Source organism: Ranitomeya imitator, chromosome 1 (genome assembly GCF_032444005.1).
Source record: "Ranitomeya imitator isolate aRanImi1 chromosome 1, aRanImi1.pri, whole genome shotgun sequence".
NCBI lineage: Eukaryota > Metazoa > Chordata > Amphibia > Anura > Dendrobatidae > Ranitomeya > Ranitomeya imitator.
Window position 1 is genome coordinate 980899066 of NC_091282.1, and position 288358 is coordinate 981187423.

A 288358-nucleotide genomic window follows, 5' to 3' on the forward strand; every position below is an offset into this window, starting at 1 on the left:
ACAAACTGGACAACAACTTTTGGGGTCCAATTTCTCCTGTTACTCTTGTGAGAATAAAAAATTGCGGGCTAAAAAATAATTTTTGAGGAAAGAAAAATGATTTTTTATTTTCACGGCTCAGTGTTATAAACTTCTGTGAAGCACTTGGGGGTTTAAAGTGGTCACCGCACATCTAGGTTAGTTCTATGGGAGGTCTAGTTTCCAAAATGGGGTCACATGTGGGGGACCTCAAATGTTTAGGCACACAGGGGCTCTCCAAGCGTGACATGGTGTCAGCTAACGATTGGAGCTAATTTTAATTCAAAAAGTCAAATGGCGCTCCTTCCCTTCCAAGCCCGGCCGTGTGCCCAAACAGTGGTTTACCCCCACATATGAGGTATCACTGTACTCAGGAGAAATTGCCCAATAAATTTTAGGATCCATTTTATCATGTTCCCCATGTGGAAAAGAACAAATTGAGGCCAAAATAATTGATCCTTAACAATGAAAAAGTACTTTTTTTTTTCACAAAAAAATTTGTGAAGCACCTGGGGGTTCAATGTGCTCACTATGCATCTAGATAAGTTCCTTGGGGGGTCTAGTTTCCAAAATATGGTCACATGTGTGGGAGCTCCAATGTTTAGGCACACAGGGGCTCTCCAAACGCGACATGGTGACCGCTAACGATTGGAGCTAATTTTTCATTCAAAAAGTTAAATGGCGCTCCTTCCCTTCCGAGCCCTGCCGTGTGCCCAAACAGTGGTTTACCCCCACATATGAGGTATCAGTGTACTCAGGAGAAATTGCCCAATAAATGTTATGATCCATCTTATCCTGTTGCCCATGTGGAAATTAACAAATTGAGGCTAAAAGAATTTTTTTGTGAAAAAAAGTACTTTTTCATTTTTACGGATCAATTTGTGAAGAATCTGGGGGTTCAAAGTGCTCACTATGCATCTATATAAGTTCCTTGGGGGGTCTAGTTTCCAAAATGGGGTCACATGTGGGGGAGCTCCAATGTTTAGGCATACAGGGACTCTCCAAATGCAACATGGTGTCTGCTAACGATTGGAGCTAATTTTTCATTCAAAAGTCAAATGGCGCTCCATCCCTTCCGAGCCCTGTCGTGCTCCCAAACAGTAGTTCTCCCCAACATTTGGGGTATCGGCGTACTCAGGACAAAGTGTACAATAACTTTTGGGGTCCAGTTTCTCTTTTTACCCTTGGGAAAATAAAAAAATTGTTGCAAAAAGATCATTTTTGTGACTAAAAAGTTAAATGTTCATTTTTTCCTTCCATGTAGCTTCAGCACCTTGAGGGGTATAGTTTTTAGAATGGTGTCACTTTTGGGTATTTTCAGCCATATAGACCCCTCAAACTGACTTCAAATGTTAGGTGGTCCCTAAAAAAAATGGTTTTGTAAATTTCGTTGTAAAAATGAGAAATCGCTGGTCAAATTTTAACCCTTATAACTTCCTAGCAAAAAAAATATTGTTTCCAAAATTGTGCTGATGTAAAGTAGACATGTGGGAAATGTTATTTATTAACTATTTTGTGTCACATAACTCTCTGGTTTAACAGAATAAAAATTCAAAATTTGAAAATTGCGAAATTGTCAAAATTTTAGCCAAATTTCCATTTTTTTCACAAATAAACGCAAAAATTATTGACCTAAATTTACCACGAACATGAAGCCCAATATGTCACGAAAAAACAGTCTCAGAACCTTTAGGATCCGTTGAAGCGTTCCCGAGTTATTACCTCATAAAGGGACACTGGTCAGAATTGCAAAAAACGGCCAGGTCATTAAGGTCAAAATAGGCCGGGTCATGAAGGGGTTAATTCCCTGCGGCTATCACATTCTGTGGTCTAGAGCAGCCAATAATAGGGGACTATCTCAGGGTATATAAAATATGGGGTCATCAACAGCTCAATTTTATGCTTTTAGAGGATAAGTATGGAGGTCAGAATGCACAGCTCATTCCACATAGCAACAGAAAGAGACCAAAATTAAATTATGTTGTACTACTGCATTAGTGTTGAAGATTACAATGGGAGCTGTAGTCAGTCTGTGAAGAATAATCCAAAGCTTAAAGTGAGCTAGGGAAATGCTATAGCTACATAATTAGTGTGACTGTTTATTCATTCAACCCTTATTAAATCAACCCTTATTTATTATCGGGATGAATGAACAATGCATGACAAGCAATTTTACATATTATGTTCCCTTATTATCTTATAGATAGTAAGCTTGCTAGCAGGAACCTCCCTCCTCCTGTAACTGCTGACTTGTGTCTTACTCGGTAAAGTCTTTATTATTTACAAAGCCACCAATCGCACGGAATACCTTCTCAAACATGACACTGAAGGCTGGACATGACAGAACACTCATAGTAAATTGAACCAGTTCTTGCAATGGGATCGAGGCTCTGGATATCTACCTGGCTATTCAGCTGGTGCATCTGTGTTTGCTGATGTGCACCAGGTTCCCGCTGATGAAGGTTTGTTCCTAAACGTGCGTCGGGGTTGGAGCCCACCTGCAGCTGGGAACCACAACTGGTATGACTTTTCAATTCCACCTATGTGTCAGCAGTCTTAAAGGGAACCTGTAATGCTGTAGATAAGCCCCCAATGTATCCTGAAAGATGAGAAAAAGAGGTTAGATTATACTCACCCTGGGGCGGTCCCGCTGCGGTCCGGTCCGATGGGCGTCACGGTCCGGTCCGGGGCCTCCCATCTTATGATGATGTCCTCTTCTTGTCTTCACGCTGCAGCTCCGGCACAGGCGTACTTTGCCTGCCCTGTTCAGGGCAGAGCAAAGTACTGCAGTGCACAGGCACCGGGAAAGGTCAGAGAGGCCCAGCGCCTGTGCACTGCAGTACTTTGCTCTGCCCTCAACAGGACAGACAAAGTACACCTGCACCAGAGCCGCAGCATGAAGACAAGAGGACGTCATCCTATGAAGATGGGGCATTCTACAGAATGCTGTAGATAAGCCCCTGATGCTGGTGGGCTTAACTCACCTTCGATTTTGGGGGTGACAGGTTCCCTTTAACTTGTCAGTAAGTTGGATTAATTGCAGTATGCAGTCATCTTTTATATACTGTACATGCATTTATTCAGATTCTGATGTATACTCTTTACTGCAACAGGCTTAATATCTATTCATGAAATACTACATGCATAGATACAGTGGGGCAAAAAAGTATTTAGTCAGTCAACAATAGTGCAAGTTCCACCACTTAAAAAGATGAGAGGCGTCTGTAATTTACATCATAGGTAGACCTCAACTATGGGAGACAAACTGAGAAAAAAAAATCCAGAAAATCACATTGTCTGTTTTTTTAACATTTTATTTGCATATTATGGAGCAGATATTGTGCAGGCATTTGATAAACACTGTGACCCAAAGATGAATGAAACAGTGAAAAAATATTTTTTCACAAGACAGCAGATGGATGATGAAAGTGTGGAAAGATATCTGACAGAGCTAAGGAGACTTAAGGTACCGTCACATTTAGCGACGCTGCAGCGATATAGACAACGATGCCGATCACTGCAGCGTCGCTGTTTGGTCATTGGAGAGCTGTCACACAGACAGCTCTCCAGCGACCAACGATGCCGAAGTCCCCAGGTAACCAGGGTAAACATCGGGTTACTAAGCGCAGGGCCACGCTAAGTAACCCGATCTTTCCCCTGGTTACCATTGTAAAAGTAAAAAAAAAACACTACATACTTACATTCCTGTCACGTCCCCCAGCGTCAGCTTCCCTGCACTGTGTAAGCGCCGGCTGGAAAGCAGAGCAGTGACGTCACCGCTGTGCTCTGCTTTACGGCCGGCTGGCGCTGACACTGGTGGACGCAGGGAAGCTGATGCTGGGGAACGTGACAGAAATGTAAGTATGTAGTGTTTTTTTTTTTTTTACTTTTACAATGGTAACCAGGGTAAACATCGGGTTACTAAGCGCGGCCCTGCGCTTAGTAACCCGGTGTTTACCCTGGTTACCAGTGAAGATATCGCTGGATCGGCATCACACACACCGATTCAGTGATGTCAGCGGGTGATCCAGTGATGAAATAAAGTTCTGGCCTTCTAGCTCCGACCAGCGATGTCACAGCAGGATCCTGATCGCTGCTGCATGTCAAACACAACAATATCGCTATCCAGGACGCTGCAACGTCACGGATCGCTGTCGTTATCGCTCTAAAGTTGCTAAATGTGATGGTACCTTTACAGCAACATGTGGCTTTGGAGAGATCAGGGACAGTTTAATCAAAGACAGAATGGTGTGTGGCATAAAAGACGGTCATCTCAAAGAAAGATTACTGAGAGAGGGACACATGACTTTAGAGAAATGCATGCAAATCTGCAGGGCTGCTGAGCTGACAAAACACCCTGAAGATGATGGCAGGCACCAGTGAGAATGATGATGGTAAGGTACATGCAGTATCTATGAAGGGAAAGACAAGTCCAAGCTCCCCTACAAGCACTGTCCACTGCAAGTATTGTGGGAAAAGACATGAGAGAGAAAAAAACAAGTGTCCAGAACCTGCAGGTCATGTGGCAAGAAGAATCATTTCTCAGCTGTCTGCAGGCTGGGAACAGGCAAACAGTACAGACCGCTCCACACTGTGACACCAGACACTGACAGTGCAGAGGACATTACAAGGCTACAACTGCAGCCTGCAGCAGAGAAAGTCAATGTAGTCAGGCAGTCAGTAGTCAAGGATGCCAAGCAGCATTATGCAGCATTCTTGTTCGATGAGAAGCCCATTAGATTTCAGCTGGACTGTGGAGCAAGCTGCAATGTAATTCCATGTGCTCTGCTGAACAAATAGGATTCTATTGAGCCAACTGACAAGGTACTGGTGATGTACAACAAAAGTGTTCTGAAACCGATGGGGACATGTAAGCTCAAAATATGGAACCTACGTAATAGAAAGAGTTATAGAGCTGAATTTACCGTGTTGCGTGGTGGTAACCATGTACCAATATGGGGAGTAAAAGCAGTTCAGGCAATGGACTTAATAAAAGTACAGTCTCAGAACATTATGTCTGCTGAAGTTTCCAAGGATTTACCAGATACCACACTAAACGCAGAGAGCAATTTGGATATTCAGAAAACAAAAATGAAGTATGCTGATTTACTTGAAGGTAATGGATGCTTTGAAGGTAAATATAGGCTAGAAATTGCCAACATTGTGCAGCCTACCTGATTACCTACAAGAAGAGTGCCTGTAGCTTTAATGCAACCACTGAAAGTAGGTCTGCAAGATTTACAGAGAAGAGGCATGATAGCATCAGTCCATAAGACCACAGATAGGATCAGCAGCTTGGTCAGAGTGCAGAAACCATCAGGCAAGTTAAGAATATGCATTGATCCCAAGCCACTCAATAAGGCACTGAAAATACATCATTACCCAATGCCGACATTAGATGATGTTCTACTAGATCTATCAAAAGCTAAAATATTTTCTGTATGTGATGTAAAAAATGGATTCTGGCATGTGGAACTGGCTGAAGAATCAAGTTTACTGACATTTTCTTCACCATTTGGGCACGTTAAATGGCTGAGAATGCCCATGGGACAAAAACCTGCTCCAGAGGTGTTCCAGCAGAAATTGATGCAGGCTTTGGAAGGACTTCCTGCAAGATACAGCCAGACCCCTTATTGTTGGTTTTGTGAAATTGGGCGTCTGTCTTGAGGAGTGCACATATTTAGTGCTTGGCAGCCCACCTGATCTAATAGTATGGGCAACATCAATAGACACTGTGTATTAGAGGTATCTGTGTGAGTGGGGTCCTAAGCAAGCTCCATCCGTGTGCATGTTTAATAGTACACAGCCACCCATTCCATGAATTGGTAGGTTTATGACTAGCTGTTTGCATTAATATGTTTCACCCATGCTGCCCCCCTGCCTTTATAATGAGGTCTGCTGCATTTTGCTGGTGCATTGGTAATCTGACCTCATGTTGGTACTGCTGTATATTTTCCTGTGATGTTTTTATGTATGACTTTAAGCGTTAAGGCCTGGGTTGCCGCTAGGAATTTCAGGGACCCATACTGGCAAAAATTTTTGGGCCACCTTGAGAATCCACCCCTCAAACCTTCCATAATCCAACTCTTGGAAAAACTCAACTTCTGCACCACGTCTTCAATCACACATTAACAGTTTCCAACAAACACCATATTACATACACTACCGTTCAAAAGTTTAGGGTCACTTAGAAATTTCCTTTTTTTTCAAAGAAAAGCACAGTTTTTTCCAATGAAGCTAACATTAAGTAATTCAGAAATATACTCTATACATTCTTGCTCCAATTAGGCCTTAGCCTATACTCGGCTTCTCCTGCATTCCCTGGGCTCCAACACTGTCAGTTGCTGCTCAGAAGTGTCTTTGGCACAGGTACTCCCTCCTACCCAGCCCGGCTCCAGCACGCCAGCTGTTTCCGGGTAGTGTCAAGGTCACTTTGCCTCCAATACGTTGTCCTGTCGTGTTCCGGTCCGGTTAGCCGACTCTATGGTGCCTGCAGTTTAGGTGCTTCCTATGTGGGCTGCGTGAACTGGCAATCAAGGCTGGTTCCATAGTGCCAATAGGACAAGCTCCCCCTGTAGGACTGTGGGTTTTTGGTAACTACGGCGGCTCACAACCTAGCAATTTTTTTTCCTGTGGACCTTCTGCTGCCTATCTGAGTTCCAGCACCATTAGCTGGTTCTTAGGAACACAAGCTTGAATAGGTCCCCCTGATTCCAGTACCGTCAGCTGGTTCCGGGCAGAGCCTTTTGCTTAGGTGCCTCCTTCTAGGTATCCGAGTTCCACCAACGTCAGGTGGTCCTTGGCAGTGCTTTCTGGCACGGGTACCTCCTGCTTAGTAACCGGGTTCCAGTAACGTCAGCTGGTCCTCGGTAGTTCCATTGGCTCTTGTACCTTCGGCTAGCCATCCGGGTTCCAGTACCATCAGCTGGTACTCGGCAGTGTCTTTTGCTCTTGTACCTTCAGCTACATTTCCAAGTTCAAGACCCTAAAGATGACGACCCTGAAGACTGAGAAGCAGAAGAACAAGAAGGTGCAGAACAAAGAACAGATATTATCTAAATTATAAGCGGAAGAAGACTAAGCAGTGTGTGGGGGTTAGTCCATTCCTCCTCGTGGTGCCCCTGGAATAAAACTGCTGCTGCAGGCCGAACTGAACGCGGACAAATCCTGTTGTAAATCTATTGTGACAAGCAGAACAGAAAGTGTAATCTTCAAACTTTTATAGATAACAACTACAGGAAGGCCTGGCTGTCACAAATAAGAATATGATGAAGAAGAAGAATATGAAGAAGATGAAGAAGTTGATTATGAAGAAGAATAATAGTTGAATAAAAAGAATATGAAGAATGTAAAAAAAAAAAAATAATACGAAGAAGGTGAAGAAGAATATGAATAAGGTGAAGAAGAAGTTGATGGAAAAGATGATGCTGTTGAGGATGATTAAGAAGTAAGTGTGGGAGAAGTTAAAAAGAAGGTGAACAGCATGGAAGTAGTGAAACATATGAGGGGCGATCCAAAAGTAATGATAATCGGTTATTTCTATTGCACACAGAAATTAAAATAAAATGTTTTCTTCTCTCTTAGGTACCCACTAGTCCAGGAAAAAAAAATCACTTAAATAGACCACGATTCCCAGGAGCTACATACACAGCGACTTGGTGGAAACATTGAGGGACTCTTCTCCATATTCCACAGTTGCATGCTGGGCCAAGGAATTTAAGCTGGGAAGAACATCGACGGAAGATGACCATCGTCAAGGACGCCCATCCACGTCCCTCAATGAAGAAAACGTGAAAAAAGTTGAAGTTGTATTGGCAGATCGAAGAGTGACTATCAGGCATGTAGCTGAGGTCCCAGGGATCTCATATGGCAGTATTCAAAGAATCCTTGCAAAAGAATTGCATATGAGAAAGGTCTCCGCGCGTTGGGTGCCAAAAATGTTAACCGACGAGCAAAAGAAGAAACGAGTTGACATTTCAATAGCAAATCTCGAAAAGTTCCAAGCAGACAAGGAAAATTTTTTGTGACGTTTTTTGACTATGGACAAGACCTGGATCCACCACTTTGATCCCGAAACTAAACAACAATCGATGACGTGGAAACGAGCCGACGAACCAACACCGAAGAAATTCAAAGTGTCAAGCTCAGCAGGGAAGGTTATGGCGTCCGTTTTTTGGGACGATGAAGGAATTATTATGGTGGACTATTTGGAGAAGGGAGCCACTATTACGGGCTCCTACTACGCAGAACAAATAAGAAGATTGTGGGAGGCTATCAAGGAGAAAAGGCACGGCAAACTGCGGGCTGGAGTGCTGTTTAACCAAGATAACGCGCCGGCTCACAAAGCTGCAGTTGCCATGGCTACCATTCAAGAAGCGGGCTTTGAACTGGTGGAACACCCCCCCCTATTGGCCAGATCTAGCCCCCAGTGACTTCTTTCTCTTTCCTCGACTCAAGGAACACCTCCGGGGCAAGAAATTTGATGACAATAGTGACGGGATATTTATATATATATATATATATATATATATATATATATATATATATATATATATATGTATGTATGTATGTATGTATGTGTATATATATATATATATACTAGCTATTGAACCCGTTCTACGCTCGGGTGGCGAGCATTTATATTGGTATATGGTCTCCATCCTGGTATGTGCTGCTCCATCTTGTGCCCCCATCCTGTCATGTGCTGCTCCATCCTGCGCCCCCATCCTGTCATGTGCTGCTCCATCCTGTGTCCCCATCCTGTCATGTGCTGCTCCCATCCTGCATCCCCATCCTGTCATGTGCTGCACCCATCCTGCGTCCCCATCCTGTCATGTGCTGCACCCATCCTGCGTCACCATCCTGTCATGCGCTGCTCCCATCCTGTGTCCCCATCCTGTCATGCGCTGCACCCATCCTGCATCCCCATCTTGTCATGCGCTGCTCCCATCCTGCGTCCCCATCCTGTCATGCGCTGCTCCCATCCTGCGTCCCCATCCTGTCATGTGCTGCACCCATCCTGCGTCCCCATCCTGTCATGTGCTGCACCCATCCTGCGTCACCATCCTGTCATGCGCTGCTCCCATCCTGTGTCCCCATCCTGTCATGCGCTGCACCCATCCTGCGTCCCCATCTTGTCATGCGCTGCTCCCATCCTGCGTCCCCATCCTGTCATGCGCTGCTCCCATCCTGCGTCCCCATCCTGTCATGCGCTGCTCCCATCCTGCGTCCCCATGCTGTCATGCGCAGCTCCCATCCTGCGTCCCCATCCTGTCATGCGCTGCTCCCATCCTGCGTCCCCATCCTGTCATGTGCTGCTCCCATCCTGCGCCCCCATTCTGACATGGGCTGCTCCCATCCTGCCACACTCTGCTCTGCTACATCTGCCACACTCTGCTCTACTACATCTGCCACACTCTTTTCTGCTACATCGGCCACATTCTGCTCTGCTACATCTGCCACACTCTGCTCTGCTACGTTTACCACACTCTGCTCTGCTACATCTGCCACACTCTGCTCTGCTACATCTGCCACACTCTGCTCTGCTACATCTGCCACACTCTGCTCTGCTACATCTGCCACACTCTGCTCTGACCCGCTTGGTGCCGAGTGCTGGGGGACCTGAGCAGGCGGGGACACCGGCGCACTGTGGGGGTCAGGTGCCGGTATCGCCGCCAGCTCAGGCCCCCCAGCACTTACTATATTCACCTGTCCTCCGTTCCACCGCTGCGCGCCGCCATCTTCCCGGTCCTCTGGCTGTGACTGGTCAGTCAGAGGGCGGCACCGGCGCGCATTAAGCTCGTCATCGCGCCCTCTGAACTGAAGGTCACAGGCCGAGGACCGGGAAGATGGCGGCGCGCAGCGGTGGAACGGAGGACAGGTGAATATAGCCGATACTCACCCTCCTGGCGGTCCCTGCTTCTCTGTTGGAGATCGGGGTGTGCGTTCAGTGTTTACGCATACCGCGATCTCCTGGGAGCGTCACTCTGTGAGGCCCAGACTGCGCTGGCGCTTGCGCTTGCGCAGTCTATAAAGGAATCGGACAGAGTGACGCTCCCAGCGTTATTTTATATATATATATATATATATATATATATATATATATATATTAGATCGATCGATAGATTAAAAGCCAGCAAATTATCTCCTCATTCACCAGTGGTTTTCAGCAAGGACGGTCACATCTTGGCACCATCCTGGTTGAAAACTCTATGTACCCCAGATATGGATGGCGGCGTGGGACAGAACTACGGACAGGTATGGGTATATTGTTGGGTTATTATTATACATTCATTTTACAGGGGATCGAGGGTGCCACATGGATTAGGAGTAACAATAAATTGGTAAAACTGTGATGTGTTTTATTTCATTAAAAGACTTTATTGTGGCTGTGTCTTTATTTCACATGTAACAACTATAGGATTAGTAATGGATAGGTGTCTTATTGACAGATGAACACATCATCATAGATTAACATTGGTCCGAATACAATACGATTTTTTATCAGATTGAATTCATCCGATTTCATTGCAAGTGAGCATGAGCCCTCACTGTGTAACTTTGTGTGCTTGTAATCATCTTGTTACTTTTATAAAAGAAAATAATTTTTTCCACCATTACATTCTGAAACTATTCCTAACGTTGTGTAAGGCAGCGACCCCTGTTACAGCTTGGGGGTGGTGTTTGTGCTCTCCAGTATGCACATGGAGGCGTAGTGAGGCCATGAGGGTGTATTGCAGTCACAGCTGTAGCTATAATTAGAATGGTTAAGCAGTGACTTATTAAATGCCCTGTAGTATAGGGAGAGGTGTGACAGTTTTGGTCTTGGAAGCAGACAGAGCAGTTGTCTGCAGAGCACTCCCTGTGTGAGGTAACACAGGGGCAAGAGGAACCAAAGAGACTGACACCCTGCATCTTGAGATGTCTTTTGTTTACCCAGTTACGATCCGGAGGATACAGCGTGCTGTGCACTGCGTGAGTAAAGAGACTTGGTCCCTGCGTGCGGTCGCCCAGGGAATCTGGCAAAGGGAAGTCCAGCCTGTTTAGGGACTGCAAACTAAAGCCGTGTGCTATGTATTCTAATGGACTGTGTGAAGTAACACATTAAAGGAACATTTGTTCTGAACTTGCTTGGGTCACTGCCGTTTCACTGCACATGGTGCTGCCGCTACATTACATATGGTGGAAAGAATGTGGGCCTTGTGAATTAAGGCATACCCCAGAGAGTGCTTCAAATAGTTGTGCAAGTCTGCTGTAGAAATGGAGGAACTTTTGAAGCAGTAGTGCTCAATCAGCAAAGGTTTCAGCAAGAGGCGCTGCAGTTTCAGCGGTCGCAGCGGCAGCTAGAGGCACGGTAAGCTAGCAGAGCTTCAGCAGTGTAAAGAGGAGACCCCTAAGGTGAGGGACGATCAGCAGAGTCATGAAGAGACTCCAAAGGTAACGGGCGATCATTGGGAGTACCAGTGATCCCATGTAGAGTCTCGATCCGCCAGGTTTCAAGTAAATGACTCATTACAGTTGGTGGAGGAATGGCTCCAGCCTGAGTTTTTTCCCATTTAAGATGATGGAGAGAATCGTGGCTGACCGGATGGTGAGGGCTCTGCCTGCCGCCATGCAACATTGGGTCGGGCTAAGGGACCTAGGCACTCTGGAACTGCTGATAGAATTGATTGAGCGGTATAAATCCACTAAGGACGTTGCACCAGAGCACGGGTGTTATGGACCTGGTGGTTAAGAGCACCCGGAACGACCTGATGGTTAAACTCACACAGGACAAGCTCTGGGAAGTGGGAACTCTGCTGACCGCAACCCCTAATCCTGTCACACAACTAGAAATAGCCGTGGAGCGTACCTAACACGACCTAGACGCCTCTTCACAGCCTAAGAGCTAACTAGCCCTAGAGATAGAAAATAAAGTTTACCTTGCCTCAGAGAAATTCCCCAAAGGAAAAGGCAGCCCCCCACATATATTGACTGTGAGTTAAGATGAAAGTCACAAACACAGAGATGAAACAGGTTTCAGCAAAGGGAGGCCAGACTTACTAAACAGACTGAGGATAGAAAAGGTATCTTTGCGGTCAGCACAAAAAACTACAAAAAACCACGCAGCGTGTGCAAAAAGACCTCTGCACCGACTCACAGTGCGGAGGTGCCACTCTGCATCCCAGAGCTTCCAGCTAGCAAGACAAAATCATGATAGCCAACTGGACAAGGAAACAATAAACAAATAATTAGCCAGCAGGGACTTAGCTTCTGCTGGAGTAGACAGGTCACCAGAAATATCCAAGAGCGAACTGAACCAGTACAAGAACATTGACAGCTGGCATGGAGTAACGATCTGAGTGGAGTTAAATAGAACAGCCAGCCAAAGAATAACTACGTCAGCTGTGGAAGGAACCTCAGAAGCAGCAGCTCCACTCACAGCCACCAGAGAGTCCATGGACAGAACTCGCTGAAGTACCATTCATGACCACAGGAGGGAGTCCGAAAACAGAATTCACAACACACGGGCATGAGACTAGTAACTGTTCAGTGACATCTGAGCCTATGTTCTGCGGGGACACTTGCCATGAGTCTGTGTGCCCAGCCAGTTTGTGCCGTCTGTTGTGAATTCTGTTGTCAAGCTCCCTCCTGTGGTCATGAATGGTACTTCGGCTGGTTCTGTCCATGGGCTTCCTCTTGTGGTTGTGAGTGGAGCTGCGGCTTCTGAGTTTCCTTCCACAGGTGATGAGGTTAATTCGTTAGCTGGCTGCTCTATTTAACTCCACTTAGATCATTGCTCCATGCCACCTGTCAATGTTCCAGTATTGGTCTAGTTCTCTCCTGGATCGTTCTTGTGACCTGTCTTCCCAGCAGAAGCTAAGTTCCTGCTTGTTTTTCTCTGGTTTGCTATTTTTCTGTCCAGCTTGCTATTTTGATTTTTGTCTTGTTTGCTGGAAGCTCTGGGACGCAGAGGGAGCGCCTCCGCACCGTGAGTCGGTGCGGAGGGTCTTTTTGCACCCTCTGCGTGGTCTTTTTGTAGTTTTTTGTGCTGACCGCAAAGTTACCTTTCCTATCCTCTGTCTGTTCAGTAAGTCGGGCCTCACTTTGCTAAATCTATTTCATCTCTGTGTTTGTAATTTTCATCTTTACTCACAGTCATCATATGTGGGGGGCTGCCTTTTCCTTTGGTGAATTTCTTTGAGGCAAGGTAGGCTTTATTTTTCTATCTCTAGGGCTAGCTAGTTTCTTAGGCTGTGTCGAATTGCATAGGGAGCGTTAGGAGCAATCCACGGCTATTTCTAGTGTGTGTGATAGGATTAGGGATTGCGGTCAGCAGAGTTCCCACGTCTCAGAGCTCGTCCTATATTATTAGTAACTATCAGGTCATTCCGTGTGCTCCTAACCACCAGGTCCATTATTGTCCTTACCACCAGGTCATAACAGCCGTCACTACAGGCCCTGTTGGCGACAAACCATGATTGTGCCAGGTATTCGTGAACGGGTGCCAAACAGAGGCTCTCCTGGACACAGAGAGTAAACTTACTCTGGTCCATAGGTCCATTGTTGCTGGGGACGACACCAAAGGACACAAAGTGGAGGTGATGGGTATCCACGGGGAAATCCGGGAGTACCCGACTGCAGAGGTTGATTTTCTACACCATGTGGGGACATTAGATGTAGTAGGAGTGGCAAAGACCCTTCCAAATGGGACTTTGTTGGGGAGAGACTTGCCTCTGTTTTGGTCCCTGTGGGAGACCAGAGTCAACCCTCTCACGGAAAATGTTGTGCCGGGTGTAGAACCCGAAATTGGTGAGATACTTGCCATAGGGGTCGCCAACCTAGGGACAGAGTGTAATCCCAATAGGATCCCCCTAGAGGTAATGGCAGGAGAAACTGAAAATGTTATTTCGGGCATAGAACCTGAAGAAGCTAAGATTTCTGCCACAGAGGTCGCCAATTTATGGATAGAGTGTAACCCCAATAGGCTTCCCCTAGAGTTGTGGCAGTAGAAGTCATGGGAACCCCACTGAACCCCAAGCTGGAGGTGTTCCCTGGTAATTTCGGGACAGCTCAGATCCAGACGGAGGCGCAGATATAAAAAATGATGAAGAGCCAGGAGTGTATGGTCTTGGAGGTGACTGGGGACGTGCGCACATGGATCCCTCTGGCACCGGCCAAGGATGGGGCCAGAGGGATCTTATCAACTATCATGTGCCCTTAACAGATGCTGGGTGGAATCGTGATCCACCCACCGTTGTTAAAATTCTGTTAACATGCTAAATACATGCTCAATGTCTGACAGCAGCATTTACCATGAGTGCACTGTGTGTCACAAACCACACCATGCCATGCAAACCACACACCCGTGTCACATGATCGCACGGTGCCGATGGGTTGGTATGACAACCGGGGGTCTGCATGATGCTTCCCATTGCAGATATGCCTTGAGCGGCACCCCATTAGCTTAAAACAAAACAGTTTAGGCATTAGGAGACTTTTTTTTTTTACAAATTCTGGTATGTAGATGGAGGTGATGGCGGGGGGCAGCATGAGTGGTTTTTGTATTTTGCGGCCCTAACTGTTTGTGACCTTGAGAGGTGGATGAGGCTGGATTATGGACCAAGGGAGGGCCCTGTTGTGGAATATGGTACTGCCCACTTGGGTAAGGATTTCCAAACTTATGTGGATTGGTGTTGGCCATTTGTGTAAACCCCCCAGAATGTCCATGTCGAGCATACCCCTGTTGTGACCACTCTTCTACAGTGGATATGTTCAAAAGGCCATATTGGGCAGGTGCAACTGGAGTTGTAAAATGCACATGTGTAAGCGTTGTTGATATGGGAATTGAGGTGCCTGTGGTGATGGAATACATGGTGAGGTGGTTCTGTGAGTGCTATTGTATGGGCATACTGGCTTCCACGCAGGTGTAGGTGGTTGTTTGCTGGACATTTGCCATCTTCCTAGGCACAAGAACCCCCGAGTAGGATTGTTAGGTACGGTGAATGAATCAATCAAAATTTGTATGCCACCTCTGGCCCGCAGCCTCACCTCAAGGGGAATTGTGCTCAGATACCGTGCAGGACTCCGTGCATATGCCACCTCTCCATCATTGTTGACAGTGCGTGATAGATAATCCAAAGCACCAGTGTCTACTTGGCGCCTGTTATCGGCTGTTGAAAGATCCCTCCTGCATCGGCCCTGGCGTAGGATGGCGGCAGCCTGGGGTGAAGTGTCCAGAGGTAGCGCAGGATGACTACTATGTCCATGTTCATTTTCTTCTTGATTGGTCTCATGTCCAGCAGAAGGATGTGCTGGTGGTGGTGATTAGTTTGTTGATGCTGCTGCAGAAGAAGGTTCACCCACATCTTCAAATTCAACAACAGGGTCCAAGTTGACCTCGGAGTCAGATGCTGTTTCTCGTTCAGTAAAAAAAAATCTTGGGCCTTAAGCCATGCTTAAAATGTGAGCTCACGCATGCACTTCCGAACGTAGATCCATAATGGGAGCAAGGATATTCAATCTGTCATAATAAATATATTTGAGCTTTTTAGTGTCCGCTGTACCACTCCAGGTCTGCTGCTGGTGCTCACGGAGGTACTGATCACCGCAGTTGCGCCACCATCTAGTGAGATCAAACACTGCAAAGTAACACAATAAATGTTTATATTTGCATTTCAAAATACTGGTATAGGTAATAGTGTAAAGTGGCATGCTACTTGCCAAGTGTAAAGTGAGAAACAGGTAGGATATTACAAAGAACATCACGCATGATGATGTTATGTTAATTTGTTGCTGCCTTATTTCTTAATAAAAATTCTATATTTTTTATTTTAGTTACTAATTTCCTGCTGCACCTCACGTGGGCTTTCATCATAATTGGGGAAAATCTGGCTGCATATTCCTCTCCAAGCTGCATCCTTTCGATGGATGGATAATGTGGTCACGTTGGTCCCATATTTCCGGCCTCTCCTGCACCAGAACTAGCAGCATTTCCACATTAATATGTCTGGCCATGTTGCTGGTATCCGTGGTGGCGTGTTCCGTCCTTTTTTGAGAGGCTGCCAGGGAAATTTGCATGCTTAAGCTTCCTGATAATGGATGAGACAATTTCCTGTCACCAGTAAAATGGTTGCATATTTCTCGCAAGCTACACTGATGCTCCATGTGGTGTCCAATTTTGCATTGGCGAGACTAGGCCGATATATGCTTAAAATCACAACATGCTGCGATTTCACTCGCACGCTGAATACGCACGAGAAAAAAAACAGTGATGTAAGCTGCCCCAGAGATTAACACTAGTCTGAGTGCTAAGCGATGTATTATCGCATAGCACTCGTCCGTATTCTATGCTAGTGTGACCCCGGCCTTAGATTCAAAGTCAATTTGGCGCCTTGGTATAACGATTTATGTCCAGTGACCAATGATACCCTACTTACACCAGGTAAGTCTATTGTTTTACCACTTTGAATTATAACGACCATCACTCTGGTAGAAGTATCTAAATATTTTTATCTTCAATTGTTCATGTTATAAGTGGAGAAGAAGGCATACAGTGGGGCAAAAAAGTATTTAGTCAGTCAGCAATAGTGCAAGTTCTACCACTTAAAAAGATGAGAGGCGTCTGTAATTTACATCATAGGTAGACCTCAACTATGGGAGACAAACTGAGAAAAAAAAATCCAGAAAATCACATTGTCTGTTTTTTTAACATTTTATTTGCATATTATGGTGGAAAATAAGTATTTGGTCAGAAACAAACAATCAAGATTTCTGGCTCTCACAGACCTGTAACTTCTTCTTTAAGAGTCTCCTCTTTCCTCCACTCATTACCTGTAGTAATGGCACCTGTTTAAACTTGTTATCAGTATAAAAAGACACCTGTGCACACCCTCAAACAGTCTGACTCCAAACTCCACTATGGTGAAGCCCAAAGAGCTGTCAAAGGACACCAGAAACAAAATTGTAGCCCTGCACCAGGCTGGGAAGACTGAATCTGCAATAGCCAACCACCTTGGAGTGAAGAAATCAACAGTGGGAGCAATAATTAGAAAATGGAAGACATACAAGACCACTGATAATCTCCCTCAATCTGGGGCTCCACGCAAAATCCCACCCCGTGGGGTCAGAATGATCACAAGAATGGTGAGCAAAAATCCCAGAACCACGCGGGGGGACCTAGTGAATGAACTGCAGAGAGCTGGGACCAATGTAACAAGGCCTACCATAAGTAACACACTACGCCACCATGGACTCAGATCCTGCAGTGCCAGACATGTCCCACTGCTTAAGCCAGTACATGTCCGGGTCCGTCTGAAGTTTGCTAGAGAGCACTTGGATGATCCAGAGGAGTTTTGGGAGAATGTCATATGGTCTCATGAAACCAAACTGGAACTGTTTGGTAGAAACACAACTTGTCGTGTTTGGAGGAAAAAGAATACCGAGTTGCATCCATCAAACACCATACCTACTGTAAAGCATGGTGGTGGAAACATCATGCTTTGGGGCTGTTTCTCTGCAAAGGGGCCAGGACGACTGATCCGGGTACATGAAAGAATGAATGGGGCCATGTATCATGAGATTTTGAGTGCAAACCTCCTTCCATAAGCAAGGGCATTGAAGATGAAACGTGGCTGGGTCTTTCAACATGACAATGATCCAAAGCACACCGCCAGGGCAACGAAGGAGTGGCTTCGTAAGAAGCATTTCAAGGTCCTGGAGTGGCCTAGCCAGTCTCCAGATCTCAACCCTATAGAAAACCTTTGGAGGGAGTTGAAAGTCCGTGTTGCCAAGCGAAAAGCCAAAAACATCACTGCTCTAGAGGAGATCTGCATGGAGGAATGGGCCAACATACCAACAACAGTGTGTGGCAACCTTGTGAAGACTTACAGAAAACGTTTGACCTCTGTCATTGCCAACAAAGGATATATTACAAAGTATTGAGATGAAATTTTGTTTCTGACCAAATACTTATTTTCCACCATAATATGCAAATAAAATGTTAAAAAAACAGACAATGTGATTTTCTGGATTTTTTTTTCTCAGTTTGTCTCCCATAGTTGAGGTCTACCTATGATGTAAATTACAGACGCCTTTTATCTTTTTAAGTGGTGGAACTTGCACTATTGCTGACTGACTAAATACTTTTTTGCCCCACTGTATGTCTCTGATAAGATAAATTCCAAAGTTTCACATATTCATCTGTACTATTGATTTATGCAAAGTTTGTTGAGTATAGCTCCCATTTAAGTAAATGAAGAAGGTAGTATTTTATTCCAACCTATTGAATTTAACTCCTTTTTACAATAATTAACAATAAAATGATAATTAAATATTATAAATATAATTTGCAAATAGAAAATGATTATGTCACCATTTACATAATTTAAAGTATTAAAGTATTTAAATACATTTAAAGCATTGGTAAATAATAAAGTACTCAATTGTATGGCTCAAATGTTCTCAGGCTCAATGTAAACATTTTCAGGCTGTTTTATATTTTATCTACATACATTTTTTTTACAGACATATTTAAGGAACCGAATATTTGGATTCTTGTGGTCAAGAATGGGCAGGGAGTTCTGATGTGAATAAATGAAGGTGTCTTTTTGTGCTCCTTTTGGCAACAGGCTGATCAAAAAAATTAACTTCAATATTTCCGTCACTGAACGCTTCCCTCCTAGTATCTTCACTTGTGGTATTTTCTCTTACTTTTTGCTGCGTTAAGGTGATACCTGAATTTCCAGGTCTTCTTGAAGGAGAAGTTCGGTCTTTCATGAAACAAAAACAAAAACATATAGCTGACAGGAAGTTTTTCTTAAAGTTTTCATTCATAAAAGCATATACAATAGGATTGCAAATTGAATTAAAAAATCCAATTGTTTGCACAACAGCAAATATTATCTTGATTGTGACATCATGATACTCATTTTCAAAGTTGCCTGAAAAAATAAAAAGAGAAACACATAAAAGTAGAGGAAAAAATAATGTACAGTATTGTTAAACCTGTATTGTGGCAGTAAGTATTTGGACAGATTACAGTTGATCAATAATGGTTTTGTTCTGTATTGTATTTGATTTGTTGTTATCAATTATTTTGTTTTAGGAATAATGGCAAAGCTGAAAAAGATATAATTACTAGGGAGACATTTAAAAGCTAAGCATTATTGCAAACAAAATTACTCGTAGGTATAGAAAGATGAAATGAGTTATTTTGTCACATTCATAGCAGTATCTGCATTTAGTTAGATCATTCTACACGATATAATATATGATGAAATGTGTATATATTTATAATTAAAGTCTATAAAAAGAGACAAATTCAGTATATGGGCTAAAGCAGTTGTCCACTACTAGGACAACTATTTCTTAAACTAAATGTTCTGCCCCCATAAAATAATGAAGCATATACTCACCTCCTGTGCTGGTTCAGTTCCATCGGTGTCAGCACTCATGGTCTTGAGGCTGTGATGCGGTGGAGTGACACGATGTGCCAAAGCCCAATCAATGCTGGTATCACTGTCTCTGCCTTTGGACAGACTGAACACGAAGAAGTCCGGGATGAGCTGCAGCCCGGACTTCCACTTCATATTCAGTTTGTCCAAAGCTGATTGTTAGCCAGTTTCACATGTCACAACACTGCCTCAAAGCCCCTGGGAGAGCAAGCGCCAACAGTGCTGGAATAATGATGTGCAAAAGGTGGTGTCATTCAAAAGCATGACAAAAGCTCAATGGCCAAGATAAAATCAAAGAAATTTAATAGTACAGGTTTTTCAAGTCAACACGTTTCAGGCCACGTGCACACGTTGCGGATTACTCTGCCGATTTTTCCAGACTGTTTTTGGTAAATCCGCAGGTAAACCGCACTGCAGATTTCCTCCGGAATTACCGTTGATTTACCATGATTTTTTTTGCAGATTTTGTGCGGATTCCACCTGTGGTTTTACACCTGCGGATTCCTATTATGGAGCAGGTGTAAACTGCTGCGGAATCCGCACAAAGAATTGACATGCTGCGGAATAAACAACGTTACATTTCCACACGTTTTTTTCTGCAGCATGTGCACTGTGGATTTTGTTTTCCATAGGTTTACATGGTACTGTAAACTCAGGGAAAACTGCTGCGAATCCGCGACGGCCAATCCGCTGCGGATCCGCAGCAAAATCCACAATGTGTGCACAAACCCTCAAGGTTCTGCACGACCTCTTCATCAGGACAAATCAAGTTTTAGTCCTGATGAAGTGGTCGTGCAGAACATTGAAACCTGTTGACTTGTAAAACCTGTACTATTAAATTCCTTTGATTTTATTGTTTTTCCTGTGGTATTTCTGACCGGTGTCCTGCAGCAGCTGCTATATACACCTTTCTCATGTTGCTAGTATGCATCCTCATCAGGTGAGTGGTTTCACATCTTCACCTTCTCCATACCATCAAGACCCTATTGCGCTTTTTGTCTCCTAGCCTTCTCTCCTCAACACCGCTGGAGTGGAGCTGGCATGGGAAGTGAGTATAGGTTTTATTATTTTATTGGGTGCAGAACTTTTAGTTTAAGAAATGGATGTGCTAGTAGTGGACAACCTCTTTAAAGAAGCACTCCCATTAAAATTGTTATCCTATTCATATATTGCAATCATATTATATAGCACTGTGTACTTAGAGTTGCTCAATTTGCCTTTCTATTCAATTAATTCTTGTTTTTTCCTTTTTCCTTCTCTTTTCCTTTACATCACATGATAAAAAAAATTGACAAGCTGAATCTTTCTAAGCTCTATGTAGAAACAGGAGGACAACTTTTATATGACTCGTAAGTCAATGCAAAATCCCTAGTAGGCGGTGGAGAGAGGCAGCTGGGTCAGGAGTTGAAGATGGTAATGATTTATGCAGGGATAAGAGACTTCCTATTTCTACATAGAGCAGATAAAAGAGAAGAATGAATTGGGTAGAAAGTCAAAAGGAGCAAATGTAAGTGCTATATAATATGATTGCAAGTAGGGTTGAGTGAAACGGATCGGTCATTTTCAGAAGTCGCCATGTGGGGTCGGCCATGAGGTCGGCGATCTTCTTATCGGGTATCGGAATTCCGATACCGAGTTCTGATATTTTTGCGATATCAGGAATCGGTATCGGGATCCATATTTATGTGTAAAATAAAGAATAAAGATAAAAAATATTGATATACTCACCCTCGGACGCGCCCTGGTTCTAACCGGCAGTCTCCTGTTGTGAATTCTGCTTTTGGGTTCCCTCCAGTGGTTGTAGGTGGTAATGCAGTTGTCCCTGAGTTGCAGTCCTGGTCAGGTGTATCTGCTGATTGCAGTTCTGACTGGGGTATTTAGGTGTGCAGGATTCATTAGTCCTTGCCAGTTGTCCATGGTTCTGGGAGGTTTTGGATCTTTGTCTGGTTCCTCTTGCCTTGCTGCCAATTCAGCAAAGATAAGTGTCCGGTTTTTGTTTCTGTGGCACACATGCTGTGTGCTTAATAATTCTGTGCTATTCATTTGTTTTCTCTTGTCCAGCTTAGATTGTGTCAGTGTTTTCTCAGTCTTGTTGGATTCTCTGGAGTTGCAGATATACGCTACACATTTTTAGTTAGATGGTGAAATGTTTTGTATTTTCTGCTGTGGATATTTTTGGAAGGGTTTTAATACTGACCGCTTAGTATTCTGTCCTATCCTTTCCTATTTTAGCTAGAGTGGCCTCTTTTGCTAAATCCTGTTTCCTGCCTGCGTGTGTCTTTTCCTCTACTACTCACAGTCAATATTTGTGGGGGGCTGCCTATCCTTTGGGGTTCTGCTTTGAGGCAAGGTAGAATTCCTATTTCCATCTATATGTATTTAGTCCTCTGGCTGTGTCGAGGTGTCTAGGATTTGTTAGGCACACCCCACGGCTACTTCTAGTTGCGGTGTTAAGTTCAGGATTTGCAGTCAGGACAGTTTGCACCAACTCCAGAGAAAGTTCCATGCGGCTCCAAGGTCACCGGATCATAACAGTCTCCCCTCCTAAGAATGAGCGAGTGAAGGACCTGCGGTGACGTCGCGGCTTGTGATTGGTCACGTGAGCAGTCACATGAGCGGTCACACGACCAATCACAAGCCGCGACGTCATCGAAGGTCCTTCACTTGCTCATTCTTAGGAAGGAAGGCTGCCGGCTAGAACCAGGGCGCGTCCGAGGGTGAGTATATCCCTATTTTTTATTTTTATTCTTTATTTTACACATTAATATGGATCCCAGGGCCTGAAGGAGAGTTTCCTCTCCTTCAGACCCTGGGAACCATTAGTATCCCATTGCACTGCATTGGGTTTCGTGTTTCGGCCGACCCCGACCCCGACATTTCTATAGGATCGGCCGATTTCACTCGACCCGACTTTTGAGAAAGTCAGGTTTCGTGAAACCCGACTCGACCCTATAAAAATAAAAGTCGCTCAACCCTAATTGCAAGTATAAAAACTTTGATGGGAGTGCTTGTTTAAAGTAAATATCTAATCTACAGAACCATCAATTGTTTTATGGAGCAAAAAACATACAGGCAGGAACAGTAGTTGTTCTGACTAGCTATGATATCTCCGGTTTCAGGCAGTGACCCTCCTGCTTCATTTCACCTCATGTCAACACAGCAGTTTGATCTTTTCTAGTCTCCTCTGTTAACCCTCCGTCACATACAACTGATCTGACAGGCGCTTTTCTTTTACTTTCATTTCTCCTTCCTCACCAGATTGTGAGGAAACCCCCTCCCTCCAGGTAGTCTTCTGTCTCTTGAAGGTCTGTGAAACCTGATATCACAGTTGGATTTCAGAGCTTCAGGGGAGAGGATATAGCTGCACAGATCTCTCAGGCTCATTGTATGTGAATACGTCACATTCAGTAAGGTTGGTATTTTATGTTTTTATTCATCACAATAGTTTATTTAGCTTGTTTTATGAATGTATAGCACAAAATGTGAGGATATTTCATAGAAATAAGGGAGATTTTATAAAAGAAAGTGTGCTGCTCAGGCATATACAGTAGTTCCCTAACATATTCCTTCTCTTGCTTCAGATTATCTGCTGAAATGGAGAGGAAAATGTACAATTTATCCAAACAACTTGATGTTGAGGAAGTAACAAACATGCTGTTAGATGATAGAGACCTCACACTGAATGAGGATTTAGGAGAGGAAAGTGAGATTGATTCTCATGATGAGGTGGAAGAATGTGTCCTGGATTCTGAAACAGAGCAAGATGGTGACAGTGGTGAGGATGAAGAAGTTGGATCATATTATATTGGAAAAGATAAAAATACTAAATGGAACAAGAAGCCATTCCAGAAAAAACGTACTTCTTCTATCAACACTTCATGATGATGCTGCCATCGATCCTGGGACTGGGGCAGAAAAAACCCCGGAGATAATTACATTTTACAATGCCACCAAAGGGGGTGTGGATACAGCAGATCAGATGTGCTCCACTTTCAACGTCAGCAGAAACATCAAACGCTGGCCAATGGTCATATTTTTTGCTATGTTGAATTTGGGTGGTATAAATTCACAAGTAATTTATCTTGAAAACAAGCTTGAACCACTCCGTAGACGATTGTATCTGAAAAAATTGGCCCATGAACTAGTACTTGGAGAGCTACGCAGGAGAAGCGTGAAAACAATCGGTATCCCCTCTCGCCTTCAAGTTCAGCTCAAAAGGTTCCGCCCAGAAGATGATGGTGAAAAGTCACCATCTGCACCACCTCACAAAAGAAGGAGATGCACCACCTGCCAAACGGAAAGCGGAACCAGAAGGCTTTCAAATTATGAATGTCTCAAATGTCATAAAGCAATTTGCCTGACACATGCAAAAATGGTGTGTAATTCTTGCTATTTGCTCTGCAAGTGTGACTTTTCTGGGGAAACCTCAGCTTCTACTTCTGATTGAATATGTTTTTAATAGTACTTAAGGTACCTTAAAATTAAGTTTGTGTTCAAAAATTTTCTTTGTACATTTTTTTGAGAGAGTCGAACTGGGGACTATTTGGCGGGAGTTTTGAAAAGTTTGTATTTCATAGTTATTAGTTTTATGTTAAGTAAATGTTTTTTTTTTGCAACTGATTATGTGTAGTCTCTTTTATTACATCCCTATGAAGGTCACTGATCACTTTTAAAGCACTGAAATTGCAAACATTAGATATTATAGGTATTTTTCCAGCAGGCGCCTGACAGGCACATTGTATGTGAACTCGTTAGTCCGAATATTGTATGTGACGGAGGGTTAAAGGAGTGTCACTGCCGATGTCATTCTGATTGACAGCCATCTCCTTGCAGCAGGGAGCCAGCTATCTGTCAGGATAACATTGACAGTGACACTCCATCAACACAGCAGAGTAGAAGAAGCTATTTCTCTAGCATCTACTCAACATGATGTCTCAGGAAGCAGAAGAATTGCCAACAGGAATGGTCTGTGATCACTTTGAGCTGGCAGAGATCAGGCAGGTAGTTAGCAGTTACTTGCCTGTAAGTTTTTCACCCCATAGCAAAAAATAATCAAAATCTCAGATAACGCCTTGCGAGAATTCTTACACAAATATAGATGGCAGATGCAGGACACATCAGCTCAGTAGTATATCAAACAAATTTGATCAGAAAATACAGGAAATATAATTAATCCCAGACTTTAATGTGATACCACTAAGGTTTGTTTTTTACAGATGATGCTACATTATAGACAAACTGACCCCTAAACTACCAAACTTTACAAATATCACTTGATTGCATTGAGTTTAATATACATTGTAATCTCTCCAACTAAAGAAACTTTAGGAACGCAAATTATGTCATGGTTTTCATAACATCACTATGAAATACATATGAAAGCGTATTTTACCCTCTAAATGTATAACATTGACTGTTCCACAGAATGCCATGAAGGGGCTCGATCCTAACTGTACAACTGATCATCAGGAACCATATACTGACTGAACAAACTGTCTGTTGTAGATAAAAATGATTAATACCTCGTATATACCACTGGACCATTGGTGATCTAGTGTCTGGTACCATCAGGAAGAAACCTCTCATTTTGGCAACAGTTAATTGGTAAACTATGGTCACTGGTAGTCGTTGGTGAGAGTATCAGAGGTGATTAGGGCCTAAAGGCTGATTGTAACCTCACAGAGTATGATTGCTGCTTCAGGATAAAAAATTTTTCTAACAAGGAGTGCATCAGAAATATATGAGTACTAAGGTGTCACACTACTACATGTGGAATTTATTATGTAAAACTGTCAGGTTGGATTACAAAATTTGGTGACTCTCAGGTATTTTATACCAATTTAACTTCAATCCTCAACGACCTTGAGGTTTTCAGTTTTTGCGTTTATGTTTTTTGCTCCGTCTTCCCTATTTTTTGGTCAGTATTGCTGAGTCAGGGCGTGTTTTTTGCTGGACAAGTTGTACTTTTGAACTACACCATTGGTTTTACCATTTTATCGTGAACTGGAAAACGGCAACAAATTAATTGTGGGGTAAAATTCCAAAAAAAGTGCGACTCCACAATTGTTTTTTGGGTCTTTTATTACCTTGTCCACTAAATGCCAAAACTGGCCTGCCATTACGAGTTATTATGAGTTCACAGATACCAAACATGTCTAGGTTATTTTTTATTTAAGTGGTGAAAAAAAATCCAAAGTTTGCAAAAATAAAATATATGGCGCAATTTTCTGAGACCCGTAGCTTCTCCACTTTTAAGGATCTGTGACTGGGTGTGGGTTTATTTTTTGTGTGCTGAGCTTACATTTTCATTGATACCATTGTGGTGTAGATTCGATGTTTTGATCGCCTGTTATTGCATTTTATTGCAATGTTATGGCTACCAAAAAAGGTAATTCTGGCATTTTGATTTTTTTTCTTGTTACGCCATTTACAGATTGGATTGATTTTTTTAAATATTTTGATAGATAGAGCATTTCTTTACTTGATGATACCAAATATGTGTGTATTTTTACTGTTTAATACTGGATGGGGTGATTGGGAGGTGATTTAAACTTTTATATTTTTTTAATTTTTTAAATACTTTTTTAAAAACACTTTTGTTCACTTTCAATGACTTCAATAGTCCCCATGGGAGACTAGACAATAAGATGCTGCTATGAGTGCAGACCATAAAAATTAATATATATATATATATATATATATATATATATATATTTATATATATATATATATATATATATATATATATTTATATTTATATATATATATATATATATATATATATATATATATATATATACTGCTCAAAAAATAAAGGGAACGCTAAAATCCCACATCCTAGATATCACTGAATGAAATATTCCAGTTGTAAATCTTTATTCATTACATAGTGGAATGTGTTGAGAACAATAAAGCCTAAAAATGTTCAAGGTAAATCTCAACTAATATCCCACAGAAGTTTGGAGTTGGAATGATGCTTATTATCAAAGTGGAAAATGAAGTTACAGGCTAATCCAACTTCAGTGGAAATGCCTCAAAACAAGGAAATGATGCTCAGTAGTGTGTGTGGACCCCATGTGCCTGTATGATCTCCCTACACTGCCTGGGCATGCTCCTGATGAGGCGGCGGATATTCTCCTGAGGGATCTTCTCCCAGACCTGGACTAAAGCATCTGCCAACTCCTGGACAGTCTGTGGTGTGAGACATGATGTCCCAGATGTGTTCAATCGGATTCAGGTCTTGGGAACGGGCGGGCCAGTCCATAGCTTCAATGCCTTCATCTTGCAGGAACTGCTGATACACTCCGGCCACATGAGGTCTGGCATTGTCCTTCATTAAGAGGAATCCAGGGCCAACCGCACCAGCATATTGTCTCACAAGGGGTCTGAGGATCTCATCTCGGTACCTAATGGCAGTCAGGCTACCTCTTGTGAGCACATGGAAGGCTGTTCAGCCCTCCATAGAAATGCTACCCCACACCATTACTGACCCACTGCCAAACCGGTCATGCTGAAGGATGTTGCAGGTAGCAAATTGCTCTCCACAGCGTTTCCAGACTCTGTCACGTCTGTCACATGTGCTCAGTGTGAACCTGCTTTCATCTGTGAAGAGCACAGGGCGCCAGTGGTGAATTTTCCAATCCTGGTGTTTTTGTGGCAAATGCCAAGCTTCCTGCATGGTGTTGGGCTGTGAGCACAACCCTCATCTGTGGATGTTGGGCACTCAGACCATCCTCATGGAGTCAGTTTCTAACCGTTTGTGCAGACACATGCACATTTGTGGCCTGCTGGAGGTCATTTTGCAGGGCTCTGGAACTGTTCCTCCTGTTCCTCCTTGCATAAAGGCTGAGGTAGCTGTCCTGATGCTGGGTTGTTGCCCTTCTATGGCCCCCTCCACATCTCCTGGTGTACTGGCCTGTCTCTTGGTAGCGCCTCCAGCCTTTGGACACCACGCTGACAGACAATGCAAATCTTCTTGCCACGGCTCACATTGATGTGGCATTCTGGATGAGCTGCACTACCTGAGCCACTTGTGTGGGTTGTAGAGTCCATCTCAAGCTACCATAAGTGTGAAAGCACAACCAACATTCAAAAGTGACCAAAACATCAGCCAGAAAGCATTGGTACTGAGATGTGGTCTGTGGTCCTCACCTGCAGAACCACTCCATTTTTCAGTGTGTCTTGATAATTGCCAATAATTTCTATCTGTTGTCTATTCCATTTGCACAACAGCATGTGAAGTTGATTGTCAAACAGTGTTGCTTGCTAAGTGGACAGTTTGATTTCACAGAAGTTTGATTTACTTGGAGTCATATTCTCTTATTTAAGTGTTCCCTTTATTTTTTTGAGCAGTGTATATGTGTATATACTGTGTGTATATATATATATATATATATATATATATATATATGGAGAGATAATAATATATATATATCTATACATATAGATAGATATGGTCTAGCAAAGTATAAAACTAATTCACTTTATCGCTAAATGCTGTAAAGTGGAAAAACCATCGAAATGCAAGAATTGCGTTTTTTTGGTCATAGCTATAATTTAAAAAAAGCAATAAAATGGGACGAAGACATAGTATGTTCCCCAAAATTGTATAAAAACACCAGTTTGCCCCATAAAAATAGCAAGCCGCCTCACAACTTAATTCATAGTAATATAATAAATATAGGACTCAGGAAACTGACAAGAAAAATCAGGTTTTTTTTTCTACAAAATTCTGAATCTTTTAAAGCAAATGAAATACTATATATTAATATACATGTTTGATATCTTTGTAATTGTATTCACCTGTATAATTACAATGTTAGATACCGAATTGCATATTTTTCACCATCTCATCACACTTTTTTGCTACTTTTTTACTACCATATTATCAATTTTTTATCACTGTGCATAGTAAAATAAATGGTGTCAATCAAAACTACACTCAGTTCCACGAAAACAAGCCCTCATACGTTAATGTCAGTGGAATAATAAAAACGTTATGGCTATTTGAAACGGGAGAGAAAAAAATGAAAACACCATAATGAAAATCGACTGTGCCCTTTAAGAGTACTTTTCACTCAGGGGCGGATTATAAGAGGGTCAATCTGGGCGGTAGCTCAGGGCCCAGTGGTGTGGGGGGCCCTGGGCTACCGCACAGATTGCCCGCCAGACGCCGCCATCAGGGCATTACTGCACGTGCCCCTATCATTTATGTGCCCTCGAACCCGGTGGGAAGAAAGAGGGAGCCCGCATCGGGCCTCGTCTCATCTGCTCACTGGACCCCTACTGGCACTGCGGCGGTTTCCTATTGACGTGCTGGCGCGCGCACGCACGTCAATAGTTAACAACAACAGCCACCAGCCAATGGGAGGTTGGCAGCTGAAGTCGGCCGCAGGTGAAGCGCACACATCGCCGGCGTCTGACGTCATTGTCAGTCGCTGGCGAATGCGCGCTGCTGTAGGGAGCTCGCCTCCTGGAGCGCTGGTCGGGTGAGGAGAACTCGGTTTGTTTTTTTTTTTTTTTTTTTTGTTTTTTGATAACCTAACGGTGGAGACACTGGGGGCAATGCTGGAGGACACACTGGGACAGATGATTGCTGGACACACTGACTGGGGCAATGCTGGAGACACTGGGGCAATGCTGGAGACACTGGGGCAGATTGCTGGACACTTTGGGGGCAATGCTGGAGGACACACTGGGGCAGATGATTGCTGGAGACACTGGGGCAATGCTGGATACACTGGGGCAATGCTGGAGACACTGGGGCAGATTGCTGGACACACTGGGGGAAATGCTGGAGGACACACTGGGGCAAATGATTGCTGGACACCCTGGGGCAATGCTGGAGACACTGGGGCAATGCTGGAGTCACTGGGGCAATGCTGGACACACTGGGGCAGATTGCTGGACACACTGTGGGCAATGCTGGACAATTGGACATACTGGGGCATATTGCTGGATAGGACACACTGGGGGCAATGCTGGACATACTGGGGCAGATTGCTGGACACACTGGTGGCAATATGCTGGACACACTGGGGCAGATTGTTGGACACACTGTCTGGGGGCAATGCTGGAGACACTGGGGCAATGCTGGAGACACTGGGGCAATGCTGGAGACACTGGGGAAATGCTGGACACACTGGGGCAGATTGCTGGACACTCTGTGGGCAATGCTGGACAATTGGACATACTGGGGCAAATTGTTGAACACACTGTCTGGGGGCAATGCTGGACACACTGGGGCAATGCTGGAGACACTGGGGCAATGCTGGACACTGGGGCAGATTGCTGGACACACTGTGGGCAATGCTGGACAATTGGACATACTGGGGCAGATTGTTGAACACACTGTCTGAGGGCAATGCTGGAGACACTGGGGCAATGCTGGAGACACTGGGGCAATGCTGGACACTGGGGCAGATTGCTAGACACACTGTGGGCAATGCTGGACAATTGGGCATACTGGGGCAGATTGCTGAGCACACTGGGGGCAATGTTGGACACACTGGGGCAGATTGCTGGACACACTGGGGGCAATATGCTAGAGTCAGACACTGGGGCAGATTGCTGGACACACTGTCTGGGGGCAATGCTGGACACACTGGGGCAGATTGCTGGACACTGGGGCAATATGGTGGATATACTGGGGCAGATTGCTAGACACACTGGGGGTAATATGCTGGACACACTGGGGCAGATTGCTGGACACACTGGGGGCAGGACTGGAGGCATGGGCAGAATGTAGATACGGGGCATGATTGGAGACACGGGGCAGAATGAAAGACATGGGGCAGGATTGGATCATGGGGCAGGATGGATACGATGGAGACAGATGGGGCAGGATGGGGAGATCATATGGGGTAGAATGGATACTCATGAGGGCCAGATGCGAGAACATATGGCTGGAGCCAGGAATGAGATAAACGGGGCCAGGATGGGGAATATTATTACCATAGGGGCTAATTAAGGGATATTATTACTGAAGTGATGTATTTATTTTATTTTTTGAGTATACTGTTTTAAATGGGGGGGGGGCGGTCCTGTTACTGTGTAGAGTGACACTATATCGCCTTTTTTTCTTCATGTGGTGTAATGTAGAAGTTGTGAAAAATTAAGTAATGTGTTCTGCAAGCGGAGCTTGAGATAGCTGTGTTATTTCCTGCAGAAACTAGTCCTGCTGGAAGAAATGTTGGCGGTCTGTGCTGGATGAAAGATGAAGGACTTCACCTAGAGACGTCACTGGTGAGTCAGTGTTACCTATACACTGACACTATACACTGTATACTATACACAGAGGTCCTGTGTACAATGTCACCAGTGATCACTGTATTACCTATACAGTTAGGGCCAGAAATATTTGGACAGTGACACAAGTTTTGTTATTTTAGCTGTTTACAAAAACATGTTCAGAAATACAATTATATATATAATATGGGCTGAAAGTGCACACTCCCAGCTGCAATATGATAGTCTCCACATCCAAATCGGAGAAAGGGTTTAGGAATCATAGCTCTGTAATGCATAGCGTCCTCTTTTTCAAGGGACCAAAAGTAATTGGACAATGGACTCTAAGGGCTGCAATTAACTCTGAAGGCGTCTCCCTCGTTAACCTGTAATCAATGAAGTAGTTAAAAGGTCAGGGGTGGATTCCAGGTGTGTGGTTTTGCATTTGGAAGCTGTTGCTGTGAGCAGACAACATGCGGTCAAAGGAACTCTCAATTGAGGTGAAGCAGAACATCCTGAGGCTGAAAAAAAAGAAAAAATCCATCAGAGAGATAGCAGACATGCTTGGAGTAGCAAAATCAACAGTTGGGTACATTCTGAGAAAAAAGGAATTGACTGGTGAGCTTGGGAACTCAAAAAGGCCTGGGCGTCCACGGATGACAACAGTGGTGGATGATCGCTGCATACTTAATTTGGTGAAGAAGAACCCGTTCACAACATCAACTGAAGTCCAGAACACTCTCAGTGAAGTAGGTGTATCTGTCTCTAAGTCAACAGTAAAGAGAAAACTCCATGACAGTAAATACAAAGGGTTCACATCTAGATGCAAACCATTCATCAATAACAAAAATAGACAGGCCAGAGTTAAATTTGCAGAAAAACACCTCAAGAAGCCAGCTCAGTTCTGGAAAAGTATTCTATGGACAGATGAGACAAAGATTAACCTGTACCAGAATGATGGGAAGAAAAAAGTTTGGAGAAGAAAGGGAACGGCACATGATCCAAGGCACACCACTTCCTCTGTAAAACATGGTGGAGGCAACGTGATGGCATGGGCATGCATGGCTTTCAGTGTCACTAGGTCACTTGTGTTTATTGATGACATAAGAGCAGACAAGAGTAGCCGGATGAATTCTGAAGTGTACCGGGATATACTTTCAGCCCAGATTCAGCCAAATTCTGCAAAGTTGATTGGACGGCGCTTCATAGTACAGATGGACAATGACCCCAAGCATACAGCCAAAGCTACCCAGGAGTTCATGAGTGCCAAAAAGTGGAACATTCTGCAATGGCCAAGTCAATCTCTAGATCTAAACCCAATTGAGCATGCATTTCACTTGCTCAAATCCAGACTTAAGACGGAAAGACCCACAAACAAGCAAGACCTGAAGGCTGCGGCTGTAAAGGCCTGGCAAAGCATTAAGAAGGAGGAAACCCAGCGTTTGGTGATGTCCATGGGTTCCAGACTTAAAGCAGTGATTGCCTCCAAAGGATTTGCAACAAAATATTGAAAATAAAAATATTTTGTTTGGGTTATGTTTATTTGTCCAATTACTTTTGACCTCCTAAAATGTGGAGTGTTTGTAAAGAAATGTGTACAATTCCTACATTTTCTATCAAATATTTTTGTTCAACCCTTCAAATTAAACGTTACAATCTGCACTTGAATTCTGTTGTAGAGGTTTCATTTCAAATCCAATGTGGTGGCATGCAGAGCCCAACTCGCGAAAATTGTGTCACTGTCCAAATATTTCTGGCCCTAACTGTACATTATATACAGAGCTCCTGTGTATAATGTCAGCAGTGATCTCTGTATCACCTCTACACAGACACTGCATACTAAGTACAGATCTCCTGTGAATACTGGCACTTATGGTGATAGTATTGTGTTTTTTTTTATTACTGATCAGTATTGTAGTATTCAGTCACTATGTGGTAGTAATATGTGGTCTGGAAATGGTGTTGTGGTATTTGTCTCTTGTATGTGCTATTTGGTCACCAAGAGGTGGTAATATGTGGTCTTGACATGATGCGGTGGTATTTGTTCCTTGTATGTGATATTATTTGATCACTGTGGTTGTAATTTGTGGTCTGGTCATGGTTCGGTGGTATTTGTTCCTTGTATGTGATATTGGTCAAAATATACCTAAATTGTATTGCATATGTTAACAAATATTTAAAAGGTTACAGTAGAGTAGGGCCCGTCACATGAACCCCGTCACATGACCCCCGTCACATAACCGAGGGGGCCAACAGTGTCTGAACAGCCCGGGGCCCTGGCTATCCTTAATCCACCCCTGTTTTCACTAAATTATTTATGTTGACATGGACACATGTAGTAGTGGCTGCAGAGAGGAATAAAAAATTTTGTAAAAAATTTAATTTCTGTGGCTGAGATATTAGCACTCATGATATTGGGCACTTAATGAGCTAACTTATTTTATGTCCAAGTGGGTGTTATCATTCAGTTTTCACTGGGGGTGTGGACTTCTCCTTGTATGAAGCTGAGCAATCATAAGCAGGAAGCAATCCTAAAAGGAAAGAAGAAAACTCCCACACCATAATCTAAAGCTGGCTTCTCAGTGTGTGAGATGTAATGATACAGGTCTTATCTCATGATGTAACCTCCTGCATGAGTCAGTGAGGGGAGGAGGAGCAGTACAGCTGAAATTACCTGTATCATATTACAATTCTTTTTTTCCCTGATAATTGAGTGTGTCAGTAATCAATCTTATGCCTATTGTGCTGAGGAAACTCATAATCAATCTACAGTGAGATTATTATGTCTCACACAAAAGTAATCTACCTTTTCAGGACTGCTCCTGTGTGAGATGTAATGAAAGCCTGCTCTGATCTCACTGTTGAATGAGTAAAATGAGAGCATAACAAGTATTAGCATGACACTGATCTTCACTGGACAGGCAAGGGTCAGCACAGCAGAGCTTATAGTGCCAGGGCCAGCATCAGCACCCGCCGCACCCGGGCAAGTGACGGGGCCCTGGCGAGATGGACGGGCTCATTCATGGTACAGTACACTGAGGCTCTGGGGGCACCTGCAGGCAGTGCTGGCATTAGGGACAGGCAGCTGCCTAGGGCTATGGGGCCCCTGTGAGGCAGGGGGGCCCGCCTGCCGCCAGCACCGACTCCCCGCTGCTGTCACCGCATTGCCAGTACAGTACAAAGCAATGATGGAGGAGAGAACGTCAGCTGATGCTCCCTCCCCCATCATTCCCCACTCTGCCTCTGACACTGCGGGTGCGCGTTGACATAATCGCGCACTCACTGTGTGCTAGGCAGTGCAGCTGCTGAGACAGGAGCAGGGAGCAACTTGGGCACAAGGAGAGGTGGGCTGTGCTATATACCACATGGGCTGTGCTATATACCACATGGGCTGTGTTATATACTATGTGGGCTGTGTTATATACTATGTGGCTGTGCTGTATACTACGTGGCTGTGTTATATACTATGTGGGCTGTGTTATATACTATGTGGCTGTGCTATATACTACGTGGCTATGCTATATACAGTGAGGCAAAAAAGTATTTAGTCAGTCAGCAATAGTGCAAGTTCCACTACTTAAAAAGATGAGAGGCATCTGTAATTTACATCATAGGTAGACCTCAACTATGGGAGGCAAACTGAGAAAAAAAAATCCAGAAAATCACATTGTCTGTTTTTTTAACATTTTATTTGCATATTATGGTGGAAAATAAGTATTTGGTCAGAAACAAACAATCAAGATTTCTGTCTCTCACAGACCTGTAACTTCTTCTTTAAGAATCTCCTCTTTCCTCCACTCATTACCTGTAGTAATGGCACCTGTTTAAAATTGTTATCAGTATAAAAAGACACCTGTGCACACCCTCAAACAGTCTGACTCCAAACTCCACTATGGTGAAGACCAAAGAGCTGTCAAAGGACACCAGAAACAAAATTGTAGCCCTGCACCAGGCTGGGAAGACTGAATCTGCAATAGCCAACCAGCTTGGAGTGAAGAAATCAACAGTGGGAGCAATAATTAGAAAATGGAAGACATATAAGACCACTGATAATCTCCCTCGATCTGGAGCTCCACGCAAAATCCCACCCCGTGGGGTCAGAATGATCACAAGAACGGTGAGCAAAAAATCCCAGAACCACGTGGGGGGACCTAGTGAATGAACTGCAGAGAGCTGGGACCAATGTAACAAGGCCTACCATAAGTAACACACTACGCCACCATGGACTCAGATCCTGCAGTGCCAGACGTGTCCCACTGCTTAAGCCAGTACATGTCCGGGCCCGTCTGAAGTTTGCTAGAGAGCATTTGGATGATCCAGAGGAGTTTTGGGAGAATGTCCTATGGTCTGATGAAACCAAAATGGAACTGTTTGGTAGAAACACAACTTGTCGTGTTTGGAGGAAAAAGAATACTGAGTTGCATCCATCAAACACCATACCTACTGTAAAGCATGGTGGTGGAAACATCATGCTTTGGGGCTGTTTCTCTGCAAAGGGGCCAGGACGACTGATCCGGGTACATGAAAGAATGAATGGGGCCATGTATCGTGAGATTTTGAGTGCAAACCTCCTTCCATCAGCAAGGGCATTGAAGATGAAACGTGGCTGGGCCTTTCAACATGACAATGATCCAAAGCACACCGCCAGGGCAACGAAGGAGTGGCTTCGTAAGAAGCATTTCAAGGTCCTGGAGTGGCCTAGCCAGTCTGCAGATCTCAACACTATAGAAAACCTTTGGAGGGAGTTGAAAGTCCGTGTTGCCAAGCGAAAAGCCAAAAATATCACTGCTCTAGAGGAGATCTGCATGGAGGAATGGGCCAACATACCAACAACAGTGTGTGGCAACCTTGTGAAGACTTACAGAAAACGTTTGACCTCTGTCATTGCCAACAAAGGATATATTACAAAGTATTGAGATGAAATTTTGTTTCTGACCAAATACTTATTTTCCACCATAATATGCAAATAAAATGTTAAAAAAACAGACAATGTGATTTTCTGGATTTTTTTTTCTCAGTTTGTCTCCCATAGTTGAGGTCTACCTATGATGTAAATTACAGACGCCTCTCATCTTTTTAAGTGGTGGAACTTGCACTATTGCTGACTGACTAAATACTTTTTTGCCCCACTGTACTACATGGGCTGTGTTATAAGCTATGTCGGTGGTGGTATATACAGGTCCTTCTCAAAAAATTAGCATATAGTGTTAAATTTCATTATTTACCATAATGTAATGATTACAATTAAACTTTCATATATTATAGATTCATTATCCACCAACTGAAATTTGTCAGGTCTTTTATTGTTTTAATACTGATGATTTTGGCATACAACTCCTGATAACCCAAAAAACCTGTCTCAATAAATTAGCATATCAAGAAAAGGTTCTCTAAACGACCTATTACCCTAATCTTCTGAATCAACTAATTAACTCTAAACACATGCAAAAGATACCTGAGGCTTTTATAAACTCCCTGCCTGGTTCATTACTCAAAACCCCCATCATGGGTAAGACTAGCGACCTGACAGATGTCAAGAAGGCCATCATTGACACCCTCAAGCAAGAGGGTAAGACCCAGAAAGAAATTTCTCAACAAATAGGCTGTTCCCAGAGTGCTGTATCAAGGCACCTCAATTGTAAGTCTGTTGGAAGGAAACAATGTGGCAGAAAACGCTGTACAACGAGAAGAGGAGACCGGACCCTGAGGTAGATTGTGGAGAAGGACCCAAGTACTTTTTTCTGATGAAAGCAAATTTTGCATGTCATTCGGAAATCAAGGTGCCAGAGTCTGGAGGAAGACTGGGGAGAAGGAAATGCCAAAATGCCTGAAGTCCAGTGTCAAGTACCCACAGTCAGTGATGGTGTGGGGAGCCATGTCAGCTGCTGGTGTTGGTCCACTGTGTTTCATCAAGGGCAGGGTCAATGCAGCTAGCTATCAGGAGATTTTGGAGCACTTCATGCTTCCATCGGCTGAAATGCTTTATGGAGATGAAGATTTCATTTTTCAGCACGACCTGGCACCTGCTCACAGTGCCAAAACCACTGGTAAATGGTTTACTGACCATGGTATTACTGTGCTCAATTGGCCTGCCAACTCTCCTGACCTGAACCCCATAGAGAATCTGTGGGATATTGTGAAGAGAAAGTTGAGAGACGCAAGACCCAACACTCTGGATGAGCTTAAGGCCGCTATTGAAGCATCCTGGGCCTCCATAACATCTCAGCAGTGTCACAGGCTGATTGCCTCCATGCCACGCCGCATTGAAGCAGTCATTTCTGCCAAAGGATTCCCGACCAAGTATTGAGTGCATAACTGAACATTATTATTTGTTGGTTTTTTTGTTTGTTATTAAAAAACACTTTTATTTGATTGGATGGGTGAAATATGCTAATTTATTGAGACAGGTTTTTTGGGTTATCAGGAGTTGTATGCCAAAATCATCAGTATTAAAACAATAAAAGACCTGACAAATTTCAGTTGGTGGATAATGAATCTATAATATATGAAAGTTTAATTGTAATCATTACATTATGGTAAATAATGAAATTTAACACTATATGCTAATTTTTTGAGAAGGACCTGTACTACATGGGCTGTGTTCTATGCTCCATGGATGTGCTATATACTATGTGGCTGTGCTATATACTACATGGGCTGTGTTATATACGATGTGGGCTGTTATATACTATGTGGGCTGTGCTATATACTACATGGGCTGTGTTATATACTACTTGGCTGTGTTATATACTACATGGCTGTGCTATATACTACATGGCAGTGCTATATACTATGTGGGCTATGTTATATACTATGTAGGCTGTGTTATATACTACGTGGGCTGTGTTATATACTACGTGGGCTGTGCTATATACTACGTGGGCTGTATTATATACTACATGGGCTGTGTTATATACTATGTGGCTGTGTTATATACTATGTGGCTGTGCTATATACTACATGGCTGTGTTATATACTACGTAGCTGTGCTTTATACTACGTGGCTGTGCTATATACTACGTGGCTGTGCTATATACTAAGTGGCTGTGCTATATACTACCCATTTTGCTCTTTTAGAAATGTTCCACGTTAATACTTTTTAATGTTTACTTTAAAAAGTTTTCCATTAAAAAGTTATCATATTGAATGTATGCAGTTTTTTCTTTCCAGCAAGTTCAGCTAACAATAAAATGCCTACTGGTAACTGAGGAAGAGGGAGTAGGTCACAAAAATTGACACATAAGGGGTTGACTTATATAAAGCCCCTCTGCTGTATGGTATTGGAGAATTTAGAGTAGCTATCACTCATGTAAGAAGTGGAATCTGGCATTGTACTATACCTATATTTCTCTGCTGTATCTGTGCATCATGAATCGTGGTATGTGTTAAAGGAGGGGGCCCACTGAGACTCTTTTGCCCTGGGCCCTCAAAAACCTGGAGTTGGCCCTGAATAGTGCAATGAGAGGAGGAGCTGATAGAAGATTTGTGACACAACTCAGCTGCACTACCCCTCCCCCAACACTGACACATACAGGAGGTTAAATCAAGAGATCATAGCTGCCTTTCATACATGTCACACACAGAAAAATTTGTTTTAAGCTATGGTTGGGTAGACATGTTCTTACCTTTAGAGTTAAGCAAAATGATTAGCAGCGACATGGTCCAGTGGTCAATTTAGTAATCTGCGCCTGCTGGGCCAAAGTTCTGCAAACCTCCTCCTACCTGCAGCCAGGCTTCTTTTTTGATTAGTTGGTTTTGCACAATGTCATACTCTGTTGTATTGCAGCTATGATGTCATACTGTACCTACTAATCAAAAGGGAAGTAGGAATACCACTAGGTAGGAAATGGTTCGCAAGTCTCTGGTTCTGTCTCCAAGGACAACTGATATGACTGCTCCTCCGACAAAAAGCACTCCCCTCTTGGAACAACCTCTACCCCTCTCATCCCCCTTATACAACCCCATCCTGCGGTATATCATTCCTTTCAGCCAATCCATATACAGTTTCATCCTGCAGTATATTACTCCTTTAAGCCCCTCTAAGACAGTTCAGCATATCTCTCCTCTCACTCTCTATACACAACACAATCCTGCCATATATCACACTCTATATCACACTTTCAGCTCCTCCTATAAAGCCCCATCCTGCAGGGCATCACTACTGTCACCCCCCTGTATACACCCCAGTCCTACAACATATCACACTTTTCAGCCCCCTATAATCACAACTATCCTGCAGTATATCACAGCTTTAATGTAATCTCTATACACAGCCTCATCCTCCAGTACATTGCTCATTTCAGCTCCGCATCTCTTAGACTGTAAGCCCACAAGGGCAGAGGTCTCTCCTTGCTGTACCAATCTTTACCAGTCTGTTATTGTTAGTTTTGCTCACCGTATTTTATATTTAAGTGTAACCCCTTCTCATGTACAGCACCATGGTTCAGTTCCTCTATACACAGCTCTGCTAGGGGGTAATAGAGTATGATGATGAGAAAATACAGTTATACAATAGATGATTTTTTTCCCTCTAAGTAGCACTTACTTGTCCATGTGATTGCTAGATCACCTGTCACTAACTAAGAAACACACGTAACCATCTAGCAATTTTTGTTACTAAACATTAGATCATAAAGTCAATCATCTCGACAAAGATTTACAGCTCCACTATTACAGACAAAGAAACAGAACTAATAAGGAGTGTATCATGGAATTTTTTTTAATCTATAAAAAGGGAGGGAGTTCCCTCTCTGCTCCCATCAGCACAATGCAATTGCGATCGCATTATGCCAATGGTGTCCATGGTGGTTCAAGGAAAAAAGATAGCCTCCTCCCTGACTGCTATGCACAGATCTAATACCTACAATGCAAAGCATTGCAGAGTATTAGATCAGTGATTAGGAGAGAGAAAATTGATGTCCCATCCTGGGTCAATGTAAAAAAGTTTTAAAAAGTTATTAAAAATTGTAAAAATATTTTATAAAAAATAACAAAAAAAAGAGCAAAAAAGCAAAAAAAATTAATCTAATAAATATATTTAAACAAAAACATATTTAGTATTTAAACATATAAACATATTTAGTATTACCCCATCCGGAACGACCCAATCTAGAAAATTGTCCCACCAGTTAAACCGTTCAGTGAACACCATAAAAAAAGCAAGAACTAAGCTTTAGGCCAGTCTCACACGTCCAGATAATTCCGGTACTGGAGAAGTCGGTACCGGAGTTATCCTTGTCCATGTGCTCACATGGCACATCAGTGTGGTACACGTGCGGCAGCCGTGTGCTGCCCGTGTGCCGCCTGAGAACCACATGGACCGTGTAGGAGAGACAGCGCTGTACCCTGCATGTGGTGCTGAAGCCGGCATTCATCCCTTCTGTCCTGCTCGGCTGAAAGCAACGCTTGCAGGAGAGAAGGAATGCAAAATCAAGTTTTTTTTGTTAAAAATAAAGTTTGGGGTCATCTAATGCCTCGCACCCCTCCCCACCTCCCTTGCGCCCGCCCACTTGCAGAGAAATACTCACCCAGCTCCCGCGATGCCTCCTCTCAGCGCCAGCAGCTTGTCCTGTGTGAGCGGTCATGTGGTACCGCTCAATACAGTGATGAATATGCGGCTCCACCTCCCAGTGGGATCTGTTGAAGCATTCTAGAGTTATTACCTCATAAAATGACAGTGGTCAGAATTGTAAAATGCAAACTACCTTGGGGGGTAATGAGGATAAACTGTGGCCAAATTTTGTCAAATTTGAGGAAAGTTCTCGGGCATCCAAACATAAATCCGATTGTGCAAGGTTTGTACCGAATTTGTGATTGGTGAACGTTTTCTGAACAAGTTTGCTCATCTCTAGCCCTGACTCACTTCTACAAGATGTTGGTCAGATGTACAGGCCCCTGTAAATGTGTTCTCTGTCCTTTTCTCTATCCTGTAATAATGTCCCCTGTTCTGTAATAATGTCCCCTGTTCTGTAATAATGTCCCTCATCCTGAAATACTGTCCATTTTCCCATAGTAATATCCCAGATACTGACCCTTTCCTGTAATAATGTCCTTCCTCCTTTGACATATCCAATAATAATGTCTCCTATTCTGGCTCTCATTCTGTAATAATGTCAATCATCCAGTAATATTCTCGTTGTCGTGGCCCACATCTTGTAATAATGTCTCAGGCTGCCGTCACACTAACAGTATTTGGTCAGTATTTTACATCAGTATTTCTCAGCCAAAACCAGGAGTGGGTGATAAATGCAGAAGTGGTGCATATGTTTCTATTATACTTTTCCTCTATTTGTTCCACTCCTGGTTTTGGCTACAAATACTGAGGTAAAATACTGACCAAATACTGCTAGTGTGACGGCAGCTTCACATTGTATAATAATGTTCCCTATCCTGTAACATTGATCCCCATTCTGTAACATTGTCTACCATCTAGTGGTGATGTCCTGCCCCTGTCCTGAAATAATGGTCCCCATCCTGTAATAAAGTCCTTCATCTTGGCCCCCAACCTGTAATACTGTTTATATCTTCACCCCAATCTTGCAATAATCTCCCCATCCTATAATAATGTTTCCCATCCTGTAATAATGTTGTCCATCTTATATTAATGTCCCTCATCTTATAATAATGCCCCACATCATGTTGTAATGTCCCCCATCCAATAATAATTGTTCTTCACCCTGACCCCTGTAGTAATGTCTCCATCCAGTATTAATATCCTTCATTCTAGCCCCTGTACTGTAATAATGTCCTTTGTATTAGCCTCTGTCCTGTAATAATGTTGCTATACCGTAATAATATCTCCCATAGTATAATAATGTCCCTCATCCTGTAATAATGTCCTTCATCCCGACCTCCAACCTGTAATAATGTTTTCATCCAGTAATAATTTCTTTTCTCCTAGCTCCTGTCCTGTAATAATGTATTTTTCCCCAGCCCAAATGCTGTAATAATGTCCTTTGTCCTTGCCCCATGCTGTAATAATGTCTCCATCCAGTAACAATGACCTTCTTCCTAGCCCTGGTACTGTAAAAAGTCCTTTGTCTTAGCCCCTGTCCTGTAATAATGTCCTTCATCCTAGCCTTTGTCTTATAAAAGCATGCTTCTTTCCTATAATAATGTCACTATCCAGATGGGGGCTGGAACAAAGCGTAGCTGGGTGAAGGCCCCCCATGACTGCATTGAGCCGGGCGGTCTTTTTAAATAATGCTATGGATAGGGATAGGAGGATGGCAAGGGGGGGAGGAGTTAGGAAAGGGGGAGGTAGGAGGGAAAGTGCGGGAAAACCGCCATTCCCTACCTTATTTCAGGACGAAGAAGACGTGCAGGATGGCGTCGCCGGAGTCCATGATGTCCCAGCATCGAGAGATGGCCAGGTCCAGGAGAGTGGGCTGGCTCGAGGCCCAGCTGGCCTCCATCATTGGTGCCGCAGAAGGATCCGGGCAGAGCTCACGGGGCAGGAGGACCAGGCCCCCAGAGAGGCTATCTCCAGATCTCCCGGCGCGTGGCAGGCGCAGGCTCCGGAGCCCCTCCAGGGACCCTGCGGGCGGTGAGTCCAGCGGCGCTGCCTCCCCCGGACGCTCCCGCTCCGGCAGGAATCCAAGTACCCGGCCTGCACGCGCCGGGCGTCAGACCCAGGACACTGCCGCTGCTGCCGGGAGCGCCGGACCGGAAGTGCGGCCTGCGCGATCCAGACAGAGCGCAGCCGCAGCTTCCCCCGCTCCTAGCAGATCCCCGGCTCACAGTGGGCGCACGGCCGCCGCTCCACCGGCTACTTCCGGTGTACCGGTGTCCAGAGGGAGAGCGGCCGCCGCTTCCCCTGCCCCCATCAGATCCACAGCGCCCAGGGGGCGCGCGGCGGCAGGAAGAGGTAGAGCAGCGCTGCCAGGAAGAGCAGCACAGACAAGAAGAGCGGCACAGCCAGGAGGAGCAGCAAGAGGAGCAGCAAGTCCAGGAGGAGCAGCACGGCCAGGACGAGCAGCAGCAGCAGCAGCCAGGAATCCAGCCCCTTTACCTGCGGCAGGCACCCACAGCCCATCACCTCCTAGGGTGCCTGCTGGGATGACTACAAGGAGTACACAGGCGGCGGACGGTCAGCGGTCAGGAGATCTTCTACGTCCCGCTTGTACGGAACGGCGCAGCGGAGGGAGAGATGCAGGCAGCAGTGTCGAGCTGCCTGACCGGGAGCGAAGATTGTTACACGACGGGGCGGGCTCGCCCGGGTTGGTACACGGGGATCGGTCGCGGTCGCCCAGGAGGTCTCCGAAACACAGAGCAGCGTTTACCCGTTACCCATCGGACGGTGAGGTGGCGGGGGATACTGACCACGGACAGAGGAGTGGGTCGGTACAGCAGCTACAGCACGCTCGGGTCCCCCCTGGTGACGAGGAGGCCAGGGGTGCGGGCCTGGGGCAGAGAGGGCTAGCGGCGCAGCAGTTTCAACATGCTCGGGTCCCCCCTGGTGACGAGGAGGCCAGGGGCGCGGGCCTAGGGCATCGACACGGCGAGGAGGTGTCGGAGTCCAGCGGTGATCGTCAAGGGAGGTCGGAGCGACAGGGATCCGGAGGTTCGGCTGGCGGGGACACAGCACCGGCGCAGCGTTGTGAGTATGAGTCTATGTCTGGTTTGTCGCCCGCAGGGGCCGAGTTGCAGGAAGCTAGGAGGGGTCAGGTGGCGGTGTGTGAGGAACGGCAGAGGAGTGGGCCGATTGTGGCAGAGGTGGCAGGTATGCAGGATTTATTGCAGGGTATGTCGCAAATTTTGCGTAGATTGGAGGGAGGGTCGGCAACTGGGGTTGCCGCATCGCCGGTTGAGGCGTGGTTGTCTGGGCGGGGGGTGGAACCCCCGTCGGGGAGTGGGTTGGTAAGCCCTGGTCGGGTAGTGGAGGTTGCATCGTCGGGTGTATCGGTTTCGGTTCAGACAGAGAAAGAAAAAGGCGATACGGTTAAATTAGATGACAGAGCGAAAGGGGAAGTTTATGTGTGCTTTGAAGGGCCGTTGGGAGCGCATTTAAAAAAGGAGGTGAAGAAAAAGATTTGGAGGGACGAGTACGTGGAAATTTTTTCCCTGCTCCCATTGGAGAAGTTTAACTTGGATAAAGGGAAAAAAGATGATAGCAAAAAAGAGGAGGAAGAAAAGCGGAGGTGGCGGCTAATTCCGCAGACATTTGTGAATTGGTTGCAGGCATTTGCGATATTGGCGAGTGTAGTGGGGGAGAAGGCGCCCGAGAATTGCTCGGGTTTATTTTGCTATTTAGATTCGATTGGGGAGGCGCATCGTACTTATGGCGGTCAGACGTGGCTGCGGTATGATGAGCAGTTCAGGCAGCGAAAGGCGGTGAGGCCGGAAATTAGGTGGGACCAGAGGGATATAGGCCTTTGGCTGAAGGTTATGGCCCCAGCTAGACATGGGCAGTCCTTTCATGGGTCCGGGGGCGGTGGCAGCCAGCAGGCGGGACACGGAAGCAGTAGTCAGGGTGCACAGGGAGCGAAGGAGAAGTCTGGAATCTGCTGGCAGTTTAATGACGGTCAGTGTAAATACGGTAGCACCTGTAAATTTAAGCATGTGTGTTCCCACTGTAATGGAAGTTCACACGGGGCTTCAAAGTGTTTCAGGAAAGGAAAAGGAAAGCCAGCTTTGGGTGCCGGTCAAGGGGGAGAGCCCGGTGAAGCTTCACGAGATGGCCCCCTTTCTAAATAGGTATCCCGATCAGATGAAGGCAGGTATTATTTTTAATGGTTTTGCGGATGGTTTTAGGATTCCTCCCCCGAGTCACGAGGTTCCTTTTTCGGTTAAGAATTTGCGGTCGGCAATGTTGCATGCCGAGGTTGTGGATGTTAAACTCAAGAAAGAAGTGGAGTTGGGAAGGATGTCGGGGCTGTTTTTGCATCCGCCGACGGAGGGTATGGTGGTTTCCCCTTTGGGGGTGGTGCCTAAAAAAGAGCCGAATAAATTTCGGTTGATTCAACATTTGTCGTATCCAAAGGGTCGGTCGGTAAATGATGGCATCGCTCAAGAGCTGTGCTCGGTTGAGTATACATCATTCGATGCAGCGGTGCAGTGGGTGAGAAGGCATGGCCCTGGGGTGCTGTTGGCAAAAACGGATATTGAATCGGCCTTCCGTTTGCTCCCGGTGCATCCGGACAGCGTTCCGTTGTTAGGTTGTTTTTGGAATGGTGGTTACTATTTGGATAGATGTTTGCCAATGGGCTGCGCCATTTCTTGTTCATTGTTTGAGACGTTTAGTACTTTCCTGGAGTGGGTGGTTAGGGACGTTTCGGGAGTTCAGTCGGTTATCCATTATATGGATGATTTTTTGTTTATCGGGCCGCCTGATTCCGCAGTTTGCCGTAATACGTTAACGGCTATGTTTTGGGGCACAGAGCTTTTTGGAGTTCCGTTAGCGTCGGATAAGACAGAAGGTCCCAGTACGGTGTTGAGTTTTTTGGGAATTTTAATTGACTCCGAGAAAATGGAGTGTCGGTTGCCGGAGGATAAGTTGGCCATGCTGCAGCAGGAGGTTGAAAGAGCTAGAAGGAAGCGGAAGCTGACTTTGAAAGAGTTGCAGTCTCTTTTGGGTAGACTGAATTTTGCATGTCGGATCATACCCATGGGCAGGATATTTTGTCGCAGGTTGTCGGTCGCGACGGCAGGCGTGAAGGAGCCGCACCATTTTATTCGTCTGAGCAAGGAACACAAAGATGACTTGCTAGTGTGGCAACGTTTTTTGTGCAACTACAACGGGCAGTCGTTGATTCAGCAGGAGGTCTTAATAAACTTTGATTGCGAGATATATACGGATGCAGCTGGTTCGGCTGGTTACGGGGCCTATTGCGGTGGTCGTTGGTGTGCTGGACGGTGGCCGGGCCAGTGAAGGGAGTTGGGCCTTACTAAAAACCTGGTCTTGTTGGAATTGTTCCCTATCGTGGTGGCGGTTTCCATTTGGGGGGAAATGTTTGCTAACAGGAGGATTCGTTTTCATTGTGACAACATGAGCGTCGTGTCGGTGATGAACAGTTTGTCGGCCTCATCTCCCCCGGTGATTAAGTTGGTGAGGGAGTTGGTTTTTTGGTGCTTGGAGCTGAACGCTTGTATTTCGGCGGTGCATGTGCCGGGTGTGCAGAACTCAATAGCAGATGCATTGTCTCGTTTCCAGTGGGACCGTTTTCGGGAATTGGCGCCGGACGCGGAGATCTCGGGAGAGGAATGCCCTTTGCATCTTTGGAGCGTGATTATGGACTAGCGGGCCGGTTGATTCAGGAGTCTGTTACGAGCCAAACATGGGCATCATACGAAGCATCTTGGCGGGTATGGCAAAGTTGGGTGTCGGTGTGGGGCCAGTTGGTGTCTGACGAAGATAGGATGTTGGCAGTGTTATTCTTGATCGGGAAGGCGGCCGAAGACGGTTGGTCGATTTCGAAGGTAAATAAATTTGTTGCTGGATTGGCTTTTGCTTTTAAGTTGCAGGGGTTGGTGGACGTGACGAAACATTTTTTGGTCATACAGGCACTTAGGGGTTTTAGGAGAGGTAATCAGACGATTGACCGTCGCCGCCCCATTTCGTTTAGCCTTTTAGAACGGTTGGGTGGAGTCTTGGAGATTATTTGTGGTTCGAGTTTTGAGTTGGCGTTGTTTCGTCTCGCTTTTTCATTAGCATTTTTTGGGGCTATGTGCGTTGGGGAGCTGGTGTCGACGTCCAAAGTTAGAGCGGGGGGTTTGTTGGCAGAGGATGTGGAAGTTTGGACGGGGGGTATCGTTTTTTGGATTCGGCGTTCAAAGACTGACCAAATTGGGAGAGGAAAACGTGTGGTGCTGGGGAGGGTTAACGGGTCTCTGATGTGCCCTAGAGGTTGGAAGCATACTGGCAGTTATGGTCAGGCAGATCCGGCCCTTTGTTGTGTCACGCAGAGGGGTCCTTTTTGTCACGCTTTCAGTTCATTGCGGTATTAAGGAGGGGGTTGCGGGAGTTGGGCCTTTCTCCGGATTTGTTTGGGTCGCATTCATTTCGTATCGGGGCGGCATCAGAAGCTGATAGTTTGGGTTTGGGCGCGGAGGACATTTGTAGAATTGGCAGGTGGACTTCGAATCGTTACATAAGTTACGTCCGTCATTAATTTAGTAGTGTGGTTATGATGTTGTATTTGACCCCAGTGTTTTTTTTCTTCATGCATCTTGTTGCAGGTGTGTCCCCTTACTTAGCCTGGATCTTCGGACATTCGTTCGTTCACTGGGGGGCGCTGCGGGCCGAGGTCAGGCCGGACGGTAGGCAACTGGGGTTTAGTAAGCGTCAGGTTGTCATTCGGTGGTTGGGATATAGGGGGATGGTGTGGAACAGGGCCCTTCCTGCATTTTCTAAGGCGGTTCGTTTAGACAGACAACCTGACATTTTAATTGTGCATTTGGGGGGGAACGACTTGGGTGTGCGCCTGTCAGGGAGTTGATTAGGGACATACGGTTCGATTTGTTGAGGTTGCAAGTATCATTTCCTGGGGTGTTGATTGTGTGGTCAGATATTGTGCCTAGAAAACGGTGGAGGGGGCTAGATCTTTAAAAGGTATTAATAGGGCTAGGGTCAAGTTGAATAGGGCAATAGCGGGTTTTGTTTCCAGAAACGGGGGGATTAGCGTTAGACATTTTGAATTGGAGTCAGGGCTTGGTAACTACTGGATGGAGGACGGAGTTCATTTAAACACGATTGGAATTGATTTGTGGACTTTGTCATTGCAAGAAGGAGTTGAACGGGCGTTGGTGGCGTTAGGGCACTCACGAGCCTGAGGTGGTCAGGGCTGTTCGTGTGGGGTGGGGGGGTGGGGGTTCTTGGAGTTGACGCTGATTGGTTGGGGGAAGGAATTGTAGCATAATTACAGGCAATTTAAAATGTGGTGGGGTTGGATCTGGCATTTTGGTATGGGCTCTGGACGGGGTTTTTACCCTGGGAGCTGTTGGCGGTTTTTTCTCTTCCCGGAACGGGATGTACGGTGCCATCGAGCTGGTTTTCACGGCTGAGGGTAATATGGTGGTCGATCTTCTTTTGTGGGGTTTGCCAGATCTTTTTAGCTCCAAGAACCCTCCCCTCGAATTTATACTGTTGTATTTATGTTATGTTAATTTTGTTAATAAAAGTTGGCCGCTGTGGCCAAAATATCCAAAAGAATAATTAGTCATGTTTTTATTCAGGGTAAGGGTTGGGTCGGTGGTCAGGTGTTGGCGGCTAGGTTACATACGTAAGAAAAGACCGTACTCGGCATACGCGGTCAAGATGGGGGCTGGAACAAAGCGTAGCTGGGTGAAGGCCCCCCATGACTGCTTTGAGCCGGGCGGTCTTTTTAAATAATGCTATGGATAGGGATAGGAGGATGGCAAGGGGGGGAGGAGTTAGGAAAGGGGGAGGTAGGAGGGAAAGTGCGGGAAAACCGCCATTCCCTACCTTATTTCAGGACGAAGAAGACCCACCCACCCTCCCTTGTTGGCTTGTACTTAGGGGTTTTTTAATGGAGGGGGGGGAGAATTGTTGTGAAGAGTTTATACATCGATATGGCGAGGGAAGTTATATATATATATAAAAAAAAAAAAAAAGAAAAAATTTGTTTTTGGGGGGGTTTGGGATTACACTTTGTATGCGGGTGTTTGGTTCATTATTTACATGTTATTCGTTTATTGTCACAGTGGCTGTGGGGGGGTGGGGGTTCTTGGAGTTGACGCTGATTGGTTGGGGGAAGGAATTGGAGCATAATTACAGGCAATTTAAAATGTGGTGGGGTTGGATCTGGCATTTTGGTATGGGCTCTGGACGGGGTTTTTACCCTGGGAGCTGTTGGCGTTTTTTTCTCTTCCCGGAACGGGATGTACGGTGCCCTCGAGCTGGTTTTCACGGCTGAGGGTAATATGGTGGTCGATCTTCTTTTGTGGGGTTTGCCAGATCTTTTTAGCTCCAAGAACCCTCCCCTCGAATTTATACTGTTGTATTTATGTTATGTTAATTTTGTTAATAAAAGTTGGCCGCTGTGGCCAAAATATCCAAAAGAATAATTAGTCATGTTTTTATTCAGGGTAAGGGTTGGGTCGGTGGTCAGGTGTTGGCGGCTAGGTTACATACGTAAGAAAAGACCGTACTCGGCATACGCGGTCATGTAATAATGTCCCTCATCCTATAATAATGTCCTTCATCCTGACCCCCAACCTGAATGATATTCCATGTGGATTATGTTTTAATCTACATCGTCACGACCTTGAATAATCAGAAGAGTTTTGTACAGATGGATATAAATGTAGACACATTGATGAATTAATTTTATGATTGCCCATTTACTTACTGTACTCAATCATCATGTGCACAACATGAAATGGTGCCCAGCAGACTGCGAAAAGGACAACCACTGTTATCATCATTATGATTGCTCGCTTCTTCTTCCTAAAGGAATGGAATCGCAGTCAATCAAGATCATGTATCTACTATGCAGATTTCATTCTGTATGTACATATAAGCATTTGACTAATATTACAATGAGCTTTCATGTTATTCTATTCTAGTCTATATAGAGAACATTTAAATATGTTATATCTTTGAAACTGATTTGACTTTTACTCAAGGCAGAAAAAAAGTATTATTAAATAGTGTATGCCTAGTATCTGTCTTATTTGATGTGCCATTTTTTGGATGTTTTTCATCATATGCACAGTATATTTTGCATAATGCCTTTGGCGTCGCAAAGTTGGCCGAGTCTCATCTCATTGCTCTTGATCCTATCTAGTCAGTAATAGAATACAATAGAATATATCTAAACAGTAACAGAATGGCTGTTCCTACATACAGTACAGACCAAAAGTTTGGACACACCTTCTCATTTAAAGATTTTTCTGTATTTTCATGACTATGAAAATTGTACCTTCACACTGAAGGCATCAAAACTATGAACTAACACATGTGGAGTTATATACTTAACAAAAAGTGTGAAACAACTGAAAATATGTCTTATATTTTAGGTTCTTCAAAGTAGTCACCTTTTGCTTTGATGACTGCTTTGCACACTCTTGGCAATCTCTTGATGACCTTTAAGAGGTAGTCACTGGGAATGGTCTTCCAAGAATCTTGAAGGAGTTCCCAGAGATGCTCAGCACTTGTTGGCCCTTTTGCCTTAACTGTGCGGTCCAGCTCACCCCAAACCATCTTGACTGAGTTCAGGACTGGTGACTGTGGAGGCGAGGTCATCTGGCGTAGCACCCCATCACTCTCCTTCTTGGTCAAATAGCCCTTACACAGCCTGGAGGTGTGTTTGGGATCATTGTCCTGTTGAAAAATAAATAATGGTCCAACTAAACGCAAACTGGATGGAATAGCATGCCACTGCAAGATGCTGTGGTAGCCATGCTGGTTCAGTACGCCTTCAATTTTGAATAAATCCCCAACAGTGTTACCAGCAAAGCACCCCCACACCATCACACCTCCTCCTCCAAGCTTCACGGTGGGAACCAGGTATGTAGAGTCCATCCGTTCACCTTTTCTGCGTCGCATAAAGACACGGTGGTTGGAACCAAATATCTCAAATTTGGACTCATCAGACCAAAGCACAGATTTCCACTGGTCTAATGTCCATTCCTTGTGTTCTTTAGCCCAAATAAGTCTCTTCTGCTTGTTGCCTGTCCTTAGCAGTGGTTTCCTAGCAGCTATTTTACCATGAAGGACTGCTGCACAATGTCTCCTCTTAACAGTTGTTGTAGAGATGTGTCTGCTGCTAGAACTCTGTGTGGCATTGACCTGGTCTCTAATTTGAGCTGCTGTTAACCTGCGATTTCTGAGGCTGGTGACTCAGATAAACTTATCCTCAGAAGCAGAGGTGACTCTTGGTCTTCCTTTCCTGGGGCGATCCTCATGTGAGACAGTTTCTTTGTAGTGCTTAATGGTTTTTGCCACTGCACTTGGGGACACTTTCAAAGTTTTCCCAATTTTTTGGACTGACTGACCTTTATTTCTTAAAGTAATGATGGCCTCTCATTTTTCTTTACTTAGCTGCTTTTTTCTTGCCATATTACAAATTCTAACAGTCTATTCAGTAGGACTAACAGCTGTGTATCCATCAGACTTCTGCTCAACACAACTGATAGTCCCAACACCATTTATAAGGCAAGAAATCCCACTTATTAAACCTGACAGGGCACACCTGTGAAGTGAAAACCATTCCCGGTGACTACCTCATAGTTTTGATGCCTTCAGTGTGAATATACAATTTTCATAGTCATGAAAATACAGAAAAATCTTTAAATGAGAGGGTGTGTCCAAACTTTTGGTCTGTACTGTACATATTGACATTGGTAATTATGCATTAAAAGCATTTAAAGGGGCTGGTAACTAATGGACAATCTCAGCTTAATCAATTGAAGACTCAGCTGCTCTTTGAAAATTGGTGATGTGTTCAATACTCATGTCACCCGCTATAACAGTAAGTGCCATAAAATCACATCCCCAACACATCTGATAAACAAGATAATGTGGCCAACCACATTGACTCTGCAGCTAGAAGCAGGCGGTATTATACAGAGGTTATCGGAGGCAACCTGTGCAAGATTTTTAATGAAACCCCATTGCAAAAATTATTTTTAACTTCAGTTGCATGCATTTAAGAAACATATTGTCCCCAAAGGTGGACAACCCCTTTTAACTACATTATATGGTAAAATGAAAAGTGTCATTCAAATCTGCAACTCGTCCTGTATAAAACAAGTCCTCCAATGTGAAATATGAAAGTTATGGTTCTTTGAAGAGGGGAGAAACAACGAACGTGCCAACATGAAAAATGTCTAACTCAAAATTGGGTTACAATTTAGCTAAAAAGCTATATTGATTTTCTTCCATTAATATATTTTAAAAACATTTTTAAACAGGTTAGCATGTTAAATCTATTTACTCATGGTGCATTCTAGGCAACAGAAAGTATCGCTTAAACTGACCTAGATATTTTGGACATTTCATTGCCATGGATAGTTTGTAGAACTGAGGCATCTCCAACTCGTTTCTTAAGCCAGAGTTCATAGCCAATTTTACTGTAGAGCAGAAGCATCAGCGTTAGTGGAAGGAGAAACAGTATCACTAGAATAAAGGTTGTGTAGACTTTCTGATGGATGTGGCTGTTCCATTTCTCCAGGCAGCATACATACTTTTTCTCATACAAAAAGTCATATTTAATCTGAAATATAACAATATAAACCAAGTTAATTAGTTGAAAGAAAGACTTGAATTATGTGAGCTTTTTAATTTGACATTGCAAATTTCAATAATAAATACCTTCCTTCAGAGTTCCTCTAGTTTATGACCAAAAAGCAAAATCACAAACATTTTGCTGTCAATTGGCTTCAGGTTGTATTTCAATTTCACCCTTGTGTTTTTTAAATCTGTAAATCTGTAATGTAGTTAATACAGTTGTGCTCAAAAGTTTACATACTTCGGCACAGGAAAGATATATATCTTGGTACCGTGTTAGTCAGTAGATAGAAAAATACTTAGAATTGAGAGTCCTCAGTGGCTGATACCTTTTAATGGCTAACTGAAAACCAGATTACAAGAGCCACCAGAATATCAAGGAATCACCTGCTACATTACAAAGCTAAAGAAGAAAATAACCGAGTACCTCTAGTAGTTACCTACAATCCAAATCTGGAGGTGCTAAGGGGAGCTGCATGGAAATTACAACCTTTACTACAAAAAGATGCCCGCTTACAATCCATTTTTCCAGACCCCCCACTACTGTGTTTTAGGCAGCCCCCAAATCTAAGAAGCATCATTGTCAAGAGCTCCCTGTCCTCTCCAACTGCTGCAGGTACCTTTCCTTGCAATCAGAAAAAATGTAAAATCTGTCCATTTATAATGACCATGGACAAGATAAAGATCCCCAATTCACATCAGGACTACAAGATACCAGGTACTTTCAGCTGCGTCACTTCTAATGTGGTATACCTAATTATTTGTACTAAATGTCCAACTGGGGGTCTGTATGTGGGGGAGAGAGGGCAAAAGCTTAGAACAAGAATGAATTCACACCGTCACACAATAAGAGAAAAAAGAATGGATCTACCTGTGGCAATACATTTTTGTCTCCCAAATCATAACATTATGGACATGAAATTACTTGTGTTAAAAGGTAGCTTCAAATCTCAGAGAGACAGAAGAGTCTGGGAATATAAACTGATGACAACCTTTGACAGTCTTACTGCAGGAATGAATGTGTCACGAGGATTTATGTCTTTTTACATCAACTAAGGAACTTGCCCCTCTGACTATGAGGGGTTATCACAACAGAGACCCTAATCAGAGGACAATAAAACAATCCTTATCTAAGAACTGGCCCAATATTTATGGACATGACTGTTTATCACTCATGGTAATTCTGCTTCATGTCACCTGTCTTATCCATGGTTTTTCCTTTTTTTTCTGTGCTATGTTGTGCATAAATATGTGATTCTTCAGAATTTCTATTAGTCTTTGCCTGATGAAGAGACCTGTGTAGTCTCGAAAGCTTGCAATTTGTTAAAATCTTTTCAATTAGCCATTAAAAGGTATCAACCGCTGAGGACTCTCAATTCTAAATATTGTTCTACATACTTCGGCAGAATTTTTGCTTTCTTTGCCTTTTTTCAGAGAATATGAATGCTAACACCAAAACTTTTTGGAATTGTGTTTTGAATCGTTGTCATGTTGGAACGTCCAAGAATGTCCCATGCGCAGCTGCCAGGCTGATGAGTGTAAATTTGCCTCCAGTAATTTCTGATTTTCTGATAGCATGCTGCATTCATCTTTCCTTCCACTTTGACTGAGTTTCCTGTGCCTTTGTAGCTCACACATCCCAAAAACATCATTGATCTACCTCTGTGTTTTACAGTAGGAATGGTGTTCCTTTCATCATAGGCCTTGTTGACCTCTCTCCAAATGTAACATTTATGGTTGTGGCCAAAAAAATCTATTTTGGTTTCATCACTCCAAATTACCTTGTTCCAAAAGTTTTGAGGCTTGTCTCTGTGCTGTTTTGCGTATTGTAGGTGAGATACTTTGTGGCATTTGTGCAGTAATGGCTTTCTTCTGGCGACTCGACCATGCAACCAATTTTTCTTCAAGTGCCTCCTTATTGTGCATCTTGAAACAGCCACACCGCTAGTTTTCAGAAAGTCCTGTATTTCAGCTGATGTTATTGGTGGGTTTTTCTTTGCATCCTGAACAATTTTCCTGGCAGTTGTGGACAACATTTTTGTTGATCTACCTGACCGTGGTTTTGTTTTTTCAGAGCCCCTGGTTTTCCATTTGTTAATCACAGTTTGAACGCTGCTGACTGGCATTATCAATTCTTTGGATATCTTGTATCCCTTTCCTGTTTTATACAGTTGAACTACCTTTTCCCGTAGATCTGTTGACAATTCTTTTGCTTTCCCCATAACTCACAATCCAGAAATGTCAGTGGCTGGGTGAAAAATGCAAGACGCTATCTGGATTCCAGAGACTCACTCAGCTTTTATGCACACACTGATTACAAGCAAACAGGTCACAGGTGAGGATGTTACCTTGAGTAGCCATTCAAACCCATTTTTGTAAACTTCTGTGTATGTTATCAGGCCATGAGTGGAGGAAAAGTTTTTTCCGTTATCATTCAGCAAAAAAATCGGCTGGGGTATGTAAACTTTTGAGCACAACTGTATGTTTCACCTGTAAAACCAGCAAAACCAAGACCCACATTGCAAAACCGCTGCAATTTATGGTGAAATATTTACAGTTTTACTGCATAGAACATTAGCTCTGAGTACAAATTCTCAACAGAGCTTCAGTTTAAAGTAGCTACTAAAACAACATAAAGTAGTCAGATAAACCATGTACTCAACATGGTGAGAGAAAGAAGAAAATTAATTTAAGGGAGTATATTGCAAACATTTATAATGATGCAAATGTTGGTCAATGATTAAATAAAAAAATTACAAATGCTGCAGGTCTTAATATAACTTCTTAATTTGCTATGAAATAGACTTGTAAAATCTTCCTCAAAACAGCATTACTGTACAATAATGTATTGTAACTAATAGGAAAGCTCCAGCAGACGACAAAGAGCTAACCATCCATATGAATCAGGCATCAGCATAGTGTTGCTGGATATTGCTCTGTAATCAACAAGATAGCTTTCTTGCTGATATTGGACATCTAGAAAACACAATAGAGGGCTTTGATTCTATTACATTGCAAACTGAAGATCCTTGTGAGTCCAGAAGCATATGATTTCACTGTTCTGTAGACCAGAGGACTAAACTGATATGTGCCCTATAAGTAGAGTGGTAAAGCTGGAAGCCCATGGCTTGTTTGCTCTAACACAGGTTTCTATTTTGTGGACACATGATGATTGATAATGGTGCTTGCTTGTGGATTTGGTCTGCTTGGGAACAATTGTATGAGTGGGCCTGTGTCTACAGGATTTGAATTGCCCTCTTATATAAATAAATATTTAATTTAAATTCCATAAATGATTTAAAATGGGGTCCCCCACATTTTTGACAATCAGCCAAACTAAAGCAGATAGCTGAGACTGGTATTCTCTGGCTGGTAAGGGGTCATGGATATTACCCCCCCCCCCCCCCCCGCCTAAAAATAGTAGCCCGCAGCCGCTGCAGAGAAAGCGCATCAATTGAATGCGCCAATTCTGGTGTTTTTCCCGTTTCTTCCCACTTACTCTGTGGTGGTGGCAACTAGGGTTCATATGTGTGGGGTTGATGTCACCTTGTATTGTCCAGTGAAATCAAGCCCATGGGTTAGAAATGGACAGGCATCTGTAAGATGCCTCTCCAGTACTAATCCTATTGTTATGTTTTAAATAAACACACAGCCAGTATAAAGTCCTTTATTTGAAAGAAATACAAAACACACTTTTACTTTAAAAAAAACTTAACAGAGTTCTGCTCACCTAACACCCATTCAATTGAAGCTATGGTCTCCTGTAAAAAAACAAAAATAAAAAAACAACCATATCCCTCACCTGTTCAACATTCTGTCCCACATCATAATACATGTCTGGGATAAATTGTTTCTTACAGGAGAACATTCAATTGAATGGGCGTTAGTTGAGTATTTTTGTTGTTTATTATTTTGTTTTTTACAGGAGACCATGGCTTCAATGTAATGGGCATTAGGTAAGGATAACTGTGTTTGTTACTTTTAAATAGAAAAGTAAAAGCGTGTATCTTTATTTTAAATAAAGGACTTTATTCTGACAGTGTTTATTTAAAATATAACTATAGGATTAGTAATGAGAAGGCTCCATTACTAAGCCTTGGGACTGATGTCACTGGACAATACAAAGGTGATATCAATCCCAAAAAATATTACTTCACTTGCCACTGCCACAGGGAAAGTGGGAGGAGCTGGTCAAAGGGCCAGAATTGATGCATCCAATAGATGTGCCTTTTCTGATATAGCTGTGGAATGCTATTTTTAGGCTGGGGTGGCTAATATACATGGCCCCTTACCAGTGGGAAAATACCAGTCCCCAGCTATCTGATTGAGCTTGGCTGGTTGTCAAACTCCACACGATTCTTTTTTATTTTTTATTTAAATCATTTAAAAAACAAAAAGGGGACACCTCTATTCGTGATAAACAGCTTTGCTAAGGCTGACAGCTGAGGGTTTCAGCCCACAGCTGTCAGTTTTGCATCACTGGTTATCAAAAATATAGGGGAACCCAAGTATTTTTTTTTAATTACTGGTAAAGTCTGTGCAGCGCCCCAGAGACCTGATCGTTGCAGTATGGCACTCTGCCGCTAAGGAGAGTGGCGGTACGTCTGATGGCACTAAGGAGTTCTCCTGACCAGGTATCACCAGAACACATTACATTTCACACTCCAGCCACTAGGGGGAGAAAAAGGCTTTGTTTATTGGGCCACTCCTCACATTGGTAAAACTAGGGGCTGGGGAGGAAGTTAGTCAGAAGCTGACTGGGTTGGATTCAGGCAACATCCCGTGGCAGGGGGTGTTGCAGGGAGAAGGAAAAGGGGGTCCCTGTCAGGCGTGGGAACTGGCAGGTGCCTAGCGAACAGAACAGAACGTAACAGAACCGCGCCTGCACACCCTGCGGCGGTATCCAGGAGAGAGACACGAAGGGAAGGATATTGTGGAACAGTGTAAACGAGATCAAGCACAAAGGAGAGCCAGTAAGAGTCGTGCCGAGAGAGAGAGGCAACATCTTACTGAGGCACGTAGTCAGTGGCCGGAACACCGTAGGAGTAACTGACTTCAGGCCTTACTTCAAACTCCGCTGGACAGTCAATTATAGGTTGGCTGTCTACCTTACTACACCTACGAAGACATAGGGGGCAACGCGTGGAGAGGGGCGTCCCTAGGGTCCCGGAAGAGCTCCGAGCCTTCCCGTCATACGGGTGGCGTCCTAGCCATAACATACCTGGGGGACATTATAAACTAGTAACATCTGGAACCAAAGAACGAGAGAGAGCTGTAGAGAACGAACGAACGAGAACAGCAGTTGTGAGGACTATTCTGAATGCTCAGCAGGGTAGGACTACAACACACAGGTGCTAGTGGTAGGCAACGATTTCCATCTGCGAAGGAAACTCTGGATGTGCCCATCGGACCAGCCGGTCTCTGATTCCCCTGTTAAGCGTGCTCTGGATTGAAGATCCTGAAGTCTTCAGTAAAGAGGTAAAGAGACTGCAACCCTATGTCCTCGTTATTGCCTGCACCTCACACCATCACCATCCATCTGTCCTGGGAGCCCTGGGGACATACTTCACCTGTGCGAAGTTATACCATCCAGCTGCCATTCCATCACCCTAGTGGACCCCACAGCAGCGTCGGTCACCCTGACCGAACACCGCAGGTGGCGTCACGAACCCCTGACAGACCCACCACCTCCATTGGACGCCCCTTAGCAGGGTCGCGGACCGGGCTTAGCCACCGTGACAGCCTCAGAACCGAACCAGAGAGGCCCGGTACCGAGAACTCCTGGCCCTGTGTCTGGGGGCGATCCATCTGTGTGTGACTCGGTCTACTGTTTTGACGCTTCTGGAATAATTCTGTACAAGACTGGTTAATGCCATTTTTTCAACTTCACTGAGGAATTCAATTTGTATAATGTACAAGTTTTAGCTAATGTGGAAACTAATATTATTTCAAGTATGTCAATGAGTTCCAAAAATACACTATGCAGTGTCTGGCTGAAGCAGCAAGTCCCTACCAGTAACACTGATTATGGAAGACCAATATTCAAGTACATGCAAGTATTACAATACCCTTATTCACAAATTTACCAATGCTTATATGTAACAATAAACTCTCTACTTTGTTCAGACAATTAAGGGATGTTGCCTTTGCCTGTATATAGTGAATCAAATGCATTGTGCCAAACACTGCTCATGCAAGGGTGTTGGGGCCCACTAGCTGATTCACCTGTTCACCCGTGGTTCTCTCAAAGCTTAAGTAAAAATATTACATTAATGGGTTGTTTTGTGAAGGAACTCTGATATATCGCATATATAATAAGAAGATGCAATATCACATTACACTTTTTTTTTAAAAGAAATCATTATGACCAAATTTTTTTGAAAGAATTTGAATAGTAAAGGGAGACTTTTAACCCCTTAGCGACCGCCAATACGCCTTTTAACGGCGGCCGCTAAGGGTACTTAAACCACAGCGCTGTTAATTAACGGCGCTGTGGAAAAAGTGAATAGCGCCCCCCAGAGTCGGATTTTCTCCGGGGTCTCGGCTGCCGGGGGTAGCCGAGACCCCAGAGAACATGATTCGGGGGGGTTTTAACCGACCCCGCATTTGCGATCGCCGGTAATTAACCGTTTACCGGCGATCGCAAAAAAAAACAAAACGCGATCTCTTTTCAATTTCTCTGTCCTCCGATGTGACCGCACATCGGAGGACAGAGAAAAGGGGTCCCAGGTAGCCCCCCGATACTCACCTATCTCCTCCGATGCTCCTCGTGTCTCCCGGTGGGTGCCGCCATCTTCAAAATGGCGGGCGCATGCGCAGTGCGCCCGCAGGCCGGCACCGGGAGAATCTTTGGGGTCTCGGCTGCCGGGGGTAGCCGAGACCCCAAAGAACATGATCGGGGTCGGTTTTACCGACCCCTGTTTTGCGATCGCCGGTAATTAACTGTTTACCGGCGACCGCAAAAAAAAAAAAAAAAAAGTAAAGTGTAATTCTCTGTCCTCTGATGTGATCGCACATCAGAGGACAGAGAAATAGGGGGATTCGGGGACCCTAGCATACTCACCTGTGTCCCTGGGTCCTCCTGCTGCTCCTCCTGGCTGCCGGGGAAAAGAAAATGGCGGGCGCATGCGCAGTGCGCCCGCCATCTGTCTCCATCTGCTGGCCGGCAGGAGAACAGCAGTTGGGGCTAAAATTAGGGTTAGGGTTAGGGGTAGGGTTAGGGCTAGGGTTAGGGTTAGGGGTAGGGTTAGGGGTAGGGTTAGGGGTAGGGTTAGGGATAGGGGTAGGGTTAGGGTTAGGGGTAGGGTTAGGGGTAGGGTTAGGGGTAGGGTTAGGGGTAGGGCTAGGGTTAGGGGTAGGGCTAGGGTTAGGGCTAGGGTTAGGGCTAGGGTTAGGGCTAGGGTTAGGAGTAGGGTTAGGGCTAGGGGTAGGGTTAGGGCTAGGGTTAGGGCTAGGGGTAGGGGTAGGGCTAGGGGTAGGGTTAGGGGTAGGGTTAGGGCTAGGGTTAGGGGTAGGGGTAGGGTTAGGGCTAGGGGTAGGGGTAGGGTTAGGGCTAGGGTTAGGGCTAGGGTTAGAGCTAAGGTTAGGGCTAGGGCTAAATTTAGGGTTAGGGTTGGGGCTAAATTTAGGGTTAGGCTTCTTTCACACTTACGTCAGTACGGGGCCGTCGCAATGCGTCGGCCCGACATACCGACGCACGTTGTGAAAATTGTGCACAACGTGGGCAGCGGATGTAGTTTTTCAACGCAGCCGCTGCCCAATCTATGTCCTGGGGAGGAGGGGGCGGAGTTACGGCAACGCATGCGCGGTCAGAAATGGCGGATGCGACGTACAAAAAAACATTTCATTGGACTTTTTTTGTGCCGACGGTCCGCCAAAACACAACTGATCCAGTGCACGAAGGACGCGACGTGTGGCCATCCGTCACGATCCGTCGGCAATACAAATCTATGGGCAAAAAACGCATCCTGCGGGCACATTTGCAGGATCCGTTTCTTGTCCAAAACTACGGATTGCGACGGATGCCAAACAACGCAAGTGTGAAAGTAGCCTTAGGGCTAGGGTTAGGGTTGGGGCTAAAGTTAGGGCTAGGGTTGGGGCTAAAGTTAGGGTTAGAGTTGGGATTAGGGTTAGGGTTTGGATTAGGGTTGGTATTAAAGTTAGGGTTGGCATTAGGGTTACGCTTGGGATTAGGGTTAGGTGTGGGATTAGGGTTAAGGTTAGGGTTGTGATTAGGGGTGTATTGGGATTAGGGTTAGGTTTGAGGTTAGGGTTGAGATTAGGATTAGGGGTGTGTTGGATTTAGGGTTTTGATTAGGATTATGGTTAGGGTTGACATTAGGGTTGTTTTGGGGTAAGGGTTGTGATTATGGTTAGGGTTAGTGATTAGGATTATGGATCAGGTTGGGATTAGGGTTAGGGGTGTGTTGGGGTTAGAGTTGGAGCTAGAATTGGGGGGTTTCCACTGTTTAGTTACATCAGGGGGTCTCCAAACACGACAGCCAATTTTGCGCTCAAAAAGTCAAATGGTGCTCCCTCCCTTCTGAGCTCTGCCGTGCGCCCAAACAGTGGGTTACCCCCACATATGGGGCATCAGCATACTCGGGATAAATTGGACAACAACTTCTGGGGTCCAATTTCTCTTGTTACCCTTGCGAAAATAAAAACTTGGGGGCTACAAAATCTTTTTTGTGGAAAAATATATATATATTTTTTTTTATGACTCTGCATTATAAACTTCTGTGAAGCACTTGGGCATTCAAAGTCCTCACCACACATCTATATAAGTTCCTTGGGGGGTCTAATTTCCAAAACAGGGTCACTTGTGGGGGGTTACTACTGTTTAGGTACATCAGGGGCTCTGCAAACGCAACATAACGCCCACAGACCATTCTATCAAAGTCTGCATTCCAAAACGGTGCTCCTTCCCTTCCGAGCTCTGCCGTGCGCCCAAACAGTGGTTTACCCCCACATATGGCGCATCAGCGTACTCGGGATAAATTGGACAGCAACTATTGCAGTCCAATTTCTCCTGTTACCTTTGTGAAAATAAAAACTTGGGGGCTAAAATATCTTTTTTGTGAAAAAAAAATATTTTTTATTTTCACGACTCTGCATTCTAAACTTCTGTGAAGCACTTGGGCATTCAAAGTTCTCACCACACATCTAGATAAGTTCCTTGGGGGGTCTAGTTTCCAAAATGGGGTCACTTGTGGGGGGTTACTACTGTTTAGCTACATCAGGGGCTCTGCAATCGCAACATAATGCCCACAGACCATTCTATCAAAGTCTGCATTCCAAAACGGCGCTCCTTCCCTTCCGAGCTCTGCCGTGCACCTAAACAGTGGTTTACCCCCACATATGGGGTACCAGCATACTCAGGACAAATTGGACAACAACTATTGGGGTCCAATTTTTCTTGTTACCCTTGTAAAAATAAAAACTTGGGGGCTAAAAAATATTTTTTGTGGAAAAAATTTTTTTTTTATTTTCACGACTCTGCATTATAAACTTCTGTGAAGCACTTGGGCATTCAAAGTTCTCACCACACATCTAGATAAGTTCCATGGGGGGTCTAGTTTCCAAAATGGGGTCACTTGTGTGGGATTTCTACTGTTTAGGCACATCAGGGGCTCTCCAAACGCGACATGGCGTCCGATCTTAATTCCAGCCAATTCTACATTGAAAAAGTAAAACGGCATTCTTTCTCTTCCAAGCTCTGCGGTGCGCCCAAACTGTGGTTTACCCCCACATATTGGGTATCGACGTACTCAAGAGAAATTGCACAACAACTTTTGTGGTCTAATTTCTCCTGTTACCCTTGTGAAAATAAAAATTTGTGGGCAAAAAGATCATATTTGTAGAAAAAATGCGATTTTTTTTTTCAGGGCTCTACGTTATAAACTTCTGTGAAGCACATGGGGGTTCAAAGTGCTCACCACACATCTAGATAAGTTCCTTAAGGGGTCTAGTTTCCAAAATGGTGTCACTTGTGGGGGGTTTCCACTGTTTAGGCACATCAGGGGCTCTCCAAACACGACATGGTGTCCAATCTCAATTCCAGCCAATTCTACATTGAAAAAGTAAAACGGCGCTCCTTCACTTCCAAGCTCTGCGGTGCACCCAAAAAGTGGTTTATCTTCACATATGGGGTATCGACGTATTCAGGAGAAATCGCACAACAGCTTTTGAGGTCTAATTTCTCCTGTTACACTTGTGAAAATAAGAATTTGTGGGCAAAAAGATCATATTTGTAGAAAAAATGCGATTTTTTTTTTTTCACGGCTCTACGTTATAAACTTCTGTGAAGCACATGGGGGTTCAAAGTGCTCACCACACATCTAGATAAGTTCCTTAAGGGGTCTAGTTTCCAAAATGGTGTCACTTGTGGGGGGTTTCCACTGTTAAGCACATCAGGGGCTCTGCAAATGCAACATGGCGTCCGATCTTAATTCCAGCCAATTCTACATTGAAAAAGTAAAACGGCACTCCTTCTCTTCCAAACTCTACGGTGCGCCCAAACAGTGGTTTACCCCCACATATTGGGTATCGACGTACTCAGGAGAAATTGCACAACAACTTTTGTGGTATAATTTCTCCTATTACCCTTGTGAAAATTAAAATTTGCGGGCAAAAAGATCATTTTTGTAGAAAAAATGCGATTTTTTTTTTCAGGGCTCTACGTTATAAACTTCTGTGAAGCACATGGGGGTTCAAAGTGCTCACCACACATCTAGATAAGTTCCTTAAGGGGTCTAGTTTCCAAAATGGTGTCACTTGTGGGGGGTTTCCACTGTTTAGGCACATCAGGGGCTCTCCAAACACGACATGGTGTCCAATCTCAATTCCAGCCAATTCTACATTGAAAAAGTAAAACGGCGCTCCTTCACTTCCAAGCTCTGCGGTGCACCCAAAAAGTGGTTTATCCTCACATATGGGGTATCGACGTATTCAGGAGAAATCGCACAACAGCTTTTGTGGTCTAATTTCTCCTGTTACCCTTGTGAAAATAAGAATTTGTGGGCGAAAAGATCATTTTTTTGTAAACAAAAGCGATTTTTTAATTTCATGGCTCTACGTTATAAACTTCTGTGAAGCACTTGGGGGTTCAAAGTGCTCACCACACATCTAGATAAGTTCCTTAAGGGGTCTAATTTCCAAAATGGTGTCACTTGAGGGGTTTCCACTGTTTAGGCACATCAGGGGCTCTCTAAACCTGACATGGCGTCCAATCTCAATTCCAGCCAATTCTGCATTGAAAAAGTCAAACGGCGCTCCTACACTTCTAAGTTCTGCGGTGCGTCCAAAAAGTGGTTTACCCCCACATATGGGGTATTGGCGTATTCAGGAGAAATTGCATAACAAAATTTATGGTTACATTTCTGTTTTTACACATGTGAAAATAAAAAAAATGGTTCTGAATTAAGATGTTTGCAAAAAAAAGTTAAATGTTCATTTTTCCTTCCACATTGTTTCAGTTCCTGTGAAGCACGTAAAGGGTTAATAAACTTCTTGAATGTGGTTTTGAGAACCTTGAGGGGTGTAGTTTTTAGAATGGTGTCACACTTGGGTATTTTCTATCATATAGACCCCTCAAAATGACTTCAAATGTGATGTGGTCCCTTAAAAAAAATGGTGTTGTAAAAATGAGAAATTGCTGGTCAACTTTTAACCCTTATAACTCCCTAACAAAAAAAAAATTTGTTTCCAAAATTGTGCTGATGTAAAGTAGACATGTGGGAAATGTTATTTATTAACTATTTTTCGTGACATATCTCTCTGATTTAAGGGCATAAAAATACAAAGTTTGAAAATTGCAAAATTTTAAAAATTTTCGCCATATTTCTGTTTTTTTTCATAAATAATCGCAAGTAATATCGAAGAAATGTTACCACTAACATGAAGTACAATATGTCTCGAAAAAACTATCTCAGAATCAGCGGAATCCGTTGAAGCGTTCCAGAGTTATAACCTCATAAAGTGACAGCGGTCAGAATTGCAAAAATTGGCTCGGTCATTAAGTACCAAATTGGCTCTGTCACTAAGGGGTTAAGAAAAGCAATTACCTAACAAATCTATAAAAATATATTTTTGAGTAATTTTAGAAAAGGATTATTCTCAACTTCTTCAGGAGCCTCCCAGCTTACTGTGATACTCTCCTGATGTATTGACATTTTGTACCAGCTGTATCTTTGTACCGCTTGTCGAACCGTTTGCACTCCAGTGTTACAAGCAGATACAGTGGGGCAAAAAAGTATTTAGTCAGTCAGCAATAGTGCAAGTTCCACCACTTAAAAAGATGAGAGGCGTCTGTAATTTACATCATAGGTAGACCTCAACTATGGGAGACAAACTGAGAAAAAAAAATCCAGAAAATCACATTGTCTGTTTTTTAACATTTTATTTGCATATTATGGTGGAAAATAAGTATTTGGTCAGAAACAAACAATCAAGATTTCAGGCTCTCACAGACCTGTAACTTCTTCTTTAAGAGTCTCCTCTTTCCTCCACTCATTACCTGTAGTAATGGCACCTGTTTAAACTTGTTATCAGTATAAAAAGACACCTGTGCACACCCTCAAACAGTCTGACTCCAAACTCCACTATGGTGAAGACCAAAGAGCTGTCAAAGGACACCAGAAACAAAATTGTAGCCCTGCACCAGGCTGGGAAGACTGAATCTGCAATAGCCAACCAGCTTGGAGTGAAGAAATCAACAGTGGGAGCAATAATTAGAAAATGGAAGACATACAAGACCACTGATAATCTCCCTCGATCTGGGGCTCCACGCAAAATCCCACCCCGTGGGGTCAGAATGATCACAAGAACGGTGAGCAAAAATCCCAGAACCATGCGGGGGGACCTAGTGAATGAACTGCAGAGAGCTGGGACCAATGTAACAAGGCCTACCATAAGTAACACACTACGCCACCATGGACTCAGATCCTGCAGTGCCAGACGTGTCCCACTGCTTAAGCCAGTACATGTCCGGGCCCGTCTGAAGTTTGCTAGAGAGCATTTGGATGATCCAGAGGAGTTTTGGGAGAATGTCCTATGGTCTGATGAAACCAAACTGGAACTGTTTGGTAGAAACACAACTTGCCGTGTTTGGAGGAAAAAGAATACTGAGTTGCATCCATCAAACACCATACCTACTGTAAAGCATGGTGGTGGAAACATCATGCTTTGGGGCTGTTTCTCTGCAAAGGGGCCAGGACGACTGATCCGGGTACATGAAAGAATGAATGGGGCCATGTATCGTGAGATTTTGAGTGCAAACCTCCTTCCATCAGCAAGGGCATTGAAGATGAAACGTGGCTGGGTCTTTCAACATGACAATGATCCAAAGCACACCGCCAGGGCAACGAAGGAGTGGCTTCGTAAGAAGCATTTCAAGGTCCTGGAGTGGCCTAGCCAGTCTCCAGATCTCAACCCTATAGAAAACCTTTGGAGGGAGTTGAAAGTCCGTGTTGCCAAGAGAAAAGCCAAAAACATCACTGCTCTAGAGGAGATCTGCATGGAGGAATGGGCCAACATACCAACAACAGTGTGTGGCAACCTTGTGAAGACTTACAGAAAACGTTTGACCTCTGTCATTGCCAACAAAGGATATATTACAAAGTATTGAGATGAAATTTTGTTTCTGACCAAATACTTATTTTCCACCATAATATGCAAATAAAATGTTAAAAAAACAGACAATGTGATTTTCTGGTTTTTTTTTCCTCAGTTTGTCTCCCATAGTTGAGGTCTACCTATGATGTAAATTACAGACGCCTCTCTTCTTTTTAAGTGGTGGAACTTGCACTATTGCTGACTGACTAAATACTTTTTTGCCCCACTGTACATGTTTGCTTCTGCAGCATTGGAGGAACTCAGTAGCACTGAAGCTGGCTGAATGAAATGATCCAAACAGCTCCAGGGCAGAATTTGAAAGCTCTACAGTGCCTTGCGAAACTCACTTTGACTTTTTATCTATTTTGTTACATTACAACCTTTGTTTAAATATTTTTAAATATGATTTGTGTGTGATGCATCAGCACTAAATGTCAGGGCTAGCGGAACGCACCAAATACAAAGACAGATAGAGTATGGTGCGTTCGCAGCCCGGGGTCCACCGTGCAGAGATGGAACCTGCTGCGAAGTAATGACGGACTATATGGCGGTACTCATAAGTATACACACGTGGGTTAAACTTCACCCAGCGTGAAGGAAGCGATCCTGTTGCGTCACAAGATCGCAGTACCGCACATAGAGCGCGAGCAAGTAGTCAGCGAACTCAACCCCAACTAGGATTGAAGTCCGATTAGACCCTTGCTGGCACAACACCGCAACTGGGTGTGTAAGGAAGCTGAATAACAATATTAGGCACAAGAGTGCATGCGGTGCCGCACTGACGAACGCCACTAACCACCCAGGCTTGGGTAAGGAAAGCACAGAGGAAGTGCACGGCGCCGTACTGGCGGTCACAGCAACTGGACGCTGTAATGTGTGATTCGTGCTGTAGGATAAGTCGGGCGCTAGATAGCAACCATACACCTTCCGCGAACAGACATTCAATAGGGAAGGGGTATCTAAGGACTACTTGCACTCACAACAAACACACATATGCAAATGTACACTAGCGCATGGACGTGCGGTCATGCGCAGTTTATATAGTTGCAGCACAGGAAGTGGCCACAGAAACTTTGCCCTTCCAAGACCTGCCAAGAGGACCAATGGAATGTGCTGCAGGGCCTGAGCACATGACCCTCGATCTCCAACGGGAGATCTTGCCCTGGGCATGCTCAGTGTGTGCAGACAAGGACTTATTTTTCAAAAACCTGACCTGCACATCCAAACATAGACTGAGTGTGAACAGGTGCTGAACCCAGAGTCGCCAACTCGTATATAGTTAAATAAATAGGGCAGCACACTGCAGCGCCAAAACATGTAAACTTGAAAAAACGAAATTTGAACTGCATTACTGCACTAGAAATATGAAAAATGAGAGCTTTTAGCGCACAAAAATGGCCAATTTTATGTGTACCTCGTAGCCACGTTAAGGCATCTCTCTTATACGAGGTCCTAAGTTTGACCTACCTCACTGAGAATAAACGTCTCCATCTGAATGGGTACATGTAGAAACCTCTTCTTGGACTCAAATTCTCTCTCTATGTGGAGGGGTATTGGACCTACTATAATTAAAACACCTGAAGCTAGGAGGCGGGGAGTGCACGATCAGAAGGCTAGAGAATACATTTCAAAAACCTGACCTGCACATCCAAACATAGACTGAGTGTGAACAGGTGCTGAACCCAGAGTCGCCAACTCTGCAGTGTGCTGCCCTATTTATTTAACTATATACGAGTTGGCGACTCTGGGTTCAGCACCTGTTCACACTCAGTCTATGTTTGGATGTGCAGGTCAGGTTTTTGAAATGTATTCTCTAGCCTTCTGATCGTGCACTCCCCGCCTCCTAGCTTCAGGTGTTTTAATTATAGTAGGTCCAATACCCCTCCACATAGAGAGAGAATTTGAGTCCAAGAAGAGGTTTTTGCATGTACCCATTCAGATGGAGACGTTTATTCTCAGTGAGGTAGGTCAAACTTAGGACCTCGTATAAGAGAGATGCCTTAACGTGGCTACGAGGTACACATAAAATTGGCCATTTTTGTGCGCTAAAAGCTCTCATTTTTCATATTTCTAGTGCAGTAATGCAGTTCAAATTTCGTTTTTTCAAGTTTACATGTTTTGGCGCTGCAGTGTGCTGCCCTATTTATTTAACTATATACGAGTTGGCGACTCTGGGTTCAGCACCTGTTCACACTCAGTCTATGTTTGGATGTGCAGGTCAGGTTTTTGAAATGTATTCTCTAGCCTTCTGATCGTGCACTCCCCGCCTCCTAGCTTCAGGTGTTTTAATTATAGTAGGTCCAATACCCCTCCACATAGAGAGAGAATTTGAGTCCAAGAAGAGGTTTTTGCATGTACCCATTCAGATGGAGACGTTTATTCTCAGTGAGGTAGGTCAAACTTAGGACCTCGTATAAGAGAGATGCCTTAACGTGGCTACGAGGTACACATAAAATTGGCCATTTTTGTGCGCTAAAAGCTCTCATTTTTCATATTTCTAGTGCAGTAATGCAGTTCAAATTTCGTTTTTTCAAGTTTACATGTTTTGGCGCTGCAGTGTGCTGCCCTATTTATTTAACTATATACGAGTTGGCGACTCTGGGTTCAGCACCTGTTCACACTCAGTCTATGTTTGGATGTGCAGGTCAGGTTTTTGAAATGTATTCTCTAGCCTTCTGATCGTGCACTCCCCGCCTCCTAGCTTCAGGTGTTTTAATTATAGTAGGTCCAATACCCCTCCACATAGAGAGAGAATTTGAGTCCAAGAAGAGGTTTTTGCATGTACCCATTCAGATGGAGACGTTTATTCTCAGTGAGGTAGGTCAAACTTAGGACCTCGTATAAGAGAGATGCCTTAACGTGGCTACGAGGTACACATAAAATTGGCCATTTTTGTGCGCTAAAAGCTCTCATTTTTCATATTTCTAGTGCAGTAATGCAGTTCAAATTTCGTTTTTTCAAGTTTACATGTTTTGGCGCTGCAGTGTGCTGCCCTATTTATTTAACTATATACGAGTTGGCGACTCTGGGTTCAGCACCTGTTCACACTCAGTCTATGTTTGGATGTGCAGGTCAGGTTTTTGAAATGTATTCTCTAGCCTTCTGATCGTGCACTCCCCGCCTCCTAGCTTCAGGTGTTTTAATTATAGTAGGTCCAATACCCCTCCACATAGAGAGAGAATTTGAGTCCAAGAAGAGGTTTTTGCATGTACCCATTCAGATGGAGACGTTTATTCTCAGTGAGGTAGGTCAAACTTAGGACCTCGTATAAGAGAGATGCCTTAACGTGGCTACGAGGTACACATAAAATTGGCCATTTTTGTGCGCTAAAAGCTCTCATTTTTCATATTTCTAGTGCAGTAATGCAGTTCAAATTTCGTTTTTTCAAGTTTACATGTTTTGGCGCTGCAGTGTGCTGCCCTATTTATTTAACCAGACAAGGACTTAGTCCCAGAGAAGTCCGCTCGCTGCTGACCAGCACTGGCTTTAATGGCAGAAGCTGAAGAAGCAGCAGTAACTCTCTGTACAGAGTGAGACTGAGCAAGACGCTGGGACCGACGTCCCTGCTGAGCAGACTCCACTGCGGCTGGATGAGAATGGGAGACCGCAGCGGAGATGGCTCGAGATTCCCCCTGTGCAGAAGCGGGAACTCGAGACCTAACACTAAATAGTCTGAGTTGGTGAAGTGGGTAAAATATAGACAAATTTTAATTATAGGATCAAATAACTATAAATTGGTATATGCATATACAGTGGGTATGGAAAGTATTCAGACCCCATTAAATTTTTCACTCTTTGTGTCATTGCAGCCTTTTGGTAAATTCAAAAAAATTCTTATTTTCCTCATTCATGTACACAGCACCCCATCTTGAATGAAAAAAAAGAAATGTAGAAATTATTGCAAATTTATTAAAAATGAAAAACTGAAATGTCACATGGTCATAAGTATTCAGACCCTTTGCTCAGTATTGAGTAGAACCCCGCTTTAGAGCTAGTACAGCCATAAGTCTTCTTGGGAATGATGCAACAAGTTTTTTACACCTTAATTTGGGGATCCTCTGCCATTCTTCCTTGCAGATCCTCTCCAGTTCCATTAGGCTGGATGGTGAACGTTAGTGGACAGCCATTTTCAGGTCTCTCCAGAGATGCTCATTTGGGTTTAGTTCAGGGCTCTGGCTTGGCTTGGCCAGTCATGAATGGTCACAGAGTTGTTCTGAAGCAACTCCTTTGTTATTTTAGCTGTGTGCTTAGGGTCATTGTCTTGTTAGAAGGTGAACCTTTGGCCTAGTCTGAGGTCCAGAGCACTCAGGAAGAGGTTTTCATCCAGGATATCCCTGTACTTGGCCGCATTCATTTTTCCTCCAATGGCAACCAGTCATCTTGTCCCTGCAGCTGAAAAACATCCCCATAGCATGATGCTTCCACCACCATGTTTCACTGTTGGGATTGTATTGGGCAGGTGATGAGCAGTGTCTGGTTTACTCCACACATATCACTTATAATTATCATCAAAAACTTATATCTTCATCTCATCAGACCAGAGAATCTTATATCTCATAGTCTGGGAGTCCTTCATGTGTTTTTTAGCAAACTCTATGCGGGCTTTCATAGGTCTTGAACTGAGGGGCTTCCATTGGGCTACTCTGCCATAAAGGCCCAACTGGTGGTGGGCTGCAGTGATAGTTTACTTTGTGGAACTTTCTCCCATCTCCCTACTGCATATCTGGAGCTCAGCCACAGTGATCTTGGGGTTTTTCTTTACCTCTCTAACCAAGGCTTTTCTCCCACCATTGTCCAGTTTGGCTGGATGGCCAGGTCTAGGAAGACTTCTGGTGGTCCCAAACTTCTTCCATTTAAGGATTATGGAGGCCGCTGTGCTCTTAGGAACCTTGAGTACTGCAGAAATTCTTTTGTAACCTTTGCCAGTTCTGTGCCTTGCCACATTTCTGTCTCTGAGCTTCTTGGCCAGTTCCTTTGACGTTTTGATTCTCATTTGGTCTGACATGCACTGTGAGCTGTGAGGTCTTATATAGACAGATGTGTGCAGTTCCAAATCAAGTCCTATCAGTTGAATTAAACACAACTGGACTTCAATGAAGGAGTACAACCATCTCAAGGAGGATCACAAGGAAATGGACAGCATGCAGGGCCGGACTAGCCATTTGGCAATTCTGGCAAATGCCAGAAGGGCCGGTCTGGTTGTGGGCTGCCTTGTGTGCTACATTTTTAACAGAATTAATGTTCTCAAGACACCCATACTGTTAACCGTTGTGACGTAGCACAAAGCCGGTCACTCCGTCACTTACCTTAGCATGCCGTGGGTATAATTAGAAATATTGGTCTTGTAGTAAATCTTCCTTTCCTCCATCCAGGGTAATATTAGTTATATATCCCATCTGGTTATTGGGGACGGAGATACCATGGGCCTGTGTGATTTCAAGTGCCAGGGCTGAATTTCAGCCCCAGTCCGTACCTGAGAGCATGTGATATAAATATGAGTGTCTGAGCAAAGGGTCTGAATACTTATGACCATGTGATATTTCAGTTTTTCTTTTTTAATACATATGCAGAAATGTCTACATTTCTGTTTTTTTTTCAGTCAAGAATGTACATTAATGAGAAAAAAATGAACTTTTTTGAATTTACCAAATGGCTGCAATGAAACAAAGAATGAAAAATTTAAAGGAGTCTGAATACTTTCCGTACCCACCGTGTTCACCTCTTTTGCTATGAAGCCCCTAAAAATGTCTGGTGCAAGCAATTACCATCACATGCTTAACCCCTTCCCGACCTTTGACGCCACGTAGGCGTCATGAAAGTCGGTGCCAATCCGACCCATGACGCCTATGTGGCGTCATGGAAAGATCGCGTCCCTGCAGATCGGGTGAAAGGGTTAACTCCCATTTCACCCGATCTGCAGGGACAGGGGGAGTGGTAGTTTAGCCCAGGGGGGGGTGGCTTCACCCCCCCGTGGCTACGATCGCTCTGATTGGCTGTTGAAAGTGAAACTGCCAATCAGAGCGATTTGTAATATTTCACCTATTATAACTGGTGAAATATTACAATCCAGCCATGGCCGATGCTGCAATATCATCGGCCATGGCTGGAAACACTAATGTGCCCCCACCCCACCGATCGCCCCCCCAGCCCTCTGATCTGTCCGGTACACTGCTCCGGCTCCCCTCCGTCCTGTGCTCCGCTCCCCCCGTGCTCTTGTCCGCTCCCCCCGTGCTCCAATCACCCTCCCTGTGCCCCAATCACCCCCCCTGCACTCCGATCCACCCCCCTCCGTGCTCCGTTCCACCCCCCGTGCTCCGTTCCACCCCTCCCGCGCTCCGATTCACCCCCCCATGATCCGATCCCCCCCCCCGTGCTCCCCCCCACCCCATCATACTTACCGATCCTGCCGGGGTCCGTCCGTCTTCCCCCCGGGCGCCGCCATCTTCCAAAATGGCGGGCGCATGCGCAGTGCGCCCGCCGAATCTGCCGGCCGGCAGATTCGTTCCAAAGTGCATTTTGATCACTGAGATATAATCTATCTCAGTGATCAAAATAAAAAAAATAATAAATGACCCCCCCCCCCCTTTGTCACCCCCATAGGTAGGGACAATAAAAAAATAAAGAATTTTATTTTTTTCACTAATGTTAGAATAGGGTTAGGGTAAGGGTTAGGGCTAGGGTTAGGGCTAGAGTTAGGGCTAGGGTTAGGGCTAGGGGTAGGGTTAGGGGTAGGGTTAGGGGTAGGGCTAGGGCTAGGGTTAGGGCTAGGGTTAGGGTTTCGGTATGTGCACACGTATTCTGGTCCTCTGCGGATTTTTCCGCTGCGGATTTGATAAATCCGCAGTGCTAAACCGCTGCGGATTTATGGCGGATTTACCGTGTTTTTTGTGCGCATTTCACTGCGGTTTTACAACTGCGATTTTCTATTTGAGCAGTTGTAAAACCGCTGCGGAATCCGCACAAAGAAGTGACATGCTGCGGAATGTAAACCGCTGCGTTTCCGTGCAGTTTTTCCGCAGCATGTGTACAGCGATTTTTGTTTCCCATATGTTTACATTGAACTGTAAACTCATGGGAAACTGCTGCGGATCCGCAGCGTTTTCCGCAGCGTGTGCACATACCTTTAGAATTAGGCTATGTGCACACGGTGCGGATTTGGCTGCGGATCCGCAGCGGATTGGCCGCTGCGGATTGGCAGCAGTGTTCCATCAGGTTTACAGTACCATGTAAATCTATGGAAAGCCAAATCCGCTGTGCCCATGGTGCGGAAAATACCGCGCGGAAACGCTGCATTGTATTTTCCGCAGCATGTCAATTCTTTGTGCGGATTCCGCAGCGTTTTACACCTGTTCCTCAATAGGAATCCGCAGGTGAAATCCGCACAAAAAACACTGGAAATCCACGGAAAATCCGCAGGTAAAACGCAGTGCCTTTTACCCGCGGATTTTTCAAAAATGATGCTGAAAAATCTCACACGAATCCGCAACGTGGGCACATAGCCTTAGGGTTAGGGTTGGAATTAGGGTTGTGGTTAGGGTTAGGGGTGTGTTGGGGTTAGGGTTGTGATTAGGGGTGTGTTGGGGTTAGGGTTGTGGTTAGGGTTATGGCTACAGTTGGGATTATGGTTAGGGGTGTGGGGGGGTTAGTGTTGGAGGTAGAATTGAGGGGTTACCACTGTTTAGGCACATCAGGGGTCTCCAAATGCAACATGGCGCCACCATTGATTCCAGCCAATCTCGTATTCAAAAAGTCAAATGGTGCTCCCTCAATTCCGAGCCCTGACGTGTGCCCAAACAGTGGTTTACCCCCACATATGGGGTACCAGCATACTCAGGATAAACTGCGCAACAATTACTGGGGTCCAATTTCTCCTGTTACCCTTGTGAAAATAAAAAAATGCTTGCTAAAACATCATTTTTGAGGAAAGAAAAATGATTTTTTATTTTCACGGCTCTGCGTTGTAAACGTCTGTGAAGCACTTGGGGGTTCAAAGTGCTCACCACATATCTAGATAAGTTCCTTGGGGGGTCTAGTTTCTAAAATGGGGTCACTTGTGGGGGGTTTCTACTGTTTAGGCACACCAGGGGCTCTGCAAACGCAACGTGACGCCCGCAGACCATTCCATCAAAGTCTGCATTTCAAAAGTCACTACTTCCCTTCTGAGCCCCGACGTGTGCCCAAACAGTGGTTTACTTCCACACATGGGGTATCAGCGTACTCAGGAGAAACTGAACAACAACTTTTGGGGTCCAATTTCTCCTGCAACCCTTGGGAAAATAAAAAATTCTGGGCTAAATAATTATTTTTGAGGAAAGAAAACGTATTTATTATTTTCACGGCTCTGCATTATAAACTTCTATGAAGCACTTGGGGGTTCAAAGTGCTCACCACACATCTAGATAAGTTCCTTTCAGGGTCTAGTTTCCAAAATGCGGTCACTTGTGGGGGGTTTCTACTGTTTAGCCACATCAGGGGCTCTGCAAACGCAACGTGACGCCCGCAGAGCATTCCATCAAAGTCTGCATTTCAAAACGTCACTACTTCAATTCCGAGCCCCGGCATGTGCCCAAACAGTAGTTTACCCCCACATATGGGGTATCACCGTACTCAGGAGAAACTGGACAACTAATATTTGGGTCAAATTTCTCCTGTTACCCTTGGGAAAATTAAAAAATTCTGGGCTAAATAATTATTTTTGAGGAAAGAAAACGTATTTATTATTTTCACGGCTCTGCATTATAAACTTCTGTGAAGCACTTGGGGATTCAAAGTGCTCACCACACATCTAGATAAGTTCCTTTCGGGGTCTAGTTTCCAAAATGGGGTCACTTGTGGGGGGTTTCTACTGTTAAGCCACATCAGGGGATCTGCAAACGCAACGTGACGCCCACAGAGCATTCCATCAAAGTCTGCATTTCAAAACGTCACTACTTCACTTCCGAGCCCCGGCATGTGCCCAAACAGTGGTTTACCCCCACATATGGGGTATCAGCGTACTCAGGAGAAACTGGACAACAACTTTTGGGGTCATATTTCTCCTGATACCCTTGGGAAAATAAAAAATTGCAGGCTAAAAGATCATTTTTGTGAAAATAATTTTTTTATTTTATTTTCATGGCTCTGCGTTATAAACTTCTGTGAAGCACTTGGGGGTTCAAAGTCCTCACCACACATCTAGATTAGTTCCTTTGGTGGACTAGTTTCCAAAATGGGGTCATTTCTGGGGGATCTCCAATGTTTAGGCACACAGGGGCTCTCCAAACGTGACATGGTGTCCGCTAATGATTGGAGCTAATTTTCCATTTAAAAAGCCAAATGGCGTGCCTTCCCTTCCGAGCCCTGCCGTGCGCCCAAACAGTGGTTTACCCCCACATATGGGGTATCAGCGTACTCAGGACAAACTGGACAACAAAATTTGGGGTCCAATTTCTCCTATTACCCTTGGCAAAATAGGAAATTCCAGGCTAAAAAATCATTTTTGAGGAAAGAAAAATTATTTTTTATTTTCATGGCTCTGCGTTACAAACTCCTGTGAAGCACCTGGGGGTTTAAAGTGCTCAATATACATCTAGATAAGTTCCTTGGGGGGTCTAGTTTCAAAAATGGGGTCACTTGTGGGGGAGCTCCAATGTTTAGGCACACAGGGGCTCTCCAAACGCGACATGGTGTCCGCTAACAATTGGAGCTAATTTTCCATTCAAAAAGTCAAATGGCGCGCCTTCCCTTCCGAGCCCTGCCGTGTGCCCAAACAGTGGTTTACCCCCACATATGAGGTATCGGCGTACTCGGGAGAAATTGCCCAACAAATTTTATGATCCATTTTATCCTATTGCCCATATGAAAATGAAAAAATTGAGGCGAAAATAATTTTTTTTGTGAAAAAAAAGTACTTTTTCATTTTTACAGATCAATTTGTGAAGCACCTGAGGGTTTAAAGTGCTCACTAGGCATCTAGATAAGTTCCTTGGGGGGTCTAGTTTCCAAAATGGGGTCACTTGTGGAGGAGCTCCAATGTTTAGGCACACAGGAGCTTTCCAAACGCGACATGGTGTCCGCTAACGATGGAGATAATTTTTCATTCAAAAAGTCAAATGGCGCTCCTTCCCTTCCGAGCCTTACCTTGTGCCCAAACAGTGGTTTACCCCCACATGTGAGGTATCAGTGTACTCAGGAGAAATTGCCCAAAAAATTTTAGGATCCATTTTATCCTGTTGCCTACGTGAAAATGAAAAAATTGAGGCTAAAAGAATTTTTTTGTGAAAAAAAAGTACTTTTTCATTTTTATGGATCAATTTGTGAAGCACCTGGGGGTTCAAAGTTCTCACTATGCATCTAGATAAGTTCCTTGGGGCGTCTAGTTTCCAAAATGGGGTCACTTGTGGGGGAGCTCCAATGTTTAGGCACACGGGGGCTCTCCAAACGTGACATGGTGTCCGCTAAAGGGTGGAGCCAATTTTTGATTCAAAAAGTCAAATGGCGCTCCTTCCCCTCCAAGCCCTGCCGTGCGCCCAAACAGTGGTTTACCCCCACATATGAGGTATCAGCGTACTCAGGACAAATTGGACAACAACTTTCGTGGTTCAGTTTCTCATTTTACCATTGGGAAAATAAAAAAATTGTTGCTAAAAGATAATTTTTGTGACTAAAAAGTTAAATGTTCATTTTTTCCTTCCATGTTGCTTCTGCTGCTTTGAAGCACCTGAAGGGTTAATAAACTTCTTGAATGTGGTTTTGAGTACCTTGAGGGGTGCAGTTTTTAGAATGGTGTCACTTTTGGGTATTTTCAGCCATATAGACCCCTCAAACTGACTTCAAATGTGAGGTGGTCCCTAAAAAAATGGTTTTGTAAATTTTGTTGTAAAAATGAGAAATCGCTGGTCAAATTTTAACCCTTATAACTTCCTAGCAAAAAAAAATTTTGTTTCCAAAATTGTGCTGATGTAAAGTAATCATGTGGGAAATGTTATTTATTAACTATTTTGTGTCACATAACTCTCTGGCTTAACAGAATAAAAATTCAAAATGTGAAAATTGCAAAATTTTCAAAATTTTCGCCAAATTTCCATTTTTATCACAAATAAACGCATAATTTATTGACCTAAATTTACCACTATCATGAAGCCCAATATGTCACGAAAAAACAATCTCAGAACCGCTAGGATCCATTGAAGCGTTCCTGAGTTATTACCTCATAAAGGGACACTGGTCAGAATTGCAAAAAACGGCAAGGTCTTTAAGGTCAAAATAGGCTGGGTCATGAAGGGGTTCAAGGACATCCACCTGTGTGCAACCTAAGTGTCACATGGTCTGTCATTATATACACACCTTTTCTGAAAGTGCCATGATCTGCCTAGTGCTTCTGTTACGGTCCTTTTAGGGTTAATCCTATGTGGCCTCTCTTTGGTTTGGGGAGGGCTATAAGTAACCACACCTCTTCTATGCTCATTGTCAGTGATACGTCCGTTTCTTGCTGAATAGCTGACCCTTCTATACCTGTGTATATTGCCTGCTTCTGTACGATTGCTCTGTGTATGACCCAGTCTGTTTCCCCAGTCAGGTTTCCCCAGCACGTCTTTGGACATGCGTACAGTCCCTGGTTGTGAGTCTGATACGGTGTCCATCATATAAAGGCCACAGCGGCTGCAACTCCATTAGGTAAGAGGCACCGCTAACCAAACAACACAATGAAGACAAATGAGATCTCCAAACAAGTCAGGGACAAAGATGTTGTGAAGTACAAGTTGAAGTATAAAAAAATATCTAAATCACTGATGATCCCCCTGAACACCATCAAATCCATTATCATCAAATGGAAAGAACATGGTACCACAACAAAACTGTCAAGACAGGGACACCCATCAAAACTCTCAGCCCAGGCAAGGAGGGTGTTAATCAAAGAGGTAGCATAGAGACTAAAGTTAACCCTTTAGGAACTGCAGAATTTCCAAGCAGAGACTGGAGTATCGGTCTGTATGACCACAATAAGCCATACACTCCATAGATGTTGCCTTTATGGAAAAAAGCCTTTACTTACATGCAAAAATTGTAAGGCTCATTTTGAGTTTGCCAAAAGACATGTGGAAGACTTCCCAAATGTATGGAGGAAGGTGCTGTGGTCAAATGAGGCCACAATTTAAATTTTTGGCCACTAAGGTAAACCCTATGTCTGGCGCCAAGCCAACATAGCTCGTTACCCCAAGAACACCACCCCCACAATGAAACTTGGTGGTGGCAACATCATGCTGTGGAGATGTTTTTCATCAGCAGAAACAGGGAAAATGGTCCAAGTCAAGGGGAAGCTGGATGGTGGGAAATACAAGGATATTCTTGAGCAAAACCTGTTTCAGTCTGTCAGTGACTTGTGACTGGGACAGAGATTCACCTTCCAACAAAACAATGACCCAAAGCATACTGCTAAAGCAACATTCGAGTGGTTTCAGGGGAAATGTGTAAATGTTTTTGAATGGCCTAGTCAAAGCCCAGACCGTAATCTAATCAAGAATCAGTATTCAAACTTGAAGATTGCTGTTCACCAGATGAAACAATCAAACTTGAAGGAGTAGGAGCAGTTTTGCCTTGAGGAATGGGCAAAAATCCCATGTGGAAAGTTCATAGTTATCCAAAAGTGACTTGCAGCTGTAACTGCCGCAAAAGGAGGTTTTACAAAGTACTGAATTTAGGGGGGTGAATAGTTATGCACACTGAATTTTTCAGTTATTTTGTCCTATTTGTTGTTTGCTTCACAGTAAAAAGGAAAACCAAATGTTCACAGTTGTAGGCATGTTCTTTACATGAATTGATGCAAACCTTAAAAAAACAGTGAAATTCCAGATTGTGGGGTAGCAAAACAAGAAAATGTCAATAGGGTGAATACTTTTGCAAGCCACCTTACAACAAAGCAAGGCATGTAATCTCAATGCTTCTTAACTGATAAGACTTCAGGGGCCAATAACTAGGCAGTAACCAGAAAATAATAGAACTAAAAATGTCTTGAGAATGTACTTTTTTTTTGCAAATATTTTGCAAAGTTGCTTCTTTTTACAAGCGAGTTGTCAATTAAAACCATTTATCATAATGAAAATAACCTTTTAAAGGGATATATGTCACCATCTTGGAGTTATGTAATCTGAGAGCAGCACGATGTTTGGACAGAGATCCTAATTCTATTGATGTGTCACTTACTAGGCTGCTTCCTGTGATTTTAATGAAATCACTGTTTTCTCTGAAAACATCTACCCATTCTCTGAATGCTGAGCTCTGCGTAACCCTGTCCGCACTATTGAATGGCAGATTTCTGTATAAACTGTAAATTGACATAAAGCTGCTACTCAATGGAGTGGTTTCAGGGTTACACAGTGAAGGAGTACAACGTGACACATGACAACTAGTCCTATAGTGATATTTTCGTGCTGATAAAACACTACTTTTATTAAAACAATAACACACAGCACAGTAAGTGACACATCACTGGAATCAGGTTCCCAGACCCTGCTCTCAGATAAAATGGCAAAAACCTGCAGACAGATTCCTTTTACCTAAAAAATAATAAAATGTAATTCATACATCCTGTTCCCCAAGACACAAAATACACACAATTTTCCAACTGGCCATTCATTACAAATCTGTGACACTGGAGGGAATTTTCTTGTGAAAGTCTACTACTAAAATTTAGCCAAACAACTGGGGTGTATGTCAAATTTATTGTGTGGTTTAGATTATTTTTATCCTACACTAAACATTTTTTTTGAAAGTACCTAGAAAAGCGATTAAGTAGAGTTGTAGAATATTTCTTGATGTAAGTCAGCCAAAAGGTTCTGCAAAGAAGAGAAAAGAATCTAAAATATCTAGGCATAGACGCCAAATTATTGAAACAGCAAAGAGCTAGGTGATAAATTTGGCAGTTTCTGTTGTTTCTCTAGTTTTATCCGGTTTAAATTTAGGATAGTATTACTAATTCTTCAGGTTCTTGTGAATGTCAATGTGTGGGCGCAAAACAGATGGGAAGGCATAGCATGAATCTTTTGGAATTAGCGCCTTGGTTTGAATGATAGTTCATATAATGTTAACATTATTATGATTATGTGAATTAAAACATTTCTTATGTCATGTGAATTATGAAAATTAATGTTATATCACGTGTTACTTTATAGTTTATGGCACCACACTTGTCAAAATAGAGATGGGCAGAACGTACCGTATATCTGCCAAAATACTTCAGCCTGCAGTCTTGGAAGAGTTCCACAAAATTCTTACTTTTTCTTATGGGTGATGCATTCTTGCTTATTAAATTTTGTAATTGAAAGCTGAACTGAAAACATTTTCTTCCCAACTGCTTAATTTCTTTAAGTCACAATATTGAAATAAAAAGGGAATTTGTCACCTGGTTTTTGCTATGTAATCCGAGAGCAGCATAACGTCAGAGCTGAGCGCCTGCTTATAGGGATGTTTCATTTATTATGCTGTGTCTTTTAGTTTCAATTCAATCAGTGCTTCATCAGAAGTTGTTTATCGCTAGAGGTCGTATTTTCCTGTTATTATGGAGCATGAGTGTTCTCCGAATCAGACACAGAGGCTTATGATAGTTTTCGCAAGAGGTATTATGTGTACAATAATAATAATCCTTATTTAAAATACATTTGATCGTTTTTTCGTTATGTTGATGACATTTTTTCGTATGGTTTGGCTCAAAAGACGTATTTACCACATATGTGTCCTAATGAAACAAAGTCAATTACTGTATATGAACATGGTCTTTATGTCACAGTATGGAAGTTAAAGTTTAACATTTTTTGAATGTGCATGTTGAAATAAGAGAGGGCAAAATTCTCATTAAATCCTTTAGAAAGTCGACATCAACAAATTCTTTATTACATTCTAACAGTGCTCATCGCCATTATGTAAAGAGATCTCTGCCGCAGAGTCAGCTTTGGCGTCTCCACAAAATTAACAGCAATGACAAGAATTTAAATATGCAATCGGCTGAACATAACAGTAGATTTCAATAGAGAATAACCATCTCGTAAATAAAGCGTTGAAGAAGGCAGCGGATCACAGTCAAGCAGATATGCTGAAAAAAAGAAATAAAAATGAAAAAAATGATAAATCGAGCAGCAAAAAAATCATTTTTAACTTTGAGCAAGGTCCCATAAAAACCGTACACTTCAGTATATAAAGAAACTGGCATTTATTGGAGAATGACGGAGATTTAACAGAAATGGTAGCACGGGGCCCTTTAGTCAGGCCTGCAGCAAAAACTTCAAGGATAAGTTAGTTCACAATGAGTTAAAAATCAGAGATAAGAATTAGCTAGAACAATCCATTCCTTCAGGTAGAGTTAAGTGCAATCATTGTTCTTTCTGTTAATCGATATTTGACCAATACTCCTATCAGAATTGATCTCATTACACATTGGATAAAACACTTTATCACATGCAAAATTAAATCCGTAGTTTAAGCAATCTTCTGTCCTTGCCATTTTTTTACATAGGGAAAGCTATCAGAAGCCTGTGTCAGATTCAGAAAACTCACGTTCCATGTTAACAGGAAAAAGGTGTTACGGTTGGCGGAATGCACCGAGTATATATATGTAATAATGGATGCGTTCGCAACCAGGGGTTCACCGTGCAGGGGAGAAACCTGCTGCTAGCAAAAGGCGGCACTATATGGCGGTATAAGCGAAGTCTCTTACTTCACAGAATCGCAAGGTAGGAAAACGCTGTGCCCTGTTAACCTCACAGAGGATCACAGCTACCTAATAGAGCCGGAAGCAAACTGTGGTGATGCAGTCAGCATAGCACACAACATCTCCGGTGGAGCCGGAATTCTAGTAGCTATACGCCAGCCCTGAATTCACACACACAAAACTCCACACCGGAGGTACTGGTATTCTAGGGGCTTATCTCAGCCAACCCTGGCCACATACAGCCATGACCACAATGTAGCAAAGCTCATAACATAGGTTAATACTAACGCATGGCTGTGTGGCCATGCGAACGTTTTATAGTTGCAGCTCTTCAGGGCCTTCCTGGAGAACCAATGGGAGCTGCTACAGGGCCTGAGCGTGTGATCCTCGAACTCCAATGAGAGGTCCTCCCATGGGCATGCTCAGTGTGTGCAAAGCAGGTCTTAATCCCAGAAAAGCCTGCTCGCCGCTGAACAGTGCTGGCCACAAAAGCAGAGCCTGGAAAGGCAGCAGTAACCCTTTGCACAGTATCAGACTGAGCGAGACACTGGGACTGACATCTCTGCTAAGCAGGATCCTCTGCGGCTGATGTAGAATGGGAGATGGCAGCAGACATGGTTCGAGATTCCCCCTGTGCAGCGGTGGGAACTTGACACCTAACATTACCCCCCCCTCCTTGGGCCTCGCTACGATCAAAGGCAGCAATGAGCTGCGGAGCTCAAATGTGCTCAGCAGGCTCCCGGGACCTGTCCTCTGGGCCATAACCACTCCAGTCCACCAAATAAAATTTTTTGCCACTTACCACCTTGCACCCCAAAATAGCGTTCACCTCGTAATCATCCGTAGACGAACCCGATGTCCCGGCAGATGACTTGGAACACCGAGACATGTGTACGGGTTTTAAGAGGGACACATGAAAGGTGTCGGTGATACCTAGGCATGGAGGAAGGGACAGACGGTAGACCACAGGGTTATCCTGTTCGAGGACCTTGAAGGGACCCAAGTAGTGAGTTGCAAACTTATTGGACTCAACTCGCAGTGTGATATTATGGGTGGAGAGCCACACTAAGTCACCCCGAGCAAAAGTTGGAGCGGGGAGCTGATGTGCATTGGCGGAGGAACTCATTCTCTCCTTGGAGGCCCGGATGGCATCCTAAGTGTGGTCCCAAATGTCCCGTGCCTCCACAGCCCAGTCTGCCACCCTGGAGTCGGCGGAAGATATGGGCATAGGCACAGGAATCCACGGATGCTGACCGTAATTAAGGAGGAATGGAGTCTGACCAGTGGAGTCGGCTACGGCGTTGTTAAGCGCAAACTCCACCCACGGTAGCAAGGATGCCCAGTCATCCTGCCTGGCAGAAACAAAATGTCGCAGATATGTGACCAGGGTCTGGTTGGCCCTCTCTACCAACCCATTCGTCTCTGGATAGTATGCTGAAGAGAGATTCAACTCAATGCTGAGTAGACGACAAAGCTCTCTCCAGAACCGAGACGCAAACTGGGGACCCCGGTCACTGACAATTTTGTCCGGTATACCGTGTAAGCGAAAGATATGTTTAATAAACAACGCTGCCAGAGCCCGTGCAGAAGGTAGCCATGGAAGAGGTACCAAGCGCACAATTTTGGAAAAATGGTCAGTAATCATACAAATAATGGTGCAGCTATGAGACTTGGGTAAGCCCACCACAAAATCCATCCCGACCATCTCCCAGGGCCTGTCTGCCACCGGCAGGGGGTAAAGAAACCCAGCTGCCCATTGTCGAGGAGACTTGTTCTTCATGCAGGAAACACGCGCCCGAACATAGTCTCCGACGTCATGGGCCATATGCGGCGACCAGTATGTCCTCGCCAGCAGCTCAGATGTCCTTTTGGTCCCAAAATGTCCACCCACCCAGGATGAGTGAGCCCAAGAGAGAACCTCCGGATGCAAATTTGATTTGAACAAAAGTCTTGCCTGGAGCTACAGACTCTAGCGAAACTGGAGCCACAGTCCTCAGGCTCTCAGAAGGGACAATAAGCCGAGGCTCCTCTTCCTCCTCCTCAGATGATACAAGGGAGCGAGAGAGAACATCGGCACAAATGTTCTTCTCCCCTGGAAAGAAAATGGAGGGTGAAATGGAACCAGGAGAAGAGCAAGGACCATCTGGCCTGACGAGAATTTAACCGCTGGGCTGTCTGTAAATAGACCAAATTTTTGTGGTCTGTGAATACTTGGAAGGGAAAACGAGCCCCCTCCAAAAGAGGTCTCCACTCTGAGAAAGCCAACTTCATTGCCAGCAACTCCCTGTGTCCCCGTCCCCGATGGAATAATTCTACTCCGCTGGTGAGAAGGTCTTGGAAAAGGAGAAGCAAGGATGCTTCTGACCTTGAGCATCCTTTTGCAAAAGGACTGCTCCAGCACCAACGGATGAGGAATCCACCTCCATTATAAACGGCTCATCTACATCGGGGCGATGTAGGATGGGAGCGCTAGCAAAATGAGATTTAATAGAATTGAAGGCCCTGGAGACCTCCTCAGACCACAATTTGGGATTTGCTCCCTTCTTGTTGATGGCTACCAAGGGAGCGACCAATGTTGAGAAATGAGGAATGAACTGTAAATAATAGTTAATGAAGCCCATAAAGCGCTGCACTGCTTTAAGAAAATTGGGTTCTTGCCAGTCCATCACAGCCTGTAGTTTGGCAGGATCCATAGCCAATCCCTGGGCGGAGATGATATAGTCCAGGAAAGGTAAGGACTCCTGCTCAAACACACATTTCTCCAACTTGGCATAGAGGGAATTTGCCCGTAAGAGGTCGAAGACTCTGCAAACATCTCTCCGGTGGGAGTCAATATCTTGAGAGTAGATGAGAATATCATCCAGATAGACTACGACTGAGGTGGAGAGCATATCCCAGAAGATATCATCAACAAAGTCTTGGAAAAAGGCTGGGGCATTACAGAGCCCAAAGGGCATCACTAGATATCTGTAGTGCCCATCCCTGGTGTTAAAAGCCATCTTCCATTCATCCCCCTTACGGATGCGAATCAGATCTAGTTTAGTAAATACCCTTGCTCCCCGAAGCCTATCAAAGAGCTCAGGTATCAAGGGCAGGCGATACTTGTTCTGGTGATGGCGTTAAGACCCCTGTAGTCTATACATGGACGTAGTTCCCCTTTCGTCTTCTGCACGAAGAAGAACCAGCCCCTGCAGGAGACACTGACTTCCTAATGAATCATCCTGCCATATTTTCCTGGATATACTGTGACATTGCCTCCGTCTCCGGGAGAGATAATGGATAGACTCGACCCCGGGGAGGCTCAGCACCAGGCTAGAGGTCAATAGGACAGTCATAGGGGCGGTGAGGCGGAAGGGTCTTCGCAGCCTTTTTTGAGAATACATCCACATAGGGCCAATATTGCTTGGGGAGAGAGGATAGATCTGCGGGTACCTCAGTAGCAGCAACCTGAAAGCTGTCCCTCTGACATCTACCCCCACAAGATTCACCCCATCCCAAAATTTTGCCTGTGAACCACTCAATATGAGGAGAGTGGTACCGTAGTCAAGTTATCCCTAACAGGACCTCACCAATTCCCTCAGGAATGACGAGCAGAGATATAATTTCCTGATGAGATGGTGACATAGACAAAGAAAAAGGGATGATCTGATGTGCTATCTGTGAGGGCAGTGTCGACCCATTCACTACTCATACGGTTACTGGTTGAGCAAGCATCACCAGGGGTATTGCATGACATTGGGCGAAGGCAGAAGACATAGAATTGCCCTCCGCCTTAGAATCCACGGAAAGCTCAACCGAATGAGTGAATGAGCCTATTGTAATTATCCCCTTAAAGGACAATTTGGAGGCAAACGTCGCCGTGTTTAGTGTACCTCCACCAACTACCACTAGACACTTACGTTTCCCCGACCGCTGGGAACATCTGGTGGCAAGATGTCCTGACTGCTGGCAAACATGACAGATCTTGAAAGCACGAGTGGTCCGGGACTTAGATTCCGCTCGTGACACTTCCATGGCCTCATGTGACTCAGGAGCGCAGATCGGAGATTCCAAAGGTTTGGCGACGGTGGGAGCCAGATGAAACCTCTGCCTACACTAGGCTCACTCTAACCTCCGCTCGTTAAACCGAAGGTCAATACGAGTGGACACAGCTATTAGCTCCTCCAGTGTGGCGGGAATCCCCTAGTGGTCAAAGCGTCCTTGATGTGGTAAGCCAGCCCCTCCAAAATATAGGGATGAGGACTTTATCCAACCACTCCAGCTCAGATGCTAAGGTGCGGAAGTGGACGGCAAAATGGTTGACCAAGGACGAACCCTGAGTCAATGTCAGCAGTTGGGGCGCCATATCATGGGTGAATTGAGGTCCTAAAAAGAACTGTTTCAGAGTGCTCAGGAACAACGGAGCACTCTGCACCACATGATTGCTACGCTCCCACAGCGGCGTAGCCCATTCCAACGCCCTGTCTGACAGGAGAGACAAAATGAATCCAACCATTGCCCGCTCTGTAGGGAAACGTGCGTCCAGGAGCTAGAGGTGTATAGAGCGCTGGCTTATAAAACCCCTACAAGATTTGATATCACCAGAAAATTTTTCTGGCAGCAGGAGGCGAGATAGGGTCGGAACAAGGGTGGCAGTGGACAAACTGGCTACAGCTACACTAGCAGCCTGAACAGTGACTGCAGTGACATCCACGGCAAAGGTTGTGCGCTCAAGAGCAGCCAACCTACCCTCCAGCTGCTGGATGTACCACTGTAGATGCTGACGAACCGCCATTTACTAGCCATACTCTGGCGCTAGTATTATGTTATGGTTGATGGAACGCACCGAGTATATATACAGTATGTAGTAATGGATGCGTTCGCAACCCGGGGTCCACCGTGCAGGAGAGAAACCTGCTGCTAGCAAAATGCGGCACTATATGGCAGTATAAGCGAAATATCTTACTTCACAGAATCGCAAGGTAGGAAAATGCTGTGCCCTGTTAACCTCATAGAGGATCACAGCTACCTAATAGAGCAGGAAGCAAACTGTGGTCATGCAGTCAGCATAGCACACAGCAACTCCTCTCCGGTGGAGCCAGAATTCTAGTGGCTCTATGCCAGCCCTGAATTCACACACACAAAACTCCTCACCGGAGGTGCTGGTATTCTAGGGGCTTATTTCAGCCAACCCTGACCACATACAGCCATGACCACAATGTAGCAAAGCTCATAACATAGGTCAATACTAGCGCATGGCTGTGCGGCCATGGTTCGATATTCCCCCTGTGCAGCGGCGGGAACTCAACACCTAACAAAAGGTCTCCCAGATTGATAAGTCACATACAGGAGTTCCATTCAGCTAATTCAAAGGTCTTGCGGTTCATAGGACTGGAAGAAGTTTAATCACCGTATAGGTGAAGGGATCGCCACAAGTTGTTGCTCCAAAAAGAAGCCAGATGGATCATTAATACCAATGCTATGGGCCCCTTGGGGTGAAGTGATAAAAATGATCCATCTGTATTCCTGTAACCCAATGTTGTTGTAATAAATCTATTTTTATTTTTGCCTTTATTCTGCATTTCTTGGAATAATGTCCATTTTTAATTGCTAATGATTTGATGTATGTGTGAATTTAAAAGGAAGTAGGTTCACTTCCCGCAGCAGACAGACCTGAAGAAGCTTCTCCATAGGCAAAACGGCCGCCGTCTGGCCGCTCCCACCTGCTCTCCCTCGCTCCGTGACCACCTGTGTTAAAGAACTCCAATAAATATGTGATTTGTCTTTCTTTTTCTTTTGGATCTGTTGAAATCCTTGTTTTATGCTCATAGACTTTCACTTTTTTTGAAAGCCAGAGAAGAAATATAAGTGTAAATGTGACCCACTGATTTTTCTGCAAGACTTTGAGCAGGTGCACCAGTGGCAGGGTACAGCATGGATGACAATGGCTGCATGATTGTGGAATAAAATCATTTAGCAATTGGTCATTGCATTTTATGGAGTTTTATCTGCTTGTAAACCGTGTCACCATCTGGCCATCCCCTAATAGAATACATGCCTGCAGAAACAACCCTATTCACATAGCAGATTCCTGATGACTGCTATTTTTACAACAAATCTGCCACATTTGAATATATAATTGTAAAATGTTATATAAAATATTACCTCCAGTCTTTGTACATGCCAAAGGGGAAATCCCACAACTGCTGCTGTTAGCCACACAATACCTGAAAAACAGATACCGCATATAATAAAATCTTACTTTGTTTACATGTATATCCATAGTCTCCAATCTGATTGCTTTTGGCAACACCTCCCCTTTTGATTTTTTTTACTTCAAAAAAATTTTGTATTTATGGTGCTGTACCCTGGAAAGGCAGCTAATAATCTATTTGTTAGACCTCAGACAGCAAACGAAAGAAAACTAAACAATTCATTCATCTGCAACTTTATAAAAGACAAAGCTTTGGCTAATAGCTACAAAATTATTTATTAATAGATGTATGGTATATTGAATTGCTTACCTAGCATTGTAAATGCTCTTCTGTTGGTGTACTGCCATTTCATTTTTAGAGGATGAATAATTCCCTGATGTCTTTCTACGGCAATGCATGTCATTGTGAGAATCTCTGTAACGATGGCTGTAGACTGGACAAATGGAACCATTTTGCATGCAAAGGCACCTGTAAAGTATTCAAGAAAGAGCAAAATGAAGTATTCTATAAGTGCACAACATCATGACAGCATTCTGCTCCATAATTTTCAAATGAAAGATTAATAAGTGGCCTAAATTAATACATTGCTCCTTTGTTCCGCTGGATATCTTAAAGTGATCTAGTCCAAGCTACATTTTCAACTACAGGTCCTTCTCAAAAAATTAGCATATAGTGTTAAATTTCATTATTTACCATAATGTAATGATTACAATTAAACTTTCATATATTATAGATTCATTATCCACCAACTTAAATTTGTCAGGTCTTTTATTGTTTTAATACTGATGATTTTGGCATACAACTCCTGATAACCCAAAAAACCTGTCTCAATAAATTAGCATATTTCACCCATCCAATCAAATAAAAGTGTTTTTTAATAACAAACAAAAAAAACATCAAATAATAATGTTCAGTTATGCACTCAATACTTGGTCGGGAATCCTTTGGCAGAAATGACTGCTTCAATGCGGCGTGGCATGGAGGCAATCAGCCTGTGACACTGCTGAGATGTTATGGAGGCCCAGGATGCTTCAATAGCGGCCTTAAGCTCATCCAGAGTGTTGGGTCTTTTGTCTCTCAACTTTCTCTTCACAATATCCCACAGATTCTCTATGGGGTTCAGGTCAGGAGAGTTGGCAGGCCAATTGAGCACAGTAATACCATGGTCAGTAAACCATTTACCAGTGGTTTTGGCACTGTGAGCAGGTGCCAGGTCGTGCTGAAAAATGAAATCTTCATCTCCATAAAGCATTTCAGCCGATGGAAGCATGAAGTGCTCCAAAATCTCCTGATAGCTAGCTGCATTGACCCTGCCCTTGATGAAACACAGTGGACCAACACCAGCAGCTGACATGGCACCCCACACCATCACTGACTGTGGGTACGTGACACTGGACTTCAGGCATTTTGGCATTTCCTTCTCCCCAGTCTTCCTCCAGACTCTGGCACCTTGATTTCCGAATGACATGCAAAATTTGCTTTCATCTGAAAAAAGTACTTGGGACCACTTAGCAACAGTCCAGTGCTGCTTCTCTGTAGCCCATTTCGGCACCTGTAGCCCATTTCCTGCACACGCCTGTGCACGGTGGCTCTGGATGTTTCCACACCAGACTCAGTCCACTGCTTCCTCAGGTTCCCCAAGGTCTGGAATCGGATCTTCTCCACAATCTTACTCAGGGTCCGGTCTCCTCTTCTCGTTGTACAGCGTTTTCTGCCACATTGTTTCCTTCCAACAGACTTACCATTGAGGTGCCTTGATACAGCACTCTGGGAACAGCCTATTTGTTGAGAAATTTCTTTCTGGGTCTTACCCTCTTGCTTGAGGGTGTCAATGATGGCCTTCTTGACATCTGTCAGGTCGCTAGTCTTACCCATGATGGGGGTTTTGAGTAATGAACCAGGCAGGGAGTTTATAAAAGCCTCAGGTATCTTTTGCATGTGTTTAGAGTTAATTAGTTGATTCAGAAGATTAGGGTAATAGGTCGTTTAGAGAACCTTTTCTTGATATGCTAATTTATTGAGACAGGTTTTTTGGGTTATCAGGAGTTGTATGCCAAAATCATCAGTATTAAAACAATAAAAGACCTGACAAATTTCAGTTGGTGGATAATGAATCTATAATATATGAAAGTTTAATTGTAATCATTACATTATGGTAAATAATGAAATTTAACACTATATGCTAATTTTTTGAGAAGGACCTGTATTATGCTGAGGCTACATGGCGGCATGTGTTGCATGAGAGCAATTCTCAGACAAGTCAAATGACCAAAAAATGTGTGCAATATGTCTGTCACTTGCTATTTAGTTACTATATTGCAACCAGAATGTTGTATGCAAATCATAGTGCCATGCGACTTTCATTGAAGTCCATGGCAAGTGTTTAGTATGCAACCTCCCACAAGTGACAGAAAATGTGAAAATATTTGTAGCTATGTTACAGGTGCAAGTCACAATGAGAATTTTAGAGGAATATTAAATGCAATGAGGCACTGTGATCTCAGGGTACAAGCCCAAATTATGATCTCAGTCAGTCCAAGCCTCGACTAAATTTTCTTGGTGAAATAATACTTTACTAATATACAGTTGTGCTCAAAAGTTTACATATCCTGGCAGAATTTTTTGCTTCCTTTGCCTTTTTTTTAGGGAAAATGAATGAAGGATATAGCAGAAGAAATTTTTTAACCACTCTCTATAATCTGTGAAAATTCTTGGAGAACAGGAGAAGTCCCAGAAGACTGGAGAAGAGCAAATATTTCTATCTTCAAAAAGGGGAAGAAGGTGGACCCAGGGAACTATAGGCCGGTGAGTCTGACGTCTATACCAAGAAAGATCTTTGAACAAATTATTAAACAACATATATGTAAGTACCTGGATAAGAATGAAGTGATTAAACAGAGTCTGCATGGGTTTGTAACTAGTAAGTAATGTCAGACTAACTTAATTTCCTTCTATGACAGAATCACTGACTGGGTGGATCAGGGAAATGCTGTATAGTATATCTTGACTTCAGCAAAGCATTTGACAAAGTATCTCACACAATCCTTATTGAAAAAATGACTAAGTATGAAATGGACAAGGCAACTGTTAGGTGGATTCATAACTGGCTTAGTGATCGGACCCAAAGAGTGGTCGTAAATGCTGCACATCCAGTTGGAAGAATGTCTCAAGTAGGGTACCACAGGGCTCTGTCCTGGGCCCTGTATTGTTCAACATCTTTATCAATGATTTAGATGAAGGAATTGAGGGTAAACTGATTAAATTTGCTGATGACACAAAGCAAGGAGGGATAGCTAATACTAGAGAAGAGAGAAAGAGGATTCAAAAAGATATAAATAAACTGGAGCAGTGGGCAGCAACTAACATAATGATTTTTAACAGGGAAAAATGTAAAGTACTACATCTGGGCAATAAAAATGAGAAAAGCATATACAGAATGGGTAGGAATAGGGCTAAGCAACAGCACATGAGAAATAGACTTGGATATACTAATAGATCACAGACTGAACATGAGTCAACAGTGTGATGCAGCAGCAAAAAGGGCAAATACAATTCTGGGATGTATTAACAGAAGCATGCAGTCTAGATCACGTGAAGTCATTATTGCCCTTTACTCCTCTTTGGTCAGACCTCATCAGGAATACTGTGTCCAGTTTTGGGCGCCACATTTTAAAAAAGACATCAAGAAACTGGAGCAAGTTCAGAGAAGAGCGACCAGAATGGTAACTAGTCTGAAAATCATGTCCTATGAGGAACGTTTACAGGATTTAGGAATGTTTAGCTTGCAAACAAAAAGACTGTGAGGAGACTTAATAGCTGTCTATAAATATCTCAAGGGCTGTCACATTGTAGAAGGATCATCTTTATTCTCATTTGCACAAGGAAACACTAGAAGCAATGGGATGAAACTGAATGGGAGGAGACACAGATTAGATATTAGAAAAAACTTTTTGACAGTTAGGGTGATCAATGAGTGGAACAGGCTGCCACTAGAGGTGGTGACTAGAGTTGAGCGACCTTGACCTTTTTAGAGTCGAGCCGGGTTTTGCGAAACCCGACTATGTCCAAAGTCGGGTCGAGTGAAATCGGCCGATTATGACGTAAAGTCGGGATCGACCGAAACACGAAACCCAATGCAAGTCAATGGGGCAGCATAGTCGGCAGTGAGTGGGGGCCAGGAAAACACCTAGAGTACCCATTTTAATGTCAAAACCATCCATTCTTCTTAATGAAGCTTGTCAAGCGTAATTTACCTTATAATAATTGGAAGGCATTTGAAATTGGGGGTCATTTGGCTAAAGTTGTGGGGGGTAGGGCTGGTTCAAGTAATTAGTGGGCCCAGGAAATCTGGACCACGTCACGGCAGTGGAGCAGGGAGAGGTAAGTATTTCAACTTTGCAAGTGCTGTGAACCTGAGCAAGCAGGGGGGGCCCACTCGTTGGCATTGGCACTGGCACAGGGCCCCTCAAAGTACAGCGGTGTGTTTGCACGGCGGGGGCGCCTCCCACCGGCAGCAACACTTTTGCGTACTATGAGAGGCCCTGTGCCAGTGACGTCGCCAACTAGTATTCCTCCCCCCACCTGATGAAGGAACCTGCACTTTCATCTGCACCTTCCTCTTTGTCCCCGTGTAAGGTGGTATGGTATGCGGGAAGAGCAACCTGACTTTCAGCAGGGTCACAATGTTGTTGTGTAGCGTGCACGGGGAATGTTGCGTTATGGGTCAATGTACCAGCAGACTCATCTATCACTGGCTGGGCAATGGGCACGATGAAGTGGAAACACAGATATAGGCCCAAAGAAGAAAGTGGGCTAAATGCAGTTCAAAATTGGTAACACAGGAATAACCAGGGGGCATTGCAGTGGAGGACAACTGGAATGAGAGGCTGACACAGAGAGTAGGGCCAAATCAGTAAGTAGTCGAAATGCAGTTCAAAATTGGCAACCGTAGTAAACAGGCGGCACAGCTTTGTTCAGTGGAGGAGAACAGCAAGGAGTGGCAGACACCGATAGTAGGCCCCAACCCAACTAGTAGGCCAAATGCAGTCTAACATTAACAACTACTTAACGAGAGGCTGAAAATGGAATTTCAGGACAGGAAACCAGGAGAACAGCAAGGAGTGGCAGACACCGATAGTAGGCCCCAAACCAACTAGTACGCCAAATGCAGTTGTTCCATTTAACCACAATTTAATGAGAGCCTGAAGATAGAAGCTCAGGAAAGGCAACCTGGGGAACACCTTGGAGTGTAACACACCATCTCTCTCCACCCCATACCCATTTTGTAGGCCTAATGCTGTGTACTTTTCTACAACTACTAAACGAGAGTCGGAAGACCGAAGCAATGGCAAGGAAACCTGGGGAACACCTTGGAGTGTAACACACCATCTCTCTCCACCCCATACCCAATTTGTAGGCCTAATGCAGCCTACTTTCCGACACCTACTAAACGAGAGCATGAAGATCGAAGCTCAGGAAAGGCAACCTGGGGAACACCTTGGAGTGTAACACACCATCTCTCTCCACCCCATACCCATTTTTTAGGCCTAATGCAGTGTACTTTTCTACAACTACTAAACGAGAGTCGGAAGACCGAAGCAATGGCAAGGAAACCTGGGGAACACCTTGGAGTGTAACACACCATCTCTCTCCACCCCATTCCCCATTTTTTAGGCCTAATGCAGCCTACTTTCCGACACCTACTAAACGAGAGCATGAAGATCGAAGCTCAGGAAAGGCAACCTGGGGAACACCTTGGAGTGTAACACACCATCTCTCTCCACCCAATACCCATTTTGTAGGCCTAATGCTGTGTACTTTTCTACAACTACTAAACGAGAGTCGGAAGACCGAAGCAATGGCAAGGAAACCTGGGGAACACCTTGGAGTGTAACACACCATCTCTCTCCACCCCATACCCAATTTGTAGGCCTAATGCAGCCTACTTTCCGACACCTACTAAACGAGAGCATGAAGATCGAAGCTCAGGAAAGGCAACCTGGGGAACACCTTGGAGTGTAACACACCATCTCTCTCCACCCCATACCCAATTTGTAGGCCTAATGCAGCTTACTTTCCGACACCTACTAAACGAGAGCATGAAGATCGAAGCTCAGGAAAGGCAACCTGGGGAACACCTTGGAGTGTAACACACCATCTCTCTCCACCCCATACCCATTTTTTAGGCCTAATGCAGTGTACTTTTCTACAACTACTAAACGAGAGTCGGAAGACCGAAGCAATGGCAAGGAAACCTGGGGAACACCTTGGAGTGTAACACACCATCTCTCTCCACCCCATTCCCCATTTTTTAGGCCTAATGCAGCCTACTTTCCGACACCTACTAAACGAGAGCATGAAGATCGAAGCTCAGGAAAGGCAACCTGGGGAACACCTTGGAGTGTAACACACCATCTCTCTCCACCCCATACCCATTTTGTAGGCCTAATGCAGCGTACTTTTCTACAACTACTAAACGAGAGCATGAAGATCGAAGCTCAGGAAAGGCAACCTGGTGAAAACCTTGGAGTGTAACACAACCTGTCTCTACACCCCATACCAAATTTGTAGGCCTAATGCAGCGTAGTTTCCACCAACTACTAAACGAGAGCCGGAAGATCGAAGCTCATGAAAGGCAACCCGGGGAACACCTTGGAGTGTAACACAACCTCTCTCTACACCACGAAAGGGCTGATTCTTAGGAAGGAAGGCTGTTGTAAATAAGCATTGCGCGTCCGAGGGTGATTATATTCTTATTCGGTATCTACTCACCCTCGGACGCGCCATGCTTCTTGATTTGTAATTAATGTTTATTTGCAATGTGCTTTTGACTTACTCAATTATTTTTTTAATTATTGATTTTATTAAATTAATAGTTTAACATCTTATTGGAAATAATTTAAAGGAGACGCGACAGGACAACACTCGGTGGATGCCATATCTGTGTTAACAACTCCAAAAAACTTTCAGTTAACTTCTTGCAGGAGAAAGAAATTGTAGCTGTTGGACCTTTGTAGTACAGTTCCAGATATTTGTTGTGTGTTTGTTTTGATTGTTAAAATGTCTGCATTTGAGATCTCAACACGATCTTATTTTTTATAATCAAATTAATTTTTAAAATATTTTATTAGGTTGGTTCAAGGGGTACACGGGCCGCAGTAGACAGGTCAGTGGAGGCCTAGTGGAAGGAGGGACCGCAGATGCGCCACTGTTTCACCCATACACAATTAGTAGGCCTAATGCAGCGTAGTTTCCAACAGCTACTAAACGAGAGCCGGAAGATCGAAGCTCAGGAAAGGCAACCCGGGGAACACCTTGGAGTGTAACACAACCTCTCTCTACACCACGAAAGGGCTGATTCTTAGGAAGGAAGGCTGTTGTAAGTAAGCATTGCGCGTCCGAGGGTGATTATATTCTTATTCGGTATCTACTCACCCTCGGACGCGCCATGCTTCTTGATTTGTAATTAATGTTTATTTGCAATGTGCTTTTGACTTACTCAATTATTTTTTTAATTATTGATTTTATTAAATTAATAGTTTAACATCTTATTGGAAATAATTTAAAGGAGACGCGACAGGACAACACTCGGTGGATGCCATATCTGTGTTAACAACTCCAAAAAACTTTCAGTTAACTTCTTGCAGGAGAAAGAAATTGTAGCTGTTGGACCTTTGTAGTACAGTTCCAGATATTTGTTGTGTGTTTGTTTTGATTGTTAAAATGTCTGCATTTGAGATCTCAACACGATCTTATTTTTTATAATCAAATTAATTTTTTAAATATTTTATTAGGTTGGTTCAAGGGGTACACGGGCCGCAGTAGACAGGTCAGTGGAGGCCTAGTGGAAGGAGGGACCGCAGATGCGCCACTGTTTCACCCATACACAATTAGTAGGCCTAATGCAGCGTAGTTTCCAACAGCTACTAAACGAGAGCCGGAAGATCGAAGCTCAGGAAAGGCAACCCGGGGAACACCTTGGAGTGTAACACAACCTCTCTCTACACCACGAAAGGGCTGATTCTTAGGAAGGAAGGCTGTTGTAAATAAGCATTGCGCGTCCGAGGGTGATTATATTCTTATTCGGTATCTACTCACCCTCGGACGCGCCATGCTTCTTGATTTGTAATTAATGTTTATTTGCAATGTGCTTTTGACTTACTCAATTATTTTTTTAATTATTGATTTTATTAAATTAATAGTTTAACATCTTATTGGAAATAATTTAAAGGAGACGCGACAGGACAACACTCGGTGGATGCCATATCTGTGTTAACAACTCCAAAAAACTTTCAGTTAACTTCTTGCAGGAGAAAGAAATTGTAGCTGTTGGACCTTTGTAGTACAGTTCCAGATATTTGTTGTGTGTTTGTTTTGATTGTTAAAATGTCTGCATTTGAGATCTCAACACGATCTTATTTTTTATAATCAAATTAATTTTTTTTATATTTAATGATGTTGGTTCAAGGGGTACACGGAAGGAGTGACGGCAGACAGGCATCAAAGGCCTAACATTGGGCTGGCTGTAGGCAAGTTAAAATTGGTTCCAGGGGAACACGGCCATCAGTGGCCTGGTCAGTGTAGTTGTAGTTGAAAGAACGGGACGCAGACAGGCTTCGAAGGCCTAACATAATAAAATAGGGCTGGCTGTAGGCAAGTTAAAATTGGTTCCAGGGAAACACGGCCATCAGTGGCCTGGTCAGTGTAGTTGTAGTTGAAAGAACGGGACGCAGACAGGCTTCGAAGGCCTAACATAACAAACTTGGGCTGGCTGTAGGCACTTTTAAATTTGTTCCAGGGGTACATGGGCAGCAGTGTATGGTCAGTGGAAGTCTAGTGGAAGGAGTGACCGCAGACAGGCTTCCAAGGCCTAACATAACAAACTTGGGCTGGCTGTAGGCACTTTTAAATTGGTTCCAGGGGTACACGGGCAGCAGTGGTCTGGTCAGTGGAAGTCTAGTGGAAGGAGTGACCGCAGACAGGCTTCCAAGGCCTAACATAACAAACTTGGGCTGGCTGTAGGCACTTTTAAATTGGTTCCAGGGGTACACGGGCAGCAGTGGTCTGGTCTGTGGAAGTCTAGTGGAAGGAGTGACCGCAGACAGGCTTCGAAGGCCTAACATAACAAACTTGGGCTGGCTGTAGGCACTTTTAAATTGGTTCCAGGGGTACACGGGCAGCAGTGGTCTGGTCAGTGGAAGTCTAGTGGAAGGAGTGACCGCAGACAGGCTTCCAAGGCCTAACATTACAAACTTGGGCTGGCTGTAGGCACTTTTAAATTGGTTCCAGGGGTACACGGGCAGCAGTGGTCTGGTCTGTGGAAGTCTAGTGGAAGGAGTGACCGCAGACAGGCTTCGAAGGCCTAACATAACAAACTTGGGCTGGCTGTAGGCACTTTTAAATTGGTTCCAGGGGTACACGGGCAGCAGTGGTCTGGTCAGTGGAAGTCTAGTGGAAGGAGTGACCGCAGACAGGCTTCCAAGGCCTAACATAACAAACTTGGGCTGGCTGTAGGCACTTTTAAATTGGTTCCAGGGGTACACGGGCAGCAGTGGTCTGGTCAGTGGAAGTCTAGTGGAAGGAGTGACCGCAGACAGGCTTCCAAGGCCTAACATAACAAACTTGGGCTGGCTGTAGGCACTTTTAAATTGGTTCCAGGGGTACACGGGCAGCAGTGGTCTGGTCTGTGGAAGTCTAGTGGAAGGAGTGACCGCAGACAGGCTTCGAAGGCCTAACATAACAAACTTGGGCTGGCTGTAGGCACTTTTAAATTGGTTCCAGGGGTACACGGGCAGCAGTGGTCTGGTCAGTGGAAGTCTAGTGGAAGGAGTGACCGCAGACAGGCTTCGAAGGCCTAACATAACAAACTTGGGCTGGCTGTAGGCACTTTTAAATTGGTTCCAGGGGTACACGGGCAGCAGTGGTCTGGTCAGTGGAAGTCTAGTGGAAGGAGTGACCGCAGACAGGCTTCCAAGGCCTAACATTACAAACTTGGGCTGGCTGTAGGCACTTTTAAATTGGTTCCAGGGGTACACGGGCAGCAGTGGTCTGGTCTGTGGAAGTCTAGTGGAAGGAGTGACCGCAGACAGGCTTCGAAGGCCTAACATAACAAACTTGGGCTGGCTGTAGGCACTTTTAAATTGGTTCCAGGGGTACACGGGCAGCAGTGGTCTGGTCAGTGGAAGTCTAGTGGAAGGAGTGACCGCAGACAGGCTTCCAAGGCCTAACATAACAAACTTGGGCTGGCTGTAGGCACTTTTAAATTGGTTCCAGGGGTACACGGGCAGCAGTGGTCTTGTCTGTTGAAGTCTAGTGGAAGGAGTGACCGCAGACAGGCTTCGAAGGCCTAACATAATAAACTTGGGCTGGCTGTAGGCACTTTTAAATTGGTTCCAGGGGTACACGGGCAGCAGTGGTCTGGTCAGTGGAAGTCTAGTGGAAGGAGTGACCGCAGACAGGCTTCAAAGGCCTAACATAACAAACTTGGGCTGGCTGTAGGCACTTTTAAATTGGTTGCAGGGGTACACGGGCAGCAGTGGTCTGGTCAGTGGAAGTCTAGTGGAAGGAGTGACCGCAGACAGGCTTCCAAGGCCTAACATAACAAACTTGGGCTGGCTGTAGGCACTTTTAAATTGGTTCCAGGGGTACACGGGCAGCAGTGGTCTGGTCTGTGGAAGTCTAGTGGAAGGAGTGACCGCAGACAGGCTTCGAAGGCCTAACATAATAAACTTGGGCTGGCTGTAGGCACTTTTAAATTGGTTCCAGGGGTACACGGGCAGCAGTGGTCTGGTCAGTGGAAGTCTAGTGGAAGGAGTGACCGCAGACAGGCTTCAAAGGCCTAACATAACAAACTTGGGCTGGCTGTAGGCACTTTTAAATTGGTTGCAGGGGTACACGGGCAGCAGTGGTCTGGTCAGTGGAAGTCTAGTGGAAGGAGTGACCGCAGACAGGCTTCGAAGGCCTAACATAACAAAATTGGGCTGGCTGTAGGCACTTTTAAATTGGTTCCAGGGGTACATGGGCAGCAGTGTATGGTCAGTGGAAGTCTAGTGGAAGGAGTGACGGCAGACAGTCTTCGAAGGCCTAACATAACAAAATTGGGCTGACTGTAGGCACTTTTAAATTGGTTCCAGGGTAACACGGCCAGCAGTGGCCTGGTCAGTGTAGTAGTTGTAGAAAGAAGGGACCGCAGACAGGCTTCGAAGGCCTAACATAACAAAAATGTCAAAACAATGGTATTGTCAGTGCCAGGCATTGAAGGATGTCAGCGCCTAGACTACACATTGGTGAAGCTGTGAGAGATAATTTTGCTAGTGGTAGAGCACTGTTTGAGCTGGGGGGGGAACTGTCTTGTGGCCGGCGGTACAGGCACAGGGCCCCTCATATTACAACGGTGTGTCTGACGTTGGGTGCGCACCACCACCGCCAGAGACACTTTATTGTACTATGAGGGACCCAGTGGCAGTGCCGTCGACCAAAAGCGGCCACACCCACCTCTTCAGACAAACAGCACTCTCAAGGGTCCAAGCGCAAAGTGGCGATAGCACGGCCCCGTGTGGGGAGTTTGGCCATTTCGTGAGGTGGAAACATGTCGTATGCTGGACAATCAGGTGAAGAAAATTACGAGATTGGAAAAGTCATTCAGAATAGTCCACAGGCAAGACCTTTTCATAGGAAAGCTAGGTGTCAGCCGGGCAGGGTGGGGCAAAAGATTTTGAAATCCAGTTGTGGTTCATTTTAATGAAGGTTAGATCATCTACATTTTGGGTAGCCAGACGAGTCCTTTTTTCTGTTAGTATTGAACCTGCAGCACTGAATACTCTTTCTGATAGGACACTAGCTGCCGGGCAAGCAAGCTCCTGCAATGCATATTCTGCCAATTCTGGCCAGGTGTCTAATTTGGATGCCCAGTAATCAAATGGGAATGACGGTTGAGGGAGAACGTCGATAAGGGATGAAAAATAGTTTGTAACCATACTGGACAAATGTTGTCTCCTGTCACTTTGAATTGATGCTGCAGTACCTGTCCTGTCTGCGGTCATAGAAAAATCACTCCACAACCTGGTCAGAAAACCCCTCTGGCCAACGCCACTTCTGATTTCTGCCCCTCTAACACCTCTGGTCTGCTGGCCCCTGGAGCTCGTGTGAGAACGATCACGGGCGCTGTGTGCAGGGAATGCCAGAAGCAAACGGTCAACAAGAGTTGATTGTTTTGTTGCTAATATTAGTTCCAAGTTCTCATGTGGCATAATATTTTGCAATTTGCCTTTATAGCGAGGATCAAGGAGGCAGGCCAACCAGTAATCGTCATCGTTCATCATTTTTGTAATGCGTGTGTCCCTTTTGAGGATACGCAAGGCATAATCCGCCATGTGGGCCAAAGTTCCCGTTGTCAAATCTGCGGTTGTGCTTGGTTGAGGGGCAGTTGCAGGCAAATCTACGTCACTTGTGTCCCTCAAAAAACCAGAACCCGGCCTTGCCACGCCACCAATTTCCCGTGCCCCCGGGAAAGCTTCCTCATTAAAAATATACTCATCCCCATCATCCTCCTCATCCTCCACCTCCTCTTCGCCCGGTACCTCGTCATGTACACTGCCCTGACCAGACAATCGCTGACTGTCATCAAGGCTTTCCTCTTCCTCTGGTGCAGACGCCTGATCCTTTATGTGCGTCAAACTTTGCATCAGCAGACGCATTAGGGGGATGCTCATGCTTATTATGGCGTTGTCTGCACTAACCAGCCGTGTGCATTCCTCAAAACACTGAAGGACTTGACACATGTCTTGAATCTTCGACCACTGCACACCTGACAACTCCATGTCTGCCATCCTACTGCCTGCCCGTGTATGTGTATCCTCCCACAAAAACATAACAGCCCGCCTCTGTTCGCACAGTCTCTGAAGCATGTGCAGTGTTGAGTTCCACCTTGTTGCAACGTCTATGATTAGGCGATGCTGGGGAAGGTTCAAAGAACGCTGATAGGTCTGCATACGGCTGGAGTGTACAGGCGAACGGCGGATATGTGCGCAAAGTCCACGCACTTTGAGGAGCAGGTCGGATAACCCTGGATAACTTTTCAGGAAGCACTGCACCACCAGGTTTAAGGTGTGAGCCAGGCAAGGAATGTGTTTCAGTTGGGAAAGGGAGATGGCAGCCATGAAATTCCTTCCGTCATCACTCACTACCTTGCCTGCCTCAAGATCTACAGTGCCCAGCCACGACTGCGTTTCTTGCTGCAAGAACTCGGACAGAACTTCCGCGGTGTGTCTATTGTCGCCCAAACACTTCATAGCCAATACAGCCTGCTGACGTTTGCCAGTAGCTGCCCCATAATGGGAGACCTGGTGTGCAACAGTGGCAGGTGCGGATGGAGTGTTTGTGCGACTGCGGTCTGTGGACGAGCTCTTGCTTCTGCAGGAGGACGAGGACGAGGAGGAGGAGGAGGAGGAGGGGGTGCGAACGGCTACAGACAACTGTTTACTAGACCGTGGGCTAGGCAGAACTGTCCCAAACTTGCTGTCCCCTGTGGACCCTGAATCCACCACATTTACCCAGTATGCCGTGATGGACACGTAACGTCCCTGGCCATGCCTACTGGTCCATGCATCTGTTGTCAGGTGCACCTTTGTGCTCACAGATTGCCTGAGTGCATGGACGATGCGCTCTTTAACATGCTGGTGGAGGGCTGGGATGGCTTTTCTGGAAAAAAAGTGTCGACTGGGTAGCTCGTAGCGTGGTACAGCGTAGTCCATCAGGTCTTTGAAAGCTTCGCTTTCAACTAACCGGTAGGGCATCATCTCTAACGAGATTAGTCTAGCTATGTGGGCGTTCAAACCCTGTGTACGCGGATGCGAGGCTAAGTATTTCCTTTTTCTAACCATAGTCTCATGTAGGGTGAGCTGGACTGGAGAGCTGGAGATCGTGGAACTAGCGGGGGTGCCGGTGGACATGGCAGACTGAGAGACGGTGGGAGATGGTATTGTTGCCGCCGGTGCCCTAGATGCAGTGTTTCCTACTACGAAACTGGTGATTCCCTGACCCTGACTGCTTTGGCCTGGCAAAGATACCTGCACAGATACAGCAGGTGGTGCGCTAAATGGTGGTCCTACACTGCCGGAAGGGATGTTGCGTTGATGACTAGCTTCATTGGCCGAGGGTGCAACAACCTTAAGGGACGTTTGGTAGTTAGTCCAAGCTTTCAAATGCATGGTGGTTAAATGTCTATGCATGCAACTAGTATTGAGACTTTTCAGATTCTGACCTCTGCTTAAGGAAGTAGAACATTTTTGACAGATGACTTTGCGCTGATCAATTGGATGTTGTTTAAAAAAATGCCAGACTGCACTCTTTCTAGCATCGGATACCTTTTCAGGCATTGCAGACTGAGCTTTAACCGGATGGCCACGCTGTCCTCCACCAGGTTTTGGCTTTGCCACGCGTTTTGGGCAAGATACGGGCCCGGCAGATGGAACCTGTGGCGATGTTGATGCCTGCTGCGGCCCCTCCTCCTCCTCTGCTTCAGAACTGCTGCCGCCTGCACCCTGTTCCCCCAATGGCTGCCAATCGGGGTCAAGAACTGGGTCATCTAATAACTCTTCTTGTACCTCCTGCGCAACTTCGTCTGTGTCACCGTGTCGTTCGGTGGTATAGCGTTCGTGATGGGGCAACATAGTCTCATCAGGGTCTGATTCTTGATCAGCACCCTGCGAGGGCAATGTTGTGGTCTGAGTCAAAGGACCAGTATAGTAGTCTGGCTGTGGCTGTGCGTCAGTGCACTCCATGTCAGATTCAACTTGTAATGGGCATGGACTGTTAACTGCTTCACTTTCTAAGCCAGGGACGGTATGTGTAAAGAGCTCCATGGAGTAACCCGTTGTGTCGCCTGCTGCATTCTTCTCTGTTGTTGTTTTTGCTGAAGAGGACAAGGAAGTGACTTGTCCCTGACCGTGAACATCCACTAACGACGCGCTGCTTTTACTTTTACCAGTTTCACGAGAGGAGGCAAAAGAGCTAGAGGCTGAGTCAGCAAGATAAGCCAAAACTTGCTCTTGCTGCTCCGGCTTTAAAAGCGGTTTTCCTAATCACAGAAAAGGGAGCGTTCGAGGCCTTGTGTAGCCGGACGACGAACCTGGCTCCACAGCTCAAGACTTAGGTGCAATATTTTTTTCCCCACGACCACCTGATGCTCCACCACTACCACTACCCTCATTACCAGCTGACAATGAACGCCCCCGGCCACGACCTCTTCCACTAGACTTCCTCATTGTTTTAAAAACGTAACCAAACTAACGTTATTTGTTGCAGTCACACAACTTACACGGTGAGCTATAACTTCAGTATGATTTAGCTACCCCTTTACAGGTTGGTGAGACCACAGCGAAAATCAGGCCCAATGTTACACACTCTTTTTTTGGTGGCTGCAAATTAGAGAGATGCCCCACACGCAGGACTGTCACTGAAGCACAAATGTTAATATTAATGTCACACTATTATTTTTTTTTTATTTTTATTTTTTTCAGGAACACTTTAGAAACCCCCCAAAAAAAAAAAATAGATTTTTGCAGGGAGAATTTAGAAAACAAATGTAACAAACTATATGCTTTCTATGGGCCACTGAGTGAGAGATGACGCACACAGGAATCAGGAGTGGCACACAAGCCCAGAGGCCAATATTTTTCTACCAATGATTGATGGAGTTATTTTCTCTGGTAGATTTTGGAACCCAAATCAAGGAAAAAAAAATATAGGCTTTCTATGGACCACAATTGGAGAGAGAGAGAGAGAGAGAGAGAGAGAGATGGCACACCCAGGAGTCAAGACTGGCACACAAGCAGAAAGGCCAATATTAATCTCACACTGTTTTTTTTTTTTTTTTTTTTTTTCAGGGAGACTTTAGAAAAAAAAATAATAAAAAAAATATGATTTTATCAGGAAGAATTTAGAAACCAAATAAAATAAAATGATTTTTTCAGGGAGAATTTATAAAACAAATAAAACCAAAAATAGGCGTTCTATGGCCCACTGACTGAGAGATGACGCACCCAGGAGTCAAGACTGGCACACAAGCAGAAAGGCCAATATTAATCTCCCACTGTTTTTTTTTTTTTTTTTTTTCAGGGAGACTTTAGAAAAAAAAATAATAAAAAAAATATGATTTTATCAGGAAGAATTTAGAAACCAAATAAAATAAAATGATTTTTTCAGGGAGAATTTAGAAAACAAATAAAACCAAAAATAGGCGTTCTATGGCCCACTGACTGAGAGAGAGAGAGAGATGGCACGCTTAGTACTGGCACACAAGCCCAAAGGGCAATATTAATCTCCCTTTTTTTTTCAGGGAGAATTTCTAAAACCCAAAAAAAAAAAAAATAGGCTTTCTATGGCCCACTATTTGTGAGAGAGATGGGACGCTCAGGACTGGCACAGATGGCACGCTCAGGACTGGCACAGAAGCCCAGAGGCCAATATTAATCTCCCTTTTTTTCTGGGAGAATTTATAAAACCAAAAAAATATTTAAATAGGCTTTCTATGGCCCACTATTTGTGAGAGAGATGGCACGCTCAGGACTGGCACAGATGGCACGCTCACAACTGGCACACAAGCCCAGAGGCCAATATTAATCTCCCTTTTTTCAGGGAAAATTTATAAAACCAAAAAAAAAATTAAATAGGCTTTCTATGGCCCACTATTTGTGAGAGAGATGGCACGCTCAGGACTGGCACAGATGGCACGCTCACAACTGGCACACAACCCCAGAGGCCAATATTAATCTCCCTTTTTTTCAGGGAGAATTTATAAAACCAAAAAAAAAAATTAAATAGGCTTTCTATGGCCCACTATTTGTGAGAGAGATGGCACGCTCAGGGCTGGCACAGATGGCACGCTCACAACTGGCACACAAGCCCAGAGGCCAATATTAATCTCCCTTTTTTCAGGGAAAATTTATAAAACCAAAAAAAAAATTAAATAGGCTTTCTATGGCCCACTATTTGTGAGAGAGATGGCACGCTCAGGACTGGCACAGATGGCACGCTCACAACTGGCACACAAGCCCAGAGGCCAATATTAATCTCCCTTTTTTTCAGGGAGAATTTATAAAACCAAAAAAAAAATTAAATAGGCTTTCTATGGCCCACTATTTGTGAGAGAGATGGCACGCTCAGGGCTGGCACAGATGGCACGCTCAGGACTGGCACACAAGCCCAGAGGCCAATATTAATCTCCCTTTTTTTCAGGGAGATTTTATAAAACCCCAAAAAAAATAAAATAGGCTTTCTATGGCCCACTATTTGTGAGAGAGATGGCACACTCAGGACTGGCACACAAGCCCAAAGGCCAATATTAATCTCCCACTGTATTTTTATCAGGGAGAATTTATACACCCCACAAAAAAAAATACAGAAAAATGAAAAGGCTTTCTATGGCCCACTATGTGAGAGAGATGGCACACACAGAGATGGCACTCTAGCAGAAATGCCAAATTGCCAATCTTAATCTCCCATCAAAAAAAAAAACAAAAAAAAAAACAGGGAATGTCCTACAATTACTATCTCCCTGCCTGCAGTAATCTCAGCCAGGTATGGCAGGCAGCTACTATCTCCCTGCCTGCAGTAATCTCAGCCAGGTATGGCAGGCAGCAATAAGGAGTGGACTGATGCACAAATGAAATAAAAAGTGTGGACAAACAAAAAAGATAGCTGTGCAGAAAGGAAGGAACAAGAGGATTTGTGCTTTGAAAAAAGCAGTTGGTTTGCACAGCGGCGTACACACAGCAATGCAGCTATCAGGGAGCCTTCTAGGGCAGCCCAATGAGCTACAGCGCTGAGGGGAAAAAAAAAAAAAAAAACTTCCACTGTCCCTGCACACCGAGGGTGGTGTTGGACAGTGCAAATCGCTGCAGCACAAGCGGTTTTGTGGTTAATGGACCCTGCCTAACGCTATCCCTGCTTCTGACAAAGCGGCAGCAACCTCTCCCTAAGCTCAGATCAGCAGCAGTAAGATGGCGGTCGGCGGGAACGCCTCTTTATAGCCCCTGTGACGTCGCAGACAGCAAGCCAATCACTGCAATGCCCTTCTCTAAGATGGTGGGGACCAGGACCTATGTCATCACGCTGCCCACACTCTGCGTTTACCTTCATTGGCTGAGAAATGGCGCTTTTCACGTCATTGAAACGCGACTTTGGCGCGAAAGTCGCGTACCGCATGGCCGACCCCGCACAGGGGTCGGATCGGGTTTCATGAAACCCCGACTTAGCCAAAAGTCGGCGACTTTTGAAAATGTTCGACCCGTTTCGCTCAACCCTAGTGGTGACTTCTCCTTCAATGGAAGTCTTCAAACAGAGGCTGGACAGACATCTGTCTGGCATAATTTAGTGAATCCTGCTTTGAGCAGGGAGTTGGACCAGATGACCCAGGAGGTCCCTTCCAACTCTAACATTCTATGATTCTATGATAATTTCAAAAGTTTTTCTCCACTTGTGGTTAGTGGTTGGGTGGAGCAATTTATTGTCAAACTACTAAAAGAAAATAGAATTAGACCTACCGGTAATTCGGTTCCTAGGAGGCTTCCACGACAGCATAGGAGGTTGTCTCCATTCCATAATGGGGGACAGGAAGCACAAGAGGTTAAAACCCCTCCCACCTCCTATTAACCAGTGATTTACAACTAACACCATAGCACCGGTTACCTTTAGGTTCTCAGAAATTAATCCAAGAATGTCGGCAGGGAATTAGTGCTGTCGTGGAAAGCTCCTAGAAACCGAATTACCGGTAGATCTACTTCTATTTTCTGTAGTAGCCTTCCGCGACAGCATAGGAGGAATACCAACCAATTCTGTATTAGGGGGGGACCATGGCCTGGAGAACTTTCCGGCCAAAGACTAGATCCTGATTGGACCAGAAGTCCAATCTGTAATGCTTGGTAAAGGTATGTAAAGAAGACCAAGTTGCGGCCCTGCAAATCTGCTCGGTGGATGCGCCAGCCCTTTCAGCTCAGGAGACTGAGGTGGATCTGGTGGAGTGAGTTTTCAAACCTGCAGGTGCCGTCATGTTCTGGGCTAGGTATGTTTCAATTATAGCTCTTTTTATCCATTTGGCAATAGTACTTTTTGCTACTTTCTTGCCTTTATTTTGACCAAACAAATGTACAAAGTGGTTTTGGTCAGTTCTGAAGGATTTGGACTGCTCCACGTAGTGGAGGACTATGTGTCGGAAGTCCAAAGTGTGGTATTTTTCTTCCTTTAGATTCACCGGGTTTTGGCAAAATGATAGTAGGACTATGTCCTGTGAACGATGAAAGTTTGATATCACTTATGGAAGGGATGTTTAGGTAAGGCTCTCTAATCGATAGAGCCTGTAATTCCCCTACTCGCCTTGCTGTAGATATGGCAACCAAAAATGCTGTTTTATATGATAGGAGCTGAGGGGTACAAGAGGACAGGGGTACAAATGGGGGACTGTGAGGCCTCTAAGAACCAAATTTAAGTCCCAGGATGGGACAATGATCTGTCTTTTGGGATGAAGTTTAAGTGCCGAAACCATGAACCTTTTTATCCACCGATGATTTGCCAGATCTTGGTCAAAGACAGAGCTTAGAGCAGACAGTTGAACCTTTAGAGTGCTTAGCTTGAGCCCCAATTCCAACCCTTTTTGCAAAAAGTCTAATATATGAGATATATCTGGGTGGAAAGGGTCAGGTGAATTAGGATGACACCACGAAGCAAAATTTTTCCAAATTTTGCTACATATAGCATTGGTAACAGGTTTTCTGGATTTTTGCAATGTAGAGATCACTGATTCCGAGAGCCCATTGGCTCGTAATACCTGGGCTTCAGCAGCCAGGTAGCTAGTCTCAGCCTCCGGGGATTTGGGTGATGAAGGGGCCCCTGCAGAAGAAGGTCATCTGTCAGTGGTAAGAAAACTGGCCCGTCTACCTGAAGATCTATGATGAGATGGTACCAGCTCCTTTTTGACCATACTGGGGCTACCAGGATAGTTGTAACCTTGTCGTCTCGAATTTTTCAAATGGTTTTTGCTAGCAATGGTATTGGGGGAAAAGCATAAGCTAGCTAAAACTTCCATGTGTGAGCAAAAGCGTCTACTCCCCGAGCAGCATCCTTGGGGTTCAGGGAGAAGTAGGCTTTTACCTGCGCATTCTGGCTTGAAGCCAGTAGGTCGACCTCAGGTAGACCCCACTTGTCTGTCAACATGTTGAAGGAGCTCTTTTTCAGGCTCCTCTCTCCTGCTTGGATGTCCTGACAACTTACAAGACCTACCTGTGTGTTTATGGACCCCTTTAGGTGTACCGCTGTTAGAAAGAGGAGATGCTTCTTGGCCCAGCAGAAATTTCTGTTTGAGATTCCGCTCAGACTGTTGAACTTCGGGCTTTCCTGGTGCTTGAGGTGGGCTACCGTAGTCATATTGTCTGAGTAAACCCTGATATGATGACCTGAGACTAGATTGTTTGCTGCCAGAAGAGCCTTCTCCACTTCACTTCTTTTAACTCCCTGAAGTTGGAAGACTTGGTGCTCTCCTGTTGACTCCATAGTCCCTGGAACGGAACATATGTTACCACAGCCCACCAGCCTCTTCGGCTGGCATCTGTTGTTACCGTCACCAGGGGGGTTTGTGTCCAGGCTACCCCTTTGCATAGGTTTGTCTGATTTAGCCACCAATTTAGGGAGACCTTTACTCTCCCTGTAGTTTGTATTCTTCTGTTTAAAGAGTTTGGGTTCCCATTCCAGTTTTCCAGAATGTGAGCCTGCAGAATTCTGGAATGGGCTTGAGCCCAAGACACAGACTGTATACAGGCCGTCATAGACCCCAGAAGAGACATGGCCGTCCATATGGTAGGTGACCTCTGCTTCTTGAAGTCCAGGACCTTGGCTACCAGATTGTGGCGATGGTACTCTGGTAGAAAAGATTTCTGATTCACTGAGTCTAGGAGGACTCCCAAAACTCTTATAGTCCTTGACGGCTGGAGTTGGGATTTTTTTTAGATTGAGAAACAGCCCAGATTTTGTAGAATATTCAGAGTTCTGTACACCTGATGTCTGAGGATCTCGGCGGAAGGACCAATAATTAGCAGGTCATCCAGATAGGGCACAATAGCGATACCCAGCCCTCGTATGTGTGATACCGCTTCCGCCATGATTCTGGAGAAGACCCTTGGGGCCGAAGAGATCCCATAGGGGAAGTACTTTGTATTGGAAATGCAATATTCTCTGATCTATGTGAACCGCAAACCTCAGGTACTTTCTATGTTGAGGGTGTATAGCAATATGGAAGTAGGCATCTCTGAGGTCTATAGTCGCCATAAAGGAGTTTGGGACTATTAATGGAATGGCTGATTTTATGGACTTCATCTTGAATTTGCGATAAGTGATCTAGTGATTGAGGGCCTTCAGATTTATTATGATCAGGGCCTGACCTGAAGGCTTTTTTACCATAAAGATACGGGAATAATGACCTCTTCCCTGATTGCTCACTGGAATGGGGGATATTGCATTTGTGGTCACTAGCTGAAAAGATATTTCCTGACCTCAGGATTTTTATGAGGTATAGAGCTTTCCCATTCAAATGATGACTCACAGGAGCCATCTGACTCTGAGTCAGAAAGTTCCCCCTTAAACTTCCTTTTTTTAGTGGAGTGATGGGCCAGGTGAAGATGGAGGTGAGGGAGGGGTAAGTGTGGCTAGTGAAGTTTGAACCTCCTTCTTGACTAGCGCACGTATCTCCTCTATTAATGAGGGATGCTCCGCTCTGACCACTTTGCTTGTACAGGATTTGCAAAGTTTTTTCTCCCATTTTAGTGGTAACTTCAGGTTACAGATAGCGCATTTGCATCTACTGGAGGTTTTATGGGCAGACTTGTCTCCCTGAAAATAGAGGGAGAGTAGAATAAGTAGGGGAGCTAAAACCCATAACCTCAGAAAAAAAGGACCCATCCCTGCCACACTTACTGGGGGTTGGGGAGCGCTGGGCTCTGCAGACGCAGGGCAGGGTGTACTCTCCATGCTGTGGGATCAGTCTTCCCTGGGAGATGTCTTCTGGCAGTCTTATATGCGTATAAGGCTGCCCCCAGCGCTGGCAAATTGCCTCCCCCTCCGGAGTCCAAAGCAGGTGTGATCTTCAGCGTGCTTTACGTCGGCGCTCCCTGTATTCCGGGAGCTGCGTGCATTCCACTTTTGGAACGCAAGACCCGGAAGTGAAGCGCCAGGGACGACGCAACTTCTGGGTACCGAACAGCGCACAGGAGGAGAAGACACCAGAGAGCTCAGGGAGACCTCCGGGATGGGGATCATCGGCCCCCTTTACCCCCACAAGGGGACGCAGGTGGACAGGAAACGGTCCCAGAATCCGTAAGGAGACGGGAGCAGAAAGGTAGAGGAAGGCAAGGCCCCCGACCACCACTGCCCAGCAAAGCATACTCAACAGGTACCACCGTCGAAGCCGGCCATGCAGCGTACCAGGAACCTCTCCATGCCCCATGGGGGACAAGAAAGACACCGGTTAATGGGAGATGGGAGGGGTTTTTAACCTCTTGTGCTTCCTGTCCTCCATTAGGGAATGGAGACAACCTCCTATGCTGTCGTTGTAGGCTACTAGAGAAAAAATGCTGAAAGATTGCAACACAGGATAGTCCAGAAGCGGATAAACAGCCCCAATGAAGTTTCAAGTTGTCCTGCAGGTTCAGGGTGCATCAGTGTCAGTGAGAACTATACTTCAACATTTGAATGAAATGAAATTAAATGCAATGTCAGGAGACATAGGGTATAGGACCCCATTGATGGCACAGAGACATCAAAAAGCTAGACTACAATGTGCTAAAATGTATGAGAGTAAACAAAAATCCTTATGGGAAAGTGACTTGTGGACAGTTATGACCAATAACCAATATTGTGAACAAAAACTGAATTGCTGGTTTTGTTCATTCTGTGTCTGAAAAATCGAAATAAAAAGTGATCAAAAAATATTAAGCACTTCAAAATGGTACCAAACATTTTCAACTCGTCAAACAAAAAATAAGCCCTCATACAGCAATGCTTACCAAAAAATTAAAAAAGTTACAGCTCTCAGAATATGGCGACAAAAAACCCTACTTTTTATACAAAAGCATTTTTTAAGTGTGATAGCAGCAAAACCTAAAAAAAAATATAAATATGGTATCGCTGTAATCGCACCAACCCAAATAATAAATCAACCACATCATTTATACCGCATGACAAGTCGTGCAAAGATAAAAATAAGAACTATTCTTGTACTGCTGTCTATTTGTTCATTCTACCTCCTAAAAATCAGAATAAGGCTTGGTTCACATTTATCCTGCACTTTCTGCTGAGTGCTTTTGTCAGGGTTTTTGTGTCAATTCCACAAAACCATGATTCAGACAAAACCCTGGACAGAACAATTAATTTATGAGGCAGATGGAGCCACTTCGGACTGGTGTGTGTTCTGGCAGTGTTCCATCATTTTAGGCATAGTGTGGGAGACCACAGATCTGTGCACGCCTAAAAAGATGGATACCACTGGAGCTGATGCCAAATGGAATACAAAGTGAATTCCTCTGCCTCATGGCGGGTGGTTCCGTAGGGGGTTTTGTCTGAATTGTATTTTTATAGGATTTACATGGAAACAGCAACATAAGCACTCTGCATTGAACACAAGAATGTGATCCAGCTTCATACTGGAAATGATCAAAAAATGTTAAGTACTATATGTTTATGGGTACATATAGCCAGAGGCACAAGCCGGGCACAATGTCTGGGAGTGCTAGTGTAACACATGAGGTAACTGGTTGTTACAGTGATGTTGCCTTCCTTTCAGGAAGGGCGATATCATACTTGGAGGCAAGGAGGATTCCCTTTACCAGATAACGCACCTACATACAACACATTCTGAATCCAGGCCAGAAGGGGGAGGTCTGAACTTAGATTAAGGGGAGCTCCCCCAGCTTCAAGTGAGGAAGAGAGAGGAGTGTGAGCAGACAGCAGAGCCATGCAGCCAGGACTGTGCTGCAGCTCCAGGAAAAGGAAGATAACCTGAAGGGTTGATTGTCAGTGAAGAATCAGAGGAAAGAAGAAACAGGAGAAGGAAAGGGGCTCAGAGCGGAACTGTGACCGGGCACCCTCAGAGCCGAAGCGCAGGCTGTGTTGTACTCCAGGTCACATGGCAGAACTGGAGGGCATAGGACTTTATGTTATTTGACTGCACCCACACCTGAAAGTGCAGCAGTACACTAAGAGCCAGGGTCGTGATAGAGACCCTATAATAAGGCTCACACTGCCCATCATACAGGTAACTGTCACAGGACAGGAGAGAGAGGACTTTGTACGGAAGCCACAGGCAGCAATGACCTCGCATACAAGCGAGTAGGAAGGCTTACGAACTTCACCTGGGAGAGGGATCGACCTTTGACTCCAGGCCGGCCAGACCACATCACCACCTGTTCCTGGTACCCTGGACTGTGGACTGCTACCATCAGTAAACCAGGTAAAGACGATACAACTTTGTGTCCTCCATTTATTTGCCAGCATACACCATCTCTGTCCAGCACACCGGGAGCCCTGGGGACCCCGCTTCACCTGTGGGAAGCGTCACCATCTATGCTGCAGTAACATTACCCCAGAGGACCCCTTTAAGCAGCGTCGGTCCCTAGTGACCGAGAAACACAGGTGGCGTCACGAACAAAGACTTTAATGCAAGGACTGGCTTGGATAGATAGATAGATAGATAAATAGATAGATAGATAGATAGATAGGTAGATAGATAGATAGATAGATAGATAGATAGATAGATAGATAGATAGATAGATAGATACTGTAATACCAAGCCTGATGTTAAGTAATAAACATAATAAAATGGTATATAAAGAGTTAGGCTGGAATCACACATTCACACATTCGAAAAACTCGTATCTTAATATCTGGCACTACCGCCGGCACTCGAGAGCGGAGAGTGCAGCTGCATGTATTTCTATGCAACCGCACGCTCCTCTCCTGAGTGACGGCGGCAGTGCAGGGTTTAAAGATGCGAAACATGTCTGAATTTCTCGCATGTGCGATCCCGGCCTTAAATAAAGACACACACACGAAATCTGCGTTAGGCCGAGGTCACACTTGCAAGAAACTCGCACGAGTCTCGTAGCTCAATACCTGACACTGCTGCTGGCACTCAGGACCGGAGTGTGCAGCTGTATGTATTTCTATGCAGCTGAACGCACTGGTCCAATTGCCGGCCGCAGTGCCAGGTACTGAGGTACAAGACGTGTGCGAGTTTCTTGCAAGTGTGATCCTGGCCTTAAATGCAATATCTGTTTAATTTTTTTTAAAGAAATGTTGTGGGCTCCCGTGCAATTTTCTGCACCAGACAAGGAAAGCCAGTGGCTGGGGGCTGATGTTTGTAGCCTGGGAAGCGGATAATACCCATGGATCTTCCCAGGCTATGAATATCAGCCCGCAGCTGTATACTTAGCCTTTACTGGCTATTAAAATAGGGGGCCCCCCCCAAAAATGACATGAAGTCCCCCTATAATTATTTGCCAGAAAAGCTATGCAGACAGCTGCGGGCTGATATTCATAGCCTATGAAGGGGCCATAATAATAATAATCGTTATTTTTATATAGCGCTAACAAATTCCACAGCGCTTTACAGTTTTGCACGCTGTCCCCTTTGGGGCTCACAATCTAAATTCCCTTTCAGTATATCTTTGGAATGTGGGAGGAAACCGGAGTACCCAGAGGAAACCCACACAAACACAGGGAGAACATACAAACTCCTTGCAGATGTTGTCCAAGGTGGGATTTGAACCCAGGACTCCAGCGCTGCAATGCTAACCACTGAGCCACCGTGCTACCCTTGGATATTGGCCGCCCCCTGGATGCAAACACCAGCCCGCAGCTGCCCCAGAAATGACACAGCTCTAAGGTGCGCCAATCCCCGCACTTAGCCTCTCTTTTCCCACTGCCCTGTAGCTGTGGCATATGGGGTAATAAGGGGTTAATGTCTACTTTGCAAGGTGACATTAGGTTGGCTTACTGGAGAGGTGTCAATAAGACACCTATCCATTACTAATCCTTTAGTTTGTAAAGGATTAAATAAACACACACATGCAGAATAAAGTATTTTAATGAAATAATACACCACACATTTTTCCCATTTTATTATACTCCTAATCCATGCGATGCCCTCAATCTCCTGAAAAAAAAATACTCTGTGGTCCGATGCATTCCATTTAATAAAGACTTTCCCACGACGAGGCCAGCTCTGCTACACCTGGATGCATGACATCCAGACATAGCAGAGCTTGTAGATGACCACCAGAGATCTCCAGCGATCACCTACACTTTAGTTCTCACAGTCAGCTAACCGTGAGAACAAGCCTAGTGTGACCTGAGATAACCCCCGGTTCGTGCACGGCAGTTCTCGCGGTAAGCTAAATTATCGCGAGAACTGCAGTGGACGCGGACTTCTGGCAGTGTGACAGGTAAGACCTTATTTAAATTAGTAGATATGCATAGTAAGCTGCGTTATCGTAGTTATTTGGCATGTGACTAATTATTAGATGCGGTTTTACCGCATCTAATGATAGTCTATGGGAAATTTACGCTTCAAGAACAGAGCGTCTCTGCATTGTAAATAGATATGCTGTGGTCCATAAAGACGCGCCGCATGTTCGGATACGCAGGTCTGCTGCCTGCATCTCTGAACGCATAGTGGAAATGGGAAATGCTGTAATATCTGGACGCTGCGGGTTTGACGCTGCGGATGTATGCAGCATCAAACCCACAGTGTTTACTGACAGTGGAAACACAGCCTGAGAGTGTTCCCCTGCCTCTGATGCATTTAGTGTGTGTCTCCCTCATCTCTACTCCTTGGTTATCTAAGGAACCGTGATTTCTGCTGCCAGCATTGTCAGATGGGAATTTTTTAATAATTCTTCAACTAGGGCCTTCTGATACTGCAAAATTTTAATAGCCTTTCTGCCATGGGAGGGAGAGATGGAAAGTTCCTCTTGTAGCATGAGCCTATAAGGGTGACCAACCAGTAATTAATGTTGGCTAAAATGCATACAATGCAAGGGTCACAAGAAAGGCAGTGGAACAAAAACTCAGCCATGTGTGACAGACTGCCAACAGCAAAGACTTCCTTCTCCCCACCAAAACAATGACTGTCCATGTTGTTCTCCTCATCCTCCTTCTCATCCTCCTCCCTATCCTCCTCATCTTCAGACCATCCATGCTGAAAAGACGGGACGAAGGTGGTATGTGTAGCGCAGTCAACCAGATCTTGTTCCTCCTTCTCCTACCCCTCCTCATAATCACCCATTCTGTGCTGAGAAGATGAGATGATAATGGGCTGTGTATCATTACTAAGTATAGTGTCTTGCTCCATTTCAACTTGCTCTGCCTGTAAAGCCTCCTCTTTAATTGTGAGCAGCGAGCATTTCATTAGACAGAGAAGCAGAATGGTGACACTGATTTTGGTGTTTTCGCCCCTTATCATTTTGGTTTATTCTTCAAAGTTTTGGAGAACCGCACAGATGTCAGACATTCATGCCCACTCATCAGCTCTTATGTGCAGAGGCTGATCGCAATACTGATGGCATTGTGTATATGGTATTCAATTACTGCCCTCTGCTGCTCACAAAGCCTTACCAGTATATGTAACATTGAGTTCCAACTTGTGGTGATATCACACATCAGTCGGTGAGCTGGAAGTTGCAAACGCTGCTGCAGCACTGCCAGGGTGGCGGCAGCTGTAACTGACTGGCGGAAATGGGCACATACATGGCCTACTTTCACACATAGCTCAAGCAGATCTGGGTACATTTTGAGAAATAGCTGAACCACTAAGTTGAGCACATCGGCCAGTCATGGTACGTGTGCAAAGTTGCCAAGTTTCAGAGCCACCACCGGGTTATGGCCATTGCCACACACAACCATGCCTGGTTTTAAGTTCAAGGGCAAGAGCCACAGATGAGCCTTGTCTGTTAGACCTTTCAACAACTTCACAGGCGTGTGCGGTTTGTTACCTTATCATATTAGCTTCAGCAGAGTCTGTTGCCACTTGAGCGAGATAGTGCTGCAGTGCTTCCAGCTTGCGACTGATATTGAAATTTCTGAGAAGGAGGGTGAGGTGGAAGAGGAAGAGGTGCAGGAACTTCTGTGGAAATGGATGCAACCCTGAATGAACCAGAACCTACAATCCTTGCCATGCCCTGACCAGCGCTGTTACTGGGAAGGTCCACTTACCCACCATCACCAGGACAAGTGCTTGGGGGAAGGGATACTACATTTCCCTGACATCAAACTATCAAACTGGATAAATATTGTGGAAGACGGGATCCAGTCAGATTCTGGGACGTAACACGTGACAGATGTTATGGGACACGTGCTTGTGCAAGTAGAGTAGGGAAACGTGTGCACAGCTTATAAGATGTGGTGCCCAGGTAGGTTCCAACACCCAGATATTTGTATAATGAAACCTGGCACTCAACTTATGTGTGAAAGCGGTTTTTAATTTTCAGCAACAAAACGTTTCGGTCATAAGTCTGACCTTCCTCAGTTACATATAGGAGGAATTGCCTATGGTGAATGTATGCTCCTGTGAGCAATAAGGAAGGGGGGGGGGTTCCTCCCTGTTATAGTTGGAGATGTGTGCAGCAGCCGCTGCGTGTGGCATGACAAGCGGTGGACACATATATATTGGATCCACATACAAACAGATACCAGTAAAGTTTAAAGATCCCACTGAAAAGGATTGTTCCATCTGGGAGATTTATGATATTTTGATAGGATATGTTGTATACAGCCTAAAGATTTTGGTCCCACTGATGGGGCTCCGTCACATTCTGTCAAAAATGGTATCTATTTCTATGGGATCTCCAAAAATTTGGTATGCCATAAATGTTCCAATTGAACAACACCACAACACAACAACATCAACAGCTTTTTCTTACCATCAAAGATACCAGAAAGCCAGAAGGAGTTTCCCGCCAACCCAATTTATGTTAATGTAAACATAACTTAAAGTAAATGCATTGTTACTATTTTTTATTTTTACTGGGGTACTTTTGTCTCAAGTCACCTCCATTTAGTGTTGTCAGAATATATTGACTTTTCAAGTGCAGTCAAACTTAAATTGACACATTTTTTATCCCATGCTAAGAGCCTTTTATTGAACTTCATGCTACAGGAAAATATTTTATCTATCACTGCATTCATGCTACTATTATTTTCTATAAATCTCAAGTTGTTTCCTGGGAGACAAGATAAATACCGTACTTGCAAAAACTGTAAAAAATAGCTAAACTTTATCTTTGTTAAATCTCCCAGAATATATTAGGAAATTGCTCAAAAGGGGTCTCAGGTTCTTAAAGGCTATGGATAGATTTTCTCTATTTTTCACTGAACATTTGATTTTTAAATGCAAAATTAAACAAATCAATACATTCTCCTTAATAGATAAATACACTTTTATGCTGCTGCATAGTTTGTGTAACTCCTTTACATAGCTGACAGCTCTGCTGATTCTGAAAAGGATCCAAAAGCACATTATTTCTGCGTGATAAAGCACTTTATGCTCTTTTCATAATTTCTCTCAGTATTACAGGATCTAGTAGGGAAACGGATGAGGTTATACACATCTAAGCCTGTAGAGATGGGAAAGTATCCAAATTTTCAGTAAAGGTACATGCAGGGGTTGGACAAAATAATGGAAAATCTAACATTTTGGCATCATAATCTTCGAACATGTGATAAACATGCAAACCATGACATATGGTAATGTTTTGTAGTTGATTATTTGTGTTATATGATACGTGTATGTAAATTAACTGTTTGTTTTGCATAATTGTAAGATCATTGATGAGAACCTGATACCAATGGCAGACCTCTTGGATTTTCAAAGAGGCCAAATTGTTGGTGCTCGTATGGCAGGCGCTAATGTGACAGAAAGTGCCCGAATGCTTGGCGTGTCAAGAGGTACTGTCTCTAAAATAATGACTGCTTTTGAAAGAGAAGGAAAAACGTCCGCAGAAAAAGCACAGGTACGGCCGAAAGTCAAAGTTGACTGAGACAGTCGGACTCTAAAGCGAATTGTGAGAGAGGATCGCAAGACAACAGCTACAAAAATCACTGCTGAGCTCAATGAACACCTACAGAACCCAGTTTCCACAAAAACTGTTAGTTGGGAGCTGCACAAATCTGGATTCCACGGAAAAGCTGCAATTAGAAAACCGCTGCTCTCAATGACAAATGTTTCCAAGCATTTAGAGTAGTGTTGAAACCTCCAGAATTGGTCCCTTGAGCAGTGGAAACATGTGATATTCTCAGACGAATCATTGTTTACCCTATTTCCGACCTCTGGCCGAGTATACATTTGGAGGCAGCCGAAAGAATCATTCCATCCAGAATGCCTTCTCCCAACCGTAAAACATGGTGTTGGTTCTGTGATGATCTGGGGTGCTACAAGATTGCCTTGTGCAGGCATGTACTATGGAGGACAGAGACTGAACTTCAATCCAATATTGCAGCCAGCATGCAGCCAGCGGGTAAGGAAAGGGTGGATCAAACACCCGAAAACCCCGCCTCTATGGCTGAAGATTGTTCCCTCCAAATTCAGGTGACAGTGTCCCTTTAAACATGCCCAACTTTTCTAACCTCTCACCATACGAGAGGTCTTCCATCCCTTGTAATAATCTAGTTGCCTGTCTTTGAACTGATTCTAACTTCTGAATATCCTTTTTAAAATGTGGAGCCCAGATCTGGATCACATATTCTAGATGTGGCCTCAGGAATGATTTATAAAGGAATAATAATATGCTGGAATCGCGGGATTTTATCTCTCTTTTAATACATTCTGAAATCTTGATTGCTTTCGCAGCTGCTACTTGACATTGAGTACTACTGCTCAGCTTACTTGTAACCATAATACCCACATCCTTCTCCTGTTCTGTAGTCCCGAATATACCCTATTTTAATATACACTGCTAAAAAAAAAATAAAGGGAAGACTTAAACAACAGAATATAACTCCAGGTAAATCAAACTTATGTGAAATCAAACTGTCCACTTAGGAAGCAACACTGTTTGACAATTAATTTCACATGCTGTTGTGCAAATGGAATAGACAACAGATGGAAATTATTGGCAATTATCAAGACACATTCAATAAAAGAGTGGTTCTGCAGGTGTGGACCACAGACCACATCTCAGTACCAATGCTTTCTGGCTGTTTTGGTCACTTTTGAATGTTGGTTGTGCTTTCACACTTGTGGTAGCATGAGACGGACTCTATAACCCACACAAGTGGCTAAGGTAGTGAAGCTCATCCAGGATGGCACATCAATGCAAGCTGTGGCAAGGTTTGCTGTATCTGTCAGCATACTGTCCAGAGGCTGGAGGCACTACCAGGAGACAGGCCAGTACACCAGGAGAAGTGGAGGGGGCCATAGAAAGGAAACAACCCAGCAGCAGGACCGCTACCTCAGCCTTTGTGTAAGGAGGAACAGGAGGAGCTCTGCCAGAGCCCAGCAAAATGACCTCCAGCAGGCCACAAATGTGCATGTGTCTGCACAAACAGTTTGAAACCGACTCCATGAGGATAGTCTGAGTGCCCGACGTCCACAGATGGGGGTTGTGCTCACAGCCCAACACCATGCAGGATGCTTGGCATTTTCCACAGAACACCAGGATTGGCAAATTCGCCACTGGCACCCTGTGCGCTTCACAGATGAAAGCAGGTTCACACTGAGCACATGTGACAGATGTGACAGAGTTGGGAGACACCATGGAGAGCAATCTGCTGCCTGCAACATCCTTCAGCATGACCAGTTTGGCAGTGGGTCAGTAATGGTGCGGGGTCGCATTTCTTTGGAGGGCCAAACAGCCCTCCATGTGCTCGCCAGAAGAAGCCTTACTGCCATTAGGTACCGAGATGAGATCCTCAGACCCCTTGTGAGACCATTTGCTGGTGCGGTTTGTCCTGGGTTCCTCCTAATGCAGGACAATACCAGACCTAGTTACTGTGAGTACCAAACATTAAAATAATAGCATATCCCACGCCCTACACATATTACCTGATCAGTGTCTTTTCCAATGTGCTCGGCCGAGTGGCACGCTGAACCTTACAGCCCCGACGCGCGTTTCGCGTGTGCTTCTTCCTGGGGGTGTGTAGGAAGAAGCACATGCGAAACACGAATCGGGGCTGTAAGGTTCAGCGTGCCACTAGGCCGAGCACATTGGAAAAGACACTGATCAGGTAATATGTGTAGGGCATGGGATATGCTATTATTTTAATGTTTGGTACTCACAGTAACTAGTGTGAACCTTAGAGTGTATTGAGGTCTGATTGATCCATGGCTTAAGTTCCTGGCTGAGCTTTGCCTTGAACCTTAAGGAGTGCACTAAATTATGTGCATCTCTGAACAGCGTTTTCTGCCCACTTTTTTATGGTTACAGCTTTGATCAAATTATAATGTGTCCTGCTCTAGCTGACCTATCTGTATTTGTTGGTCTGTTTGAGGCACCGCATTTAATGTTTGTGTGTATATATGTATTTTAATTATATGTAATAAAGATTTTTGTTTTATATATTGGTGTTACACTTCTTTAAATACCCAGTTTATTTCACTGTGGTATTGATATGTTCTAATGTTATGTGAAGTTTTGCCCACTCCTTAAGGGAATATGGGCTTGGATATTATGCTTACATGTTGCAGATAGTGCAGCAACAGCAAGAAGGCACTCATATGTCGGGCTCTACTATGAGGTCCAAACCCATGCTGTGTTTGTGGCTGGGTAACAATGAAGCTTGTTTCCTCCATCCCCTCCCGCCAACCTGGAACAACAGAGAGGGGAGGATTATCCTCTTCATCTGACAGTTGCTCGCCCATCACCTCTTCCTCCTCCATTTGTTCCTTGGATCTTGCACCTTCGATAACAGTTTGACTGTTATCACCAACCCTCCTTGATCGCAGTAATCCACCCTACCTTGGCCCCCGCCTGTGTGACAACAGTCTGGAACTTAAAGACAAAGTTATCCCTTCTGCCTCCTCCTCTGCTTCCTCCTCTTCTTCTGGGACAACCATCTCCTCCAGCAGGCTATTCAAAGTCTGCTACAGCATATAGATAACTGGAATAGTGATGCTGATGATGGCGGTGTCAGTGATAACCATCTTTGTAGTAGTTTTGTAATTGTGCAGAAGGGTGTAGAGGTCCTTAGTCTGTGCCCACTCTGTAAATGTGATATGCGCCACATCCATACTGCGTTTGCCCAATCTATGTGACATGACATACTGTGTCAGGGCTCATTGCTGCTGCCACAGTCGCTGCAACATGTGCAGAGTGGAATTCCACCATGTTGGCACATCGCATATCAACCTGATAACTGTCATGGACAAAGACCTCTATCGATGCAAGTAGATAACTTAATGGGTGCGAATGGCAGAAATGAGCACACAGCTTACGTGCTTTCTGGAGCAACTCACCCAGGCCAGGATAATGGCAGAGAAAATGCTGTACCACTAGATTGAAGAAGTGAGCCATGCAAGGCACTTGTGTGCCTTGTTCGCACCATTATTGGACAGGGACTTCCCTGGATGCAGGTTCAGTGGAGACAGCCATTGATCAAACTCAGCTTGGAGAGCTGTCCACAACTCTTCAGCTGTATGACTGCGATCTCCAAGGCACATCAATTTTAATACTGCCTGATTGAGGTGAGCTCTGGCTGCGCAGTACGGAGGTGATAGGGATTCACTCTGCACTGTTGAAACGAGTGTCTCATTAAGGCAGAAGTTGAAGGCCCCGGAGGAGGGCCTAGAGGAGATAGAGGAGGAGGCAGAAGCAGTGGAGGGTGTTGTGAATTCTGTGGCCAAGCTCCCTCCTGTGGCCGTGAGTGGTACTTCGGCTGGTTCTGTCTATGAGCTTCCTTTGGTGGATGAGAGTGGTACTGCGGCTTCTGAGTTTCCTTCCTCAGGTGATGAGGTTAAGTCGTTAGGTGCTGCTCTATTTAACTCCACCTAGTGCTTTGATCCTGGCCTCCAGTCAATGTTCTAGTATTGGTCTTGCTTCCTCCTGGATCGTTCCTGTGGCCTTTCTATCCTGCATAAGCTAAGTTTTGCTTGTGTTATTTTTGTTTGCTATTTTTTCTGTCCAGCTTGCTATATTGGTTTTTCTTGCTTGCTGGAAGCTCTGGGACGCAGAGGGAGCACCTCCGTACCGTTAGTCGGTGCGGAGGGTCTTTTTGCCCCCTCTGCGTGGTTGTTTGTAGGGTTTTGTGTTGACCGCAAAGCAATCTTTCCTATCTTCGGTCTGTTCAGTAAGTTGGGCCTCACTTTGCTAAATCTATTTCATCTCTGCGTTTGTATTTTCATCTCTACTCACAGTCATTATATGTGGGGGGCTGCTTTTTTCTTTGGGGTATTTCTCTGAGGCAAGGTAGGCTTATTTTTTCTTTCTTAGGGCTAGCTAGTTTCTCAGGCTGTGCTCGAGGCGCATAGGTCTGGTCAGGAGCGCTCCACAGCTACCTTTAGTGTGGTTGGATAGGATTAGGGATTGCGGTCAGCAGAGTTCCCACGTCTCAGAGCTCGTCCTATGTTTTTGGTAATTGTCAGGTCACTTTGTGTGCTCTGAACTTCAAGGTCCATTGTGGTTCTGAATCACCTGTTCATGACAGGAGGGTGTGTTAAATGTAAAGGTTTGTCCTGCAAGCCTTGGGACTTCCAAGGCTTGAGGAGCAGCGCCTGCCCCCACAGCCACCAGATTCACCCAGTGCCCAGTAAGTTAGATGTAACACCCTTGATCATGCTTGCTTGTACAAGTGTCTGAAGTGACATGCTTCCTGGCAGACAGAGATTTAGTCAAGGAACGGGTGATGTTGTCTGTGACATGCTGGTGTAGAGAAGGCACAGCTTTCTTAGAAAATTAATGGCGACAGGGCAATTGGTACTGGGGGACTGCAACAGCCATTAGCTTTTGGAAACCGTCTGTATCTACCAGGCGGAAAGGCAGAATTTCCGTGGCCAACAAATTGGAGATGGTGTTCAACCTCTTAGCTTTGTCATGCATAGGAGGAATCAATCTTTTATGTGACCACTAGGGTTGAGCGAAACGGGTCGGCCAGATTCAGAAGTCGCTGACTTTTGGCAAAGTCGGGTTTCATGAAACCCGACCCGACCCCTGTGTGGGGTCGGCCATGAGGTCGGCGATCTTCTGATCTGGAATCGGAATTACGATACCGAGTTCCGATATGTTTAAGATATCGGGAATCGGTATCGGAATTCATATTTGAGTGTAAAATAAAGAATAAAAAAAAAAAAAATATTAATATACTCACCCTCAAACGCGCCCTGGTACTAACCGGCAGCATTCCTTCCTAAGAATGAGTGCCTGAAGGGCCTTCGATGACGTCGCGGCTTGTGATTGGTCGCGTGAGTGGTCACATGGGCGTCACGCGACCAATCACAAGCCGCGACGTCATCTAAGGTTCTTCAGGCACTAATTCTTAGGAAGGAAGCGTCCGAGGGCGCGTCCGAGGGTGAGTATATTCCTAATAGGTTTATACTCACCCTCGGACGTGCCCTGGTTCTAACCCGCAGCCTTCCTTCCTAAGAATCAGTGCCTGAAGGACCTTAGATGACGTCGCGGCTTGTGATTGGTCACGTGATGCCCATGTGACCGCTCACGCGACCAATCACAAGCCGCAACGTCATCGAAGGTCCTTCAGGCGCTCATTTTTAGGAAGGAAGGCTGCCGGTGAGAACCAGGGCGCATCCGAGGGTAAGTATATCAATATTTTTTATTTTGATTCTTTATTTTACACTTAAATATGGATCCCAGGGCCTGAAGGAGAGTTTCCTCTCCTTTAGACCCTGGGAACCATTAGAAACCAAATGCACTGCACTCGACCCGACTTTTGAAAAAGTCGGGTTTCGTGAAACCCGACCCGATCCTATAAAAAGAAAAGTCACTCAACCCTAGTGACCACAACTGCAGAATAGTGGGCTCGCTGCAGTGCTGAGAGAGGGCAGAGTATGGTGAACTAGACAAACTGATGGACCATGAGAGAGGTGCAGGTAGAGATGTTATGATGGATTGAGAAAGTTATGGTGTGCTCGTCCTCTGAGATCAATCCAAAACAGCAGGTATATCTGCTTCCATTACAGCTGACGTCGGGTTGTCAGTCAGCATGACTGGAGCGGGTAATGATCCCGAGGTTCTGTGGTCGAAGACCTGCATCTCAATAGTTGGCCTGGTAGCAGAGGAGGAGAAAGAAGGAGCAGATGCAATTGATGGGGTGGCTGATGGTTATTGAGGTCCGCTGGTCCACATTTTTGTGTAGTAGGATTCCAACAGTAACACATATTGATTGCGCATGTGAAGGATCATACATGTAATTATCAGGAACCCAGCTGCAGACTTACAGCAAGAGTCTGCACATGTGTTCCAAACGGACCGAGAGTGAGTGCGGAGACCTGCGGCAAGCTTAGATCCCGGCATGCAGGACCTGAAACATGTGACCCCGGGGAGTGGCCGGAGGTGGAGCCAGATGCCAAGAGGCAGCGGTGGCTGTAGATGGAGAGTAGTCAGAAAGAGCCGAAGTCAAGCCAGGAGGACAGCGTAGTATAAAAGGGTGAGATGTAAAGGGTGGTCAGGACGCAGCAAGAGGTCAGATAGCCAGAGATAGAGATGCAGTACAAATGGGGCAGGCAAACGGGAAGAGAGAGCGCACCAAGCCTAGAGTCAGAGCCAGAAATGGGTAGCAAGGACAGAGTCACTAGGCAAGTGCACAGACAAGACAACAGACCAGATCATATGCTAAAAGGCAAACGGACAAACCAGTATGCAATTATACCAGGGGTCAGACACACAGTCAAGAATGAATGTATCACTGACAAGGATCCCAGACGGAGGCGTGTAAATATAGCTCTCACCAAACCAAAAGGAGGCCATGCAAAATTAACCCTGAGTGGACAGGAAAGGGAATTCTGTCCGCAAGCATGACAGTAGTCAAATTATTACACTTTTTTACCTCAACTCAGTTTTTTGCAAAGTTGGCAGATTTTGTGAGTTGGCTCATCCTTTGCAGTGTCAAAAAAGGCCCAGGCTAGGCAACCCTTGCCATCTCTGCGAGCTGCAGATCCAAAGACGCTGCTGGTCACATCCACACTTGTGGCTGAGGATGCTTTGCTTGTCGTGGCTGCATCACTGCGAGTCTGTGACGTACGGCACAACATAACCACCTTGTCTTCCTCCTCAGATGACCTACTCAGCTGTGTGCCTCTATGTTCATGTCAACTGGAATCTAACACCTTATCATCATCTTCCTCTGTGTTATCACATTCTTCGCCCTTTGAGTCACCCTCCTCCTCTCCCTGCCTTGACAGCACAGTACAGTCCTCATGAGCCTCAGATATCTAAATCTCATCAAGATCACCACCTCCCTAGTGGTTAACATCTGATGATGAGGGTCAGGATGCTGTTCGGACCTTATTTCACCCTGCCCTAGATTCAAGCTAAAATAATTTTGGGCATCAGTGCAGATTTCCTCCTCTTGACTTTGTGAAGTTTTTGAGTGCACTTCTCATGACCATAGCATAGATAATGTGAACCGCTCTTCAGACTCACCCATCTGTGGTTCCATACAGTTATTTGTATGGTTGGAGAGTTGGAAGACAGGGGAAGCAAGGGGAATTTGGGTGCCCACTCTGTGGACTGTACTGGGTGTGATGTTGAGGTGGAGGAAGAAGATGAGAGGCCACTTGAAGCTGCATTTACCATCCACGTGAGCACATGCTATTTCTGGGCATCATCAACATGGCTGTTGTGAATTCTGTGGCAGAGCTCCCTCTTGTGGTCACAAGTGGTACTTCGGCTGATTCTCTCTGTGAGCTTCCGTTGGTGGAGGAAAGTGGTACTGCGGCTTCTGAGTTTCCTTCCTCAGGTGATATGGTGAAGTCGTTAGGTGCTGCTCTATTTAACTCCACCTAGTGCTTTGATCCTGGCCTCCAGTCAATGTTCTAGTATTGGACCTGTCTCCTCCTGGATCGTTCCTGTGGCCTGCTGCTTTGCATAGCTAAGTTATTCTTTGCTATTTGTTTGCTGTTTTTTTCTGTCCAGCTTGTCTATTTGTTTTTTCCTGCTTGCTGGAAGCTCTGGGACGCAGAGGGTGTACCTCCGTGCCGTTAGTTCGGTACGGAGGGTCTTTTTGCCCCCTTTGCGTGGTTTTTGTAGGGTTTTGTGTTGACCGCAAAGTTACCTTTCCTATCCTCGCTCTGTTCAGAAAGTTGGACCTCGCTTTGCTAAATCTATTTCATCTCTACGTTTGTCTTTTCATCTTAACTCACAGTCATTATATGTGGGGGGCTGCCTTTTCCTTTGGGGATATTTCTCTGAGGCAAGGTAGGCTTATTTTCTATCTTCAGGCTAGCTAGTTTCTCAGGCCGTGCCGAGTTGCATAGGGAGCGTTAGGCGCAATCCACGGCTGCCTTTAGTGTGGTTGGAGAGGATTAGGGATTGCGGTCAACAGAGTTCCCACGTCTCAGAGCTCGTTCTTGTTTTTTGGGTTATTGCCAGGTCACTGTATGTGCGCTGACCTCTATGTCCATTGTGGTACTGAATTACCTTTCATAACAGTACTGGAGGCCAAAAGTACTAATGATTCTCAATAGAGGGAAAAAAGAAGTTCTGAGACCATTTTTTTTACTTTGCACTGTGTTTTGCCTTTTTTTTCCCCTAGACATTTGGGTAGTTCAGGACACAGGTGTGGACATGGATATTCAGGGTCTGTGCTCTTCATTGGATAATCTCGTTATAAATGTACAAAAGATTCAAGATTTGGTGGTTCAGAAGCCTATGTTAGAACCAAGAATTCCTATACCTGATTTGTTTTATGGTGATAGAGCCAAGTTTGTGAATTTCAAAAATAATTGCAAACTGTTTCTGGCCTTGAAACCTCGCTCCTCTGGTGATCCAGTTCAACAAGTGAGAATTGTTATTTCTTTTTTGCGTGGCGATCCTCAGGACTGGGCATTTTCCCTTGCGCCAGGGGATCCTGCATTAAGTAATATTGATGTGTTTTTCCTGGCGCTCGGATTGCTGTACGATGAGCCTAATTCAGTCGATCAGGCAGAGAAGAATTTGCTGGCTCTGTGTCAGGGTCAGGATGAGATAGAGGTATATTGTCAGAAATTTAGAAAGTGGTCTGTACTCACTCAGTGGAATGAAGGTGCGCTCGCGGCTATTTTCAGAAGAGGTCTCTCTGAAGCCCTTAAGGATGTCATGGTGCGATTTCCTATGCCTGCTGGTCTGAATGAGTCTATGTCTTTGGCCATTCAGATCAGTCGACGCTTGCGCGAGCGTAAATCTGTGCACCATTTGGCGGTATTACCTGAGCTTAAACCTGAGCCTATGCAGTGCGATAGGACTTTGACCAGAGTTGAACGGCAAGAACACAGACGTCTGAATGGGCTGTGTTTCTACTGTGGTGATTCCACTCATGCTATCTCTGTTTGTCCTAAGCGCACTAAGCGGTTCGCTAGGTCTGCCACCATTGGTACGGTACAGTCAAAATTTCTTCTGTCCGTTACCTTGATCTGCTCTTTGTCATCGTATTCTGTCATGGCATTTGTGGACTCAGGCGCTGCTCTGAATTTGATGGACTTGGAGTATGCTAGGCGTTGTGGGTTTTTCTTGGAGCCCTTGCAGTGTCCTATTCCATTGAGAGGAATTGATGCTACGCCTTTGGCCAAGAATAAGCCTCAGTACTGGACCCAGCTGACCATGTGCATGGCTCCTGCACATCAGGAGGTTATTCGCTTTCTGGTGTTGCATAATCTGCATGATGTGGTCGTGTTGGGGTTGCCATGGCTACAAGTCCATAATCCAGTATTAGATTGGAAATCCATGTCTGTGTCCAGCTGGGGTTGTCAGGGGGTACATGGTGATGTCCCATTTCTGACTATTTCGTCATCCACCCCTTCTGAGGTTCCTGAGTTCTTGTCTGATTACCGGGATTTATTTGATGAGCCCAAGTCCGATACCCTACCTCCGCATAGGGATTGTGATTGTGCTATCGATTTGATTCCTGGTAGTAAATTCCCAAAAGGTCGACTGTTTAATTTATCTGTGCCTGAGCACGCCGCTACGCGGAGTTATGTGAAGGAGTCTTTGGAGAAGGGGCATATTCGCCCGTCATCGTCGCCATTAGGAGCAGGGTTCTTTTTTGTAGCCAAGAAGGATGGTTCACTGAGACCTTGTATAGATTACCGCCTTCTAAATAAGATCATGGTTAAATTTCTGTACCCTTTGCCATTATTATCTGATTTGTTTGCTCGCATTAAGGGGGCTAGTTGGTTCACCAAGATAGATCTTCGTGGTGCGTATAATCTTGTGCGTATTAAGCGAGGCGATGAGTGGAAAACTGCATTTAATACGCCCGAGGGCCATTTTGAGTATCTAGTAATGCCATTCGGACTTGCCAATGCTCCATCAGTGTTTCAGTCCTTTATGCATGACATCTTCCGAGAGTACCTGGATAAATTCCTGATTGTGTACTTAGATGACATTTTGATCTTCTCGGATGATTGGGAGTCTCATGTGAAGCAGGTCAGAACGGTGTTTCAGGTCCTGCGTGCTAAATCTTTCTTTGTGAAGGGATCAAAGTGTCTCTTTGGTGTCCAGAAGGTTTCATTTTTGGGGTTCATCTTTTCCCCTTCTACTATTGAGATGGACCCTGTTAAGGTCCAAGCCATCCATAATTGGACTCGGCCGACATCTCTGAAAAGTCTGCAAAAGTTCCTGGGCTTTGCTAATTTTTATCGTCGCTTCATCTGCAATTTTTCTAGTATTGCTAAACCATTGACCGATTTGACCAAGAAAGGTGCTGATGTGGTCAATTGGTCTTCTGCTGCTGTGGAAGCTTTTCAAGAGTTGAAGCGTCGTTTTTCTTCTGCCCCTGTGTTGTGTCAGCCAGATGTTTCGCTTCCGTTCCAGGTCGAGGTTGATGCTTCTGAGATTGGAGCAGGGGCTGATTTGTCGCAGAGAAGTTCTGATTGCTCGGTGATGAAACCATGCACCTTCTTTTCCAGGAAGATTTCGCCTGCTGAGCGAAATTATGATGTGGGCAATCGAGAGTTGCTGGCCATGAAGTGGGCATTCGGGGAGTGGCGTCATTGGCTTGAAGGAGCTAAGCATCGCGTGGTGATCTTGACTGATCATAAGAACTTGACTTATCTCGAGTCCGCCAAGCGGTTGAATCCTAGACAAGCTCGTTGGTCATTGTTTTTTGCCCGTTTTGACTTTGTGATTTCATATCTTCCGGGCTCTAAAAATGTGAAGGCGGATGCTCTGTCTAGGAGTTTTGTGCCCGACTCTCCGGGTGTATCTGAGCCGGCGGGTATCCTCAAAGAGGGAGTAATTGTGTCTGCCATCTCCCCTGATTTGCGGCGGGTGCTGCAAAAATTTCAGGCTGATAAACCTGATCGTTGCCCAGCGGAGAAACTGTTTGTCCCTGATAGGTGGACGAATAGAGTTATCTCTGAGGTTCATTGTTCGGTGTTGGCTGGTCATCCTGGAATCTTTGGTACCAGAGAGTTAGTGGCTAGATCCTTTTGGTGGCCATCTCTGTCGCGGGATGTGCGTACTTTTGTGCAGTCCTGTGGGATTTGTGCTCGGGCTAAGCCCTGCTGTTCTCGTGCCAGTGGGTTGCTTTTGCCCTTGCCGGTCCCAAAGAGACCTTGGACACATATCTCTATGGATTTTATTTCAGATCTTCCCGTCTCTCAAAAGATGTCAGTCATTTGGGTGGTCTGTGATCGCTTCTCTAAGATGGTCCATTTGGTACCCTTGTCTAAATTGCCTTCCTCCTCTGATTTGGTGTCATTGTTTTTCCAGCATGTGGTTCGTTTACATGGCATTCCAGAGAATATCGTTTCTGACAGAGGTTCCCAGTTTGTTTCGAGGTTTTGGCGAGCCTTTTGTGGTAGGATGGGCATTGATTTGTCTTTTTCCTCGGCTTTCCATCCTCAGACTAATGGCCAGACCGAACGAACCAATCAGACCTTGGAAACATATCTGAGATGCTTTGTTTCTGCTGATCAGGATGACTGGGTGTCCTTTTTGCCTTTGGCTGAGTTCGCCCTTAATAATCGGGCCAGCTCGGCTACCTTGGTTTCACCGTTTTTCTGCAACTCTGGGTTCCATCCTCGTTTCTCTTCAGGGCAGGTTGAGTCTTCGGACTGTCCTGGTGTGGATACTGTGGTGGACAGGTTGCAGCAGATTTGGACTCATGTAGTGGACAATTTGACCTTGTCCCAGGAGAAGGCTCAACGTTTCGCTAATCGCAGACGCTGTGTGGGTCCCCGACTTCGGGTTGGGGACTTGGTTTGGTTATCTTCTCGTCATATTCCTATGAAGGTTTCCTCTCCTAAGTTTAAACCTCGTTTTATTGGTCCGTGTAGGATTTCTGAGGTTCTTAATCCTGTGTCTTTTCGTCTGACCCTTCCAGATTCTTTTTCCATACATAACGTATTCCATAGGTCATTGTTGCGGAGATACGTGGCACCCGTGGTTCCATCTGTTGATCCTCCTGCCCCGGTTTTGGTGGAGGGGGAGTTGGAGTATATTGTGGAGAAGATTTTGGATTCTCGAGTTTCTAGACGGAAACTCCAGTATCTGGTTAAGTGGAAGGGTTATGCTCAGGAAGATAATTCCTGGGTCTTTGCCTCTGATGTCCATGCTCCCGATCTTGTTCGTGCCTTTCATATGGCTCATCCTGGTCGTCCTGGGAGCTCTGGTGAGGGTTCGGTGACCCCTCCTCAAGGCTGGGGTACTGTTGTGAATTCTGTGGCAGAGCTCCCTCTTGTGGTCACAAGTGGTACTTCGGCTGATTCTCTCTGTGAGCTTCCGTTGGTGGAGGAAAGTGGTACTGCGGCTTCTGAGTTTCCTTCCTCAGGTGATATGGTGAAGTCGTTAGGTGCTGCTCTATTTAACTCCACCTAGTGCTTTGATCCTGGCCTCCAGTCAATGTTCTAGTATTGGACCTGTCTCCTCCTGGATCGTTCCTGTGGCCTGCTGCTTTGCATAGCTAAGTTATTCTTTGCTATTTGTTTGCTGTTTTTTTCTGTCCAGCTTGTCTATTTGTTTTTTCCTGCTTGCTGGAAGCTCTGGGACGCAGAGGGTGTACCTCCGTGCCGTTAGTTCGGTACGCAGGGTCTTTTTGCCCCCTTTGCGTGGTTTTTGTAGGGTTTTGTGTTGACCGCAAAGTTACCTTTCCTATCCTCGCTCTGTTCAGAAAGTTGGACCTCGCTTTGCTAAATCTATTTCATCTCTACGTTTGTCTTTTCATCTTAACTCACAGTCATTATATGTGGGGGGGCTGCCTTTTCCTTTGGGGATATTTCTCTGAGGCAAGGTAGGCTTATTTTCTATCTTCAGGCTAGCTAGTTTCTCAGGCCGTGCCGAGTTGCATAGGGAGCGTTAGGCGCAATCCACGGCTGCCTTTAGTGTGGTTAGAGAGGATTAGGGATTGCGGTCAACAGAGTTCCCACGTCTCAGAGCTCGTTCTTTTTTTTTTGGGTTATTGCCAGGTCACTGTATGTGCGCTGACCTCTATGTCCATTGTGGTACTGAATTACCTTTCATAACACATGGCGTACCGCTGTGTGTCTGCCAAGGAAAGGTAGTGGAGTAGACCGTCAAGTAACATTACCACCTATCCCACGTACACCGTGAACACCAAGCCTAATTCCGCTTCCACCACAGCCTTGCTTTTTCTCAGTCATGTTGCTTATATAGTGTGGTAGGAGCACAGTATTGGCAACAAAAAATTAGATTTTAAACTCTGCACCACCTCTGCAAACAGCTGAATTTCAGCAACAGTAAATTCCAAGGTGCAATATGACGTGCTGTATCATGTTAGTCACAGAAGAAAGAATTGTTTGAGTGTGGATGAGGCCTGTATGACAAAGAAGATATGCTACAATTTGAAAGTCAGATGTCCCCTAATATATGGCGTTAGGAACACAAGAATATTTTGGTGGCCTCTGGAAAAGGCCTCTATAACACACTAGATGCTACAAACTATTTTAAAGTCAGGTTCCCTACTGTATGACACTAGGAGCAGAAGATTTTTTTGTGGCCTCTGCATCAGGCCTCTATAACACGCTAGATTAGGGTTGAGCGAAACGGATCGTTCATTTTCAAAAGTTGCCGACTTTTGGCACAGTCGGGTTTCATGAAACCCGACCCGATCCCTGTGTGGGGTCGGCCATGCGGTACGCGACTTTCGCACCAAAGTCGCGTTTCAATGACGCGAAAAGCGCCATTTCTCAGCCAATGAAGGTGGATGCAGATTGTGGGCAGCGTGATGACATAGGTCCTGGTCCCCACCATCTTACAGAAGGGCATTGCAGTGATTGGCTTGCTGTCTGCGGCGTCACAGGGGCTATAAAGGGGTGTTCCCGCCGACCGCCATGTTACTGCTGCTGATGTGAACATAGTGAGAGGTTGCTGCCGCTTCGTCAGAAGCAGGGATAGCGTTAGGCAGGGTCCATTAACCCCCAAACCGCTTGTGCTGTAGCGATTTCCACTGTCCAACACCACCTTTTGTTTGCAGGGACAGTGGAAGCTACATTTTTTTTCCTCAGCGCTGTAGCTCATTGGGCTGCCCTAGAAGGCTCCCTGATAGCTGCATTGCTGTGTGTACGCCGATGTGCAAACCAACTGCTTTTTTCAAAGCACAAATCCTGTTGTTCCTTCCTTTCTGCACAGCTTTCTTGTTTATTTGTCCACACTTTTGATTTAATTAGTGCAGCAGTCAACTCCTTGTTATTGCTGCCTGCCATACCTTGCTGAGATTACTGCAGGGAGATAGTAATTGTAGGACAGTCCCTGTTTTTGTTTTTTTTTATTCTCCCTGAAAAAAAATAAATAGTGGGAGATTAATCTTGACATTTGTGCTTGAGTGCCAGTCGTGTGTGCCATCTCTCTCCAATTGTGGGGCACAGAAAGCCTAGTGTCTATAATCCTTTTTTTTTCTTTTTTTTAATTCTCCCTAAAAAAAAAATAGTGGGAGATTAAGATTGGCATTTCTGCTAGAGAGCCAGTCCTGTGTGTGCCATCTCTCTCCAATTTTGGGGTACAGAAAGCCTAGTGTGTAATACTGGCCCTGATTTCTTGGCAATTCTCCCTAACAAAAAAAAGTAGTGGGAGATTAAGATTGGCATTTCTGCTAGAGTGCCAGTCCTGTGTGTGCCGTCTCTCTCCAATTTTGGGGCACAGAAAGCCTAGTGTGTAACACTGGACCTGATTTCTTGGCAATTCTCCCTAACAAAAAAAAGTAGTGGGAGATTAAGATTGGCATTTCTGCTAGAGTGCCAGTCCTGTGTGTGCCATCTCTCTCCAATTTTGGGGCACAGAAAGCCTAGTGTGTAATACTGGCCCTGATTTCTTGACAATTCTCCCAGAAACAAAAAAAAGTGGGAGATTAAGATTGGCATTTGTGCTTGAGTGACAGTCCTGCGTGTGTGGCATCTCTCTCAAATTGTGGGCCACAGAAAGCCTAGTGTCTGCAATACTGTTTTTTCTTGGGGGGGGGTTTAATTCTCCCTTTAAAAAAAATGGGAGATTAATATTGGCATTTGTGTTTGAGAGCCAGTCATGTGAGCCATTTCTCTCAAATTGTGGGCCACAGAAAGCCTAGTGTCTGTTTTTTTATTTTGGTTTTTAAATTCTCCCTGAAAAAAAAAAAAATAGTGGGAGATTAATCTTGGCATTTGTGCTTGAGTGCCAGTCGTGTGTGCCATCTCTCTCCAATTGTGGGGGACAGAAAGCCTAGTGTCTATAATCCTTTTTTTTCTTTTTTTTAATTCTCCCTAAAAAAAAATAGTGGGAGATTAAGATTGGCATTTCTGCTAGAGTGCCAGTCCTGTGTGTGCCATCTCTCTCCAATTTTGGGGCACAGAAAGCCTAGTGTGTAATACTGGCCCTGATTTCTTGGCAATTCTCCCTAACAAAAAAAAGTAGTGGGAGATTAAGATTGGCATTTCTGCTAGAGTGCCAGTCCTGTGTGTGCCGTCTCTCTCCAATTTTGGGGCACAGAAAGCCTAGTGTGTAATACTGGACCTGATTTCTTGGCAATTTTCTTAACAAAAAAAAGTAGTGGGAGATTAAGATTGGCATTTCTGCTAGAGTGCCAGTCCTGTGTGTGCCATCTCTCTCCAATTTTGGGGCACAGAAAGCCTAGTGTGTAATACTGGGCCTGATTTCTTGGCAATTCTCCCTAACAAAAAAAAGGAGTGGGAGATTAAGATTGGCATTTCTGCTAGAGTGCCAGTCCTGTGTGTGCCATCTCTCTCCAATTTGGGGGCACAGAAAGCCTAGTGTGTAATACTGGCCCTGATGTCTTGACAATTCTCCCAGAAACAAAAAAAAGTGGGAGATTAAGATTGGCATTTGTGCTTGAGTGACAGTCCTGCGTGTGTGGCATCTCTCTCAAATTGTGGGCCACAGAAAGCCTAGTGTCTGCAATACTGTTTTTTTTTGGGGGGGGGGGTTAATTCTCCCTTTAAAAAAAAATGGGAGATTAATATTGGCATTTGTGTTTGAGTGCCAGTCATGTGAGCCATTTCTCTCAAATTGTGGGCCACAGAAAGCCTAGTGTCTGTTTTTTTTTATTTTGGTTCTTAAATTCTCCCTGAAAAAAAATAAATAGTGGGAGATTAATATTGGCATTTGTGCTTCAGTGCAAGTCGTGTGTGCCATCTCTCTCAAATTGTGGGCCACAGAAAGCCTAGTGTCTGTTTTTTTGGGTTGGGTTCTAAATTCTCCCTGAAAAAAAATAAATAGTGGGAGATTAATATTGGCATTTGTGCTTCTGTGCCAGTCATGTGTGCCATCTCTCTCAAATTGTGGGACACAGAAAGCCTAGTGTGTTTTTTTTTTGAGGGGGGGGTTTAAATTCTCCCTGAAAAAAAAAATAGTGGGAGATTAATATTGGCATTTGTGCTTCTGTGCCAGTCGTGTGTGCCATCTCTCTCAAATTGTGGGCCACAGAAAGCCTAGTGTCTGTTTTTTTTTTTGTTTTTAAATTCTCCCTGAAAAAAAAAATAGTGGGAGATTAATATTGGCATTTGTGCTTCTGTGCCAGTCGTGTGTGCCATCTCTCTCAAATTGTGGGCCACAGAAAGCCTAGTGTCTGGTTTTTTTTTTTGGTTTTTAAATTCTCCCTGAAAAAAAAAAATAGTGGGAGATTAATATTGGCATTTGTGCTTCTGTGCCAGTCGTGTGTGCCATCTCTCTCAAATTGTGGGCCACAGAAAGCCTAGAGTCTGTTTTTTTTTTTGTAAGGAAAGTCAAAACACTGCACTCATCTACTTCAAATTTTGCTGAAGTGAAGGCATATCCACATATTCCCATTTTTAAAATTTTTAAAGATTCTCCCCTCATGAGCATGAGATGACCTCAGAATGTAAGAGACAGAGTAGTACGGGCAGATCTAGGCACATCCAGAACACCCCCACTGGGAACACTCTCGGGACAAAGGAGAACTGGTACATTCCCATGCCTTAGCTGTATGTGTTGCTCGAATGTCATAAAGGGTAACGAGGTACTCCATCCCCGCACCGTCAAGGCCTTCCCTATCAAAGAATATCACACGTGTAACTCAAACTTTGTAGTATATATCATTAAGTGCCCATGTGGTTTGTTGTATGTGGGTGAGACCACCCAGGCCATCAAGCATAGAATCTCGAGCCACAAATCTACCATCAGATGTGGTAAGACCTGGTTGCCACTACCTCTTTACTTTAAAGAAGCTCAACACACTGTAGCGCAACTGCGTTTTCAGATCATTGAAAAGGTCCATCGCCCCAGGAGAGGAGGTAACCATATTCAGTTACTTAAACAGAGGGAAACCTTCTGGATTTACACGCTTGACACACTTCATCCCAAAGGGCTCAATAGAGAATTGGATTGGCTAACTTAATCGGTTTTTCTTCCCATAGGCAAACTAACCCACTGCACATGTAATACTCGTATCGTAACCCTGGAGGATGGTAAGAGCCATACCCTTTAGGAGTCCCCCAAGTTTCATTTATCCCCTTTTTTTATAACCCACCTTTATCTATTTTTTTATCTGTATTTTTATTTATTTTATTTTTACTATATTTTGTTTGGCAAAAAAAATTTTTCCCTGGTCATTTACCTATTATTTCGTTTTCACATGTAGTATTTTTTTATTTCATTTGTATTTTTGTATTTTTTTATTTCTTATTTTTTATTTCATTTTTTTTATTTTTCATATTTTTATTTTTTATATTTTTTTTATTTATTTTTTGTTTTTTCCATTTTTTTAACCCATTCAACTCAGGTTCTTTGAATAATCATTGCTAGTTTGGACTCCTACTATATCGTTGGCATGTCGTCATATGTTTGTTGTTTATTATTTCTCTCATTGCCCCAACATTCTCTTGTGGGGGTTACTACCTCTCCATGTACTCTGACAGACTTCTGGTTTCATTCCCTCTGTCCGCCTGCTACCTTTCACACATACCTATATTACCCCTCGTGCATCTCTCGGACTCATACAATTAGATCCCACATCGTCACCTCTTGTTAATCCACGGGCACGACCCAATATTTCTGCCCATACCAGCGCCATTTGTACTGACATCGCCGCACTTCCAGCTAACCCCAGTACTCAGTCCACGCATGTGCTAACTCATCTCTAACCACGCAAGCGCCCGACATATACGCCTGCTACTAGACAATTGCGCAAGCGCGGCTCCGAACCTCTCTGCGCATGCGCCGGCCCCCCTCGGCTTCACGCTAGGCGCTTACCAAACACACAGGCGCCGGCGTCCTCTCTATGTTCCGGTCACATGACCGGCTGTAGCCATTTAAACCCGGCGCCTTGGTGACATGTTACCGCCGCTTTCTCTGCCCAGACACGGTCTATGTCGGCACCCCCACTGAATCACCTATGCGGACTCCTTGATCCGGACTGCGCTTCCATTGCGCCACCAATGCGGTCACCTTATCTCCACTGCGCCACCAATTACTGTGAGACTGGGACTATGCCTACAGATAAGTACATTTGCCCTATTTCCGGACGTAACTTAATACTAGATTGTCTATACACATCCTTCTGATAGGCACCTACGGGGTATAGGCGTCAGATACTGAGTTTCCGAGGAAGTTGAACATTTTTTCACCTCCTCCACCCTTTCCCTGCTGGGACCCCCGAAGTTGCAGGGCCACATAGGAGCCAGTTTACTACCCAGGTAGCAACTCTATTATTTTTAACCCTAGCTGTTATTCTATCCCATGCTTCCTACATTATATACATCGCTATGCTATATACGTTACAGCTGATTCTATCCTTGACGGATGCCTTAAAGTCTTAAACCATGATTGGACCATTCGTTATCCACTCCTTTGAAAATTAAGACTATTAATCCGGCATCTGGGTAATTAATTTACTTTCTCTTATACATTAATATACTTCCTCCACATTATATGTGGCCCGGTACACTTTCAGTTATTTTGCTACGGTTTTTTTATATATCCTATATAGGTTACTTCTGGACCACCTTCACCTATTTACCTATTTATACCAATATATCATTGCTTACATACGACGCACCATGAACAGATTGTAAGGGTATGTTATCCTATCTCTTACCTCCCATTGGGTCTCTTTCAATGTCTAGTTACCACTCTCTAGAACCCCTTTTCTTTTTCTTTATGTCCTATGGGGTCAAAGCTTAAACTTCAGTGATACAAGAACCTTTTTTCTTCGCTCTCTACGTTGCAGGACATGGGTCCCATTCTGTGTATTATACCTTGTAAATATTCTTGTATATATTTTTGAAACACTATGTATATAGTATGTTCATACACTGTTTTGTTTATTTCTTTGTTACAGCACCATTTGTGAACAAGGCCACTGAGTGGCCGAAACGTTAAAAAAACTGTTGCCTTATTGTTTCGTTCCTGCATCTTCAAAAAAATTTATTCACTTCAGCAAAATTTGAACTAGATGAGTGCAGTGTTTTGACTTTCCTTATGTAATTAGGGGTCTCCGGATCCCGTTCACTAGCACCATCAAATCTTCACCCGTTAGTCGAGTGCTAGCTCTTTGTTGCTCCTGGTTTTTTTTTTGGTTTTTAAATTCTCCCTGAAAAAAAAAATAGTGGGAGATTAATATTGGCATTTGTGCTTCTGTGCCAGTCGTGTGTGCCATCTCTCTCAAATTGTGGGCCACAGAAAGCCTAGTGTATGGGTTTTTTTTTTGGTTTTTAAATTCTCCCTGGAAAAAAAAATAGTGAAAGATTAATATTGGCATTTGTGCTTCTGTGCCAGTTGTGTGTGCCATCTCTCTCAAATTGTGGGCCACAGACTGCTTAATGTCTGTTTGTTGTTGTTTTTTTTGGGGGGGGGGTTTAAATTCTCCCTGAAAAAAAAAATAGTGGGAGATTGATATTGGCATTTGTGCTTCTGTGCCAGTTGTGTGTGCCATCTCTCTCAAATTGTGGGCCACAGAAAGCCTAGTGTCTGTTTTTTTTTGGGGGGGGGTTTAAATTCTCCCTGAAAAAAAAATAGTGGGAGATTAATATTGGCATTTGTGCTTCTGTGCCAGTCGTGTGTGCCATCTCTCTCAAATTGTGGGCCACAGAAAGCCTAGTGTCTGTTTTTTAGGAGGGGTTTTAAATTCTCCCTGAAAAAAAAAAACAATGGGAGATTAATATTGGCATTTGTGCTTCTGTGCCAGTCGTGTGTGCCATCTTTCTCAAATTGTGGACCACAGAAAGCCTAGTGTCTGTTTTTTTTTGGGGGGGGGGTTTAAATTCTCCCTGAAAAAAAAAATAGTGGGAGATTAATATTAGCATTTGTGCTTCAGTGCAAGTCGTGTGTGCCATCTCTCTCAAATTGTGGGCCACAGAAAGCCTAGTGTCTGTTTTTATTTTGGTTTTTAAATTCTCCCTGAAAAAAAAAATAGTGGGAGATTAATATTGGCATTTGTGCTTCTGTGCCAGTCGTGTGTGCCATCTCTCTCAAATTGTGGGCCACAGAAAGCCTAGTGTCTGTTTTTTTTTTTTTGGTTTTTAAATTCTCCCTGGAAAAAAAAAATAGTGGGAGATTAATATAGGCATTTGTGCTTCTGTGCCAGTCGTGTGTGCCAACTCCCTCAAATTGTGGGAAACAGAAAGCCTAGCGTGGTTTTTTTTTTTTGGTTTTTAAATTCTCCCTGAAAAAAAAAATAGTGGGAGATTAATATTGGCATTTGTGCTTCTGTGCCAGTCGTGTGTGCTATCTCTCTCAAATTGTGGGCCACAGAAAGCATAGAGTCTGTTTTTTTTTTGTTTTTAAATTCTCCCTGAAAAAAAAAATAATGGGAGATTAATATTGGCATTTGTGCTTCTGTGCCAGTTGTGTGTGCCATCTCTCTCAAATTGTGGGCCACAGAAAGCCAAGTGTCTGTTTTTTTTTTTTTGGTTTTTAAATTCTCCCTCAAAAAAAAATAGTGGGAGATTAATATTGGCATTTGTGCTTCTGTGCCAGTCGTGTGTGCCATCTCTCTCAAATTGTGGGCCACAGAAAGCCTAGAGTCTGTTTTTTTTTTTGGTTTTTAAATTCTCCCCGAAAAAAAAAATAGTGGGAGATTAATATTGGCATTTGTGCTTCTGTGCCAGTCGTGTGTGCCATCTCTCTCAAATTGTGGGCCACAGAAAGCCTAGTGTCTGGTTTTTTTTTTGGGTTTTTAAATTCTCCCTGGAAAAAAAATAGTGGGAGATTAATATTGGCATTTGTGCTTCTGTGCCAGTTGTGTGTGCCATCTCTCTCAAATTCAAATTATGGGCCACAGACTGCCTAGTGTCTGTTTTTTTTTTGGGGGGGGGTTTAAATTCTCCCTGAAAAAAAAAATAGTGGGAGATTAATATTGGCATTTGTGCTTCTGTGCCAGTCATGTGTGCCATCTCTCTCAAATTGTGGGCCACAGAAAGCCTAGTGTCTGTTTTTTTTTGGGGGGGTTTAAATTCTCCCTGAAAAAAAAAAATAGTGGGAGATTAATATTGGCATTTGTACTTCTGTGCCAGTCGTGTGGGCCATCTCTCTCAAATTGTGGGCCACAGAAAGCCTAGTGTCTGTTTTTTTGGAGGTGTTTTAAATTCTCCCTGAAAAAAAAAATAATGGGAGATTAATATTGGCATTTGTGCTTCTGTGCCAGTCGTGTGTGCCATCTCTCTCAAATTGTGGGCCACCGAAAGCCTAGTGTCTGTTTTTTTTTGGGGGGGGTTTTAAATTCTCCCTGAAAAAAAAATAGAAAAATAGTGGGAGATTAATATTGGCATTTGTGCTTCTGTGCCAGTCGTGTGTGCAATCTCTCTCAAATTGTGGGCCACAGAAAGCCTAGTGTCTGTTTTTTTTGGGGGGGGATTTTAAATTCTCCCTGAAAAAAAAAATAGTGGGAGATTAATATTGGCATTTGTGCTTCTGTGCCAGTCGTGTGTGCCATCTCTCTCAAATTGTGGGCCACAGAAAGCCTAGTGTCTGTTTTTTGGGGGGGGGATTTTAAATTCTCCCTGAAAAAAAGAAAAGTGGGAGATTAATATTGGCATTTGTGCTTCTGTGCCAGTCGTGTGTGCCATCTCTCTCAAATTGTGGGCCACAGAAAGCCTAGTGTCTGGGTTTTTTTTTTTGGTTTTTAAATTCTCCCTGAAAAAAAAAATAGTGGGAGATTAATATTGGCATTTGTGCTTCTGTGCCAGTCGTGTGTGCCATCTCTCTCAAATTGTGGGCCACAGAAAGCCTAGTGTCTGGGTTTTTTTTTTTGGTTTTTAAATTCTCCCTGAAAAAAAATAGAAAAATAGTGGGAGATTAATATTGGCATTTGTGCTTCTGTGCCAGTCGTGTGTGCCATCTCTCTCAAATTGTGGGCCACAGAAAGCCTAGTGTCTGTGTTTTTTTTTTTGGTTTTTAAATTCTCCCTGAAAAAAAATAGAAAAATAGTGGGAGATTAATATTGGCATTTGTGCTTCTGTGCCAGTCGTGTGTGCCATCTCTCTCAAATTGTGGGCTACAGACTGCCTAGTGTCTGGTTTTTTTTGTTTTTTTTTTGGGGGGGTGAAATTCTCCCTGAAAAAAAAATAGTGGGAGATTAATATTGGCATTTGTGCTTCTGTGCCAGTCGTGTGTGCCATCTGTTAGGAGTCGAGTTTCCTCTGCTGCAGAGGGGGAATCTCGATCCGTGTCTGCTGCGGTCTCCCATTCAGCATCGGCCGCAGTGGGGTCTGCTCAGTGGAGACGTCGCTCCCAGCGTCTCGCTGAGGCTGATTCTGTGCATAGGGTCACTACTGCCTTTCCTGGCTTTCCTATGGTACCCTGCACTGATCTGCGGCGAACAGGCCTCTCTGGGACTAAGTCCTTATTTACACACACTGAGCATGCCCAGGGCAAGGTCTCCCATTGGAGGTCGAGGGTCACATGCTCAGGTACTGCAGCGCATCCCATTGGTCCTCCAGGAAGGTCCTGAAAGGGCAAAACTTCGGTAGCAGCTTCCTGTGCTGCAACTATATAAGCTGCGCATGACCGCACGGCCATGCGCTAGTATTGTCTAAACTTATGTGCTTTGCGCCAGTGTGGTCACATGTGTGTGTGTTCAGGGACCCGGCTGAAATAAGCCCCTAGAATGCTGGCTCCTCCGGCAAGGAGATTGAGTCTGAGTGTATTCAGGGACCCGGCTGAAATAAGCCCCTAGAATGCTGGCTCCTCCGGCAAGGAGTTTTGTGTATTTGTGTGACCACTGACTGCTCTCTGTTTGGGCAGTTAACCTGTGCCTCTGTGGAGTCTAACAGGGCACAGTGCTTTCCTTTCACGGCTACTCAGTGAATTAACTGAGTTAGTCTATACCGCCATATAGCTCCGCCGTTTTCTAGCAGCAGGTACTCCTGCACAGTGGACCCCGGGCTGCAAACGCACCAATATCAATAAACATCTCTATTTACTCGGTGCGTTCCGCTAGCCTTAACAGAATACTAGCGCCAGGGTCTGGCTAGTAAATGGTGGACATTCAGCAATCTTTGCGGTATATCCAGCAGCTGGAGGGTAGGTTGGCGGCTCTCGAGAGCTCAACCTCAGCTGTGGATGTTACCGCAGTTGCTGTACAGGCTGCTAGCGTGGCTGCAGCAACCTTGTCCACTGCCACCCCTGTTCCGACATTATCTCACCTCCCGCTGCCAGAAAAATTTTCTGGAAATAGCAAAACTTGTAGGGGATTCATGAGTCAGTGCTCTATTCACCTTGAGCTCCTGGCTGCACGTTTTCCTATAAAGCGGGCTAAGGTGGGATTTATTGTGTCTCTCTTGTCGGACAGGGCGTTGGAGTGGGCTACGCCGCTGTGGGAGCGTGGTGATCATGTGGTGCAGAGTGCTCCGTTGTTCCTGAGCACTCTGAAACAGGTCTTCTTAGGACCTCAAGTCACCCATGACACAGCACTCCAACTACTGGCATTAACTCAGGGTGAGTCCTTGGTCAGCCATTTTTCCGTCCGCTTCTGTACTTTAGCTTCCGAGCTGGAGTGGTCGGATAAAGCCCTTATCCCCATATTTTGGAGGGGCCTGGCTGACCACGTTAAGGACGCTCTGGCCACTAGGGAGATTCCTGTCACACTGGAGGAGTTAATAACTGTCTCTACTCGTATTGACCTCTGTTTTAACGAGCGGAGGTTGGAGTGAGCCCAGTGTAGGCAGAGGTTTCGGCTGGCTCCCACCTTCGCCAAACCTTTGGAATCTCCAGTCCAGGCATCCGAGTCACATGAGGCCTTAGAGGTGACACGAGCGGGATCCAAGTCTCAGTCCGCCCGTGCACATAAGGTCCGTCATGTTTGCCAGCAGTCAGGACATCTTGCCTCCAAGGGTCTTCAGCGGTCGGGGAAACGTCAGCGTCTAGTGGCAGTTGGAGGAGGTACACTAGACACGGCGACGTTTGCCTCAAAGTTGTCCTTCAAGGGGACAATTACCATAGGCCCATCCACTCTTATGGTCGAGCTATGCGTGGATTCTGGGGCAGAGGGTAACTTTATGTCTTCCGCTTTTGCCCAGCGTCACGCAATACCCTTGGTGATGCTCGCCAAGCCAGTAACCGTTCGAGTGGTAAATGGGTCAACACTACCTTCACAGATTACCCACCAAACCATTCTTTTCACGCTATCTGTGTCTCCATCACATCAGGAGATAATCTCCCTATTAGTCATTCCTGAGGGAATTGATGAGGTCCTGTTGGGGATACCATGGCTTCGCTACCATTCTCCTCATATTGAGTGGTCCTCTGGGAGAATTTTGGGATGGAGTAAATCCTGCGAGGGTAGATGTCAGAGGGAGTGCGTTCAGGTTGCTACTACACAGGTACCCGCAGATCTTTCCTCTCTCCCCAAGCACTATTGGCCCTATGCAGACGTGTTCTCCAAAAGAGCTGCGGAGACCCTTCCGCCTCACCGCCCCTATGACTGTCCTATTGACCTCTTGCCTGGTGCTGAGCCTCCCCGGGGTCGAGTCTATCCGTTATCTCTCCCGGAGACGGAGGCAATGTCCCAGTACATCCAAGAGAATCTGGCAAGAGGATTCATTAGGAAGTCAGTGTCACCGGCAGGGGCTGGGTTCTTCTTCGTACAGAAGAAGACTGGAGACTTACGTCCATGCATAGACTACAGGGGTCTTAACGCCATCACCGTTAAGAACAAGTACCCATTACCCCTGATATCTGAGCTTTTTGATAGGCTACGGGGAGCAAAGGTATTTACAAAGTTAGATCTGCGGGGTGCTTACAACCTGATTCGCATCCGTGAGGGGGATGAATGGAAGACGGCTTTTAACACCAGGGATGGGCACTATGAATATCTGGTGATGCCCTTCGGGCTCTGTAATGCCCCAGCCGTTTTCCAAGACTTTGTGAATGACATCTTCCGGGATATGCTCACCACCTCGGTCGTAGTCTATCTGGATGATATTCTCATCTACTCTCCAGATATTGACTCCCATCGGAGAGATGTTCGCAAAGTCTTCGACCTCTTACGGGCAAACTCCTTCTACGCCAAGTTGGAGAAGTGTGTGTTTGAGCAGGAGTCCTTGCCTTTCCTTGGTTATATCATCTCTGCCCAGGGTTTGGCTATGGATCCTGCCAAGCTACAGGCTGTAATGGACTGGCAGGAACCCCATTCTCTTAAAGCGGTGCAGCGCTTTATGGGGTTCATTAATTACTATCGCCAGTTCATTCCACACTTCTCAACTTTGGTAGCTCCCTTGGTTGCCCTCACCAAGAAGGGAGCAAATCCCAAGTTGTGGTCAGAGGAGGTCTCCAAGGCTATTCTCTCGATTAAGTCACACTTCGCTAGCGCTCCCATCCTACATCACCCCGATGTAGATAAACCATTTATCTTGGAGGTGGATGCCTCATCCGTTGGTGCTGGAGCAGTCCTTTTCCAAAAGGATGCTCAAGGTCGGAAGCATCCTTGCTTCTTCTTCTCCAAGACCTTCACACCAGCAGAGAGGAATTATTCCATCGGGGACAGGGAGTTGCTAGCCATGAAGTTGGCTTTTTCAGAGTGGAGACACCTCTTGGAGGGAGCTCGCTTTCCCTTCCAAGTCTTCACTGACCACAAGAACTTGGTGTATATACAGACGGCCCAGCGGCTGAATTCTCGCCAGGCTAGATGGTCCCTGTTCTTCTCCCGGTTCCATTTTACTCTCCATTTTCTCTCCGGGGAGTAGAACGTTCGTGCCGACGCTCTCTCCCGCTCCGTAGTGTCATCTGAGGAGGAGGAGGAGGAGCCTCGGCTTATTGTCCCTTCAGAGAGCCTGAGAACTGTAGCTCCGGTTTCGCTAGAGTCTGTGCCCCCGGGCAAGACTTTCGTGCCAGCTAACTTGCAACCGGAGGTTCTCTCTTGGGCTCACTCCTCCAGAGTGGGTGGGCATTTTGGGACCAAGAGGACATCTGAGCTTTCGGCGAGAACATACTGGTGGCCGCATATGGCCCGAGATGTCAGGGACTATATTCAGGCATGCGTTTCTTGCACCCAGAATCGGTCTCCTCGGTAACGGCCTGCTGGGTTGCTTTACCCTCTACCGGTGGCAGACAGGCCCTGGGAGATGGTTGGGATGGACTTTGTGGTGGGCTTACCCAAGTCGCGTGGCTGCTCCGTTATTTGGGTTGTCACCGACCATTTCTCTAAGATGGTGCATTTGGTGCCGCTCCCTCGGTTACCTTCTGCACGGGCCTTGGCGGTGTTGTTCATTAAACACATTTTCCGATTACATGGTATGCCTGATAAGATTGTCAGCGATCGGGGTCCCCAGTTCGCGTCTCGGTTTTGGAGAGAGCTCTGCCGTTTACTCAGCATAGAGTTGAACCTCTCCTCTGCATATCATCCCGAGACCAATGGGTTGGTGGAGAGAACCAACCAGACTCTGGTGACATATTTGCGACATTTCGTCTCTGCTAGGCAGGATGACTGGGCATCTTTGCTACCTTGGGCGGAATTTGCCTTGAACAACGCCGTAGCCGATTCCACTGGCCAGACTCCTTTTCTCCTTAATTACGGCCAGCATCCACGTGTCCCTGTGCCCATGCCCGTGTCATCCACCGATTCTAGGGTGGCAGACTGGGCGGTGGAGGCACGTGACATCTGGGACCGCACACAGGATGCCATCCGGGCCTCCAAGGAGAGAATGAGGGTTTCGGCTGATACACATCGGCGCCCTGCTCCGGTCTTTGCTCCTGGCGACTTAGTGTGGCTCTCCGCCCGTAACATCAGGCTGCGAGTTGAGTCCACTAAGTTTGCTCCTCGCTACATTGGCCCGTTTAAGGTTCTGGAACAGGTCAACCCTGTGGTCTACCGTTTGGCTATTCCTCCACGCCTTGGTATCACCGATACTTTTCACGTTTCCCTCTTAAAGCCCGTTTGTTTGTCCCGGTTTTCTAAGTCATCTGCTGGGACATCGGGTTCATCCACGGATGAGTTTGAGGTGAATGCTATTGTGGGGTGCAAGGTGGTACGTGGCAAGAAATTTTATCTGGTGGACTGGAAGGGTCACGGCCCAGAGGATAGAACCTGGGAGCCTGTGGAGCACATTCGGGCTCCGCTGCTTATTGCAGCTTTTGAGCGTAGTGAGGCTCAAGGAGGGGGGGGCCCTAGGAGGGGGGGAAATGTTAGGAGACGAGTTTCCTCTGCTGCACAGGGGGAATCTCGATCCGTGTCTGCTGCGGTCTCCCATTCAGCATCGGCCGCAGTGGGGTCTGCTCAGCGGAGACGTCGCTCCCAGCATCTCGCTGAGGCTGATTCTGTGCATAGGGTCACTACTGCCTTTCCTATGGTACCCTGCACTGATCTGCGGCGAACAGGCCTCTCTGGGACTAAGTCCTTATTTACACACACTGAGCATGCCCAGGGCAAGGTCTCCCATTGGAGGTCGAGGGTCACATGCTCAGGTACTGCAGCGCATCCCATTGGTCCTCCAGGAAGGTCCTGAAAGGGCAAAACTTCGGTAGCAGCTTCCTGTGCTGCAACTATATAAGCTGCGCATGACCGCACGGCCATGCGCTAGTATTGTCTAAACGTATGTGCTTTGCGCCAGTGTGGTCACATGTGTGTGTGTTCAGGGACCCGGCTGAAATAAGCCCCTAGAATGCTGACTCCTCCGGCGAGGAGTTTTGTGTATTTGTGTGACCACTGACTGCTCTCTGTTTGGGCAGTTAACCTGTGCCTCAGTGGAGTCTAACAGGGCACAGTGCTTTCCTTTCACGGGTACTCAGTGAATTAACTGAGTTAGTCTATACCGCCATATAGCTCCGCCGTTTGCTAGCAGCAGGTACTCCTGCACGGTGGACCCCGAGCTGCGAACGCACCAATATCAATAAACATCTCTATTTACTCGGTGCGTTCCGCTAGCCTTAACACCATCTCTCTCAAATTGTGGGCCACAGAAAGCCTAGTGTCTGTTTTTATTGGGGGAGGTTTAAATTCTCCCTGAAAAAAAAATAGTGGGGGATTAATATTGGCATTTGTGCTTCTGTGCCAGTCGTGTGTGCCATCTCTCTCAAATTGTGGGCCACAGAAAGCCTAGTGTCTGTTTTTTTGGAGGGGTTTTAAATTCTCCCTGAAAAAAAAAATAATGGGAGATTAATATTGGCATTTGTGCTTCTGTGCCAGTCGTGTGTGCCATCTCTCTCAAATTGTGGGCCACAGAAAGCCAAGTGTCTGTTTTGTTTGGTTTTTAAATTCTCCCTGAAAAAAAAAAAAGTGGGAGATTAATATTGGCATTTGTGCTTCTGTGCCAGTCGTGTGTGCCATCTCTCTCAAATTGTGGGCCACAGAAAGCCTAGTGTTTGGGTTTTTTTTTGGTTTTTAAATTCTCCCTGAAAAAAAAAATAGTGGCAGATTAATATTGGCATTTGTGCTTCTGTGCCAGTCGTGTGTGCCATCTCTCTCAAATTGTGGGCCACAGAAAGCCTAGTGTCTGTTTTTTTTTTTTGTTTTTTTTAAATTCTCCCTGAAAAAAGAAAATTGTGGGAGATTAATATTGGCATTTGTGCTTCTGTGCCAGTCGTGTGTGCCATCTCTCTCAAATTGTGGGCCACAGAAAGCCTAGTGTCTGGTTTTTTTTTTGGTTTTTAAATTCTCCCTGAAAAAAAAAATAGTGGGAGATTAATATTGGCATTTGTGCTTCTGTGCCAGTCGTGTGTGCCATCTCTCTCAAATTGTGGGGGGCCACAGAAAGCCTAGTGTGTTTTTTTTTTTTTTTGGTTTTTAAATTCTCCCTGAAAAAAAAAATAGTGGGAGATTAATATTGGCATTTGTGCTTCTGTGCCAGTCGTGTGTGCCATCTCTCTCAAATTGTGGGCCACAGAATGCCTAGTGTCTGATTTTTTTTTGGGGGGGTTTAAATTCTCCCTGAAGAAAAATAAAAAGAGGGAGATTAATATTGGCATTTGTGATTCTGTGCCAGTCGTGTGTGCCATCTCTCTCAAATTGTGGGCCACCGAAAGCCTAGTGTCTGTTTTTTTATTTTTTTGGGGTTTTTAAATTCTCCCTGAAAAAAAAATAGAAAAATAGTAGGAGATTAATAATGGCATTTGTGCTCCTGTGCCAGTCGTGTGTGCCATCTCTCTCAAATTGTGGGCCACAGAAAGCCTAGTGTCTGTTTTTTTTGGTTTTTAAATTCTCCCTGAAAAAAATAAATAGTGGGAGATTAATATTGGCATTTGTGCTTCTGTGCCAGTCGTGTGTGCCATCTCTCTCAAATTGTGGGCCACCGAAAGCCTAGTGTCTGTTTTTTTTTTTGGTTTTTAAATTCTCCCTGAAAAAAAAATAGTGGGAGATTAATATTGGCATTTGTGCTTGAGTGCCAGTCGTGTGTGCCATCTCTCTCAAATTCTGGGCCACAGAAAGCCTAGTGTCTGTTTTTTTTTTGGTTTTTAAATTCTCCCTGAAAAAAAAAATAGTAGGAGATTAATATTGGCATTTGTGCTTCTGTGCCAGTCATGTGTGCCATCTCTCTCAAATTGTAGGCCACAGAAAGCCTAGTGTCTGTATTTTTTTTTTTGTTTTTAAATTCTCCCTGAAAAAAAAAATAGTGGGAGATTAATATTGGCCTTTGTGCTTGAGTGCCAGTCGTGTGGGCCATCTCTCTCAAATTGTGGGCCACAGAAAGCCTAGTGTCTGTGTTTTTTTTTTTTTTTCTTTTTTTAAAATTCTCCCTGAAAAAAGAAAATTGTGGGAGATTAATATTGGCATTTGTGCTTCTGTGCCAGTCGTGTGTGCCATCTCTCTCAAATTGTGGGCCACAGAAAGCCTAGTGTCTGTTTTTTTTTTTTTTTGGTTTTGTCACTGAAAAAAAAAATAGTGGGAGATTAATATTGGCATTTGTGCTTCTGTGCCAGTCGTGTGTGCCATCTCTCTCAAATTGTGGGGGGGCCACAGAAAGCCTAGTGTGTTTTTTTTTTTTTTTGGTTTTTAAATTCTCCCTGAAAAAAAACATAGTGGGAGATTAATATTGGCATTTGTGCTTCTGTGCCAGTCGTGTGTGCCATCTCTCTCAAATTGTGGGCCACAGAAGGCCTAGTGTCTGTTTTTTTTGGGGGGGTTTAAATTCTCCCTGAAGAAAAATAAATAGAGGGAGATTAATATTGGCATTTGTGATTCTGTGCCAGTCGTGTGTGCCATCTCTCTCAAATTGTGGGCCACCGAAAACCTAGTGTCTGTTTTTTTTTTTTTTTTTTGGTTTTTAAATTCTCCCTGAAAAAAAAATTTAAAAATAGTGGGAGATTAATATTGGCATTTGTGCTTCTATGCCAGTCGTGTGTGCCATCTCTCTCAAATTGTGGGCCACAGAAAGCCTAGTGTCTGTTTTTTTTGTTTTTAAATTCTCCCTGAAAAAAAAAATAGTGGGAGATTAATATTGGCATTTGTGCTTCTGTGCCAGTCGTGTGTGCCATCTCTCTAAAATTGTGGGCCACAGAAAGCCTAGTGTCTGTTTTTTTTGGTTTTTAAATTCTCCCTGAAGAAAAATAAATAGAGGGAGATTACTATTGGCATTTGTGATTCTGTGCCAGTCGTGTGTGCCATCTCTCTCAAATTGTGGGCCACCGAAAGCCTAGTGTCTGTTTTGTTTTTTTTTTGGTTTTTAAATTCTCCCTGAAAAATAAAATGGAAAAATAGTGGGAGATTAATATTGGCATTTGTGCTTCTGTGCCAGTCGTGTGTGCCATCTCTCTCAAATTGTGGGCCACAGAAAGCCTAGTGTCTGTTTTTTTTTTTTTGGTTTTTAAATTCTCCCTGAAAAAAAAAATAGTGGGAGATTAATATTGGCATTTGTGCTTCTGTGCCAGTCGTGTGTGCCATCTCTCTCAAATTGTGGGCCACAGAAAGCCTAGTGTCTGTTTTTTTTGTTTTTAAATTCTCCCTGAAAAAAAAAAATAGTGGGAGATTAATATTGGCATTTGTGCTTCTGTGCCAGTCGTGTGTGCCATCTCTCTCAAATTGTGGGCCACAGAAAGGATAGTGTCTGTTTTTTTTGGTTTTTAAATTCTCCCTGAAAAAAAAAAATAGTGGGAGATTAATATTGGCATTTGTGCTTCTGTGCCAGTCGTGTGTGCCATCTCTCTCAAATTGTGGGCCACAGAAAGCCTAGTGTCTGGTTTTTTTTTTTTGGTTTTTAAATTCTCTCTGAAAAAAAAAATAGTGGGAGAATTAATATTGGCATTTGTGCTTCTGTGCCAGTCGTGTGTGCCATCTCTATCAAATTGTGGGCCACAGAAAGCCTAGTGTCTGTATTTTTTTTTTTTTAAATTCTCCATGAAAAAAAATAGTGGGAGATTAATATTGGCATTTGTGCTTGAGTGCCAGTCGTGTGTGCCATCTCTCTCAAATTCTGGGCCACAGAAAGCCTAGTGTCTGGTTTTTTTTTTTGGTTTTTAAATTCTCCCTGAAAAAAAAAAATAGTGGGAGATTAATATTGGCATTTGTGCTTCTGTGCCAGTCATGTATGCCATCTCTCTCAAATTGTAGGCCACAAAAAGCCTAGTGTCTGTTTTTTTTTTTTTGGTTTTTAAATTGTCCCTGAAAAAAAAAATAGTGGGAGATTAATATTGGCATTTGTGCTTCTGTGCCAGTCGTGTGTGCCATCAATCTCAAATTATGGGCCACAGAAAGCCTAGTGTCTGTTTTTTTGTTTTTTTTTTGGTTTTTAAATTCTCCCTGAAAAAAAAAAATAGTGGGAAATTAATATTGGCATTTGTGCTTCTGTGCCAGTCGTGTGTGCCATCTGTTAGGACTGGCGGAACGCACCGAGAATAAGATGTAATATTAATAGATGCGTTCGCAGTCCGGGGTCCGCCGTGCAAGTGAAAACCTGCTGCTAGTAAATGGCAGCGTAATATGGCGGTGGAAGCGAACCCAGTTAAGCCACTGGTCCGCAATACCGCACCTAGGAGTGCAAGCAAGTAGTCAGCGAACTCAACCCCAAAACTCAGGATTGAAGTCCGATCAGACTACTAGCACTCAACACCGCAACTGGGTGTGTTAAATAACAGTAATAATTAGAGCACCGAAGTGCGAACTGTGCCGAGCTGGCAGACACCACTAAGAACTCAGACGTGGGTCAGGAGGCGCACTACTGGCGCGTGGCGCCGCACTGGCGGTCACAGCAATAGACGCTGATGCGTGTGTGACACATTGAGTGGTTAGTCGGGCGCTAGATAGCAGCCATATACCATACGCGAACAGTCATACAATAGGGTAGGGGTATTTAATGAACGACTTTCACTCACAACAAACACACGTATACAATTGTACACTAGCGCATGGCCGTGCGGTCATGCGAAGCTTATATAGCTGCAGAACTTTCAGGACCTGCCAGGAGGACCAATGGGAACCACTGCAGCATCTGAGCATGTGACCCTCGATCTCCAACGGGAGATCTCACCCTGGGCATGCTCAGAAGGGAAAAAGCAGGACTTAGTCTCAAAAACGTCCAGTCGCTGCTGCCCAGCACTGGCTTTAATGGCAAAAGCTGGAGAAGCAACAGCAAGCCTAAGCACAGAGTGAGACTGAGCCAGACGCAAGGACCGTCGTCTCTGCTGTCCCTGAAAAAAAAAATAGTGGGAGATTAATATTGGCATTTGTGCTTCTGTGCCAGTCGTGTGCGCCATCTCTCTCAAATTGTGGGGGGCCACAGAAAGCCTAGTGTGTGTTTTTTTGAGGGGGGGTTTTAAATTCTCCCTGAAAAAAAAAAATTGTGGGAGATTAATATTGGCATTTGTGCTTCTGTGCCAGTCGTGTGTGCCATCTCTCTCAAATTGTGGGCCACAGAAAGCCTAGTGTCTGTTTTTTTTGGGGGGGTTTAAATTCTCCCTGAAGAAAAATAAATAGAGGGAGATTAATATTGGCATTTGTGATTCTGTGCCAGTCGTGTGTGCCATCTCTCTCAAATTGTGGGCCACCGAAAGCCTAGTGTCTGTTTTTTTTTTTTTTTTTTTGGTTTTTAAATTCTCCCTGAAAAAAAAATTGAAAAATAGTGGGAGATTAATATTAGCATTTGTGCTTCTGTGCCAGTCGTGTGTGCCATCTCTCTCAAATTGTGGGCCACAGAAAGCCTAGTGTCTGTTTTTTTTGGTTTTTAAATTCTCCCTGAAGAAAAATAAATAGAGGGAGATTAATATTGGCATTTGTGATTCTGTGCCAGTCGTGTGTGCCATCTCTCTCAAATTGTGGGCCACAGAAAGCCTAGTGTCTGTTTTTTTTTTTTTTTTTTGGTTTTTAAATTCTCCCTGAAAAAAAAAATAGTGGGAGAATTAATATTGGCATTTGTGCTTCTGTGCCAGTCGTGTGTGCCATCTCTATCAAATTGTGGGCCACAGAAAGCCTAGTGTCTGTATTTTTTTTTTTTAATTCTCCACGAAAAAAAATAGTGGGAGATTAATATTGGCATTTGTGCTTGAGTGCCAGTCGTGTGTGCCATCTCTTTCAAATTCTGGGCCACAGAGAGCCTAGTGTCTGTTTTTTTTTTTTGGTTTTTAAATTCTCCCTGAAAAAAAAAATAGTGGGAGATTAATATTGGCATTTGTGCTTCTGTGCCAGTTGTGTATGCCATCTCTCTCACATTGTGGGCCACAGAAAGCCTAGTGTCTGTTTTTTTTTTTTTCTGGTTTTTAAATTCTCCCTGAAAAAAAAAAAAAAATAGTGGGAGATTAATATTGGCATTTGTGCTTCTGTGCCAGTCGTGTGTGCCATCTCTCTCAAATTGTGGGCCACAGAAAGCCTAGTGTCTGTTTTTTTTTTTTTGGTTTTTAAATTCTCCCTGAAAAAAAAATAGTGGGAGATTAATATTGGCATTTGTGCTTCTGTGCCAGTCGTGTGTGCCATCTCTATCAAATTGTGGGTTACAGAAAGCCTAGTGTCTGTATTTTTTTTTTTTTTTAATTCTCCATGAAAAAAAATAGTGGGAGATTAATATTGGCATTTGTGCTTGAGTGCCAGTCGTGTGTGCCATCTCTCTCAAATTCTGGGCCACAGAAAGCCTAGTGTCTGTTTTTTTTTTGGTTTTTAAATTCTCCCTGAAAAAAAAAATAGTGGGAGATTAATATTGGCATTTGTGCTTCTGTGCCAGTCGTGTGTGTCATCTCTCTCAAATTGTGGGCCACAGAAAGCCTAGTGTCTGTTTTTTTTTTTTTTTGCTTTTTAAATTCTCCCTGAAAAAAAAAAAATAGTGGGAGATTAATATTGGCATTTGTGCTTCTGTGCCAGTCGTGTGTGCCATCTCTCTCAAATTGTGGGCCACAGAAAGCCTAGTGTCTGTTTTTTTTTTTTTTTTGGTTTTTAAATTCTCCCTGAAAAAAAAAAAATAGTGGGAAATTAATATTGGCATTTGTGCTTCTGTGCCAGTCGTGTGTGCCATCTGTTAGGACTGGCGGAACGCACCGAGAATAAGATGTAATATTAATAGATGCGTTCGCAGTCCGGGGTCCACCGTGCAAGTGAAAACCTACTGCTAGTAAATGGCAGCGTAATATGGCGGTGGAAGCGAACCCAGTTAAGCCACTGGTCCGCAATACCGCACCTAGGAGTGCAAGCAAGTAATCAGCAAACTCAACCCCAAAACTCAGGATTGAAGTTCGATCAGACTACTAGCACTCAACACCGCAACTGGGTGTGTTAAATAACAGTAATAATTAGAGCACCGAAGTGCGAACTGTGCCGAGCTGGCAGACACCACTAAGAACTCAGACGTGGGTCAGGAGGCGCACTACTGGCGCGTGGCGCCGCACTGGTGGTCACAGCAATAGACGCTGATGCGTGTGTGACACATTGAGTGGTTAGTCGGGCGCTAGATAGCAGCCATACACCATACGCGAACAGTCATACAATAGGGTAGGGGTATTTAATGAACGACTTTCACTCACAACAAACACACGTATACAATTGTACACTAGCGCATGGCAGTGCGGTCATGCGAAGCTTATATAGCTGCAGTACTTTCAGGACCTGTCAGGAGGACCAATGGGAACCACTGCAGCATCTGAGCATGTGACCCTCGATCTCCAACGGGAGATCTCACCCTGGGCATGCTCAGAAGGGAAAAAGCAGGACTTAGTCTCAAAAGCGTCCAGTCGCTGCTGCCCAGCACTGGCTTTAATGGCAAAAGCTGGAGAAGCAACAGCAAGCCTAAGCACAGAGTGAGACTGAGCCAGACGCAAGGACCGTCGCCTCTGCTGAGCATGTTTACCTGCGGCAGGAGAGGAATGGGAGACCGCAGCAGAAGCGGGAACTCGACCCCTAACACCATCTCTCTCAAATTGTGGGCCACAGAAAGCCTAGTGTCTGTTTTTTTTTGTTGTTTTTAAATTCTCCATGAAAAAAAAAATAGTGGGAGATTAATATTGGCCTTTGTGCTTGAGTGCCAGTCGTGTGTGCCATCTCTCTCAAATTGTGGGCCACAGAAAGCCTAGTGTTTTTTTTTTGGGGGGGGGGGGTTTTAAATTCTCCCTGAAAAAAAAAAATAGTGGGAGATTAATATTGGCCTTTGTGCTTGAGTGCCAGTCGTGTGTGCCATCTCTCTCAAATTGTGGGCCACAGAAAGCCTAGTGTCTGTTTTTTTGGGGGGTTTTTAAATTCTCCCTGAAAAAAAAAAATAGTGGGAGATTAATATTGGCATTTGTGCTTCTGTGCCAGTCATGTGTGCCATCTCTCTCAAATTGTGGGCCACAGAAAGCCTAGTGTCTGTTTTTTTTTTTTTTTAAATTCTCCCTGAAAAAAAAAATAGTGGGAGATTATTATTGGCATTTGTGCTTCTGTGCCAGTCGTGTGTGCCATCTCTCTGAAATTGTGGGAGATTAATATTGGCATTTGTGCTTCTGTGCCAGTCATGTGTGCCATCTCTCTCAAATTGTGGGCCACAGAAAGCCTAGTGTCTGTTTTTTTGTTTTTTTTTGGTTTTTAAATTCTCCCTGAAAAAAAAAATAGTGGGAGATTAATATTGGCATTTGTGCTTCTGTGCCAGTCGTGTGTGCCATCTCTCTCAAATTGTGGGCCACAGAAAGCCTATAGTGTTTTTTTTTTGTTTTGGTTTTTAAATTCTCCCTGAAAAAAAAAATAGTGGGAGATTAATATTGGCATTTGTGTTTCTGTGCCAGTCGTGTGTGCCATCTCTCTCAAATTGTGGGCCACAGAAAGCCTAGTGTCTGTTTTTTTTGGTTTTTAAATTCTCCCTGAAAAAAAAAAATAGTGGGAGATTAATATTGGCATTTGTGCTTCTGTGCCAGTCGTGTGTGCCATCTCTATCAAATTGTGGGCCACAGAAAGCCTAGTGTCTGTATTTTTTTTTTTTTAAATTCTCCATGAAAAAAAATAGTGGGAGATTAATATTGGCATTTGTGCTTCTGTGCCAGTCATGTATGCCATCTCTCTCAAATTGTGGGCCACAGAAAGCCTAGTGTCTGTTTTTTTTTTTTTTGGTTTTTAAATTGTCCCTGAAAAAAAAAATAGTGGGAGATTAATATTGGCATTTGTGCTTCTGTGCCAGTCGTGTGTGCCACCTCTCTCAAATTGTGGGCCACAGAAAGCCTAGTGTCTGTTTTTTTTTTTTTTTTTGGTTTTTAAATTCTCCCTGAAAAAAAAAAAAATAGTGGGAAATTAATATTGGCATTTGTGCTTCTGTGCCAGTCGTGTGTGCCATCTGTTAGTACTGGCGGAACGCACCAAGAATAAGATGTAATATTAATAGATGCGTTCGCAGTCCGGGGTCCACCGTGCAAGTGAAAACCTGCTGCTAGTAAATGGCAGCGTAATATGGCGGTGGAAGCGAACCCAGTTAAGCCACTGGTCCGCAATACCGCACCTAGGAGTGCAAGCAAGTAGTCAGCGAACTCAACCCCAAAACTCAGGATTGAAGTCCGATCAGACAACTAATAATTAGAGCACCGAAGTGCGAACTGTGCCGAGCTGGCAGACACCACTAAGAACTCAGACGTGGGTCAGGAGGCGCACTACTGGCGCGTGGCGCCGCACTGGCGGTCACAGCAATAGACGCTGATGCGTGTGTGACACATTGAGTGGTTAGTCGGGCGCTAGATAGCAGCCATATACCATACGCGAACAGTCATACAATAGGGTAGGGGTATTTAATGAACGACTTTCACTCACAACACACGTATACAATTGTACACTAGCGCATGGCCGTGCGGTCATGCGAAGCTTATATAGCTGCAGTACTTTCAGGACCTGCCAGGAGGACCAATGGGAACCACTGCAGCATCTGAGCATGTGACCCTCGATCTCCAACGGGAGATCTCACCCTGGGCATGCTCAGAAGGGAAAAAGCAGGACTTAGTCTCAAAAACGTCCAGTCGCTGCTGCCCAGCACTGGCTTTAATGGCAAAAGCTGGAGAAGCAACAGCAAGCCTAAGCACAGAGTGAGACTGAGCCAGACGCAAGGACCGTCGTCTCTGCTGTCCCTGAAAAAAAAAATAGTGGGAGATTAATATTGGCATTTGTGCTTCTGTGCCAGTCGTGTGTGCCATCTCTCTCAAATTGTGGGGGGCCACAGAAAGCCTAGTGTGTGTTTTTTTTGGGGGGGTTTTTAAATTCTCCCTGAAAAAAAAAATAGTGGGAGATTAATATTGGCATTTGTGCTTCTGTGCCAGTCGTGTGTGCCATCTCTCTCAAATTGTGGGCCACAGAAAGCCTAGTGTCTGTTTTTTTGGGGGGGGTTTAAATTCTCCCTGAAGAAAAATAAATAGAGGGAGATTAATATTGGCATTTGTGATTCTGTGCCAGTCGTGTGTGCCATCTCTCTCAAATTGTGGGCCACCGAAAGCCTAGTGTCTGTTTTTTTTTTTTTTTTTTGGTTTTTAAATTCTCCCTGAAAAAAAAATTGAAAAATAGTGAGAGATTAATATTAGCATTTGTGCTTCTGTGCCAGTCGTGTGTGTCATCTCTCTCAAATTGTGGGCCACAGAAAGCCTAGTGTCTGTCTTTTTTGGTTTTTAAATTCTCCCTGAAGAAAAATAAATAGAGGGAGATTAATATTGGCATTTGTGATTCTGTGCCAGTCGTGTGTGCCATCTCTCTCAAATTGTGGGCCACAGAAAGCCTAGTGTCTGTATTTTTTTTTTTAAATTCTCCACGAAAAAAAATAGTGGGAGATTAATATTGGCATTTGTGCTTGAGTGCCAGTCGTGTGTGCCATCTCTCTCAAATTCTGGGCCACAGAGAGCCTAGTGTCTGTTTTTTTTTTTGGTTTTTAAATTCTCCCTGAAAAAAAAAATAGTGGGAGATTAATATTGGCATTTGTGCTTCTGTGCCAGTTGTGTGTGCCATCTCTCTCAAATTGTGGGCCACAGAAAGCCTAGTGTCTGTTTTTTGTTTTTTTTTTTTGGTTTTTAAATTCTCCCTGAAAAAAAAATTGAAAAATAGTGGGAGATTAATATTGGCATTTGTGCTTCTGTGCCAGTCGTGTGTGCCATCTCTCTCAAATTGTGGGCCACAGAAAGCCTAGTGTCTGTTTTTTTTGTTTTTAAATTCTCCCTGAAGAAAAATAAATAGAGGGAGATTAATATTGGCATTTGTGATTCTGTGCCAGTCGTGTGTGCCATCTCTGTTAGGACTGGCGGAACGCACCAAGACAGATGATAAAGGTGCGTTCGCAGTCCGGGGTCCACCGTGCAGGTGAGAACCTGCTGCTAGCAATTAGCAGACAATATGGCGGTACACTAAAGTATACACGCGTGGGTTAAACCTCACCCAGCGTGAAGAAAGCGATCCTGTTAATTCACAGGACCGCAGTACCGCACTAGTGCGCGAGCAAGTGGTCAGCGGACTTAACCCCAGAAGGGATTGGAGCCCGATTAGACCCTTGCTGGCGTAACACCGCAACTGGGTGTGTAGAGAACCTTAAGCAATCTGTGCACAAGAGTGCGAGCGATGCCGCACTAACGGACGCCACTAACCACCCAGACTCGGGTATGGAAAGCGCAAGGCAGGCGCACGGCGCCGTACTGGCAGGCACAGCTACAGGACGCTGTGATGTGTGTTAGTGCTGTAGGCTAAGTCGGGCGCTAGGTAGCAGCCATACACCTTCCGCGAACAGACATTCAATAGGGTAGGGGTTTCCAAGGACGACTTGCACTCACAACATACACACATAAGCAATTGTAAAACAATACTAGCGCATGGCCGTGCGGTCATGCGCAGTTTATATAACAGCAGCACAGGAAGTGGCCACAGCACTTTTGCCCTTCTAGGACCTGCCAAGAGGACCAATGGAATGTGCTGCAGAGCCTGAGCACATGACCCTCGATCTCCAACGGGAGACCTTACGCTGGGCATGCTCAGTACATGCAGACAAGGACTTAGTCCCAGAGAAGTCCGCTCGCTGCTGACCAGCACTGACTTTAAAGGCAGAGACTGGAGAAGCAGCACTAACTCTCAGAACAGAGTGAGAATGAGCAAGACGCTGGGACCGACGTCCTTGCTGAGCAGGCTCCACTGCGGCTGGACAAGAATGGGAGACCGCAGCGGAAGTGGCTCGAGATTCCCCCTGTGCAGAAGCGGGAACTCGACCCCTAACAATCTCTCTCAAATTGTGGGCCACCAAAAGCCTAGTGTCTGTTTTTTTTTTTTTTTTTTGGTTTTTAAATTCTCCCTGAAAAAAAAAATAGTGGGAGAATTAATATTGGCATTTGTGCTTCTGTGCCAGTCGTGTGTGCCATCTCTATCAAATTGTGGGCCACAGAAAGCCTAGTGTCTGTATTTTTTTTTTTTTAAATTCTCCATGAAAAAAAATAGTGGGAGATTAATATTGGCATTTGTGCTTGAGTGCCAGTCGTGTGTGCCATCTCTCTCAAATTCTGGGCCACAGAAAGCCTAGTGTCTGTTTTTTTTTTTTTTGGTTTTTAAATTCTCCCTGAAAAAAAAAATAGTGGGATATTAATATTGGCATTTGTGCTTCTGTGCCAGTCGTGTGTGCCATCTCTCTCAAATTGTGGGCCACAGAAAGCCTAGTGTCTGTTTTTTTTGGTTTTTAAATTTTCCCTGAAGAAAAATAAATAGAGGGAGATTAATATTGGCATTTGTGATTCTGTGCCAGTCGTGTGTGCCATCTCTCTCAAATTGTGGGCCACCGAAAGCCTAGTGTCTGTTTTTTTTTTTTTTCTGGTTTTTAAATTCTCCCTGAAAAAAAAAAAAAAAATAGTGGGAGATTAATATTGGCATTTGTGCTTCTGTGCCAGTCGTGTGTGCCATCTCTCTCAAATTGTGGGCCACAGAAAGCCTAGTGTCTGTTTTTTTTGGTTTTTAAATTCTCCCTGAAAAAAAAAATAGTGGGAGATTAATATTGGCATTTGTGCTTCTGTGCCAGTCGTGTGTGCCATCTCTCTCAAATTGTGGGCCACAGAAAGCCTAGTGTCTGTTTTTTTTGGTTTTTAAATTTTCCCTGAAGAAAAATAAATAGAGGGAGATTAATATTGGCATTTGTGATTCTGTGCCAGTCGTGTGTGCCATCTCTCTCAAATTGTGGGCCACCGAAAGCCTAGTGTCTGGTTTTTTTTTTTTTCTGGTTTTTAAATTCTCCCTGAAAAAAAAAAAAAAATAGTGGGAGATTAATATTGGCATTTGTGCTTCTGTGCCAGTCGTGTGTGCCATCTCTCTCAAATTGTGGGCCACAGAAAGCCTAGTGTCTGTTTTTTTTGGTTTTTAAATTCTCCCTGAAAAAAAAAATAGTGGGAGATTAATATTGGCATTTGTGCTTCTGTGCCAGTCGTGTGTGCCATCTCTCTCAAATTGTGGGCCACAGAAAGCCTAGTGTCTGTTTTTTTTTTTTTGGTTTTTAAATTCTCCCTGAAAAAAAAATAGTGGGAGATTAATATTGGCATTTGTGCTTCTGTGCCAGTCGTGTGTGCCATCTCTATCAAATTGTGGGCCACAGAAAGCCTAGTGTCTGTATTTTTTTTTTTTTAAATTCTCCATGAAAAAAAATAGTGGGAGATTAATATTGGCATTTGTGCTTGAGTGCCAGTCGTGTGTGCCATCTCTCTCAAATTCTGGGCCACAGAAAGCCTAGTGTCTGTTTTTTTTTTTGGTTTTTAAATTCTCCCTGAAAAAAAAAATAGTGGGAGATTAATATTGGCATTTGTGCTTCTGTGCCAGTCGTGTGTGTCATCTCTCTCAAATTGTGGGCCACAGAAAGCCTAGTGTCTGTTTTTTTTTTTTTTGCTTTTTAAATTCTCCCTGAAAAAAAAAAAATAGTGGGAGATTGATATTGGCATTTGTGCTTCTGTGCCAGTCATGTATGCCATCTCTCTCAAATTGTGGGCCACAGAAAGCCTAGTGTCTGTTTTTTTTTTTTTGGTTTTTAAATTGTCCCTGAAAAAAAAAATAGTGGGAGATTAATATTGGCATTTGTGCTTCTGTGCCAGTCGTGTGTGCCATCTCTCTCAAATTGTGGGCCACAGAAAGCCTAGTGTCTGTTTTTTTTTTTTTTTTGGTTTTTAAATTCTCCCTGAAAAAAAAAAAATAGTGGGAAATTAATATTGGCATTTGTGCTTCTGTGCCAGTCGTGTGTGCCATCTGTTAGGACTGGCGGAACGCACCGAGAATAAGATGTAATATTAATAGATGCGTTCGCAGTCCGGGGTCCACCGTGCAAGTGAAAACCTACTGCTAGTAAATGGCAGCGTAATATGGCGGTGGAAGCGAACCCAGTTAAGCCACTGGTCCGCAATACCGCACCTAGGAGTGCAAGCAAGTAGTCAGCAAACTCAACCCCAAAACTCAGGATTGAAGTTCGATCAGACTACTAGCACTCAACACCGCAACTGGGTGTGTTAAATAACAGTAATAATTAGAGCACCGAAGTGCGAACTGTGCCGAGCTGGCAGACACCACTAAGAACTCAGACGTGGGTCAGGAGGCGCACTACTGGCGCGTGGCGCCGCACTGGCGGTCACAGCAATAGACGCTGATGCGTGTGTGACACATTGAGTGGTTAGTCGGGCGCTAGATAGCAGCCATACACCATACGCGAACAGTCATACAATAGGGTAGGGGTATTTAATGAACGACTTTCACTCACAACAAACACACGTATACAATTGTACACTAGCGCATGGCAGTGCGGTCATGCGAAGCTTATATAGCTGCAGTACTTTCAGGACCTGTCAGGAGGACCAATGGGAACCACTGCAGCATCTGAGCATGTGACCCTCGATCTCCAACGGGAGATCTCACCCTGGGCATGCTCAGAAGGGAAAAAGCAGGACTTAGTCTCAAAAGCGTCCAGTCGCTGCTGCCCAGCACTGGCTTTAATGGCAAAAGCTGGAGAAGCAACAGCAAGCCTAAGCACAGAGTGAGACTGAGCCAGACGCAAGGACCGTCGTCTCTGCTGAGCATGTTTACCTGCGGCAGGAAAGGAATGGGAGACCGCAGCAGAAGCGGGAACTCGACCCCTAACACCATCTCTCTCAAATTGTGGGCCACAGAAAGCCTAGTGTCTGTTTTTTTGTTGTTGTTTTTAAATTCTCCATGAAAAAAAAAATAGTGGTAGATTAATATTGGCATTTGTGCTTCTGTGCCAGTCGTGTGTGCCATCTCTCTCAAATTGTGGGCCACAGAAAGCCTAGTGTCTGTTTTTTTTTTTTTTTTGGTTTTTAAATTCTCCCTGAAAAAAAAAAATAGTGGGAGATTAATATTGGCCTTTGTGCTTGAGTGCCAGTCGTGTGTGCCATCTCTCTCAAATTGTGGGCCACAGAAAGCCTAGTGTCTGTTTTTTTGGGGGGTTTTTAAATTCTCCCTGAAAAAAAAAAAAATAGTGGGAGATTAATATTGGCATTTGTGCTTCTGTGCCAGTCATGTGTGCCATCTCTCTCAAATTGTGGGCCACAGAAAGCCTAGTGTCTGTTTTTTTTGTTTTTTTTTGGCTTTTAAATTCTCCCTGAAAAAAAAAATAGTGGGAGATTAATATTGGCATTTGTGCTTCTGTGCCAGTCGTGTGTGCCATCTCTCTCAAATTGTGGGCCACAGAAAGCCTATAGTGTTTTTTTTTTGCTTTGGTTTTTAAATTCTCCCGGAAAAAAAAATAGTGGGAGATTAATATTGGCATTTGTGCTTCTGTGCCAGTCGTGTGTGCCATCTCTCTCAAATTGTGGGCCACAGAAAGCCTAGTGTCTGTTTTTTTTGTTTTGGTTTTTAAATTCTCCCTGAAAAAAAAAAATTAGTGGGTGGCATTTGTGCTTCAGTGCCAGTCCTGTGTGTGTGGCATTTGTCTCATTTTGTGCCACAGAAAACCGAGTGTGTAACATTGTGCCTGATTTTCCTTGCAGTCTCACCCACCTATAAAGGGATATCTAAATCCTACAGAAGTTTGAGTTCACCTTGTAAGTTGTTTTACAGTAACAAATACCGTTACTTTGGTTATGTTTTTAAAACAATGAAGAAGTCTGGTGGAAGAGGTCGTGTCCGTGGGCGTTCATTGCCAGCTGGTAATGATGTCAGTGGTGGTGGAGCATCAGGTGGTCGTGGGAAAAACAATATAGCACCTAAGTCTCGAGCTGTGGAGCCAGGTTCGTCATCTGGCTACACAAGGTCTCGAACGCTCCCTTTTCTGGGAGTAGGAAAACCGCTTTTAATGCCGGAGCAGCAAGAGCAAGTTTTGGCTTTCCTTGCTGACTCAGCCTCTAGCTCTTTTGCCTCATCTTCTGAAACTGGTAAATGTAAAAGCAGCGCGTCGTTAGTGGATATTCACGCTCAGGGACAAGTCGCTCCATTGTCCTGTTCAGCAAAAACAACAACAGATAAGGATGCGTCAGGCGACACAACGGGTTACTCCATGGAGCTCTTTACACATACCGTTCCTGGGTTAGAAAGTGAAACAATTAACAGGCCATGCCCATTACAAGTTGAATCGGACATGGAGTGCACAGATGCACAGCCACAGCCAGATTACTATGCTGTTCCTTTGACTCAGACCACCACATTGCCCTCGCAGTGTACTGATCCAGAATCAGACCCTGATGAGACAATGGTGCCCCGTCACAAACGCTATACCACCGGCTTACACAGTAACACAGAAGAAGTTGCACATGAGATAGAAGAGGAGGTCATAGATGACCCAGTTGTTGACCCCGATTGGCAGCCATTGGGGGAACAGGGTGCAGGCGGCAGTAGTTGTGAAGCGGAGGAGGAGGGGCCGCAGCAGGCATCAACATCGCAACAGGTTCCATCTGCCGGGCCCGTATCTGGCCTAAAACGCGTGGCAAAGCCAAAACCAGTTGGAGGACAGCGTGGCCATCCGGTTAAAGAAGCTCAGTCTGCAATGCCTGAAAAGGTATCCGATGCTAGAAAGAGTGCAGTCTGGCATTTTTTTAAACAACATCCAATTGATCAGCGCAAAGTCATCTGTCAAAAATGTTCAACTACCTTAAGCAGAGGTTAGAATCTGAAAAGTCTAAATACAAGTTGCATGCATAGACATTTAACCACCATGCATTTGCAAGCCTGGACTAACTATCAAATGTCCCTTAAGGTTGTAGCACCCTCGGCCAATGAAGCTAGTCAGCAACGCTACATCCCTTCCGTCACTGTAAGGCCACCATTTTCCGCACCACCTGCAGTATCTGTGAAGGTTTCGTTGCCAGGCCAAAGCAGTCAGGGTCAGGGAATCACCAGTTTCGTAGTAGGAAACACTGCATCTAGGGCACCGGCAAGAATACCGTCTCCAACCACCGTCTCTCAGTCTGCCATGTCCACCGGCACCCCCGCTAGTTCCACGATCTCCAGCTCTCTAGTCTAGCTCACCCTACATGAGACTCTCGTTAGAAAAAGGAAGTACTCATCCTCGCATCCGCGTACACAGGGTTTTAACGCCCACATAGCTAGATTAATCTCGTTAGAGATGATGCCCTACCGGTTAGTTGAAAGCGACGCTTTCAAAGCCCTGATGGACTATGCTGAACCACGCTACGAGCTACCCAGTCGACACTTCTTTTCGAGAAAAGCCATCCCAGCCCTCCACCAGCATGTTAAAGAGCGCATCATCCATGCACTCAGGCAATCTGTGAGTACAAAGGTGCACCTGACAACAGATACATGGACCAGTAGGCATGGCCAGGGACGTTACGTGTCCATCACGGCACACTGGGTGAATGTGGTGGGTGCAGGGTCCACAGGGGACAGCAATATTGGGATAGTTTTGCCTAGCCCACGGTCTAGGAAACAGTTGGCTGTAGCCGTTCGCCCCCCCTCCTCCTCCTCCTCGTCCTCCTGCAGAAGCGAGAGCTCATCCACAGATCGCAGTGGCACAACCACTCCATCCGCAGCTGCCACTGTTGCACACCAGGTGTCCCATTATGGGGCAGCTACTGGCAAGCGTCAGCAGGCTGTATTGGATATGAAGTGTTTGGGCAACAACAGGCACACTGCGGAAGTTCTGTCCGAGTTCTTGCAGAAAGAAACGCAGTCGTGGCTGGGCACTGTAGATCTTGAGGCAGGCAAGGTAGTGGGTGATAACGGAAGGAATTTCATGGCTGCCATCGCCCTTTCCCAACTGAAACACATTCCTTGCCTGGCTCACACCTTAAACCTGGTGGTGCAGTGCTTCTTGAAAAGTTATCCAGGGTTATCCGACCTGCTCCTCAAAGTGCGCGGACTTTGCTCGCATATCCGCCGTCACTGCACATGCTTCAGAGACTGTGCGAACAGAGGCGGGCTGTTATGTTTTTGTGGGAGGATACACATACACGGGCAGGCAGTAGGATGGCAGACATGGAGTTGTCAGGTGTGCAGTGGTCGAAGGTACAAGACATGTGTCAAGTCCTTCAGTGTTTTGAGGAATGCACACAGCTGGTAAGTGCAGACAATGCCATAATAAGCATGAGCATCCCCCTAATGCGTCTGCTGATGCAAAGTTTGACGCACATAAAGAAGCAGGCGTCTGCAGCAGAGGAAGAGGAAAGCCTTGATGACAGTCAGCCATTGTCTGGTCAGGGCAGTGTACAGGACGAGGTAGCGGGCGAACAGAAGGAGGAGGACGAGGAGGATGATGGGGATGAGTATTTTTTTAATGAGGAAGCTTCTCCGGGGCCACTGGAAATTGGTGGCGTGGCAAGGCCGGGTACTGGTTTTTTGAAGGACACAAGTGACGTAGATTTTCCTGAAACTGCCCCTCAACCCAGCACAACCGCAGATTTGACAACTGGAACTTTGGCCCACATGGCGGATTATGCCTTACGTATCCTCAAAAGGGACACACGCATTATTAAAATGATGACCGATGACGATTACTGGTTGGCCTGCCTCCTTGATCCTCGCTATAAAGGCAAATTGCAAAATATTATGCCACATGAGAACTTGGAACAAATATTAGCAACCAAACAATCAACTCTTGTTGACCGTTTGATTCAGGCATTCCCAGCACACAGCGCCGGTGATCGTTCTCACACGAGCTGCAGGGGGCAGCAGACCAGAGGTGTTAGAGGTGCACAAATCAGAAGTGGCGTTGGACAGAGGGGTTTTCTGACCAGGTTGTGGAGTGATTTTGCTATGGCCGCAGACAGGACAGGTACTGCAGCATCAATTCAAAGTGACAGGAGACAACATTTGTCCAGTATGGTTACTAACTATTTTTCATCCCTTATCAATGTTCTCCCTCAACCGTCATTCCCATTTGATTACTGGGTATCCATATTAGACTCCTGGCCAGAATTGGCAGAATATCCATTGCCGGAGCTTGCTTGCCCAGCAGCTAGTGTGCTATCAGAAAGAGTATTCAGTGCTGCTGGTTCAATAATAACTGAAAAAAGGACTCGTCTGGCTACCCAAAATGTTGATGATCTAACCTTCATTAAAATGAACCACTACTGGATTTCGAATTATTTTGCCCCACCTTTCCCGGCTGACACCTAGCTTTCCAATGAAAAGGTCTTGCTTGTGGACTGCTCTGACTGAGTTTTCCAATCTCGTAATTTGCAGCAGCTGTTTGTCCAGCATACGACATGTTTACACCTCCCTAAATGGCCAAACTCCCCCCACGGGGCCGTGGTCTCGCCACTTGGCGCAAGCACCCGTGATAGTGCCGTTTGTCTGAAGAGGTGGGTGTGCACGCTTTTGGTCGATGGCACTGCCTCTGGGTCCCTCATAGTACAATAAAGTGTCTCTGGCGGTGGTGGCTCGCAACCAACGTCAGACACACCGTTGTAACATGAGGGGCCCTGGGCCTGTACCGCCGGCCACAAGACAGTCTCCCCCCCTCCAGCTCAAACAGTGCTCTACGATTTGCAAAATTATCTCTCACAGCTCCAGCAATGTTTAGTCTATGCGCTGACATCCTTCAATGCCTGGCACTGACAATAACAATGTGTTGACATGTATGATGCTACTTAAAATAGTCTGGGGCAGTGTCCTATATTTACACCAGTAAATACTTTGCGCCAAATTACTTGCTCAGAAACACAGCAGAGGAGCCCACCCCTGTACTTAAGTATGCCACACTTTTGTTTTTTGGTTTTGTTGTATTGCGAGACATTAACATCTATTTATTTTTTGGGAGTACTAACTGTCAGACACTCATTACAATCGGCCTCCGCTGACAACACCAATGCTGCCTGTGTACCCCTGCAAGATAATTCCAAGTGCATAGAGCCTACTTTTGTTATGTTTGGCCTAATAAGCCTGTCTGCGGTCCCTCCTTCCAATAGTCCTCCACTGACCAGACCACTGCTGCCCGTGTACCCCTGGAACCTATTTTAAAGTGCCTACAGCTTACTTTTGTTATGTTAGGCCTACTAAGCCTGTCTGTGGTCCCTCCTTCCAATAGTCCTCCACTGACCACACCACTGCTGCCCGTGTATGTACCCCTGGAAGCTATTTTAAAGTGCCTACAGCCTACTTTTGTTATGTTAGGCCTACTAAGCCTGTCTGCGGTCCCTCCTTCCAATACTCCTCCACTGACCAGACCAATGCTGTCCGTGCACCCCTGGAACCTATTTTAAATTGCATAGAGCATCCTTTTTTTAATTGTAGGCGTACTAAGTCTGTCTGCGGTCCATAATTGAAATTGTCCTTCACTGACCAGAGCAATGCTGCCTGTGTACCCCTGTAACCTTTTTTAAACTGCATTGAGCCAAATTTTTTGTTTAAGGCCTACTACCTGTGTCTGTCTGCGCCACTCAATACAGCTGTCCTCTTCTGAAAAAAGCTGAGCGTCAATAGTCTGGTTTTCAGCCTATAGGAATTTGAAAACTGCATTGGGGCTACTACTTCGGTAGGGCCTAATAACGGTGTCTGCCGCTCCAAGGTGTTCTCCAGGTTGCCTCTCCATAGCTTCGATCTTCTAGCTCTCGTTCAGTAGTTGTTGAAACAACACTGCATTGAGCCTACAAGTTGGGTCTGGGTTGTAGAGACGGTGTCTGCCGCTCCAAGGTGTTCTCCAGGTTGCCTCTCCATAGCTTCGATCTTCTAGCTCTCGTTCAGTAGTTGTTGAAACAACACTGCATTAGGCCTACAAGTTGGGTCTGGGTTGTAGAGACGGTGTCTTCCGCTCCAAGGTGTTCTCCAGGTTGCCTCTCCATAGCTTCGATCTTCTAGCTCTCATTAAGTAGTTGTTGAAACAACACTGCATTAGGCCTACAGTTGGGTCTGGGTTGTAGAGACGGTGTCTGCCGCTCCAATGTGTTCTCCAGGTTGCCTCTCCATAGCTTCGATCTTCTAGCTCTCGTTCAGTAGTTGTTGAAACAACACTGCATTAGGCCTACAAGTTGGGTCTGGGTTGTAGAGACGGTGTCTTCCGCTCCAAGGTGTTCTCCAGGTTGCCTCTCCATAGCTTCGATCTTCTAGCTCTTGTTCAGTTGTTGTTGAAGCAACACTGCATTAGGCCTACAAGTTGGGTCTGGGTTGTAGAGACGGTGTCTTCCGCTCCAAGGTGTTCTCCAGGTTGCCTCTCCATAGCTTCGATCTTCTAGCTCTCGTTCAGTTGTTGTTGAAACAACACTGCATTAGGCCTACAAGTTGGGTCTGGGTTGTAGAGACGGTGTCTGCCGCTCCAAGGTGTTCTCCAGGTTGCCTCTCCATAGCTTTGATCTTCTAGCTCTCGTTCAGTAGTTGTTGAAACAACACTGCATTAGGCCTACAAGTTGGGTCTGGGTTGTAGAGACGGTGTCTTCCGCTCCAAGGTGTTCTCCAGGTTGCCTCTCCATAGCTTCGATCTTCTAGCTCTCGTTAAGTAGTTGTTGAAACAGCACTGCATTAGGCCTACAAGTTAGGTCTGGGTTGTAGAGACGGTGTCTTCCGCTCCAAGGTGTTCTCCAGGTTGCCTCTCCATAGCTTCGATCTTCTAGCTCTCGTTCAGTAGTTGTTGAAACAACACTGCATTAGGCCTACAAGTTGGGTCTGGGTTGTAGAGACGGTGTCTTCCGCTCCAAGGTGTTGTCCAGGTTGCCTCTCCATAGCTTCGATCTTCTAGCTCTCGTTCAGTAGTTGTTGAAACAACACTGCATTAGGCCTACAAGTTGGTTCTGGGTTGTAGAGACAGTGTCTTCCGCTCCAAGGTGTTCTACAGGTTGCCTTTCCTGAGCTTCTATCTTCAGGCTCTTGTTAAATAGTTGTTAAATGGAACAACTGCATTTAGCCTACTAGTTGGGTTGGGGCCTACTAACAGTTTCTGCCGCTCCTTGCTGTTCTCCTGGTTTCCTGTCCTGAAATTCCATTTTCAGGCTCTCGTTAAGTAGTTGTTACTGTTAGACTGCATTTGGCCTACTAGTTGGGTTGGGGCCTACTATCGGTGTCTGCCGTTCCTTGCTGTTCTCCTCCACTGAACAAAGCTGTGCCGCCTGTTTACTACTGTTGCCAATTTTGAACTGTATTTAGACTACTTACTGATTTGGGCCTACTCTCTGTGTCAGCCTCTCATTACAGTTGTCCTCAACTGCAATGCCCCCTGGTTAGTCCTGTTACCAATTTTAAACTGCATTTAGCCCACTTTATTCTTTGGGCCTATATCTGTGTTTCCTCCTCATCCTGCCCATTGCCCAGCCAGTGATAGATGAGTCTGCTGGTACATGGACCCGTGCACGCTACACAGCTAGATTGTGACCCTGCTGAAAGTCAGGTTCCTCTTCCATACCATGCCACCTTACGGGGACAAAGAGGAAGGTGCAGATGAAAGTGCAGGTTCCTTCATCAGGTGGGGGGAGGAATACTCGTTGGCGACGTCACTGGCACAGGGACCCTCATAGTACGCAAAAGTGTCGCTGCCGGTGGGAGGCGCCCCCGCCGTGCAAACACACCGCCGTACTTTGAGGGGCCCTGTGCCAGAGCCAATGCCAACGAGTGGGCCCCCCTGCTTGCTCAGGATCACAGCACTTGCAAAGTTGAAATACTTACCTCTCCCTGCTCCACTGCCGTGACGTAGTCCACATTTCCTGGGCCCACTAAATACTTGAACCAGCCCTACCCCCCACAACTTTAGCCAAATGACCCCCAATTTCCAATGCCTTACTATTATTATAAGGTAAATTAAGATTGACAAGCTTCAGTAACAAGAATGGATGTTTTTGCCATTAAAATGGGCACTGTACATGTTTTCCTGGCCTCCACTCACTGCCGACTATGCTCCCCCATTGACTTGCATTGGGTTTCGTGTTTCGGTCGATCCCCGACTTTTCGCGATAATCGGCCGATTCCACTCGACTCGACTGTTGAGATACCCTAAAAAACTTAAAGTCGCTCAACTCTACGCTAGATGCTATAAACTATTTTAAAGTCAGGTCCCCAACTGTATGACAATAGGAGCAGAAGAATATTTTTCTGTGGCCTCTGGATCAGGCTTCTATAACATACTAGGTACTACAAATTATTTTAATGTCAGGCCCCCTACTGTATGACCTTAGGAACACAGTCTGGAATTGGACGCCTCCCCTTGTTTGGTGCGGGCCCCGGCGATGAGCTTGCACCTTTTCCGGGACATGTAACCGGAACAGCCGCAGGTGAAATCGCGATTCACCCGCAGCTGTTAACATGTTAAATGTCGCTGTCAAACTCTGACAGCGGCATTTAACATGCACGCGCAGGAAGCGCGTCATTCCCTCCTCCCATCGGCGCCCGTGTCACATGGTCGGCGCTCACAACACATGAGCATTTCTGCTACATAGAGCAGGACTGCAGCCCTGCTCTATGTAGCAGAGGCAATCGGACAAGTGCAGCTTTTAGTCTCCCATGGAGACTATTGAAGCATACAAAAAGTAAAAAAAAGTTTTTAAAAATGTTACAAAAAAAAAAAAAAATAAAAGTTCAAATCACCCCCCTTTCGCACCATTCAAAATAAAACAAAAACAAAAAATCAAATATACAGTACAGACCAAAAGTTTGGACACACCTTTTCATTTAAAGATTTTTCTGTATTTTCATGACTATGAAAATTGTACATTCACACTGAAGGCATCAAAACTATGAATTAACACATGTGGAATTATGTACTTAACAAAAAAGTGTGAAACAACTGAAATTATGTCTTATATTCTAGGTTCTTCAAAGTAGCCACCTTTTGCTTTTATGACTGCTTTGCACACTCTTGGCATTCTCTTGATGAGCTTCATTTACTTTTCTTAAAGTAATGATTGACACTCATTTTTCTTTACTTAGCTGCTTTTTTCTTGCCATAATAAAAATTCTAACAGTCTATTCAGTAGGACTATCAGCTGTGTATCCACCAGACTCCAGCACAACACAACTGATGGTCCCAACCCCATTTATTAGGCTAGAAATCCCACTTATTGAACCTGATAGGGCACACCTGTGAAGTGAAAACCATTCCCGGTGACTACATCTTGAAGCTCATAAAGAGAATGCCAAGAGTGTTCTAAGCAGTCATCAAAGCAAAAGGTGGCTACTTTGAAGAACCTAGATATAATTTCAGTTGTTTCATACTTTTTTGTTAGGTATATAATTCAACATGTGTTAATTCATAGTTTTGATGCCTTCAGTGTGAATGTACAATTTTCATAGTCATGAAAATACAGAAAAATCTTTAAATGAGGTGTGTCCAAACTTTTGGTCTGTACTGTACATATATTTGGTATTGTCCTGTTCAGAATTCAGAATTGCCCAATCTATCAATCTAAAAAAAACAATTAGTCAAATTGGTAAACGATTAATTTTTTTTTTTTTTTTAAATCGAAATGCCAGAATTAGTTTTTTTGGTCCCTGCAACATTGCAATAAAATGAAATAATGGGTGCTCAAAAGAACGTATCTGCACCTGAATGGTATCAATAAAAACATCAGATCAGCACGCAAAAAATAAGCCTTCACCCAGCCCTAGATCCTGAAAAATGTAGACGCTTCTGGTCTCGGAAAAGGCAACTTTTTTTTACAAACTTTGGATATTTTTCACCAGTTAGACAAAAAAGAATCTAGACATGTTTGGTGTCTATGCACTTGGAATGAACTGGAGAATCACAATAGCAGGTCAGTTTTAGCATTTAGTGAACCTAGTAAAAAGCCAAGCAAAAACAAGTGTGGAATTGCATTTTTTTGCAATTTCCCCGCACTTGGAATTTGTTTCCTATTTTCTCTTACATTACATGGTAAAACTAATGATGCTGTTCAAAAGTACAACTCTTCCCGCAAAAAACAAGCCCTCACACAGCCATTTTGACAAAAAAATAAAAAAGTTATGTCTTTGGGAAGAAGGGGAGCAAATAATGAAAATGCAAAACCAAAAATACCCTTGGTCGTTAAGGGGTTAATGCACGTAACTAGGGTTGAGCGAAACGGGTCGAACATTTTCAAAAGTCGCCGACTTTTGGCTAAGTCGGGGTTTCATGAAACCCGATCCGACCCCTGTGCGGGGTCGGCCATGCGGTACGCGACTTTCGCGCCAAAGTCGCGTTTCAATGACGCGAAAAGCGCCATTTCTCAGCCAATGAAGGTAAACGCAGAGTGTGGGCAGCGTGATGACATAGGTCCTGGTCCCCACCATCTTTGAGAAGGGCATTGCAGTGATTGGCTTGCTGTCTGCGACGTCACAGGGGCTATAAAGAGGCGTTCCCGCCGACCGCCATCTTACTGCTGCTGATCTGAGCTTAGGGAGAGGTTGCTGCCGCTTTGTCAGAAGCAGGGATAGCGTTAGGCAGGGTCCATTAACCACAAAACCGCTTGTGCTGCAGCGATTTGCACTGTCCAACACCACCCTCGGTGTGCAGGGACAGTGGAAGTTTTTTTTTTTTTTTTCCCCCTCAGCGCTGTAGCTCATTGGGCTGCCCTAGAAGGCTCCCTGATAGCTGCATTGCTGTGTGTACGCCGCTGTGCAAACCAACTGCTTTTTTCAAAGCACAAATCCTCTTGTTCCTTCCTTTCTGCACAGCTATCTTTTTTGTTTGTCCACACTTTTTATTTGATTTGTGCATCAGTCCACTCCTTATTGCTGCCTGCCATACCTGGCTGAGATTACTGCAGGCAGGGAGATAGTAATTGTAGGACATTCCCTGTTTTTTTTTTTTTTTGGTGGGAGATTAAGATTGGCAATTTGGCATTTCTGCTAGAGTGCCATCCCTGTGTGTGCCATCTCTCTCACATAGTGGGCCATAGAAAGCCTTTTCATTTTTCTGTATTTTTTTTTGTGGGGTGTATAAATTCTCCCTGATAAAAATACAGTGGGAGATTAATATTAGCCTTTGGGCTTGTGTGCCAGTCCTGAGTGTGCCATCTCTCTCACAAATAGTGGGCCATAGAAAGCCTATTTTATTTTTTTTTGGGTTTTATAAATTCTCCCTGAAAAAAAGGGAGATTAATATTGGCCTCTGGGCTTGTGTGCCAGTCCTGAGCGTGCCATCTGTGCCAGCCCTGAGCGTGCCATCTCTCTCACAAATAGTGGGCCATAGAAAGCCTATTTAATTTTTTTTTTGGTTTTATAAATTCTCCCTGAAAAAAAGGGAGATTAATATTGGCCTCTGGGCTTGTGTGCCAGTTGTGAGCGTGCCATCTGTGCCAATCCTGAGCGTGCCATCTCTCTCACAAATAGTGGGCCATAGAAAGCCTATTTAATTTTTTTTTTGGTTTTATAAATTTTCCCTGAAAAAAGGGAGATTAATATTGGCCTCTGGGCTTGTGTGCCAGTTGTGAGCGTGCCATCTGTGCCAGCCCTGAGCGTGCCATCTCTCTCACAAATAGTGGGCCATAGAAAGCCTATTTAATTTTTTTTTTTGGTTTTATAAATTCTCCCTGAAAAAAAGGGAGATTAATATTGGCCTCTGGGGTTGTGTGCCAGTTGTGAGCGTGCCATCTGTGCCAGTCCTGAGCGTGCCATCTCTCTCACAAATAGTGGGCCATAGAAAGCCTATTTAATTTTTTTTGGGGTTTTATAAATTTTCCCTGAAAAAAGGGAGATTAATATTGGCCTCTGGGCTTGTGTGCCAGTTGTGAGCGTGCCATCTGTGCCAGTTGTGAGCGTGCCATCTCTCTCACAAATAGTGGGCCATAGAAAGCCTATTTAATTTTTTTTTTGGTTTTATAAATTTTCCCTGAAAAAAGGGAGATTAATATTGGCCTCTGGGCTTGTGTGCCAGTTGTGAGCGTGCCATCTGTGCCAGTCCTGAGCGTGCCATCTTTCTCACAAATAGTGGGCCATAGAAAGCCTATTTAATTTTTTTTTTGGTTTTATAAATTCTCCCTGAAAAAATGGGAGATTAATATTGGCCTCTGGGCTTGTGTGCCAGTTGTGAGCGTGCCATCTGTGCCAGTCCTGAGCGTGCCATCTCTCTCACAAATAGTGGGCCATAGAAAGCCTATTTAAATATTTTTTTGGTTTTATAAATTCTCCCAGAAAAAAAGGGAGATTAATATTGGCCTCTGGGCTTCTGTGCCAGTCCTGAGCGTGCCATCTGTGCCAGTCCTGAGCGTCCCATCTCTCTCACAAATAGTGGGCCATAGAAAGCCTATTTTTTTTTTTTTGGGGGTTTTAGAAATTCTCCCTGAAAAAAGGGAGATTAATATTGGCCTCTGGGCTTGTGTGCCAGTTGTGAGCGTGCCATCTGTGCCAATCCTGAGCGTGCCATCTCTCTCACAAATAGTGGGCCATAGAAAGCCTATTTAATTTTTTTTTTGGTTTTATAAATTTTCCCTGAAAAAAGGGAGATTAATATTGGCCTCTGGGCTTGTGTGCCAGTTGTGAGCGTGCCATCTGTGCCAGCCCTGAGCGTGCCATCTCTCTCACAAATAGTGGGCCATAGAAAGCCTATTTAATTTTTTTTTTTGGTTTTATAAATTCTCCCTGAAAAAAAGGGAGATTAATATTGGCCTCTGGGGTTGTGTGCCAGTTGTGAGCGTGCCATCTGTGCCAGTCCTGAGCGTGCCATCTCTCTCACAAATAGTGGGCCATAGAAAGCCTATTTAATTTTTTTTGGGGTTTTATAAATTTTCCCTGAAAAAAGGGAGATTAATATTGGCCTCTGGGCTTGTGTGCCAGTTGTGAGCGTGCCATCTGTGCCAGTTGTGAGCGTGCCATCTCTCTCACAAATAGTGGGCCATAGAAAGCCTATTTAATTTTTTTTTTGGTTTTATAAATTTTCCCTGAAAAAAGGGAGATTAATATTGGCCTCTGGGCTTGTGTGCCAGTTGTGAGCGTGCCATCTGTGCCAGTCCTGAGCGTGCCATCTTTCTCACAAATAGTGGGCCATAGAAAGCCTATTTAATTTTTTTTTTGGTTTTATAAATTCTCCCTGAAAAAATGGGAGATTAATATTGGCCTCTGGGCTTGTGTGCCAGTTGTGAGCGTGCCATCTGTGCCAGTCCTGAGCGTGCCATCTCTCTCACAAATAGTGGGCCATAGAAAGCCTATTTAAATATTTTTTTGGTTTTATAAATTCTCCCAGAAAAAAAGGGAGATTAATATTGGCCTCTGGGCTTCTGTGCCAGTCCTGAGCGTGCCATCTGTGCCAGTCCTGAGCGTCCCATCTCTCTCACAAATAGTGGGCCATAGAAAGCCTATTTTTTTTTTTTTGGGGGTTTTAGAAATTCTCCCTGAAAAAAAAAGGGAGATTAATATTGCCCTTTGGGCTTGTGTGCCAGTACTAAGCGTGCCATCTCTCTCTCTCTCTCTCTCAGTCAGTGGGCCATAGAACGCCTATTTTTGGTTTTATTTGTTTTCTAAATTCTCCCTGAAAAAATCATTTTATTTTATTTGGTTTCTAAATTCTTCCTGATAAAATCATATTTTTTTTATTATTTTTTTTTCTAAAGTCTCCCTGAAAAAAACAAAACAAAAAAAAAAACAAACAAAAAAAACAGTGGGGGATTAATATTGGCCTTTCTGCTTGTGTGCCAGTCTTGACTCCTGTGTGCGTCATCTCTCACTCAGTGGGCCATAGAACGCCTATTTTTTGTTTTATTAGTTTTATAAATTCTCCCTGAAAAAATCATTTTATTTTATTTGGTTTCTAAATTCTTCCTGATAAAATCATATTTTTTTTATTATTTTTTTTTCTAAAGTCTCCCTGAAAAAAAAAAAAAAAAAACAGTGGGAGATTAATATTGGCCTTTCTGCTTGTGTGCCAGTCTTGACTCCTGTGTGCGTCATCTCTCAGTCAGTGGGCCATAGAACGCCTATTTTTGGTTTTATTTGTTTTATAAATTCTTCCTGAAAAAATCATTTTATTTTATTTGGTTTCTAAATTCTTCCTGATAAAATCATATTTTTTTTATTATTTTTTTTTCTAAAGTCTCCCTGAAAAAAAAAAAAAAAAAACAACCAAAAAAAACAGTGGGAGATTAATATTGGCCTTTCTGCTTGTGTGCCAGTCTTGACTCCTGGGTGTGCCATCTCTCTCTCTCTCTCTCTCTCCAATTGTGGTCCATAGAAAGCCTATATTTTTTTTCCTTGATTTGGGTTCCAAAATCTACCAGAGAAAATAACTACATCAATCATTGGTAGAAAAATATTGGCCTCTGGGCTTGTGTGCCACTCCTGACTCCTGTGTGCGTCATCTCTCAGTCAGTGGGCCATAGAACGCCTATTTTTGTTTTTATTTGTTTTATAAATTCTCCCTGAAAAAATCATTTTATTTTATTTGGTTTCTAAATTCTTCCTGATAAAATCATATTTTTTTTATTATTTTTTTTTCTAAAGTCTCCCTGAAAAAAAAAAAAAAAAAAAAAACAAACCCCCCAAAAAATGGGAGATTAATATTGGCCTTTCTGCTTGTGTGCCAGTCTTGACTCCTGGGTGTGCCATCTCTCTCTCTCTCTCTCTCTCTCTCTCTCTCTCTCCAATTGTGGTCCATAGAAAGCCTATATTTTTTTTCCTTGATTTGGGTTCCAAAATCTACCAGAGAAAATAACTCCATCAATCATTGGTAGAAAAATATTGGCCTCTGGGCTTGTGTGCCACTCCTGATTCCTGTGTGCGTCATCTCTCACTCAGTGGCCCATAGAAAGCATATAGTTTGTTACATTTGTTTTCTAAATTCTCCCTGCAAAAATCTATTTTTTTTTTTTGGGGGGGGTTTCTAAAGTGTTCCTGAAAAAAATAAAAAAAAATAAAAAATAATAGTGTGACATTAATATTAACATTTGTGCTTCAGTGACAGTCCTGCGTGTGGGGCATCTCTCTAATTTGCAGCCACCAAAAACAGAGTGTGTAACATTGGGCCTGATTTTCGCTGTGGTCTCACCAACCTGTAAAGGGGTAGCTAAATCATACTGAAGTTATAGCTCACCGTGTAAGTTGTGTGACTGCAACAAATAACGTTAGTTTGGTTACGTTTTTAAAACAATGAGGAAGTCTAGTGGAAGAGGTCGTGGCCGGGGGCGTTCATTGTCAGCTGGTAATGAGGGTAGTGGTAGTGGTGGAGCATCAGGTGGTCGTGGGGAAAAAAATATTGCACCTAAGTCTGGAGCTGTGGAGCCAGGTTCGTCGTCCGGCTACACAAGGCCTCGAACGCTCCCTTTTCTGGGATTAGGAAAACCGCTTTTAAAGCCGGAGCAGCAAGAGCAAGTTTTGGCTTATCTTGCTGACTCAGCCTCTAGCTCTTTTGCCTCCTCTCGTGAAACTGGTAAAAGTAAAAGCAGCGCGTCGTTAGTGGATGTTCACGGTCAGGGACAAGTCACTTCCTTGTCCTCTTCAGCAAAAACAACAACAGAGAAGAATGCAGCAGGCGACACAACGGGTTACTCCATGGAGCTCTTTACACATACCGTCCCTGGCTTAGAAAGTGAAGCAGTTAACAGTCCATGCCCATTACAAGTTGAATCTGACATGGAGTGCACTGACGCACAGCCACAGCCAGACTACTATGCTGGTCCTTTGACTCAGACCACAACATTGCCCTCGCAGGGTGCTGATCAAGAATCAGACCCTGATGAGACTATGTTGCCCCATCACGAACGCTATACCACCAAACGACACGGTGACACAGACGAAGTTGCGCAGGAGGTACAAGAAGAGTTATTAGATGACCCAGTTCTTGACCCCGATTGGCAGCCATTGGGGGAACAGGGTGCAGGCGGCAGCAGTTCTGAAGCAGAGGAGGAGGAGGGGCCGCAGCAGGCATCAACATCGCCACAGGTTCCATCTGCCGGGCCCGTATCTTGCCCAAAACGCGTGGCAAAGCCAAAACCTGGTGGAGGACAGCGTGGCCATCCGGTTAAAGCTCAGTCTGCAATGCCTGAAAAGGTATCCGATGCTAGAAAGAGTGCAGTCTGGCATTTTTTTAAACAACATCCAATTGATCAGCGCAAAGTCATCTGTCAAAAATGTTCTACTTCCTTAAGCAGAGGTCAGAATCTGAAAAGTCTCAATACTAGTTGCATGCATAGACATTTAACCACCATGCATTTGAAAGCTTGGACTAACTACCAAACGTCCCTTAAGGTTGTTGCACCCTCGGCCAATGAAGCTAGTCATCAACGCAACATCCCTTCCGGCAGTGTAGGACCACCATTTAGCGCACCACCTGCTGTATCTGTGCAGGTATCTTTGCCAGGCCAAAGCAGTCAGGGTCAGGGAATCACCAGTTTCGTAGTAGGAAACACTGCATCTAGGGCACCGGCGGCAACAATACCATCTCCCACCGTCTCTCAGTCTGCCATGTCCACCGGCACCCCCGCTAGTTCCACGATCTCCAGCTCTCCAGTCCAGCTCACCCTACATGAGACTATGGTTAGAAAAAGGAAATACTTAGCCTCGCATCCGCGTACACAGGGTTTGAACGCCCACATAGCTAGACTAATCTCGTTAGAGATGATGCCCTACCGGTTAGTTGAAAGCGAAGCTTTCAAAGACCTGATGGACTACGCTGTACCACGCTACGAGCTACCCAGTCGACACTTTTTTTCCAGAAAAGCCATCCCAGCCCTCCACCAGCATGTTAAAGAGCGCATCGTCCATGCACTCAGGCAATCTGTGAGCACAAAGGTGCACCTGACAACAGATGCATGGACCAGTAGGCATGGCCAGGGACGTTACGTGTCCATCACGGCACACTGGGTAAATGTGGTGGATTCAGGGTCCACAGGGGACAGCAAGTTTGGGACAGTTCTGCCTAGCCCACGGTCTAGTAAACAGTTGTCTGTAGCCGTTCGCACCCCCTCCTCCTCCTCCTCCTCCTCGTCCTCCTGCAGAAGCAAGAGCTCGTCCACAGACCGCAGTCGCACAAACACTCCATCCGCACCTGCCACTGTTGCACACCAGGTCTCCCATTATGGGGCAGCTACTGGCAAACGTCAGCAGGCTGTATTGGCTATGAAGTGTTTGGGCGACAATAGACACACCGCGGAAGTTCTGTCCGAGTTCTTGCAGCAAGAAACGCAGTCGTGGCTGGGCACTGTAGATCTTGAGGCAGGCAAGGTAGTGAGTGATAACGGAAGGAATTTCATGGCTGCCATCTCCCTTTCCCAACTGAAACACATTCCTTGCCTGGCTCACACCTTAAACCTGGTGGTGCAGTGCTTCCTGAAAAGTTATCCGGGGTTATCCGACCTGCTCCTCAAAGTGCGTGGACTTTGCGCACATATCCGCCGTTCGCCTGTACACTCCAGCCGTATGCAGACCTATCAGCGTTCTTTGAACCTTCCCCAGCATCGCCTAATCATAGACGTTGCAACAAGGTGGAACTCAACACTGCACATGCTTCAGAGACTGTGCGAACAGAGGCGGGCTGTTATGTTTTTGTGGGAGGATACACATACACGGGCAGGCAGTAGGATGGCAGACATGGAGTTGTCAGGTGTGCAGTGGTCGAAGATTCAAGACATGTGTCAAGTCCTTCAGTGTTTTGAGGAATGCACACGGCTGGTTAGTGCAGACAACGCCATAATAAGCATGAGCATCCCCCTAATGCGTCTGCTGATGCAAAGTTTGACGCACATAAAGGATCAGGCGTCTGCACCAGAGGAAGAGGAAAGCCTTGATGACAGTCAGCGATTGTCTGGTCAGGGCAGTGTACATGACGAGGTACCGGGCGAAGAGGAGGTGGAGGATGAGGAGGATGATGGGGATGAGTATATTTTTAATGAGGAAGCTTTCCCGGGGGCACGGGAAATTGGTGGCGTGGCAAGGCCGGGTTCTGGTTTTTTGAGGGACACAAGTGACGTAGATTTGCCTGCAACTGCCCCTCAACCAAGCACAACCGCAGATTTGACAACGGGAACTTTGGCCCACATGGCGGATTATGCCTTGCGTATCCTCAAAAGGGACACACGCATTACAAAAATGATGAACGATGACGATTACTGGTTGGCCTGCCTCCTTGATCCTCGCTATAAAGGCAAATTGCAAAATATTATGCCACATGAGAACTTGGAACTAATATTAGCAACAAAACAATCAACTCTTGTTGACCGTTTGCTTCTGGCATTCCCTGCACACAGCGCCCGTGATCGTTCTCACACGAGCTCCAGGGGCCAGCAGACCAGAGGTGTTAGAGGGGCAGAAATCAGAAGTGGCGTTGGCCAGAGGGGTTTTCTGACCAGGTTGTGGAGTGATTTTTCTATGACCGCAGACAGGACAGGTACTGCAGCATCAATTCAAAGTGACAGGAGACAACATTTGTCCAGTATGGTTACAAACTATTTTTCATCCCTTATCGACGTTCTCCCTCAACCGTCATTCCCATTTGATTACTGGGCATCCAAATTAGACACCTGGCCAGAATTGGCAGAATATGCATTGCAGGAGCTTGCTTGCCCGGCAGCTAGTGTCCTATCAGAAAGAGTATTCAGTGCTGCAGGTTCAATACTAACAGAAAAAAGGACTCGTCTGGCTACCCAAAATGTAGATGATCTAACCTTCATTAAAATGAACCACAACTGGATTTCAAAATCTTTTGCCCCACCCTGCCCGGCTGACACCTAGCTTTCCTATGAAAAGGTCTTGCCTGTGGACTATTCTGAATGACTTTTCCAATCTCGTAATTTTCTTCACCTGATTGTCCAGCATACGACATGTTTCCACCTCACGAAATGGCCAAACTCCCCACACGGGGCCGTGCTATCGCCACTTTGCGCTTGGACCCTTGAGAGTGCTGTTTGTCTGAAGAGGTGGGTGTGGCCGCTTTTGGTCGACGGCACTGCCACTGGGTCCCTCATAGTACAATAAAGTGTCTCTGGCGGTGGTGGTGCGCACCCAACGTCAGACACACCGTTGTAATATGAGGGGCCCTGTGCCTGTACCGCCGGCCACAAGACAGTTCCCCCCCCCAGCTCAAACAGTGCTCTACCACTAGCAAAATTATCTCTCACAGCTTCACCAATGTGTAGTCTAGGCGCTGACATCCTTCAATGCCTGGCACTGACAATACCATTGTTTTGACATTTTTGTTATGTTAGGCCTTCGAAGCCTGTCTGCGGTCCCTTCTTTCTACAACTACTACACTGACCAGGCCACTGCTGGCCGTGTTACCCTGGAACCAATTTAAAAGTGCCTACAGTCAGCCCAATTTTGTTATGTTAGGCCTTCGAAGACTGTCTGCCGTCACTCCTTCCACTAGACTTCCACTGACCATACACTGCTGCCCATGTACCCCTGGAACCAATTTAAAAGTGCCTACAGCCAGCCCAATTTTGTTATGTTAGGCCTTCGAAGCCTGTCTGCGGTCACTCCTTCCACTAGACTTCCACTGACCAGACCACTGCTGCCCGTGTACCCCTGCAACCAATTTAAAAGTGCCTACAGCCAGCCCAAGTTTGTTATGTTAGGCCTTCGAAACCTGCCTGCGGTCACTCCTTCCACTAGACTTCCACTGACCAGACCACTGCTGCCCGTGTACCCCTGGAACCAATTTAAAAGTGCCTACAGCCAGCCCAAGTTTGTTATGTTAGGCCTTCGAAGCCTGTCTGCGGTCACTCCTTCCACTAGACTTCCACAGACCAGACCACTGCTGCCCGTGTACCCCTGGAACCAATTTAAAAGTGCCTACAGCCAGCCCAAGTTTGTTATGTTAGGCCTTGGAAGCCTGTCTGCAGTCACTCCTTCCACTAAACTTCCACTGACCAGACCACTGCTGCCCGTGTACCCCTGGAACCAATTTAAAAGTGCCTACAGCCAGCCCAAGTTTGTTATGTTAGGCCTTCGAAGCCTGTCTGCGGTCACTCCTTCCACTAGACTTCCACAGACCAGACCACTGCTGCCCGTGTACCCCTGGAACCAATTTAAAAGTGCCTACAGCCAGCCCAAGTTTGTTATGTTAGGCCTTGGAAGCCTGTCTGCGGTCACTCCTTCCACTAGACTTCCACTGACCAGACCACTGCTGCCCGTGTACCCCTGGAACCAATTTAAAAGTGCCTACAGCCAGCCCAAGTTTGTTATGTTAGGCCTTGGAAGCCTGTCTGCGGTCACTCCTTCCACTAGACTTCCACTGACCAGACCACTGCTGCCCGTGTACCCCTGGAACCAATTTAAAAGTGCCTACAGCCAGCCCAAGTTTGTTATGTTAGGCCTTCGAAGCCTGTCTGCGGTCACTCCTTCCACTAGACTTCCACAGACCAGACCACTGCTGCCCGTGTACCCCTGGAACCAATTTAAAAGTGCCTACAGCCAACCCAAGTTTGTTATGTTAGGCCTTGGAAGCCTGTCTGCGGTCACTCCTTCCACTAGACTTCCACTGACCAGACCACTGCTGCCCGTGTACCCCTGGAACCAATTTAAAAGTGCCTACAGCCAGCCCAAGTTTGTTATGTTAGGCCTTGGAAGCCTGTCTGCGGTCACTCCTTCCACTAGACTTCCACTGACCATACACTGCTGCCCATGTACCCCTGGAACAAATTTAAAAGTGCCTACAGCCAGCCCAAGTTTGTTATGTTAGGCCTTCGAAGCCTGTCTGCGTCCCGTTCTTTCAACTACAACTACACTGACCAGGCCACTGATGGCCGTGTTCCCCTGGAACCAATTTTAACTTGCCTACAGCCAGCCCTATGTTATTATGTTAGGCCTTCGAAGCCTGTCTGCGTCCCGTTCTTTCAACTACAACCACACTGACCAGGCCACTGATGGCCGTGTTCCCCTGGAACCAATTTTAACTTGCCTACAGCCAGCCCAATGTTAGGCCTTTGATGCCTGTCTGCCGTCACTCCTTCCACTAGGCCTCCACTGACCTGTCTATTGCTGCCCGTGTACCCCTTGAACCAACATCATTAAATATAAAAAAAATTAATTTGATTATAAAAAATAAGATCGTGTTGAGATCTCAAATGCAGACATTTTAACAATCAAAACAAACACACAACAAATATCTGGAACTGTACTACAAAGGTCCAACAGCTACAATTTCTTTCTCCTGCAAGAAGTTAACTGAAAGTTTTTTGGAGTTGTTAACACAGATATGGCATCCACCGAGTGTTGTCCTGTCGCGTCTCCTTTAAATTATTTCCAATAAGATGTTAAACTATTAATTTAATAAAATCAATAATTAAAAAAATAATTGAGTAAGTCAAAAGCACATTGCAAATAAACATTAATTACAAATCAAGAAGCATGGCGCGTCCGAGGGTGAGTAGATACCGAATAAGAATATAATCACCCTCGGACGCGCAATGCTTATTTACAACAGCCTTCCTTCCTAAGAATCAGCCCTTCCGTGGTGTAGAGAGAGGTTGTGTTACACTCCAAGGTGTTCCCCAGGTTGCCTTTCCTGAGCTTCGATCTTCCGGCTCTCGTTTAGTAGCTGTTGGAAACTACGCTGCATTAGGCCTACTAATTGTGTATGGGTGAAACAGTGGCGCATCTGCGGTCCCTCCTTCCACTAGGCCTCCACTGACCTGTCTACTGCGGCCCGTGTACCCCTTGAACCAACCTAATAAAATATTTAAAAAATTAATTTGATTATAAAAAATAAGATCGTGTTGAGATCTCAAATGCAGACATTTTAACAATCAAAACAAACACACAACAAATATCTGGAACTGTACTACAAAGGTCCAACAGCTACAATTTCTTTCTCCTGCAAGAAGTTAACTGAAAGTTTTTTGGAGTTGTTAACACAGATATGGCATCCACCGAGTGTTGTCCTGTCGCGTCTCCTTTAAATTATTTCCAATAAGATGTTAAACTATTAATTTAATAAAATCAAAAATTAAAAAAATAATTGAGTAAGTCAAAAGCACATTGCAAATAAACATTAATTACAAATCAAGAAGCATGGCGCGTCCGAGGGTGAGTAGATACCGAATAAGAATATAATCACCCTCGGACGCGCAATGCTTATTTACAACAGCCTTCCTTCCTAAGAATCAGCCCTTTCGTGGTGTAGAGAGAGGTTGTGTTACACTCCAAGGTGTTCCCCGGGTTGCCTTTCATGAGCTTCGATCTTCCGGCTCTCGTTTAGTAGTTGGTGGAAACTACGCTGCATTAGGCCTACAAATTTGGTATGGGGTGTAGAGACAGGTTGTGTTACACTCCAAGGTTTTCACCAGGTTGCCTTTCCTGAGCTTCTATCTTCAGGCTCTCATTAAATTGTGGTTAAATGGAACAACTGCATTTGGCGTACTAGTTGGTTTGGGGCCTACTATCGGTGTCTGCCGCTCCTTGCTGTTCTCCTGGTTTCCTGTCCTGAAATTCCATTTTCAGCCTCTCGTTAAGTAGTTGTTAATGTTAAACTGCATTTGGCCTACTAGTTGGGTTGGGGCCTACTATCGGTGTCTGCCACTCCTTGCTGTTCTCCTCCACTGAACAAAGCTGTTTACTACGGTTGCCAATTTTGAACTGCATTTCGACTACTTACTGATTTGGCCCTACTCTCTGTGTCAGCCTCTCATTCCAGTTGTCCTCCACTGCAATGCCCCCTGGTTATTCCTGTGTTACCAATTTTGAACTGCATTTAGCCCACTTTCTTCTTTGGGCCTATATCTGTGTTTCCACTTCATCGTGCCCATTGCCCAGCCAGTGATAGATGAGTCTGCTGGTACATTGACCCATAACGCAACATTCCCCGTGCACGCTACACAACAACATTGTGACCCTGCTGAAAGTCAGGTTGCTCTTCCCGCATACCATACCACCTTACACGGGGACAAAGAGGAAGGTGCAGATGAAAGTGCAGGTTCCTTCATCAGGTGGGGGGAGGAATACTAGTTGGCGACGTCACTGGCACAGGGCCTCTCATAGTACGCAAAAGTGTTGCTGCCGGTGGGAGGCGCCCCCGCCGTGCAAACACACCGCTGTACTTTGAGGGGCCCTGTGCCAGTGCCAATGCCAACGAGTGGGCCCCCCCTGCTTGCTCAGGTTCACAGCACTTGCAAAGTTGAAATACTTACCTCTCCCTGCTCCACTGCCGTGACGTGGTCCAGATTTCCTGGGCCCACTAATTACTTGAACCAGCCCTACCCCCCACAACTTTAGCCAAATGACCCCCAATTTCAAATGCCTTCCAATTATTATAAGGTAAATTACGCTTGACAAGCTTCATTAAGAAGAATGGATGGTTTTGACATTAAAATGGGCACTCTAGGTGTTTTCCTGGCCCCCACTCACTGCCGACTATGCTGCCCCATTGACTTGCATTGGGTTTCGTGTTTCGGTCGATCCCGACTTTACGTCATAATCGGCCGATTTCACTCGACCCGACTTTGGACATAGTCGGGTTTCGCAAAACCCGGCTCGACTCTAAAAAGGTCAAGGTCGCTCAACTCTACAGGTAACAATTGATTAGGAGCATCTAACTGGTCTGTAGAAGCCAGAACTCTTAATGGTTGGTAAGGGGATCAAATACTTATTTCTCACTGCAAACAGTAAATAAATTTTTATATTTTATACAATGTGATTTTCTGGATTTTATTCTTGATATTCTATCTCTCAATGTTAAAATTAACATACCCTTAAAATTATAGACTGTTCATATCTTTGTCAATGGGCAAACTTACAATATCAGCAAGGGATAAAATACTTATTTTGCCCATGGTACATGTATACATAATGCATGCATAAAGCCACAAATAAGGTGAAGATAAGAGAAATATACATATAAAAAAAATTATAATATTGGCCACGTGATGAGTTGCAATGCAAAGAATAAGATGGAAAGAAGAATGAAAAGAAGGGGAGATAAAAAAAGATAAAAACAAAACAAAAACATCTTATAAAAATATGAAAATTACAAAATAATAAAAACATGTATAAATAAAATGAAAAATCAATAAAAAATGAATTGAGAATGACTTCTCTCCTCTGTCCCACATCTGAGCAGTCTATTTAAGCCGGCATTTGTAGTTTACATTGCACCTTTCAGCAGCATGCATCAATCTTTTTTTTCTCCCTGTAAGCTTCTGCTTCTTTTTTATCTCATGCTCCCTCACTCCTATGGTATTTCTAGAACATTGGAGATCCTTTCTCCAGCCCTACTGAACCCTGAGTGCCTCTAGAGGCTGTATATTTAACCCCTAGACCACACCCTAGTGTAGAGATAAAGTGGACAACTTCCCGCCAGCTCTATGTTTGCCCATAAAAACCTATCACTTAAAATGGTTGCTTAACCCTTCTCAACACATAGTGTGCTAGAGGAAACTTCAGGGTTTCCAATCACTGAAGTTAAAAGCCTCAGTGAAACATATCTCATCTCCAGCACTTTGCCAGTGATTTTTGTCACAATCTATATAAATGAATTCTTTTTATGTTTATTTCAATCATAGTTCTTCTACATGTTATTTCATTTAACCATGTTTTTTTTTTTGCCATCATGAAACTATGTATTTTTTATGTGCATATTATTTTAGGCCATGAGCATTATTGTTGCATTGGTTTCTAATAAATTTCACATCAACTGAATTGAGTGCTGTGTTATTCTACTATGAAAGCTCATTTAATTCATGATGAGTAGTGATGATCGAATAGTGAAATATTCGGATTCGGGAAAATCGGCAGGAAAAATCTGTAATATTCATGTATTCGTACCGAATAACAAATCCAATGAAAGTCAATGGGAAAGCCGAATATTTTTTTCTGCTGGACCCAACAAACAAGTCTAAGGGCATGGGAAAAAAAGCTGAAATTTATGGGAAAGAGCTAAAACTAAATGGAAACAGCATGGAGAAGATGCCTGCATGCTTTTCTTACTCACATATGGTATCTGGGAATAATGTTGTCAGACTATTGCGCTGGTCTTAAAGATTTTTTAAAACACCTACCAAACCCAAAAATATTTTTTAAGGGAAAAATGCTAAGCAATATTTTTCCTCCATAATTACATGTATATAATGCTAAATAAAAATAATTAAAAAAAAATTATACCTCCCCTTTAGCATAAGTTTACATGGAGTGTCTTGGCTTTAGTTTTTCCTTTAACATTTGTGAGGGCTCTCACTCCTACATTTGGGAAGTCCCTTCCTCATGCCAAATAGCAAGATAGTGGAAAACATATTCCCCATCCCTTTACAATGCCATTTCAAACATGCCCATTTGAATTTTGGGCTTTGCCCGCCACCACCACATTCACTGCCATCTCATTATGCAGCCCTTGCTTCACATTTTCAGAGGGCCAGCATGTGCTCTGAAACCTGCGTTTTGAAAGCTCAACAGTTCATTTTTGCTACTTGATCCCAATGGAACCACTATCATAGTGGGTTAAGCTGCTGTAAGTTAAATATAATACAGGAGTTGGGTGAGGTGTATGATCAATGTCAGTAAATTGGATTCTACCAGACACCAAAAGCATTAGAATTTAATTTGGAATACAGTGTATGCAATCAAGGAGCTGTATTGTGGTCAGTCAGTCAGGCCTGAAACACATGTCAGGAACATGTACAAGCCACATTTAACTTGGAAGCAGCCTCCTGAAGGGAAAGAGACAGGATTGCCATTGACCAATCTGCACAAGCCTATGCACTTCTTCCTGAAACTACCCAACTAGGCAGAATGTATTTTTTGCATGGTTTTTAGCAACAATGGAGTAATTGCAATATATGTTCCAGAGAGTGTTGTGGTCTGTGGAGTGAATTACTCAAGTGACAGGCAGTGCTACAGAGCTGAGATAAAGGCCTTAGCATGGCACTGACCATGTTCCTATATGTGTAAGGCTGTGGCCTGAATAGGTCTCTGGAGTGTTTTAACCAAGTCTCTTAGAGGTGCTTAAAATATGCAGAAAAAGGCCAATACCCCACCATCATTTTTATGTAAGGACCCACATTTAGAAAATGTAAGGGAAGTATCAGTTTAAACAAAGAGACAGAAGGCTCACGTATGATCCTGAAGAACTCAGCAATGGTCTTTGTCCAGCACCGGACAATGTACAGTGGGTACGAAAGTATTCCTACCCCTTTAAATTTTTCACTCTTTGTTTCAGTACAGCCATTTGGTAAATTCATAAAAGTTATTTTTTTTCTCACTCTGCACCCTATCTTGACTGAAAAAAAACAAACATAGAAATTTTTGAAAAATTGATAAAAAAGAAAAACTGAAATATCACATGGTCATGAGTATTCAGACCCTTTGCTCAGACACTCATATTTAAGTCATATGTTCATTTCTTTGTGATCTTCCTTGAGACGATTCTACTCTTTCAATGGAGTCTAGCTGTGTTTAATTAAACTGATAGGACTTGATTTAGAAAGGCACACACCTGTGCATAAAAAACCTCACAGCTCACAGTGCATGTCAGACCAAATGAGAATCATGAGGTCAAAGGAACTGCCAAGGAACTCAGTGACAGAATTGAGGCAAGGCACAGATCCGGCCAAGGTTACAACAGAATTTCTGCAATACTCAAGGTTCCTAAGAGCACAGTGGCCTCCATAATCCTTAAATGGAAGACGTTTGGGACCACCAGAAGTCTTCCTAGACCTGGCCATCCAGCCAAACTGAGCATTCTTGGGAGAAGAGCCTTGGAGAGAGATAAAGAAGAACCCAGAGATCACTGTGGCTGAGCTCCAAAGATGCAGTAGGGAGATGGTAGAAAGTTCCACAAAGTCAACTATCACTGCAGCCCTCCACCAGTTGGACCTTTATAGCAGAGTGGCCCAACGGAAGCCTCTCCTGAGTGCAAGACATATGAAATCCTGCATACAGTTTGCTAAAAAACACACGAAGGACTCCCAGACTATGAGAAATAAGATTCTCTGGTCTGATGAGATGAAGATAGTCCTTTCTTGTGATAAGTCTAAGAGGTATGTGTGGAGAAAACCAGGCACTGCTCGTCACCTTCACAATGCAATCCCAACAGTAAAACATGGTGGCGGCAGCATCATGCTATGGGGGTGTTTTTCAGCTGCAGGGACAGGATGAGTAGTTGTCATTGAAGGAAACATGAATGCGGCCAAGTACAGAGATATCCTGGATGAAAACCTCTTCCAGAATGCTCTGGACCTCAGACTTGGCCGAAGATTCACCTTCCAACAAGACAATGACCCTAAGCACACAGCTAAAATAACAAAGGAGTGTCTTCAGAACAGCTCTGTGACCATTCTTGACTTGCTCTGGCTGAGCCCTGACCTAAACCCAACTGAGCATGTCTGGAGAGACCTGAAAATGTCTGGCCACTAATGTTCACCATCCAAACTGATGGAATTGGAGAGGATCTGCAAGGAGGAATGGCAGAGGATCCACAAATTCAGGTGTGAATAATTTGTTGCATCATTCCCAAGAAGACTCATGGCTCAAAAGGGTGCTTCTACTCAATACTGAGCAAAGGGTCTGAATACTTATGCATATGATATTTCAGTTTTTAATTTTTAATACATTGGCAAAAATTACTACATTTCTGTTTTTTTTTCAGTCAAGATGGTGTGAAGAGTGTACATGAATGAGAAAAAAAATGAACTTTTGAACTTTTTTTGAATTTACCAAATGACTGCAATGAAACAAAGAGTGAAAAATTTAAAGTGGTAGGAATATTTTCCATACCCACTGTATATTGGGCCAAACACTCAAGCTATAGTGATGGATTATCAATAGGTATAGTTACCCTCACATACATCGGAAGCGGAAATATTTAAAGAAAACAAATATCCAAACAATAAACCGGATAGGGGTCTCATAAAGAAATACAGTGGAGATAAAGGACACGACAGACAATTTAGTCTGAAAGGCTGCTGAAGATGTCAAAAGAAAAATATTTATATCCACATCAGATATTAAAATCATTCAAGGTAAATAACACAAAATACCAAGATGATGGAACAAGAGCTCCAGAACAATGAGAAGGTAATTCACACAAAAGGGCTTATTATTGGGCCAGCCACAAGGTAAAAGAAAACATACAAACAGGAGATCAAGAAGTCCAAACGTGTCTTGACATACCAATTTTTTTCTCCTAATGTAAATAGAATAAATCAAACAAAAACAAAGATAAAAAGAGTAGTGTCCAATAGGTCACAAACAATGAAATGATCCAAGGGAAAAATTATTTTGGTGTGCTGGCCGCCTTCTTTTTTTCTACTGGATCAAGTCAGGTTTTGGGATCATGTTATAACAAGAAATGAGCAATGGATATCCTTACATCTTGGATTGCTCATGGCCTATTTGGACTCCCTTTTCATCTTGAATCGGTGTCTTCATCTTTACCTCTTCATACTTACCCATTGATCAGCACATCAAATACTCAGCAATTGTGTATATTTCTTCATTTTATTGTTTGCATGTGGGAATTTTTTCGCGGTCAGCACACCCAAAAAAATTTCCCTTGGAAAATTCTTGGAAGTTTTGTACAGTATACATATCATTTTATGACTTTTTAATGCTTTCATGTGGGTTTTTTTTATCTTTCTATTGTACCTAATAAATTATTGTGATTATTCTAGGTGATCCCTGTTCACATGGTCTGTAGTCTTTTCTGTATCTTCACCATCTTGATCAACTTCTTCCTCCTCGTCATAGTTACACCCACAGACAGCCCTTGCTGATGGGACGGTCTCATGAAAATGGCCCAGTTGGTGGACACCCCCCCGAGTAGCACTTGGTGTTTGTTGTCCTCCCCTGTAATCTTAGTGGGAGAAAAGGGCCAGTACCGTTGGCACCAGCATTGTCTGAAGGTAATCTGTTGAGCAAGTCTTCCACTATGGACCTCTGGCATGCATGCACTAAAAACGGCATGTCTGCCTCTGGCATTAGAGAAGTAAATTTCTCCTTGAACCATGGGTCAAGAAAGGTGCCCAGCCAGTATTTCATGGTGGACAAAATGTCTTTCACGCGAGGGTCTTGGGAAAGGCATCTGGACATGAGCTCTGCCATGTGTGGTAGACTAAAAAGAGTCAGATGTTCAGGGTCCTCACCAGGAAGAACACTCTCCTCACGATGCATAGCCTCCCCTCCTCTTATGTGAGGATTTGCAAAAACTTACATAGTTCAACAATCCACACCCACTCAGCAGTTGTTATGTATGGGGAAGAGTGTTACTCTGATGGCCATTGAGAAGCTGGAATTCAGAGACTGCCCTCTGTTGCTCACTAAGCCTTGCCAACATATGGAAGGTCAAATTCCAGCATGTGGGCAGGTCACAAATCAGTTGGTAATGAGGCAAATTAAAGCGCTGCTGCAGCAAAGCTAGACCAGCGAACACGTAAGATGATTTTCAGAAATGTGCGCTGACACGGCGTACCTTGGCCAGTAGGTCCAGTAAGTCAGGGTATGTTTTTAAAAACTGCTGTATAACCAAGTTCAGCACATGGGCCATGCATGGAACGTGTACGTGCTTGCCGAGCTTTAAAGCCACCACTAAGTTACGCCCATTATCTGACATAACCAGACCTGGTTGAAGGTTCAGCGGGGAGAGCCACTGATCAGTCGGTTCTTTTATCCCTTTCAACAGCTCGACTGCATTGTGAGCTTCATCACCTAAACAGGTGAGCTTCAGAAGAGCGGGTGGTTGCTTCACCAACCCAGTGCTGCAGATTTCCTAGCTGGGAAGTGATGGGGAGGCTAGTTCCATTGAGGATGATGAGGAGGAGGAGGAGAGACAGTAACTGGAATATGAGGGGACCGAAACCCTGAAGGAAGTTGGACCAGCTATTCTTGGTGTGGGTAAGATGTGTGATGTCCCAGCCTCTGACTCTGTTCCAGACTCCACCAGGTTAACTCAGTGTGTTGTCAGGGAAATGTATCATCCCTGTCTACAAGAACTTGTCCATGTGTCTGTGGTTAGGTGGACCTTCTCTGTGACTGCATGGGACAGCTAACAGCTGATATTGTGTAGCATGTGCTTATGTAACACTAGGACGACACACCGGGAAAAATAGTATCAGCTGGGAATCGAGTAACGTGGGGCTGCCACAGCCAATAGGTCACGGAAAGACTCAGTTGCCACATGTCAAAATGGTAACATTTTCAGGGCTGCCAATCTGGCAATGTGGGCGTTTAGCGTTTGGACCTGTGGGTGGCTGGATATTTCTGCTTTCTATTAAATGTCTGAGGAAGAACAATCAAACACTGCACTGGGACAACAAAGTGGACGTGGTTGCTGACTGTTGTGTGTGTGTGCAACCGCTGGTTGTGGGCAGGAGGTAACAGTGCCTGCTTCATGGTCATCAGATTGGAAAGGCCATAACACAGGGGAAGGGGCAGTGGTTTCACCCTCAGACACAGACTTGTTACCCAGGCGTTCCGCCCACTTACTGGGGTGCTTGGCGACCATGTGCTTTTGCATGCTGGTGGTGCTCAGGTTGGCAGTTTTCTTGCCTCTTCTTAGCTTGGTTTGGCAAATTATGCAAATTACAATTGTTTTATCTGAAAGACTTTCAGGAAAAAAACTGTCATACAGGGGAACGGCGCACCCTTGGCCTGTTTTCTAATTGAGTAAGGGGCTCTGAGGAACAGTTGACCCAGTTCTACCTCTGGGCAAACCACTACCTTTTGCTGCCTGTTTTCTTGCTCTATTCCTCTCTGCACTGTTGTGCTCGCTAGGAGTGCCACAGTGCCAGGTTGAATCAGCGGCCTCATCATTGGTCATGTCGTCTTCCAATTCTTCAATCTGATCTTCCTTCTGAGCTGCAATTTGAGGCTGACTGTTACACACGGTCCGGTCCCTGTACATTTGCAGCGTTCCCGTTGGGACTCCCATTCTGTGCCGGCTCCAAGCTGTCTTGACACAGCCTCTGCTTCCCCTTCCTCCTCTGCTTCCTGGCACGCAGCCAGCAGGTTCTCGGGCTGTGTGCTTAGGTCATGCGCACGCTCACTCCCAGTTCTCTTAAAGAGACAGCGAGCATTTTCCAAAAGGTGCTTCTGAGCAATGGCGTGTTAATGATCATTATTTCTAGCCCCTCCACCATAGGGAGGGTGCAGGAGAAACAAGTATCCTCTGTTGCTAACATCTGGTTTCTGCTAGCATTTGCTTCTGTTTCTGAAGTTCTCTGCAAGAGCTCTGCTTACAGTTTGTCTCCACAGACTATCTGCTACTCGTTACCTTGCTTTCCTGGATGACCTCCGATTTGCCTACTCCAGTTCCTGCTAACCCTGCTTGTCCATCTGTACCGCTGGGTCAGCTACAACAAGTCTGGGGTGTAACTGCAAGTAGCACCCGTGTCCCCTAGGCATCCCATTCTGACCACGTTCGAGGGGTCTTACCATGGGTGTCTGAGGCTCATGTAGTCACGCCCCCTTCGGAGCCGCCCAGACCATGGTCCCGAGGTTCTACATTAAACTACAATAAAAACGAATGTGAACTTTACCATCTGTGCCTCCGGTTCCATTCGTTACAGATTGCTCTAGCCATGGAACCTGCTGGATTCCAGGCACCTCCGGCCGTGGAGCTATGTCAAGAAGTTACCGGTCTGAGAGGTCAACAGGACAAGATTACGACTTTTCTGAACAACTTGTCTACTCGTATGGATACCCTAGTCTTTTTGACTGCACCTGTCTCTACCACCGGCATCCAGGTATCTAACTGCACAGCAAGTAAAGGGCCTCGCCTAGCAGCTCCCACCCGCTTACATGGCGATCCTGTTCAGTGTCAGGGGTTCATTAACCAGTGTACTCTGCACTTTGAACTCCTGGGGCATGTGTTTGCTTTTGATCAGGCTAAGGTGGGCTTCATTATGTCTCACCTTGACGGAGAGGCCCTCACCTGGCTGAATCTGCTGTGGGAGAGAATGGATCCTCTGGATACTAATCTTCAGTCTTTTCTAGAGGCATTCCACAGGACCTTTGATGAACCTGGTCGTGCTACGACAACAGCTTCAGCTCTTCTTCGAGTTTGTCAGGAGGCTCTTACTGTGGCTCAGTATGCAGTACAGTTCCGTACCCTTTCACCTGATTTATCCTGGAACAATGAAGCCTTGGTGGCCACCTTCTGCGAGGGTCTTTCAGGAAGAATTAAGGATGAGATGGTGGGACGGGACGTGCCTACAACTCTGGGTGACTTGATTTCCATGGCAGTCCAGATAGACCTATGGTTTCAAGAACGATCCAAGGAGATTAAACATGAAAATGGGTCCTACCACTCAGTTGCTAGTAGTCCTAAACCAGCGACCTCCCTGACTTCATTCCCCTCACCTATGGCTATGGAAGTAGATTGAGTAAGCTTGGGTAACTGCCGCCAGGAGGCATGTCGCCAGGAGGGGAGCTGTTCCCACTGTGGCAGTTCTGAGCATTTTATCAGCTCCTGTCCAATGAAGTCGGGAAACTCCAGTGCCTAGGGTCTGTAGGAGAGGCAGCCCCAGGTAAGGATCATCTCTCTCCACCACTGCAAAATAACAGTCTCCGTGGTCTTTGGGAAGGTAAAATTTTCAGAACACTGTCATCTGGATTCTGGAGCCGCCAGGAATCTCATTCAGCAGGCGGTCGTGGATGGTTATCAGCTACCAGTCCAGCGCCTTCCAGAACCGTTGCAGGTGACATCCGTGGATGGAAAACCTCTGTCCGAGTCTATTGAGTTCCGGGATGTGCCTGTGAAACTCCGGGTAGGTTTAACGCATTCAGAAAGAATCCACTGATATGTGTTGCCTGGTTTGTCTCACCCCTTGCTTTTAGGTCTACCCTGGCTCCGGATGCATGAACCAGTCTTAAATTGGAAGACGCGAGATGTTCTGCTCTGGGGAGACTCCTGCTTGGATAGGTGTATCATCCCTGTTCGACCTGTTCTTCCTCCAGTCAAGCCCGCTGCCCTGCCGGGCCCACCCTCCTCTTACTGGGCCTTCGCTGATGTCTTCGGGAAAAAGGAGGCAGAGAGATTACCTTTGCACAGGTCATATGATTGCCCGATAGATCTGCTCCCCAGAACATCTCCCCCTTGGGGGCGAATCTATCCTCTTTCTCAAGCAGAGACCCAGTCCATGTCTGACTACATTCAGGAGAACCTGGCCAGAGGATTTATCCGGAAGTCATCCTCTCCAGTTGGAGCAGGATTCTTCTTTGTAAAGAAAAAAGATGAATCTCTACGACCCTGTATCGATTACAGGGGGCTGAACCAGATTACGGTAAAGAACAGGTATACGTTGCTTATCTCAGAGTTCTTTTTATTGTCTTAGGGGTTCTAAAATCTTCATCAAACTGTACCTCAGAGGGGCCTACAACCTAATACGTATTCATAAAGGAGACGAGTGGAAAATCGCTTTTAACACCTGGGACGGACACTACAAATACCTGGCTATGCCGTTCGGCCTAAGTAATGCACCTGCAGTTTTTCAGGAATTCGTAAATTATATTTTCATATTTTTAGAGATCTCCTCTCTTCGTGTGTTGGTGTTTACCTGGACGACATCCTAATCTTCTCTGCAGATTTAGCCTCCCACCGGAGACAAGTACGTCTGGTCTTACAAAGACTCAGGGAGAACAGACTTTATGCTAAATTTGAATAGTGCCTCTTTGAACAATCCTCTCTGCCTTTCCTTGGTTATATTGTCTTGTCCACAGGATTAAAGATGGATTTGGAGAAGGTATCTGCCATCCTTAAGTTGCCTCACCCATCCGGTCTGAAAGCCATACAGCAGTTCCTGGGTTTTGCCAACTATCACCGTTTATTTATTCCACACTTTTCCACCCGAGTGTCACCCATCTCGGCCTTGACCCAGAAAGGTGCAAACTCCATGGATTGGACTCCTGAGGCAGAGGAGGCTTTTGTTTCTCTAAAACAGGCCTTCTCCTCCACATCCATTCTTCATCGTCCGGATTCAGATAAACAATTCTCGCTAGAGGTAGACGCTTCTTCCATAGGTGCTGGAGCGGTTCTCACCAAGAAGTCGTCCACCTTTCGGATGGTCACCTATGGTTTCTTCTCGAAGGTCTTTTCTACCACAGAAAGGAATTATTCCATGGGAGATCGAGAATTGTTGGCAATCACGTTAGCCCTGCAAGAGTGGCGACATCTCCTCGAGGGAGCGGCCCATCAGGTTGTCATCTTCACTGATCATAAGAACCTTGCTTATCTCCAATCCGCACAAAGGCTAAATCCTCGTCAGGCCCGCTGGGCCTTGTTTTTTGCCTGATTTAATTTTGTTCTTCATTTCCATCCACCTGATAGGAACGCTAAAGCCGATGCACTCTCTAGAGTGTTACTGCCTCCCGATTTTGAGAAAGAACCGCAACACATCATTGAACCATCCAGGTTTGTGCCCCTAGCCACAGTTAATCTTGCTCGACTTCCCTGGGAAAGACTCTTGTATCAACTTTGGATCAGAGCCGTGTCCTCCGATGGGGTCATTCTTCCAAGTTGGCCGGCCATGCCGGTCAGAAAAAGACTCTGCAACTCATCTCCCGTTACTACTGTTGGCCCACCATGGGCAAAGATGTTCAGGAATATGTCACTGCCTGTTGTTCTTGTGCCCGCAGAAAGACTGCTAAGCATCTGCCCTCCAGGTAGCTATTACCGCTCTCTGTTCCTTCAGTTCCCTGGCAGCACATCACGATGGATTTCGTTGTTGATCTTCCCATCTCTTCCGGCTGTTCTGTCATCTGGGTAGTGGTGGATCGTTTCTCGAAGATGGCTCATTTCGTTCCCTTACCTGGTCATCCATCTCCTCCTGAGGTCGCTGACCATTTCATACAGCACATCTTCCGTCTTCATGGGTTTTCTCTCCACATTGTGTCCGACAGGGGTGTCCAGTTCACCTCCAAGTTCTGGAGAGCGGCTTGTAAATCTGTGCAAGTGAAACTGGACTTCTCTTCTGCATACCACCCTCAATCCAATGGGCAAGTAGAGAGGACCAATCAAATCCTAACTGTATTCCTGCGTCACTTCGTCAATGTGCATCATAATAACTGGATCAATTTGCTGCATTGGGCAGAATTCTTGTACCATAATCAAGTAAGTGAATACTCTGGAAAATCTCCTTTTCAGATAGTGTTTGGACTCCAACCCGGGATCCCTCTTCTCATCTCTGGGCCTTCAGGCATCCCTGCAGCTGACATCTTTACTGGGGAATTCTCAAACGTATGGAGCAACACCAAGGTCGCCTTGGAGAAAGCCTCACAACATATAAATAGGCATGCAGACAAAAGATGTCCGGATGCACCTATCTTTTGGCCCGGAGATAAGATGTGGCTCTCCTCCAGGCATATCCGTCTGAAGATGCCCCCATACAAACTTTGTCCCCGCTTCATCAGTCCATTTGATGTCTTGAAACAGATCAATGCAGTCTCTGACAAATTGAAATTGCCTGCTTCTTTGCATGTGCCTAACTCTTTCCATGTTTCTTTCCTCAAACCAGTAGTTTTGAGCTCCTCTTTTAAAGACCCAGGTTCCACTCCTGAGCCCGTCAATGAGGAGGATGTTTTTGAGGTAAAGAATATCTTGGCCACTAAAAGAGTAAAGGGGTAAGATTTTTCATTTGGTGGATTGGAGGGGCTTTGGTCCCGAGGAGAGGTCATGAGAGCCTAAAGAGATTATCCAGGCCCCCTCCTTCTGAAAAGATTGTATACAGGCTTGAAAAATAGGGGTCGTAAAGAGGGGGATACTGTTACACCCAGAACGGTCCCTGGACCTTCGCGGGGTCCCCGTCAGGACTCCCGCTCTGTGCCGGCTCCACGCTGTCCTGACACAGCCTCTGCTTCCCCTTTCTCCTCTGCTTCCTGGCATGCAGCCAGCAGGTTCTCGGACTGTGTGCTTAGGTCACGGGTGCGCTCACTCCCGGTCTCTTAAAGAGACAGTGCGCATTTTCCTAAAAGTGCTTCTGACCAATGGCATGTTAATGATCTAGCTCCTCCACCATAGGGAGAGTGCTGGAGCAACAAGTATCCTCTGTTGCTTGCTTCCAGTTTCTGCTAGCATGTGCTTCTGTTTCTGAAGTTCTCTGCCAGTGCTCTGCTCACAGTGTTTGTCTCCACAGACTATCAGCTACCTGTTACCTGGCTTTCCTGGATGACCTCCGATCTGCCTACTCCAGTTCTGTCTCGTACCGCTAGTTACCCGTACCTCTGGACAATGTCAGTACTGCCGCAACCAGCTTCTACCCGTTCTCCTGGTACCCACCGGTTAGATCTATGTCACCTGCTAACCCTGCTTGTCCATCTGTCCCGCTGGGTCAGCTACCATGATTCCGGGGTCTAATTGGAAGTAGCACCCTTGTCCCCAGGCATCCCATTCTGACCCTGTTCAAGGGGTCTTACCACAGGTGTCTGGGGCTCACGTAGTCATACCCCCTTCGGAGCCCCCTAGACCGTGGTCCCAAGGTTCCACGTTAAACTACAATAAAAATGAATGTGAACTTCACCATCTGTGCCACTGTTTCCATTTGTTACACTGACCTGATGGCAACTGTGCCTCATGATTATCCTCCAACTCTTCACACATCATTTGACCTTCCTCAACGTGCCTTTTTACTGGTCGTGGGTGCTCAAATGTTTGGGCATCACTGCACTCCACCTCCTCATGATCCTCTTTAATGGCGCCCGTTGAGAACCCTGACAAATAACAAGGGAACGTAAATAGTTCCTCAGAGTGGCCAGCGTTGGTGTCATATGTCACCTGAGACTCTTGATGGTGGGGGAAGAAGGACCAGGATGAGGATTTAGAGGTCCAGCCTCTTGGCTACTGAAATAGGACCATGTGTAAGACTTCGTGGTGCTGCTTGTCAACACAATGGAGCATTTGTCTGCCATCAAACCCACAACATCCTTGCACTTGTCTGGGTTCCTTAGTGGTGCAGAGTGCTGACCAAATTTTGACAGGAACCTAGAATGAGATACAGTCACCTTCGGATTTGTCACACAGCTTTGGTGGCACCACCACATCCACGTCCCTTAACGTCACTCTTTCTGATCTTGAATTCGTTATGCTTATGAAACCAAAAAATATTGGCTTTATTTTTCACAAGTACCCTTACAAAGGTGTTATTTACATATTCACTGTATCTAGCAATGTGTCGTTATTTTTTTGAGATTGCAGCTTGATTATACATTGCAACAGCAGACTGATGTAAATTACAGGTGCTGACACACTCCAAATGCAGAGTAATGAAGATTATTGCCCCTGCTAAATTGTCATGTAAATTGTCATGTACGAATATCTCTACCTGGATTGCGCCAGTTGCACAACTGCTAGACAAAATAATAGGTATTTTAAGCAATAGATGAGGAATATTATTTAGCAATTAGATTTTAAAATGGATGTTACTATATGCTGCCACTGAGGAATATTATTGTGCAGTATAACAAAAAATGTATAGGCTGTTACACAGGAATATTATGTATCTCCCCAAAAATGGTTTTGTATATGCTGGTGCTACCTATTATTATTTCGCTCTACAAATATCTCATTTTTATATTTTCATAGTGCATAAAACCCTCCCTATTTCACCCTCATCCTTCAGTCTGTTCTTAATACTAACTACTATACAACACAGTGGAAAATAGCAGAGATCTGCAGCATGTACTTGCATTGATGAGAACACCCAGGTGTCTGCCTTTCACCCTTCCTCCTATTACATCTCTCCCTACTTAAATCCCCACCTAACAAACAAGTAATCTCTCCCTATGCTGAAACTATGCTCTCACTAAGCTGTTTCTGGCTGCTGTGTACGCAAGATGGCACCGGCAGCATATAAATAGTCCCTATGATGCTGGAAGGCCCGCTAATCACAGTAATACCACATCAAAGATGGCGGCGGCATTACTGTGATTGGCAAGCCAACCCAGCATGTTCATTGCCTGCAAATAATGCACCAAACATGCTAGGCTGGTCACTCGAATATACCAAGGAATATGCCTAATTACTCGCCGAGTAACGAATATCCCGAATACCGTACTATTTGTGTGAGTAACAAATAGTGTCGAATGTATTCGCTCATCACTAATGATGAGCTGTAGCTTTGCTTGCTCAAGAAATCTAATTCCAGTCCTCAACTGGAGAAGGATTAGTGGTGAGGTGCAAAGAGGCACAAGACACTTGTCAAACACTTCTGATTCACTAAGAGGCATGCACTTCTTAACGAATCAGGAGCATCTGGCTCCAACACCATCAAGACCTGTATTGTTCATACCGATCTTGATGACTCCTGAGGGTAAACTTGGCTTTCCAATGATTGTATATTTTTAAGATTGTTGGATCCATGGATTTTCATGTTTGAAGTCAGGAAAGAACATTTCCTTCTATTATGAGACAATAGTTTTTTTTCTCTAGATCAACACTGTAGGATTAGGCTATGTTCACGTCCAGCAATGATCCATTAAAACTGATCCAGCAGCAATCCGTTGGCAAAAGAGTTGTGCATACACAGCTTTTTTTGTCCATTTTTAAAAAACTGATTTTAACTAGATCCATTTTTTTACATTGAAGTCTATGAAGAATGGATTTTTTAAGGCATTCCTTTTTTCTTCCATGTGAAAAGTATCTGTCATTTCCTTACTGATCGGCTTCAAGTGGAAGAAAACAGATGACCATTTAACAGATAAATTCTCCATGTAATTCAATGTAAAAAAAAGGATCTAGCTGAAATAAGTTTTTTTTAAAAAAAGTTGTGTCCATTTGTTGTGTAAATATATTGGTGGTGCTTTTCTGGAATTTTGCTTTAGTGGCTTGCTCTTGGTCTCATCCAATGTGTTTGAGCTGCAGCTTAATTTCTCTTCTCACTGCCTCATACACTGTAAAGGAAAGAGGAGTGAGAGGCAAGTAACAGTGCCAAAAGCCTTTTGTGATGCAACTGCAAGGCAGTTGCATGCAACCTCCCCCAATGGGCGCAGGTAAGGGGGACAAGGTAGCACTCACCGTGTAGCACCACAGTGCAAGGCACAGAGTGCCACTAGGAGGCGGCAGAGTAGTCAGACAGACCAGTCCACAACAAACAGGAGATGAGGTACCAGAAGTAACAGCAGAGCACGTAGTCAGAGACAAGCCAGAAGTCAGAGCCAAACGGGAGCACGGATTCCAAAATGTGAGACGAAAGATGAAGTCAGGGTACAAGCTAAAGAGTCAAAAGCCGGACGGTGAACGTGGTACAGAGATGGAAAACAAGAGGTGGGGTCAGAGATCAGGCCGAGTCATACACTGTAGGAAACAGGTCTAATACAAATAAGGGAAGTCAGAGGCAGAAGGAACACCAGAGTATACGGGTCAGCTGCTCTAGCCAGGAAGCATGAACTATCACCGACACCAGCCAGCAGACTACAGAGGACTTAAAAAGCCCAGCCAGTTCCAAAATGAGGACGAGCAGATTGTCTAGAGAGGGAACATCAGAAAACCAACTCTGGATAATGACAGTACCCCCCTCTCAATGGTGGGCCACTGGACCCCAGGCTTCCTGGGAAAATGAGCGTGAAAGGCCCGGACCAACAGATCCGCCTGGACCGAACACGCCAGCACCCATGACTAGTCTTCAGGACCGTAACCTTTCCAATGAACCAAGTACTGAAGTGAATAGTGTAGTATATGAGAATCCACCACCCTTTCCACCTCAAACTTGGTCTGGCCATCCACTACAACAGGCAGGTGCGAGGGAGATTTCCTTGAGGAAGGGACTGACGGCTTCAAAAGCGCCTTATGGAACACATTGGGGATCCGCAATGATGAAGTCAAGCACAGATGAAAGGCCACAGGATTAACCGCCTCTAAAATTTCAAAAGGGCCAATAAACTTGGGACCCAACTTAGCAGAGGGAATCTTCAATCTTATATTCTTGGTGGATTATCATACCTTATCCCCCACCTGGTGAGCCCCACAGAACATTGTTTATCCGCAAAAAAATTATATTTGCCCTGAGCCTCCCAATGTTTCTCTGAACCTCCCTCCAGACCTCCCCAACCATTGAAAGGCTGAATCAGCCCCTGGACACCCTGAATCCAGCAGCGAAATCTCACCATAGCTGCAGAAGAATGGGGAAGTACCAGTGGACTGATTGACACAATTTTTGAAAGCAAATTCTGCCATGGGTACCGCAGAGCAATAATCATCCTGTCTAGACTTGGCAAGACACCTTAATATCTGCTCCAAAGACTGATTGGTCTTTTCAGTCTGACCACTGGTCTCCGGATGGTAAGCCGATGAAAAGGTCAGACTGATACCCAGCCTTTTACAAAAAGCCCTCCAGAAATTTACCACAAATTTCACCCCTCTATCAGACACCACACTGACAGGCACACGATGCAATCAGACCACATGGTTAATGAATAGTTTTATAGAGTCTCAGCATTAGGAAGACCCACCAACGGTATAAAATGCGCCTGTTTACTGAGCCTATCAATAACTGCCCAGATTATGGTTTTGTCATTAGTGGGGGAAAATCGGTGATAAAATCCATGGACAGATGAGTCCACGGTCTATCTAGAATTGGCAGTGGCATCAATTCCCCAGCCGGGAGGTTATGGGGGTTTTTTGCGCAGGAACAAGTTTCACAAGAGGACACAAACCCAGTGACGTCAGAAACCGAGGGCCACCAAAACAGCCTAGTGATGGCTTCACGCATGGCTGAAATTCCAGGATGCCCACTCAGAGCCAGGTTATGGAACTCCTGAAGCACCCTTAACCGATACTGAACAGGCATAAAGAGCTTATTATCAGGTATAGACAAAGTAGCAACAGATTGGGCATCACAAATCTCTCGTTCCAATGCCGAGGACACCGCAGATACCACCGCTCCACGCCAAAGAATAGAGGAAGGAAGTGCAGGAGGTGATATTGGATCTAGGCTACGAGACAAAGCATCAGCTTTCACAGTCTTGGACCCCGGTCTGAAAGTAATAAAAAACAGAAGTCGGGAAAAAAAAGTGAGCACCTTGCCTGGCTCTGAGTTAAACATTTGGCAGACTCGGTGTAAGACAGGTTCTTGTGATCCATCATGACAGTGACACGATGGACAGCCCCATCCAAAAAATGCCTCCTTTCTTCAAAACGCCAATTTAATAGCCAATAGCTCCCGGTTACCCACATCATTCCTCTCAGCAGAGGAACATTTTTTCGAAAAGAAGGCACAGGGTCTTAAGTTAGTCGATGTGATTGGCCGCCGGGACAACACAGCCCCCACTTCCCACTCCGAGGCGTCCACCTCTACGATAAATGGTTTAGACAAATCAGGTCATGAATGGGCAGTCATGAAACAGTTCTTCAAGGAAGAAAACGCTGCCACAGTTGGAGGTGACCAGTTCTTAAGATCAGCCCCCTTATGAGTTAAATCAGTGAGGGGTTTGACCACCTGAGAAAACCCCTTAATGAATTTTCTATAATAATTAGCGAAACCCAGAAAATGCTGAAGACCCTTGAGCTCTCTGGCTTGCACCCAATCCACAATAGCCTGTACCTTCCTACGGTCCATGACAAACCCCTCAGCAGACAAAATGACCCTGTGACGCCCAGGAGACCGGGATACCCAGCACCGGACCAATGGAGTCTGTCTCTTGAGGGGGATGTCACGGGTGGCTTGACCCGGTGCTGTGGCCTCAGGCAATGCACAGTGTAAGGGGTATCATGAGGGGACAGGCACTTACTTGATCAGCAGCAGGTTCTCCCAGCGGTGACGATCCCGATCCTGGATAGATGGCTATTGTCCAAATGAAAGACTGAGGCACTGAAACGTTTAACCAGTTTACTTTGACATAAAAGGATTTACAACCAGTCCTGTCACCGGAGTCTGTATGGGAACTCTGAGTTACTTTGACCCTGCCGGGGTCTTCGCCTCTTATTGTGCGCAATTTCTGTGTGGCCCTGCTGCTGTATGTGAACTGGCTGCCGGCCCAATCTGTCCCCTCCGGGTCCTGGTTCGACGGGCAACCCGAGTCCTTTTATCGGTTTACCCCCTCTGGGAGTACCGCTGAACTCTGTGTCTGTTGCTGCGTCTGGCCCTAGTGAAGCTGATATCACCTCACGTTTTTCCGGTTGCTGTATTATATATAATGAATACAGCCACGGATCCGGTATCCGTCTTTGCGCCTGTTCTGGGTAGTGATTAATGCTACCCGGTTCTCACAATGTCCTTTTTCTCTATCCCTCTTCTCCTCAGGCCGGTGATTTAGGCCTGGTAACAGTCACAGGGCTGTTAGAGATTCAACTGTATGACCTCTCACTTTCAGCTCCTTAGCCCAACTGCCATTTCTTCTCTCAGACCAGAATGGATCAAGGGGAGTCTCTGGAGCTCCCCCTTCTGGCCGGAGGTGGTAGTGCAGTCTTGCTATTTTAGTATTTGTACTTACTGTCAGTAACTATTTTTGTGGCAAATACCCCTAGGGGTGCCACATTCCCCCTTAGTTAAGAACAGTACTCCGGGACTGTGGGACAATAACATTTTGAAATAACAATTAATATGTACAGAGTCTTAAAAATGAAAAGTTACAAAAACCACTCAAGGAAACAAAAATAGAGTTCTGTAAAAAGTCACTTCAAATAGCGTCCATTAATACAGTTCTATACTTGAAGGTATTAGGAAAGGCACTGTACTTAGTGTCCAGGAATTTAGTTCCATTTTTCCAACGGAGTTATCAATATAAAGTCTAAAGAAAGTTCAAAAAGAGCAAAAAGCAAAGTTCAAAAAGCAGTCTTTCCGGAGCTTTGATTTAGTGCCTCCGGGCTGATAAAAAGTTCAAGAATATGCAATAAGTTCATACAGACAAGTCTCTGTAGGCACTGGGCTTAAACGTTGCAGACTGATAACAATGACTATACTACATTTTCTGTTTAACTATATACGGCATAACATATATACAATTCACATTATGAGCTTTATAGTTGGTAATCTGCATACCTGGCCGGTAATTGACCCTGGGTACTACGCTGTGATCTACGTAATAGCGGTGTCTCTTCATGTGGTGTACTACTGTCTACTGCGGATGTAGTATCTGCCCGCTCTGCTAAAGATAATTCCACGACTATGGAGTTGGCAAGTCCACCGTGAATGGGATTACTCTGACCAGGAATCTGTTCTTCCTGGCCTGGAACCTCCTGTAGTACGGGGTCAGCCTCTTCCTGTCTTGGGACTTCTGGTATTGGGTTCGGTGTTGGGTAAAAGGCCACCATGGGAACCACTACTGCACCATGGTATGTTAGTAGGGTTTTGGGAAAGTCTCCTATACAGGTGTGATACACTTCCTCTTCTTTTTCCTTTACTGGTTGAACCTGAATGGGTTGAATAACTTCTGGTTCTGGCTGGACAACGTCTGGCTCTTTCAATGCTTCCGGACATAATTTAAGATTGTCTCTTGACACTAGTACAGATGTTAAGCCTCCATTTTTGCTAATGAGACACATTTTAGGATTATCCACTCTTGTTGGTAAAACTGTGTAGGGTACGGCTTCCCACTGATTGTCCAGTTTATTGGTTCGACGATTTCTCTTGAGCACTTGGTCACCCGGTCTTAATGGGGTCGCTAGAGCATTCTGGTTGAAAGTTCGCTCTTGTCTTTCTCTAGTTTGCTGAAGGCTTCTTTCCACACTCTCTTGCACTTGGCGATACTGCTTTTGCCGTATGATATCCCAATTGGAGTCTTGAACTTCTGCGTCTGGTTTCAGAATTCCCATTTCTAGATCGATTGGTAATTGGCCGGGTCTTGCACGCATAAGGTAAGCTGGGGTGCAGTTGGTGGAGCTCACCGGGACATGATTATACAGATCCACCAAGTCAGGCAATTTCTCTGGCCATTGATTCCTTTCTGTCTCAGGTAAAGTCTTTAGTAGGTCTATTACAATATGGTTCATCTTCTCGCATAAGCCGTTTGTTTGTGGATGATAGGCCGTCGTCCGGATCTTTTTGCAACCATACATATTACAGAATTCTCTGAAGATCTCTGATTCAAAGGCTGTACCTTGGTCGGTGAGAACCTGTTCCGGATATCCATGGGGTCTACAAAAGTACGTTTGGAACGCTTTGGCTGCTGTTTTTGCTGTCAGATCTTTTACGGGTACTACTACCAAGAAACGTGAATAATGGTCCACGATGGTCAAGGCATAGACATAGCCGGACCGGCTTGGTGTCAACTTCACGTGGTCCATGGCTACAAGTTCAAGTGGTTGTTTGGTGATTATGGGCTGCAGTGGTGCTCTTTGGTTCTTTTGATCGTTTCTTCTGAGGTTGCACGGGCCACAATTTCTGCACCACTGTTCGATTGATTTTCTCATCCCGACCCAATAAAATCTTTCTCTTAGAAGTACTTCTAACTTTTTCCAACCGAAGTGACCAGCACCATTATGGTAAGCTTCTAGGACCATCTTCACATCTTGTTTAGGCACAATAATCTGCCAAACCAATTCATGTGTTTTCGGATTGGTGTATCTTCTACAGAGCTTCCCTTGATACAGGAACATTTTGCCTCTCTCTTTCCAGAGTTGATGCGTCTCTTCTGGGGCATCCTCATCGGGATATGCACTTTGCTCAGTCAACAGTTCCTTCACCAACTTCACAGCCGGATTGCTGTCTTGGGTGTCAGCCCATCTATGGTGTGCTAACGGATTAAAATTCACCTCTTGTTGTTTCTGATAGGTACTTGACTGATGATGTTTTGCCTTGGGACGATGGAAGGCTGGTAGTTCAATTTCTTCAAGCTCCCCCGTTTCCTCTTCTACATCTCTCAAGTGTGGCATCCGGGATAGGGCATCGGCATTTCCATTCTTGCGACCTGCTCGATACTTGACTATGAAGTTGTAATTAGATAACCGGGCTATCCATCGCTGTTCTAACGCACCTAATTTGGCTGTGTCCAGGTGGGTCAACGGATTGTTGTCAGTATAGACAATAAATTCTGCAGCGGCCAGATAGTGTTTGAAACGCTCCGTCACAGCCCAAACTACTGCCAGTAGTTCCAATTTGAAGGAGCTGTAATTTTCTGAATTTCTTTCAGTAGGCCGGAGCTTTCTACTTGCAAAGGCGATGACTTTCTCCCGACCTTCTTGCTTTTGTGACAGCACCGCTCCTAGTCCCACATTACTGGCATCGGTGTAGAGGATGAAAGGTTGATGGTAATCTGGGTATGCCAGAACCTCTTCTCCGGTTAGTGCCTTCTTTAGTTGTTCAAAGGAGTCTTCCCTTTCGTCGTTCCACTGAAAAGGAGGGTTTCGGTTTGAAGGTTTCTTCGTCTGCCCTACCAAGGTGTCTTGTAAGGGTGCTGCCAACTTGGTAAATCCTTTTATAAATCTGCGATAGTAACCCACCAATCCCAGGAATTGTCTCACTTCTTTTGCGCTGGTAGGTCTTGGCCAATCCCTTATGGCGCTTATTTTCTCGGGATCTGGTGCTACTCCCTCCGAACTCACGATGTGTCCCAGGTACTGTACCTTTGGCTTGAGAAGGTGACATTTGGATGGCTTGACTTTCATGCCATACCTGGATAAGGCTTCGAACACTTCTGCCAGGTCTATTAAGTGTTGTTCGTAAGTCTTTGAGTAGACGATCACATCATCTAGGTACAGGAGGACGGTCTCGAAGTTCTTGTGTCCGAGGCAGCATTCCATCAGCCGCTGGAAGGTACCGGATGCGTTGCAGAGTCCGAACGGCATGCGATTAAATTCACATAGACCCATTGGTGTGGTGAATGCCGTCTTTTCCTTATCTCTCTCAGCCACAGGGACTTGCCAATACCCGCTTGTTAAGTCTAAGGTGGAAAAATAATTAGCAGATTTCAAAGCAGTTAAGGACTCTTCTATCCTAGGCAAGGGGTAGGCGTCTTTATGGGTGATGTTATTAATCTTCCGGTAGTCTACGCACATTCTCATGGTTCCGTCCTTTTTTTTGACAATCACTAGAGGGGCCGCCCAGGGGCTACAGCTGTCTCTTATTACCCCGGCCTGTTTCATTTCCCTCAGCATATCTTTTGCACATTGATAGTGAGCGGGCGGTATGGGTCTATATCTTTCTTTTATTGGGGGATGGTCACCTGTGGGGATTGTGTGTTCTACCCCTTCTATCCGTCCGAAGTCCAATGGGTGTTTACTGAAGACTTGTTCATATTCCGTCACTAGCCTATACACCCCTTGTTTTTGATGGGTAGGTGTTGAATTTATGCCCACGTGTAGCTGTTGGCACCAATCCTCCATTTCTCCATCTGAGCCATTGCCTTCCACCTGACAGGTTGGTTCTAAGGGCTCAATGGTTGTGATGGCATTGTTGTCAACAGTATATAGCTTTGCCATTGTAGCATACCTTGGCAAAGTGACCTCTTCCTCTCCACAGTTCAAAAGTCGTACCGGCACTCGTCCCCGGTGTACCTCGACTATCCCTCGTGCTGTGAGTATAGTGGGCCTGCTGTCGGTGTACACTGGTTCTATTAAGGCTTGATAATCTCGTCCCTTAGTACCAATGGCTGCTCTACACCATACCAGCATTTCTGTTTTTGGTGGGATTACAATAGACGTTGGATCACTTACCCTCACACTGCCGATTTCTCCACCTGCAACTTCTACCTGTTGCCTTAACATCAATACTTTTATTTCCCTCCGGAGAACTCTCTGCCGGCAGGATTGGGCAGTTTCAGCAATTTGCTGTAAGACAGAAATGACTTCGGAAAAGCAGTTCTCTAACACATTCATTCCTATCAATACAGTTGGTTCACAGTTCCGCCGGTCAACATCAACAACAATTATACCCTGTTTCTTCAGTTCTACTTTACCAATCTTTATGGTCATCTCCCTGAATCCTAGTTTCGGTACCAACTTACCATTACTGGCCCATATATCTAGTTCAACATCAGAGGGCCCTTTATCAATATCTGCATCAGCCCAGTACCTCTTATAAAGGATATACGGTATAGATGAAATCTGGGAACCTGTGTCCAGCAAAGCGTTGAGGGGAACTCCGTCCAGCACGATAGGGATAATGGGTCGTCCTCCGATGTACCTGTCGTGCCAGGGTGTTGGGCCTTGAAAGTTCATTCCTGCGAAGCGGCCCGCATTCCCAGGGGATTCCCGTTTAAATCACAATCTCGTGCAAAGTGGCCCGGCTGCTGGCAACGGCGGCAAATGGGCTGTCCATCCGGTTGGTAGCGGTCGCGGGGTCGTCCTCTCCATGTCGGGTATCTCCGGGGTCTCATCCATGGAACATCCTCTCTACAGTTTGCCAACTCCATCTTGTGTCCTCTCATCTCCTGCATGGTTTTAGCCATTGAAGCAACAACATCAGCTAAAGAGTCAAGCTTTTGTTGAAGAGCCTCATTAGTACTGGGCCCCAGGGGTTTAGCAATGGCCCCAGACATAGCTGATGTCACTGGCACTCCCTGTTGTTGAGGTGCCTCTGCCATGGGTTGCGCAGGATCCTGATCCCGAGGTGCCTCTGCCAGCTGGAGACGTATAGCGCTCTCCTTTAATTGGGCAAATGTCAATTCAGGGTTCTTAAAAACAAGCATGCTCACATGCCCCCGGTGAGAAGGGGTGTAGAGTCCCTCAATAAATTGATCTCTTAGCAGTTTATCCGCTCCGGTGTTAAAAATGGGTTCAGCCAGTGTAAGTGATTTAAGGGCTTCCTGCAGGTTTAAGGCAAAGTCTCTCACGCCCTCATTAGCTTTTTGTTTGCAATTAAAGAATCGTATTTTAGCTTTGCTGCTGGCCGTGGTTTCAAATGTAGCTTTTAATCCAGCAAATATGCGTTCAACAGTGCCTTTTAGATCAGCTGCCCATGCTGTGACTTCTCGCTTAGCATGGCCACTTAACTGCATCATCAGGAGACTAACACGCTGAACTTCACCCACAGGGAACATGTCAAAATGGGCCAGCATCTTTTCTCTGAAATCGTCAAGGGTATTAGGCTCACCTTCATACATTGGAAGCCATGGGCCACCCGGGGTATATGGCATCAGCACCGGCATGATGGGCGCCACTCCTTGCACCGCTGCGCTGCCGGACTCTCTATTGACACTCTGTCTTTCAGCTGCATTAGCGTTGCCGGGTGCTGCGGCGTCTCCGTGCTGCGACATACTGTGCCCCCTTAGTTAATCCGGACCCTTCCGGTCCTCCGCTTCCGTCAGGATAGTGTAGATTCGTTCCGCTGTGCAGCAGGATCGATTTTCCCCTTGCTCTGATGTCAGAGCGCTCAGCTTGGTGCCGCCCACAATGACACGCCCCCTGCTGCTCTCACCCACCGCGCTCTGTAATAGCGGATTCTGAAGTTTTTCAGTTAGACTGGGGCTCAGGTAATGGCGTAGCTCAATTAACAGTCTCGTGCCTAACGGTTATGAGGTGATTACCTCAGGGGATGGCGGCCATCTTTACTCCATTATAACCAATGGGGAAAAGTCACTTTCAATAGTTTTCAATGGGGAATGGATTTTTCTTTAATAAAGTCAATTTTCAAGATTTTTCATCCCAGTTTTCACAGTTTTGGGCTCCAATCACGGCACACAATACCCGGTATACGGGCTGGCTAGATCCTGTTCGTGACGCCAATTGTGACGCCCAGGAGACCGGGATACCCAGCACCGGACCAATGGAGTCTGTCTCTTGAGGGGGATGTCACGGGTGGCTTGACCCGGTGCTGTGGCCTCAGGCAATGCACAGTGTAAGGGGTATCATGAGGGGACAGGCACTTACTTGATCAGCAGCAGGTTCTCCCAGCGGTGACGATCCCGATCCTGGATAGATGGCTATTGTCCAAATGAAAGACTGAGGCACTGAAACGTTTAACCAGTTTACTTTGACATAAAAGGATTTACAACCAGTCCTGTCACCGGAGTCTGTATGGGAACTCTGAGTTACTTTGACCCTGCCGGGGTCTTCGCCTCTTATTGTGCGCAATTTCTGTGTGGCCCTGCTGCTGTATGTGAACTGGCTGCCGGCCCAATCTGTCCCCTCCGGGTCCTGGTTCGACGGGCAACCCGAGTCCTTTTATCGGTTTACCCCCTCTGGGAGTACCGCTGAACTCTGTGTCTGTTGCTGCGTCCGGCCCTAGTGAAGCTGATATCACCTCACGTTTTTCCGGTTGCTGTATTATATATAATGAATACAGCCACGGATCCGGTATCCGTCTTTGCGCCTGTTCTGGGTAGTGATTAATGCTACCCGGTTCTCACAATGTCCTTTTTCTCTATCCCTCTTCTCCTCAGGCCGGTGATTTAGGCCTGGTAACAGTCACAGGGCTGTTAGAGATTCAACTGTATGACCTCTCACTTTCAGCTCCTTAGCCCAACTGCCATTTCTTCTCTCAGACCAGAATGGATCAAGGGGAGTCTCTGGAGCTCCCCCTTCTGGCCGGAGGTGGTAGTGCAGTCTTGCTATTTTAGTATTTGTACTTACTGTCAGTAACTATTTTTGTGGCAAATACCCCTAGGGATGCCACAACCCCAAGGAAGGACAATTCTTGAGCAAAAAATGAACACTTCTCCGATTTAGCAAATAGTGAGTTCTCCCTAAGCCTCTGAACAACCGCCCGAAGGTGGCTCAAGTTTGTCAGCAGAATATATGAGGATGTCATCCAAATAAACCACCATAAAACGCCCAAGAAAATCTGAGAAAACATAATTCACGAAATTCTCTTACACTGTTGGCATGTTAGTGAGGCCAAAGGGCATAACCAAATTCTCAAACAAAAATTCAGAGGTGAGAAAAGCAGTTTTCCACTCATCCCCCTCACATATATGGATGAGATTGTATGCTCCTCTGATGTTCAACTTGGAGAACCACCTGGCTCCCGACAATTGGTTGTACAAATCGGGTATAAGTGGGAGGGGATAAGTGTTTCTTATAGTGATTTTATTCAGTTCTCGAAAATCGAGGCATGGGCATAAACCACATTTTTCTTCACAAAAAAGAGCCCCGCCGCCACAGGAGAGACAGATGGCCGAATGTGGCCTTTGCGGAGTTTTTCAGAGATATACTCCTTCATAACGGCCCATTCATGGCCGGAAAGGTTATAAAGACGGGCTTTAGGCAATTTGGTACCGGGAACAAGATCAACAGTACAATCAAATGGATGGTGTGATGGTAGAACCTCAGCCTCCTTTTCAGAGAACAACGGAACCTCTTGCTGTGTAGTACCTCTCTCCCACAGCCTCCGATCCATCCAGATAGCCTGAGTCATAGCTTTCTCCAATGAGCTGGGAGGAGGATGGAGAACCTTCAGGTCATCCGAAAGTCCACTTTTGAACTGACATCTCAGCGCACAGTCATCCCAGGATACCACAGTGGACCATCGACAAAATTCGGAGCTGTACCACTCTGCTGAGCGCTTTTCCTGAACCAGACACATAATAGTGTCCTCTGCCAGCTTGACATGGTCCAGTTCGTCATGGATAGGTTCTTTCAGGCCCTAGGGCTTATCTACTGACATCCGTTCAGGGGCAGTAGGGGACAGCGAGAAAGCCCAAGATTGGTAAGGAGATAATAATCCTTACTCGCTGAGTCTCATTCCCAAATGATCGGGGTCTAAGAGAAAACAACCCTCCCTGAACGTACAAAATTTATCTTTTTTGCCAGGAAAGGTGTCAGAAAGTTTAACTGAGGACTCGAAAGAGTGCAAAACAACATCTACTGTTATGATCTGGTGGCCTTGGAGCAGCATGAAACGTACTCTGGAGAAGGTGGTCCCTGTACTGACCGCAACCCCTGAACCTAGCAGCGCAACTAAAAGTAGCCGTGGGGGGTACCTAACACTCCCTAGACCCCACGGCACATCCTAAGATCTAACTACCCCTAAAGACAGAAACAGGAAACCTATCTTGCCTCAGAGAAAATCCCCAAAGGATAGATAGCCCCCCACAAATATTGACTGTGAGAGGAGAGGGAAAAAACATACGCAGATATGAAATCAGATTTTAGCATATGAGGCCATACTAGCTAAAAAGAAAGAATAGAACAGAGTACTATGCGGTCAGTATAAAAACACTAGAAAATATCCACCGCAGAAAATACGGATCACCACATCTGACTAAAGACATGGGGGGTATATCTGCATCTCCAGAGAAATAGCTAGGCTGCAAAAAATCCTTCACAGACCAAGCTGGACAATACAAAAACATGAAAATGCACAGAACTATAAGGTCCACTGCAGGTGGACAGCAAAAACAAAGCCAGGACTTATCTTTGTAGAAAAACACAGCAAACTGGAGAGACCAGCAGGGAAGTGAATCCTTCAAGAACAATGGACAACTGGCACTGACTAAAGGATCCTGCAAAGCTATATACCCCAGTCAGTTCTGCAATTAGTAGATACACATGTCCACTCCTGCAATCCAGGCACAACTGCATTATCCTCTACAACCACCGGAGGGAGCCCAAAAGCTGAATTCACAACAATCTACTGAATCACCAGATCGACTAACAGCATGAAGGGTGGCTCCCTGCACAGTCTTAACAGTCTCCGTCAGCTTTTTTCTTAAATAAAGCCCAGCCAGCTCCAAAATGAGGCTGAGGAGATTAACTCCGGCATGACCAGTCCAGAGAGGGAACAGCAGAAAACCAACTCCGAACTGGATCATGACACCTTTTTTTCTTTCAAATTTTGCTCAGAGTCTTGACTGTTATTACAGCTATATTAGCCAAGACCAGACGAAGAGTGGAGCCCCTCTAGAAGCTGCTATTTCCACTACTTCCCATTTTTTCCATCATTGGTGTTAGTACCAAAGTAGAAGGAGCATTTCCTTTCAGGTGTAACAGCAGCTTAACATTTAAGAGGCCAAAAATATGCTGTTACTTCAGAGGAGAAATGTTCTTCCTTCAGTTTAACATGGAATTCTTTGTTAGCAGTATCTGAATAGAAAGTGCACCTTGCATGCAACACTGTACTCAATTTGCATCAGGAAAACCTCATAAGACCATTTCTTTGAAGAAAAAGCATGGGATCAACAATATTCAAGTGGTTGTGTTGACTGATCTTTAATCTGTGGATGTTTGATAAAAATCTGTCATTTATCTTGTCAATTGACATTTCTTGTATACATCCCCTTGATGTTCTTGCCATTTACCACTGTCACTTATCTTAGTGGTTGCACTCTCATCTGAATCGTAATTCACTTATCTTCCAAGTGCTTGTGTTCGCATTCTCTTTTCCTCATCATCATGACTTGTCTTGTTTGGTTGACTTACCGTACATATTTTTCATCAAATGTGATTTCCCTGACAGATGCTATTCTGAGACCATGCACCAAACAAGCCTCTCAACAACTGTTGGCCGTTATCTCAAATGGATCACGTACAGTATTCAAATAAGCCTAGGATAGATCTTTATGAGTAATATATCTTTATATGCCTGTGATTATTTAAATTACATACAGAGGTTTTCTATGAAATTTCAACTGAAGCAAATGCTGTCATGTTAAAGAGAGGAATTTCCCTGTTCAGAGTCTCATGAAGATAGTAGGTCACACAAAGACTATGTTGTGTGCATGAGCCCATACAGGAGATGAATTATGGCTACACCATATCTTGGATCTACTATGCCGATATTGTTCGATGCTGCTGCACTATTTCTGCTGTGGAGTGTGTGTGTATCTGTGTGTGTGTGTGACAAGCAGCTCATCAGAAGTAATTTGTTCCCTGCTATTGCACAACACCACACCCTATTTAAACTTCTAGCAGTCGACTTGGTTTCTCTATAGTTGGTGTGCTTTTGTGGTACTCGGTTTATGATCCTGCCTATGACCCATACTTTGTCTTACTACACTATTCTATTTTCCTGGATCCTAGTTTGTCGTTCATTTACTTTTTGATGTCTGACTGTGTCTATGTTGTTAATTACAGTTTTTCTACTGATTTTATCCCTACCTTATCTCTCCTAATACTGACACAGATAGATTGACCACACTTTCGGCTAACTCCTATTCTAGCCAGCTGATACTGCATGTGCGTAACCCTGCTTTCTAGATCCCTATAGAGGTGTTAAAGGGTGAAGGTAGGTGTTTATTTGGGGCCTACTAATAGGAATGACATTTGCCAAGAGTGAAGATTCCTCTTTGAGAGAACGGCTTCATACAGATCCTTACACGCACTCAGCTCTACTCCAGCATCTAATGAAATATTTAAACAATTTTTTTTTCATTTCTTTAAAAACCTTCACTCAACGTATTTTTAGGAAGTGATAATAGGATAGAAGTAGAGCAGATGGCAGGTATTGTTTGAACAGTAGCTAAATAAAAATCGTGTACATGTGTATTACTTCATAAACTATTTCAGAGATAGGTTTAGCAGAGACAGAGTAGAAGTAAAGAGAAACAATAAGAGAATATTCAGCAAATTTTTGGATAAACATACTTTAATCATACAGTTATATATAATATGATCCAAAACAGCAATGTATTGCAAACAATTAAAATAAAATGCATGTACAAACATTATATGATTCTAAAGTCCTTGTTCTTGAAAGAATTTTAGCCTAAGCTAATTATTAACCCCTTCACGCCGCCGCCTATTTTAGTTTTTGCATTTCTGTTTTTTGCTCCACTGCTTCCCAGAGGCATAACTTTTTTATTTTTCCGTCAATATAGCCATGTGAAGAATTGTTTTTTGTGGGATGAGTTTTACTTTTAAAAGACACCATTAATTTTTACCATATCTTGTACTGGAAAATGGGGAAAAAAAATTCCAAGTGTGGTGAAATTGCAAAAAAAAAGGGCAATTCCACAACTGTTTTTTTTTTTTTTTGCTTTTTTTTACCATGTTCACCACATGCTAAAACTGACTGGCCATTTTTATTAATATCATTTTGACTGATGTTTTTATTGATACCATTTTGGTGTAGATGCAATCTTTTAATTGCCCGTTATCGCGCTTTAATGCAATGTTGCGGCGACCAAAAAAATAAAATTCTGGTGTTTTGACTTTTTTTCTCTATGCCGCTTGCCAACCGGATTCTTTTTATACTTGATAGATCAGGCAATTCTGAAAGCGACAATACCAAATATGTGTATTTTTTTTTTTTTTTTTAATTGTTTTATTTTGAATGGGGCGAATGGGAGGTGATGTGAACTTTTGTTTTTTTTTTAAACTTTTTTTTACTTTATACTTGCTTTAATAGTCCTTAAGGGAGACTAGAAACTGGGATCATCCGAACGCTCTTGCTAAATAGAGCAGAGCTGCAGCCCTGCTCTATGTATCAGAAATGCTCACTTGCTATGAGCGCCCACCACTGTGCAGCAATTATAGCAATCTGACAATGACAACCACAGTGGTCTGCTGCAGAGCCCAGGTTGTCATGCCAACCCTTTGGCGATGCGCGGTCATGTGACACAGGCGCAGATGGGCGTGATTAGTCATGCGCTTCCGGTGCGATCACATTAAATTCCGCTGTCAGAGTTTGACTGCGGCATTTAACAGGTTAACAGCCGCGGGTGGATCGCGATTCCAATAGCGGCTGTTAGGAGCACGTCACATGTTCAAAACAGCTGACATGTGCCGGAAAAGATGTAGGCTCAGCGCTGAAGCCCACATCACTGGGAGAGACATGACAAGTGCAGTACATGTATGGCGCATGTTGTGAAGGGGTTAAATTCCTTATATATATGAGATTTTAGAAAATGTAATACGCTGAAATGGCATTGATAAGTTATCTTTTGAGTAGCTCACAAACCTGTAATCTCATTACAGTTTTGTTACTTCCTGGTTTCTGGTAGGTCAGGCTCTGCTCTTGTATTAGAAGAACTATAAGCCTCAGCACAAGTTCTGTTGTAATACTTTCAGCTATCACTGTTTTTGTCTGCATATACACTGCTGAGGCTACGTTCACACTAGCGTTCGGCTAGTGTGCGTCGCGCTAGCGTCGGACGACGCAGCGGCGACGCACGCGTCATGCGCCCCTATGTTTAACATGGGGGACGCATGCGTTTTTGCTTGTTGCGTTTTCCGACACGTGCGTCTTTTTTGACGCTAGCGTCGGACCAAGAAAACGCAACAAGTTGCATTTTTCTTGCGTCCGATTTTCGTCAAAAAACGACGCACGCGTCGAAAAACGCAGCGTTTTTGTGTGCGTTTGCACGCGTTTTTCGGTGCGTTGTGCGTCGCATCGCCGACGCAGCGGCGCACAACGCTAGTGTGAACGTAGCCTAACACACTATTTTCATATAGAAATGGCAGACATTTGAAAAAGCATACAGCTTGCGACATTGAGAGCCATGATGATATGTGCTGGGGATTGTCATTCTCTAGGAAGGTAAGAGCACCTTGGTCAAAAGATGAGTGGGAGGAGGAGAGAGGTGAGCAGCCGACTGCTGTATAGAAAGAAATATGCTAGAAAGAGGTAACTGGTATATTAGGAATTAACCCCTCTTCTGAAATACTGTATAACTAACTGTGCTTTCTTGGTCATGGTCTGAGCGGACTCTAGTAGTCAAGCTCCATGGAAACAAAATGGACACTATGAAAGATAAAAAAGATAAAAGCTATCATTGCAGGAGAATGACAGAAGATAGAGAAAGCAAGTCAATTGCAAACTTGCTTATGTTCACACAAATTAAATCAATTAAATAACGTGAAAATGTCCCTTTTATGACTTCTGGTTTCTTAATGTGAAACCCACACATTTTAAAATCCATACACATGTGGAAGATATACAAAAGCATTACATTCACAGATTTCTGAAATGTAGATTTGTATTCTGGATTTGTGGGTGGAAAATTCAAAATTTATGGATGGATAATTTAACAAATCTCTTCCACACATGGCAAAAATATCAGCACCAAATTAAGTTTAAGGGCAAAGTCCACATCCACAATAAAACCATTTTTGTTGTATATTTTATTGTCAAATACCTGTGGTTCTGTAGCAAATTCCACAAGTACAGAAAAAAATATAATAAAGATGCTACCCTCACTTTCTCTGGAGCTTTCATTGCTCCCTAGCTACTTCTCCCCTCAGACTTTATGCAACCCAACCTGCTCGGAAAACGTATTGTTCCATGTGCCCGCTGCAGCCAACTATATAATAATTATAATTATTGTTACCATGAGATGACACATCATGGCATTGTGCAAAACTGTGAGGGTACCCGGCAAGGGATGCATACGGTGTTGATTTTTTTTTTTTGCATTGCATAGCTGATTTCCGTGTGCGAAATTTGTAGACAAATCCAAGATAAATTCAGCCACATAGTTCCCTCCAGATTCTTACTGAATTACTGCAGAATGTTTTTGCAGAAATTTCACTACTGGTAATCTGACCTAGGAGTGAATAAGCTTTGTAATATAATTATATTCATCTAAAAAGGAAAGGAACTTAACTTTTGTTATATTACAATTCTCATTATGTAAAAATCAAAACAATAAATGTGAGTCCTCAGTGATTGACACCTAGCTATCCTGACAAGTGATAACGTATGGAAAGTTTTAAAGACTGCTTAGTCCTCTTTATCAGCCTATGTCAAGATCAGATTGCATCCCGGAGATTTAGACAGCTCTCTTGTAAGCTTTTCTTTTAGAAATGCTTTCCAGATAGTGGGTTTCAATCCTTTTCTTGGAACTATATATTTTGATCATAATAACCAGAGCCAAGTTATAGCCATGAAAACATTGGCATGTCTCCAATATCAAAAGACAGACAGGAGTTAGGCTAGGTTCACATTGCGTTAGTGCAGTCCGTTCAACGGATACATTAAAGGGACTCTGGCACCTGAATTTTGAGGGAACTATTTCAGACATAGAGGCGGGGTTTTCGGGTGTTTGATTCACCCTTTCCTTACCCGCTGGCTGCATGCTGGCTGCAATATTGGATTGAAGTTCATTCTCTGTCCTCCGTAGTAACAATCTTGCCTTGTGCAGGTGTGTACTATGGACGACAGAGAATGAACTTCAATCCAATATTGTAGCCAGCATGCAGCCAGCGGGTAAGGAAAGGGTGAATCAAACACCCGAAAACCCCGCCTCTATGGCTGAAAATTGTTCCCTCCAAATTCAGGTGACAGAGCCCCTTTAAACGGACTGCACTAACGCAAGTGCCGACTTTGGCACAGCGCTAGTGCAGATGAAGCATCTGCTAGCTTCATCTGTGCTAGCAGTAACGGACCCGGAAACGCTGCAGCCTGCATCTCGGGTCCGCCACTCAATGTCAGACGCATCACTAGCACACGCCCATTGTGGGCGTGTGCTAGCGATGTGTCCGACATTGCATTCAATGGCGCCATTAACGGACTACGTTACACCGCGTCATGCCGCAGTGTAACGTAGTCCGTTTAACGGAGACAGTGAACGCAGTGTGAACCTAGCCTTACAGGTTTAGCATGTTTAAATTGACACATGTAACACAAAACAGTTAGATCTCTTGATGCGGAAAACTGTAGATTGACACCTAATTTGACACGATCAATGTATTGTGCTGTGTTAAGGGGCAAATTACAGATTTCTGCGTCAAGATTTTTTTCTGCATGACATAGATGACAAAATTATATGTTCAGTTAAAAAAATACATCCAGCTACATCAGGTATGGTGTCCAATAAACAATGTGTTTATTTTATCTGAAAGTCATGAAATGATGCATATGAGTTTTATCAGGTCTGGCTTTGGTACGTGAAGAATAGTCACTGCTTCATGTAATCACTGATATTGCAGTACAGGCTACTTTTGACACCACTGGCATAAAAAAAAGATTTTCTTGGAGATGAAAAAGATAGAGCAGCAGGATATAATACAAAATCCTCTATAGACTAATTGTTATAATAGATATCGAAATTGCACCTTTGGGGACATTTTTTTCTTACTAAAATACTTCTAATATGATATGAAAATCATTTTTGCAATTGGGTTTCATTAAAAATGTTCCATCATTTGCCTCTTATAGACTGTGTGGCACTCTCTAGTTCTGGCTGCAGAATGAGTTAAAAGGAATCTTTCCGCTCATTTTTGCATACCCTAGTAACCCTACTAATAGTATACTGCAATAGGGCATTCAGGATATGTAACTTTATTGATATACGTTAGCACTTTTTGTTGCTGTAAGCCCCTGAAAATGTATTGTTGTGCTGGCTAGTCAAGCGTATGTTAATGCCAAATGAATATTTTCTTCTTCCCCTGCCCATAATCATGCCCACCCCTCTGCACTGATGTCAGTGATTCAGTCAGACTGCTGTATGCTTGAGGAACGCATTGCAATCCTTGGACTGGCTCTCCTGACTTGAGGGCAACAGCTGCATAGAAATACATGCTGTCACTCTCAGGTCATGAGAGCAGACAGCCAGTCCAAGGATTGCAATGTGATCCTTGGGAGAGTAATATGCCAGTTTGACTGCACCCAATCAATGATGCTGGTGCAGAGTGGTGGGCGGGATTATGGGTGAAGAAAAGGGTTAATATTCATTTGACATGAGCATACTCTTGACTAGCCGGCATGCATGTAAGTGCAAGATTAATATTCACCCCTTCCCTAGTCCATAATCCTGCCACCCTTCTGTGCTGAAATCACTGCCATATTCCTAGCCCGAGAATTGCATCGCAATCCTCGGACTGGCTGTATACTTGCTTGACCTGTGCGTGCCAACATGTATTTCTATGCAGCAGTCATGCTCAGGTAATGAAAGCAAACGCCCTGTACTAGGATTGCAGCCTGACTTAACCACTGACAGGAACAGAGGTGTAGGCGGGATTGTGGGGAGGGTAAGGGGTGAATATGTATAAGGCATTAGCATATGTTTGACTAGCTGGCGCACGACTATACATTTTCAGGAGCTTACAGCAACACAACAGGGCAACGTACAAAAATAAAAGTTACATATCCTGAAAGGGCTGCCCAAGCTCTATTTCAGGAGACTATTAGGAAGGTATGTAAAAATGATCTGGCAATTTCCCTTTAACTAAGAATCTGTCAGTTGGCCATGGTCTGACAGAGTTTGTAATGTTTTTGTCTCAGCTGATTTTTGGCCACAGACCACTTCAGAGTTGAATGTGCAGGGGCACAAAAATTTTGCAGCAGCCAAACGGTGCAACATTTTTAAAGAAACCCAACTGCAAAAATGATTTTTAGCCCCAATTACATGCCTTCAAGTAAAGAAAATTAATGGTCAAAAAGGCGACAACCCATGCTTTTTCAGTCATTGCAATACTTTGAGAAAAAAGAAACTTCAAGTCAGCAAGTACATGCCTTGCCTTTACTGTTAAGATCTTTTTTAAATCGAATAATTCTGAATTGACCAAACTAGAGCACAAACCTCTAGAAATCGATGGATGATGGAAGCAGCACACTACTAGAGTTCTTGGGTCTCTGCACACTTATCAGTCATGTTTAGATGGCAGTGGATTTTCTCTGCCAGACTGCTTGCCATCTAGGGCAGCTTAGTAACAGCATGCTTTATCCTAGCTGTAGTGTCTAAATGACAGGTACCCACCTCCCAGCCAGTTAGATGAGATGTTCTGCAGCATGGTAAACGGGATACAGAAAAATGCAATCAGCAAGTCGCTCACAGCCAAAGAGCAGATGAAAATGTTGGTGACTGTCCTCATGGCTTTGCTTCTGGTCACCACATAGAGAACCAGAGAGTTTCCGAACAGTGCCAGCACAAATATCAGCACACACATGCTGACAAACACTGCCTGGGTGCGCACAGGGAGCTCGGGGATGTAGACAAGTGGCTGCAGCTGGTAAAGTTCAATGAACTGCTCCCTGGTGACATTGTTCTCCTGCAGCAGCCTGGCAATCAGCTCAGGGGTGATATTGAGGGGCTGCATCCAGGCAGATCAGGGGGAGCAGCTTCCCTCCACCCTACACAGCCTGGCACTTCAGGAGATCACTCTCTGACAGAGAAGATGCAATCCATGTTCTTCTCAGCTCCATGGTCCATCCTGAAGAGTCCAGGACTTGTAGACCACCAGCCTATATCAGGTCAAGGCTCACCAGGAGGTTCCAAGAAGAAGATCTGGTGAAAAGTCATAGAGCAGGAACTTTAGCTGTTATATACTACTGAGAATATAGTGACAGCATCTCTCGGCTCGTTGTCTATATCGCTGCAGCGTCGCTTAATGTGACGGTACACTTTTACATCTGCTGGAACGACTACACAGACCCCAGGAGCAGATGATATCCCCCTCCTATGTGCAGAGCTGCTAAGCCCAGCACTGTCCGTGGTGCTGAAGGACAGCTCCTCATGTATGTGCAGACATCCAATGGCAGCTGAGCAGTAGGCTGGGTGCCAGTCATTCAGGGCTGGAGGCTGCAAGAGCCCAGGTGAAGTTGAGGCAATAAGTCACACCCCCTTGGCTATGCCACAGAGACACGTCCAATATGTGTGCAGACTGTATTGCCATCACAGGGGCTGCAGCTGACAGTCTGATTCTGAATAAATCCTGTGTTCAGCTAGTCTGTAACTAAAAGGAGACAACACACTGGGTAAATTAAAGTGCTGCAAAATGGGAGTGAAATCTGTGCCAGGATAGTAAGAATAAAAAAATAAGAAACTGTACCCTGCTGACATTATAATATACTACTTCAACATGTACTTTACATGTAGCAGAGCTGAATGTGTAGTGCACGTCAGTGGGGATGCATTGTTACAGCAGTCTGAAAATGTGCTGGGTTAATCGGGTTGTCCAGTACCTGGAATAACCTCTTTTTAAATGATGTCACCCCCTCCCTCGTAAAATATAACAGATACTCACTTCCCGCACCATTCTTCTATTATCTTGGTAATCGCATGACATTGTTGCCCATGATGGATGTGTGCATATGTTATAAAATAAAAATAATAAAGACTATTTTATTTCAAGGGATTCTGTCAGCAAGTTTTTGCTATGTAATCTAAAGACAACAGGATATAGAGGCTGAAACACAGAATTCAGGGATGCGTCACTTGTCACATTGTGTGCTGTAGTGTACTAACTATGAAGGATTTATCACTAAGAGATTTCTGGACTATTCCAGCAACTAAGCACCTCACTGTCTATGGACATTGTAAATGGAGACTCACAAAAAGGACCTGCAATAAAGTAGTCAAGATGAAGCGAACCAATTATTAAAATAATCCATATTTATTAAAGATACATTTTTTATATAAAAAAGATGACAGACAAAAGACATGATCCAAAGATATCCAACAGGAGGGGCTCCAGACAGTATAACAGTATTTAATATTAACCCCTTTCTGACCTCGGACGGGATAGTACGTCCGAGGTCAGATCCCCTGCTTTGATGCAGGGCTCTGCGGTGAGCCCGCATCAAAGCCGGGACATGTCAGCTGTTTTGAACAGAAAACAAAATACAAAACTGGGTGCTAAAAAATAATTTTTGGGGGAAAAAGAGGATTTTTTTTTCACGGCTCTGCGTTATAAACTGTAGTGAAACACTTGGGGGTTCAAAGTTCTCACAACACCTAGATAAGTTCCTTGGGGGGTCTAGTTTCAAATATGGGGTCACTTGTGGGGGGTTTCTACTGTTTAGGTACATTAGGGGCTCTGCAAACGCAATGTGACGCCTGCAGACCAATCCATCTAAGTCTGCATTCCAAATGATGCTCCTTCCCTTCCAAGCTCTGCCATGCGCTCAAACGGTGGTTCCCCTCCACATATTGGGTATCTGCGTACTCAGGACAAATTGGACAACAACATTTAGCGTCCAATTTATCCTGTTACCCTTGGAAAAATACAAAACTGGGGGCTAAAAAATAATTTTTGTGGGAATAAATATTTGTTTTATTTGTACGTCTCTGCATTATAAACTTCTGTGAAGCCCTTGGTGGGTCAAAGTGCTCACCACACATCCAGATAAGTTCCTTAGGGGGTCTACTTTCCAAAATGGTGTCACTTGTGGGGGGTTTCAATGTTTAGGCACATCAGTGGCTCTCCAAATGCAACATGGCGTCCCATCTCAATTCCCATCAATTTTGCATTGAAAAGTCAAATGGCACTCCTTCCCTTCCGAGCTCTCCCATCCGCCCAAACAGTGGTTTACCCCCACATATGGGGCATCAGCGTACTTAGGACAAATTGTACAACTACTTTTGGGGTCCAAATTCTTCTCTTACCCTTGGGAAAATAAAAAATTGGGAGCAAAAAGATATTTTTTGTGAAAAAATATGATTTTTTTATTTTTACGGTTCTGCATTATAAACTTCTGAGAAGCACTTGGTGAGTCAAAGTGCTCACCACACCTCTAGATAAGTTCCTTAGGGGGTCTACTTTCCAAAATGGTGTCACTTGTGGGGGGTTTCAATGTTTAGGCACATCAGTGGCTCTCCAAACGCAACATGGCGTCCCATCTCAATTCCTGTCAATTTTGCATTGAAAAGTCAAATTGACCTCCTTCACTTCCGAGCTCAGTCATGCATCCAAACAGTGGTTTACCCCCACATATGAGGTATCGGTGTACTCAGGACAAATTGTACAACAACTTTTGGGGTCCATTTTCTCCTGTTACCTTTGGTGAAATAAAACAAATTGGAGCTTAAGTAAATTTTTTTGTGAAAAAAAGTTAAATGTTCATTATTATTTAAACATTCCAAAAGTTCCTGTGAAACACCTGAAGGGTTAAAAAACTTCTTGAATGTGGTTTTGAGCACCTTGAGGGGTGCAGTTTTTGGAATGGTGTCACACTTGGGTATTTTCTGTCATATAGACCCCTCAAAATGACTTCAAATGAGATGTGGTCCCTAAAAAAAAATGGTGGTGTGAAAATGAGAATTTGCTGGTCAACTTTTAACCCTTATAACTCCCTAACAAAAAAAAAATTTGGCTCCAAAATTGTGCTAATGTGAAGTAAACATGTGGGAAATGTTACTTATTAAGTATTTTGTCAGACATATCTCTGTAATTTAATTGCATAAAAATTCAAAGTTGGAAAATTGCAAAATTTGCAAAATTTTCGCCAAATTTCCATTTTTTTCACAAATAAACGCAGGTAATATCAAAGAAATGTTACCACTATCATGAAGTACAATATGTCATGAGGAAATATTGTCAGAATCACTGGGATCCGTTGAAACGTTCCAGAGTTATAACCTCATAAAGGGACAGTGGTCAGAATTGTAAAAATTGGCATGGTCATTGACGTGCAAACCACTCTTGGGGGTAAAGGGGTTAAGTAAGGACACATGCTATAAATTAGATTATAATGTACACACAATGGGCCCAGAAACACCATAGACCAGTGTACTAAGGACATGCAATGTTTGCTGAATAGCATAATCCAAAGTTTTATTACCTGTCAGGAATGCTGTTGAAAGAGTGCCAATGTCTGCGTGGATGCCCAAAACTGCCGTGGAGACCCTCCTCGCCCCAACGCACGTTTCGCCCTGGCTTCGCCCTGACTTCTAATTGTATATGGAGAGCCTGGTGTGGGCGGGGTTAGCTTTCTCAGCTCTGCTTCATTCTAAATCTAAAAGCTCTGATGGTGTCTGTTGTGAATTCTGTGGTCAAGCTCCCTCCTGTGGTCATGAGTGGTACTTCGGCTGGTTCTGTCTATGAGCTTCCTCTGGTGGATGTGAGTGGGGCTGCGGCTTCTGAGTTTCCTTCCTCAGGTGACGAGGTTAAGTCGTTAGGTGCTGCTCTATTTAACTCCACCTAGTTCTTTGTTCCTGGCCTCCAGTCAATGTTCCAGTATTGGTCTTGCTCTCTCCTGGATCGTTCTTGTGGCCTGTCTGCACTGCATAAGCTAAGTTTTGCTTGTGTTACTTTTGTTTGCTATATGTTCTGTCCAGTTTGCTATATTGGTTTTTCTTGCTTGCTGGAAGCTCTGAGACGCAGAGGGAGTACCTCCGTACCATTAGTCGGTGCGGAGGGTCTTTTTGCCCCCTCTGCGTGGTTGTTTGTAGGTTTTTGTGCTGACCGCAAAGCTATCTTTCCTATCCTCGGTCTATTCAGTAAGTCGGGCCTCACTTTGCTAAATCTATTTCATCCCTGTGTTTGTATTTTCATCTTTACTCACAGTCATTATATGTGGGGGGCTGCCTTTTCCTTTGGGGAATTTCTCTGAGGCAAGGTAGGCTTATTTTTCTATCTTCAGGGCTAGCTAGTTTCTCAGGCTGTGCTTGAGGCGCCTAGGTCTGGTCAGGAGCGCTCCACGCCTACCTCTAGTGTGGTATGATAGGATTAGGGATTGCGGTCAGCAGAGTTCCCACGTCTCAGAGCTCGTCCTATGTTAGTAACTATCAGGTCACTTTGTGTGCTCTTAACCACTAGGTCCATTGTGGTTCTGAATCACCAGTTCATAACAGGTGTCTGAACAGCTGCACCCAGTAAACTAAATGATATATCATTGGATTCAGCTTCTCTTTGCCTACATTACACTGCTCTCAGATGAGGTAACAAAACCCTGCTTACAGATTTATTTGAAAAGGTGTTTACCCATGCAATGGAAAATCCCTTTAAGAGGATGAAATATTATGCATGACTATTGCTGTAAGTTGTAATAAAGTGACACATTTACTGCTATGTGTTTTAAACTTAGCTCAGTCTCCTCCCTATCAAGATGTTATCATTAGAGATGAGAGAATCGACTTACTGTAAATATAATTTGTGTCAGAAATTAGGAAGTTCACCAGAACTGAGGTTCGATTCATGCAAATCATCAAAAATATGTCCACCGCCATTTAACACAAACCAGAAAACTGCATGAGTCTGACAAGGCAAATGACCTCAAGCGAAAGAAAATCAGGCTGCTCAATAATGCGTTGCAGTTATCACATCATATCACATGGTATAGTGCAGCCAACCGGAAAGGGAAGAATCCAAACTAAAAAATATTTGCATACACATGTTTTGGGAAGGTTGCCCTTCGTCAGTGCGAAGCGGGAAATCAGAAATCTGGATTTGGCTAAGTGAGAGGCCTTGGACAAGAGTTTTAGGGAGGAACTTTTCTTCTTGTAAGAATACCAAGTTTGCTGTACGGAGACTATTCGGCCATGCAATCCTTCTCTGGGAATTTAAACATGTAAATATACTCTTCTGAGGGTAAGAGGAGAGGAACTCAAGTGACAGTTACTGGAAGTTTCCAGATGAATTGATTTGGCTGGATGAGAAGCCAGTAGCTTTCCTTAAAGGCAAAATTCGACCTTTAAAGACTGTTGCCACCTGACCGGAGATTACACAAGACTAGTGATGAGCTTGTATTACTCGATATTTCTGAGCATGCTCGGGTGTCCTCCGAGTATTTTGGGCGTGCTCATAGACTATGTTTTTGTCTCCGCAGCTGCATGATTTGTGGCTGCTAGACAGCCTGAATATATGTGGGGATTCCCTTACAAACAGGCAACCCCTGCATGTGTTCAGGTTGTCTAACAGCCGCAAATCATGCAGCTGTGGGAACGCAAACATAATTTCCAAACACGCCCAAGATACTTGGAGAACACCCGAGCATGCTAGGAAATCTCGAGTAACGAGCACACTCGCTCATCACTACTCAAGACTGTTATATGTAGAACTCAATTATAAGTTTGTGGGGGCTGCCAGCATGTCATCTTTTAAATCAGTGTCAATGTAGATGATGTGGAGCTTTGTATGCAGAAAACAGAAGTGCATCCCCTACAAATGCATAGAAATTAATTTGTACTTAATTTAAGGTGAAAAAAAAATGTCAGATAGTTAAATGAGTTGTCTCATCACTAGTTAAATGAGTTGTCTCATCACTTTTTATCAGCACTCTCACATGCTGCTAGCAGAGGCAGCTCTGCCTGTGCAGAATTGGCTAAGGAACTGCAGCTGAGTGGATCAAGTGTTCTGACAAGGTCCAGAGTAGTGCTTGCAGACTCTATAGCAGTGTTCCCCAACTCCGGTCCTCGAGAGCCACCAACAGGCCATGTTTTCAGGATCTCCTTTGTATTGCACAGGTGATAATTGCATCACCTGGCCAGGCAAGCATTCAATCACCTGTGCAATACTAAGGAAATCCTGAAAACATGACCTGTTGGTGGCTCTCGAGGACTGGAGTTGGGGAACACTGCTCTATAGCATCCTTCCCTAGGTAAGTGCCAATCTGAGACAACAGTGTGGCCCATATATGAGGCAAGGAATTTATTCACAATAGGATTTTCATAAGGGGTATATTGCAAAGTTCCTTGTTTTTACAAGAATTTTGCATTTGGTAGATAAGGCAAACCTTTTAGTAGGTATAAAGTTACTTTACGATTCAGTGTTACTGTATATGATCTGGTTAAACACTATGGGGTGAACACATTACAAACAATAATTTGCATTTACGACACCCTTTTAATGAAAAGTTTGCTACAGTAAGATGTGCTTAATTTATTAGGAGGCCAAGAGTAAATGAATTGCTATTTTTGCTATTTTTGCAGTCAACACATCAGAAATCAATTCTGACTTGGGCTATAATTTAAGCCAATTTCTAGCGTTGTGAGTATTGTTGAAAAAAATTATATTATGCAATTATGGCTGCCTCATGACATTACTTTATTTCAATGAGAATTTCCCCCACCCTTATCAAGATTTTCATTTTTTTTGCCTATAACAACAATTCATTTGTTGTTGAACGGTGAGATTTCTCCTGTTTACTTGTTTTTATACCAGAACCACAGAGAATGCAAAGTCAGAACAGTTTCTCATCTCTTTTTCCTGGCTGGCACCGACACATGCAGCTGCCTTTTTTATACATTGTGTCACAGTAAGACTATTCTGATTATGTGTTCATAAATGGGATAAAAGGAATTTGAATAGAATACAAAGCAATACCTCAAAATAAAGCACTACTAACCACACAGATTTCTCCTGCTGGGTAGAAATCCACTTGTGGCTTATAGAAATGTCCAATGGGAACAGCGATGACAATATCTGTAAAGTGCTGTGGAATATGGTGACACTATGTTAGAAAGCATAATAAATAACTAAAAAGAAAGTTAAATAAATATAGAAATCTAGTTTGGATTTTGAAAGGGAAATCAAACTCTTGGTGTAAGACTTTGAAAAGATATTTACCATGTTCAGGCATATAACATATTTAGTATTATTTCTACAGAAGTCAACGTTCATAGGTTTCTTTTAGTTTGCCTTTTCATTCATAACTTATTATTCAAAAGACTATAGCATAAATAAACAAAAAGACCATAATCCATTAAACAGAGATAACACCGTTTATACACAGCTTATACACAAATAACTGGGCAATATCAGTGTAATATATTATCTTGTCTCCTCTGGATGTTTCTTTTATTCATTGTGAATGCTGAGTTCTTTCCTCCATGTTTGTGAACTTTACAAATCTAATTTACTATAAGCCATTTGTTTGCCAGTTTCCTTCATCAACCATGCTTGTGCGCTAAAGATATCAGAGCCAATTGATGTTTTATGTGAATTAATTGCCATGTGCTGTTGTTACTGTAAGGAAACTGTTGAATAATTTTTCTTTCTAAAACATATGCAGTGCACATGGGATGCCAGAAGACCGATTGTGGGATGCATTCCTTACTGACATTAGTGGTGACTGCGCCATGCACCTAGTGCACTGATACTGATTACATGAAGGTTGGTGATCAGTCTCATCATCTGCTTCCTCCTGGCCATCATTAGCTTCACCACAGGGGCCTTCCTGAATCCTGGCATACTTCAATGCTTCTGTGGTCAGGGGATCCCTAATATTAATGAGTAGTGTTGAGCATTCCGATACCGCAAGTATCGGGTATCGGCCGATATTTGCGGTATCGGAATTTCGATACTGAATTCCGATACTTCCCGCGTATCGGATACCGGAATCGGAAGTTCCCAGAATTCAAATTGAACGCAGCAGCCAATGAGGAATGAATGAAAGTGTGGGCACATCCTGTTTAGCATGGTGGGCATGTAAGTACTGGCAAGGCTTGGATTGGCTGCTGAAATGATGTCACTCTGCACTATAAAAAAGCGCTGCCGCCATTTTGCGCTCACTCTGCTGTGATTTCAGTTAGGGACAGGACGCTGTGTTCTAACTGAGGGCCAGTTGAGCTTGCTAATTGCTTTATTTTCCTTTCCAAAGGCTAATTTAGCAAAACGCTGTGTGTTCTTCACTGTTCACCTTGCTCTTGCCTTGCAGCGCTGTTTTAACAGCGTTCTGCAAGGTCTCTGTGTGTGTGTGTGTGTGCAGCTCACTCTGTAGTCTGTGTGCAGCCATATACCCGGTTGTATTCAGCTCAGGGGGGGTTCACACTGCCTCACACAGTTGTTCTTTTTTGCTCTTAGTGCAGCCTGCTGCACATTTTTTCTCAAATTTCCTATTAGTGTTTTTCCACCAGTCTCCAGCTCTATTGTGGAAAAACACTACATAGGATAACCTAGAGGGGGGTTTTTGGGCCTTGCAGCGCCGTTTACGGCTGTCTGCACGGTCTCCGTGTGAGCCCAGCTCGCCCTGTAGTCTGTGTGCAGCCATAGCCGGTTGGATTCAGCTCAGGGTTCGTTACTGGCTCATACCTTGAGAAAAATTTTCCTTTTTTTCAAATAGTGCAGCCTGTTTAAAATTTGAAAAAAAAAATTCCTATTAGTGTCTTTCCACTCGTATCCAGCTAAATAGTGGAAAAACACTATATAGGATAACCTAGAGGAGGGTTTTTTGGCCTTGCAGCGCCGTTTACGGCTGTCTGCACGGTCTCCGTGTGAGCCCAGCTCGCCCTGTAGTCTGTGTGCAGCCATAGCCGGTTGGATTCAGCTCAGGGTTCGTTACTGGCTCATACCTTGAGAAAAATTTTCCTTTTTTTGAAATAGTGCAGCCTGTTTAAAATTTGAAAAAAAAAAAATTCCTATTAGTGTCTTTCCACCAGTCTCCAGCTCAATTGTGGAAAAACACTACATAGGATAACCTAGAGGGTTTTTTTGGGGCCTTGCAGCGCCGTTTACGGCTGTCTGCACGGTCTCTGTGTGAGCGCAGCTCGCCCTGTAGTCTGTGTGCAGCCATAGCCGGTTGGATTCAGCTCAGGGTGCGTTACTGCCTCATACCTTGAAAAACAATTTCCTTTTTTTCAAATAGTGCAGCCAGTTTAAAATTTGAAAAAAAAAATTCCTATTAGTGTCTTTCCACTTGTATCCAGCTAAATAGTGGAAAAACACTATATAGGATAACCTAGAGGAGGGTTTTTTGGCCTTGCAGCGCCGTTTACGGCTGTCTGCACGGTCTCCGTGTGATTTAAACTAGCTCTGTAGCCCGATCTGCACCAAAAAAAAGGTTAAGTTCACCAAACACAACTTAACACTTGTGTAGGCCACATTTGAAAAATAATAAAGTTTAGTCCACAATTTACAACATTAGTGTTTCTTACACCTGTTAGGAGGAGCATTACAGGAATAAGCACACTAAGGCCTTAGTACTTTTCTGCTTATCTTTATCTGTCAACCAAGATGAAGAGGGCAGGGAGTAAGGCACGTGGGCGTGGGCGCGGAGCAGGGAGAGGAGCAGGGAGAGGACGTGGTGATTCTGTGCCTGCTGCGGGCGCCGGTGACTCGTCGTCACTCAGTTTCAGCAGGGAACAGTCCTTCATGCGCAGCTTTGTCGGAGAGCGCCGTGCACCGCTGCTGCGTGAAGACCAAATTGAAGCCGTTGTCGGGTGGATGGCAGCTAACGCCTCGGCATCGACTTCAGTTAGTGCCACATCCTCTCAGGCACAGAGCACTGGAGAGCAGCCATCTGTCTCTTCACCACCTGCCAAATTGGCCAGGCAGTCAGAGAGCCCAGGACAGGAGCCGTCTCTACTTCTGTTCTCTGAATCTCTTGGCTTGGAAACAGGGGGCCAGCCAAGCAGCATTGGAGAAATGGAAGAAGAGGCAGTGTGCAGTGATGCCCAACACCTTTTTCTCTCTGACTCTGAAGAGGCAGGTGGGCCAGTGCCTCCGGTGACCACAGCGCAGTACGCATCTGATGATGAAACTCAGGTGCCGCTTTCTCGTGCGTACTGTGCTGCTGAGACTACCCAGGAGGAGCAGTTGGTGGCAGAGGGTAGTGGAGATGATGAGGTCCTTGACCCATCGTGGCGTGAGGAACAGGAAGGTGGTGGGAGCAGCTCAGAGGAAGAGCTTCCTCTTACGGGCCAAAGAGGGAGAGGGAGGGGGAAGACTGCGGAGCCTGTAGCCTCCACTTTGGCACCCGTTAGGAGCCTGTCTCTTTCCAAAGCCAAAAAGGGCGCTCCCAAGACTTGCAGTGCCTGGTCCTTTTTTGACACAGTTGCAGATGACATTTGTTTTGTCAAATGCAAGCTGTGTCATCATAAAGTAAAAAGAGGGAAAAATGTCAGCAACCTCAATACCACAAATATGTGGAAACATGTGCGGACCAGGCACGCGGTGGAGTTACAGAAACACACTGAAGATGTAGGCCAACCAACAGCGGCAGCTACCACCTCTTCAGCTCGTGTTGCCTCTTCCTCCAGCTCACGCACAGCTGGTTTGGCTTCCTCCCAGAGACCTTGTGTAATTCCACCCACAGCACCACCTTCCCAGTCATCCTCACACTCCCAGTCTACTCTACAGCCATCGGTAGTACAGGCATGGGAGAAAAGGCGGGCATTCTCGGCCAACCACCCCCGAGCACAGGCTCTGAATGCAGGCATTGCCAAACTGTTGTCCCTGGAAATGCTCTCGTTCAGGCTGGTGGAGACTGACAGCTTCCGTGACTTGATGGCATTGGCAGTCCCACAGTACAAGGTGCCCAGCCGCTTTTACTTCAGCAGGCAGGCTGTCCCTGCCCTGCACAGGCATGTTGAGGCAAACATAAAACATGCGCTACTGAACGCCGTCAGTAGCAAGGTCCACCTCACCACCGATGCGTGGACCAGTCAGCATGGACAGGGGCGATATGTTGCCCTCACTGCCCATTGGGTTAATGTTGTTGAGCCAGGTACAGATCGTGCGAGTGGCGCAGGACGTGTCCTGCCCACTCCAAGGATTGCAGGAATCCAGTCTGTACGCATCGACTCCTCCTCTTACACCAGTTCCTCTGATTCCTCTCTGCAGGATCCGTCACAGTCCACCCTCACATGGACCCGTGAACGTTTACCTATGACCGACATGAGCACAGCCGTGGCCAAACGTCAGCAGGCCGTCTTGAAACTAGTTTCATTGGGGCATCGAAGCCACACAGCGCAGGAGCTCTGGAATGCCATAAAGCAGGAGAGCGATGTGTGGTTACTGCCAGCGAATCTCCAGCCAGGCATGGTAGTGTGTGACAATGGCCGAAATCTGGTGGCAGCTTTGGCCCTTGGCAACCTCACTCACATCCCATGTCTGGCACATGTGCTCAATTTGGTTGTGCAGAGTTTTCTGAGGGACTATCCGGATCTTGATGCCCTGCTGCACAAGGTCCGCCTAGAGTGTGCTCACTTGCGGCGTTCCAGCTTGGCCAGATCCCGCATTGCTGCTCTGCAGCGCCGATTCCGCCTTCCGGAACACCGCATCATATGTGACCTACCTACCCGGTGGAATTCCACGTTACATATGTTGGAGCGGTTGTGTGAGCAGCAGCAAGCAGTTATGGAGTACCAGCTGCATCAGGCGCAAAGAAGTCGCAGTCAGCGCCGATCAGACTTCACAACCACAGAGTGGGCCACTATGAAGGACGTCTGCCAGGTTTTGCGTCCTTTTGATTATTCCACGCGGATGGCAAGTGCAGATGATGCACTAGTCAGCATGACTGTCCCCCTTATCTGCCTGCTTCAGCAAACTTTGCAAGGGTTAAGGGATGATGTGGTGGAAGAGGTGGAGGATGAGGAGTCACCTTTTCCATCAGCTTCTGGAGAGTCAGCGCCACGTGGTTCCTCACAAAGGGGTACGCAGGGGCCAATTTGTGAGGAGGATGAGGAGGAGTCAATGGAGGAGGAAGAGCTCCGTCCAGAGGAGGGAGCGACACAATTGTCCAGTGGTCAGTGTGTACAGCGAGGGTGGGGTGATGACGAGCGGGCAGAGATCATGTCTCAAGCAGGGGACAGCGTTTCTGGGCCGGTTGGCACTCTGCAGCACATGGTGGATTTCATGCTGCAGTGCCTGAGAAACGACCGCCGCATCGACCACATTCTCAACATGCTTGATTATTGGGTGTTCACCCTCCTCGATCCTCGCTACCGGGACAACGTCCAAAACCTCATCCCTGCGTTGACCCGGGAGCGTAAATTGCGGGAGTACCACGACACACTGGTGAATTCCATCATCTTCTCCTGTCCAACTGAGAGGAGTGCTGCTAGTGCTTTACAAAGCAGCTCAGTGCGTCGAGGCAGTGGGGGAGGCTCTGCCCAAAGAGGGAGCAGAAGCAGTGCCTCTGCCCAAGGCAAGCCCAGTATGGCACAACTCTGGCACACTTTTGTGTGCCCGCCCCAAATGTCTACACCATCACCGGCGGCTCCAGTCAGCAGGAGGCAACGGTTCCGTCAGATGGTGACAGACTACATGGCTTGCCCTCTTACTGTACTCCCAGACGGCTCTTCCCCGTTCAAGTTTTGGGTCTCTAAGCTGGATACATGGCCAGAGCTAAGCCAGTATGCATTGGAGGTGCTGGCTTGCCCTGCGGCTAGTGTCTTATCGGAACGTGTCTTTAGTGCCGCAGGTGGTGTACTAACAGACCGTCGCATGCGACTATCCTGGATCTCGCAGGAATTTGCCACTCCTCTGCCTGATTAAGTAATTGGGTGTCATCCAGGTCTCCTGCTGTGTTCATCTTTCTACCACCTGAACTGCTATTCCTGGGCTCCAACACCGCCAGTTGCGGCTCAGAAGTGCAGGCTGCACAGTAAAAACATACGACCCAGTGTTATTGGGTTTCAGTAACGTCAGCTGATCCCCAGCTGTGTAGCCGGCAATGTGTCCTGCGACCGCCACGCTGGCACAACAACCTAAATGTAAGGGAACCTGTCCCCCCCCCCCCGTCGTTTGTTACTGAAAGAGCCATCTTGTGCAGCAGTAATGCTGCACAAGGAAAAGGTAGCTCTTTTTTTTTAGCTCTTTGCACACGCAGAACTTAACACTTATAAAATGTGTTCACTGATACCGTTATACCGTCCCGGAGCTGGGACTTTCCTTCGTAATGTGACGCAGCACAGCCGTCATTCCTACCCCCTTGGTGCCATGCGCTGCCTCCTCAGCGTTGTTTTAAGCTGTCACGGAGCCTGCGCTGTTCTGTTATCCCTTGGGCATGCCCTATTTGCGCTGCCTGTCTTCTGACATAATTTGGTGTCAGGCTGGCTGCGCCTGTGCGGCCGCGGTGCCCGAGATCCCGCCTCGCAGTGTCTTCTGATTGAGTCACACTGCGGGCCTGGGATCCATGGGCATGCGCAGTGCATATCTTCCCCTCGGGCTCTCGCTCATTTCCCTCCGCCTTCTTTAGACTGTGCGCCGTCAGCTGATCCCTAGCATGCCACGGCCGTGACACCGCACAGTCTGAAGAAGAGGGAAGGAGGGGAGTGAGAGTCGAGGTTATGCACTGTGCATGCCCATGGTTCCAAGGCCCGCAGTGGGATTACGTTAGATGAGACTGCGAGGTGGGATCTGGAGCAGCGTGGACGCACAGGCACTGACAGCCTGACACCAAATTATGTCAGAAGACAGGCAGCGCTAATTGGGCATGGCCAAGGGCTAACAGAACAGCGCAGGCTCCGTGACAGCTTAAAACAACGCTGAGGAGGCAGCGCACGGCATCAAGGGGATAGGAATGACAGCTGTGCTGTGTCCCATTACGAAGGAAATTCGCACCTCCGGAACGGTTTAACGGTATAAAGGGACACATTTTTAGTGTTTACTTCGGTGTTTGCAAGGAGCATAATTAAAAGAGCAACCTTTTCCTTTTGCATCCTTAGTGCTGCACAACATGGCTCTTTCAGCTACAAACGTCTTGGGGGGGGGGGGTTAAAGGTTTCCTTTCAATTTGCTCCAATCAGGCTTCGGCCTACACTCTGTTCCTCTGCTCCTCCTGCTGTCCCTGGGCTCTAACACCGCCAGTTGGTGCCTGGAAGTGCTGTGTGCACAGTCAACAGTCGCTCCTCTGTTATTGGGGTTCAGTAACGTCAGCTGATCCCCAGCTGTGTGTGCGGCAATACCTCCAATCTGCTCCTCCTGCTGTCCCTGGGCTCTAACACCGCCAGTTGGTGCCTGGAAGTGCTGTGTGCACAGTCAACAGTCGCTCCTCTGTTATTGGGGTTCAGTAACGTCAGCTGATCCCCAGCTGTGTGTGCGGCAATACCTCCAATCTGCTCCTCCTGCTGTCCCTGGGCTCTAACACCGCCAGTTGGTGCCTGGAAGTGCTGTGTGCACAGTCAACAGTCGCTCCTCTGTTATTGGGGTTCAGTAACGTCAGCTGATCCCCAGCTGTGTATCCGGCAACGTGTCATGCGACCGCCACGCTGGCACAACTAAAATGTAAGGGGACCTGTCCCCCCCCCCCCTAGGCGTTTGTTACTGAAAGAGCCACCATGTGCAGCACTAATACTGCACAAGGGAAAGGTCGCTCTTGAAATTATGCTCCTTGCAAACGCTGAACTACACACTCATGTAATGTGTCCCCTCACACCGTCCAACCGTCCCGGAGGTGGGACTTTCCTTTGTAATGTGACGCAGCACAGCCGTCATTGCTACCCCCTTGGCACCGTGCGCTGCCTCCTTAGCGTTGTTTGATTCCGTCATGGACCCTGCGCTGTTATGTTATCCCTTGGCCATGCACAGTTTGCGCTGCCCGTCCTCTGACATCATTTGTTGTCGTCCTGGCTGCGCCTGTGCGTCCACGCTGCCCGAAATCACACCTCGCAGTGTCGTCTAATGTGATCCCACAGTGGGCCTGGTATCCATGGCCATGCGCAGTGCATATACTAGCCTCTCACTCCCCTTCTTCACGCTTCTTCAGACTAGGCGGCGTCAGCTGATCCCTAATAGCATGCCACGGCCGTGACGCCGCACAGTCTGAAGAAGCAGGAAGGAGGTGAGTGAGAGGCGATGATATGCACTGCGCATGCCCATGGATCCCTGGCCCGCAGTGGGACTACATTAGATGACACTGCAAGGTTGGATCTCGGGCAGCTTGGACGCACAGGCACTGCCAGCCTGACACCTACATGATGTCAGAAGACGGGCACCGCTAACTGTGCATGGCCAAGGGATAACATTACAGTGCGGGCTCCGTGACAGAACCAAACAACGTTGAGGAGGTGGTGCCCGGCACCAAGGGCGTTGGAATGACGGCTGTGCTGTGTCACATTACAAAGGAAAGTCCCACTTCCGGGATGGTTTGACGGTGTGAGGGGACACATTATATGAGTGTGTACTTCAGCGTTTGCAAGGAGCATAATTTTCGGAGCCACCATTTTCCATGTGCAGTATTACTGCTGTACAAGATGGCTCTTTCAGCAACAAATGCCTGGGGGGGGGTTAAAGGTTCCCTTTCAACTTGCTCCACTGCAGGCTTCGGCCTACACTCTGCTCCTCTTTGATTCCCTGGGTTTCAACACTGTCAGTTGCCACCTGGAAGTGTTGTCTACACAGAAAAAACACTAGGTGATGTGTCAGTGGGGTTCAGCACCGCCAGCTGTTCCCCTGCTGTGTAGTCGGCAACGTGTCCAGCACAAGCCACGCTGGCACAACAGAACAAAAGCTGCCACCAGTGCAGGCTTCGGCCTACACTCTGCTCCTCTCCTCCTCCTGCTGACCCTGGGCTCAAACACCGCTAGTTTTTGCCCGGAAGTGCTAGCTGCACAGAGAAAAACACCAGCCAATGTGTTAGTGGGGTTCAGCAACGCCAGCTGTTCCCCTGCTGTGTAGCCGGCAACGTGACCTGCAAACGCCATGCAGGCACAGGAACTGAAATTAAAAGGGAACCTGGCCCCACCCCCCCAGGTGTTTCTATGTATAACAGCCACCTAGTACAGCAGTACTGCTGCATTTGTACAAGGTGGCTGACTTTTTCTCCTTGCCCACGTGTAACTCAACACGTACAAAATGTGTCTCATTGAGACCATTCCACTGTCCCTGAGGTGTGACTTTCCTTTGTAATCATACGCAGCACCCCCCTTTGTAGCGTTTCCCGTCTTTTGTCATCATGGTTAGCTGGCTGCGCCTGTGCATCCGCCCTGCTAGAAACAACGCCCCTCGTTGTCATATTTATTTTGTCAGCGAGGGTGTGGTTTATGGGCACGAGCAGTGCATATGTTCGCCTGTGTTCACTCATCTCCTTCCGGCTTCTTCAGACTGGGTGTCCTCATGGCCGCGGCAGGCGATAAGGGATCAGATGAGGCCGCCCAGTCTGAAGCAGGTGTAAGGACATGTGTGAGCGGCAAACATATTTAGTGCACCAGGGCACGAATCCCAGCACCGCAGTGTGATTTTTTAAAAACACACTGTGGGTCTGGGATTCATGTCCATCGCTAACCGCAACGGCCGACATGAAATGAGGTCAGAAGACAGGAAGCGCTCACAGCGCATGGCCAAGGGATCACAATAGCGCAGACTCCTGTACAGCAAATAACAACGCTCAGGAATCTGCGCCCAGTACCTAGGTGCAAATTTTGACACCTGTGCTGCGTCTCGTTAAAAAGACAAGTCACGCCTCCACAACTGTTTGACAGTATAATGGGCTAAATAGTGTACGTGTTTTAGTCAGCGTGTGCAAGGAGCAAAACAAATAGAGCAACCTTTTACTTGTGCAGCATTAATGCTGCACAAGGTGTGGCTCTTGTACCTTGCAACACCTGAGGGGGGGGTTAAAGGTAACCTTTGAAATTGGTTCAACTAGGCTTCGGCCTACACTCTGCTCCTCTACTCCTCCTGCTGACCCTGGGCTCAAACACCGCTAGTTTTTGCCCGGAAATGCTAGCTGCACAGAGAAAAACACCAGCCAATGTGTTAGTGGGGTTCAGCACCGCCAGCTGTTCCCCTGCTGTGTAGTCGGCAACATGTCCAGCACAAGCCACGCTGGTACAACAGAACAAAAGCTGCCACCAGTGCAGGCTTCGGCCTACACTTTGCTCCTCTCCTCCTCCTGCTGACCCTGGGCTCAAACAACGCCAGTTTCTGCCCAGACATGCTAGCTGCACAGAGAAAAAAAACACCAGCCAATGTGTTAGTGGGGTTCAGCACCGCCAGCTGTTCCCCCGCTGTGTAGCCGGCATCGTGTCCAGCACAAGCCACGCTGGCACAACCGACCAAAAGCTGCCACCAGTGCAGGCTTCGGCCTACACTTTGCTCCTCTCCTCCTCCTCCTGCTGACCCTGGGCTCTAACACCGCTAGTTTTTGCCCGGACATGCAATCTGCACAGAGAAAAACACCAGTCAATGTGTCAGTGGGGTTCAGCAACGCCAGCTGTTCCCCTGCTGTGTAGCTTGCAACGTGACCTGCAAACGCCACGCAGGCACATGAACTGAAATTGAAGGGAGCCTGCCCCCCACCCACAGGTGTTTCTATGTATATCAGCCACTTTGTACAGCAGTACTGCTGCATTTGTACAAGGTGGCTGACTTTTTCTCCTTGCCCACGTGGAACTCAACACGTACAAAATGTGTCTCATTAGAGACCATTACAATGTCCCTGAGGTGTGACTTTCCTTTGTAATGACACGCAGCACCACCCTTGTTAGCGCTGCCCGTCTTTTGACATCATTGGTTAGCTGGCTGCGCCTGTGCATCTCCCCTGCTCGAAACAACGGCCCTCAGTGTCTTATTTTTTTGGACAGCGAGGGTGTGAGTGATGGGCATGTGCAGTGCATATGTTTGCCTGTGTTCACTCATCTCCTTCCGCCTTCTTCAGACTGGGTGTCCTCATGGCCGCGGCAGGCGATAAGGGATCAGATGAGGCCGCTCAGTCTGAAGCAGGTGTAAGGACATGTGTGAGCGGCAAACATATTTAGTGCACCAGGGCACGAATCCCAGCACCGCAGTGTGATTTTTTAAAAACACACTGTGGGTCTGGGATTCATGTCCATCGCTAACCGCAACGGCCAACATGAAATGAGGTCATAAGACAGGAAGCGCTCACAGCGCATGGCCAAAGGATCACAAGAGCGCAGACTCCTGTACAGCAACTAACAACGCTCAGGAAGCTGCGCCCATGCAAAAAGGTGTTGTTTTCGACACCTGTGCTGCTTTTCTTTAAAAAGACAAGTCACGCCTCCACTACTGATTAACAGTATAATGGGCTAAATAGTCTACGTGTTGCATTCAGCTTGTGCAAGTAGAAAAATTAATAGAGCAACCTTTTACTTGTGCAGCATTAATGCTGCAGAAGGAGTGGCTCTTGTACTTTGTAACACCTGAGGGGGGGTTAAAGGTAACCTTTGAAATTGGTTCAACTAGGCTTCGGCCTACACTCTGCTCCTCTCCTCCTCCAGCTGACCCTGGGCTCTAACAACGCTAGTTTTTGCCCGGAAATGCTAGCTGCACAGAGAAAAACACCAGCCAATGTGTTAGTGGTGTTCAGCACCGCCAGCTGTTCCCCCGCTGTGTAGCCGGCATCGTGTCCAGCACAAGCCACGCTGGCACAACCGACCAAAAGCTGCCACCAGTGCAGGCTTCGGCCTACACTTTGCTCCTCTCCTCCTCCTGCTGACCCTGGGCTAAAACAACGCCAGTTTCTGCCCGGACATGCTAGCTGCACAGAGAAAAACACCAGCCAATGTGTTAGTGGGGTTCAGCACCGCCAGCTGTTCCTCTGCTGTGTAGTCGGCATTGTGTCCAGCACAAGCCACGCTGGCACAACTGACCAAAAGCTGCCACCAGTGCAGGCTTCGGCCTACACTTTGCTCCTCTCCTCCTCCTGCTGACCCTGGGCTAAAACAACGCCAGTTTCTGCCCGGACATGCTAGCTGCACAGAGAAAAACACCAGCCAATGTGTTAGTGGGGTTCAGCACCGCCAGCTGTTCCCCTGCTGTGTAGCTTGCAACGTTTCCTGCAAACGCCACGCAGGAACATGAACTGAAATTGAAGGGAGCCTGCCCCCCACCCCCCCAGGTGTTTCTATGTATAACAGCCACCTTGTACAGCAGTACTGCTGCATTTGTACAAGGTGGCTGACTTTTTCTCCTTGCACACGTGGAACTCAACAAGTACAAAATGTGTCTCATTACAGACCATTACAATGTCCCTGAGGTGTGACTTTCCTTTTTAATGACACGCAGCACCCCCATTGTTAGCGCTGCCCGTCTCCTGACATCATTGGTTGGCTGGCTGTGCCTGTGCGTCCCCCCTGCCCGACACAACGCCCCCCGTTGTCTCATATATTTTGACTGCGAGGGTGTGATTGATGGGCACGAGCAGTGCATATGTTCCCCTGTTTTCACTCCCCTCCTTCCGCCTTCTTCTGACTGTGCGGCCTCATGGCCGCGGCATGCGATAAGGGATCAGCTGAGGCCGCCCAGTCTGAAGCAGGTGTAAGGACATGTGTGAGCGGCGAACATATTTACTGCACAAGGCCACGAATCCCAGCACCGCAGTGTGACTTTAGGAAAAGCCACTGTGGGTCTGGGATTTATGGCCATCGTTAACCGCACCGGCCAACATGAAATGAGGTCATGAGACGGCCTGCACTAACAGGGTATTGCCAAGGGATAACACAAGAGCGCAGTTTCCTGTACTGCAAATAACAACGGTAAGGAATCAGCGCACAGCACCTAGGTGTAAATTTGTACACCTGTGCTGCGTCTCCTTAAAAAGACTAGTAGTCACGCCTCCACTACTGTTTGACAGTATAATGGGCTAAATAGTGTACGTGTTTAATTCAGCGTGTGCAAGGAGCAAAATTAAATAGAGCAACCTTTGACTTGTGCATCAATAATGCTGTTCAAGGTGTGGCTCTTGTACCTTGCAACACCTGAGAGGGGGGTTAAAGGTAACCTTTGAAATTGGTTCAACTAGGCTTTGGCCAACACTCTGCTCCTCTACTCCTCCTGCTGACCCTGGGCTCAAACACCGCTAGTTTTTGCCCGGAAATGCTAGCTGCACAGAGAAAAACACCAGCCAATGTGTTAGTGGGGTTCAGCACCGCCAGCTGTTCCCCTGCTGTGTAGTCGGCAACGTGTCCAGCACAAGCCACGCTGGCACAACAGAACAAAAGCTGCCACCAGTGCAGGCTTCGGCCTACACTTTGCTCCTCTCCTCCTCCTGCTGACCCTGGGCTCAAACACCGCTAGTTTTTGCCCGGAAATGCTAGCTGCACAGAGAAAAACACCAGCCAATGTGTTAGTGGGGTTCAGCAACGCCAGCTGTTCCCCTGCTGTGCAGCTTGCAACGTGACCTGCAAACGCCACGCAGGCACATGAACTGAAATTGAAGGGAGCCTGGCCCCCACCCCCAGGTGTTTCTATGTATAACAGCCACCTTGTACAGCAGTACTGCTGCATTTGTACAAGGTGGCTGACTTTTTCTCCTTGCACACGTGGAACTCAACAAGTACAAAATGTGTCTCATTACAGACCATTACAATGTCCCTGAGGTGTGACTTTCCTTTTTAATGACACGCAGCACCCCCATTGTTAGCGCTGCCTGTCTCCTGACATCATTGGTTGGCTGGCTGTGCCTGTGCGTCCCCCCTGCCCGACACAACGCCCCCCGTTGTCTCATATATTTTGACTGCGAGGGTGTGATTGATGGGCACGAGCAGTGCATATGTTCCCCTGTTTTCACTCCCCTCCTTCCGCCTTCTTCTGACTGTGCGGCCTCATGGCCGCGGCATGCGATAAGGGATCAGCTGAGGCCGCCCAGTCTGAAGCAGGTGTAAGGACATGTGTGAGCGGCGAACATATTTACTGCACAAGGCCACGAATCCCAGCACCGCAGTGTGACTTTAGGAAAAGCCACTGTGGGTCTGGGATTTATGGCCATCGTTAACCGCACCGGCCAACATGAAATGAGGTCATGAGACGGCCTGCACTAACAGGGTATTGCCAAGGGATAACACAAGAGCGCAGTTTCCTGTACTGCAAATAACAACGGTAAGGAATCAGCGCACAGCACCTAGGTGTAAATTTGTACACCTGTGCTGCGTCTCCTTAAAAAGACTAGTAGTCACGCCTCCACTACTGTTTGACAGTATAATGGGCTAAATAGTGTATGTGTTTAATTCAGCGTGTGCAAGGAGCAAAATTAAATAGAGCAACCTTTGACTTGTGCATCAATAATGCTGTTCAAGGTGTGGCTCTTGTACCTTGCAACACCTGAGGGGGGGGTTAAAGGTAACCTTTGAAATTGGTTCAACTAGGCTTTGGCCAACACTCTGCTCCTCTACTCCTCCTGCTGACCCTGGGCTCAAACACCGCTAGTTTTTGCCCGGAAATGCTAGCTGCACAGAGAAAAACACCAGCCAATGTGTTAGTGGGGTTCAGCACCGCCAGCTGTTCCCCTGCTGTGTAGTCGGCAACGTGTCCAGCACAAGCCACGCTGGCACAACAGAACAAAAGCTGTCACCAGTGCAGGCTTCGGCCTACACTTTGCTCCTCTCCTCCTCCTGCTGACCCTGGGCTCAAACAACGCCAGTTTCTGCCCGGACATGCTAGCTGCACAGAGAAAAACACCAGCCAATGTGTTAGTGGGGTTCAGCACCGCCAGCTGTTCCCCTGCTGTGCAGCTTGCAACGTGACCTGCAAACGCCACGCAGGCACATGAACTGAAATTGAAGGGAGCCTGGCCCCCACCCCCAGGTGTTTCTATGTATAACATCCACCTTGTACAGCAGTACTGCTGCATTTGTACAAGGTGGCTGATGTTTTCTCCTTGCCCACGTGGAACTCAACACGTACAAAATGTGTCTCTTTGAGACCATTCCACTGTCCCTGAGGTGTGACTTTCCTTTCTAATGATATGCAGCACCCCCCTTGGTAGCGCTTCCCGTCTTCTGACATCATTGGTTGGCTACTTGCGCCTGTTCGTCCGCCCTGCCTGAATAAAATGCTCCTCGTTGTCTTAATTATTTTGACTGCGAGGGTGTGATTGATGGGCACGAGCAGTGCATATCTTCGCCTGTCTTAACTCATCTCCTTCCGCCTTCTTCAGACTGTGCAGCCTCATGGCCGCGGCATGCGAGAAGGGATCAGCAGAGGCCGCCCAGTCTGAAGCAGGTGTAAGGACGTGTGTGAGCGGCCAAAATATTTACTGCTCAAGGCCACGAATCCCAGCACCGCAGTGTGGCTTTATGAAAAGACACTGTGGGTCTGGGATTTATGGCCATCGTTAACCGCACCGGCCAACATGAAATGATGTCATAAGATGGGCAGCGCTAACAGGGCATTGCCAAGGGATAACACAAGAGCGCAGACTCCTGTACAGCAAATAACAACGCTCAGGAAGCTGCGCCAAGCATCAAGGCGTTATTTTGGACACCTGTGCTGCGTCTCATCAAAAAACCAAGTCACGCATCCACTACAGTTTGACTGTAGAATGGGGTAAATTGTGTATGTCTTTCATTCAGCGTGTGCAAGTAGACAAATTAATAGAGCAACCTTTCACTTGTGCAGCATTAATACTGCACAAGGTGTGTCTCTTGTACTTTGTAACACCTGAGGGGGGGGTTAAAGGTTTCCTTTGAAATTGGTTCAACTAGGCTTCGGCCTACACTCTGCTCCTCTCCTCCTCCTCCTGCTTCAACACGGGCTCTAACATCGCTAGTTTTTGCCCGCAAGTGCTAGCTGCACAGAGAAAAACACACGCCATTGTGTTAGTGGGGTTCAGCAACGCCAGCTGTTCCCCCAGTGTGTAGCCGGCAAAGTGTCCTGCAAACGCAACGCAGACACAAAGCTGCCTCCAGTGCAGGCTTCGGCCTACACTCATCTCCCCCTGCTTACCCTTTGCTCCAACACCGCTAGTTGGGGCTCTAGGAAGACAATCTTTAATAGGCAAGGCAACGCATCTGGGTTCCAGCACCGCCAGCTGGTTCTCGGCAGTGTTCTTGTCACAGGTACTCCCTCGTGCCAAGCCTGGTTTCAGCACCGTCAGCTGTTTCCGGGTTGTGTCAACTTCACTGAGACGCCTATGCTTGCCCCGTCGTGGTGCGGTCGAGTTAGCCAACTCCAGGGTGCCTCCAGTTTAGGAGCTTCCTATGTGGGCTGCGTGAACTGGTAGTCAAGGCTGGTTCTGTAGTGCCAGTAGGCCCAGCTCCCCCTGTAGGACTGTTGGGGTTCGGTAACTGCGGCTGCCTCGCGGCCTAGCTGTTCTCTCCTCTCCTGTGGGCCTTGGGGTCCACCACCTGGTTCCAGCACCGTCAGCTGGTTCCGGGCCGAGCCTTTGGCTTACGTGCCTCCTCCTGGGTATCCGAGTTCCGCCAACGCCAGGCGGTCCTTGGTAGTGCTTTTAAGCGCGGGCACCTACAGCTTAGTAACCGGGTTCCAGCACCGTCAGCTGGTCCTCGGTCGTGCCATTGGCTCTTGCACACTGGGGCAACACATCCGGGTTCCAGCACCGCCAGCTGGTTCTCGGCAGTGTTCTTGTCACAGGTACTCCCTCGTGCCAAGCCTGGTTTCAGCACCGTCAGCTGTTTCCGGGTTGTGTCAACTTCACTGAGACGCCTATGCTTGCCCCGTCGTGGTGCGGTCGAGTTAGCCAACTCCAGGGTGCCTCCAGTTTAGGAGCTTCCTATGTGGGCTGCGTGAACTGGTAGTCAAGGCTGGTTCTGTAGTGCCAGTAGGCCCAGCTCCCCCTGTAGGACTGTTGGGGTTCGGTAACTGCGGCTGCCTCGCGGCCTAGCTGTTCTCTCCTCTCCTGTGGGCCTTGGGGTCCACCACCTGGTTCCAGCACCGTCAGCTGGTTCCGGGCCGAGCCTTTGGCTTAGGTGCCTCCTCCTGGGTATCCGAGTTCCGCCAACGCCAGGCGGTCCTTGGTAGTGCTTTTAAGCGCGGGCACCTACAGCTTAGTAACCGGGTTCCAGCACCGTCAGCTGGTCCTCGGTCGTGCCATTGGCTCTTGCACACTGGGGCAACGCATCCGGGTTCCAGCACCGCCAGCTGGTTCTCGGCAGTGTTCTTGTCACAGGTACTCCCTCGTGCCAAGCCTGGTTTCAGCACCGTCAGCTGTTTCCGGGTTGTGTCAACTTCACTGAGACGCCTATGCTTGCCCCGTCGTGGTGCGGTCGAGTTAGCCAACTCCAGGGTGCCTCCAGTTTAGGAGCTTCCTATGTGGGCTGCGTGAACTGGTAGTCAAGGCTGGTTCTGTAGTGCCAGTAGGCCCAGCTCCCCCTGTAGGACTGTTGGGGTTCGGTAACGGCGGCTGCCTCGCGGCCTAGCTGTTCTCTCCTCTCCTGTGGGCCTTGGGGTCCACCACCTGGTTCCAGCACCGTCAGCTGGTTCCGGGCCGAGCCTTTGGCTTAGGTGCCTCCTCCTGGGTATCCGAGTTCCGCCAACGCCAGGCGGTCCTTGGTAGTGCTTTTAAGCGCGGGCACCTACAGCTTAGTAACCGGGTTCCAGCACCGTCAGCTGGTCCTCGGTCGTGCCATTGGCTCTTGCACACTGGGGCAACGCATCCGGGTTCCAGCACCGCCAGCTGGTTCTCGGCAGTGTTCTTGTCACAGGTACTCCCTCGTGCCAAGCCTGGTTTCAGCACCGTCAGCTGTTTCCGGGTTGTGTCAACTTCACTGAGACGCCTATGCTTGCCCGTCGTGGTGCGGTCGAGTTAGCCAACTCCAGGGTGCCTCCAGTTTAGGAGCTTCCTATGTGGGCTGCGTGAACTGGTAGTCAAGGCTGGTTCTGTAGTGCCAGTAGGCCCAGCTCCCCCTGTAGGACTGTTGGGGTTCGGTAACTGCGGCTGCCTCGCGGCCTAGCTGTTCTCTCCTCTCCTGTGGGCCTTGGGGTCCACCACCTGGTTCCAGCACCGTCAGCTGGTTCCGGGCCGAGCCTTTGGCTTAGGTGCCTCCTCCTGGGTATCCGAGTTCCGCCAACGCCAGGCGGTCCTTGGTAGTGCTTTTAAGCGCGGGCACCTACAGCTTAGTAACCGGGTTCCAGCACCGTCAGCTGGTCCTCGGTCGTGCCATTGGCTCTTGCACACTGGGGCAACGCATCCGGGTTCGAGCACCGCCAGCTGGTTCTCGGCAGTGTTCTTGTCACAGGTACTCCCTCGTGCCAAGCCTGGTTTCAGCACCGTCAGCTGTTTCCAGGTTGTGTCAACTTCACTGAGACGCCTATGCTTGCCCCGTCGTGGTGCGGTCGAGTTAGCCAACTCCAGGGTGCCTCCAGTTTAGGAGCTTCCTATGTGGGCTGCGTGAACTGGTAGTCAAGGCTGGTTCTGTAGTGCCAGTAGGCCCAGCTCCCCCTGTAGGACTGTTGGGGTTCGGTAACTGCGGCTGCCTCGCGGCCTAGCTGTTCTCTCCTCTCCTGTGGGCCTTCGGGTCCACCACCTGGTTCCAGCACCGTCAGCTGGTTCCGGGCCGAGCCTTTGGCTTAGGTGCCTCCTCCTGGGTATCCGAGTTCCGCCAACGCCAGGCGGTCCTTGGTAGTGCTTTTAAGCGCGGGCACCTACAGCTTAGTAACCGGGTTCCAGCACCGTCAGCTGGTCCTCGGTCGTGCCATTGGCTCTTGCACACTGGGGCAACGCATCCGGGTTCCAGCACCGCCAGCTGGTTCTCGGCAGTGTTCTTGTCACAGGTACTCCCTCGTGCCAAGCCTGGTTTCAGCACCGTCAGCTGTTTCCGGGTTGTGTCAACTTCACTGAGACGCCTATGCTTGCCCCGTCGTGGTGCGGTCGAGTTAGCCAACTCCAGGGTGCCTCCAGTTTAGGAGCTTCCTATGTGGGCTGCGTGAACTGGTAGTCAAGGCTGGTTCTGTAGTGCCAGTAGGCCCAGCTCCCCCTGTAGGACTGTTGGGGTTCGGTAACTGCGGCTGCCTCGCGGCCTAGCTGTTCTCTCCTCTCCTGTGGGCCTTGGGGTCCACCACCTGGTTCCAGCACCGTCAGCTGGTTCCGGGCCGAGCCTTTGGCTTACGTGCCTCCTCCTGGGTATCCGAGTTCCGCCAACGCCAGGCGGTCCTTGGTAGTGCTTTTAAGCGCGGGCACCTACAGCTTAGTAACCGGGTTCCAGCACCGTCAGCTGGTCCTCGGTCGTGCCATTGGCTCTTGCACACTGGGGCAACGCATCCGGGTTCCAGCACCGCCAGCTGGTTCTCGGCAGTGTTCTTGTCACAGGTACTCCCTCGTGCCAAGCCTGGTTTCAGCACCGTCAGCTGTTTCCGGGTTGTGTCAACTTCACTGAGACGCCTATGCTTGCCCCGTCGTGGTGCGGTCGAGTTAGCCAACTCCAGGGTGCCTCCAGTTTAGGAGCTTCCTATGTGGGCTGCGTGAACTGGTAGTCAAGGCTGGTTCTGTAGTGCCAGTAGGCCCAGCTCCCCCTGTAGGACTGTTGGGGTTCGGTAACTGCGGCTGCCTCGCGGCCTAGCTGTTCTCTCCTCTCCTGTGGGCCTTCGGGTCCACCACCTGGTTCCAGCACCGTCAGCTGGTTCTCGGCAGTGTCTTTTGCTCTTGTACCTTCTGCTCCCCATCCTGGTTCCAGTACCGTCAGCTGGTTCCGGGCAGAGCCTTTGGCTTAGGTGCCTCCTTCTGGGTATCCAAGTTCCACCAATGTCAGGTGGTCCTTGGTAGTGCTTTCAGGCACGGGTACCTCCTGCTTAGTAACCGGGTTCCAGTAACGTCAGCTGGTCCTTGGTAGTTCCATTGGCTCTTGGACATTCGGCTACCCATCCGGGTTCCAGTACCGTCAGCTGGTTCTCGGCAGTGTCTTTTGCTCTTGTACCTTCTGCTCCCCATCCTGGTTCCAGTAACGTCAGCTGGTTCCGGGCAGAGCCTTTGGCTTAGGTGCCTCCTTCTGGGTATCCGAGTTCCGCCAACGTCAGGCGGTCCTTGGTAGTGCTTTTTAGCACGGGTACCTCCTGCTTAGTAACCGGGTTCCAGTAACGTCAGCTGGTCCTCGGTAGTTCCATAGGCTCTTGAACCTTCGGGTAGCCATCCGAGTTCCAGTTCCATCAGCTGGTTCTTGGCATTTTCTCAGCCTTCTTGTACCTTCTGCTACATTTCCAAGTTGAAGACCCTAACGTCGACAACCCGGAAGACCACCCCGATGACGACGACCCGGAAGACCACCCCGATGACGACGACGACGACGGCGGAGACGACGACGGCGGAGACGACGACGGCTGAGACGACGACGGCGGAGATGACGACACTGGAGACGACGACCCTGGAGACGACAACATGGAAGACCGAGAAGCAGAAGAACAAGAGGCTGCAGAACAAAGAGCAGAAGAACATTAAGCATAAGACTTAATATCAGAGCAAAAGATATTATCTAAATTATATGCAGAAGAAGACTAAGCAGTGTATGGGGGTGAGTCCGTTCCTCCTCGTGGTGCCCCTGGATAAAGCCTGATGCTGCAGGCCAAACTGAACGCGGACAAATGTAACTTTTGTGACTGGCAGAACGGAAGGTGTAATCTTCCAACTTTTATAGATAACAACTACGGGAATGCCTGTCACAAATGAGAATATGATGAAGAAGTAGAATAGGAAGAATAATAACAGTGGAATAAAAAGAATATGTAGAATAGGAAGAATAATAATAGTTGAAGAAAATGAATATGAAGAATGTAATAAAAAAAAAAAATAGGTAGAAGATGAAGAAGAAGATGAATAAGGTGAAGAAGTTGATGTCAAAGATGCTGATGATGATGAAGATGAAAGTGTGGGAAAAGAAAAAAAAAAAAGAAAAAAAAGAAGGGGAAGGGCGTGGAATAGTGAAACATCAATATCTGACAAAATAAAAAAAATTTACATAGTCAATATCTTTTTCAATCCGAACGTCTTTAAAAAAAAAAAAAAACATGCTATTCTATTTGATTGGACTAATCCTCATTGCCTTTAATGTCTCCGCCACCTCCAACATACATCCTACATTATTCTTAGTTGTTTTCCTTCATGTAGAATGAACCTACAAGGAAAGAAAGGGTTTATTTTAATTCCGATATTTTGGTCCCATTGACTTGCATTGGGATCGGGTATCGGTATCGGCGATATCCGATATTTTTTGAATATCGGCCGATCCAAACCGATACCGATACTTTCCGATATCGGAAGGTATCGCTCAACACTATTAATGAGTGAAACGGGCATACTGCACTACATATTCTTCAGATAGTTCGGCGATGTTAGCTTATTGGAAGAGTGAGAGCTACATTGCCACACATCTTTGCAGTGGCTGCTCTTCTGCTTGCAGGGCACGGGCAATATATTTTGGTGCCCTAAACAGATGAAGCCAAAGGAGTGGCTCAGGGACTAAGGTAACAGGACCCCTAATGCACATTCCTCCCTTCAACTCTGATGGGTTTGGTAGAAAGCTCTGATGACCACTTCCACTAGAATTCTTACCTTTTTACTAAAAAATGTAATCAAATTAACCCCTTCATGACCCAGTCTATTTTAACCTTAATGACCTGGCCATTTTTTGCAATTCTGACCAGTGTCCCTTTATGAGGTAATAACTCAGGAACGCTTCAACGGATCCTAGCGATTCTCAGACTGTTTTTTCGTGACATATTGGGCTTCATGTCAGTGGTAAATTAAGTCGATAATTTTTGCGTTTATTTGTGAACAAATCGGAAATTTGGCAAATAGTTTGAAAATTTTGCAATTTTCAAATTTTGAATTTTTAGTTAGTTAAGCCAGAGAATTATGTGACACAAAACAGTTAATGAATAACATTTCCCACATGTCTACTTTACATCAGCACAATTTTGGGAAAAAATTTTTTTGTTAGGCAGTTATGAGGGTTAAAAGTTTATCAGCAATTTCTCATTGTTCCAGCAAAATTTACAAAACCATTTTTTTAGTGACCACATCACACTTGAAGTACCTTTGAGGGGCCTATATGACAGAAAACACCCAAAAGTGACACCATTCCAAAAACTGCACCCCTCAAGCTACTCAAAACTACATTCAAGAAGATTATTAACCCTTCAAATGCTTCACAGGAACTAAAGCAACGTGGAAGGAAAAAATGGACATTTTAATTTTTCCAACAAAAATGTTCATTTAGCCTCAATTTTTTGATTTTCACATGTACAACAGGATAAAATGCCTCATATGTGGTCATAAATCACTGTTTGGGTGCATGGCAGGGCTTGGAAAGGAAGGAGCGCCATTTGACTTTTTGAATGGAAAATTAGCTCCAATCATTAGCGGACACCATGTCGCATATGGAGAGCCCCTGTATGCCTAAACATTGGAGATCCCCCCATAATTGACCCCATTTTGGAAACTAGACTATCCAAGGAACTTATCTAGATGCACAGTGAGCACTTTGAACCCCAAGGTGCTTCACAAATTGTTCCGTAAAAATGAAAAAGTACATTTTTTTCACCAAATTTTTCTTTTACCCTCAATTTTTTTCACTTTCACATGGGCAACAAGATAAAATGGATCCTGAAATTTGTTGGACAATTTCTCTTGAATACACCGATACCTCATATGTGTGGGCAAACCACTGTTGGGGCACACGGCAGAGCTCGGAAGGGAAGGAGCGCCATTTGACTTTTTGAATGGAAAATTATCTCGAATCGTTAGCGGACACCATGTCGTGTATGGAGAACCCCTGTGTGCCTAAACAATGGATCTCCCCCACAAGTGACCCCATTTTGGAAACTAGAGCTCCCAAGGGACTTATCTAGATGTGTGGTGAGAACTTTGTACCCCAAGGTGTTTCACTAAAGTTCATAGCGCCCGGGCATAAAAATAAAAAAATTATATTTTTTCCACAAACATGATCTTTTCGTCCCCAGTTTTTTTTATTTTCCCAAGGGTAACAGGAGAATTTTGACCCCAAAAGTTGTTGTCCAATTTTCCCTGAGTACGCTGATACCCCATATGTATACTACTGTATGGGCACACATCGGGGCTTGGAAGTAGTGACGCTTTGGAATGCAGACATTGATGCAATGGTCTGCGGGTGTCATGTCGTGTTTGGAGAGCCCCTGATGTGCCTAAACAGTGGGAACCCCCCACAAGTGACCCCATTTTGGAAACTACACCCCCAAGGAACTTATCTAGATGTGTGGTGAGAACTTTGAACCCCCAGGTGTTTCACTAAAGGTTATAGCGCCCGGGCATGAAAATAAAAAAAATCATATTTTTTTCACAAACATCAGGGGGGGCATGGGGTGATCATGGGGGAAGAGGGGTGATTGCCAGGGCAGGGGGCGATTGCTGGGGTAGGGGGGCCATCAGCGGGGAAGGGGGATAGGGGGTGATCGGGGTGATCACTGGGGTGATCACAGGGGGAAGAAGGGGGCTGTTAGGCGCAGAGGGCAGGTGCGAGTTGAGGAGATGCAGGAGATGGAGGCGGAGCCGGCAGCAGCGGGGGGTGGGGGGTGATCAACGGGGCAGGGGGGAGGGATCAGAGGTCAGGGGGTGGAATTGGATGGCGGGGGAGTGGAGGTCAGCAGAGGGAAGTACCTGATGGCGGCAGCGGCAGAAGCAGTGGCTGCGGCAACGGTGATTGCAGTCAGTCAGTGGCAGGGAAGCATGCAGGCACATCACTTTTCAGCTTCCAGGGACTGGATGCAGCTGGAGAGTGAGGCTGCCATATTTTACTCCGCCCCTCCACCTCTGATTGGAGAGATAGCGTCACATGGACGGTAGCTCCAATCAGATCTGGGGGTGTGACGAAAAGGGTAACCAGAGCGATCGTAGGCATGGGGGGGTAAATTCACCCCCCTGGACTCAAGTACAAGTACCCCTGTTCCTGCAGGTCAGATGACATTTCAGTTATCCTATTCACCCGACCTGCAGGAACACGATCCCACCATGATATCACATAGGCATCACAGGTCGGAATGGCACCGACTTTCATGACGCCGACGTGGCGTCACAGGTCAGGAAGGGGTTAAAAGGAGTGCAAATTAAAAGTTAGACACAGAATCATTTTTTTCCAGACTATTTACACAATATAGGTAAAAAAATAGTGATATTCATCTCTAACATCCTTTATTTTAAATGTAGAACCAAAGGATAGCTATGCAAACTACTAAAGCATAACTATAATCTGGCACATTTGATTCCAATTAAGGTATCCAGCATATAGTCTAATGGAAAATAAACACGCCCCTTTATAAACCTTTGAGCAACCTGCAGACACTGTCAGATTGGTGCCACTACACTGATTAAAATGATACCTGGGTGATGAAATCCATCTTGTGGTTGTTGTTTAACCACTTAACCCCCAAGGGTGGTTTGCACGTTAATGACCGGGCCAAATTTTACAATTCTGACCACTGTTCCTTTTATGAGGTTATAACTCTGGAATGCTTGGATGGATCCCAGTGATTCTGACATTGTTTTCTTGTGACATATTGTATTTCATGTTAGTGTTAAAATGTCCTTGACATTACTTGCATTTATTTGTGAAAAAAATGGAAATTTGGCGAAAATTTTGACAATTTTGCAATTTTCCAACTTTGAATTTTCATGCCCTTAAATCACATAGATATGTCTCACAAAGTATTCAATAAGTAACATTTCCCACATGTCAACTTTACATCAGCACAATTGTGGAACCACAATTTTTTTTGTTAGGGAGTTATAAGGGTTAAAACTTGACCAGCAATTTCTCATTTATACAACACCATTTTTTTAGGGACCACATCACATTTGAAGTCACTTTGAGGGGTCTATATGATAGAAAATACCCAAGTGTGACACCATTCTAAAAACTGCACCCCTGAAGGTGCTCAAAATCGCATTCAAGAAGTTTATTAACCCTTCAGGTGTTTCACAGGAATTTGTTGAATGTTTAAAAAAAATGAACATTTAACTTTTTTCACAAAAATGTACTACAGATCCAATTTGTTTTATTTTACCAAGGACACGAGAAATTGGACACCAAAAGTTGTTGCTCATTTTGTCGTTGTTGTTTTTTGAGTACATAGATACCCATATGTGGGGGAACCACTGTTTGGGCGCATGGCAGAGCTCGGAAGGGAAGGAGCGCATTTTGACTTTCCAATGCAAAATTGGCTGGAATTGAGATAGGACGCCATGTTTCGTTTGGAGAGCCCCTGACATGCCTAAACAGTAAAACCCCCCCACAAGTGACACTGTTTTGGAAAGTAGACCCCTAAGGAACTTATCTAGAGGTGTGGTGAGCACTTTAACCCACCAATTGCTTCACAGAAGTTTATAATGTAGAGCCGTAAAAATAAAAAAAATCATATTTTTTCACAAAAAATATCTTTTTTTACCCCCAATATTTTTATTTTCCCAAGGGTAACAGAAGAAATTGGACCCCAAAAGTTGTTGTCCAATTTGTCCTGAGTATGATGATACCCCATATGTGTGGGGTAAACCACTTTTTTGGCGCATGGCAGAGATTGGAATGGAAGGAGCGCAGTTTGACTTTTCAATGCAAAATTCTGGAATTGACATACAGTTAGGGCCAGAAATATTTGGACAGTGGCCAAAGTTTTGTTATTTTAGCTGTTTACAAAAACATGTTCAGAAATACAATTATATATATAATATGGGCTGAAAGTGCACACTCCCAGCTGCAATATGATAGTTTCCACATCCAAATCGGAGAAAGGGTTTAGGAATCATAGCTCTGTAATGCATAGCGTCCTCTTTTTCAAGGGACCAAAAGTAATTGGACAATGGACTCTAAGGGCTGCAATTAACTCTGAAGGCGTCTCCCTCGTTAACCTGTAATCAATGAAGTAGTTAAAAGGTCAGGGGTGGATTCCAGGTGTGTGGTTTTGCATTTGGAAGCTGTTGCTGTGAGCAGACAACATGCGGTCAAAGGAACTCTCAATTGAGGTGAAGCAGAACATCCTGAGGCTGAAAAAAAAGAAAAAATCCATCAGAGAGATAGCAGACATGCTTGGAGTAGCAAAATCAACAGTTGGGTACATTCTGAGAAAAAAGGAATTGACTGGTGAGCTTGGGAACTCAAAAAGGCCTGGGCGTCCACAGATGACAACAGTGGTGGATGATCGCCGCATACTTCATTTGGTGAAGAAGAACCCGTTCACAACATCAACTGAAGTCCAGAACACTCTCAGTGAAGTAGGTGTATCTGTCTCTAAGTCAACAGTAAAGAGAAGACTCCATGACAGTAAATACAAAGGGTTCACATCTAGATGCAAACCATTCATCAATACCAAAAATAGACAGGCCAGAGTTAAATTTGCAGAAAAACACCTCAAGAAGTCAGCTCAGTTCTGGAAAAGTATTCTATGGACAGATGAGACAAAGATCAACCTGTTCCAGAATAAGAGCAGACAAGAGTAGCCGGATGAATTCTGAAGTGTACCGGGATATACTTTCAGCCCAGATTCAGCCAAATGCTGCAAAGTTGATTGGACGGCGCTTCATAGTACAGATGGACAATGACCCCAAGCATACAGCCAAAGCTACCCAGGAGTTCATGAGTGCCAAAAAGTGGAACATTCTGCAATGGCCAAGTCAATCTCCAGATCTAAACCCAATTGAGCATGCATTTCACTTGCTCAAATCCAGACTTAAGACGGAAAGACCCACAAACAAGCAAGACCTGAAGGCTGCGGCTGTAAAGGCCTGGCAAAGCATTAAGAAGGAGGAAACCCAGCGTTTGGTGATGTCCATGGGTTCCAGACTTAAAGGGAACCTGTCACCTGAATTTGGCGGGACTGGTTTTGGGTCATATGGGTGGAGTTTTCGGGTGTTTGATTCACCCTTTCCTTACCCGCTGGCTGCATGCTGGCTGCAATATTGGATTGAAGTTCATTCTCTGTCCTCCATAGTACACGCCTGCACAAGGCAAGTTTGCTTTGCGCAGGCGTGTACTATGGAGGACAGAGAATGAACTTCAATCCAATATTGCAGCCAGCATGCAGCCAGCGGGTAAGGAAAGGGTGAATCAAACACCCGAAAACTCCGCCCGTATGACCCAAAACCAGTCCCGCCAAATTCAGGTGACAGAGTCCCTTTAAGGCAGTGATTGCCTCCAAAGGATTTGCAACAAAATATTGAAAATAAAAATATTTTGTTTGGGTTATGTTTATTTGTCCAATTACTTTTGACCTCCTAAAATGTGGAGTGTTTGTAAAGAAATGTGTACAATTCCTACATTTTCTATCAGATATTTTTGTTCAACCCTTCAAATTAAACGTTACAATCTGCACTTGAATTCTGTTGTAGAGGTTTCATTTCAAATCCAATGTGGTGGCATGCAGAGCCCAACTCGCGAAAATTGTGTCACTGTCCAAACATTTCTGGCCCTAACTGTAGGACGCCATCTCACGTTTGTACAGCCCCTGATGTGCCTAAACAGTGGAAACCCCCCACAAATGACACCATTTCGCAAAGTAGACACCATAAGGAACTTATCTAGATGTGTTGTGAAAACTTTAAACTCCCAAGTATTTCACTACAGTTTATAACGCAGAGCAGTGAAAATAAAAAATCTTTTTTTTCCACGAAAATTATTTTTAACCTCCAGTTTTGCATTTTTCCAAGGGTATCAGAAGAAATTGGACCCCAAAAGTTGTTGTCCAATTTGTCCTGAGTACACTGATACCCCATATGTGAGGGGGAACCACCGTTTGGGCACATGGCAGAGCTCGGAAGGGAAGGAGCACCATTTGGAATGCAGACTTAAAGGGACACTGTCACCTGAATTTGGAGGGAACAATCTTCAGCCATGGAGGCGGGGTTTTGGGGTTTTTGATTCACCCTTTCCTTACCCGCTGGCTGCATGCTGGCTGCAATATTGGATTGAAGTTCATTCTCTGTCCTCCGTAGTACATGCCTGCACCAGGCAATCTTGCCTTGCGCAGGCGTGTACTATGGAGGACAGAGAATGAACTTCAATCCAATATTGCAGCCAGCATGCAGCCAGCGGGTAAGGAAAGGGTGAATCAAAAACCCAAAAACCCCGCCTCCATGGCTAAAGATTGTTCCCTCCAAATTCAGGTGACAGTGTCCCTTTAAATGGAATGGTCTGCGGGCGTCATGTTGCATTTGCAGAGCCCCTGATGTAACTAAACAGTAGAAACTCTGCACAAGTGACTTCATATTGGAAACGAGACCCCAGAAGGAACTTATCTAGATGTGTTGTGAGAACTTTAAACCCCCAAGTGTTTCATTAGAGTTTTTAATGCAGAGCCGTAAAAATAAAAAATCTTTTCTTTTCCACATAAATTATTTTTTAGCCCCCAGTTTTGTATTTTCCTAAGGGTAACAGGAGAAATTGGATCCCAAAAGTTGTCCAATTTGTCCTGAGTACGCTGATACCCCATATGTTGGGGTAAACCCCTGTTTGGGCATACCGGAGAGCTCAGAAGGAAAGGAGCACTGTTTTACTTTTTCAATGCCGAATTGGCTGGAATCGAGATCGGAAGCAATGTCGCATTTGGAGAGCCCCTGATGTGCCTAAACAGTGGAAACACCCCAATTCTAACTCAACCCTAACCCCAAAACACCCCTAACTGTTACCCCAACCCTAACCATAGCTCTAACCACACCCCTGACCCAAACACGCCCCTAACCCTAATCCCAACCTTTACCACACTCCTAACTCCAGCACACCCCTAACCGTTACCCCAACCCTAACCCAACCTCACCCCTAACCCAAACATGCCCCTAACCCTAATCCCAACAATAACCACACCCATAACCCCAACACACCCCTAACCCCAACACACCTCTAACCCTAATCCCCACCATAACCACACCCCTAACTCTAACACACCCCTAATTCTAATTCCCACCATAAGCCTAACCACACCTCTAACTCAAACATGGCACCACCATATGCAAATATTTTTATGGCGGCTTTCGAGGAGACTTACGTTTATACACACTCATTATTCCAAAAATATTCTATATACTGGAAACGGTATATAGATGACGTTTTTATGATTTGGAAGGGGGATGAGGATCTTCTCCTTCAGTTCGTAAGTGATTTCAATTCCTGTGTTCCCAATCTATCGTTCTCTATGCAGAAGAGCACAATATCCATCAATTTTTTGGACACTATGATAACATTGGAAGCTGACGGTAATCTTGATGTGGATCTATACTGTAAACCAACTGATAAGAACAGTTTATTGCATTATAGCAGTTGTCATCCTCGACATGTTAAACAGTCCTTACCCATCTCTCAATATCACCGATTATCACGGATAATATCCAATGAAGGCAAACAGGCTATACGACATCAGGAAATGTCAGTTAAATTTTTACAACGTGGTTATCCTTTGAAAACACTTCAGAAGGCCAGAACTAATATCACTAATAACAAAGAAAGTCTGGGGAGACGGAGAATACCCTTTGTCAGCACATTCCATCCATATCTTTATAAGATAAAAAATTGTGTCTTACGTCATTGGGATTTGCTGGGTAAAGCTTATCCTAATATACCCGAATTCAAAGACACTCCTATTATGTGTTATAAAAAAACCTTCCAATCTTAGAAATCTTTTGGTGAGAGCTGACATTGGTTCTGATAAACCCAATTATACACAGAGGACTCTTGCCACACAGAAACGGGGCACGTTCCCTTGTCTTCATTGTTTGCAATGTTCGAATATTACAAAGGGTGAGACCTTCTCACACCCCCGGTCTGGAAAGTTGTTTAATATAAATGGTTTTTTCACATGTAATTCTTCCTATGTTGTATACTTGATCAAGTGTCCTTGCGGTCTCGGATATGTTGGGGAGACTACCCAACATATCCGAGACCGCATATCTCAGCACAAATCCACCATCAGGTGTCAGAAACTCATGTTGCCTATCCCAGCACACTTTGCCGCCGCTGGACACAATGTGTCACAATTGAAGTATCAGGTGATAGAGCACGTAGCTTTGCCCAGACGAGGGGGAGATAGGATCAAGAGGCTTAAATCTAGGGAATCTTATTGGATTTTTACGTTACAAACACTGGAACCGTGGGGGCTAAATAGGGAGTATGAAATTAGCTATTAAATGTGTTGTTATTTGACATATGTCACATTGTTTAATCCTCGTTTATATTATATTTATATTAATTTTTCTTTTTTGTTTTCATTATTATAGGTTTCTTGATGCACTGGTAATGTATCCCCCCCTTTTCTCTGGGCATATCTTTCCTTTTCCCTTTTTCCTTTTCTGCCCTTTCTGTGCATTCTTTTTCCTATGTAGCGCCTACCTCTTCTCCCTATCTATCAGCGCCATCTTATTTGTTTGCGGCTGCGCATTTTTTCCCTCTTTTCCTGCTCCTTGCCGCGTTCTTCGGCTCTTTTCGGATGTCTCCAGCTTTATGTTAGGACGCATGCGCACTTCTCCGCGGCTCTTTATCCTTCTGCGCCTGCGCCGTTCTTCTTTCTTTTTTCTTTCTCTGCCTTCTTCGGCTCACTTTGGATGTTCCGGTTTCACTGCTATGACGCATGCGCACTACTTTGCGCCCTATTTCGGCTTGTTTCGGGGCTTCTCGGCTTCATCACATGATAGGCAGGATATTACATCACTGCCCTATATAAGGTCCTTTCGCACGCCGGTATACCACTGCTCTGGGACTGCCGTCTGGAACCTTTTTTCTCATACAGGTAAATATTATCACTTCTATAGCACATTTGGATTTTTTTGTCTGCAATTTATCTCTTTCTTTTTGGTTCTTTGGGCCCGTTGTTGGGGATACATTTCCATTAGCTCTCTAGTGTTCATTTATATTGTGGCTGATATACCACGTAATTTGCTTAGGACCTGTACATTGCAGAGCTAATATTCTGTTAATTATTTTGTCTATTTATACTTGTTTTTTGCTCGATTTTTCACGATACTGACCTCTTACGGGGCTATATTTTTCATTATTATTTATCATTTATTTTGATAGAGTGGTTTTTTGAACCACGCTTTCTTTTGCCCATATAGATCCTTGATTGGAGAATATACAATGTTTATTGGCCTGAGTATACTATATACCCTATGTATATATACGCATTTATATGTATATAATTTTTTTCTTCTTTCTTTTTCCTTTTGAGAGTTCACATATATGTAAATTTATGGTTATTGTGTAACAGTAATATTGAATTTTCGTGCTCATCATAATAATTTTTTCGTTCTATATATGATTTATTCTTATTGCTTTGTACTTATACTGTACTATGTTTTTTCATATAGATTGTACCCTTGACAAAGACCACTTTATGGTCGAAACGTTGGGAAAATTTTCTGTTATATCCTGTTGTCATGGCTGTGAACTCCCAGAACAAATAACTGTAATTATTACAATAAAGAATTTATCATTTGACACAAGACTTTTTTTCTTATGAGAGTGCTGGAGGTTGTTCTATTATATTGTACTATTTTTTCTTCCCAAGCACCAGCAAATAAAGTGTGCGGGTGACCCTGGTCATTTATATACACACCTCTAACTCTGACACACCCCAATTCTAATCCCAACTCTAATCCCAACCGTAAATGTAATCCAAACCCTAAGGGTTTGTGCACACGTATTTTTTAGCTCTGTGGATTTTTCCGCAGCAGATTTCATAAATCTGCAGGTAAGAGGCACTGCGTTTTACCTGTGGATTTACTGTGGAATTACCGTGGATTTTATGTGGATTTTGTGCGGATTCCACCTGCACCTACCATTTAACACCTGCGGATTCCTATTATGAAGCAGGTGTAAACCACTGCGGAATCCGCACAAAGAATTGACATGCTGCGGAATGTAAACCGCAGCGTTTCCGCGTGTTTTTTTTCACAGCATGGTCAATGCGGATTGCGTTTTACATAGGTTTACATTGTACTGTAAACGCATGGAAAACTGCTGCGGTCCCGCAGCTGCAGATCCGCTGCACATCCACAGCAAAATCCGCAACGTGTGCACATAGCCTATCCCCAACTTTAGCACCAACCCTAACTTTAGCCCCAACCCTAACCCTAACTTTAGCCCTAACCCTAATGGGAAAGTAGAAATAAATACTTTTTTATTTTATTATTTTTCCCTAACTAAGGCGGTGATAAAGGGGGGTTTGATTTACTATTTATAGCGGGTTTTTATGTTTGGCAACTGTCACACACACACTAAAAGATGTTTTTTATTGCAAAACATAGGTTTTACGTTCCCACATTTTGAAAGCTATAATTTTTCCATATTTTGGTCCACAGAGTCATGTGAGCGTTGTTTTTGGCAGGACGAGTTGATGTTTTTATTGGTACCATGTTTGGACTCATGACATTTTTTGAACGCTTTTTATTTCGATTTTTGTTAGGCAGAATGAGCAAAAACCAGCAATTCATGAATTTCTTTTGGGGGGATTTTATACCGTTCTGCGTTTGGTAAAATTGATAAAGAAGTTTTATTCTTCGGGTCAGTACGATTACAGCGATACCTCATTTATATTATTTTTTTATGATTTGGTGCTTTTATACAATAAAAACTATTTTATAGAAAAAATAATTATTTTTGCATCGCTTTGTTCTGAGGACTATAACTTCTTTATTTTTTTCCTGATGATGCTGTGTGGCAGCTCATTTTTTGTGGGACAAGATGACGTTTTCAGTGGTACCATGTTTGTTTATATTTGTTTTTTTGATCGCGTTTATTCCACTTTTTGTTCGGCAATATGATGATAAGGCATTGGTTTTTGCCTCGATTTTTTTTTTTTGATGTTCACTGAAGGAGTTAACTAGTGGGACAGTTTTATAGGTCGGGTTGTTACGGACGCAGCGATACTAAATATGTGTACTTTTATTGTTTTGTTTTTTTTTATTTACATAAAGTATTGTATTTATTGGAACAATATATATATTTTTTTTCTTTATTTAGGATTTTTTTTTACACATATTTTTTTACATTTTTTACTTTGTTCCTGGGTGGGACATCATTGTATAGCGTCAGATCGCTGATCGCTTTGCAAAGCAGGCACTTGCAAGCCAACTCAGGCTTGCAGGGAGGAGGACAGAGGAGATTCTCGGAAAAACGCAATCATATTGCATTGTTCCGAGGGTCTCAGGGAAGCATGCAGGGAGCCCCCTCCCGGCGCGATGCGTCCTTATACCGCCAGAACGCTGCAATCATGTTTAATCGCAGTGTTCCGGGGGGGTTAAAGTGCCTGGAGCGGTCTGTGACCACTCCTGGCACATAGTGCCAGATGTCAGCTGTAATAATCAGCTGACACCCGGTCGCGATCAGCCTCACTCCCCCCGTGAGCACGGTTGATGTACTATCCCGTCCCTGGGAATTAAGTCCTAGGTCACCTCGATGGGATAGTACGTCAGATGGCGCCATTTTTTAAACTGACTTTTTTAAAATTAATTTAGGGATACCATTAAGGAAAATAATTTAATACACATTATAGATGTAATCATGCTACCTAATCAGAGCACCACATGAAGAACTCCCCACAGGCCCGCCCAAAGCATGAGCATTTCATTAACTCAAAACTGAAAATAAAGATTAAACAACAATCACAAGACGGATTTCATAATCCAAGGTATTATTTTAATCAGTATAACGGCTCCAATCTGACAGTGTCTGTAGGTTACTGTGCACAATCCTGCTGACAAGTTTCCTTTAAGAAAATGAATAATTTAGGTTTCCTAAAAAGTGCTGAGATATGCGAACTGCACAATGTGGCACAAACTAAATATCAACTGTTTCGGTTAGTTTATGCCAAGTGCTAATGAACAACACTAGCTCAGATTTTCTAACTAAACCTTAAAGAAAAAATCTATGCAAATAAACTCTTTCTTTTCTGAATTTCCTTAGAAACATTTCATTAACTGATTAAAGAGCTCTGTTTCTCTTAAAAGAAGATTTCAATTAAATTAGACCTGTAAAATGTGTAAATGTATTTTCTACAGCCATTTAAATTGGAAATCTGTGGGGGGAAGTGCATTGATGAACATGCTCATTATTTGTTCCAGTGAAAACAAGGAATTACACAATTCACAATAGCAGTTACTAGCAATTTTGGCCTTTTGTAATATCCTTGCTTTGTTTATTTTAAACAAAGGAGAAGGCTAAAAGAATCTTTATTGCTGTCCATAATTAAAATATGACATAAAGGAACATACGAATATGTAAAAACAGGGCAGTATAAATACAGAGAAATGTGGACATTGCTAGATTTGAGTGTGATACAATCTACTACTCAATACAAAATCCTGGTATATACTGCAGGTCTCATATATAGGAAAAATGATATACCCTATATACTCGAGTATAAGCCGAGATTTTCAGCCCAAATTTTTGGGCTGAAAGTGCCCCTCTCGGCTTATACTCGAGTCACGGTCTGTGGCAGGGTCGGCGGGTGAGGGGGGGAGAGGTCTGAGGCATACTTACCTAGTCCCGGCGATCCTGACGCTCCCCCTGCCCGTCACACTGTCTTCGGGTGCCGCAGCTCTTCCCCTGTACAGCGGTCACGTGGGACCGCTCATTAAACTTATGAATATGGACTCCACTCCCATAGGGGTGGAGCCGCATATTCATTTCTCTAATCAGCGGTAACGGTGACCGCTGATAGAGGAAGAGGCTGCGGCACCCGGAGACCAGCTGTACGGGAGAAGGAGCCAGGGACCGCGCCGGGAGCAGGTAAGTATGTCATATTTACCTGTCCACGATCCACACGCCGGGCGCCGCTCCATCTTCCCGGCGTCTCTCCGCTCTGACTGTGCAGGTCAGAGGGCGCGATGACGCATATAGTGTGCGCGGCGCCCTCTGCCTGATCAGTCAGTGCAGAGAGACGCCGGGACCAGATGCTGGGGAGCTGCAAGCAAGAGAGGTATGTGTTTTTTTTTTTTTTTATTGCAGCAGCAGCGTTATATATGGCACAGATTTATGTGGAGCATCTATGGGGCCAAACTGAACGGTGCAGAGCATATAGGGCACAGCTTTATAAGGAGCATCTATGGGCACAAATGAACGGTGCAGAGCATATATGGCACAGCTTTATAATGAGCATCTATGGGGCCATAATGAACGGTGCAGAGCATATAGGGCACAGCTTTATAAGGAGCATCTATGGGGCCAAACTGAACGGTGCAGAGCATATAGGGCACAGCTTTATAATGAGCATCTATGGGGCCATAATGAACGGTGCAGAGCATTCTATATGGCACAGCTTTATTAGGATCATCTATGGGGCCATACTGAATGGTGCAGAGCATATGTAGCACAGCTTTATAAGGAGCATCTATGGGGCCATAATGAACGGTGCAGAGCATGTATGGCACAGCTTTATAAGGAGCATCTATGGGGCAATAATGAACGGTGCAGAGCATATATGGCACAGCTTTATAAGGAGCATCTATAGGGCCATAATGAACGGTGCAGAGCATTCTATATGGCACAGCTATATATGGATAATCTATGGGGCAATAACCAATGGTATGGAGCATTATATATGGCACAGCTTTATATGGAGCATCTATGGGGCAATAATGAATGGTATGGAGCATCTATTTTTATTTTTGAAATTCACCGGTAGCTGCTGCATTTTCCACCCTAGGCTTATACTCGAGTCAATAAGTTTTTCCAGTTTTTTTGTGGCAAAATTAGGGGGGTCGGTTTATACTCGGGTCGGCTTATACTCGAGTATATACGGTAACATACAGGTAGATAGATAGAGTCATTACAAACAGAGTGATCTGTTATGATCCGGTGACCTTGGAGCCGCATGGAACTTTCTCTGGAGTTGGTGGAAACTATACTGACCGCAAATCCTGAACTTAACTCCGCAACTAGAAGTAGCCGTGGGGTGTGCCTAACAAATCCTAGACACCTCGACACAGCCGGAGGACTAAATACCCCTATAGATGGAAATAGGAATTCTACCTTGCCTCAGAGCAGAACCCCAAAGGATAGGCAGCCCCCCTCAAATATTGACTGTGAGTAGTAGAGGAAAAGACACACGCAGGCAGGAAACAGGATTTAGCAAAAGAGGCCACTCTAGCTAAAATAGGAAAGGTTAGGACAGAATACTAAGCCGTCAGTATTAAAACCCTTCCAAAAATATCCACAGCAGAAAATACCAAAAAACTCCACCATCTAACTAAAGATGTGGAGCGTATACCTGCAACTCCAGAGAATCCAGCAAGACTGAGAAAAACACTGACACAATCTAAGCTGGACAAGAGAAAACAAATGAATAGCACAGAATTATTAAGCACACAGCATGTGTGCCACAGAAACAAAAACCAGACACTTATCTTTGCTGAAATGGCAGCAAGGCAGGAGGAACCAGACAAAGATCCAAAACCTCCAAGAACCATGGACAACTGGCAAGGACTAATGAATCCTGCACACCTAAATACCCCAGTTAGAGCTGCAATCAGCAGATACACCTGACCAGGACTGCAACTCAGGGACAACTGCATTACCACCTACAACCACTGGAGGGAACCCAAAAGCAGAATTCACAACAGTGATCTATTACAAGTGTTTATTTGTTAATGTTGATGATTATGGCTAAGGCTATGTGCACATGTTCAGGATTTCTTGCAGAAATTTCCTGAGCAAAACCGGACATTTTCTGCAAGAAATCCCAATGCGTTTTTTTTTTCGCTCGTTTTCTCGTGTTTTTTGTGCTTTTTTTGGCGGATTTTTCTGGAGATTTCCCAATGCAATGATATAGTGGGAAATCCACAAAAAATCTGCAAAATTAATGAACATGCGTTTTTTACCGCAATGCGTTTTTTTTTTGCGGAAAAAAACGCATCATGTGCACAAAAATTGCAGATTGTATTCTAAATGATGGGATGCATAATGTATGTGTTATGCATTTTTATAGCGAAAAAACAAGAAAAAAACGCGAAAAATCCGCAACGTGTGCACACAGCCTTACAGTTTATGAAAACCCAAATGTCATTATCTCAGTAAATTAGAATAATTAACAAAAACACCTGCAAAGGCTTCCTAAGCATTTAAAAAAGTCCCTTAAGGTACCTTCACACTGAACAACTTAACAACGATATCGATAGCGATCCGTGACGTTGCAGCGTCCTGGATAGCGATATCGTTGTATTTGACACGCAGCAGCGATCTGGATCCTGCTGTGACATCATTGGTCGGAGCTAGAAGGCCAGAACTTAATTTCATCGCTGGATCACCCGCTGACATCGCTGAATTGGCGTGTGTGACGCCGATTCAGCGATGTCTTCACTGGTAGCCAGGGTAAATATCGGGTTACTAAGCGCAGGGCCGCGCTTAGTAACCCGATGTTTACCCTGGTTACCAGTGTAAATGTAAAAAACAAACAAACACTACATACTTACATTCCGGTGTCTGTCGCGTCCCCCAGCGTTCTGCTTCCCTGCACTGTGTCAGCGCCGGCTGGCCGTAAAGCAGAGCACAGTGGTGACGTCACAGCTCTGCTTTACGGCCGGCGCTTACACAGTGCAGGGAAGCGGACGCCGGGGGACGCGACAGACACCGGAATGTAAGTATGTAGTGTTTTTTTTTTTCACATTTACACTGGTAACCAGGGTAAACATCGGGTTACTAAGCGCGGCTCTGCGCTTAGTAACCCGATGTTTACCCTGGTTACCCGGGGACTTCGGCATCGTTGGTCGCTGGAGAGCTGTCTGTGTGACAGCTCTCCAGCGACCACACAACGACGAAACAGCGACGCTGCAGCGATCGGCATCGTTGACTAGATCGCTGCAGCGTCGCTTAATGTGACGGTACCTTTAGTCTGTTTCAGTAGGCTCTACAATCATGGGCAATACTGCTGACTCGACTGATGTCCAGAAGGTAGTGACACACTCCACAAGGAAGGTAAGCCACAAAACATCATTACTAAATAGCTCGATGTTCACTGAGTGCTGTATCCAAGCATATTAATGGAAAGTTGAGTAGAAGGAAAAAGTGTGGTAGAAAAAGGTCCACAAGCAACCGGGATAACCACAGCCTTGAATGGATTGTTAAGAAAAGGCCATTCAAAAATTTGGGGAAGATACACAAGGAGTGGACTGTTGCTGGAGTCATTGCTTCAAGAACCACCACACACAGATGTAACCAGGGCATGGGCGACAAGTGTCGCATTCCTTGTGTCAAGCCACTCATGACTAGGGTTGAGCGACCTTGACCTTTTTAGAGTCGAGCCGTGTTTCGCGAAACCCGACTATCTTAAAAGTCGAGTCGAGTGGAATCGGCCGATTATCGCGAAAAGTCGGGGATCGACCGAAACACGAAACCCAATGCAAGTCAATGGGGGAGCATAGTCGGCAGTGAGTAGAGGCCAGGAAAACATGTACAGAGCCCATTTTAATGGCAAAAACATCCATTCTTGTTACTGAAGCTTGTCAATCTTAATTTAGCTTATAATAATTGTAAGGCATTTGAAATTGGGGGTCATTTGGCTAAAGTTGTGGGGGGTAGGGCTGGTTCAAGTAATTAGTGGGCCCAGTAAATCTGGACCACGTCACGGCAGTGGAGCAGGGAGAGGTAAGTATTTCAACTTTGCAAGTCCTGTTATCCTGAGCAAGCAGGGGGGGCCCACTCGTTGGCATTGGCACTGGCACAGGGCCCCTCAAAGTACAGCGGTGTGTTTGCACGGTGGGGGCGCCTCCCACCGGCAGCAACACTTTTGCGTACTATGAGGGGCCCTGTGCCAGTGACGTCGCCAGCAACGAGTATTCCTCCCCCCACCTGATGAAGGAACCTGCACCTTCATCTGCACCTTCCTCTTTGTCCCCGTGTACGGTGGTATGGTATGCGGGAAGGGGGACCTGACTTTCAGCAGGGTCACAATCTTGCAGTGTAGCGTGCACGGGGAATGTTGCGTTATGGGTCAACAATGTACCAGCAGACTCATCTATCACTGGCTGGGCAATGGGCAGGATGAGGGGGAAACAGATATGGGCCCAAAGAATAAAGTGGGCTAAATGCAGTTCAAAATTGGTAACAGGACTAACCAGGGGGCATTGTTTTGTTCAGTGGAGGACAACTGGAATGAGAGGCTGACACAGAAAGTAGGCCCAAATCTGTTAGTAGTCTAAATGCAGTTCAAAATTGGCAAGAGTAGTAAACAGGCGGCACAGCTTTGTTCACTGTAGGAGAACAGCAAGGAGCGGCAGACACAGATAGAAGGCCCCAACCCAACTAGTAGGCCCACTGCAGTTTTAAAATTCCGATAGGCTGAAAACCAGATAATTGTAGGTCATTTTTTGTAAAGAGGACAGCTGTATTGAGTGGCGCAGCCAGACACTACAAGTAGGCCTTAAACCACAAAGTTGGCTCGACGCTGGTTTAAAAAAGGTTACATGGGTACACGTTCTGCATTGTTGTGCTCAGTGGAGGACAATTGGAAGGAGGGACAGCAGAAAGACTTTGTAGGCGTAAAATTACAAAATAGGCTCTATGCAGCTTGGATTATGTGGCAACCTGGAGAACACCTTGGAGCGGCAGACACCGTCTCAACGACCCAGACCCAACTTGTAGGCCTAATGTAGTGTTGTTTCAACAACTACTTAAGACGAGCATGAAGATTGAAGCAATGGAGAGGAAACCTGGAGAACACCTTGGAGTAGAAGACACCGTCTCTACAACCCAGACCCAACTTGTAGGCCGAATGCAGTGTTGTTTTCAACAACTACTAAACAAGAGCTTTAAGATTGAAGCAATGGAGAGGAAACCTGGAGAACACCCTGGAGCGGAAGACACCGTCTCTACACCCCATACCCAATTTGTAGGCCTAATGCAGTGTAGTTTTCAACAACTACTAAACGAGAGTCGGAAGATCGAAGCAATGGAGAGGAAACCTGGGGAACACCTTGGAGTGGAACACACCGTCTCTACACCCCATACCCAATTTGTAGGCCTAATGCAGTGTAGTTTTCAACAACTACTAAACGAGAGTCGGAAGATCGAAGCAATGGAGAGGAAACCTGGGGAACACCTTGGAGTGGAACACACCGTCTCTACACCCCATACCCAATTTGTAGGCCTAATGCAGTGTAGTTTTCAACAACCACTAAACGAGAGTCGGAAGATCGAAGCAATGTGGACGAAACCTGGGGAACACCTTGGAGTGTAACACACCGTCTCTCTACACCCCATACCCAATTTGTAGGCCTAATGCAGTGTAGTTTTCAACAACTACTAAACGAGAGTCGGAAGACCGAAGCAATGGAGAGGAAACCTGGGGAACACCTTGGAGTGGAACACACCGTCTCTACACCCCATACCCAAGTTGTAGGCCTAATGCAGTGTAGTTTTCAACAACTACTAAACGAGAGTCGCAAGACCGAAGCAATGGAGAGGAAACCTGGGGAACACCTTGGAGTGGAACACACCGTCTCTACACCCCATACCCAATGTGTAGGCCTAATGCAGTGTAGTTTTCAACAACTACTAAACGAGAGTCGCATGACCGAAGCAATGGCGAGGAAACCTGGGGAACACCTTGGAGCGGCAGGCACCGTTAGTAGGCCCTACCGAAGTAGTAGCCCCAATGCAGTTTTCAAATTCCTAGAGGCTGAAAACAAGACTATTGACGCTCTGCATTTTTCAAAGGAGGACAGCTGTATTGAGTGGCGCAGACAGACACGGGTAGTAGGCCTTAAACCAAAAATGTGGCTCAATGCAGTTTAAAAAAGGTTACAGGGGTACAAAGGCAGCATTGCTCTGGTCAGTGGAGGACAATTTCAATAGTGGACCACAGACAGACTTTGTACGCCTACTATTTAAAAAAGGATGCTCTATGCAATTAAAAATAGGTTACAGGGGTCCATGGGCAGCAGTGGTGTGGTCAGTGGACGAGTATTGGAAGGAGGGACCGCAGACAGGCGTAGTAGGCCTAACATAACAAAATTTGGTTGTAGGCACTTTAAAATTGGTTCCAGGGGTACACGTGCAGCAGTGGTGTGGTCAGCGGAGGACAATTTGAATTAGGGACTGCAGACAGACTTTGTAGGCTGTTCCCTGTGGACCATGCATCCAACACATTAACCCAGTGCGCCGTAATGGACACGTAACTTTTTGTGGACATGCCTACTGGTCCATGCATCTCTTGTCAGGTGCACCTTTCTACTGTTTGATTGATTGAGTGCTATGACAATGCAGACTTTTTCATGCCGGTGGAGGGCTGGGATGGGTTTTCTCGCAAAAGAAATGTCGACTGGGTAGCTTGAACCGTGGTACAGCGTAGTTCATCTGGGCTTTCTAAATATAAAACAAAGAAAAAAAGGAGGCTCCATGCACTTTCAGCTGGGTTCCAGGGGTACACGGCCAGCATTGGTCTGGTCAGTGGAGAACTATTGGAAGGAGGGACCGCAGACAGGCTTCGAAGGCCTAACATAATAAAATATGGCTGTAGGCACTTTAGAATTGGTTCCAGGGGTACACGGGCAGCAGTAGACAGGTCAGTGGAGGCCTAGTGGAAGGAGGGACCGCAGACAGGCTTCGAAGGCCTAACATAATAAAATTTGGCTGTAGGCACTTTAAAATTGGTTCCTGGGGAACACGGGCAGCAGTAGACAGGTCAGTGGAGGCCTAGTGGAAGGAAGGACCGCAGACAGGCTTCGAAGGCCTAACATAAAAAATTAGGGCTGTAGGCACTTTAACATTGGTTCCAGGGGTACACGGGCAGCAGTAGACAGGTCAGTGGAGGCCTAGTGGAAGGAGGGACTGCAGACAGGCTTCGAAGGCCTAACATAATAAATTTGGGCTGTAGGCACTTTAACATTGTTTCCAGGGGAACACGGGCAGCAGTAGACAGGTCAGTGGAGGCCTAGTGGAAGGAGGGACCGCAGACAGGCTTCGAAGGCCTAACATAATAAATTAGGGCTGTAGGCACTTTAAAATTGGTTCCAGGGGAACACGGGCAGCAGTAGACAGGTCAGTGGAGGCCTAGTGGAAGGAGGGACCGCAGACAGGCTTCGAAGGCCTAACATAATAAATTAAGGCTGTAGGCATTTTAACATTGGTTCCAGGGGTACACGGGCAGCAGTATACAGGTCAGTGGAGGCCTAGTGGAAGGACGGAGGATAGTAATCCGAAACGCGCCTTCTTGGGATTCGGTTGACCCCACATTTACAGGTATATTGGAGATTCCATACATCCCCCTGCATTGTGCCATATTGGCTGGATTGGTATCCGGTCCTCTGATCCCCTAGATCTATATTGTATTTGGACCGAATAGTGGCTATATAGCTATATAGTTGGATTTGGTAACCGACCTATATCTGGCTCCATGTAGTGGCAGATTATAACCATTATTAACATACAGTATTTGGGCCAAATGGTGGCAATTTAGCTGTATTTTGGCAATCTATCTGTATCTGGCTCTATATGGTGACAGGTTAGAATCGGTATTGGCACATTACACTTGCATTGCCCAAATTATAAGTGACGTTCTTATAAGGTTTTTTTGCACACTGTGGTTCAGTTTAACACCACCTAGTAGCAATACCCGCATGTTTTTTGCACTTTGCGGTTTTTATAGTTCCCACGCTTTTTTACATTTTTGCACATTGCACTTTCTGTGGCTTTACACAATCCAGTATATTACATTGATTATATTCAACCTTTCCCCTTTTCTTTGCACTTTATATTGCTATATTGTACACATAAGTTATTACTTTGCTATATTTTGCACACATTGTATTAAGGAGTGTGTATTTTGAGCATATGCGGATTTTGTGCTATACATAATTCTAGTTAACAATATATGTCATCTTGGGGGGGTGTATGAGCCTGTTATTTAAAAACAATTTACTTTCTAAAGGGTCAGCCTGTACCATTGTTGATATTGATTTTATTTATACAAAAAATATATTGTCCCATTGTGCGCACATGTGTCTACATTTTATTATTTGTATTTGTATTGTATATTGTATTTTCTATTTAATATTTGCCAATTATATACAATAAAGGCATTTTTAATCTTATCCCTGCTTGGTAGATCTTCTTGGACTATTCTATATTGGCTGTGGTTGCTTTCTCCTAGTGGAAGGAGTGACCGCAGACAGGCTTCGAAGGCCTAACATAATAAAATTGGGCTGTAGGCACTTTTAATTCTCTTGCAGGGGTACACAGGCAGTGGGCACCATTGGTGTTGGGCACCATTGGTGTTGTCAGCGGCGGCCGATTGTAATGAGTGTCTGCCAGTTAGTAGTCCCAAAAAATAAATACATGTTAATGTCTCGCATTACAACACAAAGAAAAACCAAAAGGGTGCAATCATTAGGTACAGGGGTGGGCTCCTCTGCGTAGTTTCAGACCTAGTAATTTGGCACAAAGTATTTACTTGGGTAAATATAGGACACTGCCCCTGACTATGTTAAGTACCATCATACATGTCAACACAATGGTATTGTCAGTGGCAGGAATTTACGGATGTCAGCGCATAGACTAAACATAGGTGGAACTGTGAGAGATAATTGTGCAAGTGGTAGAGCAATGTTTGAGCTGGGGGTGGGGGAACTCTCTTGTGGCCGGCGGTACATGCCCAGGGCCCCTCATGTTACAACAGTGTGTCTGACGTTGGGTGCGCACCACCACCGCCAGAGACACTTTATTGTACTATGAGGGACCCAGTGGCAGTGCCGTAGACGAAAAGCGGGCACACCCACCTCTTCAGGCAAACAGCACTCTCACGGCTGCTTGCGCCAAGTGGCGATACCACGGCCCCGTGTGGGAAGTTTGGCCATTTAGGGAGCTGTAAACATGTCGTATGCTGGACAATCAGCTGCTGCAAATTACGAGATTGGTAAAGTCATTCAGAGTAGTCCACAGGCAATACCTTTTCATAGGAAAGCTAGGTGTCGGCCGGTCAAGGTGGGGCAAAAGAATTCGAAATCCAGTTGTGGTTCATTTTAATGAAGGTTAGATCATCAACATTTTGGGTTGCCAGACGAGTCCTTTTTTCGGTTAATATTGAACCTGCAGCACTGAATACTCTTTCTGATAGGACACTAGCTGCCGGGCAAGCAAGCTCCTGCAATGCATATTCTGCCAATTCTGGCCAGGTGTCTAATTTGGATGCCCAGTAATCAAATGGGAATGACGGTTGAGGTAGAACATCGATAAGGGATGAAAAATAGTTAGTAACCATACTGGACAAATGTTGTCTCCTATCACTTTGAATTGATGCAGCAGTACCTGTCCTCTCTGCGGTCATAGCAAAATCACTCACAACCTGGTCAGAAAACCCCTCTGTCCAACGCCACTTCGGATTTCTGCACCTCTAACACTTCTGGTCTGCTGCCCCCTGCTGCTCGTGTGAGAACGATCACAGGCGCTGTGTGCTGGGAATACCTGAAGCAAACGGTCAACAAAAGTTGATTGTTTGGTTGCTAATATTAGTTCCAAGTTGTCATGTGGCATAATATTTTGCAATTTGCCTTTATAGCGAGGATCAAGGAGGCAGGCCAACCAGTAATCGTCATTGTTCATCATTTTCGTAATGCGTGTGTCCCTTTTGAGGATACGTAAGGCATAATCCGCCATGTGTGCCAAAGTTCCAGTTGTCAAATCTGCGGTTGTGCTTGGTTGAGGGGCAGTTTCAGGCAAATCTACGTCACTTGTGTCCCTCAGAAACCCAGAACCCGGCCTTGCCACGCCACCAATTTCCAGTGGCCCCGGAGAAGCGTCCTCATTAAAAAAATACTCATCCCCATCATCCTCCTCGTCCTCCTCCTCCTGTTCGCCCGCTACCTCATCCTGTACACTGCCCTGACCAGACAATGGCTGACTGTCGTCAAGGCTTTCCTCTTCCTCGGCTGCAGATGCCTGCTCCTTTATGTGCGTCAAACTTTGCATCAGCAGATGCATTAGGGGGATGCTCATGCTTATTATGGCGTTGTCTGCACTAACCAGCCGTGTGCATTCCTCAAAACACTGAAGGACTTGACACATGTCTTGTATCTTCGACCACTGCACACCTGACAACTCCATGTCTGCCATCCTACTGCCTGCCCGTGTATGTGTATCCTCCCACAAAAACATAACAGCCCGCCTCTGTTCGCACAGTCTCTGAAGCATGTGCAGTGTTGAGTTCCACCTTGTTGCAACGTCTATGATTAGGCGATGCTGGGCAAGGTTCAAAGAACGCTGATAGGTCTGCATACGGCTGGAGTGTACGGGCGAACGGCGAATATGTGAGCAAAGTCCGCGCACTTTGAGGAGCAGGCCGGATAACCCCGGATAACTTTTCAGGAAGCACTGCACCACCAGGTTTAAGGTGTGAGCCAGGCAAAGAATGTGTTTCAGTTGGGAAAGGGAGATGGCAGCCATGAAATTCCTTCCGTTATCACTCACTACCTTGCCTGCCTCAAGATCTACTGTGCCCAGCCACGACTGCATTTCTGTCTGCAAGAACTCGGACAGAACTTCCGCGGTGTGTCTGTTGTCGCCCAAACACTTCATAGCCAATACAGCCTGCTGACGCTTGCCAGTAGCTGCCCCATAATGGGACAACTGGTGTGCAACAGTGCCAGCTGCGGATGGAGTGGTTTGGCGACTGCGGTCTGTGGACAAGCTCTCGCTTCTGCAGAAGGACGAAGAGGAGGAGGAGGAGGAGGGGGTGTGAACACCTACAGCCAACTGTTTCCTAGACCGTGGGCTAGGCAGAACTGTCCCGAAATTGCTATCCCCTGTGGACCCTGCATCCACCACATTCACCCACTGTGCCGTGATGGACACGTAACGTCCCTGGCCATGCCTACTGGTCCATGCATCTGTTGTCAGGTGCACCTTTGTACTCACAGATTGCCTGAGTGCATGGACGATGTGCTCTTTAACATGCTGGTGGAGGGCTGGGATGGCTTTTCTCGAAAAGAAGTGTCGACTGGGTTGCTCGTAGCGTGGTACAGCGTAGTCCATCAGGGCTTTGAAAGCTTCACTTTCAACTAACCGGTAGGGCATCATCTCTAACGAGATTAGTCTAGCTATGTGGGCGTTCAAACCCTGTGTACGCGGATGCGAGGATAAGTACTTCCTTTTTCTAACCAGAGTCTCATGTAGGGTGAGCTGGACTGGAGAGCTGGAGATCGTGGAACTAGCGGGTGTGCCGGTGGACATGGCAGACTGAGAGACGGTTGGAGACGGTATTGTTTCCGCCTGTGCCCTAGATGCAGTGTTTCCTACTACGAAACTGGTGATTCCCTGACCCTGACTGCTTTGGCCTGGCAAAGAAACCTGCACAGATACTGCAGGTGGTGCGGAAAATGGTGGCCTTACAGTGACGGCAGGGATGTAGCGTTGGTGACTAGCTTCATTGGCCGAGGGTGCTACAACCTTAAGGGACGTTTGGTAGTTAGTCCAGGCTTGCAAATGCATGGTGGTTAAATGTCTATGCATGCAACTTGTATTGAGACTTTTCAGATTCTGACCTCTGCTTAAGGTAGTTGAACATTTTTGACAGATGACTTTGTGCGGATCAATTGGATGTTGTTTAAAAAAATGCCAGACTGCACTCTTTCGAGCCTCGGATCCCTTTTCAGGCATTGCAGACTGAGCTTTAACCGGATGGCCACGCTGTCCTACAACAGTTTTTGGCTTTGCCACGCGTTTTGTCCCATCTACGGGCCTGGCAGATGGAACCTGTTGCGATGTTGATGCCTGCTGCGGCCCCTCCTCCTCCGCTTCAGAACTACTGCCGCCTGCACCCTGTTCCCCCAATGGCTGCCAATCGGGGTCAACAACTGGGTCATCTATAACCTCCTCTTCTAGCTCGTGCGCAACTTCGTCTGTGTCACCGTGTAAGTCGGTGGTAGAGCGTTCGTGACGGGGCAACATAGTCTCATCAGGGTCTGATTCTGATTCAGTACCCTGCGAGGGCAATGTCGTGGTCTGAGTCAAAGGACCAGCATAGTAATCTGGCTGTGGCTGTGCATCAGTGCACTCTATGTCAGATTCAACTTGTAATGGGCATGGCCTGTTAACTGCTTCACTTTCTAAGCCAGGGACGGTATGTGTAAAGAGCTCCATGGAGTAACCCGTTGTGTCGCCTGCTGCATCCTTCTCTGTTGTTGTTTTTGCTGAAGAGGACAAGGAAGCGACTTGTCCCTGACTGTGAACATCCACTAACGATGCGCTGCTTTTACATTTACCAGTTTCAAAAGAGGAGGCAAAAGAGCTAGAGGCTGAGTCAGCAAGGTAAGCCAAAACTTGCTCTTGCTGCTCCGGCTTTAAAAGCGGTTTTCCTACTCCCAGAAAAGGGAGCGTTCGAGGCCTTCTGTAGCCAGACGACGAACCTGGCTCCACAGCTCCAGACTTAGGTGCAATATTTTTTTTCCCACGACCACCTGATGCTCCACTACCACTACCATCATTACCAGCTGACAATGAACGCCCAAGGCCACGACCTCTTCCACCAGACTTCCTCATTGTTTTAAAAACGTAACCAAAGTAACGGTATTTGTTGCTGTCAAACAACTTACACGGTGAGCTATAACTTCAGTATGATTTAGATATCCCTTTACAGGTGGGTGAGACCGCAAGGAAAATCAGGCACAATGTTACACACTCTGTTTTCGGTGGCACCAAATGAGAGAGATGCCACACACGCAGGACTGTCACTCAAGCAGAAATGTCAATATTGATCTCCCACTTTTTTTTTTTTTCAGGGAGACTTTAGAAACAAAATTAAAAAAAATGATTTTTTCAGGAAGAATTTAGAAACCAAATAAAAAAAAAATGATTTTTACAGGGAGAATTTAGAAACCAAATAAAAAACAAAAAAATAGGCTTTCTATGGCCCACTATTTGAGAGAGAGAGGTGGCACACCCTGGAGTCAAGACTGGCACACAAGCAGAAAGGGCAATATTAATCTCCCACTGATTTTTTTTTATTTTTTTCAGGGAGAATTTAGAAACCCAATAAAAAAAATGATTTTTTTCAGGAAGAATTTAGAAACCAAATAAAAAAAATGATTTTTTCAGGAAGAATTTAGAAACCAAATTAAAAAAAATGATTTTTTCAGGGAGAATTTAGAAACCAAATAAAAAACAAAAAAGTAGGCTTTCTATGGCCCACTATTTGAGAGAGATGGCACACCCAGGAGTCAGGAGTGGCACACAAGCAGAAAGGGCAATATTAATCTCCCACTGATTTTTTTTCTTTATTTTTTCAGGGAGAATTTAGAAACCCAATAAAAAAAAAATAGGCTTTCTATGGCCCACTATTTGAGAGAGAGAGATGGTACACCCAGGAGTCAAGACTGGCATACAAGCAGAAAGGGCAATATTAATCTCCCACTGATTTTTTTTTATTTTTTCAGGGAGAATTTAGAAACCCCACAAAAAAAAACCAGAAAAATAAAAAGGCTTTCTATGGCCCACTATGTGAGAGAGATGGCACACTCAGGACTGGCACACAAGCCCAAAGGACAATATTAATCTTTCACTGTTTTTTTTTTTAGGGAGAATTTATAAACCCCACAAAAAAAACAGAAAAATAAAAAGGCTTTCTATGGCCCACTATGTGAGATTGATGGCACACACAGGGATGGCACTCTAGCAGAAATGCCAATCTTAATCTCCCACAACTTATTTTTTTAGGGAGAAAAAAAAAAAAACAGGGACTGTCCTACAATTACTATCTCCCTGCAGTAATCTCTGCCAGGTATGGCAGGCAGCAATAAGGAGTGGACTGATGCACAAATTAAATAAAGAGTGTGGACAAACAAACAAGATAGCTGTGCAGAAAGGAAGGAACAACAGGATTTGTGCTTTGAAAAAAGCAGTTGGTTTGCACAGCGGCGTACACACAGCAATGCAGCTATCAGGGAGCCTTCTAGGGCAGCCCAATGAGCTACAGCGCTGAGGAAAAAAAATGTAGCTTCCACTGTCCCTGCAAACAAAAGGTGGTGTTGGACAGTGGAAATCGCTACAGCACAAGCGGTTTGGTGGTGAATGGACCCTGCCTAACGCTATCCCTGCTTCTGACGAAGCGGCAGCAACCTCTCCCTAGGCTCAGATCAGCAGCAGTAAGATGGCGGTCGGCGGGAACGCCTTTTTATAGCCCCTGTGACGCCGCAGACAGCAAGCCAATCACTGCAATGCCCTTCTCTAAGATGGTGGGGACCAGGACCTATGTCATCACGCTGTCCACACTCTGCGTCCACCTTCATTGGCTGAGAAATGGCGCTTTTCGTGTCATTGAAACGCGACTTTGGCGCGAAAGTCGCGTACCGCATGGCCGACCCCACACAGGGATCGGGTCGGGTTTCATGAAACCCGACTTCGCCAAAAGTCGGCGACTTTTAAAAATGAACGATCCGTTTCGCTCAACCCTACTCATGACCAATAGACAACACCAGAAGCGTCGTACCTGGGCCAAGGAGAAAAAGAACTGGACTGTTGCTCAGTGGTCCAAGGTGTTGTTTTTAGATGAAAATACATTTTACATTTCATTTGGAAATCAAGGTCCCAGAGTCTGGAGGAAGAGTGGAAAGGCACACAATCCAATCTGCTTGAGGTCTAGTGTGAAGTTTCCCCAATCAGTGATGGTTTGGTGAGCCATGACATCTAACATCCCATAGAATGTAAGTCCGCAAGGACAGGGTCCTCTACCCTCTGTACCAGTCTGTCAATGTAAACCTGCTTACTGTAATCGATATCTATAACCCTGTATGTAACTCCTTTCTCATGTACAGCACCATGGAATAATAATAATAATAATCTGCTGGTGTAGGTCCACTGTGTTTTATCAACACCGAAGTCAGTGAAGCCGTCTACCATGAAATTTTAGAACACTTCATGCTTCCCTCTGACGACAAGCTTTTTGAACATGGAAATTGAATTCTCCAGCTGGACTTGGCACCTGTCCACACTGCCAAAAGTACCGATACCTAGTTTAAAAACAACAGTATCACTGTGCTTCAGTGGACAGCAAACTCACCTGACCTTAACCCCATAGAGAACCTATAGGATAGGACCTGTTTGCTTGTAATCAGTGTGTGTGTGTGTGTGTGTGTGTGTGTGTATGCATAAAAGCTGAGTGAGTTGCTTGGATCCAGACAGAATCTTGCATCTTTCATCTTTCATCCAGCCACTGACGTTTCTGGATTGTGAGTCATGGGGAAAGAAAAATATATGTCAACGGACCTATGGGAAAAGGTATCTGAACTGTATAAAACAGGAAAGGGATAAAAAAAAAGATATCCAAGGAATTTATAATCCCAGTCAGCGGCGTTCAAACTGTGATTAACAAATGGAAAATCAGGGGCTCTGTAAAAACAAAACCACGGTCAGGTAGATCAACAAAAACGTCATCCACAACTGCCAGGAAAATAGTTTGGCATGCAAAGAAAAACCCACAAATAACATCAGCTGAAATACATGACTCTCTGAAAACTAGTGGTGTGGTTGTTTCAAGATGCACAATAAGGAGGCATTTGAAGAAAAATGGGCTGCTTGGTCGAGTCACCAGAAGTAAGCCATTACTGCACAAATGCCATAAACTATCTTGCCTACAATATGCAAAACAGCACAGAGACAAGCTTCAAAACTTCTACAACAAGGTCATTTGGAGTGATGAGACCAAAATTGAACTTTTTGGCCACAACCATAAACGTTACATTTGAAGAGAGGTCTTCAAGGCCTATGATGGAAGGAACACCATTCATACTGTAAAGCAAGGAGGTGGATTGTTGATGTTTTGGGGATGTATGAGCTAAAAAGGCACAGGAAACTTGGTCAAAGTTGAAGAAAAGATGAATGCAGCACGTTATCAGCAAATACTGAAGGCAAATCTGCACTCTACAGCCCAGAAGCTGCGCATGGGACATACTTGGATGCTCCAACCTGACAACGATCCAAAACACAATGTCAAGTCAACCTGTCATTGACTACAGGAGATCAAATTGAAGGTTCTGGAGTGGCCTTCACAGTCTCCTGACCTCAATATCATTGAGCCACTCTGTGGAGATCTCAAGCAGGCAGTTCATGCTAGACAGCCCAGGAATTTAAAGAAACTGGAGGCTTTTTGCCAAGAATAGTGGGCAGCTTTACCATCTGATAAAATAAAGAACCTGATCCACAACTACCACAAAGACTTCAAGCTGTCATTGATGTTAGAGGGGGCAATAGAGATTATTAAGAAATGAGGTAGGTGAACTTTTGTTCAAGGTCATTTGGATATTTTGGGCTGTCATTGTGATTTAAAAAGAGAAAACACAGTAGTTTGACTTTATATGGCTCCACCTAATCACTAAATATGAGTGGAGAAAAAGTTTTGGTGTTATTATTCATATTCACTGAAAAAAGGCCAAGAAAGCAAACATTCTGCTATGGTATGTAAACTTTTGAGCACAACTGTATATGTGAAGATGATGACAGTATGAAGGTCTTTATAGAAATGTCTATATTATTAGCAGGCGATATCACTACAAATATATTATAGACAACAACTGCAGCTCACAGCCCACCACACCCAGGTGGCGTCATGTATACGCTTACTGCAGGTAATGTTTCCTTTATATATATCTGTGTTTATGTATCTGGTTTATTGTAATGGTTAAGAATTACCATGTGATTTATATCATCTGCTGTTACAAAATTGATAATAATAATTTGAGACTGAGGATATTTGTGTCTTCATAAAAACAAAGGAGAATGCATAGACTCCATTATTTTATTTTATAAAACTGTTCTAAAGCTCATGTGATTAGCATGACTCTTTTAGAATGCAAGATTTAAAGATTTCCGAGACTTAAAAAAAATGTACCTAAGCACTAACAGGCATTTGTTAACAGAGGCAACTACCTGATTGTTGTACCTGGCGCTGGTCATTGACTGCTCCTGAGAGAAATTCACGTTCCCTGTCAACAGAACAGTTTCTCTTCCTGCTGACAGGACAGGACTACTAGCATCATGCTGATTGACAGTCAGCTTCCCCTCAATTTAGGCAGCCGGGAGCTGGCTCTTAACCCCTTAACGACCGCCGATACGCCTTTTAACGGCGGCCGCTAAGGGTACTTAAACCACAGCGCCGTTAATTAACGGCGCTGTGGAAAAAGTAAATAGCGCCCCCCAGAGTCGGATTTTCTCCGGGGTCTCAGCTGCCGGGGGTAGCCGAGACCCCAGAGAACATGATTCTGGGTTTTTTTTACCGACCCCGCATTTGCGATCGACGGTAATTAACCGTTTACCGGCGATCGCAAAAAAAACGTGATTTCTTTTTAATTTCTCTGTCCTCCGATGTGATCGCACATCAGAGGACAGAGAAATGGGGTCCCAGGTAGACCCCAATACTTACCTGTCTCCACCAGTGCTCCTCGTGGCTCCCGATGGGCGCCGCCATCTTCAAAATGGCGGGCGCATGCGCAGTGCACCCGCCGGCCGGCACCTGGAGAATCTTTGGGGTCTCGGCTGCCAGGGGTAGCCGAGACCCCAAAGAACATGATCGGGGTCGGTTTTACCGACCCCTGTTTTGCGATCGCTGGTAATTAACTGTTTACCGGCGACCGCAAAAAAAAAAAGCAAAGTGTAATTCTCTGTCCTCTGATGTGATCGCACATCAGAGGACAGAGAAATAGGGGGATTCGGGGACCCTATTATACTCACCAGTGTCCCTGGGTCCTCCTGCTGCTCCTCCTGGTCTTCTTGGCAAAAGAAAATGGCGGGCGCATGCGCAGTACGCCCGCCATCTGTCGCCATCTGCCGGCCGGCAGGAGAAGAGCAGTTGGGGCTAAAATTAGGGTTAGGGTTAGGGCTAGGGTTAGGGCTAGGGTTAGGGCTAGGGCTAGGGTTATGGCTAGGGTTAGGGCTAGGATTAGGGCTTGGGTTAGGGCTAGGGTTAGGGCTAGGGTTAGGGTTAGGGCTAGGGTTAGGGCTAGGGTTAGGGTTGGGGCTAAATTTAGGGTTAGGGTTGGGGCTAAATTCAGGGTTAGGGTTGGGGCTAAATTTAGGGTTAGGGTTGGGGCTAAATTTAGGGTTAGGGTTGGGGCTAAATTTAGGGTTAGGGTTCTTTCACACTTATGTCAGTACGGGGCCGTCGCAATGCGTCGGCCCTACATACCAACACACGTTGTGAAAATTGTGCACAACGTGAGCAGCCGATGTAGTTTTTCAACGCATCCGCTGCCCAATCTATGTCCTGGGGAGGAGGGGGCGGAGTTACGGCCACACATGCGCGGTCAGAAATGGCGGACGCGACGTACAAAAAAAGTTACATTGAACGTTTTTTGTGCCGACGGTACGCCAAAACACAACTGATCCAGTGCACGACGGACGCGACGTGTGGCCATCTGTCACGATCCGTCGGCAATACAAGTCTATGGGCAAAAAACGCATCCTGCGGGCACATTTGCAGGATCTGTTTTTTGTCCAAAACGACGGATTGCGACGGATGCCAAACGACGCAAGTGTGAAAGTAGCCTTAGGGCTAGGGTTAGTGTTGGGGCTAAAGTTAGGGCTAGGGTTGGGGCTAAAGTTAGGGTTAGAGTTGGGATTAGGGTTAGGGTTTGGATTAGGGTTGGTATTAGGGTTAGGGTTGGCATTAGGGTTACGCTTGGGATTAGGGTTAGGTTTGGGATTAGGGTTAAGGTTAGGGTTGGGATTAGGGGTGTATTGGGATTAGGGTTAGGTTTGAGGTTAGGGTTGAGATTAGGATTAGGGGTGTGTTGGATTTAGGGTTTTGATTAGGGTTATGGTTAGGGTTGACATTAGGGTTGTTTTGGGGTAAGAGTTGTGATTATCGTTAGGGTTAGTGATTAGGATTATGGATCGGGTTGGGATTAGGGTTAGGGGTGTGTTGGGGTTAGGGTTGGAGCTAGAATTGGGGGGTTTCCACTGTTTAGTTACATCAGGGGGTCTCCAAACACGACAGCCAATTTTGCGCTCAAAAAGTCAAATGGTGCTCCCTCCCTTCTGAGCTCTGCAGTGGGTTACCCCCACATATGGGGCATCAGCGTACTCGGGATAAATTGGACAACAACTTTTGGGGTCCAATTTCTCCTGTTACCCTTGTGAAAATAAAAACTTGGGGGCTACAATATCTTTTTTGTGGAAAAAAAATATTTTTTTATTTTCACGACTCTGCATTCTAAACTTCTGTGAAGCACTTGGGCATTCAAAGTTCTCACCACACATCTAGATAAGTTCCTTGGGGGGTCTAGTTTCCAAAATGGAGTCACTTGTTGGGGGTTACTACTGTTTAGGTACATCAGGGGCTCTGCAATCGCAACATAATGCCCACAGACCATTCTATCAAAGTCTGCATTCCAAAACGGCGCTCCTTCCCTTACAAGATCTGCCGTGCGCCCAAACAGTGGTTTACCCCCACATATGGCACATCAGTGTACTTGGGATAAATTGGGCAACAACTATTGCGGTCCAATTTCTCCTGTTACCCTTGTGAAAATAAAAACTTGGGGGCTACAATAACTTTTTTGTGGAAAAAAAAATATTTTTTATTTTCACGACTCTGCATTCTAAACTTCTGTGAAGCACTTGGGCATTCAAAGTTCTCACCACACATCTAGATAAGTTCCTCGGGGGGTCTAGTTTCCAAAATGGGGTCACTTGTGGAGGGTTTCTACTGTTTAGGTACATCAGGGGCTCTGCAAACGCAACATAACGCCCGCAGACCATTCTATCAAAGTCTGTATTCCAAAACGGCGCTCCTTCCTTCCGAGCTCTGCCGTTCGCCCAAACAGTGGTGTACCCCCACATATGGGGTACCAGCATACTCAGGACAAATTGGACAACAACATTTGGGGTCCGATTTCTCTTGTTACCCTTGTGAAAATAAAAACTTGGGGGCTAAAAAATCTTTTTTGTGGAAAAAAAGTTTATTTTTATTTTCACAACTCTGCATTCTAAACTTCTGTGAAGCACTTGGGATTTATTATTTTCACGGCTCAACGTTATAAACTTCTGTGAAGCACATGGGGGTTCAAAGTGCTCACCACACATCTAGATAAGTTCCTTAAGGGGTCTAGTTTCCAAAATGGTGTCACTTGTGGGGGGTTTCCACTGTTTAGGCACATCAGAGGCTCTCCAAACGCGACATGGCGTCCGATCTCAATTCCGGACAATTCTACATTGAAAAAGTAAAACGGCGCTCCTTCTCTTCCAAGCTCTGCGGTGCGCCCAAACAGTGGTTTCCCCCCACATATTGGGTATCGACGTACTCAGGAGAAATTGCACTACAACTTTTGTGGTCTAATTTCTCCTGTTACCCTTGTGAAAATAAAAATTTGGGGGCGAAAAGATCATTTTTGTGTAAACAAATGCGATTTTTTATTTTCACGGCTCTACGTTATAAACTTCTGTGAAGCTCTTGGGGGTTCAAAGTGGTCACCACACATCTAGATAAGTTCCTTAAGGGATCTAGTTTACAAAATGGTGTCACTTGTGGGGGGTTTCCATTGCTTAGGCACATCAGGGGCTCTCTAAACGTGACATGTCGTCCGATCTCAATTCCAGCCAATTCTGCATTGAAAAAGTCAAACGGCGCTCCTTCACTTCCAAGTTCTGCGGTGCGCCCAAACAGTGGTTTACCCCCACATATGGGGTATTGGTGTATTCAGGAGAAATTGCATAACAAAATTTATGGTTACATTTCTGTTTTTACACTTGTGAAAATAAAAAAAATGGTTCTGAATTAAAATGTTTGCAAAAAAAGTTAAATGTTCATTTTTTCCTTCCGCATTGTTTCAGTTCCTGTGAAGCACGTAAAGGGTTAATAAACTTCTTGAATGTGGTTTTGAGAACCTTGAGGGGTGTAGTTTTTAGAATGGTGTCACACTTCATTATTTTCTATCATATAGACCCCTCAAAATGACTTCAAATGTGATGTGGTCCCTAAAAAAAAAGGTGGTGTAAAAATGGGAAATTGCTGGTCAACTTTTAACCCTTATAACTCTGTAACAAAAAAAAATTTTGTTTCCAAAATTGTGCTGATATAAAGTAGACATGTGGGAAATGTTATTTATTAACTATTTTTCGTGACATATCTCTCTGATTTAAGGGCATGTGAAAATTGCAAAATTTTAAATTTTTTTGCCATATTTCCATTTTTTTCATAAATAATCACAAGTAATATCGAAGAAATGTTACCACTAACATGAAGTACAATATGTCACAAAAAAATCTCAGAATCAGCGGGATCCGTTGAAGCATTCCAGAGTTATAACCTCATAAAGTGACAGTGGTCAGAATTGCAAAAATTGGCTCGGTCATTAAGTACCAAATTGGCTCTGTCACTAAGGGGTTAATCAGCATGAAACCAGTAGTCCCTCCCTGTCAGCAGGAAAAGAAACGGCACTCTGTTGACATGACATCAGCGGAAGTCTGTGACAACTCTGTGCTGGTGGAGAACCATGCAGGACACAACAGTCAGGTAGGTAGCAACTACCTACCTATTAATGCTTAAGTAAATTTTTCTTTCTTTAAGATACACCTTTTAAGTCTCTCCATATTTTAGGGTATTTTATATGACTGAAAGCAGGAAAACATCTTGGTGTGTTTATGAACTAACTACTTAGAATGCAAGGCAGGGAGCTGGAGAAGTGTTCCATATGTTGAAGCAATCCGAAAGAAGATATAGAAGGTAAGGTGACCAAAAAATGATTATCAACCAAGAAGAGCAAAAAACTCTAAAAATATACTTTATTGGATATACATTAAAATCAGCACTGAAAAGTAAAATAAAGGGATAAAAAGCAGAAATAGAGATCTAATAAGGAGTACACTGGAGTACCTGTATTCATTCTATTAGAGCTCTATTTCTGTTTTTTATCCTTTTCTTTATTTTAGTTTTGAGTGTTTATTTTAATGTATATCAAATAAAGTATATTTTAAAGGGTTTTTTTGCTCTACTTGGTTGGTAATAGTATTCTATATGTTTTCTCCTCTGGGATCGATTTAAGCCACATTAAATAGTCATATGATATGTTAGCCAGCTCTTTGACTCATTTGAGAAAGGTAATGTGCTTCAAGTGCTCCATTATTTGGTATTTTAAGGATACATTTAATGTGAACCATATCCCCCAATAATTAAGTGATAGTGTTGTCTGAGGAGATCCTCCAATCTATACAGTCCTGCTCATCGCTATTGGCACTAAGTACATAATGTGGACTATTTCCTGAAAAAACATGAATCACGTTAAAAAAATTTTTGTATAGAGCACTCATGTTAAATACAAAAGGGCAAATGATAAACAATAATTTAAAACAAAAAACAATTGGAGAGAAAATAGAAAAACCTAAAGCATGCTGTGACACTGGTATTGGCACCTTTTACATTAAACTTGTATGTGTCATGACTCTGGACAGGATGGTGCCATCTTTATCCTGGTCAGGGTTAATTTTAGTCCGCCTCATCTTGGTTCTGGGACAGCTATTTAATGTTGGCAGTTCCTGGATTGTGTGTCAGTGATACTTCTTTATACTCGGCTTGTGGTTGCTGACCCAGGTTTACTGGTCCATAAACTTGTGCCTCTGTGCTTGTGTGCCTTGCTGTGCATGAATCGGTTCTGTTCCCTAACTTCTGCCTTTGCATTCTGCTTTGTACTGTTCTGTCTGTCCCATTAAGCAGACCCCATGGCTTGTTCCTGTTTACTCTTTGTCTTATCCTGAGGTACTTCGCTCCCTCCTGGCTATCCTTGACTACCTTTTCTGTCTGTGCCATGCACTGTTCTGTGTCTTCCCTGCATTCATTTGTGGTAGCTCCACCCCCTTGTCACATGACATTTCAGTGCCAGGTCCTTCTCACTGCATTAGTTTATGGTCCTTGAGCTCGGCGTGATTTGTTTCTGCACTCCCTACATTTATTCACATGCCCCCCGTCAGCGCCCCCTAGGCAGTACCAGTGACACCTTGGGTGTCACGACATTATGGAAACACATTTTGATTAGCCTGAGGAAAATCACAAATAAGAATCACCTGTGATTCCCAGTGCCCATGTGACATGAATTAGCAAATAAATTATGACTTCAGTGTTTTAAAAAGCCACATGGTAGGCCCTGTTCCTTTGTCACAGTGGTGAAGACAAAGGAACTGTCTGAGGACATCAGTACTGCTATTATTAGCAAACACAAGACTTACAAATGGAATACGGCCATTTCCAAACACCTTGGTATCACATTTTCAACAGTGCACAATGTTATTAAGACATTTGTCAATATTGGAACCATTAAAAACCTGCATGGACTTGGGGGAAAGAGGAAAATTGACTAGAGATGTCTTCGAAGGGAGGGAAAATGGTGGAAAAACCAACTTACTAAACAACCAAAGACCTGAAGACCAACCTGGAACTGTCTGGGGTTATAAGTGGCACACTAAGCCAAGCAGAGCTTTATGGGCAAAGGCCACGGAAGAAACCATTGGTGAAGAAAAGACATAAAAAGGAACAGCTGATCTTTTCCATACCACAATCCTTCTGGGAAAATGTTCTGTGGACAGATGAAACAAAAATAGTGCTTTTTGGCAATGCAAAGTAACAGTTTGTTTACAGACCGTGCAATTAAGCTTATAAGGAAAAGAACACCCTACCAACAGTTAAGCATGATGGAGGATCCATAATGCGATGAGGTTGCTTTGCTGCGTCTGGTACTGGAGGCCTTGACCATATCACAGGAGTCATGAAATCAGAGCATCATCAAGATATTTCAGAGCAAAAAGTCCTACCCAGTGTAAGAAAACTTGGCTTGTGTCGAAAATCATGGGTCCTCCAGCAAGACATTGTATCAAAGCACACAGGAATGGTTAGAAAAGAAAAAATGGACTGTTTTAAAAAGGTAATCAATGAGTCCTGACGTCAATCCAATTCCAAAATCTTTGGGGTGAGCTGAAAACTGCCATTGGGAAAAAGAACCCTGCAAACATTCAAGAGCTTGAACAAACTGCAAAGGAAGAGTTGGAGAAAATAGCAGCTGAAAAGTGCAAGAAGCTAATAGATGTTTGGAGGCTGTCATCAATGCCAAATTATGTGCAACCAAGTATTAATTAAGGGTGCCATTATTGCTGCACTTGCTGTTTATTCTGTTTTTTCTTTGAAATTGCAACATGAAAGTTGAAAAACAATGTTTTATTGTTGTATTACTTTTGACCACTAATTAAAAAAATCCTGAACCTATAATTTTGGTTCATTTACATTTATGTCTGAAGATATTGTATAGTCTATGAAAACAATGGAGTGCCAATAATGGTGACCAGTAGAGTTGAGCGATTTTTACTTTTTTAGGATCGAGTTTGTCAAAAGTCGGGTCGGGTGAAATCGGCCGATTATTGCGAAAAGTCGGGGGTCGACCGAAACACGAAACCCAATGCAAGTCAATGGGGAATCAAAGTCGGAAGAGAGTGGAGGACAGGAAAACACCTACAGTGTCCATTTTAATGCCAAAAACATCAATTCTTATTTATTCAGCTTGTCAACGTTAATTAACTTTATAATAATAGTTAAGCATTGAAAACAGGGGGTCATTTGGCTAAAGTTGTGGGGGGGGTAGGGTGTTATGAACTGGTGATTTAGAACCACAATGGACCTGGTGGTTAAAAGCACTGAAAATGACCTGATAGTTACTAATAACATAGGACAGGCTCTGAGACGTGGGAACTCTGCTGACCGCAATCCCTAATCCTATCACACCACACTAGAGGTAGCCGTGGAGCGCTCCTGACCAGACCTAGGCGCCTCGGGCACAGCCTGAGAAACTAGCTAGCCCTGAAGATAGAAAAATAAGCCTACCTTGCCTCAGAGAAATTCCCCAAAGGAAAAGGCAGCCCCCCACATATAATGACTGTGAGTAAAGATGAAAATACAAACACAGAGATGAAATAGATTTTAGCAAAGTGAGGCCCGACTTACTGAATAGACCGAGGATAGGAAAGATAGCTTTGCGGTCAGCACAAAAACCTACAAACAACCACGCAGAGGGCGCAAAAAGACCCTCTGCACCGACTAACGGTACGGAGGTGCTCCCTCTGCGTCCCAGAGCTTCCAGCAAGCAAAACAAACCAATATAGCAAGCTGGACAGAAAAAATAGCAAACAAAAGTAACACCAGCAGAACTTAGCTTATGCAGGGCAGACAGGCCACAAGAACGATCCAGGAGAGAGCAAGACCAATACTAGAACATTGACTGGAGGCCAGGAACAAAGAACTAGGTGGAGTTAAATAGAACAGCACCTAACGACTTAACCTCGTCACCTGAGGAAGGAAACTCAGAAGCCGCAGCCCCACTCACATCCACCAAAGGAAGCTCATGGACAGAACCAGCCGAAGTACCACTCATGACCACAGGAGGGAGCCTGACCACAGAATTCACAACAGTAGGGCTGGCTCAAGATTTTCGTGGGCCCAGGAAACGCGGAATACGTCACGGCGGTGGAGCAGGGAGAGGAAAGTATTTCAACTTTGCAAGTGCTGTGATCCTGAGCAAGCAGGGGGGGAGGGCACTCATTGGCACTGGCACAGGGTCCCTCATAGTACGGTGCTGTGTTTGACAGCGGGTGGCGCCTCCCACTGGCAGAGACACTTTTGCATACTATGAGGGGCCCTGTGCCAGTGACGTCACCAACGAGTATGCCCCCCACCTGAGGAAGGATCCTGCACTTTCATCTGCACCTTCCTCTTTTTCCCCGTGTAAGG

The 288358-nt window shown here is 45.1% G+C and overlaps 1 protein-coding gene across 1 annotated transcript; it reads right to left on the reverse strand.

Moving 5' to 3' along the window:
• Window positions 1-18244: 18244 nt before the first annotated feature.
• Window positions 18245-221094, reverse strand: QRFPR (pyroglutamylated RFamide peptide receptor). The gene is made up of 6 exons (XM_069745739.1): window positions 220366-221094; window positions 87667-87825; window positions 87308-87369; window positions 51618-51853; window positions 48986-49083; window positions 18245-18938 (listed from the first exon to the last, which is right to left on the reverse strand). Exons 1-6 carry the CDS (start codon window positions 220703-220705, stop codon window positions 18559-18561), a joined length of 1275 nt encoding a protein of 424 aa, XP_069601840.1. The 5' UTR covers window positions 220706-221094; the 3' UTR covers window positions 18245-18558.
• Between the last annotated feature and the right edge of the window lie 67264 nt (window positions 221095-288358).

What these genes read in the sequence shown, in the direction of transcription:
- QRFPR (XM_069745739.1), bottom strand. Translation starts at nt 220,705, where the DNA reads ATGCAGCCCCTCAATATCACCCCTGAGCTGATTGCCAGGCTGCTGCAG. An exon ending in GGCATGTACAAAGACTGGAG is followed by an intron (nt 51,854 to 87,307) that starts GTAATATTTTAT and finishes GTTATATTTCAG; the next exon opens with ATTAAATATGACTTTTTGTA. An exon ending in GCACATGATGATTGAGTACA is followed by an intron (nt 18,939 to 48,985) that starts GTAAGTAAATGG and finishes TTATTTTTTCAG; the next exon opens with GCAACTTTGAAAATGAGTAT.